We start from the raw sequence: 288,358 nt of genomic DNA on the forward strand, positions 1-288,358 counted from the left end.
GGAGAGGCGGCCAAAGAAAGAATTGGTTTTGGGGGTGACTAGAGAGATATACCTGCTGGAGCGTGTGCTACAGGTGGGAGATGCTATGGTGACCAGCGAGCTGAGATAAGGGGGGACTTTACCTAGCAGGGTCTTGTAGATGACATGGAGCCAGTGGGTTTTGCGACGAGTCTGAAGCGAGGGCTAGCCAACGAGAGCGTACAGGTCGCAATGGTGGGTAGTATATGGGGCTTTGGTGACAAAACGGATTGCACTGTGATAGACTGCATCCAATTTGTTGAGTGGGGTATTGGAGGCTATTTTGTAAATTACATCGCCAAAGTCGAGGATTGGTAGGATGGTCAGTTTTACAAGGGTATGTTTGGCAGCATGAGTGAAGGATACTTTATTGCGAAATAGGAAGCCAATTCTAGATTCAACTTTGGATTGGAGATGTTTGATATGGGTCTGGAAGGAGAGTTTACAGTCTAAACAGACACCTAAATATTTGTAGTTGTCCACGTATTCTAAGTCAGAGCCGTCCAGAGTAGTGATGTTGGACAGGCGGGTAGGTGCAGGTAGCGATCGGATGAAGAGCATGCATTTAGTTTTACTTGTATTTAAGAGCAATTGGAGGCCACGGAAGGAGAGTTGTATGGCATTGAAGCTTGCCTGGAGGGTTGTTAACACAGTGTCCAAAGAAGGGCCGGAAGTATACAGAATGGTGTCGTCTGCGTAGAGGTGGATCAGAGACTCACCAGCAGCAAGAGCGACCTCATTGATGTATACAGAGAAGAGAGTCAGTCCAAGAATTGAACCCTGTGGCACCCCCATAGAGACTGCCAGAGGTCCGGACAGCAGACCCTCCGATTTGACACACTGAACTCTATCAGAGAAGTAGTTGGTGAACCAGGCGAGGCAATCATTTGAGAAACCAAGGCTGTCGAGTCTGCCGATGAGGATGTGGTGTTTGACAGAGTCGAAAGCCTTGGCCAGATCAATGAATACGGCTGCACAGTAATGTTTCTTATCGATGGCGGTTAAGATATCGTTTAGGACCTTGAGCGTGGCTGAGGTGCACCCATGACCAGCTCTGAAACCAGATTGCATAGCAGAGAAGGTATGGTGAGATTCGAAATGGTCGGTAATCTGTTTGTTGACTTGGCTTTCGAAGACCTTAGAAAGGCATGGTAAGATAGATATAGGTCTGTAGCAGTTTGGGTCAAGAGTGTCCCCCCCTTTGAAGAGGGGGATGACCGCAGCTGCTTTCCAATCTTTGGGAATCTCAGACGACACGAAAGAGAGGTTGAACAGGCTAGTAATAGGGGTGGCAACAATTTTGGCAGATCATTTTAGAAAGAAAGGGTCCAGATTGTCTAGCCCGGCTGTCCAGATTTTGCAGCTCTTTCAGAACATCAGCTGAATGGATTTGGGAGAAGGAGAAATGGGGAAAGCTTGGGTGAGTTGCTGTTGGGGGTGCAATGCTGTTGACCGGGGTAGGAGTAGCCAGGTGGAAAGCATGGCCAGCCGTAGAAAAATGCTTATTGAAATTCTCAATTATGGTGGATTTATCAGTGGTGACAGTGTTTCCTATCTTCAGTGCAGTGGGCAGCTGGGAGGAGGTGTTCTTATTCTCCATGGACTTTACAGTGTCCCAGAACTTTTTTGAGTTAGTGTTGCAGGAAGCAAATTTCTGCTTGAAAAAGCTAGCCTTGGCTTTTCTAACTGCCTGTGTATAATGGTTTCTAGCTTCCTGAACAGCTGCATATCACGGGGGCTGTTCGATGCTAATGCAGAACGCCATAGGATGTTTTTGTGTTGGTTAAGGGCAGTCAGGTCTGGGGAGAACCGAGGGCTATATCTGTTCCTGGTTCTACATTTCTTGAATGGGGCATGTTTATTTAAGATGGTTAGGAAGGCATTTAAAAAAAATATCCAGGCATCCTCTACTGACGGGATGAGATCAATATCCTTCCAGGATACCCCGGCCAGGTCGATTAGAAAGGCCTGCTCGCTGAAGTGTTTCAGGGAGCGTTTTACAGTGATGAGTGGAGGTCGTTTGACCGCTGACCCATTACGGATGCAGGCAATGAGGCAGTGATCGCTGAGATCTTGGTTGAAGAAAGCAGAGGTGTATTTAGAGGGGAAGTTGGTGCGTGTCTTAAAAAAGGAAAGGGTGATGAGGAAGATACAAGAACTTGAACTCCACTAAATATTATAGGATGTCAATGATTGATATTCTCACAGCCTGTCTCAATGTCTCCTCTGATCTCTATGACAGTTCTAGGATCTTCACAAAGTTTGGAGAGGGACTTTAAAAGTGAATTCTGGCGTTCGAACCGTGGCAATCTGAGTCCTATCACTTTCACTACGACATTCAGAGTGTCAAGGGCAGTTGTGAGTGTGTTCTATTCCCTGTAGGTGTTTTTATTCTCAGAATGTGTGTGTTGTTTAGCAGAGCATTGACATAGACGAAGCTCTCCTGTAAGGCTTTGAAGTGAAAGTCTTACTTTGTTTTTCCGAGTCAGCATGAGTCTTCCTTACTGCTCGGTAGATCTGAAGTGGTTTCAGGCTGTGTTTCTCTCTCTCACCAACAGTACGTCCAGTATGTTGTGTATAACAAAGTGCACCATCAGACACGGTAACTATATGAGACCAGGAGTGAACACCACTGATCCTGATGCCAGAGGCTGTGGGTTAGAAGGTACAAAACAGTTCTGAAGACAGTTCTTCCCTTTGTTCTCTATTTGAGATACTTTAACACCTTTAACACTACAAAAGTCTGGCCTTGAAGGACCGCCCTTCGGGCCAAAACGAGTCATTTTGACTCCAGCAGTCTAACAATCTAATTAATAAATTTCATATACCAAACACTATCGGAAAAATTATGTTTTAGTTGTGTTTATGAAGGTCTTGAGTAGCAGTCCATTAGTACACAATAGCATTTTCATTCGTTTATGTTACTGTCGGCTATCTGTTGCCATGTGCTGAAATGTGTAGTCACGGAACAGTGGTTATTCTTGGGGAAAGTTCTATTTTGAGAGTCATTTGCCAATGGAAAGTGTTTTGGAAACCTCAGAATCTGCTCTTTCTGATACTAAATATGAATAAAAATGTCTTACCTGCATGTGACTCTATAGTAGGATTTGAAATAGTCGCTTTTTGGTGTCCTCTTAATAAAACTGCTTATAACCCAAATTATGTTTGTGTTATTGAAACTCTAACATACAGTATGTGTGTGAATTACATTTATTTAGGAAATATCAAAGACTGAGGGGGGCATGACTTAAAAATATATTTCAAATTTAAATTCATATTGGGTCAAAATCACTCACTTGGCGCTTTAGTGTTGAAGAGATTATTATGTTTTAATTCAACTGCATCATCTGGTGTGCATCATGTGATTTGTGATTTCATGTGGATTTACATCACGATGCCAGATGATGCCATTGGAAAAACGTTTCTTCCTCAATCTTTTTTACTACAAAACATAGAAACGTGCCATTTTCACTACGCTGCTGCTCGGGTAGTGCTTGAGATTATGAATACATTTCATTTTAAATGCTATGCCTGGCAAATGTACTAAAGACAGATAGTGGCCTTTGGGATACCCCAGGTTTCTGTCATGCATCCTTGCACCGAGGAGGGCTGAACCATCTCTGCTGCCAGAGATTCCCAAGACAAAGCGACATGTCAGAACTCGTGTCCCCAACATTTCATCACAGAAAGGTCACACATACTGTAAGGAAGCATTGACAAGAATCTGTAGACAGTGGTGAGGAGAGAGAAGCTATAATAAGCTTCATACAGGTTCGAAATTGGGTTTTCAGATCATTCTGAATTAGAATTTGAATTACAAAAACTTTATTGTCCACGCAATGTGGAGATGGAAATTTGTCTTTGGCTTCGCAACATAGAAACAGACATTAAACACCATCAGACAGATATCATCCTTGAGATCATGAAATTACGCCATACAAAGTACAAAAGAGCTACAGTGCACGTGCAGTTTCACGTTAGTATGTATCACGTCATCATTGGTCGAAAAGCCATAATCAATCTCAAGATTTCCTAATTAAAATACATCATCATCTTCATCCCATCATTAAGACTGAAGGGCACCTGGTCATCTAGACGATCGTTCCTAGAATACTGTTGAGAAATATATCTTCCTTTTCCAGCTATGCAGAGGTCTGATTTAGTCAGTGAAGCGTCTTGCCTTTTTCCTATAAGATGTTGTATTAGTAATGTATCTCTGTTTGGTAAGCTTGATCCGGCCTGCCAACACGGCCTCAAATGAGACCTGAAAGCAAAGCGCTGTTATTTAGCATGGTGTCACATACTGGAATGCTGACATTGTCATTCCTCCGTTTGCAAGCAGGCAGAATATAAAAAAAGGTTATCCTCAAACAGCATCAGTTGGGACGAACAGTGTAATTTAAAACCCTCCAGCTCCAAGTATTTCATATCTACACAGAGACAGACATAATGTCTCAAGGGGTTATGGAGATTCTCTCTCTGGTATGTGCATTTGTCTACTGGCATTTGTGAGAATTTGAGAAGAATACCAAACAGTATTTGCCATGGGCAGTTTAGTCACTCAATATCAACTGACGTCCCGATATACTTGAAGTTCTGCAGTAGAAGAAAAGAGGGTCTCAAGCCACACCACAAAACGTTTTCTACGTGTCATCTACTAAGTATAAAATGGATTGGACACTCCAATGCAGTTTAAAGGGTGAAACGTGTCACTGAATCAGCAATGCTCGAATTCAGGAGACTTCAGCAGAAGGGCCTTCGGCTTCAAATTGAATCAGTCCAGCGGTGTCGTTTTTGATCACTGGAGACAATTGATCGTTGGTCTTCAAATAATATTTATGCTTAACCAGTCTTTTTTTCTCCATCCCTTGCTCCAGGCTTTCCTGTGGAACATTCCACGCAGTGTGCCTGCCATGGAGTGTGTGATTGTGTTATCAATGTCATGGTGGATAGGAACGATTAACTTTACAATCTCTAATGAGATTTATGTTAGGGTTTATCACCAGCTACAAAATCCTCCTAGGATATTTGCTGAGCAATGCAGCTCAGGCTACAGCTCTACTGATAACAAATAAAGTTTACTACAGACCAGAGTAGCAGAGGATAATGGACTCTAATGTTATTACTAAAGGCACTGCAAGCCAGTAGCTAAATTAATTATTGAAAGTCTATGCAACAACAACTGATTTTGTATTTAAAACATCAGAGCTCCGTAACACTGAAATATGTGTTAAGCGTCTATGGCATCCTTATCGAATACACAGATTATCCAAAGGCAGATCTATTTGTAGTTCTCTTTTTGTATTCAAGCATTGGACTGCCTCCAGCAATGTTCCCATGAAAGTGATAACCGTTTCTGAGAATCTGAAATATACACTGCTCAAAAACATAAAGGGAACACTTAAACAACACAATGTAACTCCAAGTCAATCACACTTCTGTGAAATCAAACTGTCCACTTAGGAAGCAACACTGATTGACAATACATTTCACATGCTGTTGTGCTAAATGGAATAGACAACATGTGGAAATTATAGGCAATTAGCAAGACACGCCCAATAAAGGAGTGGTTCTGCAGGTGGTGACCACATGCCACTTCTCAGTTCCTATGCTTCCTGGCTGATGTTTTGGTCACTTTGAATGCTGGCGGTACTTTCACTCTAGTGGTAGCATGAGACAGAGTCTACAACCCACACAAGTGGCTCAGGTAGAGCAGCTCATCCAGGATGGAACATCAATGCGAGCTGTGGCAAGAAGGTTTGCTGTGTCTGTCAGGGTAGTGTCCAGAGCATGGAGGTGCTACCAAGAGACAGGCCAGTACATCAGGAGACGTGGAGGAGGCCGTAGGAGGGCAACAACCCAGCAGCAGGACCGCTACCTCCGCCTTTGTGCAAGGAGGAGCAGGAGGAGCACTGCCAGAGCCCTGCAAAATGACCTCCAGCAGGCCACAAATGTGCATGTGTCTGCTCAGACGGTCAGAAACAGACTCTATGAGGGTGGTATGAGGGCCCGACGTCCACAGGTGGGGGTTGTGCTTACAGCCCAACACCGTGCAGGACGTTTGGCATTTGCCAGAGAACACCAAGATTGGCAAATTCGCCACTGGCGCCCTTTGCTCTTCACAGATGAAAGCAGGTTCACACTGAGCAGATGTGACAGTCTGGAGACGCCGTGGAGAACGTTCTGCTGCCTGCAACATCCTCCAGCATGACCGGTTTGGCGGTGGGTCAGTCATGGTGTGGGGTGGCATTTCTTTGGGGGGCCGCACAGCCCTCCATGTGCTCGCCCGAGCTAGCCCGACTGCCATTAGGTACCGAGATGAGATCCTCAGACACCTTGTGAGACCATATGCTGGTGCGGTTGGCCTTGGGTTCCTCCTAATGCAAGACAATGCTAGACCTCATGTGGCTGGAGTGTGTCAGGAGTTCCTGCAAGAGGAAGGCATTGATGCTATGGACTGGCCCGCACATTCCCCAGACCTGAATCCAATTGAGCACATCTGGGACATCATGTCTCGCTCCATCCATCAACGCCACGTTGCATCACAGACTGTCCAGGAGTTGGCGGATGCTTTAGTCCAGGTCTGGGAGGACATCCCTCAGGAGACCATCCACCACCTCATCAGGAGCATGCCCAGGCGTTGTAGGGAGGTCATACAGGCACGTGGAGGCCACACACACTACTGAGCCTCATTTTGACTTGTTTTAAGGACATTACATCAAAGTTGGATCAGCCTGTAGTGTGGTTTTCCACTTTAATTTTGAGTGTGACTCCAAATCCAGACCGCCATGGGTTGATAAATTTGATGTCCATTGATAATTTTCATGTGATTTTGTTGTCAGCACATTCAACTATGTAAAGAATAAAGTATTTAATAAGAATATTTAATTCATTCAGATCTAGGATGTGTTATTTGAGTGTTCCCTTTATTTTTTTGAGCAGTGTATATTGTTAATTTAATTATGTAGAGGAAAGATGTGTTAACTTTTTGAATTGAGGTGATTATTATGGTGCTCACTGCTGTCAAAGACCGAGTCATTTGTAATTCAATTTGTCCGCACGATCTGATAAACAACACCCTCATGCAATCTTTATTATGTTTCGACTGAACTTGACTTCAAATGCAACGGACAGGATAAATAGAATTGTTGAAATGCATTTGGGAATTCATATGAATCTAATTTGAACGCTTGACCCAATTTGCCCTTGGGCCTCAGTGCATTCAAATATACATTTGCCATAAACTGTGGTATACACCAACAATACATTTAATACTATTACCTCGTCAATAATAGCACCTTTAAATCAATAATATCCTAACTAAACACTGTGAATGGAGGCAAAGCATGAGTTCAACTCATTCTTAGAAAGCAGAATACTTCTAAGAAGCCTTAGGCCTTTCAACTTCATTTTCTGCCACTTGTTTGACGTGATCTTTTATCTCCCCTTGTGTTATCCCCAGTCCTTTCCTATCCCTCTGACTGATAAACTGTACCACAGGCAACGTTCAAAAGCTTTGATTGAAAAAAGTGTCCACATGTCGGAGTGAAATCCCATTCTGTAATAACCTTCCCAGCTTACAATGCCTGCATCCTCACAAGAAATGACTGCTGCTTATGATCAGAGGAATTAGTACTTTACCATCTCCCACCACATACACAAACACACACACTTGCAGGCGCTCACAAACACACACGCGCAGGTGAACACGCAGGCGCACCCAAACACTCGCACACGCAGACAAATACATACTTACACCTGAGAAAAGATTGACACCTGAAACCTGGTCTGTTTCTAAATTCCGGACTGAATCAAGTAATGAAGAATACTGCTAATCTGGGGTAATTGAATATGCATGTCTGACACAGAACAATAGAAAGACCTCTAAAAACAATAGAAAATAGCATTGTTACCCTCTGAAAGCAGAACCAGGCTGTACACCATCCCTTCCATTAGCACTCACTTCACTCATCTGAGTGGACAAGTGATGTGAATTACAACGGGTCTGATAGATATTCACATTTGATTTGTACCAGGGTTTGCTCCGTTTTATCCCTGTTTGGTAACACTTTCCCCTTGTACAAGTAACTGTAACACTAATTTAAAGCCCGGCCCTTCTGGAAATCAGAAATAACTTCCTCCGTTAGTAAAGTCATTAGCAGCTCGTCTGTCTGTCCCTGGCTCCCTGCGCTGCTCACTCTGCATGCACTCGGTGCATGGTTCTGCTTGTGTGAGTATAGATAGAAATGCCTCTGCTCTGCTGTTCTGCTCCATGATGAGACAGAGAACAGCTAGCTTTTAAACTACTTTTCATCACTCTAAACTTCACCACGGCAAAACTCCATTCAGTGATACCTAATCCCTACACGTACCCTAGTCATTGATCAAAAACAGGCCCTTACCCAGCCCTAACCAGATGTATAATGTTAGGGCCCATCGGGCTCAGGTCGAGTAACAGTGCTCTAGCCTCTCCACCCTCAGCCCTCCATCCTATTTTGCATAGCATCTCCAGCGGGGAGACACTTACAAAGCATGTGAGCCCTGGGTCCCGCAGAGTCAGGACTGGGTGGAATTATTTTCACGCTTGGGTTCAACATCTGGTCTGTTGTGTGACAGGTAATGAAAGCAGCCAGCCAGCGCTCGCATCACAATGTAGATTCTCCCTATCTGTCTGCCACCACACTTCACTGATAGACCAGTGCATCATGTACTTTGTGGTTTTATGGATGTATTGCATGATTATAATGCCATGTAGTCAGGCATTTAAAGGAAAATACATTGTAGCTTTTTTAGGGAATAGAGAGGGGTCAATTATGTTGTCTTAAAGATAGCATCCAGAATGTCATATTGGTAATTGGGTTACCATATGCTATTTTCTATTAAGAGAGAAAATATGGTTAAATACTATTATATTAAGAGAAAATTCAGCATCACTGAGTGGATTTGATATGATATTAAATACTGTTTACTAATCAATATGGGCTATTCAAAAGATCTCAAACATACTGTCCACCGCCAATGCCTCTGAAGCTCTCTATCGCCCTCCTGTGGTAAGCATTCACTGCCACAATCAACAGATAAGGATCCAATGTTCGTAATGAAGTCTGCATCTATACGACATCTAATGAGGGTTGATCATTCCAGAGATAGATAACTGTTCCAGAGATAGAACGTTAGATAACTGGCTACGGTCATTGTCTGGGGGGCAAAATACCTGTCTTAACAGCTTATTCTAAACCTCGAGAGACGAATGGAGGATAGAAATATAATGCACTCACTAAATTTCTCATTATCTACCTTTCAAACCTGAATCGCCTGTCCTTGGCCCTTCATAGCATGTGATGTGAGTGAGAGACTATGTAGTTGAAGGCTACAGCAAGGCTTTCATGGTGGAGATTCAGCACCATGGAGAGCTCCCGGGCTGCCGCACCATGCACAGCACAGACAGAGTAGAATAGGCACCATGCAGAGGTTAGGTACAGAGGTGTCAAACCACTATTGTATGCAGTATACTGTACATGCCCTCCAGTATCATGGATCTCAGGCAGGTTATTGATCAATCATGCCTTTTGTTAAGATGTGGGACGTGCTGATGCTTAATACTGTAAGCATCTGTTTCTTGCAATGGTTGCTGTAGATTGTGAGGATGATGATGAAAATTGAGTTCAATGTATCCTCATCGTCGACATTGGAGTGGAAGTACTGGGCAAAGAAATGTTGCAACAATTTACAGACTTTTTCATTGTACAAGGTTCATCGGTTACATTCAGGGTCCCTTGGTCATATCATCAAGCGAAAGTGCTTTGGGGGAAATATTACCTAACTTAGATTTAACCTACTTAAAATGTATTGGAACAATTTCATACCACTAAACGTTTGGAGCTGGAAGGGAGTGATTTACTTCCCTGTGAAATCTATGTCACCAGTGACTGACTGAATTCAATCAAGCAGGCACATGACTCCCAGTGACGCATTTATAACCTTTACAAACTGTATTCCAAGCACAACGGGACTAATAAATATCATGTTAACTTTCCCCTTATTCACTCCTATTGAGACATCCATCAAACAGCCTTTTACACACCACTGTAACATGACCAGCAAACGCACTCTACACTCAACATGTCAAGAGAAATATGATAACCTTCAAGAATAGATTGCAGGACGGATTTATGTTAGGATGGATGTAAAAGACATGTTAGTAGAACACTTTTCAATCAAGACTAAAAACACTTATTCATGCTTTTGTACAAACTATTTGATTCTCTGCGAGAATCTAAACCATTTCACACAGAAATGCAAGTGCATCGATTGTTTTTCTATTAGATTCATTTGAGAATATGCACAACACAGCAATCTGTAAATACTGCAGATCTAAATCATATTGACTGATACGAATGTCTTCTAAAACAACTATGAATAATGCAGTACAGCTAACCACAACATATTGCTCATTCTGTCTTCATCTGAATCGTTTAGCCCAAAGCATCCACTGTCACTCATGCATGGATGTGACATTCTTATTCATATGTTCATGTTCACAGTTACTCTTAGGTATCATAGTGCTTCCTGTCTCAAAGCATAAGCACTCTGTATGTGCACATTACATGTTCTTATCGAAAATATGATCTAGACAAATTTGTTCTTGCTATTGTAAGTGCATGATATTCTTAGACCGAAGTGTGATAACATTGTGATAATAGAAAAGAGGGAGCACGTGGAAGTGAACCCAGATGGAGCAGTCCCATTTATCCCTGTTGTATTTGTGATACAGGCACCTAAATGAATGTTTATTATTCTCCTACCCAGGGCACTGAGACACTGTTACAGCTGTGGCATTGTAAATCTCCCAGCCCCCACCTACAAAAACGTCATTATTGAAACTCCGTTTGAATTTCATTTGTAGTTTTGGTATTCCAGAAAAAAGGTCAAACCCAATTACTGATATTGTGCTCAAGGCAGTGTGTGACTCGTTGACCAATGATGCTTCAGCGCCCCAAATTAAAGGTTGAGACAGAAACAAGGCCAGGGAATGAAACCCTGACCCATTGGGCCAATTTCAGTAATGCAAAAAAATCTCAGGTGTTCCTGTGCATGTCACAGAGCCCTTATTTAGGTGGGATCGTTAGGCCACGAGATATGTCATTCTGAGCAAAGAATTATTACCACCTTCCCTCCCACTAAGTCTCATGGCAGAGGGGACATACACCACAGTTGGGCCAGTCACTTCTACACTGCCTATACCTGCAGCTTAACAATGGACAAAATACTGTATGACTGAATGTGTTTTGAACTGGATGAAGATAACAGCCTGTGAGAAGTGCAGGACTTGTAGAAGCAGTGCTGGTGGGAGAACTGTAGTGTTCCTGTCACGTCACTGACCTAATGGGAGTCCTGCACTACATGGTGCGTTGAAGAGTCGGTAATAGTCCAGTACATAACGTGTTTCTCATGGCACTGCCTCAGGTGAAAGTGCACAGCCAGTGACGTCTTACGAACTCAAACATGCACCCTACTCCGCCACCCGCTCCGCTCTGTCACACAGGGTACAGTGAGGAACCAGGTGGGGCATTGAATAGATGCTCCATGCAAAAAGCAGAGGTAAAAAGACGTGAAATAAGACTACTCCACGTTGGTGATTTCACAAACACTGAAAAAACAGTAAGGTTTCCCACTTGAAAATCCAGGATTTCATACTCTCTGGGTAAGGGTGCCACTGCCCCCCTTCCTGTCCATATATTTTTCTGTGTGATCCAGCAGTACATTTGTTTATCTAGTCATGGTGTGGGGTGAATAGGAAATGAAGTGAAGATGTAGTATATGCCGCAATTTTGTTGTTGAAGGCTGGATGAAAGAAATAACTCAAAAAGGAAACCGTCATGTAAATTGTCGCCAGTTATTACACTGAATAGACATGCTCGTTTGACGCTCAGAAGGTCATATACTGTGTATTAAGAGATGTAAACATTTCTGCACGTCTCTATGAGACATGTTCAATTACTGGATGTAAGTGGCAAGGTTTTAGAAGGACTTGATACAAACCATTGATTTACAACGTGTCTTAGTGACTGTAAATTGGTAGATTGACGATGCTGGTAATGGTCGTGTTCTATAGGAGTTGCTCAGAGATAGGAGTTGCTCTCAGTACGACAAATGGAACGGAAACATTGTTTGCGCTAGACTAGCTAGAGGCTGCCAAAAACAGTCTCTCACACACACACACACACACACACACGGACACACACATGAAAAAAAACACACACTAGCTCTGTCCAGTGAGCCAAGAGCCCTTTTGGCTGGGATCATGTCATGCAAAGTGTGCAGGCTGTTTAGGTGTCAGCATAAATCCAGAGAGAAGAGCTAAAGTAAATGTCTTAAACAGGATTACCTCAATAATTACAGCCCGGCTCATGTGGAATGCACACACACACAGTATATATATATATTCCATTTCCCTGCTGAAAAAAAACGGAATTTGTGCTTGTTTACACCCCCTCCAGGTGTCGCCCATCTTCCTGATTATCCCCATTGTATTTATACCTGTGTTCTCTGTTTGTCTGTTGCCAGTTCATTTTGTTTGTTTTTCCCCTTGCTCCTATCTGTTTCTAGTTCATGTTTTCTAGTTTTCCCGGGTTTTGACCATTCTGCCTGCCCTGACCCTGAACCTGCCTGCCTGCCATTCTGTGCATTTTGGACTCCAATCTGGACTTACTGACCTCTGCCTGCCTTGACCTGTCGTTTTGCCTGCCCCCTGTTCTAGTAATAAACTTTTGTTACTTCGACACTGTCTGCATCTGGGTCTTCCCTGAAATGTGATACATATGCTGGTCCAGCATAGGTGTTGTTTTTTCCGGTGACCATTATTTGCTGTGTTTTTGCGGGTGCAATAAGTCCAACTGACAAATTGGATTAGAAATACATGTTATTTAGCATAATATTAATTAATCAATCAATGTACATGCAACAACACAGCAAACAAGAACGATATTGAAACAAACATTATTCTTTTCAAATAAACTGCAGTAGAGCATGCGAAGAAAAATTATAATGATGGGTGTGGTCAGACCAGCTTGACAAGCTAGACTACGTTGGACCAGCATAGACCAGCATGGCCCTGCTTGATCACCAGAATACCAGTATAAGCTCCAGTGTCCTTAACTCAGATCCATGCTGGTCAGATCAGCTAGACCAGGGATGGGCAACTTGCAGCCCGCCCTTTTGTAGGGCCGTCGAGACCCCACTCACTTACTGTTGAGAGTAGAATAGTAGACTAGACAAGGTGCAATTTCAACATGTGGTTGTGCATCATCAGTTTTTCTCTTGTTATCTCAGTCACTGACAGTCACTCAATTAGCCCATGCCAGCTAAAATGTTTTAGATTGGTAAGTCTAGCGTCTAGCTATCTAAACTTGTGGTAATAATGGTCAAATTTCCAACCGGGGAGCCCCCATTGATTTCATTAGTCTGTCTCACTCAGATATATTAAAAACTGCAAACATTTCTCTCTGCCCCATGGCAAAATGAGTAGAATTGCATGAAATGAGTTACACAATTGCAAAATGTGTAGGATTGCAGCAAACTTGCTTTAAAACTGCTACATTTTCTGTACAACCCATGGCAAGAGCCAATGCTGCCTGTCATGATGAGTTCATCTTTTTTTGTGGCCCCCACCCCCATCAAAGTTGCCCATCCCTAAGCTGGACCATGCTTGTCAGACCAGCTTGACCAGCATCAATCCTGCACTGACCAACATAGACCAGTATAAACCAGCATGAACCAGCTTGAAATGTATGCTGGTATATGCTGTTCTTTTCAGCAGGGTTAGTTTCAGTAAGGGTAGCTTTCATTAAATCAGGCTGATGAGATCAATGAATATATTATTAATCATGACATCAAACACAAGTCAAAGGGTATTTCGCTTGAAACTAACTTGTGCATCACCATGCATGGTGTCCATCTAAATAACACTTTAGGCTCATTGCCCTAAATGGCCTCATGAAAATTAGAGCTCTTTTCCATGATTTTAGACAATAGGCCAGTGTATAAAACAGAGTTATAAAACTTTGATGATACTGCAGAGCGAGGCTCGTTCACCAGGGCAGATGAAAAGACTAGAGGCACCTTCTAATTCATCTCACAACCTCATGGGTCCGAGCCCCACTCCTTATTCATTATTGAGCGTGATGATCTTCATCGTTTCAATAAATAACAAAGGCAACCCATGTTTAATGTCTCATCTGGCTCTCATAAAGCACGTCAAAGCTGATATGATTCTCTCTCCAGCAACACAAACCAGTGAGGAGGCCAATTACACTTTATAAGCCACTTTATAGCTACAGACTGTTGCCACTTTGAACAGAGTGTAATTGGAAATACTTAGAGTTGAAAGCAGAAGTTTACATACACTTAGGTTGGAGTCATTAAAACTTGCTTTTCAACCACTCCACAAATGTTTTGTTAACAAACTATAGTTTTGGCAAGTCGGTTAGGACATCTACTGTGTGCATGACACAAGTAATTTTTCCAACAATTGTTTACAGATAGATTATTTCACTTATAATTTACTGTATCACAATTCCAGTGGGTGAGAAGTTTACATACACTAAGTTGACTGTGCCTTTAAACAGTTTGGAACATTCCAGAAAACGATGCCATGGAAGCTTTTGATAGGCTAATAATTTGAGTCAATTGGAGGTGTACCTGTGGATCTATTTCAAGGCCTACCTCCAAACTCAGTGCCTCTTTGTTTGACGTCATAAAGAAATCAGCCAAGACCTCAGAAAAATTATTGGAGACCTCCACAAGTCTGGTTCATCCTTGGGAGCAATTTCCAAACACGTTCATCTGTACAAACAATAGTACGCAAGTATAAACACCATGGGACCACGCAGCCATCATACCACTCAGGAAGGAGATGCATTCTGTCTCCTAGAGATGAACGTACTTTGGTGCGAAGTGCAAATCAACCTCAGAACAACAGCAAAGGACCTTGTGAAGATGCAGGAGGAAACAGGTACAAATGTATCTATATATCTATATCCACAGTAAAACAAGTCCTATATCGACATAACACGGAAGTCATGTTTTCTCGTCATCTATATGATGGCCTTGTGGCATGTCCGTGACAAGTTAAATATCCCTTCTCCCCTCCAACCTTCCCTCACTAATTAACAGTGAGAGGAAGCCCTATCACTACCCCCAGACTCTGTTCTGCTCCTTTAGCTAACACGAATGAGAATAATATTCAGGCCAGCCAGCAGAATGAATAACAGATCATCTCATATATACTCAGAGGAATAATGTGAGAGCTTTATTACGAGGTCCGTTTCTGTGGGCATTTACCTCTGATCTAATAGGGTGTAATGAAGGGACACACTACTGTAAGACAAGGAGTTACCCAACAATTCCTCCCTAATTATTCCCGCCCCAATGCCCTAATCATGGTGCAGTAGTGTAGTATGTCCTGTATGTATCAAGCTTTCTCCTTCAATCTCCTCACAATTCCCCAGCTGGCCTCCCCAGCTGGCTTTTCTCGGTTGACATACACCGCCCTTTGCTTTTTAATGTTACCAATTAAAGAGCAAATATAGCGCCAACTTCCTCTATGCGATAATTAGAAATGCTTGAGACATTCCAGAAGATGCCATGGATACGTTGCTCATAAAGGCTCTCAGCAATCAAATGGCGTGTGATATTATGGGTTCTTAGGCCAGGGATGGGGAAACTCCATTCCTTGGGGGCCGGAGTAGTGTCACACTTTCTCCGAATCCCTTGCTGATTAAACTACACTGAACAAAAATATAAATGCAACATGTAAAGTGTTGGTCCCATGTTTCATGAGCTGAAATAAAAGATACCAGAGATTTTCCATATGCACAAAAAGCTTATTTCTCTCAAATGTTGTTAATATCCTTGTTAGTGAGCATTTCTCCTTTGCCAAGGAAATCCATCCACCTGACTGGTGTGGTATATCAAGAAGCTGATTGAACAGCTTTACACAGGTGCACCTTGTTCTGGGGACAATAAATGGCCTCTCTAAATGTGCAGTATTGTTACAGAACACAATGCCACAGATGACTGCAGGAATATCCACCAGAGCTGTTGGCAGAGAATTCATTGTTAATTTCTCTACCATAAGCCGCCTCCAATGTCATTTTAGAGAATTTGGCAGACCAGCCTCACAACCGCAGATCACGTGTATGGTGTCATGTGGACAAGCGGTGTGCATTTTGAACAGAGTGCCCCATGGTGGCAGTGGGGTTATGGTATGGGCAGGCATAAGCTACGCACAACGAACATAATTGCATTTTATCGATTGACAATTTGAATGCACACAAATATCGCAACGAGATCCTGAGGCCTATTGTGAGGCCCATTTTCTTAAGGTATCTGTGACCAACCAATATCTGTATTCCCAGTCTCATGAAATCGATAGATTAGGGCCTAATGAATTTATTTGAATTGACTGATTTCCACATGAACTGTAACAATCAGGTCTTTGAAATTGTTACATGCTGAGTTTATATTTTTGTTCAGTATAGTTGCATTCTAAACTGAAGATCATGATTAGTTGATAATTGGAGTCTGGTTTGTTAGCTCAGCTTTGATCAAAAGTGTGACACCAATCAGGTCCCTGGAAACTGGAGTTGCTCATCCCTGATTTAGGGTATGGTTCATGCGTGTATTTCACACTATGTAGAGGTATAAAATGGAGTATAATCATTGTATGGATGTCAACCCCAACACATGTCATCGTTACCAATCAACTGCGTTACAGTTAAAAACTCATTTGACTACTACCACCGATTTCTGGACGCTAGCTGTGCTACCCAGCTAATACGAATGGTTGTGAGCATTTAGCATTCACTTCTTCTGAACTTCTACATGTTATGCAGAGAAAAAATAGACAATAGATAAATCATTAAGGATATGACGAATATCTACTTTGTTAGATCAGATTTGTTGAATGTGCCCAATCTGGACGTTCCATTGACTCCTTTATCAAATCTTTGCATGTGTAGTCTTCCAGACGAAGAGAACATTTTCACCGTCGGGTGCGTCATAAAATGAGATTTACCTACCGTGACTTTGAGATAAGCCATTGATATCTACCTTCCTAATTATGTTTGTGAAGAAAATAAACAAACAAATGAATCAAATCAGCCTATATCGCCGATATGTTAACTTGGAAACCGTATAGTTACCTAGGACGATTTTAAGGTTCTTCATTTTATATATTTTTAATTGGTAGTATAAAAAAAAGACAGACAGAAAGTGAACTCCACACAAAGTCTTGACGTGTAATGCAGGGGCAATTTACAGCAATTCAGCAGGGCTGGAATCCAGCAGACTCCTCCTCAGGCTCCTCTTTTATTTTCCTAGAGGATCCCAGAGACAGTAATGAATCATAGTTTAGACCATACTGCAGTGTAAGCTCTCAGTTTATTAAGCAGTCAGCAGCTCATTGCTTTTCATCCTACCGAGTGTCATTGAAATAGATTACGGGCTGACATGCTGATGTTCTCCAACCTATCCTTCCTTCTCCTTTCTTTTCCCACCACCACCTGTCAAACTTCATATTGCGGTTACAGAAGACCATGAGATAAACACACACACACACACACACACGCACAAACGTACCCTAGAGCAGAGCAGAGCTGGCTTTGGAGTGTGTGTGTGGTGACCTTGACTTGTGATCTCCCCTGTGTGTTGAGGCTGTTTGGCTGAAGGGAGGAATTTAATCACCTCATACTCTTGTCTCTTAGACAGGTTCACTCTGACATTCAGGTAAAGGACAAAGGATATGCTATAGGAGGGTGTTTTTCTAAGTAATAAGCAGGGGTTGGTACCAAAATTATTTTCCAATTTCGTTTTGAACAGAACCACATTATTTTTGTCATTCCATTACACTGTTTCCAACCAGCAAAATAAAGTTCTGAACCAGTTATATCATTCCTTTCTGTTAAATTTTTAACCTGTGAAATCAACAGTTTTTTACATATAGCTTATCATTAAATTATGATGGACAGACAAGTGTAGCCTATGGCGCAAGATGTGACTGACATATAGTAGGCCTATAGTATCCTTAACTAGAATTGAACAAGCTTATCCATTCTTCTCTAGCTAATTAAAAATCTCTCTCCCTATCTTCTGAATCACGATTGTAAAGCCAGTACAGTAGCATGTGGTAACGTCAGTACAGTATCATGTGGTAACGTCAGTACAGTAGCATGTGGTAACGTCAGTACAGTAGCATGTGGTAACGTCAGTACAGTAGCATGTGGTAACGTCAGTACAGTAGCATGTGGTAACGTCAGTACAGTAGCATGTGGTAACGTCAGTACAGTAGCATGTGGTAACGTCAGTACAGTAGCCTGTGGTAACGTCAGTACAGTAGCATGTGGTAACGTCAGTACAGTAGCATGTGGTAACGTCAGTACAGTAGCCTGTGGTAACGTCAGTACAGTAGCCTGTGGTAACGTCAGTACAGTAAGCTGTGGTAACGTCAGTACAGTAGCATGTGGTAACGTCAGTACAGTAGCATGTGGTAACGTCAGTACAGTAGCCTGTGGTAATGTCAGTACAGCATGTGGTAACGTCAGTACAGTAGCATGTGGTAACGTCAGTACAGTAGCATGTGGTAACGTCAGTACAGTAGCCTGTGGTAACGTCAGTACAGTAGCCTGTGGTAACGTCAGTACAGTAGCCTGTGGTAACGTCAGTACAGTAGCATGTGGTAATGTCAGTACAGTAGCATGTACTGGGCTTTGCATAGGCACTTTGTTGAGTTTTTGTTGAGTTTTTTTGTGGGACAAAAAGAAATGCCTAAAACATTTTTAACCGGTTCCCATTCTTTTAAAATAACGGTTCTGTTCCGGAACAGTATGGATTACTTTCGTTCCATGTTCTGTTTCTGTTCCTTGGCAGGTAGCCTAGCAATTAAGAGTGTTGGGCCAGTAACCAAAAGGTTGTTCGTTCAAATCTGCTGTTTTGCCCTTGAGCAAGGCAGTTAACCCCCAACAACAACTTCTCCCCGGGCACTGATGACATGGACATCGATTAAGGCAGCTCCCCGCACCTCTCTGATTCTGATGATTTGGGTTAAATGCGGAAGACAAATTTTGGTTGAATGCATTCAGTTGTGCAACTGTCTAGGTATCTCCTTTCCTCTAATACATCACATATGCGACATACAAGTAAGACGTCACATAAGTGACTAACTATGTATTGTTTTGTTGGAACTTATTACAGTTTTTTTTACAATCACTTTAGCACTAATTTCGGAACCTTGATGTCATTATTCAAAACTCACAACCAATGACACAAAACTCACAACCAATGATAACAATGCAAATGATTGAAAACAAACACTTTTTCCAATTGCTTGGATACAATACACATAAAGCTAAGATAACTTGTTCACTGAACTAAAATCACCTGTTCAAAATGACACAACTTAACATCAAAGTATTACCATTTCAAAATGCAATTCACACATTACATCTGAGATGACTGTCTATTCATTTCATTACAATGATCTAACTATCAATTGATACGACTGCTCAAAATGATAAGTAACTGTTGCATTACTCTTACGCCATAATTTTATGGAAACTGACAAACAATGTTCCATGTTTAGATCATGAATGTTTCAGGATAACGAGATCCATTGACACCAATTACCGTGGAACATGAACCAATTGGACTACATTTTCTATGGGTGTAATGTTTCATCATCAATCTTTATCAGACACGGTTTCTATGGTCCCATGTACCACTTTTTCAGACCATGTTTTCAGATTTGACATTACTGTACACTCACCGACCACTTCATTAGGTACACCTATCTAGTACTGGGTAGGACCCCCTTATGCCTCCACAACACTCCTGAATTATTCATGGTGTCTTACGTTAAGAGATGCCATTCAGCACACCACTGTTTAAACAGCTGTTATTTGTGTAACGTCTGTTGTCGGGAGAAGGAGAAGACCAAGGTGCAGCGTGGAAAGTATTCATAATACCTTTAAATCAATATGAATACTTGAACAACAACAACAACAACAACAACAAACGACAAACGAACAGTTATGCAAGGTGCAATACACAAAACAACTACCCAACTACCCATAGTGGGAAAGCAGGCTGCCTAAGTGTTGTCTCTGATTGAGAACCATGACAGACAGCTGTCCCTGATTGAGAACCATACCCGGCCAAAAACAAAGAAATACAAAAACATAGAAAAAAAGAACATAGAACGCCCACCCTAGTCACACCCTGGCCTAACCAAAATAGAGAATAAAAAGCCTCTCTATGGCCATGGTGTGACTATTTGAGCATTTGTGACCTTTCTGTTAGCTTGAATGAGTCTGGACATTGTCTTCTGACCTCTCTAATTGACAAGGTGCTTTTGCCCACAGAAATGCCGCTCACTGAATGTGTTTTGTTTATCGCACCATTCTCTGTAAACTCTAGAGACTGTAGTGCTTAAAAATCCCAGGAAGGAAGCTGTTTCTGAGATGCTGGAATCACCTAGTGTGGCATCAATAAAGTTCCTTAGATTACGCATCTTGCCCGTTCTAATGTTTGGTCGAACAACATCTAAAGCTCTTTACTCTATGTACTCTATATATTGAGTTGCAGGCAGCCACATGATTCGCTGTTCGAATGTAACCTTCCTTGATGACCTAAATCAGGTCTATAGAGCTGATGGCATGACCTATGTCATTTTGTGGGATAATGTCAGGTTCCACCATGCTCAAATGGTGCAAGCATGGTTTCAGGCCCAACCACAATTTACCATCCTTTACTTACCCCCTAATCTCCTTTCCTTAACCCGATTGAGGTATTTTTCTCCACATGGAGGTGAAAGGTATATGAATAGCGCCCTCACGAACAAGCCACCCTTCTCCAGGCCATGGATGACGCATGCAATGACATCACAGCAGACCAGTGTCAGGCCTGGATTCGCCATGCCCGAAGATTCTTCCCAAGATGTTTGACTAATGAAAACATCTATTGTGATGTGGATGAGAACCTGTGGCCAAATCCACAAGTCCGGGTTTAGGGAAATGAAGAAGTACAGTAATCAATCCTTTGTTTTGCTTTTTACAGTAAGCCAGGTGAGGAACACTGCAGTTGACATTTTACTGTATTTTTTTTTGTTTTTTTGTAGCTATTTATTTTGCTTTGATTCAAAGAAACCTACGTTGTGATTTTATTGTATTTCATCAATAAATGTCATATTTTGTTCAATGATTCCACTGTGTCTGTAGTATTCTCTCTACTAGTCCTTTTACAGTGATGATTTACATGTAGTAGGATAATGAAGCATGTGTCACACATTTTGTACTACAATATTTAATGATCGTACGAACAACTACATTGAACAAAATATGAAATGTATTGATGAAATACAATAAAATCACAACATAGGTTTCTTTGAATCAGTGAAACTATCGGTATCTTGTGTGTGGGTGATCTAAATGAATGTTCCTATGGTATTTCGTGATAAATTAGTTATTTGAAACAATGATTCTGCAAGTGCAAAGTTTCTTTAAAGATATGAATGCACAATGTAATCTTTTGAACATTGGACAGCCTGTGTTACAAGTGATGACTGTTTTGAGTTTAGAGTTTTGAAAAATGACCACAAGGTTCTGACATTAGTGCCAAAGTGATTGTAAAAAACTGTAATTATGCTGCGACTCAACCTCCAGATATTACACTGGCAAAACAAGTTGGCTCATGTAGGAATGTAATTTGCCACCCATATTTTGCCCAGACACTTGTTGATGTGGATCTATTGAGATAAGCGTAGAAAAGGTCCACTACACCCCTGGCTAGCCTGGCAACCCATGAGTACTCTCTCTCTCAGTGGGAGAGAGGGGAGCTGTAGTGGCTGAGAGGAGACGCACAGCAACAGGAATCAAAGGGCCAATCTGCTGCCTTTTCACCATTAACTACAGTGCACTACAGATGTCGGATTTTTACTTGATCACACTATTGCCAGAAAACATTCCTGCAATGCATTTTTTATCAACCCGTAAGAAAATATCCATTAATTATAATCCACAAAATAAGTCACATTTCTTATTGCTGTAGGATTATTTTCCTGCTGTAGCAAACCACCTCAAATTAAGATCCAACATCTGTATGCCTGGAATCAGCTTTCATTATGTCAAGTTATCCCTCTCTCTAATGTGTTGTGAAGTGGCTTGGTTTTTTCACCTTCCAAGTTGAAGATGCTTATTTGTTGGCTGAGTAAAGTCAGCATTGATGTTGCAAATTGGTATATCGGTACTTAGTATGAAGCATGAAATATACCTGGTGGACTGTCAATCCGGTGGCTGCTGGCAATCTAAAAAGCTGCTGGGCTAACTGTGACAGAGTACCTCCGGGCTCCAGTTTCTGGAACTCCAGTTTCCGGAGCCGGTAACTCTAGAGCGCCATAGATTTGCCTGATGTGTAATTAATGGCAAGGGGACAGCGGATAGAGATGAAATGTTGTTGTATTGTTGAAATGGAGTCTATATGGGTCTATCAGGGTCAGCCTGAGATGTGTTGGGATTCAGACACACATTGGACCTGTGCTGTATAGTTTCTAATAATAATATAATAATATATGCCATTTAGCAGACGCTTTTATCCAAAGCGACTTACAGTCATGTGTGCATACATTCTATGTATGGGTGGTCCCGGGGATTGAACCCACTACCCTGGCGTTACAAGCGCCATGCTCTACCAACTGAGCTACAGAACGAGGAAAAAGGGACTGCGGAAGGACAGCAGTGCTCCCGGGCAGGCAAGCTGGGAATTTTGTCATCAACCTGATATTTTTGCACACAGGACGAGGAATGAGGGCAGGGGAAATTACATATCACAAAGCCTCAATGGCGTGATATTTGTGATTTTAAGGTGTACGGTGACAATGCATTGCTTAAATAATCATGACACCTGAGGACTGTCATGGTTATTCACGAGACTTATGTTATGTTTGCTATTGTCAAAGGCTGTGTCTTCCCATTGTGGCAGATCTGTTGAAGAGATGAGTTAGTCACTGTGATAAGTTTAGCCTCATGAAACACACCAACCACCTTGTTAGAGAAGGACTACCACTCTATTGCGTATGATGTGTGACACATCTCCGTCATGAGATGATGCTGGTTATTGGTAATAAATGCATGGTTCAGCATGGTTCTGACCTTTATTGCCAATAAAAAGACCACAACCACAATATGGTCATGATGTATTCCCCATGAAGGATGTTGTAGTGTTGAAAGAAATATGAGTTTCAGAACCCACACAGAATCTTATCTGCCAGGCTGCCATAGTCCTGACTGAAGGGGTTCCAAGTTGGATTTTCCATAAGATAACAGATGCTTGTGTCACTTAGTATGTGTAAGCTTTTCAGTTTTTATGGCATATAATAGCTCATGCAAATTGTAATCAGATTTTTGTGAATACCCATAAATATTGGAAAATGAATTACAAGCCCACAATGTTTCAGACATGGAATATGTATTGATGTAAAGTGGTAAGGCCTGCTGTTAGTCAATGTGTTGCAGACAGCATTACAACCAAGACTGGAAGCGGAAGGTATTTTCTGTTGTTGCCAACATTAAACCCAAATGGGATGAATGTGGCATGAAATATGGCCCTGAGCGGGAAGAGCAAAATCGACTGGAACTAGTGCTTAAGTTTAATTGCAGACATTTATTGATTTAAATCCGCTCTACAGAATCCATACACAAAAGATTAAAAGTCAAGCATTTAAATGTCCCACGGCATGAGCAGGAGAAAGGAATGCTAAAACATGCAGTGTGATAAACACAGTGAAATCCCACTGTTTCATAAAGCTTTACGTTCACTGTGTTCAGTAAGAGAGAAGCGAGCCCCACTTTATCAGAGTCTATAAGCCAATCAACATGTATGCCCATCTCACATCATGCCACCAATCGCTCCTTATGGCACAATAGGGATTTGCAATGAAATATTCTAGAAGTGCTGATTGAGAATGATGTGCTGATTGAGGAAAGGTGCTATCTAGAACCTTTAAGGGTTCTTCGACAGTCCTCGTGTTATTAGCCTTTGAATAACCCTTTTTGTCTCCAGGTAGAATCCTTTCCACAGAGGGTTCTACATGGAACCCAAAAGGGTTCTCCCTGGAACCAAAAAGGGTTCTCTTATGGGAAGAGGCGAATAACCGTTTTAGAACCCTTTTTTCTAAGAGTGTAGCTAGGTAACAAACAATTGTCATCTATTCTCCTTTTCTACCAATGAATAGCCAGGTGCCTCAGGTTGAAATGTAACTGTAACTCAGCCGTTAAGAGAGAGAGTGTGATATATAAAGGAACAAAAAGGATCAAATGTTCAAAAGGATAAAAGTCCAATATTTTACAGGTAATGTCCCTGATGTATATTAATGTAGTACATAGGATTAAGATGCAAGAGACATGGCATATGAATATTTATTTGACCCTCGTCTCTGCCAGCAAGGTTCTATGTATTCTTACTCCCTCTCAATCTCTCTTTCCCTGTTCTTGGCTGACTATCTATCTCACCTTTTAAGTGGCTGTACATTTGAGAGTATCCCACCAACACGAGAAGCTAAGTTCCCCTCGCTGTGTCTGCTGTGTAGAGACTAGAGTGGGCTAGGCCCGGGCTGAGCATCAGTATGAATGATACATGAAAAGTTGTACAGCTGCACCATTGAGAGCATCCTGCCTGATTGGTTGCATCACCGCCTGGTATGTTAACTGCTCGGCCTTCAACCTCAAGGCACTACAGAGGGTAGTGCGTACGGCCCAGTACATCACTGGGGTCAAGCTTCCTGCCATCCAGGACCTCTATACCAGGCGGTGTCAGAGGAAGGCCCTAAAAATTGCCAAAGACTCCAGCCATCCTATTCATATACTGATCTCTTTGCTACTGCACTGCAAGCGGTACCAGAGTGCAAAGTCTAGGTCCAAAAGGCTTCTTAACAGTTTCTACCCTCAAGCCATAACACTGCTGACCAGCCATTTGCTGCTACTCTCTGTTTATTATCTATGCATAGTCACTTTACCTCTACCTACATGTATTACCTCAATTACCTTGACTAACCTGTGCCCCTGCACAATGAATCTGTACCGGTACCCCCTGTATATAGCCTCGTTACTGTTATTTTATTGTTTATTGTTTAATTATTTTATTTTTCTTCAGTTTATTTTAGTAAATACTTAACACCTATTTGTCTTAAAACGCCATTGTTGGTTAAGAGCTTGTAAGTAAGTGTCACGAGAATTTTCAATCCCAATGATGATAACAATCAATATAGCTTTGACCAATTCACCCTAGGTTATGAAGCTAGGGTTAATAAGAATTAGGCAAAGTCCCAGAATTCTGCAAAAAGGTTGGTTCTTTATTCATGAGAACGTTCTAAAGTTAACCAAAAGTTGAACAGTCTTTATAACCCCCTCTACGCACACACACACACACACACACTGTTTTATCACTTTTCTACCAGCCTTGGCAGTTTCTCGCCATTCTCTCCTCTCCTCCCTAGATTAGAGAGGCCTTGGAAGGGCCCTCCTGTTGTCAGCTTTTTCAGAGTTATCATGTGTAGTCTACCAGCCTCTGTTTTCTCAACCATACATTTCTCCCTCTTAACTTGTCCCACACATGTATTATTGGAATATAGTCTTATAATTCTAAAACATTTCACATAGTCTTATACGTTTCAGGGTGTAATTCTTTAGTCATTACTTTAAACATATACATTCCCTCATCAGTAAGCATTTCACTGCAACCTGTTGTATTCGGCGCATGTGACCAATAAAATGTGATTTGATTTGATGTTGTCTGGTGGGTAGACTGTATGGCTTTACTGGATAACATCTGCTCAATGGTTGTGCTTCGGTATGACACAAAGCAACGTGTTTATCTCCTTGGCTACAGTGCAGGGCCCCAGAACACCCATCTGTGAGAGAGAGCACAGAATTGTCATCAAATAATGAACACAGCATATTTTACACTTACCAGACATTGTTATCCAGACCAACCGAAAGGCGCAATTAGGGTTAAGTGTCTTGCTCAATGGTACATCGACAGATGTGGCTCAGGGAATCGAACAGGCAACCTTTCAGTTACTTGTCCAAAGCTCTTAACCGCTGGGCTACCTGCTTACCCCTCTGTCCCACTGTTAACCCATAGCCTATTAGAACAGTTGCTTTTGGCAACAACTGGATAAGGAAAGGCAATGGAGGTTGGTTTATCCTCTGGGTTCTTATATTGGGGCTAACTGACAAGTTTTAAGGTTCTGCTATAATTGGGTGAGAGCTAACACGTCTCTCCGATTTACTCAAACTGTGGCAATGTAAAGGCCAATATGCCTACAGTATGTGTAGCTGTTTGAAGTGGATACACCGAAGCCGAAGCACCATAGTGTCCTCAAAGCTCATCACTAAGCTAAGGACCCTGGGACTAAACACCTCTCTGCAACTGGATCCTGAACTTCCTGACGGGCCGCCCCCAGGTGGTACGGGTAGGTAACACCATCCTGAACACGGGTGCCCATCATGGGTGCATGCTCAGTCTTATCTTGTACTCCTTGTTCACTCATGACTGCACAGCCAGGCATGACTCCAATACCATCATTAAGTTTGCCAATGACAAAACAGTTGTAGACCTGATAGCCGACAACGACGAGACAGCCTATAGGGAGGAGGTCAGAGACCTGACCGTGTGGTGCAAGGACAACAATCTCTCTCAACGTAATCAAGACAAAGGAGATGATTGTGGACTACAGGAAAAGGAGGACCGAGCATGCCCTCATTCTCATTGACGGGGCTGTAGTGGAACAGGTTTAGAGCTTCAAGTTCCTTGGCGTCCACATCAACAACAAACAAACATGGTCCAAGCACACCAAGACCATTGTGAAGAGGGCATGACAAAACCTATTCCCCCTGGCATGGGTCCTCAGATCCTCAAAAAGTTCTACAGCTGCACCATCAAGAGCATCCTGACGGGTTGCATCACTGCCTGGTATGGCAACTGCTCGGCCTCTGACCGCGAGACACTACAGAGGGTAGTGCGTACGGCCCAGTACATCCTGCCATCCAGGACATTTATACCAGGTGGTGTCAGATGAAGGCCCTAAAAACTGTTGGCTGAATTGACTTCAGCCATCCTAGTCATAGACTGTTCTCAAATCAAATCAAATCAAATCAAATTTTATTTGTCACATACACATGGTTAGCAGATGTTAAATGCGAGTGTAGCGAAATGCTTGTGCTTCTAGTTCCGACAATGCAGTGATAACCAACAAGTAATCTAACTAACAATTCCAAAACTACTGTCTTATACACAGTGTAAGGGGATAAGGAACATGTACATAAGGATATATGAATGAGTGATGGTACAGAGCAGCATACAGTAGATGGTATCGGGTACAGTATATACATATGAGATGAGTGTGTAGACAAAGTAAACAAAGTGGCATAGTTAAAGTGGCTAGTGATACATGTGTTACATAAGGATGCAGTCGATGATGTAGAGTACAGTATATACATATGCATATGAGATGAATAATGTAGGGTAAGTAACATTATATAAGGTAGCATTGTTTAAAGTGGCTAGTGATATATTTACATAATTCCCATCAATTCCCATTATTAAAATGGCTGGAGTTGGGTCAGTGTCAATGACAGTGTGTTGGCAGCAGCCACTCAATGTTAGTGGTGGCTGTTTAACAGTCTGATGGCCTTGAGATAGAAGCTGTTTTTCAGTCTCTCGGTCCCAGCTTTGATGCACCTGTACTGACCTCGCCTTCTGGATGATAGCGGGGTGAACAGGCAGTGGTTCGGGTGGTTGATGTCCTTGATGATCTTTATGGCCTTCCTGTAACAACGGGTGGTGTAGGTGTCCTGGAGGGCAGGTAGTTTGCCCCCGGTGATGCGTTGTGCAGTCCTCACTACCCTCTGGAGAGCCTTACGGTTGAGGGCGGAGCAGTTGCCGTACCAGGCGGTGATACAGCCCGCCAGGATGCTCTCGATTGTGCATCTGTAGAAGTTTGTGAGTGCTTTTGGTGACAAGCCGAATTTCTTCAGCCTCCTGAGGTTGAATAGGCGCTGCTGCGCCTTCTTCACGACGCTGTCAGTGTGAGTGGACCAATTCAGTTTGTCTGTGATGTGTATGCCGAGGAACTTAAAACTAGCTACCCTCTCCACTACTGTTCCATCGATGTGGATAGGGGGTGTTCCCTCTGCTGTTTCCTGAAGTCCACAATCATCTCCTTAGTTTTGTTGACGTTGAGTGTGAGGTTATTTTCCTGACACCACACTCCGAGGGCCCTCACCTGCTCCCTGTAGGCCGTCTCGTCGTTGTTGGTAATCAAGCCTACCACTGTTGTGTCGTCCACAAACTTGATGATTGAGTTGGAGGCGTGCGTGGCCACGCAGTCGTGGGTGAACAGGGAGTACAGGAGAGGGCTCAGAACGCACCCTTGTGGGGCCCCCGTGTTGAGGATCAGCGGGGAGGAGATGTTGTTGCCTACCCTCACCACCTGGGGGCGGCCCGTCAGGAAGTCCAGTACCCAGTTGCACAGGGCGGGGTCGAGACCCAGGGTCTCGAGCTTGATGACGAGCTTGGAGGGTACTATGGTGTTGAATGCCGAGCTGTAGTCGATGAACAGCATTCTCACATAGGTATTCCTCTTGTCCAGGTGGGTTAGGGCAGTGTGCAGTGTGGTTGAGATTGCATCGTCTGTGGACCTATTTGGGCGGTAAGCAAATTGGAGTGGGTCTAGGGTGTCAGGTAGGGTGGAAGTGATATGGTCCTTGACTAGTCTCTCAAAGCACTTCATGATGACGGAAGTGAGTGCTACGGGGCGGTAGTCGTTTAGCTCAGTAACCTTCGCTTTCTTGGGAACAGGAACAATGGTGGCCCTCTTGAAGCATGTGGGAACAGCAGACTGGTATAGGGATTGATTGAATATGTCCGTAAACACACCGGCCAGCTGGTCTGCGCATGCTCTGAGGGCGCGGCTGGGGATGCCGTCTGGGCCTGCAGCCTTGCGAGGGTTAACACGTTTAAATGTCTTACTCACCTCGGCTGCAGTGAAGGAGAGACCGCATGTTTCCGTTGCAGGCCGTGTCAGTGGCACTGTATTGTCCTCAAAGCGGGCAAAAAGTTATTTAGTCTGCCTGGGAGCAAGACATCCTGGTCCGTGACTGGGCTGGATTTCATCTTGTAGTCCGTGATTGACTGTAGACCCTGCCACATGCCTCTTGTGTCTGAGCCATTGAATTGAGATTCCACTTTGTCTCTGTACTGACGCTTAGCTTGTTTAATAGCCTTGCGGAGGGAATAGCTGCACTGTTTGTATTCAGTCATGTTGCCAGACACCTTGCCCTGATTAAAAGCAGTGGTTCGCGCTTTCAGTTTCACGCGAATGCTGCCATCAATCCACGGTTTCTGGTTAGGGAATGTTTTTGTCGTTGCTATGGGAACGACATCTTCGACGCACGTTCTAATGAACTCGCACACCGAATCAGCGTATTCGTCAATATTCCCATCTGACGCAATACGAAACATGTCCCAGTCCACGTGATGGAAGCAGTCTTGGAGTGTAGAGTCAGCTTGGTCTGACCAGCGTTGGACAGACCTCAGCGTGGGAGCCTCTTGTTTTAATTTCTGCCTGTAGGCAGGGATCAGCAAAATGGAGTCGTGGTCGGCTTTTCCGAAAGGGGGCGGGGCAGGGCCTTATATGCGTCGCGGAAGTTAGAGTAACAATGATCCAAGGTTTTACCACCCCTGGTTGCGCAATCGATATGCTGATAAAATTTAGGGAGTCTTGTTTTCAGATTGGCTTTGTTAAAATCCCCAGCTACAATGAATGCAGCCTCCGGATAAATGTTTTCCAGTTTGCAAAGAGTTAAATAAAGTTCGTTCAGAGCCATCGATGTGTCTGCTTGGGGGATATATACGGCTGTGATTATAATCGAAGAGAATTCTCTTGGAAGATAATGCGGTCTACATTTGATTGTGAGGAATTCTAAATCAGGTGAACAGAAGGATTTGAGTTCCTGTATGTTTCCTTCATCACACCATGTCCCGTTAGTCATGAGGCATACGCCCCCGCCACTCTTCTTACCAGAGAGATGTTTGTTTCTGTCCGCGCGATGCGTGGAGAAACCCGTTGGCTGCACCGCCCTGGATAGCGTCTTCCCAGTAAGCCATGTTTCCGTAAAGCAGAGGACGTTGCAGTCTCTGATGTCCCTCTGGAATGCCACCCTTGCTCGGATTTCATCAACCTTGTTGTCGAGAGACTGGACATTGGCAAGAAGAATACTGGGAAGTGGTGCGCGATGTGCCCTTTTAGTCTGACCAGAACACCGCCGCGTTTCCCTCTTTTCGTAGTCGTTTCCTTGGTCGCTGCAAGCGATCCATTCCGTTGTCCTGTTTGTAAGGCAGAACACAGGATCCGCGTCGCGGAAAACATATTCTTGGTCGTACTGATGGTGAGTTGACGCTGATCTTATATTCAGTAGTTCTTCTCGACTGTATGTAATGAAACCTAAGATGACCTGGGGTACTAATGTAAGAAATAACACGTAAAAAAAACAAAAAACTGCATAGTTTCCTAGGAACGCATGCGAGGCGGCCATCTCAGTCGGCGCCGGAAGTCAAGTTCTCTCTGCTACTGCACAGCAAGCAGTACTGGAGTGCCAAGTCTAGGTCCAAGAGGCTTCTAAACATATTCTACCCCCAAGCCATAAGACTCCTGAACATCTAATCAAATGGCTACCCATTTTTCTTAACTGCATTGTTGGTTAAGGGCTTGTAAGTAAGCATTTCACTGTAAGGTCTACATCTGCGTATTTGGCGCATGTGACAAATAACATTTGATTTGATATTCTCTCCAAAAAGACTTGAGAGGTTCATGAGGCGAAACCGTATATTTCATTAATAATGTCAACAACCAGAGACAGAGGTAGTTATGGTTGATGACAGGCTTTTATACCAAGATAAACACATACTTACATGATGTGAATCATGTATGAAGGATAATATACTCTACACGGATGACCTCTCAGTAACAAGTTACTGTTAATATGTCGTTGTTTACTTCTTACTTGGTAGGCTACTTGTGTAGAACTTGGGGCAACTTACATTTACATGCTGGTAGTTGTTTTTGTATTCAAAAGCATTTAGAGCATAAATATATAAACTACAGCAAAACAAAAACATTCCCATGAAGATTTCCTTGTATTCTTTATGGTTTCCTTTTGGGCTTGAGTGACAACACAGTGCTTTCTATAACAGTTTGTATAAAGTGACATACATACAGTTCAAGTCGGAAATTTACATACACCTTAGCCAAATACATTTAAACTCAGTTTTTCACAATTCATGACATTTAACCCCAGTAAAAAATCCCTGTTTTAGGTCAGTTAGGATCACCACTTTATTTTAAGAATGTGAAATGTCAGAATAATAGGAGAGAGAACGATTTATTTCAGCTTTTATTTCTTTCATCACATTCCCAGTGGGTCAGACGTTTACATCCACTCAATTAGTATTTGCTACCATTGCCTTAAAATTGTTTAACTTGGGTCAAATGTTTCAGGTAGCCTTCCACAAGCTTCCCACAATACGTTGGGTGAATTTTGGCCCATTCCTCCTGACAGAGCTGGTGTAACTGAGTCAGGTCTGCAGGCCTCCTTGCTCACACAAGCTTTTTCAGGTCTGCCCACAAATGTTCTATAGGATTGTGGTCAGGGCTTTGTGATGGCCACTCCAATACCTTGACTTTGTTGTCCTTATACCATTTTGCCACAACCTTGGAAGTATGCTTGGGGTCATTGTCCAATTGGAAGATCCATTTGTGACCAAGCTTTAACTTTCTGACTTATGTCTTGAGATGTTGCTTCAATATATCCACATAAATTTCCTACCTCATGATGCCGTCTATTTTGTGAAGTGCACCAGTCCCTCCTACAGCAAAGCACCCCCACATCATGATGCTGCCACCCCAGTGCTTATCAGTTGGGATGGTGTTCTTTGGCTTGCAAGCCCCCTACTTTTTCCTCCAAACATAACGATGGTCATTATGGCCAAACAGTTCTATTTTTGTTTCATCAGACCAGAGGACATTTCTCCAAAAAGTACCATCTTTGTCCCCATGTGCAGTTGCAAACCGGTCTGGCTTTTTTATGGCGGTTTTGGAGCAGAGGCTTCTTTCTTGCTGAGCGGCCTTTCAGATTATGTCGATATAGGACTCATTTTACTGTGCATATAGATACATTTGTACCTGTTTCCTCCAGCATCTTCACAATGTCCTTTGCTGTTGTTCTGAGGTTGATTTGCACTTCTCACACCAAAGTATGTTCATCTCTAGGAGAGAGAACGTGTTTCCTTCCTGAACGGTATGATGGCTGTGTGGTCCCAAGGTGTTTCTACTTGCGTACTATTGTTTGTACAGATGAACGTGGTACCTTCAGGCATTTGTAAATTGCTCCCAAGGATGAACCAGTCCACAAATTTTTTTCTGGGGTCTTGGCTGATTTCTTTAGATTTTAAAGGTAGGCCTTGAAATACATCCACAGGTACACCTCCAATTGACTCAAATTATGTCAATTAGCCTATCACAAGTTTCTAAAGCCATGACATCATTTTGGGGAATTTTCCAAGCTGTTTAAAGGCACAGTCAACTTAGTGTATGTAAACATCTGACCCACTGGAATTGTGATACAGTGGATTATAAGTTAAATAATCTGTCTGTAAACAATTGTTGGAAAAATTACTTGTGTCATGCACAAAGTAGATGTCCTTACAGACTTGTCAAAACTATAGTTTGTTAACAAGAAATTTGTGTAGTGGTTGAAAAATTAGTTATAATGACTCCAACCTAAGTGTATGTAAACTTTCGACTTCAATTGTATTTATAATCTGGATGCCGACATTGCTTTTTCTGATATTTCTGATATGTTTAAACCTTTTGGATCATGCATGTATTGTTAGTGTATTGTTAGGTATTACTGCACTGTTGTAGCTAGAAACATAAGCATTTCACTGCATCTATGAAAACATCTGCAAATCTATGTATGCAACCAATACACTTTGATTTGTTTTCAGTGAGAGGTTACTTTGACAGTATTAATATGTTCTGATTTATCACAACTTCCTGCGGGTCACTTCCTCTTGTTCCTCCTTGTTGTGCTGCAGCGAGCCAGCAGCTGCATCTTCATAAAAGTAATGAGAAAATGTCTCTTACTGACAAATGTATTGAAGTACCAATTTACTGGCCAAGCCTGCTGTAGGTTATGTTTAAGATGCAAATGTGCGAGGGGGAGTTAGTGTTTACGACTAGGTCATTAACAAGGAGCACATTGAGCATTTGAATGTTGAGTGTCTCTGTTTATGGAGGCTGGATGACAAACTGAACATCTTCTTACAGTCAACGTCCTCGATCTTCCCATGACAACATCAACATAATCTGGCTCAGACTGGTTTCAGGTAAAAGCATTTAGTGACATAGTATAGTCCTGTGGGCCAATAGAAACAGGTGGCAGTTACACTATATATGCACAAGCCTAAAATCAATGCCAAGCGTCAGCTGGAGTGGTGTTAAGATCGCCGCCATTGAACCCTGGAGCAGTGGAAACTCGTTCCCTGGAGTGATGAATCACACTTCACCATCTGGGTTTGGCGGATGCCAAAAGAACGCTACCTGCCCAAATGCATAGTACCAACTGTCAAGTTTGGTGGAGGAGGAAATATGGTCCGGGGCTGTTTTCATCGTTCGGCCTAGGCCCCTTAGTTCCAGTGAAGGGGAATCCACATCAGTTTGATCATGTAGTGTATATAATCCACATAATTAACAAACATAAAAGCAGTTGGTTTCAGTTGCCCTGTGACCTAACATAGGTTAGCAACAAAACATTTTGGTAGCAGATAGCATTTAGTGTATTCTAACAGCATAGGCTAACAATAGAGCAGTAAAACATCAAAAGTAAGGTTCAAACAGATCATCTGATAAATGTGTTGACTATGAAAGAAATAAAATACACAGTGAACAAAATGTATATATATATATATGTGTGTATAAAATAAGCAAATAAAAGACCAAGAAATGTCTTCAGGTAAATTGTTTGGTGTGTGCATGGTGTGTGTTGTCCGTCTCGGTTACCTTCTGCCCGCCTGACCTGCCAGCTGATTTGGCGGCCATCTTGCAAAGGCCCTTGGCCACTTGGATAGTTGAATTGATTTTATATTGGATAATTAACAACATTGAGTCCCAGATCTGTTTCTGCTGCCTTACCAGTTCGTATTCTCATTGTCATGATTTTAGCAAACGGTGATCTCCTTTGGTGTATTCATAGTACTGAATCTTAACAAGGACACTTTGAGAATCCAACTTTGAACCACATTTAGAAACACACAAAGTGTGCAGAATTCAATAACTGAACAGCTCCGGGTACTGGGAAATGGAATCACTTTATTTGGGGTTCCTGTGCCTCCAAAGATTTAACAATCTAGCCCAGGGGTTTCAAACATCCGGGGTCCAATCCGGCCCGTGGGTGGTTTGAATAAAAATATAAATATTTTGGGATTTTTTGTTGTTGTTGAGTGGTGAGACAAACCACTAATATACCAAATGGAAACAGTGTAGTAATGATAATGGACCTACATTCATACAGTTTCTTGACTGTTTCCAACTCGCTAATAATCACCAAAATGAAAGCTAGACAGTCAGGGAGCATCAACAATTCCCAAACAATGGATAGAGGAATTTTTGGGCAGATTTTGACGGCGAGGAAATATAACCATTTTTCAGTGCAGACATTCAAACCTCGTTGAAGACTGAATAAGGCCCCTGGGGCATGAGTTTGACACCTGTACTCTAACCAGTGTGGAATTCTGCTGCTCATATTTAGGGGGAATTCTCCAATTACAGTAGTCATGGAGGAATGGGAAAGACAGAAATAAAAATATGATTTAGTAACACCTTTATTCGTTTGACACGTAATAATAAAGCAACCGAGACAAGGAATTACAAACACATTAGCTCATTCTCCTAAGCCCTGAGAAATATTAGCACAGTCGGAGAATATTAATTTATAAATAAATAATGGCGGAACAGTTTATGAGGAGGGCATCTGGCTTCATATTTGTATTAGCTGCTGCACTCCTACAGCAATGTATCATGATAAAAAGGATTCATGGAGGCAATACGGCACAGCAGTTATTCTAAAATATGGTTTCCCATTCCTCTGGAACAACATTGGAGAAGGAGAGTAGAGGTATGAGCCTTGAGACCACGACCAGAGAACTTAGAAACGACATCATTCATTAGGCAATGGTTGATCAAATCAATGGCTGCTACGTTCTATTCGTTTTTTCATTAGCCTCAATCTATATTTGCAGTGCAGTGACAGTGGTTGTCGGGTTACATACTGTACAGTGCTATCCTTTCATACTTTAGATAAGGACTGTTCTCTTGCTCTACCCTTGCCTTGCATACTAACCTTTCAGTGAAACACTACTATTTTGGTATGTGCTAAATGTTGATTTGTTTACACGGCAATATTAATGCATCAAGACAGTGCATTTGTTATGAATCTCAAAGACAGACTTGTCTGCAAATCCACAAAGAAAAAACATCCTCATACAGGTAATATAATGGGGGGAGGGGGAAGCCTCAAACGATGTGACAGAGTGGGAAAGTTGCCAAGCCAACAGCCACATTGGGTGTGCTGTCACTTTATTGTCAGAACATAAACTCTGTTGTCATAAACAAATCTCACACAGAGTCGCTGACCTCGCCTCCTCTGATTGGCAGGTCCAGGTAATTCTTAGCGCCGTGAGTGAGAGCATCTCACACGGCTGTCAAAGCCGTTGAAACCTGATGTCTGAGCAATTGAAAACCTACTGAGCATCCCATCTGTGGAGATCTGCATCCGCTGAGCTGTGTTATTGAGGGTTATCATACCTGGTTGATCGCTCAGCAGCACAGACAGCATGCTCACTACCAACACAGCAGGAAGAGAAACATGGAACATTAATTCCACGTTGTGTGTACCCAGCAGCAGAATCAATACAATATACTCACTGTGTATGACTGTCTAAGTTGGTGGTGGTCGTAAACACCAGAAAGAACCTCTGAAGCGCTATCTACCGCACCACTTGGTTGCTCCACTAGACTGGGGAGGCCTGGTAGGTATCCGGACAGATCAGATTGATCACCATACAGCAGACCTGTGTACAGGAGAGTAGGTGAGGTGAGCCTTAGTAATACACTGACAAAATACAAACCTGGTCTCAGAACATTTTGTGTTATTCTGTACGTAAATCCAAGACCCTCCATTTCGTATGATATGTTACATTTCGTATAGTATCTATTCATTTGTGGATGTCCATCATCCATCTCATATGATAATGTTACAAATTTGCAAAATGTACAATATGTTATGAATTTGCAAAACGTATGACATGTTACGAATTCCAATTTGTTGTGGCTAACATTAGCTAGATGGCTAGGTTGCTAATGCGAACATTAGCTAGGCTAGGGGTTAGAGTTAAGGTTAGGTGTTAGGTTAAAGGGTAAACTTTAATACAGGAATATCTATCCTGATTGTCTAGTCACTTAGTCCCCGAACCAAATGTACATATTACCGAAACTATCTCGTACCCCTGCACATTGACTCGGTACCGGTATTCCTTGTTATTTATTGAGTTACAATTTTTTTATTTGTATTTGTTAATTTTCATACTTTTTAACTTGGCATTGTTGGGAAAGGGCTCATAAGTAAGCATTTCCCGGTAGACTATTCGGGGGCATGTGACAAATAACATTTGATTCGATTTTTTTACACATACTTAATGCATACACATGGTTCATTACATTTGAATATATAAGATATGTACTGGCTGAAATGTAACCGTACTCTTTGAGAAATGTCAATTGAAGTGACATTTGGGATTATTGCAAATTACTCCAAAGATCATTCTATAATTATGGGGAACCGATTGTGTGTGAACAGATTCTTTTCTTTGGCGAGCGTGTTATCTCAAAGAAAACAAACCTCTTGAAAGTAGAACATCATGGCGTTGCTATTTGGCCTGTTCATGTGCCAGCAAATCTATATTAAAATCAGTCCATGGTTTGGATGGTAAAGATAGCAATCAGCAACAAACAGTCTGTCTATGTCTCTACGCTGGGTTAATCTTTGTGTATCTGTTTCTTCAGATAACACCAGAAAGACTTGTGAAGGAAATTGTACCAAGGCATTATCAAAATGATAATGTTACATGTTGTTTTTGCTAGTGTGGTAGCTCTTTTTCAGGTGGTATACAGCTTCTGAGACTAGACATGGTAAACGAGAATCACACTAGACACTCAAATTAGTATGATATGTTACGTTTGTTATGGTTACATGAGACAGAAGGTTACTTATTGCAAAGACAAAAGGAGGGTGGTTAGGTGGGCGTATAATGCGAATATCTAGCAACCCAAAGGTTGCATGTTCAAATTGCAACATGGACAACTTTAGCTAATTTGAAACTTTGCAATTAGTTACTACTTTTGCAGATACTTTGCAAGTACTTAGCATGTTAGCTAACCCTTCTCCTAACCAAAACCGCAACACTTTAACCTAACTCCTAACCTTAACCCTAAATGTAATCTCTAGCCTAGCTAATGTTAGCCACCTAGCTAAAGTTGGCATTAGCCACGTACCTAGTGTTAGCCACAACAAATTAGAAATCGTAACGTATAAGAATTGCATTTCGTAACATATAATAATTGTAATTCGCAACATATCATATTAATTGTAATTTGTGACATATCATAATACGAAATAGATGATGGACATCTACAAATGAATTCATACCATAAATAACATATCATCCTAATTTGAGAATCCCGGATTTTCGTTTACTATGTTACGTCTACCCCTGAGTCCAGGTTAGAGGTTTAGATGAGGGCCTCACCATGCTTCAGTGGTCATGATTAGGGATATCATATGGCCTTCAGCCAGGGATTCCACACCACCACTGGGAATAGTTTTCCACCGCACGCACGCACGCACGCACGCATGCACGCGTGCACACACACACACACACACACACACACACACGGAGTATGTCAGCCATCAATCTGGGAGCTGTCAGCTGTAACCCGCTGGACCTGTCACAGAGAAACAGTCCCTCTCTCCATGGTAACGTTTTTCAATGGCCAGTGTCTGTAGCTATCTTGCTCTGAAAGTCAGCCTGTGAAGGGCTGATTGACTAGTGTTGGGGAAGAGAGGCTGACAAACAAGTAGTGTGAGAAAGTACGAGAAGAGACAGAGAGAATATCCTGACATTGATGTGACAGTTTGATGTGGACTAACTAGCAATGACAAACACTGTTGTGGATAGTGGAGATGAGGGAGGAAACAAAAAAACTCCTTAGAGAGAAATTACCCGTGTTCAAGACCGAAGAAAGAATTGATTGTACCCAGGGTGGCACATGCTTCCTAAAATCATACATTTTTATTCAAAACTACATTCCCTACAGTAGATCATCTCTATAGATAATCGGCTTTACAATGTTTTACTGTACTTCAGACCAGCTATGAGCAAGACACTTGGAAATCCAATAAAATTGTGATATGATTGCTACTATTTCTCAGAGTTGTGTGCTGCCCCCACCTCGACCACCCTACATCACAGAAGATGAGACCGTAGTGTTTTTATTTCTATCTAGGCTTACCTCTGGGTCCTTAGTAACTGTGCGCCCGGTGCGGTGACCATCTTTAATAATCTGTAGCTACAGACAGGTTCATGTTGCTGACCTTTAGCTGAGCTGCCACATGCATATTAAGCCCAGGTTCCTGCACTCCTTCACTACTGCCTCTCTGTCTACGTCTTCCCAGAGCTCTTACCGTGAATTCCAACCTGCTACTCCAGCCCTCAAGAATCAATTACTATCGATTTTCTTACAAAGTTCCCCGCACTCTCTAGGGCAGAGTCAAAATACGGGACAAAGGAGATAAAACCGCATGTGAATTACTAAAGTAACTCGCCCTTTACTGTGGGAGACTGATATTATTGAGTGCAAAGAGGAGGACGTCGGTTCCACTCTGCTTCAAAGCACGGAGAATGTGAGTAAATGGCATCCTCTGTTAAGTGTGGGGACATTTTAAATGGCTTGCCTTCTGGAGCTCTGCCAAGCCACAAATCCCTTTTTATGGCATGGTATAACATGGCGTACAGAAATGCAGGGTGATATGCCTGTGCAAAGACAACCAGGAAGGGTTCTTCTTATACTCATCTGGCTTCACTCTGGCATGGTTTTGGCAACCCACATGTTGTTTATTGCAAAATGCTAATGAAACTAGCGTGCCATTTCTCTTCCAGCAATATCAGCTAGAGGGCAACAAGCACCCTGGGGAGGGCCTCCATTGATCAATATTCAACTCATTTTTCGGAGTTTCAACGTTCGTCCGCCCTTGGAGAAAAAAACCAGCACGACAGCTTTTTTTTTTTGTCAACACAGTGATTAGATTAGATTTACTGGGCTTTTATTTCGATGGAGTCTGGCACTGGTGGGAGTGGGACTCATTCACAGCACATATTGTTCAAACAACATTTCCATTCACACTTCTATTTTTCTCCCCTGGCGTCACCGTTAAAGAACATCCATCCTGATTCTCTCTCATGCCTACAGCTGGAATCTCAGACACTGAAATCAGTTTAAATACATCCTCACAACCTGGACTGGCTGACAATGGAAGTGATGGTGGATGTGTTGTGGGGGAAAATTGTGTAATATCTCTACAGGTACTCACCAGTACATGAAAGGGATGTGGTTTTGTGTTCCAGGGGCATGTAGAGCTGCCAGACAGAGGAGAGGAACACAGCGGGGTGGTGGGAGGAGGTTGACAGATCATCTGGCCTGCTAGGCTCAGCCCTAATGGTCTGCAGATTACTTCAACAGAAGCTCTGGCTATGGACTGACATCATTAACTACAGGTTCATACTGGCTGAAAGGCAGAGATGGCTGGCATCTGACTGCCCTGTTAAGAGAAGTCTCAGTGAGCAGAGCTGGTGAGAAAAGAAGGGGGCCGGCCTACATAACACCAAAGTTTGAGTTAGCAGAGGTAACTTTGGTCAACTCTGATAACGTGTCATACGAAAGTGGCTCACCTTTTAGCTAGCCATTTCTATGGCAACACATGCTTCAGAACTAACCTTCTCCAGGGCAGGCTAACTCACCCTGAATGAGATGACTCAGCCGCATGTTGTGCACCAATGAGACCAGATACCCTCATTCACCATCTCCTTCATTTGAGAAAGATGACCGGTTAAATATATTAATCAAAAGTGTTTCGTTAAAAAAATAAAAAAAATGTCATTCAAATACCTATCACATTACAGGATACATTTTAAAGATCATGCACGGTAAACTTTTCTATGACAAAAATGATTGGTCACACTTTATTGGGATAGTTCGGGTTTTTCCATCGGTACGTGCTCTACAGATGACCATAATATCAACAAACTATCTGTTGATAAGCAACTGCTTGCTAAGGTCACAGTTAGGGTTATTATAAGGATTTTTGTAAGGGTTAAGGTTAGGGTAATAGTTAAGATTAGGGTTAGTAGATACTTCGTTGAAATGTTACTGTACTATCCTCATAGGTGCGGGGGGAAAAGGTTATCGTGTGCATTGATTAGCATGCCAAAGTACATCAAAAACAGCATTAAAAATAAACTTCTAGCCTATTTCACATCATAGCCTGCTGAATTTGCAAGATACTGTAACTTATCTTTCATTATGATTTCGACAAAAATGGTTTGATGGTTTCAGCATTGTCTCAATCAACAGTTTGGTCTTTGCGCGTGCATATCGCGCAGTTACAAGCCCGTTAAGAGTTAGCGGCAGGCAGACGAGCAATATCCACCGTCATAGTACGAATGAAGCCTGAGCTGGATTGTGAAGCTAACTGAAGCTGGCTAGCTTTATAAAAGCCTGAGTAGATCTAGTTTCATTCGTAGTATACCCCTCGGGCGTTTACATTTGTTGGATGACGTGAAAAATAGGTCTTTAGTCACGCCAACGATATGGGTTTTGCATCTAAAGAAAGATGCATATGCAGAAAAGAACCCCATAACTACTGTAAAATATGGTGGTAGATCTTTGATGTTATGAGGCTATTTTGCTTCCACTGGTCCTGGGGGTCTTGGTTAAGGTCAACCGCATCATGAACTTCACCCAGTACCAAGACATTTTAGCCAAAAACCTGGTTGCCTCTGCCAAGAGGCTAAAACTAGGCCAAAAGTGGATCTTCCAGCAAGACATTAACCCCAAGCACATATCAAAATCCACAAATTAATGGTTAATTATTAACCACAAAATAAACATTTTTCAATGGCCATCTCTCCGGACTTGAACCCCATTGAAAACCTGTGGTTTGAATTGAAGAGCGCAGATGGAAAGATTCTGTATGGAGGAACGGTCTACGATCACTCCCAATGTGTTTCCAATCTCAAAACATTTTTCAAAAAGGCTCAGTGCCATTATCCTTGGAAGGTGAGGTATTGGAAGCTATGGAAAACAGGGGTGCTAATCATTTTGACCACCACCTTTGAGAAGAAAATATAACTTGTTAATCATCCCTTTCTCTGAGCAATTGTATTAATATAAAAGTTATTTGCAAAACATTTTGAGCATACAATATAGCTCAGTATGTATTATTTATTTTATAGTATTCTTTGCACATCTTAATCAAGGGTGCCAATATTTTAGGACCTGACTGGAGATTAACACACACACACACACACACAGTGTAACAATGAACAGAAGAGATAAAGTCAAATGATGAACTTCTGAAATCTTTTCAGTAAAAAAGTGTAACTAAGATGCCAAACATGAGTAGAGAATATCTGTGAGAAAACATCCTCCCAAGACTCAATAAAACATGTAATCGTTCTGTTAAAACACACGTGTTAATGTGTGTTGAGATGAAAGCGGTACCATTTTCTGCAATGTGCAAATCGAGAAGACATGCAAAACATTGATAAAAACACATTTACAAGCCCCGACACTTCCCTATTCGCTGCTTGCGATAATAAGCTTCAGAAATAGCTGCTCCAGACTTGGAACATAGCACCATCTTGTATCTGTAAGAGCATGAGGCATTGACTTGTGATCTCTCACACTCACCACACCACCACCCAACACCAACATACAGTGCTTTGCGAAAGTATTCGGCCCCCTTGAACTTTGCGACCTTTTGCCACATTTCAGGCTTCAAACATAAAGATATAAAACTGTATTTCTTTGTGAAGAATCAACAAGTGGGACACAATCATGAAATGGAACGACATTTATTGGATATTTCAAACTTTTTAACAAATCAAAAACTGAAATTGGGCGTGCAAAAATACAGTTTTATATCTTTGTTTGAAGCCTGAAATGTGGCAAAAGGTCGCAAAGTTCAAAGGGGCCGAATACTTTCGCAAGGCACTGTAATCTTTAATGGAAGGGGGGAGGTTGGGAGAGATGTATAAAAAAATAAAATAAAATGCTGTTCATGCTGGAAATGTTGACTGTTGGGTTCCAAGTAACAAAATGCATAGGCTCTGGATTGCTGCAGGAGTACTCCTTGCAAACATCAGGCAGTACTGTAAATATTTATCAGACAGAAAACCCTGAGCCTTTAGCAGGGTGCTAACTTCATGGAATCACACTTTCAAATTAATTGCAGTACATGCATTTGATTTGTCCTAATGCAATGTAAGGTGGGGTCAGGGGTGGAAGAATGAACCAGTTATACCCTCACAATGAGGAATAAAAACAATTTAGTAAATAATCCCACAATAAGTAGTAGGCTAATTACATGACAGTCAGAATTATACCAAATAAATTCTACGATATTCAGTTGGATAACTGATGTCAAATCAACTGGCTTTACTGTGCAAAGCAAAACATTCACAGGAGACAAGCTCCCTCTAGTGGGTCACAGTGGACAACATTATTTGGTAATACTGGAGATATAATAATAAATAATAATGTAAGATTTGTATTAAAAAGGGACCATGTACAATAAAACATATTGCTTTACATATTTTTTTTAATTACATTTTACATGTTGTTCTTGCATTGGTAAAGCAACATAATGTCTCTTTCAAAGAAATGCGTTCTTTATAAAATAACAAAATGAGTCAAACAAAACATACAAATAAATTAACATAAAAAGGTTTGACGCAGTCTCATGCACTTCCCCAAACTTATTTCATCATCAAATATTTCCCTGGACTCATTTTGAACTACTTCCAGAAGACTACTGTACAGAACCACTAAGATAGCGTTATTGTAGTATTGTAGAAACGTGGGCTGCTGCCTGGTACTATTCGCTAATCAGTATCTAAAGTCCAGTGTGTCATTCAAGGAGAGAAGAATGAATCAAATTCCAGATGACTGATTAATGACATGGAATTTATACTATCTAATTAGCTACCACTATGTCAGATGTCCTAGACCAGGGTTCCCCAAACCTGTTTCGGAAGATCTACCATCCTGTAGGTTTTCCCTCCAACCCTCATCTAGCACACCTGATTCTAATAATCAGCTGATTGATAAGCAGAATCGAGTTACAACTGGGGTTGAAGCAGAAACCTACACGGAGGTTAGCTCTCCAGGAACAGGGTTGGAGAGCCCTGCCCTAGACACATATATACTCTAGTAGTCTATGCCACAACAGGTGTCTTTATGGCAACTACAAGACCAAAAGTGTTCTTTACATTTAAAAAAAAAAAACACTCCCGTTGTTTAATAATGACATTCATCCATTAACTGACATGCCTTTCATACCTAAATCTAACAGCTCATAGAACAGTGAAATGAGAGCAGAGTGCACAGGCAACACATGAGATGACTGAGCTAGTCAGTCTGTAGTGTTAATAATGAAGTCCTTGCTGGTGAACAAGAGGGCAAAGAGAAGACTGATAACCTGCTCTTTAAAAAGAGAGCACCCTTTGAACACATACTCCAGCATATTGGAAAAACAACAGACACAATGAAAATGAATGTAAAAAAATACATTTAAAAAAAGGTAGAGACAATCCCTTAAAACAATCACAAGACTAAATCAATTTAGTGTAAACTTAAGTTAGAAAACAAGACAAATACAAAATGTTCGGCATCTTAAAGAGTTTGGGCCACATCCGTTTCTCAATGTGGTAACATTCTCGCATGTAAAAAAAAAAAAGAAAAGTGTAATGAAAACCCTAAAACATAAGTGTGCAATTAAAGCAATGGAAGTCACTAACCATGCTCTCCATTGCTGGCATTTGGAAGATAGGATATATTGTACATTTACTCTCTGGTTCACATAGCAACAATCTATTGCATAGTTAAGGACATGCATGCGTTAGAGTTATCATGCAATACTGCTTTCCACAGTGTTGAAATGGTTGTTTCCATCGATTGACAACAGTGGCACAACCATATACTTAAAAGCCAAAAAGGATAATATTGTTGCAGGCATCTGATTTCACTAATAAAATATATATTCAAAGATGGGCCAAAATAACAAAGCTTTGTGAAAGATGTGGTTCTATGTATTCGTAACATGGCAACAGGGTAACCAAACTGGTTTGGAACCCGGGTCACCAGTGAGACTCAAGCTCATGATAAACTAGAGCTTAGGCCAAGACATTAAATCTGGAAGTCAACACAAGCCTTCAGAAGGGTAAACTACAAAGCAGGATCATGGAGTTAGCCAGCAAACTTGTATAAATATTCTGATATCTTTCTACAAAATAAAAAGTTGCCCATTTTAAATGTATGCTCTTATTTATTTAATTAACCATAAAATCAATAGTTATTTCTGGTTGCTTATCAAAGTTAGCTGGCTAACTCATTGATTCTGCTTTGTGGTATACCCCCTCAGGTCAAGGCAAAGTAATTCAGTGAACTAGAGCTGCTATTCGTTCAAAAGCCCACCATTTCAACAGTGTTTGTAGCAGCAGCTCACTTAATGACAGCGTAGCCATGGGCAACAATAACAAGTGACAGGTTGTCAGACTGTGCTGAATCCCTAAACAATCATTAATGTTAATAGTTCATATGTAACAGTGGGGGTTTTCACTTTCAGGCAAACTGTCGCTATAGGCAGCAAAATGTCTCCAATTGGGTTTAATATTAAACTTGGTGCAGTAGGTTAGAGACAGCAAATCTCAAGACCCTGGAGAAACTTGGTCTCTTACATTGTCAGCAAGTGAAATATGAAATATTACAAAATATGCCATTTCAGTAGAAGGGTATCTGAAGATTTCAATATGTTACAACCAGACCAGCAAGAAGGTTTACCCTGGTATTTCGAATCATAATTAAAGTTATCGTATAAGGTAAGACTGATGAACAGTCTTGAGGACGATTGCATGAACAGTTGAGAACTATTGCACTGAAGGGCTTGGGCATGGTAGATTACCAAATGGGTTACAGCAAGACACAGGAAGAGTTCAGTAACAGGTCAAAACTACAGCTACAAAATCTTTGCAGATATGGGGGTGGCACCAGATCTGACTGAAATGACTCGTCAAACTATCATTCAACCAAGGAGAACATCCCCATGCAGGGCCTGACAGTTGTACAGTTACGTAGATACGCTTCAAGTAAACAGCAAAGAATAGTAAAACGGTTCAGTGCAGTGTGCATTATTTAGATTGAATTGACTTCATCTGAAGACCGGACAAAGGCAAATAAGCACAAATGTTCAACTTAAATGAGCGGTTATGGATTTTATCAGTACTATACAGCAGCCTCTGTTTGCTATTCCATACATCCTCTCATGAGGTACGACAGGTTGAGGTGCTGCCGGGACTGGTAACACCTAGATCAGGGGTAGGCAACTAGATTCAGCCGCGGATGGTTGGGGGGGGCATAATTAGAATCATTTGTACACTGCAAATTGACCACAACTAAGGCCAAAAAAACCTAATTGTTCGCAAATACAATCATTTCATCTCTTGATCACATCTCTTTTTTTTAATCCAAGAAAATACTTGGGAACAGAGTTCCTAAACTAAACACCTTTTTTTAACCAAAAACTTAATTCCCAAAATACATACATATATATTTGTTTATACTACAAACTTTGGGTAGTCCCACAACACCCCCCCCCCAAAAAAAATCACTTCTTGGGCGGTTTCGCACCACAGGACGCCTGTTGCCGACCCGACATAGAATCATTTTTTTATATTTCAGAACCTCAGCATTTTAAATATTTCAAAACAGTGCCAGTATTGCCCTTTGAACAGCACCAGGTGTAGAAAAGGAGTAACATTTTAGACTACTCCACAAACTATCTTAAGACTAGTGTATCCTTAACAGCCTTAAATGTCAAGTCCCAGACCCGTTACTCTAGTTTCACGTGACCTTTTTAAACCATGTAAATGTATTACATAAACATTTACAGTAATAGATGTTTTGTTTACTAAGTTACTGTATAGCGTTGTTCTGGAGAAAAATATTCCATACTGTATTTACAAAGTGCTATCTTAAAACATTCCTATTGAGTTGTGTACAGTAGTATACTAATACCATACTTTGCCAAAGGCAATGATTTGGTTCCATGACAGGATAGAAAGGCGCTTTTGATCATTTACATCTTGCTTATGAAAAGAAAAATACAAGTACATATATATATATATATATTATATACTCTCTCAATCTATATATATTTATATCTTAGGCACATGGAGAAAAAAAATTGCTGCGTACATAAAACAATGAGACTGCTATCGATATATGATGTCATTGAGGCTTCTGTGTTGGGCGTGCAGAAGATTGCATGGCAGAAAGCTTTCTGGAGGACGCCTGCTTCTCAAGAGGCTTTTTCCCATTGGGGGGAGAATAAAGACTGGATTCAGAAGTGGAAGACTTGGATTTGCCTATAATAGGTAACAGAGAGCGTCTGACTGGGGTGGAGGGCTTGGAGGACTCCTTTACCTCAGTGACAACCTCGTTCACATGATGCTCTGAGGCATTGGCCGACCCATCCTCCTCCTGAACGCTCAGCCTGGCTGTCCTCTCAGAGGCCTTCTTGGCCAGGATGCTGGTCTTACCCAGATCGGCCGACCGGCGGGACTCTCTCTGGCGCAGGGCGTTCTTGAAGAACGACAAGCCCTTGTCCTCTGACTTGTTGCTGTGCCTAGGGTCCCTGCAGGAGACACTGGGGGAGCGCAGGCTGGTGACAGAGGAGCTGCTGATGGAACTCCGCAAAAACCTCTCTGGACGGACCCCCTCTGCAGCAGTCTTGGTGGGGGTCCTGGCTGAAGCGTTGCTGCCCCAGCGTGGTCGATCAACCAGAGGGCTTACCAACCCTGAGTCCCGACTGCAGCTCCTCTCCAGCAGCTTCTTCCGACCAGCGGTGGTCTTCTCAAGGCCAGAGGCACTCTTCTTTACGGTGGGGGAGGGGGAAGCGGAGGACTGCGGCGTGGAGATGCGCTGCTTGCGCTGGGGGGTTCCAGCTGCTGAGTCAGAACCCTTGGAAGACAAAAACTCTTTCTTTTTGGACGGGGTCCTGGTGGGCGTAGCGGTGCTGCTGCTGGTGGTCTTGTCTTTAGAGTTGGTCACCTTGGGGCCCTTCACCACAGGGCTGGAAGACATTTGGGATGTAGAGGATTTGGGGGTGGAGAACGAACACTGGCGCTTCTTGGAGTTTCTCTCTGGCTCAGACTTTGTGGAACCCTTTTTGGACCCGGCGCTCTCTAACTTCGGGGCAGATCCGGAGGTGCTGCTCTTGCGTTTCTGCTCTTTCGACAGGGGGGCTTGTGCATTTTGGTCCAGGGCTGTTATTTGGTTGTTGTTGTCCGTCGGGTCACTCTTGGAGCTCTTCTTATCGGCCGGCGTGGGGGCCCTGCAGTAGACTTCGTCTAGGATCTTCCTGCCATGGTCCTGGTCGGTGCTGTTCCCCTCCATCATGGCCAAGGGGGCCCTGCCACCAGGGTAGCGCTCGTGCCGGCTGTAGCTACCGAAGCAAGATGTGGATACCTTGTCATCACAGGCCTCTCCCCTCTCTCCTATCCTCTCCAAGGGGGGAGAGGAGCGTGAGTCCAGGGAGAAGCGTGAAGGGGAGTTAGACCTCATATGGAGCTTGGCAGAGAGGGACCAGGAGGGCTTCATGCTGTTCTCACTGAAGGCCAGAGGACTGGCAATGGATGATCTGGAAGACAAGCTCTGACGCTGGATGCTCCGAACAAAGGGACGGGTCGAAAATCCACCTAAATAGATACAAATAAATGAGTTTACACTAATGCACTAGACTCAATGAAAGGATAATAGAATGCCCTCTTTTCTCAACTGGGCATAGTAACAGCTCCTGTAAGGTTAGAAATAATTAGCTAAAAGAGGGGGAGAGGAGGGCAAAAGAGCTGAAGAAAGACAGAGAAACCTAGTGTATCTCACCGTCATCTTCGCTGCGGTCCCCTGTGGTGAACTCCACCGACTCGCCCAGTGAGGCTAGAGAGGTGCGTCTGGAGGAGGCCCCGGAAGCCAGGCTGGCTGGCCTGCTGCCTTGGAGACGGTTCACCCAGTGGTCACACAGAGATGAGCTGGTGGAGCCTGGCACAGATAGACACGACAATCAACCCCTCAGGTCTCTCAAAGATAACCAATATGTTGATGCTACTGTCCAACTAAGAGTGTTAAGTGACCGTTTTAATGTCACTTAATGGCATTTCTCCTGTAGCACCACGTAATACACCATCTTAACGAAACATTAGTGTCAGGAAAATCCCACACTCCAAGAAGTCACCACTGACCTGCTACGGAGCTGTTGGCGGACCAGGAGGGGATCGTGTTCCTCCTCTGGTAGAACAAGATGTAGGCCGTCTGCTGACACACATCATCATCAGCGACGGGCTGAACCTCACTGTCGTCAAAGCAGTACCACTGGCCGTCAACAGAGTTCTTACAGTAAGCTGGGGGTTAGAAGAACAAGAGATTTAGGGTGATGGTGAAGAAACTGTCAGAATGTAGTGTTATTTTCTTATCCATCTACCTCCAGTCAGTGACTACTACCACCTTATTGCTAAACCACCGGTCTTACCTGTGTAGTGGCCTCCATGCATGTTTCCGTGGTGATTGCAGACGGCGTACAGGTCGTACAGGTAGTCGTCAGGGTTACGCCCAAGGCCGTAGGGTCGTCTCCATGGTGACCAGTGAGAGGGCAGGCTCCAGCTGCTCTGGGACCTCTTCACCATGTGAGGAGCCATGTCCATGCCAAGCAGAGGGAACCGCACCATGTTCTGCATCTTCACCCTCCTGTCAGCCTCCTACAGGACACAGCAGTAAACACAGTACCCAGTCAACTGAACTGGCGCTACAACGGCCTCTTCGACAGGCAGGAAGGAGATGGGTCACCGGGTAAGACTGAGTGGCAGTGACTGAACATGGACAAGACAGAACAAGCAACACTGACTGAAGGCAAACCAAGAATAGGAACCAGTCGGGCCGCCCAAAGCATGAGAAACTACTGTTACTAAAAATAAAACAGGAATTATTGGACAATTTTCAGTGGGGGAATTTGAGGGGGTGCTGAATGTTGTGTTGCAGTACCTGTCTGAACCTCTTGAGGTGCAGTATGAGCACATCAGGCAGGGTCCACAGGCTGAGCTTGATGTGGCCTTGCTGCAGCTGCTTGCAGTGGGGGCAGCGCCAGGCATCATCTGGGGCCAGCTGGAACAGAGACAGCCCACCCATGCGCACACGCACACGCACACACACACACATCAAGGAAAATCTCTCCACCGCAGTGCTTTTAAATCAGTCTCACTCACAGAGGGAATTCAGGACTACTGTACTCCATGTTTTCACAGCACCCTCATTTCTGTGATCAGTGCCAGTTCTTAAACTGACCACCTCCAGCCTCTGCTAACCACAGTGTATATTCAGTCTATCTGGTGTCCTTCCAGACAGAGAGAAGCCATTATAAAAATGCTGTATTTCAAACCTAGAATTAGGGGCAGAATATCCAGCACCCTCAGCATTTCAACCAAATTAAAGGCTATTGGATGTTCAGCTGTGGAATAATAAACAAACCCTCTGGTAAGAAGAGAATATTCCTTTTTCCTGGTCTCTTTTCTTGTTTAAATACATACAACAGCATCGACAGACATTGTGTGTGTGGCCTTGTGATACCAACACAATGTGCGTGTGTGACCTTGTGGTACCAACACAATGGGTGCACTCCAGTGTTACCTGCTCCTCTTTGGTGTAGAGCTGGAGGCACTGAGCGAGGGTGCAGGCCTGGGGCTGATGGTGTTGCTCTCTGTGCAGATACACACTCTCAGCATCAGGGATGTACTCTTCCTCATTGAGCCCAAACAGACTTCATGGAAGGGGAGGGGAATCACAGTCAGCCAATCAATCACTCAACACACTGCCTCCTATCCTAACAAACAATACTAAATCTGACACTTCCCAATAAGTGGGTATTGCTTAGGTAGTCTAATACTTAAGGATTTCATTCCTTTATGTTATCCTGTCTCCAAATGTCTAAAGGCACCAGCATGCTTCCCAGCCGAAACAATTCCTAAGAGTTTGTGCATACATTATGAAGGCATTATGTGACATTTCTGTTCATTTTGTAATTCGGTATGGGTTTTTTCGGCTGTTCGGGCACATTAGCCAAACTGAGCCAAAGTCGGTAGGCGAAGTCTACACCCCTTCGTTGGTGATTGGTCAACAATAATGATTCTTCAATAGAGCCTTTGTCATTCAACGAGAGACGGCTTGCTTTCATGCACATTTTTTTATTCAAAAATGAATACTGCACCAGACATCTTAGTTAAATGTAAAATTGTACGACTATGCAAAAACATCAAAATTAATGACAGATTTCTTGAGTCATCTTCGATTCATTCGGACTATTACGTGTAAGTTTATACTAGCTACGGCATCTCAAAATGGACAAACAGTACTATTGCCGTTTTTTTTTCATATTTAACAAGAAGGTATTTTAAGAAAGTATGCAAGCACACTCGTTCGGTTTGCCAAGCCGGTTTCGGTAAGGCGCCCGCCGAACTGAGCATGCAGACTTTTGCCTTAAAGCAAAAACAAACATCATCAAACAATCTATTTTATTGAATATTTGGTGGCTTTAAGGGATGTGCATTTGAAATTATTTCACTATTCGAATATCCGGATAGTCAAAATACATACGTTTTAAAGAAAAATGTGGACCTGGGAGGGCATAGACCCACCCACTTCGGAGCCAGGCCAAGTTTCCAATCAGAATGAGTTTGTCCCCGACAAAAGGGCTTTATTAGAGACAAATAACTCCTTAGTTTCATCAGCTGTCCAGGTGGCTGGTCTCAGACGATCCAGCAGGTGAAAAAGCCGTATGTGGAGGTCCCGGGCTGGCATGGTTACACTTGGTCTGTGGTTGTGAGGCCAGTTGGACGTACTGCCAAATTCTCTAAAACAACAATGGATGCGGCTTATAGCGGAGAAATTAACATTCAACTCTCTAGCAACAGCTCTGGGGGACATTCTTGCAGTCAGTATGCCAGTTGCACGCTCCCTCAAAATGTGAGATATCTGTGGCGTTGTCTTGTGGCAAAGTTTAGAGTGGTCTTTTATTTTCCCCAGCACAAGGTGCACCTGTGTAATGATCACACTGTGCACAACATTTGAGAGAAATAAGCTTTTTGTTTATATAAAACATTTCTGGGATCTTTCATTTGAGCTCATTAAACATGGGACCAACAATTTACATGTTGCGTTTATATTTTTGTCCAGTATAGATTTTTTCCAAAAGTTATGAGGTCCAAAATGTACCGCTTCGTAGGAATGACCCAGCTAATTTAGTTAGCCAGCTAGCGAGGCTACTTAAGGCAGCAGTGCCCCCCAAGTCATTGTCTACAACAACTCCATTCAAATTAAACAACAGCCTACCTGTTGGTTGATCATTGTAGCCTACTTAATTTCCTTAAATTGGAATTCCATTTGGCATTGATTAAAAATCTTGAACTTCACTTGGTACACATGGAGCCTTTGATGGTAGTGCGGCTTTGATTGACCGACAATAACAAGCGACACTCGTGAAAAGTGTGAAGGCTACCGGTACGCCTTAAAAAAAATAAAAAATGGGAGCGCACTCATAACTGTTGTTTTATTAAAATGTCTAATGTTATGGTCTGTCCTTGTATGTCGCAATGTCACATAGGCTAGGCCTATTTTAATGAAAAGGCTATCTGTCTAAAATGTAATTATTTTAAATGAATACCCTCGCAAGTAATCTAATACTAACGGCCATTTGGATATTCTAATAATCGTCCCCATCCTTAGTGGCTTTATAGGGATCATTTATGGGCCTGTATTTCCCTGCAGGATAAATCTCACCACAAACGCCCAGAAACAAGGTGTTTATCAAAGAGATGCAGAGCACCAGCAATATTGTTGTGCAGCGTTCACTCACTAATCCTTGGTCTCTTTGTCCCACTCCACCACTATCTTGACGTGCGGCGGTCCCCCCTGGCCACAGGACTTGTATGCTCTGCCAAGGAAATATTATGTTGAGGAGAAACGAGAATAAGCCAGCTTCACAACTTAAACACATATCAACCAACAAGCTGTATTCCTCTCATCTTCAAAACACTACAAATCTAAGTGAATTGGATGTACATTACCCGTGGGGCTGTCTTTTTGCCTGCTGTACACATATCTATCCAGCTTTTTAGTGTGTGTACTGTGTGACTAACTCCCATTCTAGTCAACAAACTTCCATTCTATTCAATTGAATGAGCAACTGGGATAAACTATAAACCAAACCTGCTGAGCAAGTAATGTGTGAAGTAACAGATACCAAAACATGTAAAGGCACGCCATTTAACTGTTCTGGTGACATCAGAGCATCTGATCTGGCATTCAAGTGTGGTTTGAGGATTACAAGGAGGCAGTAAACTATAAACAAAATTGTGAACTGGTGAGAGGTTGTTGTGTTCAGTAGGAAGAAAACATTTTGAAAAAGGGGAGATACTACCCGAACACAAATTATATTTTTTTGGAGAAAAACATTTTGCTGTGTGCCCTACTGAACATGACCCTGGTTGAGAGCTACAGTTGAATGATATTATAAAATATGCCATTTAGCAGACACTTTTATCCAAATCGACTTACCGTCAAGCGTGCATACATTTTTTTTTTTTTACATACAGATGTGCTTTCTCAAATTGATCACTCTGTTGTCGCAGAGAATTTTCATGCACAATGCAAAATGCAAACTTATTGCATTTGAGGTTTAATGAAAAATGTATCAACCCCTAGAAAAATGTCCATTAATTAAGATCCACATAATATAGAAACTGGTCAAATGAAGATATCACATCTATATTGGTGGTCCTGGGAATCGAACACACTATCCTGGAGTTGCAAGTGCCGTGATCTACCAACTGAGCTACAGAGGACCAGGAATAACAAGGAGACTGACCTTTCCACTGTTGGGTGACAGAGAGGCTGCTCCTCTTGGGGCAGGAGGTACGTGATGCCAACCACACCAACCACTCGTAGGCTGAAGGGCCCCACCTGCAGATAATACCAGGACTTTAGTTACTCACAATCCCTATTCCCACCACCGGACTGCTACGTATAGACATGTTGCCATGGCCGTGCTTTTCAAACCAGACCAACAGCATTCTATCCAATGAGGCAACTTAAACGTCTAACAAGCCCTTACATGAGAATCAACTGTTTATTTATTTAGAGTCTAAGACATTGGCGGATAGGGGATGCTAAACTGATATGGAATTGTTTTAAGATGGTCATACTCGATTTTGAATTTTAGGACACTTAGGTACAAAAAAAATATATAAAAAATGTCTTTACTACTAAGGCCCATTATCAGCAACCATCACTCCTGTGTTCCAATGGCACGTTGTGTTAGCTAATCGAAGTTTATAATTTTAAAAGGCTAATTAATCATAAGAAAACCCTTTTGCAATTATGTTAGCACAGCTGAAAACTGATTATAGAAGCAATAAAACTGGCCTTCTTTAGACTAGTTGAGTATCTGAAGCATCAGCATTTGTGGCCAGAAACAAAGAACTTTCTTCTGAAACTCATCAGTCTATTCTTGTTCTGACAAATGAAGGGTCTTCCATGCGAGAAATTGCCAAGAAACTGAAGATCTCGTACAACGCTGTGTACTACTCCCTTCACTGAACAGCGCAAACTAGCCCTAACCAGAATAGAAAGAGGAGTGGGAGGCCCCGGTGCACAACTGCGCAAGAGGAAAAGTACATTAGAGTGTCTAGTTTGAGAAAAAGACGCCTCACAAGCCCTCAAATGGGAGCTTCATTAAATAGTATCCGCAAAACACCAGTCTCAATGTCAACAGTGAAGAGGTGACTCCGGGATGCTAGCCGTCTAGGCAGAGTTGCAAAGAAAAAAATCATATTTCAGACTGGCCAATTGAAAGAAAAGATTAAGATGGGCAAAACACAGACACTGGGCAGAGGAAGATTGGAAAAAAGTGTTACGGAAAGACAAATCTAAGTTTGAGGTGTTTGGATCACAAAGAACATTAGTGAGACACAGAGAAAAATGAAAAGATGCTGGAAGAGTGCTTGATGTCATCTGTCAAGCATGGTGGAGGCAATGTGATGGTTTGGGTGTGATTTGGTGGTGGTAAAGTGGGATATTTGTACAGGGTAAAAGGGATCTTGACGAAGGCTATCACTCCATTTTGCAACGCCATGGCATACCTTGAGGACGGCGTTTAATTGGAGCCAATTTCCTCCTACAACAGGACAATGACCCAAAGCCCAGCTCCAAACTATGCAAGAACTATTTAGGGAAGAAGCAGTCAGCTGGTATTCGGTCTATAATGGAGTAGCCAGCAGTCACCGGATCTCAACCCTATTGAGCTGTTGTGGGAGCAGCTTGACCGTATGGTACGTAAGAAGTGCCCATCAAGCCAATCCAACTTGTGGGAGGTGCTTCAGGAAGCATGGGGTGAAATCTCTTCAGATTACCTCAACAAATTTACAACTTGAATGCCAAAGGTCTGCAAGACTGTAATTGCTGCAAATTGAGGATTCTTTGACGAAAACAAAGAACAGAATTATTATTTCAAATAAAAATCATTATTTATAACATGTCAACGTCTTGACTATATTTCCTATTCAACGAATTTAATGTATGTTTTCATGGAAAACAAGGAAAAGTGACCCAAACTTTTGAACAGTTAGTGTATATATTTTTTTACACAGATTTAACGCTTTTTTGGGTAGCACAAAACTACCTTCATGCTTCCATTAGTTTTTTAAAACCGATACCGGTTATCTTCAGATGAGTCCTGAGACACTTGTGGGGGTCATAGAGCAAAATTGAGTTTGTGAGAGTCTTACCTTTGCATAGAGTGGTCATAATAGTTTCTAGGACAAACTGTTCAGATGCTACAGACGTTTTCGTGAGAAGTACGATTTTTGCGATGTCTCATGGTCTGAGAGGCATCCAATGCAAAAAAAAAACATCTCTAGCTTAAACTGAGATTTTGATTGGGATTTTTTGTTATGTAATTTATCGAATCTAGGGGGTTAAATGCAGTAAACCAGAGTGCCTACAAAGTGAAAGCCTGCACAGTTAATTCAGACTTTAGCCATTTCATTTAAAAAAAAATGTTTTACCTGCATTCTGTGGGGTTGTTTCCATTCCATTCACTATCCTCCACCCACCTGAATGTAAACTCCTGGCCTGAGCAGATGATGCATCTTCTCCAGGATCTCCTTCTGCAGGATATCCCAGGTCACAGTGCGATCCATGTACAGTACAAATGGAAGACCAAACCTGGAACAGAGGGCATGATATTCTCCTGTTAAGGTATACTTGGGAGTCTGGGGGCAGTATTGAGTAGCTTGGATGAGTAAGAAGCACAGAGTAAACTGCCTGCAACTCAGTCCCAGAAGCTAAGATATGCATAGTATTAGTATATTTGGATAGAAAACACTATGAAGTTTCTAAAACTGTTTGAATTATGTTTGAGTATAACAGAACTCATATAGCAGGCAAAAACCTGAGAAAAAAATCTAACCCGGAAGTGGGAATTTTGGGGTTTGTAGTTTTTCAACTCATTGCCTATTGAATATACAGTGTCTATTGGGTCATATTGCACTTCCTAAGGCTTCCACTAGATGTCAACAGTCTTTAGAACATTGTTCGAAGTTTCTACTGTGGAAGAGGGGGGAATGGGAGCTGAATGAGTCAGAGGTCTGCCAGAGTGGCATGAGCTGGTCACGCGCGTTCACGTGAGAGTTAGCTTGCGTTCCAATACATTTCTGAAGACAAAGGAATTCTCCGGTTGGAACATTGAAGATTTATGTTAAAAACATCCTAAAGATTGATTCTATACATCGTTTGACATGTTTCTACGGACTGTAACGGAACTTTTGGACTTTATCTGCTCTCGCCTCATGAATTTGGATTACTGGGCTAAACGCGAACAAAAAGGAGGTATTTGGACATAAATGGACTATCGCACCAAATCAAACATTTATTGTGGAACTGGGATTCCTGGGAGTGCATTCTGATGAAGATAATTATAATGCTATTTCTGACTTATGTTGACTTCACAACATGGCGGATATCTGTATTGCTTGTTTTGTTGTCTGAGCGCTGTACTCAGATGGTGTGCTTTTTCGGTAAAGCTTTTTTGAAATCTGACACAGCGGTTGCATTAAGGAGAAGTCCATTGCATAACACTTGTATTTTCATCAACATTTATGATGAGTATTTCTGTAAATTGATGTGGCTCTCTGCAAAATCACAGAATGTTTTGGAACTACTGAACATAACGCACCAATGTAAACTCAGATTTTTGGATATAAATATGAACTTTATCAAACAAAACATACATGTATTGTGTAACATGAAGTCCTATGAGTGTCATCTGATGAAACTCAAAGGTTAGTGATTAATTTCATCTCAATTTCTGCTTTTTGTGATTCCTCTCTTTGGCTGGAGAAATGGCTGTGCTTTTCTGTGACTAGGTGCAGACCTAACATAATCGTTTGATGTGCTTTCGTCGTAAAGCATTTTTTTAAATCGGACACTGTGGTGGGATTAACAACATGTTTATCTTTAAAATGGTGTAAAATACCTCCATGTTTGAGGAATTTTAATTCTGAGATTTCTGTTGTTTTGAATATGGCGCCCTTTCACTGGCTGTTGGGCTAAGATCCCGCTAACGGGATCAATATGATGTCTCATGCATAAGAGGTGTAATATAACAAATATAATTTGACCTGCATGGTGTAACGGTTTCAGAGGACAGTGGGCTGTAGTACCCATAGAAATACAATACCAACATTTCAGTCAATATTATTAATATTACATCTCTATAGTACCTCCTCCCTTGGTGACCGGTGCAGGCTCGGTTACAGATAAGCAGGATCATCTTGTCGACCCCCGTGTTCTTATTGGCTGACGCAGTGGCAGGATTCACAGCTCCTTGCATGAAAGATGGAGTCCTGCTCATCTCACTCCCAAACTTTAAGTTGTTCTGGTTCAGGTTGGCAAGGAGACTCCCTGGATTTCAAATCCCAATTGGTCAGTGATAGTCAATAGTTCAATATACATTATACAAAATGCATGACAAGTACACTACCAAAAAAAACTTTAATTGAGAAATGCACAAAACGTATTGAATAATGTGATATCAACAGTAGATGAATAGTGAAGAGGTACCTCTCTTGGTTCTAATGTTCTCTAGTCTGAAGGTCTCAGGCGTCTCAAAGGCAAAGATGGAGTCGCTCTCCTGAATGATATCGAGATCGTCGTCGTCATCACAGAAGGAGCGATGGAAACCGTCATAGTACATCTCCGTCAAAACAAACTGAATCAAGAGGGACGCGGAGATGGCCAAAACAAGTCAATACGCTGCTGCCATTTAGTCAACACTGAAACCTTTAATTCAGATACGATGGTGAAACAGATTAGAGTTAGGCCATGCCCATTTCAGTGAATGAATTACAGAATATAAATAAACAACATCAATATTCTCTTCAGTGTATAGGCCTACTACCTCTTCTGCAAATACAGAACAATGGTAAATATGGAAGGCTACACACTATGACTGAAAACCTCCTACCTTTCTCCTGGAGTCCTTGCCCTATCCCTCAATCATGACAACTTTTCTTATTCTGACCAGGATGTCACACACACTAGTGTTCTGCTTAATGTAATCCAATGACCGTTTCAACCACATCAAACCCAAGGCATCAGTTCTGTTGTTCTGGGATACAATGGGCTCTGTTCGAGTGATCCCTTCATCCTGATTAGAGGCTATGATGCACTAGCCTAATAGTACTTACAACAACACTGTAAAGCAGCTATTAGTACTGACATGAGCACACCTGCTGGTACAATCAGTCTAGTACCCAGGGATGAATCATTAAAGGACAAAGTAAGCCTAAGTAGGGTACTCCTTTACTGTTCTTTTCAGATAACAATCCTTAGAAGCTAGGTACCACCAGAAAATAAAGCATTCAAGTTCACTTCTGTATGTATGTAACAGAGCTGAGGCTGCTAGGGATAAGAAAACAGGAAGGAAGCAGCACCTGGTCCTGGGGGATCTTGGTCTCACGTGACACAGCATCTCGGAGTCTGGACACAGTACTGTTCAGGGGCACGGCCACGCCGATCCTCATACAGTGAGAGTACTTCCCCTGGTAGACCACTGTCACATACAGAGGCCTGGGAAGAGAGAGGAAACATGGGAATGACAGGGAACAAATATTGGCACCATATAAGGAATTACAAAACACCAGATAAAAACCACTGACAAAGGCCAGGAAATAACAGAATGGACAAACTCAACTTTTGCCAAATTAAACACAATTAAGTCCAATAATCAACCTCCTAGGAAAGGACACGTTTCCACCTCCTCTAGTAATGCTGCTACAACACTGTCTGGAGACCGCTAATTTATAATTACTCTGTGAGAGCACTGAGCAGGATTTTTCTGGTGACTGTGTGGATCAGTGCTACTCTAAGCTGACACTAAGAACTCAGCCAGCAGGCACAGCAACGCAGCTCTTTCGGGAGTTCAGTTTGAGATACCCCACAGTCTGAAGAACCCTCATTTTTAAGATGGTTGCCCATTTCAGAGTTTCTCTGTCATTTGAACTTCAGTTATGTGGGATCGGTCTTAACATCAGCTATGGCCAGAAACAGTGGCATAACAGGCTTAGCAGAACATTTTTATTCAGATAAATAAACTAGATGCTTCAGACTAGTGAGAACTGATAACCCAAAGTTGAGTAACAGAATTGTGTTCCTGGGAGAAGGACGAAGTAGTAGTGAAGCCAGAGCGGTGAGCCACTGAGCCTTGGTCTGGAGGACCATTATTCTGTCATCAATCAGATGACAGCCAGAGGACTAATGGGACATCATATCTCCTAATTTCACCTCATTCTTCCCATCTTTAATAATGCATGGACAGCAATGAATTTAGTGGCTTAAAAAAAGATTCTGCATCGAACAGGCGCTCTCTCCTTGATGTGACAGTATAACACCATTGTAAAAATAGCATCACTGTATCATGAGGACAAAAAAAAGGCCATGCATGTCCCAGGTACCTCCGTCGTTTAGGAGCATTATGAATCGTCAGCTGAGTGAGCATAAAGGTGGTTTTGACTGCTAGGCACAAATAATGAAACTCAAAATACTTCAACTATGACAGAGAAGAACTCAACATATTTCTAAAAAGTCATAGGCCTACATCTTTATTTTTAGATTTAAAAGTAAGTCCATTTCCCTTTTTTACTTTAGCCATTTAGTGTTTTCTGGGCATGTAGCCCTTAAATTGACTTTAGAAATAGAATAGTCATGTAATTACTGGCTTGGTTTGGTCTGCAGATATATGCCATTTTGGAGACTTTGGCCCCAAACGACATTCCTTCTTATTTACTTTGCTTCCGCATCCCTGGGAAATTGAAATGAACCGCAGTCTCAAATAGTCTCAAGATGTATATTTCAACACTTGTCAACAGTCTTGTTCCTCCCATCAGACCCAATGATGGAACACAGCAGAGGTGTGTACTCACCTTGTGTGAGGTAAGAGGATGGGCAGGGAGATGCAGAGGAAAGGATCAAAGGTGTTGCTCTGTTTTTGGCAATGCGGGCAGGTGAGCGACGACCTGTTGGTAAGAAAGGGAACTCATTTGTCTCTGAAGAAGTCATGAGGAATAAACAGAATGGAGAATATAAAACTCTTCAGGGGTAAGCATCAAATAAGACCTACCTGTACTGGGCCTGAAATAGCTCTTGCACAAATGAACCGGTTGAGAGCGGAAGAGAAGGCCCCTCTAGGCCCCCATCATCCTCTTCCACTGGTGGCTAATAGGACAAAACAGAGTGTATGAGCTCCTACTGCATATTTGACCATTTAGAATATTGAGGCTGTATTCTATTCACTGGGTCAATGAGCATCCAAAGCCGTCTGAAAGACATCGAAAGGATAAGAGACCAAAATACAAATAAAACTACCTGTGACGCTGCGGCTCCTCTGACTTATCCTCAAGGAACTATGAGCATTTAACAAGGCAGGCTAATCAACAAAGCTCTGTGGGGTCTATACAGGTCACGTCTCTCACTCTGCATGTCTAAAGTCTTCTTCATGCTTCGGTTCAGGCTGGCACCTAAGGTGATCCAAATGAATGTGCTCGCATACTCCCTTAAAAGACCTTTGCTTGAAAAATGAGAAAGTGACAATAGTACCGTTTGTCCATTTAAGACACCGTAGCCAGTATAAACTTCCTCAACATAGTCAGAATTAATCTAAGATAACTCAAGAAATCTGTCATAAATTTTTACGTTTTTTGCAGAGAAGATCTAAGTCGCACAATTTTACTTTTCACGGGAACAAATTTTGAATGAAGGCGATTTGAGATGACAAACTCTACATTGAATAATCCCTACTGTTGACCAATCACCAACAAAGGAGCGTAGACTTAGGCTACACATTATGGCTTGCCTCTAGATATAACATCAGCACGAACAGCTGAAAAATCCTTGCCTAAGACCAAAACAAACAAAATGTCACCATAATATATGCACAAACTGTTCCAAACTGTTTCAGATGGGAAACAATCCAGGAAGGGGACACAGAACACCATCACTTCCTGTTCATTCTCCCACAGGAGATGAATCCGTCAGCACACCGTAAAGTAGGGAAGTGAGCTCTCTCTCCTAATTTGTTTGTCCCAGTGCTCTGGAAGATTGATGCCTGATAAGGGGCTCTGTGTTCAGAAATGGGTTAGGTCGGTAAATCTGCCCTGCAGGATGCCAGGCCCTTACCACTCAAATGTTATTCCGTTTGGAATGTCTGAATGAGTCTTCAAAGGACATCAGAATTAGCCAGCCACCTCGTCCACTCAGACTGCTGACTCACCTCAGGTACAGCTCCATTCACTGCTAGCTCGAGGTCACATCACTGTCTCGTTGTGCTAACCTGGCCACTACCACCGTTCCTGAAGTTGCATTAGTAGGCCCTAACTCTATGATGCGCAAACAAAAGTTTACCTTAATGGAAGGCCTGTTGTTGGGATGGTTGTTGAGGTCTTCATGTACCCTGTCCAGAAGCCAGAGCAGAAACTCCTGAGCGTCATGCTGAGCATTGCCTTTATACTGCAAAGCGCTCTTTGAGACGGCATTCTGCAACAAACAGCAACACTGCTTGAAAATTCTGGTCATCGCCTAGTCTCAGAAGTATGATGTAGCCTAAATGTATTTGACCATTTCAAAGACGTGTAAGTATAGGGCCAAATGCAGTTCTGTGAGAGAAGCAGTCCTGCTTTATGATACATTGTACCAACTTACTTTGAACTCCCTGCTGTGCTGTGGGGTGTATTCAAATGTCCACAGGGCCCGGACCAGTCCAGACAACTGCTCTGTCACCTCGCCTCTGTCATGAGGGCCCTTCCTCCCCAAATGCACACCGTTTGTCTTCGGTTTCTCCTTCTCCTCATCCGTTTCCTCGACTCCCCTGTATTGTTCCAGTGCCAAATACTCAGCAAAGAGTTCAGTGTTACTCAGGCACTGGAGGATGGCATTCATGAAACAAGTGTTACCATGGTTTTTGAGACCAGACACTCCAGGGACCTTCTCTCCGAGGAAACGGTCACTATCATCCAAAGCTGGTGAATCTTTGCCTCCCGTTTTGAATAATGTGAAACCCCCATCGTCTTTGTCACCTTCAATAGCATGCCCGTCTGATCCAAAATGGGACAAGGTTGACAGGGTCCTGAGGACTCTGCCCATAAAACTACCCACGGAGCGCACAGAGCTTCGTCTGAAGAGTTTCTTGCTGAAGCTACCAGATTTCTTCTCTTTAGTCATGGCTTTACTAGACATGATTGCCTGATTTGTTGGGCACCCCCTCATGCAATAAATTTCTAAATACAATCTTTCCTGTGAGGAATGAGCTGAGCTATCAAGCAAACTAACTTTCAGCTGTCTCGTGCTACATCTTAATTGGGAAGTCAAGTTACATCTCAACCCATCAACTAGCTAGATGGCTAACAGTAGCTTGCTGGGATATATTTCCCATACTAGGAGTAACGTTATAGTATTGACTACCATTAAATATGAGTCAACACATTTTCAAAGACAAGCGTTATGTTGACCTAATTGGATAGCTAACCTTAGCGTGTCAGCTAACACAAGAACAGCAACTATCCATAGCTAGCTAGTTAGCTAAATTGGCTAGCTAGCTTGCAAACTATCCATTAATCCATCTTAAGTAATTAAATTGAGTAAAATACACAAATTACAATAAACTGTCGGAATGCATTTGTATATGCTAAACAAGTCAGTGTATTCGCTGACGTTCATGCAAATCGTTTCTTGTAGCTAGCTGATTGTTTTTATAGTTAGCATTTGAACATTAGCTGCTAGCCACTGCATAAGAGTCCCTTGCGCAGAAGTGTCCTTCCATCCCATCCGAAAATAAAAATGTAGTTACCAAGCAGAGACGTTTAATTCCGTGTCCTTGGTTAATTTGAGTGGGATTGTAAAATGTCCTATGCTTTCCAAGCTGAAATGTTCTCCAAAATCCAATGTTCCATTGCAACAGAGTCAGTTCTTCACACTTTCAGCTACAAAAACACGGACACTGCAGGACAGCAGAGAAACAGCTGACGTAACAGAGTCAACGCCAAAATACATATGGGGAGAGAGGGGTTCCACTGTGCCTTTTTTTCCTTCTTCCATAAATCAAACGTTTTGTATCTCAAAACGTGTACTATTGAATAATAAATTAAATGTTGTTGTTTCTTCAAATGTAGGCCTATCCATAATCTTGCAGTTGACAATTAATGAAATACTTCCTGATGGGGGGTTGTAAGTATGAGGGGGTTGGGTCTCCTATAGTACAGGGTGGGGCCCTATGATAATGGGGTTAATGAAATCTGAGAGGTGGTATTTTTCAGTTCCCACTCAGATCCAGTCTGACATCAAGTTGGTCTACTGGTATTTTAATGCACCACAACATACAAAATGTACAACAAATATAGGATGGTGAAATCAATCTGTGACTGCCACGTCTTGGCTAAATGGCCTCACCATATAGCCTCCATCATACAGTGATGGATTTAGCTTTATTGAATTTTATGTAACCTATCGCATACACATATTAGCCCATCAAAATACAACATTTAGCTCCATAATCTACTAAAACGCAAAACACAGAGACATAGTAAAACGATATATATTTTAGATTGATGTTAGAGGAAAGAGAATCAGTCTGATGAGGGAATCAGCAGTCAAGGTCACCAGCGTAAAACCAATTTTAATTTGAGTCTTCATTGTGCCCGCCTCCTACTCCTTACCCACCAATCAGCATGTCTTCTGTCATATAACACAGAACGAAATTATCCTAATGTAATTGGTATATAACCTACTTTCAGACATCCGACACAATGTCAAATATTCAATTATGTAGGCCTAATGGTTCATGCATTTCACTTATTGTTTTACACTGAGCGTAGTACGGGTTTGACACCTACAAATGATGCCGACCTACAGACACAACGATGTGGTGAGTAAATGTGTGTTTTTAATTATAGTCCCATGAGTCACTTTCCTCATCAATATCTTTCTTGGACCTTAAGTTATTATTTTGCTGTAGCTATAGCTATTGGGTTGGTGGAACTTAGAAGTGAGGTAAAAGTAGGTAATCTAGATAAAGATCCTAGAGGCACAGATTAATCCATATGCTGCCTCCACATGCCCAGATCATTTAGTTCCCATATGCTCGGGTATGGCTTAATTCCCTGTTCTTTTAAGCTGACCTCAGCACACACAGTGACTAGATACTGTGCATCCCAGCAACACCTCTCATCATTAGGATATCTATCCAATTACATCTCTCCCAAGTAGCTCAGACTAGAGTGCAAACCATAGATCCTACATAAAAGAAGGGTGTGTAGACCATGCATTTTACTGGGAAACATTGCATGATGATATCATTACATTGAGTTCCTTCATTCTATCATATCCTGGTGTTCAGTGCCTCTATCTATGGTGTAGTATACAGTACATGTTAGAGCAAACTATTTAATGCAACATTTAATGCCAAGAAATAAGATGCTATTTTCTACAAAAATTATATAAGATTCAGCGACGTGACTATTGCCCTCTGCTGTTTGGACAAAGGAAGTCAGTCACAAAGTAAGATTTTTAAAATAAAGAATTATTTCCACTGCAGTGTAGACTACATTTCTTGGAAATTAGCACCCCCACAGCACACAATGAGAAAAATCTCCATAGATTTGAGCTGGCGAAGATTCATTTAGCTACAGACAGATGATTATTTAAAAATCCCCCACGTTGGCCTAATATGACCTACAGTGTGGTTTTATAGATTGGTTTGATTCATTTGATCATTTTGTGATGGCAAAATGCATGCCTGTGCACACACTCGCACCAATAGGCTTACTTTTAGGCCTAGATCCATTTTTAAACATGTAGGCCCACACTGCTAAATACTCCCATTATTGCTAGCAAGTGCCCCAGTTATCTGTGATTGACATTAAGTAAAATGCTCAAAATGTAAGACAAAACATCCACAGGAAAATAATCCACTGGGCACGGATGTCAATTCAAAGTCTATTCCACGTTGGTTCCATGTATTTCATTGAAATGATGTGGAAACAATATTGATTCAGTCAGTGTGTGCCCAGTGGGTATTGTTTACCAAACTTTTTAGAGCGCCAGTACTGAAGTTGAAATTTATATCACCTGGCACATGCGCAAAACCATGTGATGCATTTATACTCAAATTTGACATGCATGTACTTCTGTGTTGTGCAAGTGCCTTAGGTCATGAGCAAACACATGTTGATTTGGAAGATTGATTTCCATTTTATTTGGGATGGCAAGCCAGACAAAATTAAAAGGGCCTATTTATATAATGAATATGAATTCTGAGGGCAGAAATGATTAAATATTAAAGCCTTAGACCTATCACTAAAGGAGTCAGTCATACAAATGTTATACTTAAATCCAAACTGGTTCACTAGTAAATTAGTAAGAATGTCTCACCCCATGTTCAAGAATGGCCTTTTTCCCTTTATTCAGACTACAACCTCTCACTTTTTTTAATGAAATAATTTCCAAAATATCGCTATTTTTAAAACAAGCCATAGAAAGTTAGTTGCAATTTCAGTTTAATCCACCAGAAAAGACAGAACAAATAATACAACAAATTCAGCTCAACTCAACTAATTAATTAAAGAAAAATATGATTTAAAGAAAAGGGTCAAATCTTTGTAAATTATATCATAAATAGGACTGGTGGAGTTATAGTATGTTAAACATGCAGCTAGCAAAAATATATGGACATTTTGAGCTCCGTTAGTAAAAATAAAGAAAACTTTTGACGGGTAGTGCAGATTGCAAAATAGTTGGGAATAGATTTTCGATGTACCGATTCCATGGCACATGGTTTATAAACTGATAAGCAAAACAACGCCAGATTCAAAACTTTGAATTTTAAATTTAAATAATTATACAACATTCTTGGAACCAATAGAATGTTATACATATATAAGGGGGATGGATACAACCTTCCCAGCTCTGCAGATTTTGCTGTGAAGAGACAGAGTCATTCGATCATATATTTTGGTACTGTAGCTTGTTTTTTGTCACAGTTCCAGGAATGGCTGAAGAACTGCAATATTTACCTGGAGCTAACTCTGCAGATAGCACTACTGGGTGATTTGAAAAGTCACAGTCAATCAATCAATAATATAATAATACTTTTAGCAAAAATGTTTCTTTAATTTACAATCTGTAGAAACTATGAGAATAGAAATGTTCAGAACTTTTGTGAAACATCACAGCACAGTTGAAAAATATATGGCAAATAGAAATCCAATATGGATGATGTTAAGAGACAGATGGGAGGTGTTGAACGGAGCTGAAGGGTGGGACTAATAACAAGATAACTAATATATAATGTGTATGTAGAATGTATATAGGTTCAGAACTTTTGTGAAACAGCATAGTTAAAAATATATGGCAAATAGAAACTCAAACTGGAAGGACATCTGAAATAGATGGGATATTTTGAGGGTAGAGGAAGGACAGGACTTAAAACAAACAGTACCCGCAAAACACCAGTCTCAACGTCAACAGTGAAGAGGCCACTCCGGGATGCTGAGTTCCTCTGTCCAGTGTCTGTGTTCTTTTGCCCATCTTAATCTTTTCTTTTAATTGGCCAGTCTGAGATATGGCTTTTTCTTTGCAACTCTACCTAGAAGGCCAGCATCCCAGAGTCGCCTCTTCACTAGTGACGTTGAGACTGGTGTTTTGCGGGCACTATTTAATGAAGCTGCCAGTTGAGGACTTGTGAGGCGTCTGTTTCTCAAACTAGACACTCTAATGTACTTGTCCTCTTGCTCAGTTGTGCACCGGGGCCTCCCACTCCTCTTTCTATTCTGCTAAGAGCCAGTTTGAGCTGTTCAGTGAAGGGAGGAGAACACAGCGTTGTACGAGATCTTCAGTTTCTTGGCAATTTCTCACATGGAAGAGCCTTCATTTCTCAGAACAAGAATAGACTGACGAGTTTCAAAAGAAAGTTATTTGTTTCTTGCCATTTTGAGCCTGTAATTGAACCCACAAATGCTGATGCTCCAGATACTCAACTAAAAAATAAGGACAGTTTTATTGCTTCTTTAATCAGAACAACAGTTTTCAGCTGTGCTAACATAATTGCAAAAGGGTTTCCTAATGATCAATTAGCCTTTTTAAAATGATAAACTTGGATTAGCTAACACAACGTGCCATTGGATCACAGGAGTGATGGTTGCTGATAATGGACCTCTGTATGCCGATGTAGATATTCCATAAGAAATCTGCCGATTCCAGCTACAATAGTCATTTACAATATTAACAATGTCTACACTGTATTTCTGATCAATTTTATGTTATTTTAATGGACCAAAAATGTGCTGTTCTTTCCAAAATAAGGACATTTCTAAGTGACCCCAAACTTTTGAACGGTAGTGTGTATATATTATATATATATATATAGTACCAGTCAGAAATTTGGACACACCTTCTCATTCAAATTTTCTACATTGCAGAATAATAGTGAAAACTATGACATAACTATGAAATAACACATATGGAATCATGTAGTAAACAACGAAGCAAAATATATTTTAGATTCCTCAAAGTAGCCACATTTTGCCTTGATGACTGCTTTGCATAAGCTTGGCATTCTCTCAACCAGCTTCACCTGGAATGCTTTTCAAACACTCTTGAAGGAGTTCCCACATATGCTGAGCACTTGTTGGCTGCTTTTCCTTCACTCTGCGGTACAACTCATCCCAAACCATCTCAATAGGGGTGATTGTGGAAGCCAAATCATCTGATGCGGCACTCCATCACTATCTTGCTTAGCCAAATAACCCTTACACAGCCTGGAGGTGTGTTGTGTAATTGTCTTCTTGAAAAACAAACGATAGTCCCACTAAGCGCAAACCAGATGGGATGGTGTATCACTGCAGAATGCTGTCTGAAGAGTCCAACATTTGTGACAGACAAGGGATGTTTAGGGTTTTATCTATGTAAGTGTGCATGGTGTTGCCTACACAATTGAAAGCATCGCCACGTTTTGTGACTAGTCTTGTTCCTGTTGCAGCTTCTTGGATCTCTGCTCGAGCACATCTGCACTACGAAGCGTGCCCACAGACTTGTCTGATAGTAGTGTGCAGGTCAGCTATTTGTTTACCTGCCCCCGCCCACAATTGCTAATAACCCAACCCCAACCACCCGACTATATGTGATAAAGGGAAAATCTGAAGCATGCACCTGACCCTAACCCGCAAATATAGAAAATGCGCTGTAGACTACACTTGGTCTCTTTCAGACAATTTTTGTGAACTAAGTGCAGTTCTCTTAATTTATTGTGCAGTGTGAACACTCCAATGGAACTCCGACAATTCAAAAGATCCCCAGAAGTGAACCGAACTGAGACCATCTCGAGAGGTGGTCTGTTCGGTTCGCTTATATTCCACAGTCTGGTTCCCTTTTTAAGGGCAATGTATACACAAAGCTCCCAGATTCACTTGTCATTATTCCCGCACCACACACTCCCCTCAAGCTCAACTCGGGACTTCAAAGCCAATTCCACTGCATTTTTTCATTGTTCCCCTCTAATCAGGGACTGATTTAGACAGGGACACCAGATGGGTGCAATTAATGATCATGTAGAACAGAAAACCAGCAGGCTCTGGACCTCATAGGGTAAGAGTTACCCCTGCAGCACTGTTTCCCCTGCCATAACCCCTCACATTGGTGCCATAAAAGAAAGAAGATGCTGTGCTGTTTTTGAATATTGATTAGCGAATGTGAAGGATACACAGACATGACAAAATATTTGTGTAGTTTTGTACTGATGCAATGTTTAGATTGATTGTTTGCAATGTGTGATGTTTTGGCTAAGTGAGCTTCAAAAACGTTTTATTCCATTGTGGGTTTGAATAGTGTGAAAAGACAACAACATATTTGGTCACAACATAGGGTACAAATTCAACGCTAGCTCTTAAAGGGGCAGTAGCCTATATTGGGTGTGCAATTTTCAATTACAGCATTATTTACAGCATAATCTGAAGTTATTATACTAATTATTCTGTTAATAAATGCATATGTTAATATTATCTTCTGATTATAATTATTATGGTTCATCTTTTAAATAAATGCAATCTATTACCTTCCTAAATGTGAGTAGGTATATCTAGCTGTCCGATAACAACTTCTGGCGGAGAAGGAGGTAGCTGCATACCAATATGGAGACCGGAGTATAGGCGAGTGGGTGTGTCAAAAGGAAAGTAGTGGGCGTGTGAAAAGTTGTGGGTGTGTCAAAAGGAAAGTAGTGGGCGTGTGAAAATGAGTGGGTGTGTCAAAAGCGCTCTGCTTTAGGTTAGAATAAAGACAGAAAAACTCGGTTTTAATTGAGCTGTGGTTTTTTTCCCCCCGTTTCTTACCACGCAACTACCATACATTGAGATACAGTACTGCCAGAGTTTGGACTTCTGTTTTGAAGCCAGAGGATGAGTCTGAGTTGTATTCCACTGATTTCTACAACAAATAATAGTTTTACAACAAATAATGGTACGTTGTCAGTATTGATGATGGATGTACAGTTGCTTCATGTGTTGTATGTGTGTGCTTACTGTGACTGTCACCATGATATTGGCTACTATGTAGCTATTTCACCACGCTATTTCCCATGTATCAAGATGACATCTAGATGGTTATCAATATTAGTTATTTGTTGTGTAGGCTGCTATCCTACTTGAAATTAAATCATGTGTGAATAGAAAAAAAAACACGTTGCTCCCGCCAGGGACACGTCCATGATAACAAGTAGGAATCTCATAAAAAATCACCAGGTAACAAAAGCCAGAGCACTGGTCGCCGGCTTACTATCGATTCGTAGTGCAGCCCAATCAGCCGTGCAAAACAGTCTTTAAGTGGCAACAAATCTGTCCAATTAACTGATTGGACCATATCGAGCTGCAGATACCCATAATTGTTCTGATGGAATGGCTGGTCCTGCACTTTGCAAAAACCCAGAGTGCATTGAGTGAAGGTTGTAAAAAGATATTGGTTCTTTTATAAACATAGCAATGAATACAAAGAGGACTCATTCCTCTTTCAACGGCAAGGGTAGTGTGAATACAAAGATAACTGAGTTATTTTGCTTTAAATAGGACCGAGATTGGTTATTTTAAAGCGGACCATATGTCAAAACACCCTCACAGATGGCGGAACGATTTTTGGGTCGTGTGCTCACAAGCGACTTCTGCTATCAGAATACAAAGATCGCATTGAAAAGACGGGTCTAGACGCACAAAAGTCACTTTGTGGTCTGATTGTGTTCAGATCTGGCTGACCACTTCTGGAGGTGGTCAGGGATGCATTGTGTGTTTTCTCATCAGTATGGACACAATCAGACTACCGAAAGCGCATACAGTGGACGGTGTCCGAACTCTATGATGATCCGAACTCTGATCAGAATACTAAAGCTGCATGAATTGTAAGTCTAGACACCACATTTGACAGGGGGTGATTAATTTTGTGGCCTAATTTAGATATGTTCTGCTTATAATTTCTGACATTCTGGTATGCTATTTGTTAGCCACATTGTCTATAATGAGATTATATATTGCCATAGAAGGCTAAATAAACCCTTGCTTCACCAGAAATGTAATAAATTATAGAATACATTTTTATTTTAACCTTTATTTAACTATGCAAGTCAGTTAACAATCTTATTTCCAATGACGGTCTCGGAACAGTGGGTTAACGGCCTTGTTCAGGGGCAGAATGACAGATTTTTACCTTGTCAGCTCGGGGATTCCATCTAGCAACCTTTCGGTTACTGGCCCAAAGCTCTAACCACTAGGCGACCTGCTGATGAACGCTTCGATCTCACTGACCTCGGTAAAGTTCTGTCATCTCTGATTATTTTGCGGAGCAAAGACATTTGGGGTCAGGGGAGAAAATGAAATAACAATTTTTAAAGATTTTCTGTGCAAAATGTCCAAATGACATAATTTCGACCAGTTGTATGGAAACCGAAAGCTGTGAAAAGGAACCAACATGTTTCGAGAAATATTTCAGTTCGGCTGCATATTTTCTGTAGCCTCGTTGAAATACTATACGCTTTTATAATGCTGCTGAAGATAGCACCTCTACAGATGGTCCCTAATTGTGCATTGCATTATCTAAAGATGCTTAAAGAAATATCTAATATTCTCAACTCCTGTTCCAAAGTCAATGTACATTTGGTGTATAATTGTACTGTGGGAAATGCTTAATTCTGCAGGAGTTAATACTAAGACTATGTGAGGGGTTACAGACCTACAGTCAGTGTCCAGATACCAGTTCCCATTTAACCCATCTGAACAGTAGACAACAGTTCCCTTGGGGTGCCATAGGCCTATTTGAAAAATTCTGTCCCTCTATCCTATTTATTGTAAACTCTCAATTTTGCAGATTTTCGATTATTGAAACTCAAGCATTGTACTTTTTACCTGAGCGGATCAACATTAACTTTTTATGCACGCTCCCAAAAGCGTTTCGCGAGTGGAGTGTAGGCTATTTCGTGCATGTAGGCCTAAAGTTAGGCCCTAACGCAAAGGCATCAACCTCGTTCAACGGAGGGCCGAGTGTCTGCAGGTTTTCGCTTCTCCCATGTACATGATTGATTAAATAAGGTCACTAATTAGTAAGGAACTCACACCTGGTTGTCTATAGGGCTTAATTGAAAGGACAAATCTCATCTGCAATGCTTTAGGCTTCCACACTAATGCCAGAGATCCAAACAATTATAAAAGAAAAACCTCAATGCACAGGAATTCCACTTTTACTTGATGTTTTTTTATGTATTGTTTCAACAAGCCCTTCATCCACACAATATTTCCTGACTCTAAATCTTCCCGCCCTACGGGTTATGAGTCAACCACGCATCACTCGTGTACAAGAACACTAGCCGATGCTCGGGAACTGTGCACCCCTTTTCATTGCAGGCTCTGTCATTTTATTATTTTGTTTTATGAGATTGAAAATGTATACCGGTTTGATTGAGAAAGGCCTGTGAATATTGTGTGATGATATGATAGTCTGCTTCAACGTTTGAGCTTTCAGCTATTAAAAATGATTTGTTTTAACCAGTTAATTGTTCATGTTCAGCTCTGCTTGTTGAAGTTAGGGTGTTGCCTGGTACAGAGTACCAGCAAAATACATAGTGGCAGTACGCCATACCGGTAAAGCTTGAGCGCATCACAATCATTTACTCAAAGATGGCATGAAAACTGTAGGCTATTGCACCACAATGTATCATTACCGTCTGTCAGTCGCAATATAAATGAGGGAATGGATTTAAACGTATGCTATAGGTATTATGCGGTGTGGTTCGAAGTTAACACTGACATTTTGCCAAGGCAGAGATGACCGTCCCAAGGCACGCGTGGGCAACAAGACTCATCAATCATTTTGGGCCACAAAAGTAGACCTATTATGACAATCCATGAGTTGTCATACACTTTTTGCTGTTTGTAACATACGTTTATTTCCATTCTTCAAATGACGGGTGCACAATGAACTGTTTGGATGCTGGGATTATTTTAGTGGACGAATGTGCGCAGATAGCCTACTTCTTTAAGTAATTTGTTTGACAAATCAGATGAAAACGTCATGACTGGTTGTGTTCATGCCACATTAAACGTCAGTGCATGTTTGCAGTAAAAAAAACAACAACCTGTTTTTACTATTCATTAAGCATAGTGGATATGACCCCTTCATACATTTCAAATTTGTAAATAGTCAATGAAAAATACAAATCTAAAAAGATAAGTGGTTACCCAAACCTTTCTGACTTTCTGGAATAGTTCCAAAACACTCATCTCAACGGAACATATTTAAATATAACCCTAGCAAACATCTGAATTGAGATGTTAACCCGTGGTATTTTCCATTAGGGGGAGTACTGCTGATGTAGTAGGCCTACATAATCTCAATTTCTACTGAGTATCTGCCCCATCCTGGTCTCATAGACTAGACCTAACATAGTACATTTAAATCGGCAATACCCAAATTAGTATGACATTTTACATTTGGTATGGTTACATAAGACATGGTTACTTAACAAAAAAACGAATGAGCATGGATGGATGGGCATGTAGCGCGAGTTCAAATGTCATCATGGACAACTTTAGCATTTTAGCTAATGGACAACTTTTCAACTACTTACTACTTTTTACCTACTTTGCAACTACTTAGCATGTTAGCTAACAATTCATCTAACCCTAAACTTAACCCTTTTAGCTAACCCTTTCCCTAACTTCCCCTTAAGTTTTCCATGTGCACAAAAATCTTATTTCTTAAAAATGTTGTGCACAAATTTGTTTACATCCCTGTTAGTGAGCATTTCTCCTTTGCCAATATAATCCATCCACCTGACAGGTGTGGCATATCAAGAAGCTAGTTAAACAGTATGATCAATACACAGGTGCACCTGTGAGAATAAAAGGCCACTCTAAAATGTACCGTTTTGTCACACAACACAAACCGGCTCCAATGTTGTTTTAGAGAATTTGTCAGTAGGTCCAACCAGCCTCACAACCGCAGACCACATACCAGCCCAGGACCTCCACATGCAGCTTCACCTGAGACCAGCCACCCGGACAGCTGATGAAACTGAGGAGTATTTCTGTTTGAAATAAAGCCCTGCCAAATCATGTGAAATCCATAGGTTAGGGCCTAATGAATTTGTTTCAATTGACGGCTTTCCTTATATGAATTGTAATGCAGGAAAATAGTTGAAATTGTTGCATTTATATATTTTGTTCAGTATAAATGGAGAGTGCAGAATATAATGAATTGCTCTGAGACCAGGTTGGGTGCCACAAGGTACATCAGTGGTGGTTGGTGCCGTTTAAGATTAGGGAGGACGATTTATTTATTAGTATGGCCTTACTTCTATTACAGCATATTGGATGACTGTCATTCATATTAGCATGGCCTTACTTCTATTACCACATATTGGATGACTGTCATTCATATTCCATTCACCAGCTCAATGTAACATCCATAGATTTAGGCTATAACGTGAACAACTAGCAACCCAAAGGTTGTGAGTTCGAATCTCATCACGGACAACTTTGGCATTTTAGCTGATTAGCAACTTTTTTATCTACTTACTACTTTTTATCTATTTGCAACTTCTTAGCATGTTAGCTAACCCTTCTCTAACCCTAACCTTAACTCTTCCCCTAACCCTTTAACCTAACTCCTAAACTTAAACCTAACCTTAACCCTAAATCCTAACCCCTAGTCTAGCTAACGTTAGCACCTAGCTAAAACTCATAACATATCATACGTTTTGCAAATTTGAGACATATAGTACATTGAGCAAATTGTTAACATATTGTATGTTTATCAAATTCGTAACATATAATACCAATTGTCATTCGTAACATATCATATGAAATTTGTGATGGACATTCACAAATGAATACATACCATACGAAACGTAACATAAATGGAGTGTGTCACCAGGTTGGTTGCCTCAAGGTACATCAGTGGCGGTCGGTGCCGTTTAAGATTATGAAGGACAATTTATTTATTTATCAGCATGGCCTTATTTCTATTACAGCATATTGGATGACTGTCATTCATATCAGACGGGCTCATACATAAAACATTCTCCAGCCTATAGTCTACATCTTTTTTTTAAAGTAGTGGGACTGCCACTCCTTTTGCATTTATTGAGCTTCATTAAAGAGATACAGTAGTAGCCTACTGTTTTGAAAAGACGGGAAAGATGGGAGGAGGTTGATGTTCTGAAATTACATTTTAGCTTGTGATAGCCATATCTCGCATTTCCGAGCATCTTTGCAGGAACACGTCATTTCTCAGTACTGCAGCCACAGTGCGAGCCAAACACAAAGATTCACACACACACACACACACACACACACACACACACACACACACACACACACACACACACACACACACACACACACACACACGCAATGCCATTTTTAACTCGGTACAAAAAGTGGATTTTCTGAATATGTCCTTGTTATCTGAGTTCCACCTGCAACTGGACAAATACGTTTATAAGATATACTTATCCCTTCCAAAATGAGAATGAAGAAAGTATCGCCAAGCAAAAGGTCAAGTAAAGTTTCACCATCATTGTAAAGCTGTAATTATTTTGTTGTTTTGACAAAGTAATTTCTGAAGATTATTTATTTAGTGTTTCATTTACGTGTGTCCCTCATTTTAAGGTCAACCCTATTATGTGAACTGAACTCTCGTTTCAATATTGTGAAACTATTCCTTTTAAAATATTTTTTTTTCAAAAGAAACATTGAACATCTAATAGTCAAATCGTAGAGTTAAACCAGGTGAGCTGTCTCTACTCTTTTTGGCAATTTTCTGGTGTTTTGTGGTGTAAAAGTGAGTGGGTGGGGCATAACACGTCAACGCTTGTGCACATATGGCACGTTTGCAGGACTTTTTGACATGAGGTGAAGCAGAGAGGAAGTGATATGTCAGGCACCTGCAGCAGACACATGGTTGGAAAGGCCCAGTGCAGTCAAAAGGTTTTATAAATATTTCCACACTATGAGGTTGGAATTATACCACATAAAAATTATTTCACAAATAATTGTGCCGGATCCCAATGGTCACATATCCATGGCTTGGACAGGAAAAGGAGAGGAGTGTGGGTATGAAGTTAAGTTCAGGGAGAAGGCGAGGGCCTGGTCGATAAAGTTCCCCGCGGCACCGGAATCCCCTAGAGCTGTAGAGTCGACACTCGAGGGACAGCCAGACAGTGAAGTGGAAATCAAAGGGTTTGGCGGGAAAAGATGATAATGGAATAGTCACGCCTACTCTAGGAGACAGAAGGTCACGGGGCAACCCCTCTTCTCTTGTGGCCCCCGGGTTGTGACGTACCGGACACCACTGAAGCTGGTGTCCCTCCTGGCCGCAATAGGGACAGAGCTCCAGCTGTCTCCGGCGACGCCACTCTGCCACGGAGAGGTGTGTGGCCCCTACCTCCATGGGTTCAGGCTCTGCCTCAAGACAGCCAAAGGAGGGAGGTGAGTGGCGAGGTTGACACCGGCGCTCCCGAAGAAGATTATCCAGACCGATGGCCATCCCGATGAGAGCGTCCAAGAGTATGTTGTCATCCTGACATACCAAGTCCATCTGGACCTCTTGTGGAAAAGAGTGTGGAGCCCTAGCTCATTCCATCCGCTGGAAGCTGCCACAGTCTGTAAGCTGATGGTGTACTACGAAGCGGTCTGAACACCCTGCTGGAGTTGTAAAAGTCACTCACCTCCCCTTCTGCCCTCTGGAGAACGACTGCCCTGAAGAGAGCCATGAACCTCTCATAGGAAACCAGCTCCTCTCCTCTCTCCCAGACGGCCGTAGCCCACTTCAGCACCCATCCGGTCAGCAGGGAAATGACCGTGGCAACCATATGTATTCTTTTATTGCAGTTTATTGCAACGTACCCGCCGCCTACTCGTCTTCTTTCTTTGGATTACCTGCCATTTTGGGGCCTACCTACCCACTGCCCTCTTCTCACCTGGAATAACACTGTGAAATTACAAAATTACAAACTTTGTTATACAAACGCGCTGTATACGCCTTCCACTATCTGTTTCTCTCGTGTAAGAAGAAGCCATTATTTTTCCTCTCTTGTTTCTGAGTAACTTGGTCACGCGGCCATAGACGAAGAGCCTCCGAGAGTGACCACAGTTTCCGGTCCATGCTCTTTTTGTATCTTTATCAGGCACAGCTGTGTGAAGATATGAAGAGAACAGAGGCTCGCTTGAGCAGCAGCGACAAGTCTATCAGCAGAAAGGTCTATCAGCAGAAAGGTGTAACAAAACTGCCGTTATCACTTGTTTGTTCACTATGTTCCCACCATGATCTCACACACACTGTCAAACGCTCCCTAAAACACTTCTGCGAGCAGGCCTTTCTAATCGACCTGGCCCGGGTATCCTGGAAGGATATTGACCTCATCCCGTCAGTTCAGGATGCCTGGTCATTCTTTAAAAGTAACTTCCTCACCATTTTAGATAAGCATGCTCCGTTCAAAAAATGCAGAACTAAGAACAGATATAGCCCTTGGTTCCCTCCAGACCTGACTGCCCTCGACCAGCACAAAAATATCCTGTGGCGGACTGCAATAGCATTGAATAGTCCCTGCGATATGCAACTGTTCAGGGAAGTCAGGAACCAATACACACAGTCAGTCAGGAAAGCCAAGGCCAGCTTCTTCAGGCAGAAATTTGCATCCTGTAGCTCTAACTCCAAAAAGTTCTGGGACACTGTAAAGTCCATGGAGAACAAGAGCACCTACTCCCAGCTGCCCACTGCACTGAGGCCAGGTAACACGGTCACCACCGATAAATCCATGATTCTCAAAAACTTCAACAAGCATTTCTCAACGGCTGGCCATGCCTTCCTCCTGGCTACTCCAACCTCAGCCAACAGCTCTGCCCCCCCCCGCGGCTACTCGCCCAAGCCTCTCCAGTTTCTCCTTTACCCAAATCCAGATAGCAGATGTTCTGAAAGAGCTGCAAAATCCCGTACAAATCAGCTGGGCTTCACAATCTGGGCCCTCTATTTCTGAAACTATCCACCGCCATTGTCGCAACCCCTATTACCAGCCTGTTCAACCTCTCTTTCATATCGTCTGAGATACCCAAGGATTGGAAAGCTGCCGCAGTCATCCCCCTCTTCAAAGGGGGAGACACCATGGACCCAAACTGGTACAGACCTATATCCATCCTGCCCTGCCTATCTAAGGCCTTCGAAAGCCAAGTCAACAAACAGGTCACTGACCATCTCGAATCCCACCGTACCTTCTCCGCTGTGCAATCTGGTTTCCAAGCCGGTCACGGGTGCAACTCAGCCACGCTCAAGGTACTAAACGATATCATAACCGCCATTGATAAAAGACAGTGCTGTGCAGCCGTCTTCATCGACCTGGCTAAGGCTTTCGACTCTGTCAATCACCAAATGCTTATCGGCAGACTCAGTAGCCTCGGTTTTTCTAATGACTGCCTTGCCTGGTTCACCAACTACTTTGTAGACAGAGTTCAGTGTGTCAAATCGGAGGGCATGTTGTCCGGTCCTCTGGCAGTCTCTATGGGGGAGCCACAGGGTTCAGTTCTCGGGCCGACTCTTTTCTCTGTATATATCAATGATGTTGCTCTTGCTGCGGGCGATTCCCTGATCCACCTCTACGCAGACGACACCATTCTGTATACTTCCGGCCCTTACTTGGACACTGTGCTATCTAACCTCCAAACGAGCTTCAACGCCATACAACACTCCTTCCGTGGCCTCCAACTGCTCTTAAATGCTAGTAAAACCCAATGCATGCTTTTCAACCGTTCGCTGCCTGCACCCGCACGCCCAACTAGCATCACCACTCTGGATGGTTCCGACCTAGAATATGTGGACATCTATAAGTACCTAGGTGTCTGGCTAGACTGCAAACTCTCCTTCCAGACTCATATCAATCGAAAATCAAATCTAGAGTCGGCTTTCTAGTCCGCAACAAAGCCTCCTTCACTCACGCCGCCAGACTTACCCTAGTAAAACTGACTATCCTACCGATCCTCGACTTCGGCGATGTCATCTACAAAATAGCTTCCAATACTCTACTCAGCAAACTGGATGCAGTTTATCACAGTGCCATCCGTTTTGTTACTAAAGCACCTTATACCACCCACCACTGCGACCTGTATGCTCTAGTCGGCTGGCCCTTGCTACATATTTGTCGCCAGACCCACTGGCTCCAGGTCATCTACAAGTCCATGCTTGGTAAAGCTCCGCCTAATCTCAGTTCACTGGTCACGATGGCAACACCCACCCGTAGCACGCGCTCCAGCTGGTGTATCTCACTGATCATCCCTAAAGCCAACACCTCATTTGGCCGCCTTTCGTTCCGGTTCTCTGCTGCCTGTGACTGGAACGAATTGCAAAAATCGCTGAAGTTGGAGACTTTTATCTCCTCACCAACTTCAAACATCTGCTATCTGAGCAGCTAACCGATCGCTGCAGCTGTACATATTTAAATTTTACCTACCTCATCCCCATACTGTTTATATTTATTTACTTTTCTGCTCTTTTGCACACTAGTATCTCTACCTGTACATGACCATCTGATCATTTATCACTCCAGTGTTAATCTGCAAAATTGTAATTATTCGCCTACCTCCTCATGCCTTTTGCACACAATGTATATAGACTCTCTTTTTTTCTACTGTGTTATTGACTTGTTAATTGTTTACTCCATGTGTTACTCTGCGTTGTCTGTTCACACTGCTATGCTTTATCTTGGCCAGGTCGCAGTTGTAAATGAGAACTTGTTCTCAACTAGCCTACCTGGTTAAATAAAGGTGAAATAAAAAATAAATAAAAATATTAACCTGCTAAACTGCCACATACACAGAGGTTGTATTTTCCTATAAAGGCTGAGACCCAACTCTTGTTTGTTGGGCTCTTAACGCTGCACTGTTGAGTGGATTGTTAACCAGCTCCAGATTTGCAAATCTTGTAAAAAAAAGTTGTTGTTTTGAAGAATCTGCAGTCTCTCTTCCTTTTGATAAAAATTTCCACGACACCTTCCATGGTGACATCACCATGTGGTAAATGATATACCAATACAAAAGAGAGCTTCAAACCTCTGCCAATAGCAGCTACTTTCTCAGACCACCCCCAGACAGTCCTAGCAAAATTCTTGCTTGAGAAATTGCCCTTTGCGAAGAAGCTATTTTTGTTACTATTTGACCATTTTAATTGAAAACAATCACTGTTAGGTGCATAATTGTTACCCAGAAATTATTTGATATTGAGATAAAAACAGCATTGGACCTATAATATGTTCCTTTGGATATTCGGTCTCAAATTCTGCCCAATATAATAACCAAAAATCTCAAATTTGGACCCATCAGACCAAAGCATAGATTTCCACCGGTCTAATGTTCATTGTTTGTGTTTCTTGGCCCAAGCAAGTCTCTTCTTCTAATTGGTGTCCTTTAGTAGTGGCTTCTTTGCAGCAATTTGACCATGAAGACCTGATTCACGCAGTCTCCTCTGAACAGTTGCTGTTGAGATGGGTCTGTTACTTGAACTCTGTGACGCATTTTTTGGGGTTGCAATTTCTGAGGCTGGTAACTCTAATGAACTTATCCTCTGCAGCAGAGGTAACTCTGGGTCTTCCTTTCCTGTGGCGGTCCTCATGAGAGCCAGTTCCATCATAGCACTTGATCGTTTTTACGACGCCACTTAAAGACACTTTCAAAGTTCTTGAAATGTTTCATATTGAATGACCTCCATGTCTTTGAAGTAATGATGGACTGTTGTTTCTCTTTGCTTATTTGGCCTGTTCTTGCCATAATATGGACATGGTCATTTACCAAATAGGGCTATCTTCCGTATACCACCCCTACCTTGTCACAACACAACTGATTGGCTCAAAAGCATTACGAAGGGAAAAAATTCTCCACACAAATGACCTTTTAACAAGGCACACCTGTTAATTGAAATGCATTCCAGTTGGTTGAGAGAATGCCAAGAGTGTGCAAATCTGTCATCAAGTAAAAGGGTGGCAACTTTGAAGAATCTCAAATATATATTTTTTTGGTTACTACATGATTCCATGTGTTATTTCATAGTTGTCATGTCTTCACTATTATTCTACAATTTAGAAAATATTAAAAATAAAGAAAAACCCTTGAATGAGTAGGTCTGTCCAAACTTTTGACTGGTACTGTAAATATGGACTGTTTAGTGCCAAACCATAAGTAGTCAAATACATGTACAATTGAATTACAAATGTTTATTGATCTGTCTTATATCAGATATACTGTTGGACAGACACTTCAGAACAAAAATCCTTTAGATTTTTTTGGGGGGGCAGTATCTGTCGTTCCATGTTATAATAATTATTTGTTTTTATTGAATCTTTATTGAATCTTGAATCTGTTTTTCCATGTATCGGCTAATAGTAGTAAGGCCAAAAATAATGTTTCATCACATATTATTTTTATATTTTCTTTTATACTTCATGGGTTGTTAAAATTTTAAATCACATAGCAAAAGTATCCTTGTTATGTCCTTCTTTAAACAATTCCATATAGCTTAGTAGACATTTGACGAACTGACTTGTTGAAAAGGTGGCATCCTATGACGGTGCCCCGTTCAAAGTCACTGAGCTCTTCAGTACGGGCCATTCTACTGCCAATATTTGTACATGGAGATTGCATGGCTGTGTGCTCGATTTTATACACCTGTCAGCAATGGGTGTGGCTGAAACAACCAAATCCACTCATTTGAAGGGGTGTCCATATACTTTTGCATATATAGTGTATGTCTCAAACGTTGTTCTCACAGATGGATTATGTTGCGAAACAGAAGCAGGGTTTGGAAGGGACCTCCTACAATGCTCACAGGGTAGCCACAAAACAACCACATCCTCAGTGACACTGCAGCAGATGACGACTTCCAATATGTCAGATATGTCATTGTGCACTGAACTTGATCACACACAGTCTGTGACACAAATGAATGAATTCATTTGGCTTTAGAACTACTCGAACAATGATGCCATGTGGCATGGTTAGCCGAATCTATCAGAACCAATAAGGTAAGAATACTATCTGAATAGTATTTTTCTGCATAACATGAATAACATTGAAGTACAATATCTTTATTCTATTGTTAGCGTTGTCTACCATTGTTAAGATTTCTTTGTGTGGGGTTTGGTGTTATTGTAAACGCATTTGTAGCTTACATTTCCAGACTTAACCTTTGCTTGACATGAAAGTGATAGTTTAATTCAAGACTTTCTCCTTCTTCTCGACTTCAATACAATACTATATATTTGTTTCCTACACTTCCAGTAATGGTTATTTCACTTCAAATAATGAACTCCAACACAAGGACATATGTGATTTTATTGTTTTTCAGGCTTTCAGGTGCCATTGATGATCTCAGTTATTGAGCAGAACAGTCCATTGTTGCCCTCATGGCTGTGAAACAACCGCTAATCAGCTCACTGGTGTTGTGTTACCTGATTCAATATGGTAAGTTGAAGTTTTCTAATCTATTATTTGTGTTATATATTGTATTGATTTTCAAGTGATGTGTTTTCTCAAACACATATCTAGATAGTTATCTCCTATGAGTAGTAATTGGTTGGATTAGCAGGAAGTGTTTTTTTTTCACATCAGGGTACCAACTGAGCCTTATATAGACTATGAGTCTGGGTACCATAGCACTGGCATCACACTGACCACATCATCCTTTTTTCCTGCATTCAGTTGCATGTTTCTGCAATGTCACCTGCACCACAGACTACAATACATCCCTGAACTGTTCCTGCTCAGGCACAGTGCCCTCGTCTCCCATTCTCCTTGAGGCAGAGTGCAGGTACACACTGTTCTCTATCACTGCTGTGTGTCTAGCCTTGCACCGATAGATTTAAGAGATCACATTTATACATATTTATGTACTGTAACATTTAAACATATCATTTTAAGAAAAAAATCTGAATGTTACATAAACCTTTTCATATTTGGTTTTGCTTTTCTTCACAAAAGCTGTATTTGAATAGTATAATCACTCTTCTCTCTTTTCAGAGATTCTGTTGACCAAGTGAATGATAGCTGTGAAATAACACCCTCACAAAGCTGGTGTATAATACAACCAGAAGATTTTTTCATGTTAATATCCACTGACACTACTTGCACTGCAAGAGTAAAGCACACAGGAAAAGAAGACAAAAGGAAAACAGATGACTCAACTGACTGGAAATTGTACAAATTAGGTAAGTGGAGTAGACCTATGTGATAGGATGGTTTGTACTTTCCCCTGAACATTGTCTCTGATTCAGTGACAAGATATGGCATGAATAAGAACTGTTTATTATTAGCAGTAAGGTCATCTTATTAGCCACTTATCAGCCAATTACTGGATTGAGTATGGTGTCCTATTCTGCTGTGACACATTTTTATCAGCAGTTTTGAACTTTGCACAGCTTTGAAATGACAGTGTTGAACAGTCTTTACAATGAGGATTATTGTGTGATGTGAACTGTGCGTCCTGGGTTCTTATGTATCACCCGCTTTGAAAGCTAATATGGTACAAATGATTGAGCTTTGTGCACTTGAATCCATACCTTTTTCATATAATGGTTCCAACCCAAGCTTCTCGGCCTTTTCTTCCATAGTGAAGCCGCAGCATCCAGTCAATGTACAAGTGACAGAGAACATTGACAGCTACAACGTCACTTGGCAGATGGATAAAAACATTTACCTTGATAAATGCCTCATGTACAGGGTGCGGATTACAACAAATAATAACTATATAAAGGTAAACCAAATATATTTGCTATGTTACATGTTTCCAATAAAATATTACAGTATGTGAAAGACCAGGTCCCCCAAACTGTTAAATATAAGTTTTTCTTTTGACCTACAGGATCCAGTCTATTACCCTGTAAGAGAGGACCAGTGGTACCTAGTGCTAAACAGCCTTCAACTGCAACCAGGAACTGAGTATGTGGCGAATGTCCAGGCCTCAGTGAACCCTGTGAGTTACTACCAAGGTCCCTGGAGTGAGTGGAGCTCCACCGTAGAATGGAGGACTACAGGTACATGAATGCAGCAAGTTTAGTTTTGACCTGCGTTACATGCTTTTCCTGAATATATTTGATTGCGACTTCATTTTTCAGGTTCTAGTAATGTATGAAGTGGAGTAAAATGTCTCTCTCTACACTATGTGTATTTTTTTACAGAAGGGGATGATAAGTTATGGTGGCAGTGGCCCGTTTTACTGACCATTCTCCCCTGTTTGATCCTGTGCTGCCTGTGCTACCTCTTTAAAATGTGAGTATGCCTTATTTATGATCCTTCAGGTAACCGTAAGTGTTTGTGTTTGCTAAACATTTTTTATCAGACACCAACTTGTATCCTCAATTTCTTCAGGTCTGCCAATAAATGAAATGTTCTAGCCTGGTCACTATCATATGTGCTACATCCAACTTCTCTGACTTTCGTCAGATGCCTTGAACAAACAACAGTTGGCTAAAGCACAAATTGATCTGCGACCAAGCTAGAAATGTTCAGCCTCTTGGTGTTTTTACAGAAAGCGTGAATACACCATACCACCACACCATTCCTGGCATAACCTCCCACATACACAGAAACCACAGCTGATGCTCTTTACTTGCAGATACACAATGTACATATAGGGGTAAGAAAACACAGGAAGTCAGAGCTGCTTCTACATTATCATTATACCAAACATAACCCATGATAGCACGGTGGTTAGGTTTGCTTCTACATTATTATTATTAGTAATCCACTTACCCTATAAAACATATTATAACACCTGCATAGAGAGAAATTCCATCTTCCCAGAAATGAAAAGTGAAAGTGTATTTGTGAAGACCTGAATAGTTCTGCTTATGTCACTTTCACATATTCACATATAATTTCCTTTGTGAAAACAACCTGTTTGTCACTTGCCTCTACATATCTTCCCTGCAGATTGTGGCCGAAGAGGCTACACTTGATGAACTATTCCCCAAGCCCAGAGGACTTTTTCAAGCCTCTCTACCACACATATGGAGGGGATTTTAAGGTAAAAATACAGGCAAAACAAAAAATAACTCATTGCATCTGTGGGACTTGTTCTAAACCCCTCCAGCAGGTGTTGCCGATAGGGGGAACTTCAGCATGGCCAACAATGGGACTTTACCATAATCAAATCCCACAATGACTACACATATGAGGGGGGCATTATAATGACTCAGTCTGCAGGGGCTTCAAGGGCTTGTTTTTCAACTCATATGTGGGTAGATGCTCAGTAGACATTGAGCTTACGTTCTACATCAGAGCAGTTCACCCCCCCAATGGAAAATACCACAGGTAGAAATCTAAACTCAGATGTTTGCTAGGGTTATATTTAAATATTTTCCGCTTAGAGTATTTTATAAATATTCCAGAAAGGTAACCACTTATCTTTTTAGATTAGCCTTTTCTATTTATATTATTTACAAAACAATTGACACTCTTATGAAGGGGTCATATCCACTATGCTTAGTGAATACTAAAAACATGTCATTTTTAAACGTAAAATGTATTGCCTTTTAATTTGACATGAATACAACCAGTCATGATGTTTTCATCTGATTAACCAGGTTTGTGTCCAACGTTTTTATGCGGGTAAAGTACGTCAGATAAAAAATGTAATGACAGGCCTGATGGAAACGGTACACTTTCCCCATGTCGACGAAACAAAATATGCTAGACAATGTGAGATCTATTTGTGTCGGTAAATTGAATTATGCGAGAAATTTCGGTGGAAACGCTTTTATATGCAAATATTGATATAATAACCATAATTTCGAAGTAAACTTGGAGTCACGCGATGACACGTTGTGCGTTCCTCAAACTATGACTTTTCGGGAAAACATGCACTTTTAGTTGATTAAACTACAGATTAAATAAATTATGATTAACTTCACATGGTGTTGAAAGTGCTTTTTAAAAAATAATCTCGCTCTTTTGTCCATATAATCTCATCATGTAGGCTATACCTGCGCTCTAGCCAACAGCGCGCAGATAGCGCTGTGAGTTGTTCCCAAACTGTGGGGGAACTCAGTCCAGCTTTCAATTTACTATTGAAAACTGTAATAGTGGAATGCACAAGGAATAATTTCGAAAATGGTTAGTGCATCATCAGTTTTCCTCTTGTCATGTCAGGCATTGCATACCTTAGAGAGCTTTTTATAACGTGTTATAAATGTCCATATAAACTAGCCCATGTCAGCTGTTTTTTTTTAGCCCATATATTTTGTAGCAATGTTCGAGTCACTCAAATATCACATGCATACATATTAGACATGGCAAAATGTATAGAATTGCAAGAAATTAGCTTTAAAACTGCTAAATGCTCTCTGCAACCCATGACAAAATGTGTAGAATTTCAGGAAATAAAGACGGGTATGAACAGTTTGTGTCATGAACAGTGCTTGTGCTCAAAGAAATAGACGTGGGGGCGCGGGATGTTCCCCAATGCTGGATGGAGTGGGGTACTGAGTGAAAACGTTTGGGAACCCCTGGGCTGGAGCGCACGTGTCAATACCAGAGAGAGCACACAATATTTACATTTTTGTCATTTAGCAGACACTCTTATCCAGAGTTATTTACAGGAGCAATTATGGTTAAGTGCGTTACTCAAGGGTACATCGACCGATATTTCAAGTAGAAGATTTGGGGATTCGAACCAGTAACTTTTCGGTTACTGGCCCAACGCTCTTAACCGCTAGGCTACCTGACACAAATTATCACACAAATGATTTTGTGAGAAAACCATGAGTTGAAAAGACGATGGCAACCCATTTTAACTTATTTGTATGTGCACTACACCATCACGCACATCCTTTTATAGGTAACAAGTCATTTTGATGGAAACACATCTCTAGCGGGAAAATGCGCATATTTGTTTTATGCGGATTCTTTGATATTCGCATGAAGATCTGTTGCCAATTCCTTCAAAAAGTAGGCTACTTGTGCACGTTTGTCCACAACAATAATAACAGCATCCAAGCAGTGCACTGTGCACCCGCCATTTGAAAATGGAAAGAGACATCTGTTAGGCTACAAAACACCAAAAAGTGCAATGACATTCAGGGATTGTCATATTAGGTATACTCTTGTAGCCTGATGCGTCTTGCTGCCCACGCGCGTTTCAGTCTCAGCCTCCGCCAGTCATCTCTGCCTTGGCAAAATGTCATTGTTCACGTCGAACCACACAGCATTTTGGAGCGTATACCACACGTTTTTAATTCAATTCGCTCATTTCTATTGCGACTGACAGGCGGCAACGATAAATTCTGGTGTAATAGCCTACAGTTTTCATGCCATCTTCATTTAAATGATTGTGATGGGCTCATGTTTTACCGGTATGGCATAATGCCACTATTTATTTTGCTGCTACTCTTACCCGACCATGGCGGCTTACTTCCACCCATGACTATAATTATATCCTGATGAAGGAAACAAATGTGTTGGTAAAAAATATTAAAATATCAACAGCCTCTGTCACCTAGCTCTAAAGTGTACATCCGGTACCGTTTATCATCAGGGGCCTCATTTATCAACTGTGTACATTTCTTATAAAATTATTGCCGATGTTCTAGGATTTGTGCATGCAAAAAAATATATGCATGTTTTCATTGATATATCAGAGCCATATTATATTTGTGAACCCGGGAACGAGCGCTTACAATCCCACCTGGTAAAAGCCCTTCATTCACTTTTTATGGTGACAGAAATACGAAAATTTGCTGTATGATTTGGAAATGTTGTAACTGGGCCATGTCCGTTTCTACAAGAAAGCACACTAGCACATTTGATAACATTTCTGTGGTGTAGGCAGAATGTTTTAACTTCCCAGACATGCCACTATGCAAATCTTATGCCATTAGTAACCCTTTGTGTAATCCATATATCTTTTTTAAAATTATTATTGTATTGTGAAAAGTACAGTGCCTTCAGAAAATATTCACAGGCCTTGACTTTTACCACATTTTGTTGTGTTACAGTCGGAATTTAAAATGGATTAAATTGAGAGATTTTTCTTCACTGGCCTACACACAATAACCCATCATATCAAAGTGGAATTGTGTTTTTCGATTTTCTTTTTACAAATTAATTCAAAGTTCAAATCTGAAATGGGTCGAGTCAAAAAGTATTCAACCTACTTGTTGTGACAATAATAAATAAGTTCAGGAGTAAGGATGCGCTTAACAAGTCACATAATAAGTTGCATGGACTCAGTAGTGTTTAACATGATTTTCGATTGTCTCTGTACCCCAAACATATAATGAATTATCTGTAAGGTCCCTCAGTGAGCAGTGAATTTCAAACACAGATATAATCACACAGACCAGGGAGGTTTTCCAATGCCTCACAAAAGGTACCTATTGTTAGATGTGTAAAACAAAAGGCAGATATCCCTCTGAGCATGATGAAGTTATTAATTACACTTTGGATGGTGTATCAATACACCCAGTCATTACAAAGACACAGGCATCCTTTCTAACTCAGTTGCAGGAGAGGAACAGCTCAGGGATTTCACCATGAGGCCAATGGCAACTTTTTTTAAATTACAGAGTTTAATGGCTGTGATGGGACATAACTGAGGATGGATCAACAACATTGTATACTCCACAATTGACAAAGTGAAAAGAAGGAAGCCTGTACAGAATACAAATATTCCAAAACATGCATCCTGTTTGCAACAAGGCACTAAAGTAATACCTAAAAAAAATTGGCAAAGCAATTCACTTTTTGTCCTTATTACAAAGGTGTTATGTTTGGGGCAAATCCAATACAACACATTACTGAGAACCACTCTCCATATTTTCAAGCATAGTGGTGGCTGCATCATGTTATGGGTATGCTTGTAATCAAAGGGTGGGGGAGTTTTTCAGGATAAAAAAGAAACGGAATGGAGCTGAGCACAGGCAAAATCTTAGAGGAAAACCTGGTTCAGTCTGCTTTCCACCAGACAATGGGAGAGGCATTCACTGTTCAGCAGGACAATAACCTAAAACAAGGCTAAATCTACACTGGAGTTGCTTTCCAAGAAGGCAGTGAATGTTCCTGAGTGGCCGAGTTAAAATTGTTACTTAAATCTACTTGAAAATATATGGCAAGACCTGAAAATGGTTGTCTAGCAATGACCAATAAACAATTTGACAGCTTAAAGAATTTTGAAAATAATCATGGGGAAATGTTGCACAATCAAGGTGTGGAAAGACTCACAGCTGTAATCACACAGTTGATAAATGAGGCCCCTGATGATAGAAGCACCTTTGGCGGCGATTACAGTATTAACTCAGGAGTGTAAATGAGATATGTGTTTAATTCATACATTTGTTTATTTTTTTAAATTCTGAAAAAGTGTTTTACCTTTTTCATTATGAGGCATTATTTGTAGATGGTTGAGTAAAACATATTTGATCAATTTTGAATTCAGGCTGTAAGAACAAAATGTGCAATAAATCAAGGGATATGAATACTTTCTGTTTGTGAAAAAGTATGTTTTATTGTTAACATACAGTTCTGTGCCTATAATATTTTGCTCAGGCCCGATATCTATGTACCTCAACCCACTAACCCCACACACACCTACACCCAGTTACCCACACACCCCGGCCCTGTTACCCCAAAGCCCTTACCCTAAGACCCACATGCCAATACCCTAATAGTGATACAATTAAGCCACGATGCACATGTATCCTTGCCCTATAAGCCCTATTTCTTACCCCTAGACCACAGTTCCTTTGCCAAAAAATCATCCCTGTTACCTGCTTATCACAGCCCTGTTCCCCACTTTGCCTAGGCCTGTATTCCCCAAGTATTCTGCTAATCATTTCATAGATAAACTCATAATACGTGCCAAAACCCCACTCACTTTTATTCCTATCACAAACTTGCTGCCAGAAAAGATTTGAATAGGCAAATAGACATCCATCCAGACCCATTGCCTGTATGAGCTTTGTGTATCCCTACACCCCATTACTCATAAAAACTAAGTAAATCCATGGGCACAGTCAAATAAAACAGGTCTACCCCAGTGCCCAAGCCTCAACGTTCATACAAACCAGGTCTACTCTTTTGTTGTTGTCTTTTTTTAAATAGTTGGGGTGGCGCTACAGGTACAATATTCAAATTTATATCATTTAATATTCTGTTCAAATCATGTTTCCCATTCATTATTCCACACATATATTTTCGTGTTGTACCTGTGGGCTGCCACTCCGGAAAAAAAACAAACAATTTGTATCATATTACAGTTTAAGTAATAATAAATTCAGAATGTGCATGGAAAAGAAAACAAAAAAGTGGGTCTCCAAAAATGACCTCCACCCTCCCATTCCCCCGACCCCACCCAGATAACATGTCTCCATCCCACCTCCAAATACGATTATGATTCAAGCCCATATAATAAAGGTCAAAAAAACATAGTCGACACGTTGCTATCTCCTTGCTGACGGCAAATGTATCTGTTTTATCATTAGGCTATGTTTTATTAGCCAACCATTCTTTTTTGGTGCATATGTACCTTTTGATAAATGAGGCCCCTGCTTGTTTCTCAACTACAGTTACATCAACATCCAGTAGGGGGAAGTGATGTCCATGGGAAAATGAAAGCCATACATAAAAAAACATTTGAGATAGGCCAACATTGAAGGAATATGTGTAGAGAGAGACATAGATTCTGTGTCTGAAGTCAGTAAACAATCAATGGTGTCAAAACAAGTGCCTATTCAGAATGCCATTATCAATTTGTACTGGGCAGGGCTTTGGTGGGGCACATTGTGTACTTGTTCTGAGATCAGTCCGAAAGATCCCTTTTCATGTCATCCAGAGTATAACAATTGCACACACACACACACACACACACACACACACACACACACACACACACACACACACACACACACACACACACACACACATGATGATAAATTGTTTATGGGTAGATGTAAATCATCTTTTCACGTAAAATTGTGAAAATGCAAGTATTTGAAAGAGCGCTGAAATCTTTTACTTCCTCTGTGGCTGCAGAGAGTCTGGCAGAACACCAGTAGCATTCTTGATACACACGGGAAACTGTTGTCCGTGAAAAATCCAGCAGCGTTGCAGTCCTTGACATACTCAAACCAGTGCGCCTGGAACCTACTACCATACCCCGTTCAAAGGCACTTAAATATTTTGTCTTTCCCATTCACCCTCTGAATGACACACATACACAATCCAAGTCTCAATTGTCACGAAGGCTTAAAAATCTTTCTTTAACCTGTCTCCTCTCTTTCATCTACACTGATTGAAGTGGATTTAACAGGTGACATTAATAAGGGATCATAGCTTTCACCTGGTCAGTCTGTCATGGAAAGAGCAGGTGTTCCAAATGTTTTGGACGCTCAGTGGATAGTGTTCACGTTTGTATTCCTAGGCATTACGAATCAAGCTCCGCAGAAACAGACATCCAACTGGAGCACACAGACAGTGGTGTAAAGTACTGGAGTACAAATACTTTAAAGTACTACAGTTGTTTTTGGGGGGTATCTTTACTATTTATATTTTTGACAACTTTTATTTTTGCTCCACTACATTCCGAAAGAAAATAATGAATACAGAATCGTTACTCGTTACATTTTGTAAGCTTAGCAGGACAGGAAAATGGTCCAATTCACGCACTTATCAAGATAATATCCCTTGTCATCCCTACTGCCTCTGATCTGGTGGACTCACTAAACACACATGCTTCGTTTGTAAATTATGTCTGAGTGTTGGAGTGTGCCCCTGGCTATCCAAAAATAAATTAAAACAACTAGAAAATTGTGCCGTCTGGTTTGTGCAAAATAAGGAATTTTAAATTATTTATACTTCTACTTTTGATACTTATTTGAGAATTTACATGTATTTTTGATACTTAAATATATTTAAAACCAAATACTTTTAGACTTTTATTCAAGTAGTATTTTACAGGGTAACTTTCACTTTTACTTGAGTTATTTGCTATTAAGTTATCTTTACTTTTACTCAAGTATTACAATTGGGTAGTTTTTCCACCACTGCACACCGATAATCATATCACATTCACATGAATTATTAGAATATTACTTATGATTCTGTATTAATATCAGTGATGTAGTGGTAAAAAAAGAAGTGGAAAATGGATAAGATGAACATTCACCAATAAACGAAAAAGTATGACATTTGTATAACTGTATTGTTTGCATTTTAATGTAGGCCATGTCGAGATGTTCAAATTGAAACATATCTTATTTTGAAGTTCCTACCTGGTTTGATAAGACTAGTACAAATATGGGGCCGAGACCCCAACGTTGGGAACCACTGTACTAACCTCACTCTCTGCTAGCGTCCCCTCTCTCCTCTGCATTCAGCCTCGATCACCACACCAATGTCTCAGTAGCATACTCTCTGTAAAGCAAAGTTATTATGAGAATTTAGTAGCCTATATGTTGCTCCTGCTGAGGTAGGCTCCGTTTAACGTTAGCTTCTTACTTCATTCTTCAATCTGGCTAAATAATACTAGCCAGAGCACTTCAACGTTGGATAGTGTTATCCTACCCTAACCTTAATCCTTACCGTAACTATTTTACATGTAAACTATAATGCGTTAGGGACGTCACAAGGATTCCGAATAGCATGGACTCTTCAAAGTTACTGCAATATAAATCTCTACCGGCACCGAGCCACCTGACTGATTGACTATTTACCAGTTGTGCCCTCATTCTCCGAAAGTCGGTTTTGGTTTGTTTGGGGGATGTCTGTAGACACGGCAGGAGTCGCAGAACGGTTTTAAAATCGCCTTTTGTACTGCATCTAGGAAACACTCAGAAGCCGAGCAAGCATCTCTAGTTTTGCCTACCTACTCAACTGAGCCGACTCCGAGTTTAGGTAGCTCGTTTAACGTCTCAGGCCATGCATGGCTTGTTCCGCGAGAGGGTGGAGTTAACCGTTTTGAGAGAGTGGTGAATGTGCTACTAAAAAAGATAATCCGGGGGCTAATCCGAACAATTATTTGGCAAAGAGGCGGGCGCGATTAGAACTCGGTTAGATCAAGAATATAACGTAAACTCGTACATCGCCTTGGTCCGTACAATTGCCCTTATTTTAGCGCCCCAAAAACGTAATACTTCCAGATCAACTGTAATGTCAATACCATTGTAAAGCACAATTTCTCCCCTTTCCAACAGAATCAATTACATGACCTAAACACTGCCCGTTTCTGCATAATTCAAGCAGGCAATGAGCCTGTCGGGTCTTTCTAAAAATGGCGGGTGGGGAAGCTAAACTAATGCGTGATAGTGAGAAGGAGAGATGTCCTGTGGGAAAATAGTTTTTTTTCACTAGATCTGTCCAATTTATCACCTTATCGCCTCTAAAATGTAAATACAACACTATAAAGAGTTTATATAATGTGTCATTACATACCTATTTGAAGGTTTGTGTCAAATTTGAATCAGGTTTTTATGGCGGTGCTAAAGTGATCTTAGAAGTAAACAGTGGCTTTGAGAATGTTATCGCATGCAATGATGACGCAAAAAATGACTAGGTATCCCCCCTTACCCCCCCCTTACCCTGTCACTGTCCATTTCTTGTTTTTAAAGGATGAGAGAAGTGCTACACTTGGTGGAGAGAGATTGTAAGGCAGAAATAGTTGCTTTATGCATGCTGTACGTTACAACATGACACGTCTAGATGTAACTGAGGGTCCGTTTTTTTCAACTTTTCTCCAATACTATAGAGCCGTTACCATGTCGATCAATGCTTGAATAGAAACCTAGTTCACACCCCCGATTTTGAAGTCAACACAGTCACTACAGTCCCATTAGTTTTCTTTGTAGCCTCGTTTGAATGTTGCGGTTGCGCACATTTGTATGGAATGGGGTGAGTTTACGTTAATCATCTTCATTTTTGTCATTTAGCAGACAATTCCAGAGCGACTTACATTTCAGAGTGCATACATTTCAAACGTTTTTTCTTCTCCTGCGTACTGGTCCCCCGTGGGAATTGAACCCATAATCCTGATGTTGCAATCGCCATGCTCTATCAACTGAGCTTTGATCAATGCTGGGAGCAACATTTACAGTGGAGAGAACAAGTATTTGATACACTGACGATTTTGCAGGTTTTCCTACTTACAAAGCATGTTGAGGTCTGTAATTTTTATCATAGGTACACTTCAACTGTGAGAGACGGAATCTAAAACAAAAATCCAGACAATCACATTGTATGATTTTTAAGTAATTAATATGCATTTTATTGCATGCCATAAGTATTTGATCACCTACCAACCAGTAAGACTTCCGTCTCTCAAAGACCTGTTGGTTTTTCTTTAAGAAGCCCTCCGGTTCTCCACTCATTACCTGTATTAACTGCACCTGTTTGAACTCGTTACCTGTATAAAAGACACCTGTCCACACACTCAATCAAACAGACTCCAACCTCTCCAAAATGGCCAAGACCAGAGAGCTGTGTAAGGACATCAAAGATAAAATTGTAGACCTGCACAAGGCTGGGATGGGCTACAGGACAATAGGCAAGCAGCTTGGTGAGAAGGCAACAACTGTTGGCGCAATTATTAGAAAATGGAAGAAGTTCAAGATGACGGTCAGTCAACCTCGGTCTGGGGCTCCATGCAAGATCTCACCTCGTGGGGCATCAATGATCATGAGGAAGGTGAGGGATCAGCCCAGAACTACATGGCTGGACCTGTTCAATGACCTGAAGAGAGCTGGGACCACAGTCTCAAAGAAAACCATTAGTAACACACTACGCCGTCATGGACTAAAATCCTGCAGCGCACGTAAGGTCCCCCTGCTCAAGCCAGCGCATGTCCAGGCCCGTCTGAAGTTTGCCAATGACCATCTGGATGATCCAGAGGAGGAATGGAGAAGGTCATGTGGTCTGATGAGACAAAAATTGAGCTTTTTGGTCTAAACTCCACTCACCGTGTTTGGAGGAAGAAGAAGGATGAGTACAACCCCAAGAACACCATCCCAACTTTGAAGCATGGAGGTGGAAACATCATTCTTTGGGGATGCTTTTCTGCAAAGGGGACAGGACGACTGCACCGTATTGAGGGGAGGATGGATGGGACAATGTATCACGAGATCTTGACCAACAACCTCCTTCCCTCAGTAAGAGCATTGAAGATGGGTCGTGGCTGGGTCTTCCAGCATGACAACGACCCAAAACACACAGCCAGGGCAACTAAGGAGTGGCTCCGTAAGAAGCATCTCAAGGTCCTGGAGTGGCCAAGCCAGTCTCCAGACCTGAACCCAATAGAAAATGTTTGGAGGGAGCTGAAAGTACGTATTGCCCAGCGACAGCCCCGAAACCTGAAGGATCTGGAGAAGGTCTGTATGGAGGAATGGGCCAAAATCCCTGCTGCAGTGTGTGCAAACCTGGTCAAGAACTACAGGAAACGTATGATCTCTGTAATTGCAAACAAAGGTTTCTGTCCCAAATATTAAGTTCTGCTTTTCTGATGTATCAAATACTTATGTCATGCAATAAAATGCAAATTAATTACTTAAAAATCACACAATGTGATTTTCTGGATTTTTGTTTTATATTCCGTCTCTCACAGTTGAAGTGTGCCTATGATAGAAAATACAGACCTCTACATGCTTTGTAAGTAGGAAAACCTGAAAAAGGTATATCAGTGTATCAAATACTTGTTCTCCCCACTGTAGATGTTGACTAATAATTGAGTTTCTTTATTGTGTACAAACGATATTGTAGCGACCTTAACCCAAAACCTAGCCAAAAGGTTTGGACCTATTGGCATATTTTTATTTTTATTTGACTTGGCAAGTCAGTTAAAAACAAATTATTATTTACAATAACAGCCTACCCCAGGCAAACCCTAACAACACTGGGCCAATTGTGCACTGCCCTATGGGACTCCCAATCACAGACGGGTGTGATACAGCCTGAATCAAATATGAGTCTGTAGTGACACCTCGAGCACTGAGCTACAGTGCCTTAAACCACTGCGCCACTCGGGAGCCCAAATGGTAATGGTTAAGGTGTTGGCTTGCAGTCGCGGGACCTTTGTTCGAGTCCACGTTGGGGCTACACCCCCAAATTTGCTACACTGGTGGGATGGAGCAAGGGCGGCCATCAGAAAGCAGTGTAAACTTGAGGAATTTGGTATTGAGATTCGTGGAGACACACTCTCCTGGAGGTAATTGGTAATGTAGTGACCTTAACCCAACACCTAGCGACCTCATCAAGAGTTTTGGACCTCTTGGTGTATTAGTTAAGGTGTTGGCTTGACAGTCGCTGGACCTGGGTCCCAGTTGGGGCTACACCCTGAATTCACTTCAGTGTACTCATATGTAATTATGGCCGTGTCCATGACAGTCACATAATTTCAAAAGATTTAGCAGGCAGAAAAAAGCTAATGAAAGATAAACCAGAGTTACTGGAACCTGTGAAAACATCCTCTTGCAGCAGCCCACAGATATAAGCCACTGATCTTGCCCGCACTACAAGAACTGTAGATTGGTATCTTCACTTCTCTGCCACACACGAAACACATTAGATCGTATTCCTGCTCAACCTAATGTAAACCTAAACAAATCTGTTTTTCTATGGTGCCCTTTCACTAAGCAGTATACACTTCTCTGAACTGCACAGATGTTCTGTGAGAAGTTCAAAGTCATGAGGATGTCCACAGGGGTTTGGTTATAGTTGAGGAGCATGACAGAGCTGTACTAACTATGCTAACTACAGTCAGGTAATCAGGTATACTAACTACAGTCAGGTAGATGTCTTAAAGTATAAGCTCAATGTCAGTGATGAACGCACATAAAGCAAGTCCCTGATTATATGGTATAAAAATGACTTCACAGCAAATGACATTATATAAAGAACGCATTTTGTCAATATATGATAAGCACAGTCAGGTAGATGTTTTTTAAATGCCCTCTCTCTTTAGCCCTCTGACAGCTGTTAGTGGTGCAGTATGGCCACTTACTGCTGTCTTTTCAGATGAAAAACAGTGATTAGATTCTGCTGAATTGCTCTTCACCCAGATAAGGTATTTTCGTGAAAAAAACGTGTCCATTCATATCTGTGGGCAACATCTTGCTCTAGGATTCAGAGTTGCATAAAATAACTGCCATCAGTTTCATAAACATTTCTAAATGTTAAAAAATAAAAAAGGTAATTCTTTCTGTGATTGATCTTCATATTGACGACGGAGGTGATAAGCTCTCATTCAACCTTTTGCAACCAAGTGTAGCTCAGTTGGTGGAGCATGGCGCTTGCAATTCCAGATGACCAATACGTGAAAAATGTAAGCATGCATGACTAAGTCACCTTGTACCTACCTATTGCTCCTTAATCATCCATTTTATCATTATTTTTTTGCAGAAATGGGTTGGACCTGTCTTCGTCTTCAGTGAGCTGGATCCCTTGGAGAAAACCCCATCTACACAGATGATGACTGAGAAGCAGCTAGACATCCTCGGGCTGTCCAGGCTGAGTGTGGAGGAAGATGGCAGCAGTGGGGACCAGGGCACCTGTCACTCCGCTGGACACGTCTCCATTGATACTGTGATGGTGTTTGGGGAGGAAGGAGCTTTGTCAGGGAGTTCTTGGGTGACATACAAGTGCAGCCAAGGTGGGGAAAGCTTCTCCCAATATACTGGAGGCAGCAGAGGAGGTATGGACAGTGAGACGGAGGGCCCTCTTGGTGCTGGGGCAGAAGAGGAAGGAGGGTTATCTGGGCAGAGTGGAAGACGGGCATCAACGGGCCTGCCTGCTATGAAGTGGCAGCTCCAGCTACAGGCCCGCAACTATCAACCAGAGCAGATTTCATTGGACTCAGAGGACGGCTACCCTCCCTTGGTGCTGGATCTGGACAGTGTGGACACCATTGACAGTGGAGTCTTTGTTGAGTCTGACTGTAGCAGCCCTGTGAACTCTAACTTTGAGTCTGAGGAGCAGATAGACTCTGGTTTACTGAGTGGGGTAGGCAGTTCCCCTTCTGAATATGTTAAACAGTGGGTGAGGGGTAACACTATGCAAGAGGACTCAACCAATTCTGGACAGAACAGGACAATGTGAGTTTTCCGTCACCACCTCTGCCACTGACAGTGATCCAGCATATTTGTAAAATTCCTTACTTTCTCTGGCATATGTATATTGTTCATATTGCCATCATGTTTTATTTTTTTTAAGTGGAGTAGGAATGATTTCTTCCCAACATAAAAATGGTTTATCGTCGTAATACAATAAAATTGTTTGACAGTAGTTGTCATGTTGCGTTATGTTGATAGATGTAGATGACTCATTTTGGCCTTCTCAGGCCTAGATTTTGGCCTTCATGTAATGAATAATTATTTGCGGATTAATTTCTCATGCAAATTCCCTGTAGAAAGGGTATTGTTTTTATATAATGTTTGTCATCTAATGTTTCTTATGTTTGTGACAATGGATCCAATTGAGGAGTTTGCATTCATGTTCAATCGCTTGTTAATTCTTTAAAGGGACAATCTGCAGTTGCTAACTAGTTACTTAAATATATAAACTAATTTATTCTTGAAGAATATAACTTTTAAATGCCCCATGAGCTTAGTTCAACTGTCGTACCCAATCAGAAACCAAAATATAAGCTTGTTTTACTCCAATGTTTGCAAGCATTGTAAGTGGAAACAAAAACTGTATAGCCTCAAAATATGCTTAAAGTTTTGATAGATTGGTCATTCCTTGCATCAATAGCGCTGCCTATGAATTTATGAGTGGTTGCATTTCTCCAGGCCCAACCCTCAGCTTTTTACCAAGACAGAGACTGGTGGCTTTGTTATTGTCTCAACTAATGATTGCCCATTTAAAGTACCATTTTGTTCCTCATATGCATGATGAAGTCCCAGAGTGGTCAAAACAATCTTATTAAGTAATGGGAGCGTTCCAACATTCAGATATTAGTCTCCTTTTTCTGTACGATACAAAAATGCATCAGAACACAGATTTAGGTCTGCTTTAATGCAGTTCTGTCATTGTATGCAAATTAAATAGGCCATTTCTCTTTACAATTTTCATTTGCTGATAAGAAATTATAGCTATGTGGGGTAGTAAACGAAAGCTTGGCAGCGGTAGGCTACATCTGATAAATTGACTCGCCACTAGGTATCGAATTCTATAATCTAGATATTGCCATTGCACTGTTATCACAATGAGTTAAACCACTGTCTAGTTTCCATAAACAATCTTTGAGAAGGGTGAAACAGATTGATTTGACTGCACTGAAGAGTATGATAAAATATATATATATAAAAAAATGTTTATATATTTTTTATATAAAAAAAATATTAAAAAAATATATATTATATATTTTATATATATTTATATATTTGATATATTTTTTATATTTTTTATATATATATATAAAATATATTTTTATACGAATTTCAGGAATATTATAATATACTATAACTTAGTTCATCCTATTCCTAGATGCTTGAGTATGTGTCACACCTTGACCTTAGTATTTTTTGTTTTCTTTATTATTTTGGTTAGGTCAGGGTGTGACATGGGGGATGTATGTGTTTTTTGGTCCCGTCTAGGGGTTTTGTATGTCTATGGGTGTTTCACTATTCTAGGTGTTATGTATGTCTATGGTTGCCTAGATTGGTTCTCAATTAGAGGCAGCTGTTTATCGTTGTCTCTGGGAACCATATTTAGGCAGCCATATTCCTTGCGTATTTCGTGGGTTATTGTCTATGTTAGTTGCCTGTGTCTGGACTTATCATATATAGCGTCATGTTTGTTTAAGTGTTCTTTGTCTTATTAAAGATGTATTCATTTCACGCTGCGCCTTGGTCTCATCCATTCAATGAACATGACAGTATGACTTATACACCAACACAAAACACTTATTTTTTTTTTTGCAAGAGTGCAATGTGAAATAGAAAATATTAGACATATGTTCATAAACGTTATGATGGGTTAATTTGAGCAATTAGCTAGTAATCAACTTCGTCACAGAGGCACGAAGAAGGCGTGGAAAAGCGAACAGCTTTCATATGATAACAGGATGTGACTTCCTCTCATCACGTTATGATGCTTGACTTCACGCACTCATTCATTCTCTCTGAGAGATGCCCTATCCACAAGACCCACGTACAAGGTAGTATGGACCTTTCTCAGAACTGTTTTCCGTTGTGTACTTTCTACATTACGGTAAAATACATAATTTGCACGTTATACATGACTTAAGAATGTTTTTCCTGGTTTAGCCTTACCGACTCATGCTAAGATGAAGCTTCTACTGGCACTTTGTGCAGTTTGGAACATCATCCAACTATCAGAGGGCTGTTCTTCTGGAAGTACTGTACAAGATTCCATTGTACTGTCCATTTTGTTTATGTTCAGATTTATGTCCAGGAATAAAAGCTCATAACATAGGTGACATGGGTTGTGATAAAAGGGTGTGTTTTTTTCCCAGAAATGACAGATCGACTCGCCTGTGTATCTGATTATTGGTTTACAATTACCTGTACTTTGAACATCACTGACGAGCCTGCAGGTGTCAACAACACCCACTACTGGTTGAATTTCATCTGGCCTGATGAAGCTGGGTGAGCCTTATTGCGTGACGATGATGGATTCTTATGTTATGAATCTCTTGGTTCTGTCCATTGCATGAAGTGGAGAGACAAATACGCAACATTAAATGAGAACATAAATGATTATGCTGAGGATAAATAATTACTAATATCATTTGAATCACAAAAATCATGATTTTTTTTTCTCCACAGGAACACATTCAAATGTCCACTGGTGGAGATGGGGGACAGTTATGGTTGCACATTTGTGGCTGATTTTGATGAGAATGTAAGGTATAACGACGCTTCATTTAATAGCGTGGACTGTTTCAATGTGCGTCTTTGTTATAACATTGACTGCCAATCAAACTATGATAACTTGACAGACTTCGAACCATCCAAAAATAGTAAGTTCCCTGTGAAGATTATATTGATTTGCAATTCATGGAAAATTGCATGAAATAATTATGATTGTGCAAAATATATTTTTCTATAGCTGACAAATAAGTGTAATGACTAACTCTTTGTCATCAGTTCAACTAACAGCTCCAAGTCATCTCGCTGTCCAGCGGACTTTAGAGGGTTACAAATGCACTTGGCAAAGTGGATATGAACACCATCCTTATTTAACAGAGTTCCATTACCAACTCTGCTTCTACAAATACCATGGCGATAAGGGCGAGGTAAAGTGCATTGTAATAGAAGTCATGCTTCAATGTCTTGTTAAAGTCAATGGTTGTTTGATTAATTGTTTCCTGGATTTTTTTTCTCAGGTGTTTTGTGTGTCCCCTCAAAACAAATCTATTTTAATTGATAGATCTGGACTTAAGCCAGATACCACATATGTTCTGAAAGTCAGATCTGAGCTATATAAGTCCTCTGGATATAAAGGACAGTGGAGTCCGTGGAGTGCATTGGTGCAATTGAGGACTGATGCAAAGGAAGGTGGGAGATATCTGCTTTGGAGACAAACTAGTTAAAGCATATACCACTCTTACCTATCTCCTCTTTGTTATTGTCCCAAAATATGCTATGGAGAAACCATTGAGACTGCGTTTAGACAGACCAATTAGTGGGAAAAATATTTGAATTTGGCTGCTTCTCTAAACACAGCCATTGATGCATATACTATGTTTCTCCTTCAGCAGAACCAACTATAGTCCTTGTCCTCAGCAAGTTTGTATTTCCAGGTTGTGTGATTGCTGGAGTTCTGTTGTTTGGATTTTACAACTCCACTATAAGGTAACGGTCTTCTTCAGAAACCCATACAAATACTTAAAAATTGTGTCACGAGAAAGCGAGGCTGATTTGGAAGCACACACACAAATCATTTATAATAATTTGTGCCATAGAATGAAGATAAAATCTTTCTATGATGTGCCAAGCCCAGCCCCTTTATTCCAACCTCTCTACAAAGATTATAACAAACATTTCCAGGTAAAGTCGACTAATTAATTATTTCCCCAAAGTGGTCCTCATAACATTTACAAAATGGTCCCTGGGATAAAGTTTATACTTGAATACATTTTTCTCTATAGGACTGGCTTGAGTCAGAGTGCAATCTGATACCAACATACAAACCAGAAGAGTTCCTGACCATCGATACTTTGATTATTGAGGCCAAACCTATAGTAGAGGACCAGGACAGTTCAGCTTCAACACCATATCCCCTAGCACAAGTTCACACTCCCTATGTTGGTCCCTCAGTGATGGACTGGGTCTGCAGTCACAGTCCAAATGGAAATGGTCCAGGGGAAAACCCTTACACCCAGCTGCCCTGCTCTCCCCTAGAGCTCCAGTTTGGAGCGATGGTCACCTCTTTCTCTCAGGACCCTTCGGTCGCCTGCGAGGGGGACTCTGGATGCGAGGACTTAACACTCAGCCCAGACAGCAGCTTGCCTAATAGTCCTGTATCTAGTGAGCCAGAATGCACCTGTACTGATTACTGTATCCTGCACGAAACCTCTAAAGGTTTTATCCCCACTGTTGTGCCCAAAGAGGTCTCTACTCATCCCTTGAAGAGTTATTGCATAGAGGGACCAGGTAAGGAGGAAACCTGTGCCACTGAGTGAAGTTACCAAATGTTACATCATATGCCAATAGGACAGACAGCCTACCTCTTGGGTTGTGAAAATGTACTGAGCAAGGGGTGTTCTAGTCTTTATAATTGCCTAAATGACATAATGTTGTCTTACGATCATTTGCAGTTTCTTATTTGTAATTCTGATGTAGAATTGTGTATACTATACTGTAATGAAGTGTGTTTTGTCTGTTTGAAATAATGCACATTTTTTAATTACTATATCAATTGTGTGATAGCTCAAATAGCTATTTTGGACCAGTTCATTTCATAATTTGTATGCACTGATGGCACTAGAGCCATTGATCCTTCAGTATGTGAGATAACCGCCAGAGGACGCTGCGACTCAACACTTGCTACTATCTATAGGAGAAATTGGCGAGGTGCAGTTTCTTGGATGAACAATTTCATCTATATGTAATATTTCGAAAGTAGTTTAATAATCATGTAATTATTATGTCCTTTAATTTGTCTTGTATTACATACTTGTTCGATATTGTAAATAAATTAATACATTGACGTATGGTTTGTGTCGTTTTCTATTTCGCAAAACAGTGGATGAGTAGCTATACTTAGAGGCAATTGCAACAATATATATGTATAGCCCACCAATGGTCTTCAACTTGCTTCATCTTTCATTCTCAGTGCAATTTCAAAACATATATGCGCGTGCTACAAATGGACGAGAGTAAAATGTTTTGTTGTGATATGACGTCACGTTTCGTGACATGAACCCAGTATGTAGCTGGCTTGCTTTAGGACTTCCATGTCAGCAAGTAATCACTGGCCAGATAGTGAGTATCTGCCTGTGTTGCATTAACTGTCAGTTGGTTGTGGTAATGGTGAAAGTCAGGCAATGGTGACCTTATACTACTAACGTTAGCTTAGCGTGTGCGGGTAAGATTCACTTTCATGTTCGGTGTTGGGTCTAACAGTCAGCAGCTAGCACTGGTACTAGCTAACGTTAGCTATATTTCTACCTTAGCACACCCGTGTGTGCAGATGTCTTCTCAAATGTGTCTTGCAAAGACGTCTAATTGACAGACCAACACTTTTCAAACTGTGGCAGCACTAGCCGACTAAACTCAACGATGATGGAGTTGAGCAGTGTCTAGTTGTGGGCGGACTGGAGTTCCGAGTTCAGTTTTTTTTTTTTAAATACTACGGATTTCCGCACTAAAAAGAATAGTCAGCATTTACTAATGACATTGTCCTGTGTAAATGCGGGCTATTCTTTGGGTGCTGAAATCCGTCGTTTTTGTATAAAACGTTATTTTATGTGACGTCGGCTCTGCAGTCTGCCCACGCTAACGTTATTTGAGGCTCAAATAGATCATACATCGTTGAGTTTATTCGGCTAAATCTGTATAGGCCTATGTTTCTGCAGCCATCTCTTTACATTAGTGTAATGTTACATCTAGAAGGATTGTTAATTTAACATAGCAATGTTGTTGGTTTTGGTTATCTGCTAGGTTATTACCACCGACCTGTGCCATAAAGGTCAGACCTCTTGGCAGAGGACGTAGGCCAGGGTGCCCCAACTGGCGAATTTGGCCCACATTTTATTTGCCCCACCCTCCCAGTGTTCTGAGCAAGATTATTATTATTTATTTTTTAAATTGTTGGACATAAGACTGTTTAACAAAAACAAATCAGCTCCAAGTTATTTTAATTTAAGAAATCTGTTCCATAGTATTCCCACACACAATAGCAAGATACACTGTATTTGATCGTATACAAATGTCAGCAAGGTTTGAAATTATTATGTTTTAGTCAAATATATCTGTTTGGGCTTCTTGCGGTCAATTTTTAGTCTACAAATTGTTTGTAATTATGTCTCGGCCCCCTGACCATCCACACAAGAAAGGAAACTGAATCTAGTTCCCTGATGGAGACTAATTATCCACACACATACAGAAGGCTACAGTCCTCCTGAGAGCTGTAATATTATAGGGTCATATAGTACCACAGTCATTATACCCATAAAACCTAGTGGTCATACAGAGAAACGGTTCCAATTGTTCTTCCACCATTCATCATTCTTCCCATAGAGGATTTTAGAGACACAGGCTTACCCTGGTTTGATGTTTTGATAACCGTGTCAATCTCTCTAGGTCTAGGACAGGGTGACTTTTATCAATATATTCGCCTGGATTAAAACCCCCCAAAATTGAAATGATAATGTGGCTATCATAAATAACTACAAATGCCATAATGATCTGGGCGAGACTGCCGAATCGAGGCAAAGGTAAGAATTTCTGGATTACCTATCTAATGTTAGTTAAATGTAATAATTCATAATTTGGCTACGTTTCTTTAAATTTACAATTCTGTGAACTGTTTTGTGCAAGTTTTAAATTGACCTGTTAGCAAAGGTGTCAGCTAGAGATGACGTGTAGGACCTTTCAGGGATTTGTAGTTTTGCATGTCGACTTTGCTGCTAATTAGCATTTTTTAAATATGAGAGTAAATAGAGCCAACAATACACTACTGTTCAATAGTTTGGGGTCACTTAGAAATGTCCTTGTTTTCCATTAAATGAGTTGCACAATGAATAGGAAATATATTCAAGACATTGACATGGTTATAAATAATGATTTTTAATTTAAATAATAATTGCATCCTTCAAACTTTGCTTTCATCAAAGAATCCTCCATTTGCAGCACTTACAGCCTTGCAAAATTTGGCATTCTAGTTGTCAATTTGTTGAGGTAGCCTGAAGAGATTTCACCCCATGCTTCCTGATGGGCACTTCTTACGTATCACACAGTCAAGCTGCTCCCACAACAGCTCAATAGGGTTGGGATCTGATGACTGTGCTGGCCGCTCCATTATAGACAGAATACCAGCTGACTGCTTCCTCCCTAAATAGTTCTAGCATAGTTTGGAGCTGTGCTTTGGGTCATTGTCCTGTTGTAGGAGGAAAATCACTACAATTAAGCGCCGTCCACAGGGTATGGCATGGTGTTGCTAAATGGAGTGATAGCCCTCCTTCAAGATCCCTTTTACCCTGTACAAATTTCCCACTTTACCATCACCAAAGCACCCCCAGACCATCACATTGCCTCAACCATGCTTGACAGATGGCGTCAAGCACTCCTCCAGCATCTTTTCATTTTTTCTGCATCTCACGAATGTTCTTTGATCCGAACACCTCAAACTTAGATTTGTCTGTCCATAACACTTTTTTTCCAATCTTCCTCTGCCCAGTGTCTGTGTTCTTTTGCCCATCTTAATCTTTTCTTTTTATTGGCTGAGATATGGCTTTTCCTTTGCAACTCTGCATAGAAGACCAGCATCCCGGAGTCGCCTCTTCACTGTTGACGTTGAGACTGGTGTTTTGTGGATACTATTTAATGAAGCTGCCAGTTGAGGACTTGTGAGGTTTCTGTTTCTCAAACTAGACACTCTAATGGACACCTCTTGCGCAGTTGTGCACCAGGGCCTCGCCTCCCACTCCTCTTTCTATTCTGGTTCTAACCAAATTGTTCTGTGAAGGGAGTAATACACAGCGTTGTACAAGATCTTCAGTTTCTTGGCAATTTCTTGCATGGAATAGCCTTCATTTCTCAGAATAAAAATAGACTGACGAGTTTCAGAAGAAAGTTCTTTGTTTCTGGCCATTTTGAGCCTGTAATCAAACCCACAAATGCTGATGCTCCAGATACTTAACTAGTCTAAAGAAGGCCAGTTTTATTGCTTCTTTAATCAGAACAACAGTTTTCAGCTGTGCTAACATAATTGCAAAAGGGTTTTCTAATGATCAATTAGCCTTTTTAAAATAATAAACTTGGATTAGCTAACACAATGTGCCATTGGAAAACAGGAGTGATGGTTGCTGATAATGGGCCTCTGTACGCCTATGTAGATATTCCATAAAAAATCTGCCGTTTCACAATAGTCATTTACAACATTAACAATGTCTACATTATATTTATGATCAATTTGATGTTATTTTAATGGACAATTTTCAAAAACAAGGACATTTCTAAGTGACCCCAAACTTTTGAACGGTAGTTAATATATTGATAAAAGTCACCTTGTCCAAGAGAGATTTTCATGGTTATCAAAACATCACGCCAGGGTAAGCCTACACGAAACACAGCCCTTATTTTAAGTGTTTCTAAAATCCCTTATGGGAAAAATGAATGGTAGAAAACGATTCTAACCATTTCCATGTTTGACCGCTAGGTTTTATGGGTATTATGACACCTCCACTGTGGGGCTCTATGGATAAGCTTGAACACAAACATTTAAAGAAGCTCTCTTTCTCACCTAGGCAAGACGTGTCACAACAGGAAACCACAATGATCTTAATCCGTTCATAAAATAACGTTGTTTAAAAATACAGATTCATGACCTTGTGTTTAAGTTTCCTAGAACACAGGTAGTTTACATTTATTGGCTTGTTTACTGCTTTGGAGGTTAGACTAGGCTATGATTTCCTGTCTCTAGGACAGATGTCTTTGATTGTCCCAGTTAATTATTAACTTTTTTTGTTTTTACAGTAAGAGCTGTTTTCTTCTAAATTGTACATTTCTATGTGCAAAGGGACATACCCTTCTGGTTTCTGTGGTTCATAGTTTTGTCATGGTGTTGTTGGAGCACTGTCTTCTGTGGCAGGTGTCTGGAGTGGAAAGTACCCTACACCAGGGATTATCAACTAGATTCAGTCACAGGCTGTTTTTTTTATTTTTTCTTGAGTGGATGGTCAGGGGGCCAGAAAATAACAACAAATAATTTGTGCACCAGATTCTACTCTGCTGAAATAGTATGTGCATTACACTATTTGCATTCTAAAAGGTATAATTCACAGGTAAGACCAATTTCACTATGTATTATTAAGTTTGACATAAACATGATTTTTAAAAATATTTTTGTATCTTTGAATAACTTTTAATTGAAGTTTTATGTTTCTTGTTTAGAAATGGTGGGCTCTATTTTCGGCTTGCGCTAAGGAGTTGCAAGTGTCGAAAGCATGTTAAACAGTGTTTGTTTGCAATTTCGTCATGTAAAAACTGGCGCACAATTGATTTATTTATCCAGTCAGTCAATAAATAATATAATAATACTCGTAGGAAAGGTTTTTATCTTTGGCTCACAATCTGTAGATACTATACGATTAGAAAGGTTCAAAATGTATGTAAAACATCACAGCACAATTGAAAAATATATGGCACTTGGAAACCAAACGAGAGTGGTCTATGGTGATAGGTGGGATGGGCAGAGCGTGGCAGAGGGGTGGGATTAAAGAGTTTATTTTTACTAATGTATTATTGTTTTGTGATCATTTGTAGACTAAAAATGTACCGCAAGAAGCCCAAACATTGAAATTATTATGTTTTATTCAAATATACAGTACCAGTCAAAAGTTTGGTAACACCTACTCATTCAAGGTTTTGTCTTTATTTGTACTATTTTCTACATTGTAGAATAATAGTGAAGACATCAAAACTATGAAATAACACATAAGGGATCATGTAGTAACAAAAAAAGTGTTAAACAAATATAATATTTGAGATTCTTCAAAGTAGCCAGCCTTTGCCTTGATGACAGCTTTGGACACGCTTGGCGTTCTCTCAACCAGCTTCACCTGGAATACTTTTCCAACAATCTTGAAGGAGTCCCCACATATCCTGAGCACTTGTTGGCTGCTTTTCATTCACTCTGTGGTCGAACTTGTCCCAAACCATCTCATTTTGGTTGAGGTCGGGTGATTGTGGAGGCCAGGTCATCTGATGCAACACTCCATCACTCTCCTTCTTGGTCAAATAGCCCTTACAAATCCTGGAGGTGTGTTGGGTCATTTTCCTGTTTAAAAACAAATGATAGTCCCACTAAGCGCAAACCAGATGGGATGGAATATCGCTGCAGAATGCTGTAGTAGCCATGCTGGTTAAGTGTGCCTTGAATTCTAAATAAATCAGTGACAGTGTCACCAGCAAAGCACCATCACATCACCTCCTCCATACTCCACAGTGGAAACCACACATGCGAAGATCCATTACATTTTACATTTACATTTAAGTCATTTAGCAGACGCTCTTATCCAGAGCGACTTACAAATTGGTGCATTCACCTTATGACATCCAGTGGAACAGCCACTTTACAATAGTGCATCTAAATCTTTTAAGGGGGTGAGAAGATCCTCCATTAACCTACTCTGCGTCTCACAAAGACACGGCAGTTGGAACCAAAAATCTCAAATTTGGACTCATCAGACCAAAGGACAGATTTCTACCGGTCTTATGTTCATTGCTTGTGTTTCTTGGCCCAAGCAAGTCTTCTTCTTATTGGTGTCCTCCAGTGGGGGATTTCTTTGCAGCAATTCGACCATGAAGGCCTAATTCACGCAGTCTTCTCTGAACAGTCGATGTTGAGATGTGTCTGTTACTTAAACTCTGAGAAGCATTTATTTGGCCTGCAATCTGAGGTGCAGTTAACTCTAATGAACTTATCCTCTGTATCAGAGGTAACTCTGGGTCTTTCTTTCCTGTGGCGGTCCTCATGAGAGCCATTTTCATCATAGAGCTTGATGGTTTTTACACTTGAAAAAACGTTCAAAGTTCTTGAAATGTTCCGCATTGACTGACCTTCATGTCTTAAAGTAATGATGGACTGTAATTTTTCTTTGCTTATTTGAGCTGTTCTTGATATAATATGAACTTGGTCTTTTACCAAATAGGGCTATCTTCTGTATACCACCCCTACCTTGTCACAACACAACTGATTGGCTCAAATGCATGAAGAAGGAAAGAAATTCCAGGAATTAACTTTTAAAAATGCATTCCAGGTGACTACCTCGTGAAGCTGGTTGAGAGAATGTCAAGAGTGTACAAAGCTGTTATCAAGGTGGCTACTTTGAAAAATATAAATTATATATATTTTTTGTTGTTGAATTTTCCCCCTTTTTCTCCCAAATGTTGTGGTATCCAATTGTTAGTAGTTACTATCTTGTCTCATCGCTACAACTTCAGTACGGGCTCGGGAGAGACGAAGGTCGAGAGCCATGCGTCCTCCGAAACACAACACAACCCAACCAAGCCGCACTGCTTCTTAACACAGCGCGCATCCAACCCGGATACCAGCCACAGGAGTCGCTAGTGCGTGATGAGACAAGGATATCCCTACCGGCTAAACCCTCCCTAACCCGGATGACGGTAGGCCAATTGTGCGTTGCCCCATGGACCTCCCGGTCGTGACAGAGCCTGGGCTCGAATCCAGGGTCTTATGGTGGCACAGTTAGCACTGCGATGCAGTGCCTTAGACCACTGTGCCACCCGAGAGGCCTTATAAATTATATTTTGATTTGTTTAACACGTTTACTACATGATTCCATATGTGTCATTTCCACAAATAACACAAATAACCAGGCTCCCGAGTGGCGCAGCGGTCTAAGATACTGCATCTCAGTGCTTGAGGCGTCACTACAGACACCCTGGTTCTATTCCAGGCTGTATCACGGTGTAGGCCGTCATTGTAAACAAACATTTGTTCTTAACTGACTTGCCTAGTTAAATAAAGATGACATTGTAAAACATTTAAATAAACATTTCATACTTGATGTCTTGACTATTCTACAATGTAGAAAATAGTATAAATAAAGAAACTCTTGAATGGGTAGGGGTGTCCAAACTTTTCTCTGGTACTGTATATTTCAATAAAACGTTATAATTTAAAACATTGCTTACATTTTGTATACGATCAAATATACAGTATCTCTATTATGGGTGGGAATACTTTGGGACAGATTTCCAAAATTAAAAATCACTTGGAGCTGATTTGCTGTTGTTATTAGTCTTTGGGGGGTTGCTCAGAACTTGGGGGGCAAATAAAATGAAATGCAGGCCAAATTCGGCCGCCAGTTGGGGAACCCTGCCCTGCACAAAAAAACTGGATAGGTGCTGCTAGGGATGGGCGCCATGCTGCTTGTGTTTCTATTGTTTTGATGGTTGCTTCTCTCAATGGACTCATTCACCAGTGTCTCCAAACCTTGTGTTTTCTGTTGTAGCTTAAGTCAACGATCACTTAGCCTAATAAAAGTAATTAATGAAAGTAACTTGCTACCATATTTTCATGATTGTCCCAGGACAATATTCTATAAGATAAACAACAGCTATTAATGTTTAAAATATATATATATATATAACCTTTATTTAACTAGGCAAGTCAGTTAAGAACAAATTCTTATTTAAAATGACGGCCTGGGAACAGATTTAGCCTTGTTAAGGGGTAGAACGACAGATTTTTACCTTATTATTATTATTATTATTATTATTATTGTCAGCTCGGGGATTCAATCTAGTAACCTTTCGGTTATTGGCCCAATGCTCTAACCACTAGGCTGTCTGCTGCCCCATGCTATGTTGTTGTCTTAGGTCTTTCTTTATGTAGTGTTGTGTTGTCTCTTGTCGTGATGTGTATTTTGTCCTATATTTTTATTTAATATATTTTTAATCCCAGTCCCCGTCCCTGCAGGAGGCCTTTTGGTAGGCTGTCATTGTAAATACGAATTTGTTCTTAACTGACTTGCCTAGTTAAATAAAGGTTACATAAAAAAAGCATGGCAGCAACACATGACAACACAGCATGGTAGCAACACAACATGACAACAAAGTGGTAGCAAAACAACATGGCAGCAGCACAAAACAGAGTACAAACATTCTTGGGCACAAACAACAGCACAAAGGGGAAGACGGTAGAGACAACAATAGATCACGCAAAGCAGCCACAACTGTCAGTAAGAGTGTCCATATTGAGTCTTTGAATTAAGAGATTGAGATAAATCTGTCCAGTTTGAGTGTTTGTTGCAGCTCGTTCCAGTTGCTATCTGCAGCGAACTGAAAAGAGGAGCGACCCAGGGATGTGTGTGCTTTGGGGATCTTTGACAGAATGTGGAGGATGAGGGCTGCAGTAGATATCTCATATATTAAAGACCCTTTCTCTCTTGGAGTCTTGCTTGAATAATGAAATGGTAATTATAAGGAATTGGAACAGCACCTGCCGTCATGCGTGAAAAAAAAACATAAACAAGAACTCTCCCTGTGCGGAAGCAGCACGCTAATTTATCAGCTGTGGGTTACTCGCTCTATGGTGGTTTTCTTTGTGTGTGTGTGTGGTGTGTGTGTGTGTGTGTGTGTGTGTGTGTGTGTGTGTGTGTGTGTGTGTGTGTGTGTGTGTGTGTGTGTGTGTGTGTGTGTGTGTGAGAGAGAGGAGGGAAAGTGTGGTGTAGCTTTGTTTTTTTGTTATGTGACTGTTGTTTTTCTGTCTCTGTAGATCCTTTAAGGTATGATGCCGTTCCTATTCTGTCCAGTATCATCCTGTATTCCTCCCCTCCACCTTCTATGGTAAGAATCACCTGGACTCCAGTTTGTTCCTCCACCTAGGAATGGAGGGCCCTCAAGCCTCCCCAACGCTTGGAAAGCAGCCAGAGGACTTCAAATTTGGTCGAATTCTAGGAGAAGGCTCCTATTCAACAGTAAGTCCTCATACATTTTCTATGGTGTTGTATGTTGTGTGTGGGGTTTACAGATTACAGTTGCAGTCATATTAATTACTTTTATTTTCTATTGTTGGTAAAGGGTTGATGGATCGTTAGACAAATATATTTGTTGATTGCAAACTTGTTTCAGGTTGTGCTGGCAAGAGAACAGGCCACAGGGAAGGAATATGCTAGTAAGACACTCCAAATTTGTTTTCCCTTGTTGCATGATGCTGATGATCCTCAAGTGGCATTCAAATGACTGTCCTGGATTCTGCTTATAACTTAAATGCATTTTTGCTGAACAATAATGCTCTTTGAAGGGAGGAAACTGGAATTTGATTCAGTCATAAACACAGAGTGATGCATATCGGTTTGAATTGTGTTTCAGTGAAGATTCTGGAGAAGGTGCACATCCGGAAGGAGAACAAGGCACATTGCGTGACGCGAGAGAGGGATATCATGTCAAGCTTAGACCATCCATTTATCGTCAAGCTCTACTTCACATTTCAAGATGCGAAAAGGTTGTGTATCCTTTGAAATGATCAGAACATGGGCTACTTCAAGACTTCTACATAATAATATCTGGCCTCATCTATTTTGTGATCTTAGTACCATTATCCTTAACGGCCTCCTGTTAGATTTTGGCATAAGCTATGCAAGAAATGGGGAATTACTGAAATACATTCGCAAAATAGGCTCCTTCGATGAGACGTGCACTAGATTCTACTCTGCTGAAATAGTATGTGCATTACAGTATTTGCATTCTAAAGGCATAATTCACAGGTAAGACCAATTACACAATGTATTATTAAGTTTGACAAACGTTCATTTATTTGATATTGTTGTATATATTTTTTTTAATGGAAGTTTTATAATGTTCCTTGATTAGAAATTGTGGGTTCTATTTTCGGCTGCTGCTAAGGAGGCGCAAGTGTCAAACGCCTGTTAGTTTGCAATGTCGTCATGTCAAAACTGGCACACTGGCATTTTCTAGACCTAATGCCAGGTTCGGCAATTTACCTGACTAACATCAGGTCGCTTGCGCTCAGTAAACATTTGAGTTTTTGCCCTCTGCTTTTTCATTATTCACAATACACATACTTGCATACTATATAAGCATTTACGACAATCTGCCGAGCACATAGGTAACGATACAATCGACAGGAGCCTAGTATTTTGTATAGACGTGCAAATGCTATGGGTAAAGACACTTGAATTGAAAATATACTGCGCATCCTAAAACACACACACATATGTCTACCTGCGTACTTCATTTCACTTGTTCCAAGTATTGATCCCCAGCTCCAAAGAGTGCCTCTCATCTGGTTACCAAAGACGCACTCCTCCAAACATATTTAAATGATTCAGTCCTATAATGCAGTATCAATGGTAGGCCTAAGCTATATTTCGCTTATTGAGGACGTGCCTCACACATACAATACAATTTACAGGAGCCTAGTATTTTCTTTTATTCAGGAATAGTTTGACGCATAAAGACATAAGCTAGGCTCATTGAAACCAATTAAAACAGTATTGACTTCCAACACTCCAAACATAGGCTATTGAGCAGGCTCGTTACTGTAGCCTATGCTATTTAATAAACTTTAGTATCAATCCAAAATGGACCAGGACGAAAGAATATTCAGTGCCTCCAGCCGAATTGGAAGTGATGACAACACAGACTGTCAATAACCAACAGAACTCGAGACAAACCCATGCCGTATTAAGCCATGGAACGCATTGATTGGCCAAGCCCTCGTCACACCTACAACTTGTTCATTCTTCAAAACCCAGCCCTTTTACGCCACTGCCAGCTATTGTAGTTATAATTCCGGCTGTGAAAATGGCAAAAATATTTCTAACACATCCCTGAACCTATTGCGCTATTGCCAGCGCTTAGATTTAAGACTGCATTAGGTTTGTTAAAATGTCATGATATGAATTCTATTTGAAGGTTTTAAGTGGTGTGGCTTTTTCTTTACAGGGACCTCAAACCAGAGAATATTTTACTGAATGAGGACATGCACATTCAAATAACAGACTTTGGAACTGCAAAACAACTCTCATCAGATAGTACACAAAGTAATTTAACACATATTGCTTTGTCTTTGTGTAATTTTCCTCCAGTTTGTTGATAGACTAAGTACAGTACATTGGTTTGTTTACCCCTTATCGTATTGCCTTTAACTTATCTATCTATACCTCTCTAAAGGCTAACAAAATTGTTTTTGTTATTTATAGGAACATACACAATGGTCTCTATGGGCTTCATAGATATGGAGGCAAATTATAGCAAATTTCTAGTTATACAGTGCTCAGAATATAATTGTAATAGGTCAATAGTGCCATTTTAAGCACAATTGAGTAAAGACATCTTCAGTGAAGGTACCAAATGTGTCATATGAATAATTTGTCCATACTTATAGTTCATATGATTGTTTTCTTTTGCAGACAGAGCAAACTCCTTTGTTGGAACAGCTGAGTATGTTTCTCCAGAACTACTCACTCAGAAATCTGCCTGCAAAAGGTAGTTTAACTCGAATTCATTCAGTACCCTGATTTGAATCCAACATTCAAGTTATCTGTGTAGTTCTCTGTTACTGTATCACTTCTACCCTCGCTTGCCATGCTTTATGCAGCCGGGAACAAGACTGGTGTATTTCTGGCCATGTTCACATCACTATGATACAACCCAACACTGAAAGAAGTTACCCGAATCTGTCATGTTTTCTGGTGTCTTTTAGCTCTGACCTTTGGGGTTTAGGCTGTATCATCTACCAGTTGGTAGCAGGATTACCGCCATTTAGAGCTGGGTAAGTTGCGTATCATACATTATTATTTTCCTTTTATTCAGGTAAAATATTTGAGAAGTGTCATTGTCAGGGGCTTTGCAGAAGCGCACTTTGTGATTTGGTAAACAATGTAGTCTATTTGTTATCGCTGTCTAAAAACAGTGTGTGAAATAACAGGAAGTTATGGCTGTGGTGTTTATGACTTGTTTGTGTATTGAGTGCCTGGAGGCTTGAAGAAACCCCAGTCACTCTGTCACATGGCAGCAGCTTCATGGTTCAACTACAAACCAACACATTTACCTCAAAGCCCTTTCAAAGCCAAGTACAGTGACAGTTGTGTATACTGTATGCATCTGCCACTTCCAGGCAATCAAGCCCCATAGAAGACATCAATATGACACAAGTCCTAAAATGTGCCTTGCAATCTCATATGATCTTCTGTTTGTCCGTGTGGTTGATGGTGTTATTTGCTCACCAGGAATGACTACCTGAAATTCCAGAAGATTATTAAACTGGAGTATGAATTTCCGGATAAATTCTTTCCTAATGCAAAGGATCTAGTGGAACAGCTTCTGGTGAGTCTAATCATGTGAATTATTAAAATACATTCGGATGTTGTTCCTCAGTTCCAAACGAAGACCCAATGAGTGTCATTATTAACTAAGCATTGCTTTATTTTTGTGGTAGTGCTTGGATCCCTCCAACCGATTAGGTTGTGAGGAGATGGGTGGGTACAACCCTCTCAGAGCCCATTTTTTCTTTGAGGCCATCACATGGGAGAACCTTCACCTACAGACACCCCCCAAACTGACCCCCTACCTGCCAGCCATGGCTGAGGATGATGAGGACTATTATGGAAATGTAGGTTTTCCCCTCTTGACATATTGTAATTAAAGGTTGACACAAACCCTTGTTGACATATTGTTTCACCAATATGTCAAATTGGTGTGTCCTTGTTTTGTAATCTGTACTGAAAACACCCTGATCATGATGTGGTTCCATCCACAGTATGATGACCTCCTCAGCCAGTTCAGCAACATGCAGGTTGTCCAGTCCAGCTCCTTTCAACCACTGTTTGTGGCCAACCCCAGTCCCAACTCCAACCCCGCACAAAGGCCCAACAGCAACATCGAGCAGTACATTCATGACCTGGACAACAACTCATTTGAGCTGGACCTGCAGTTTTCCACTGAGGTGAAGCGGCTACTGCTTGAGAAGCAGACAAGCAGAAACCCCTGGTAGGCCTGCAGCGATGTACTCGTGAGCAAAACATGTTTTTGTGGACAGAGTGTCAGAAGACTGATTAACTGTCAATATTATCTCACCATAATATTGACACATACTGTAGTTGATGATCTCATGCTCATCTGTTGGGATTCCTTCTGTAGCTCAGTTGGTAGAGCATGGCGCTTGTAACGCCAGGGTAGTGGGTTCGATTCCCGGGACCACCCATACGTAGAATGTATGCACACATGACTGTAAGTCGCTTTGGATAAAAGCGTCTGCTAAATGGCATATATTATTATTTTATTATTATTATTATTATATTATTCCTATGTTTACTTACAATATTTACACAATTCTATGTTTGATATCTTGTAAACATGAAGCACTTTACCTAAAGACAATACAACGCCAACAATAATATGATATACTGTGAAATGTATCAAGAAAGATTTGGGGAATTAACTTTTTTTTATGTATTTAAGGAATCAGTTTGTGGAGAATAATTTGATCCTCAAGATGGGACCAGTGGACAAAAGGAAGGTAAGGATTTATGTAATCCTAAATTACTGTGCAGTAATGTTCTATTTTTCAGTTTGAAGGGGAGGAGGGAATGTCTTGATACTGTACTCTTCCAACACTAAAGTAACATACTGCCCTCCTCTGGCAGTTGTTTTACATTTCTGCCAGGAATCAATTTGGGACATCTTGAACCATACTGACTTTACCTACAGGCAATGGATTTATTTTTTATGTCTGAGAATCACTCTCTGCTTTTACAGGGGCTGTTTGCACGTCGGCGCCAGCTATTGTTGACCGAGGGACCACACCTTTACTATGTGGACCCAGTTAACAAGGTTTTGAAAGGAGAGATCCCCTGGTCCCCCGCACTGCGCCCAGAGGCCAAGAACTTCAAGACCTTCTTTGTCCATACAGTAATGAATTAGTCTATTGCAATTAATAGCTCAACTTTAGCTAACAAAACTCACTTTATAAAACTATCAGTAACAGTGACCTATCCTCCTCTTTGCAGCCTAACAGAACATACTATCTGATGGACCCGTGCGGGAATGCTGACAAATGGTGCAACAAAATTCAAGAAGTGTGGCAAAAGATCTATAACACGCATTTTAACTCATGCATGTAGGTTGGGTACACTATCTTTTGAAGACAGGTCTTACCCTGTAATGACAGGAGACAGAGAATGAAGGTGTTAATTCATAAATGATGGAAAACACCTAGCTGTAATGTAGCTTACAAGTCGGTTTCCCTATTACTCCACACATTTGATTTCTTGAAGGGCAGCAGGTTCAGGGCAGCAGGTTCAGGGCATGTTCCATTGTAATGCAGAATTTGATACTTTCAGCTGGGTCTAAAGCCATTCTGGTATAGAAAGGACCTATTATTCAAGGAAGTAGAATGGCTATTGCAACTATTCTAACTGATGATTTGTTAGGCTTGGATGGCCTCATGTCTGACATGGTGGCCTTGGTACTCTTAAACTATTTGTCTTCTATAGCAGAGAATAAACTTTGGTCAAAACACATGGGCTGGTGCTGCTTTAAAAATTAGGAGTTGACTTAGATGTTGGTTGAACAGTTCATCAAAATTGCAAAGGAGAATGTTGTAGCCTGTTTTTGACTGTTCTCATTTCTAGGAGAAGTTGATTGTAAATGTTAGACAGATATTTTGTTTGTCTATTCTACTGACCATTGCTGTGATTTACAAAATGGGATGCAAGTAAAGGTGTAAGATGTATATTTTGTATTTGTTTTAGGCTTCTATCCTTTGCTGATTAATCCTCATGTTATCTATCCAAACAGTTCAAATGTGGTAATCATTTGGATAATGTCCCGGGTCCATGTTTACATAATTTAAATGTAAATCAATTGAATGTGAATAGTTGATAATGGTAAATGATGATATTTTGCTACTTTTCGCTGCAATCTATATTTTATTTATGGATGGTGACATGGTTATATTTTACATAAATATATGTGGGCCTGGCCTATTTTGTTGTGTGCAAGTTTGACATGTTTAATTGGAAGAATGCAGCATATATATATATATATATATATATATAAGGTGGCTTGGTAATAAAAGCATGTGGGATTTTGGCAAACGTCCTGTATTTATTTATACTTAGTTTGGGTGAAGGCTCAGTATGATTATTTGGGGACCAAACCTTTTTTGAAGTCATGAAGTTCCAACTGCAAAAATGATTCTTATGAGAAGGATGCAGGGAGTGGGGGGAGGGGTCATCACTAGCTTCAGCAGCTACAAAGTTATAAACCCCGCCCATTTCTACAATTTATTATCTTCAAATGTTATTTTAAAGTTAAGCTTAACTTTAACCACACTGCTAAACTTATGCCTGACCCTAACCTTAAATTAAGACCAAAAAAAATAATATTTGTAGCCAATTTTGACTGTGGAATCTGACGGATGTATAATACAAACTAGAAACCGGTGGGTGGGGGTTGTCAAACTTGGATTACCGTACTTCACGACTATGCCTTGCCCAGTTTCCCGGCCCGCTTCAACTCAGTTCCTGTAACTTTAGCTAGCGACGCATCCAGGTTCAAGGACCTGGGATGGCGGAGAAGAGCCCTGACTCCAGCGGCTCAGTTGACCAGTGTCCCGCCCTGTCTCCGGAACAGAGAATGCAGTCACCTGGGATCGGGGCATCCAAATGGGTCCGTCTGAATGTCGGTGGGACATACTTTCTCACAACGAGGCAAACGTTGTGCCGAGACTCAAAATCGTTCCTGTACCGTCTGTGCCAGGCCGACCCCGACCTCGACTCTGACAAGGTACGGATATATCTGTCTAGCTAGCTAACGTTAATAGCTAGTTGGCTAATGTTAACTAGCTAACCTTTGTCTGTTTTACACATCATGTGAATGTTCTAACGTTAATTTACGTTACCTAGCTAGCATATCCAGACCGATTTACTAATTAGTTAGCTAAATATTTTCGTTGTTTAGCCAGGAAGTAAGCCAAGCGGATAGCTAACTTAGATGGTCAACGTTAGTTACTAATGTCGTTACTAGTACAGGCTTGCTAGTTCAGCTGGCCAACGTTAACTCCCAAAGAACTTGACTAACTAGCTAAATAACGTTAACGTTAGTTTGTTTTCCTGTTTTTAATCTGGATAACCCTCCTGACCACAGATCTACAGTAGCTAACTAACAAATATTCATTTGGAATACAGCACGTTTCTACTCGTACTAAGATAACATTCGTGTATATAGTACAGTACTAGTATCTGTCAGCTCGCTAACAGGCAAGTTTAGTTATCCAGCCAACCACAAACTGTTACTGTAGCCATCTAGCTGGTGAATATCAGAATAACGCCTACACGCAAATGGACCATAGAATACATTGTTGACAACCAATGAATTGTGTGTATAATTTTTTTTTTTTTAATAATTTGTCTTATAATTTACAATTGTGCAAATGAGCCCCCCTCTGGAAAAGGAGCGTTGCCCCTGTAAGAGAAAGTATGATAATCCACACGTTGAAAGTGTTTACCATCCTGATTTCCAACCCGCAAAGGTCACCATGCATCATTTAACAGGAGGATGACATTTAAAAGCTGGCAAAAGACCTTACAAGACAAGTTGGCTCGGTCATACAGGTGCATTTGCAATGAGTCTTGGGCTCTGAAAGATTCACAGTATCCCAGCAGAATAGTTTCATCCCATAGTTATCTAGGATATTTACGAAACTATGCTGATTAGCATTCCTCATTTGAATTTGAGGTGAAAGTCTCCAATGTCTGTAATCTTCATTTGTCCAATGTAATGTGGTAAGGAGATGTATCTCTGCCCTCTGTATTGATTCTTGCTAATGATGGTGTGTGTGTGTGTGTGAAGGCTGGAGCAAGCCCGCTGTGGTGATTCTTCAGGGATAATGAGACCTGCTAAATGTCAGTTACCCCATGTTGGAGCTGCTCCAAGCTCTGGACACAGAGCTGTTGTATCCATGGATTGGCTATGGGCTTATTATGCGATTGCACAGTTTTGTTTCGATGTTTGTCACTGTACAAAAATCGTCAATGGTATCTCCCCTGATTTTGTTATTGATCATCTGCTTTACTCATTGTTATCGACTTCTCTTTCTTCAGGATGAAACGGGTGCCTATTTGATAGACCGGGACCCAACGTACTTTGGTCCAGTGCTCAACTACCTGAGGCATGGAAAACTGGTGCTCAATAGAGGCCTTGCCGAGGAAGGTATGATGACAATGTCTTGGGGATATTCTGGGATATGCTGAGACATGTCTGAAGAGTTGTGCCATTCTGTCATATTTGTTGCCATTTCTTTTCTTTTTTTTCACGTCACACGCTAACAATCACACGTTACATTTAAAACCACAGCAGTTCTCATTAGCATATATATAGTTGTTTTCAATGATTGGGGTTTTAATAACTGGTTAAATACATTCTGTTCCCCTCAAGGTGTACTTGAAGAGGCTGAATTCTACAATATCCCTTCTTTGATCAGGCTAATTAAAGACAAAATCAGGGAGAGGGACTGCAAAACAGTTCAGGTGTGTGGGCTTGACTAAAATTGCCATTGCTATCTGGGTGATTTCTTTCTTCCCTGAGACTGTCCTGTTGTACTCACTAATACAGAGCTCTGGATATTAAAGGGGGCAGTGGGGTGGCCTTGGGGCCTCTAAGGCCCTCTAACTACTGGCCAGAGGCACATCCTTGGCAAGCTCCCTCCCTCCCAAGGATCACCTCTGTTTACATGGTCTATCACTGCAATGACTCTGGGCACAAGCTCCACTTAAGCTACTGGGATTTCCAGGTCTTGTTGATGTATTGGCATTAGTCCATAGTCTCCTGACCCTTGCCAGGTAGATGAGGTCAGGAATTGGCACATACTGGCTATGTTTTGCTCTGGGAGGGATGGGAGATTCATATGTAGCCTATTGAGAGCACTTGCTGCTCTGTTGCATGTTAATTAACATTGCCTCTTTTTCTCTCTACAGCTCCCTATAAAACATGTCTACAGAGTCTTGCAGTGCCAAGAAGAGGAGCTAACACAAATGGTTTCCACCATGTCAGATGGTTGGAAGTTTGAGCAGGTAATTATCTTGAAAGGAAGAGATTGGGGAGTGTTCTGCCTCCTTTTTTCAGAAATGTTCCTCTCGGCTGCACTTTGACTTGTGTTGGTTGATTTACTGTCCACGGATGATGCTGAGTTCAGTGTTTAACATAAATACTATAATCGTCTTCATTTGTAGTCCTTGTGAAATACAACCTTGCAGCATAATTTGGTTACACAGCTGTTATTGTGGTACTGTATTTATTTTTGTGAACGTCTGAATCGTCTGACGGTCCGCGAAAGGCGCTATGGTTGTCTGGGTCAAATAGACACTGGTTTCTGTCAGAGGCCAGGTTGCAAGAGTTACATTTTGTCTGATGTTTATGGAACAGCAGATAAGGGGGTTGTTGCTGTTTCTGCTCATCCAAGAGGACACCCTGTACTAGGTGCATTTCTCTAGACTTGCAGGGTGTTATGAGTTCTCTCTGAGGGGAAAGACCCTGAGTGGGCTCAGGCTGCTACTCACGTTTCCTTTTTTGGGAGCCAGCAATGTGACAGAATGTTAGGCATTCTGCTCGTGGCAGCTTTGTGAAAATGGGAACCTACTGTATAGTGTAGTCTTTTTATTTGAATTAGCTACCACTTTAATGACAGATTCCACCCTGTGGTCTAATCCAAGGGATACTAAACATTAATGAGCAATGTAACAGCTCAAAGTGCTCAGGTGTCCGAGATAAGTCAGTGTTTGTTACTTTTGCATAAAAATGTTTTTTTTAAAGATCCTTAAGAAGAATAGAAATTGTTAACTGTAATCTGTTACATTGTTTTGACTGTGCCTGGCAAGCTGTTGGACATATTAGATTTCCCATGTGTGCATGCTTTCTGTAGTCCCTTAGAAACATTTCCCTTCTCATTGGTCCCCCCTTTTTTTCTCCCTCAGTTGGTCAGTATTGGCTCCTCATATAACTATGGAAACGAAGACCAGGCAGAGTTCCTGTGTGTTGTCTCTAAGGAGCTACATAACCAATCATACGGCACAAGCAGTGAACCAAGTGAAAAGGCCAAGGTGAGTATCCCAGCACTGCAACAAAAACATCTTTCATCATCGTCCTGGCCATTGTTACAACCATGTATTGTGAGTTACACCAAGTTTGGTATACATGTTGTCTCACATGGCTTTGTCTAATATAAATTCATGCATAATTTTTTTTATTGGTCATGGATGCTGCATTTCCTGCAGATGACAAGTACAAGGATGGTTAGAAACATTTTGCCAATGAATGTATCTACCTTTGAATGTAAGGGGACAATGGGTGAGATTTTGCTTAGACCCCTGCCATTGTGGCCTTAAACCTTTCTCCAAGAGCCCCTTCATCCCTATGAGCCCATTGCCTAGAGAGCATCCCGCTGATCATTATCTAGACGAGAGTAATGCCTCGATAATGATTTAAACTACGTTAATATTTAATGACCTCCTGTCACTAGCTTCTGCAGTTCATGGAATTCTCCATAGCCTTAGTCTTCCTGCTTTCCAGTCTCCTGGTAAAAACATTTAAAAAACATTTTAGGCTTCTTCCTGCCTGTTAAATGCTAACTCATAGTACTTTTTGTCAAAGGTTTTCTGGAACATCTGTTGAAATAGGCCTTAACGTCTTATTTTGACTCTGACCATTTTCTTTTGTAGATTCTTCAAGAACAAGGCTCTCGAATGTGAAGAGACTGTTCAGTCCTTAGGATTGCGTGTTACTTTGGTGTCCAGATATAAAGACACAAACTACATCACATTCTAAGGAGCGATATGGCACGCTGAAGAAGCTGGCTAACTGCAGTCTACACATTGTACACACCATTTTTCTTTTCAGACATCAAATCAAAATGTGCAAAATGATAGCATTACTCAGTTTTTGGGCCTACATAGTAAAACAGGACTGTAGATTTTCACACAGAGAGAAGGGCCTTATCACTTATCATATTGTCCACAGCATTTATACTTGGTCCATCATTTACTCAGGGTCTCTAATAGTGTTTTGGAAGATGCATTGGGTGTGCACTGTCTGGTGGGACATTATTTCAAACATCTGTGCGTGCTACATTATGCCAGTCCTTCACATACAAAAATCAAACCTCTGAGAAATTAATTGGAAAGCATGTTTTAAAAGTTACATATTTAAGACTATTTATATGGAGTTGTATAGATTCATACTATCTTGTTAGAGGCAAAGACTGTATTGAAAGTTTATTTATTTTTTTACATATCTTTAAACTGATTATTTATGTCCCTTTCCAAATATCCCTTCAACCTGCACATTATCATTTTTGGGGGGGAAGGAGGACATTATTATAACTACTTCTACCAGGGTTGTATGATAATGAGGTTGAAGTGATGTTAGGGAATGCCAGATGTTAAAGACCTAAAACTTGTCTTCCATCCACAGACTCTGGTGTGTTTTAGTTGGGTTACCTGTTAGGCAGTCACTGTGGAACGGGAACACATTGCTATATTTTAGAGGACATTATACCTAGAGCCATTTGATAGGCACATTTTTTCACATTGACATGTGACTTATCGGCTGGTGTTGCAAAGGGCCTGTTTTCCATGTTACGTGAGAAAGAAGCATTTTTGTCTCTTGCATGAATTGGTGCATATCTGCTTGTTTGTGTGTGTGTGTATACACAATCCTTACGCTTCTGCGGTTTGACTATATTGAGCTTTGACAGGGCTGTATACCAAGCAACATTACACCAAACTGGCAGTTTTCAATCATACAAGTCCTAAACTAAGATGCTTTGGTCATGTATTGATGAACAGATTGGATATTATAATCTGTAGTCATTACCATGGTTCAATTTTTAGATGGTTGAGCTACTTATTGAATACATTAACATTGTCAGTATATGAAAACATTTATTTTGGACCATTATTTTGTTCAATGACCAAATCAACATCTGAATTTCAACTTTAATCTGAATTTCTTTTGTCAGGGATAAAGGAAATTCGGTAGTCTACATGCATATCTATGAGGAGTGGTATAGAGAAAGTATAATAATATTCAGATGTGTTATCAGTGTATGCTTTTTCTTCCTAACACACACACAGGGCTTTAACTAGTGGAATACAAGCTATAATCTCTGTAAAGGTCAATTGGACCCCTCCTGTTGCCTGATCAAGGTAAAGTTTACATGTCTAGTGTTTTATAATCCGGATCTTACTTACCTTGCCATTTTGACAATGCTCTAATTTGGCTGGTTTAAACATCTGTATATTACTGTGTTTACATAGCAACTACCTGGGTATCTGGGATGTCAGCTATTTATCTAGTACGCAGACGGATAGTTTTCCAACATTTCCGTAGACAGTTTTTCTTGGTCATTGAGTTGTCTTGTGGTGATAAGTGCCTCTGATGCTTCACAGTGCATGTGAAATCTTGCAGTGATGCCCATAACCACAAGGGCTCACTGCTTGTGTCCACCCTGCAGTGACCGTGAAGACATTCTGAACAGTGTGGGCCATGTGTGTCTAGTGTGGTGTCCTTTGACTGCAGATTCTTAAACACAGAAGGGGGGGTGTCAGCCATTGCATGCCTGGCCTGATGCACCTTCCACCATGCCCTCAGCTCTGTAGGACACCACTTCACTCCACTGTGACACTTCAGCTCCTGTTTTGACTGTTATTTTCTAGAATGCTTATCAAGACACACATGTGATCCCTCTGAGGCCGCTATGGGTTTCTAAAGGGACATTGTTCCAGTTTCCCGTTAAATGTATTTTAAAAATGAACAGAGGCAGACAAGTGTTATTTGATCACTGCTGTTCAAATATATTAGTATCAAATGTTTTATATTTTTTATGCTTACTCTGTATATATAGCATGTTTTGACTGAGGATAATGGAAATTATGGTGATGCTAGATCTGGTGGATTTAATCAATAAATGGTAATGAAGTCAACTCTTGTATTGTATTTGAACAAACTTGCAGAGCCATAGAGAAATAACCACATGGCTCTGCCATCAATATGTTAGATGTACTGTATAGAGCAAGGGTGCACTTGAAAGGAAATATGGTAATAACTAAACATATTTAGACACTGGTAGGCCATCATTGTAAATAATAATTTGTTCTTAACTGACTTACCTAGTTAGATAAATATCAAATGACAGACTCAAGTTTGGTCCATCACAGAGTTAAATCATATTGAGCTACTGTACAATATGAAAATGGGCAGAAACTGTTATTCATAGAGCCCCAAAGTGGAGGTGTCATACCTAAAACCTAGCGGTTAAACCGATAAATGGTTCCAATCGTTTTTTTCCATTATTCATTTTCCTATAGGGAAATTTAGAATCAAAACAATGGCTGTGTTTTGAAAAGGCTTACCTTGGTGTGACGTTCTGATAACAATGTAAATATCAGATAAGGTGACTTTCATCAATATATTCAGCATTATTTTCTTTCAGATCTGGAAAAAAAATGCTAATTAGCATTAAAGTAGACATCATGCAAGACTACAAATCCCAGCAAGCTCCTGCACGTCATCTCTGGCTAACAGGTATTGTGTCTATTTAAAACTTGCACAAGACCGTTCACATAATTGTCAGTTTAAAGAAATGTTGCCAATTTAATCATTACTAGATTTAGCTAACATTAGATAGTTAATCCAGAGATTCTTACCTTTGCTTCGATTCGGCAGTTTCGTCATGGCATTTTCAGTTCTTTATGACAGCCACATTAGTTACCGTTTCATTTTGGGGGATTAATATATTGATAAAAGTAACCTTGTCCTAGAGAGATTTACACTTATCAAAATGGCATGCCAGAGTAAGCCTACATGAAACACAGCCCTTAGTTGAAGTGTTTCTAAAATCCCCTATGGGATAAATGAATCGTGGAAAAACAATTGTAACCATTTCCCTGTTTGACCACTAGGCTTTATGGGTATTACTCATACTGTGTTTTACCAGGCAAGTCAGTTAAGAACAAATTCTTATTTACAATGACGGTCTAACTCGGACGACGCTTGGCCAATTGTGCGCCACCTTATGGGACTCCCAATCACGGCCAGTTATGATTAAGCCTGGAATCGAATCAGGGTCTGTATTGACACCTCTAGCACAGATGCAGTGCCTTATGCCACTCGGGTGGTACTCTATAGAAATCCTCTCACACTTGTAGGCAATGTCATCGGGTCTAATGGTCCAGACTGTGCATATATGCTGTCAAAGGCACTCCTTCAATATCAACTTGTTTTTTGTGTAAATTAACTTGTCAGTTTGTCACCTTCACGAGGTTGGAGTAAAAACATGTTCCACTACTTAAGACATTGGCTTGAATCTAGGTTGTACATTTTCTCGAAATCTGAAGGCACAACTAAGGAAGAATGTTTAATTTTTCTCATTGACTTCCCAAACTCCGTCCTGGTCTGTTTTGTATTCCTTCCCGGAAGTCTCGCGACGTTGCGCCTATGGATTTAGAAACTTTATGGCACAACATTGTTGAACGTTCAGGTAGAAACACATCGAGGAACTTTGGTCAATCAATCTAACACTAAAGTTTCAGTAGCCTACGATGCACCAAAGATGTTCTAGTTCCGTTCTGGTTGCACCCTCCTAAACACGACCCAGGTTTTGTGAACAAACCTCGTTTGTGAAGGGATCATCTGTATGTGTTAGAAACGAAGTGGTGTGATTATTGTCATCATAATGTTTAGCAGCTACTACAACGCGTATTAATGCATCACTATCTATTTCCACACAGAATGCAATATTTAAGTAGGAAAATACTCTCGAGTGATTCCCCAAAATATTGTCATAAACTAAGATTTTGCACAGTCCTAGCCAGAAGATTCCAACCCTACTATTACACTTTTTTTTACAGTGAGCTGCACAGGGGATGGAAAGCTATCATGGTTAAAATAATGGTGTTTTTTTGTAGGCATGAAATCCGCCGTGGTCCGTTGGACAAAGCCTATAAGGAATATAAATGGTGTTTTTGTGGGGGTTTTGGATGAACGGCAAAAATAAGGTTTGTGGTAAACACAGGCTTAGGCGATCTTATATATTTTGTTCTATGAGATAATCTTCATAAACTAATGTCACATTTTGTAAATGTTTAAGAATATGTTTTTTTTTAAAGCACAAAGGCTTCATAATTCATAAAAGTCATGTTAATGGACTGCTATTATCGTATAGAACCAAATGTATCAGATCTCCTAAGCCAATGTTCACCTCAGACCTTATTTTCTGCATCGTGTTGGGAGTTCAACTACTTCTAGTTTGCATGAGGTCGAAAAAGGGCAGTTTTTTTTTAAAGAAAACCAACAGTATATATTTTTTTACATTTTACCCCAGTTTCGTAATAGCTCTCATCGCTATAACTCCCATACGGGCTCAGGAGAAACAAAGGTTGAAAGTCATGCATCCTGCTTCTTAACACAGCACGCATCCAACCCGAATGTGTCAAGAGGAAACGTGATGATGAGACAAGGATATCCAACACCTCCCTAACCCAGAGGCCAATTGTGTGTCGCCCCATGGACCTCCCGGTCAGTTACTCTGGGTGCGAACCCAGAGTCTCTGGTGGCACAGCTGGCGCTGCAGTACCTTAACCACTGCTCCACCCGGGAGGCCAAAAATCAACAGTATTTTAATCGTCTGGTTGAATCAGTTTGGATGAAGGTCAGTAACATATCCCATCCCTGTATTAAGGTATGTTTTCTGACCAATATCTTGCACCAACTCTGCAGTGTCTTAAATTAACTATGACGGTGTTCCGACCGCAGTGCAGCTCAGTGTAAGCAAGCATAATGGTAGGGTCGAAATCTTTTGGATACACTCAGTCCCTAACTTTGGGTGTACTGTCTCTTTAAATGCATAGCTGTCCAATGCTTTGCCTGAAAGTCATGATTAAAATCTCTAAATTATCATATAATTTGTACCAACATGATGGAACGTACCTTGCATTTTCTGCTAAATATAATACATTCATCGTATTAGTTGTGTCACCACATAGTTCACAGAATATTCAATGTTTCATGTTTTTGTCTTGTTTGTTCTTGTTAAATAGCTGACTCATAATAATTTGGGATGGTAGCAAATTTGATTACAACCACTCTTAATAAGAAACACCTTGTAGATAACTAATTGTCATATTAGGTCATTGGCGCTAATTGTTTTCAGGCACTAGCAAGTAATCAGGTCCTATTTAGCCTAGGCTAAATTTCACTTTTTTTTTTTCAGGAGGGAAACTTCACTAGCCTAGCTAGATTTGTCTCGAGTTAGATTTTTTTTTAATTGGGCTACCCGAGTGTTCTTTTAAAAAATATATAGTGATTTTTATCACACTGAAGGTAAGTCTTTGTCGCCTACTGAGAATGTTTTTTTTTTTTTATCCGTAGTCGGTGTAAGTTAGTTTTTTGGGGTTTGGGGTTTATGAAGCTAACGCCAGAAGGCTTGCTACTATTAGCTAGGCTAAAGTAGTTGGCTAGCTAACTACGCTATTCAGACGGAAGAATGAAACATGTATTTACGTCAATCTTAAACGTCACATGTTTTATTTCGGCTGGATGTGTGTATTTAAATTGGTAATGCATCCTAAACTGGACTTCCATGTAGCTAACCTAGCCTCGAAATGTGACTACTGCGCACTCTGTTGCACACTTGTTTAGCGGCTTTTTGTGCAAGCATTGCGCAGAGTTGTATATTCGCGTTGGACAACAAAGACTGCAATTGTAACTACTGCTTTACAAGTTATCCAATCAATACATACTTTATGGGGCATGTGTGTCAACAAAAGCTGCTATAGCGAACATGCTAGTTTCTTACATTTGCAACCAGCGTTACCTGTTCCTTTGTACCATTCCGCTGAGTGATAACCTAAACATCCAACAGATATCTCGTTTGTGGGAATTGAATTCCTAAACCTCGAGGCCAAAGTTTCTCCTGTCATATTTTAGGTCTCGCAATCTAGTCAGCATATTGATAGTGGCACATTAAAAAAGTGTCGCGTTAGTTAGTCTGCTATGAAGCTTCAATACTATAGCCACAGATGGAACAACGAGACAGATATTACACTGGATTTGTAAATATGAAGCGTCGCTTGGCGTTTAAGCTCTCTACCAAATATGGTAGTGAGAGGAAGCCCACTGGCGCGCAGTGGGAGAAGATGGAACGAAATCGATGTTGGACTATATTCTGCACATTTTCTCATCGATGAAACATTTGTTCTCAAGTCTTTTCCCAAAACTAGTCTGTTTTGAACAGAGTGGACTAAGATCAGTAGACTTTAGCCTTTGCCAAAGTTTATAAAATCGCAGTGTTTAGGAATGCAATGTCGAATTGAGTTAGTGCACACACGCATTTGAGTATGCGTTCCCTAACGGAAGTATTCAGATTTATGCTAGAACTGGCCAATAGGATCTCGCTAGCTTGGCTCTGCCACCTTGTTTGTTCTGCCCACTATGACTCATCTGTTCCCATTGGAATTGACAGTGTGGTCCATCTTGGTTTAGTTAAAATATTTGCTATAGCTTTTCTACACCAGGGCCCCCAGCTACCTACAATAACTAGGCTCCCCAGATAATGTCAAGTAAAATATTTTGTCCAGATTATTCAGTTTGTTTTGGTCTTTAGTTTGTTTTATGCAGTAAATGTTTACATTACACTAAGATAAAAAGGGCTCCAAAAGGTTTCTTTGGCTCCCCATAGGGGAACCCTTTGGGGTTCCAGGCTATTCCTGGATCCAAAATGGTTTCTGCATAGGGTTTTCCTATGGGGACATTTGAAGAACCAGATTGCACCTTTCCTAAGAGTGTAGGTGAACTTAGAGCCTACCTGAATGTAAGTCAGTTGTACCTTTTACTACACACACACACACACACACACAAAAAGCAAACAAGCTGCATTACAATAATGTTGAAAACAATATGAGAGACTGAGTTCATATTGAAGACATTTAGGCTAGGTGTTTGGTTGTGCCCCTTGGAACCTGTGGATGTGATCTAGTTGAAGTGGTTGCAGCATTGTGAACTTTCTGAGCACCACATTTGGCTGTGCTGTTATCCAGTGACTAGTAACATGAATTGATCAAATGCCAGAGAAATGAAAACCACCTGAACTGATCTGATGCCGAACTTGTGCATCACATCTGCATTGTTTATTTCAATAGAGCTGTACACCACTGTTGATCTCCTGTTTTTGATTTAGGGAGTCCTCATGTCTGGTATAGCCTTAAGTCGTCTTGCACAAGAAAGGAAGGCCTGGAGGAAAGACCATCCTTTTGTGAGTATCAAGGGACTTGGGTGGAAGCCATTTTCATGTCAGCAGTGCCTTTTTCGTATAAGCCTAGCTGGTTCTTTAAGGGCATGTGTCATTTTGGAAGACCTGCTTGTGGAAATATGTTTCTGGATAGTCTATTCCACATAACATTTTACACTATGCCAAGCACAGCTGTACTGCCCTGGCCTGGTTGAATAAACTTTATTGATCCCAAGTGGGAAATTGGATTTTTCACCAGCATTACTCTTACAAGGGGACAAACAAAGGCATAGGCCTACATCTGAACAGGTACTGCATAACTGATGGCTGTTGGAACTAATAAAATGGCCTACATTACAGGTGACTGAGCCGATAACAGGGCAGCGCTGCCAACTAAACACATTGAGTTACGCAGCCATAGAGGGTTGGGGGCTCAGGATTGATTCTGGGCAGGGCTGTAGTTGGCAATTTCATGGAGTTAGACATTTAACGATGTTGAACAATATCTCTTCCCTCTCCCTAGGGGTTTGTTGCTGTGCCAACAAAAAACCCAGATGGAACAATGAACTTGATGAATTGGGAGTGTGCCATCCCTGGAAAGAAGGGGGTAAGAGTCTCTCATGAGTGAGAGCAGGACATTCTCTGTATATATTTTGTAGGTACTAGAGGTCGACCGATTATGATTTTTTTTCAACGCCGATACAGATTATTGGAGGACCAAAAAAAGCCGATGCCGAATTATTTTTATTTTTTATTTGTAATGACAATTACAACAATACTGAATGGACACTTATTTTAACTTAATATAATACATCAATAAAATCAATTTGGCCTCAAATAATGGTTTAAATAATGCAAAAACAAAGTGTTGGAGAAGAAAGTAAAAGTACAATGTGCCATGTAAAAAACTTAACTTAAGTTCCTTGCTCAGAACATGAAAGCTGGTGGTTCCTTTTAACATGAGTCTTCAATATTTCCAGGTAATAAGTTTTAGGTTGTAGTTATTATAGGAATTATATGACTATTTCCCTCAATACCATTTGTATTTCATTAACCTTTGACTATTGGATGTTCTTATAGGCACTTTATTATTGCCAGTGTAACAGTATAGCTTCCGTCCCTCTCCTCGCTCCTACCTGGGCTCGAACCAGGAACACATTAACAACAGCCAACCTAGATGCAGCGTTACCCATGCAGAGCAAGGGGAACAACCACTCCAAGTCTCAGAGCGAGGGACGTTTGAAACGCTATTAGCGAGCACTCCGCTAACTAGCTAGCATTTCACATCGGTTACACCAGCCTAATCTCGGGAGTTGATGGGCTTGAAGTCATAAACAGCGCAATGCTTGAAGCTAATGCTAAGAGCTGCTGGCAAAACACACAAAAGTGCTGTTTGAATGAATGCTTACAAGCCTGCTGCTGCCTACCATTGCTCAGTCGGACTGCTCTATCAAATCATAGACCTAGTTATATCATAATAACACACAGAAATACGAGCCGTAGGTCATTAATTTGGTCGAATCCGGAAACTGTCTCAAAAGCAAATTAGGCGGCCCAAACTGTTGCATATACACTGACTCTGCGTGCACAATTTCACCTGGTTAATATTGCCTGCTAACCTGGATTTCTTTTAGCTAAATATGCAGGTTTCAAAATATATACTTCTGTGTATTGATTTTTAGAAAGGCATTGATGTTTATGGTTAGGTACACATTGGAGCAACGACAGTCTTTCTCACGAATACACACCGCATCGATTATATGCAACGCAGGACACGCTAGATAAACTAGTAATATCATTAACCATGTGTAGTTAACTAGTGATTATGATTGATTGTTTTTTATAAGAAGTTTAATGCTAGCTAGCAACTTACCTTGGCTTACTGCATTCGTGTAACAGGCAGGCTCCCTGTGGAGTGCAATGTAATCAGGTGGTTAGAGCGTTGGACTAGTTAACTGAGAGGTTGCAAGATTGAATCCCGGAGCTGACAAGGTAAAAATCTGTTGTTCTGCCAATGAACAAGGCAGTTAACCCACCGTTCCTAGGCCGCCATTGAAAATGAGAATGTGTTCTTTACTGACTTGCCTAGTTAAGTAAAGGTGTAAAAGGAAAATAACGGCCAAATCGGTGTCCAAAAATACAGTTTTCCGATTGTTATGAAAACTTAATCGGCCCTAATTTATCGGCCATTCCGATTAATCGGTCGACCTCTAGTAGGTATCACTATGTTCAGACTGGAGGAGGCAATCACTCCTTTGCAGCCTAATAAGTTGGCACTGTATGGACAGCAGATTTTAATACAACTAAGCAGGGTATTAATTGGTTGTAGGAAATATTAAATACACTGAGGTGCTGGTACTAACGTCTGTATAGCTGCTGGATGACCAATGTTAATTGATTACCACAGTTGTGCGACATTCTCATTGCTTCACTATGAATAACTCCAGTTACTGAAGGAGTGACCAAATTGCTATATTTCTTTCCACAGACCCCATGGGAGGGGGGCTTGTTTAAACTCCGAATGCTCTTCAAGGATGACTATCCTTCTTCACCTCCCAAGTGTATGTTTTCTCTTTTTAAAAGTCCAATGAAGCTGTTATCTGTATAAGTTCTGGGTAACAGTTAAGTACCTTACTGTGGGTGAATGATGTGTCTTGCTGTAGATATCCAGCATTTACAATATTACACTGATTAGCCAGATGGTGGCCCTGTAACAATAAAATGCAAACTTTCAAAGGTCATGCTCCTCACCCCGTTTGACAAAGACATGGAATTTGCCACATGGGTCCCTCATAAGGAACTAATTTGCCTCTGGGACCCATAAGGTCTGCCATTGAGAAATGTGTGATACACCTAAGGTGCTACTCTTATGGCACCGAATGACTGATCTACATGAAACTTGATATGGCATCTATGGCCAAAGGTCTCAACGCAATATTTATCATACTAGTACCTAAAACATGGCCACTATTGATGGTTCCTGAGTGACGCATCGATCTAAGGCACTGCATCTCAGTGCAAGAGTCGTCACAAAGAGTCCCTGGTTTGAATCCAGGCTGTATCACATCTGGCCGGGATTGGAGTCCCATAGGGCGCTGCACAATTGGCACAGCGTTGGCTGGGGTAGGCGGTCATCGTAAAAAATAAATCTTAACCGACTTGACTAGTTAAATAAAATAAAAATGACCAATGTTTACATGGATGTGGTCTGGCACATATGTCGGTCAAGTCAAGCATGTTCATAGTGTAACAAAATTTGGTAAGCATGTTGCCAACACTCAATACTTAACATATGCAAGCGCATTCATATTGACCACACGGTGGCTATATAACGCGCAGATGTTTTAATTGTTGTCTGACTCAGTGATGAAATTTGGCATACATGCTCAGGGAAATGAGTCTAGCTAACCCACGCAATATCTGACACCACGGGCCCCATTTGACACAACTTGGAGTGATGCGTCTTAATAAATGGATCTGTCGTTTACAAAATTAGTGTTTGCCCCAAGGGGGTGCTGCATTAGTGGGTGATGACATGTTTACTCTTGCCAATGTTGGCCATTTTAATTGAAAACAAACAAAAATAGCTTCTATGAAGAGCAATTTCTCAAGAGAATTTTGCTCGGACTGGTGGTGTGAGTGGGTAGGGGGAAAACAGAACCAGCTGTTTGAACTATCCTTATTGGTCTATTAACACATTTTACCAGGCAGGCTGAAACTACATCCCACTAAAACAGGCTGAAATTTCAGTCTCTCTTCAAACCGCTCTTAGACTAAAAGGGCATTATCATAATGTTTAGTATTATTCCAACCTCTGTGTGGATAGAGGGAGATATCTATTGATAATCAGTGTTTAATGAACTGCAAATAAGTGCCATCTGGAATTTTCTCTGTATTGTGCGAATAATTATATTTTCTCCGCAGGCAAATTTGAGCCCCCTTTGTTCCATCCAAATGTATATCCCTCTGGTACAGTCTGTCTATCAATTTTAGAGGAGGACAAAGACTGGAGGCCAGCCATCACTATCAAACAAGTAAGAGCTTTCATCCAAGACCCCTTCTCTGGTTTTAGCTTTTTCTTTGCCTATAACCCTAGAATAGTAATATACACTCCCCTTTGTATGTATTTGGACAGTGAAGCTAATATAAAAAATGTGCCTGTTACTCCAGTATTTTGGATTTGGATCAAATGTTTCATATGATGCGACGGTACAGAATGTCACATTTTATTTGAGTATTTTCATACAGATCTGTTTTAAACATTTAGAAATGAAAGCACTATATCTTGCCCCCCTTTACAAAAATAAAAAGATACAGAAATTTGAGACGTATTAATAAATGCACAGTGAGTAACGTTAACTTGTATACATTGGGTACCAGTAGAGCCGATGTGCAAGGGTACGAGGTAATTGCCGTTACAGCCTTATTCTAAAATGGATTTTTAAAAATCAGTAATTTAAACACAATACCACATAATGACGAAACACAACAGGTTTTTAGAAATGTTTGCAAATTTGTACAAAAACTACCTTATTTACTTAAATATTCAGACCCTTTGCTATGAGACTTGAAGTTGGTCTCCAGTGCATCCTGTTTCTTTGAGCTGTTTCCACAACATGGAGTCCACCTGTAATAAATTAAATTGATTGAACATCATTTGGAAAGGCACAACTGTCTAAGGTCCCATGGTTGACAGTGCATGTCAGGGCAAAAACCAATCCATGAGGTCGTAGGAATTTACCTTAGAGCGCCGAGACAAGATTCTGGCACAGTTCTAGGGAAGGGTACCAAAAAATGTGTCACATTGAAGGTTCCCAAGAACAGTGGCCTCCATCATTCTTAAATGGTAGAGGTGTTTGGAACCACTAAGACTTTTCTTAGACTTGGCCAAACTGCACAATCGGGGGAGAAGGGTATTTGTCAGGGAAGTGCCTGCTTGGAGTTTGCCAAAAGGCATCTAAAAAGACTCAGACCATGAGAAATAAGATTATCTGATGAAACCTGCCACCATCCCTACAGTGAAGCATTGTGGGTGGCTTCGGGACAAGTCTCTGAATGTCTTTGAGTGGCCCAGCCAGAGCCTGGACTTGAACCCGATCGAACATCTCTGGAGAGATGTGAAAATGGCTGTGCAGCGACACTCCCCATCCATCCTGACAGAGAATGAGGATCTGCAGAGAAGAATGAGAGAAACTCCCCAAATACAGGTGTGCCAAGCGTCACACCCAAGAAGACTCGAGGCTGTAATCACTGCCAAAGGTGCTTCAACAGTTTCATAGCTTAAAATACATTTGCAAAATTTCTAAACCTGTTTTTGCTTTGTCATTAAACAGTGTTGTGGGGGGGACTATTTGATGCATTTTAAATTACGGCTGTAAGATGACCAGGAGCTTGAGGCTCTCAACCCGCTCCACTACAGACCAATCGACGTGAATGGGGGAGTGCTAGGCCCTCATTTCCTGTAGTCCATAATAAGCTCCTTTGTCTTGTTAAGGAGGAGGTTGTTGTCCTGGCACCACACTGCCAGGTCTCTGAACTCCTTTCGGCCTGATCACAGACAACAATTTGCCATTTGTCAGCAAACCTAATGATGGATTAGAGTTGTGCGCTGAGGGGCCCCTGTTTTGAAGGTCAGCGTGACTGTTTCCTACCCTCACCACTTAGGGGCGGCCTGTAAGGGAGTCCAGGATCCGGTTGCAGAGTCCCAGGGAGAGCGGTTAAGTGATGAGCTTGGAGGGCACTGGTGCTGTGACACCGCCCCAGACCATGATGGACCCTCCACCTCCAAATCGATCTCGTGGCAGAGTACAGGCCTCGTTGTAATGCTCATTCCTTTGACGATAAACGCGAATCCTGTCACCCCTGGTGAGACAAAACCGTGACTCTTCAGTGAAGACCAATTTTTGCCAGTCCTCTCTGGTCCAGCGACGGTGGGTATGTGCCCATAGGTGACGTTGTTGCAGGTGATGTCTGGTGAGGACCTGCCTTACAACAGGCCTACACGCCCTTAGTCCATCCTCTCTCAGCCTATTGCAGACAGTCTGAGCACTGATGGAAGGATTGTGCATTCCTGCTGTAACTCTGGCAGTTGTTGCCATCCTGTAAATGTCCCGCAGGTGTGATGTACCAATCCTGTGCAGATGTTACATGTGGTCTGCCACTGCGAGGACAATCAGCTGGCCGTCCTGACTTGCGTAGTGCTAATGTGTTAGCAGGCTGTTGGTGATAACAATAGCGGGCTAGTTGGCTTGCAAACTTGCAAGCTAATTTGTAGCAATACATTCAAAGTGTTTGCTTGTTAGTTGGCAGAAAATGTAATTGAAACCAGTAGTCATGAGTGTAATCAATTGCGGCTTTGTAATGCATTTAGAATTCCGATCAGTTATGTAGTAACAATACAGAAGTGAGGGAATTTGGATGCATATTCTAATACAAATCCATAGGTTACATGTGGTTACTTTTATGCTACCTACCCATTTAACCTGGTCTGGGTTTCAACTATTGAAAATGCCCTTTTTTACAAATTTAACTAGAACAATGCACATCCACTGATGACAAACTTCTGGTAGCAGGCAGTATAGAAAATGAACACTGGTCTCAAGCCGACGTGCTAGTGAGTAGCCAGCTGATCTTTATTTAAAGTCAAGCCAACTTGTAACTATTTGGTTGCTAACCAGGCAGAACAGTTGAATTTGTATGTATACACCTGTCTCCAACTGTTTGAACAGCCTGTTTAGATGTTGAAATCAATTGGCCTACCTGTATAAGATGCTTATTTCTCAGAATGGGATGCCAATTCCTTATATAGATGTATTTTTAATGTTCATTGCACATTTATAAAAGACAAGACCGCTAGCACAAGTCTGGCTAAAGTGCTGCTAGCGGTATGTGATGCTGCATGCGACAAACTGATTATTTAATTTTCCACAATCCTATTTGTTGATACTCCTGCTCTGTTCTACATTTTGGGAGTTGAGACACAAGGGTATGGTTACAAAGGATAAGTTCTCTATTACAGTAAAATGATTTCGATGTATTTCGGGGACCACATTATTTTAATGTGTTTTTTGGGACAAAATGCAAATGTGAGTTCAAACTGCTTGTCAGAGATGAGGACCTTTTCTGTCTTGTGATTGGCGGGCGAGTGGTTTGTTGTCTGCAAGTGGGAAGGTGCACAGAAGGAGAGAAGGAGACTAGATAGACCCTGAAGACAAACGCTCATAATGTATTCTTGAGATACATTTGGAACATTGTGCTGAAACATATACATTTTATGTTGCCCAGCCCTAATGTACATCCCGGTCACTGTGGGGATGATGTCATTGCTGTACTTGTTAATGAAGCTGGTGACCGATGTGGTAAACTACTTGATGCCATCGGATGAATCCCAGCACTTTATCAGTCTGTGCTAGCAAAACAGTCTTGTAGCCTAGCATCTGCTTTATTGAACCACTTCTATATTGAGCATGTCACTGGTACTTCCTGAATATTTGCTAGTAAGCAGGAATCAGGAGGATAAAGATATGGTCAGATTTGCCAAATGGAGGTCGAGGGAGAGCTTTGTACGCTTATCCATGTAGAGAGTAAAGTTGAGTTTTTGCCTAAAGTTGCTCAGGTGACATGCTGGTAGAAATTGTCATGGATTTCAGTTTCCCTGCATTAAAATCCCCAGCCACTAGGAGCAATACTTCTAGATGAGCATTTTCTTGATTGCTTATCACCCTATACAGCTCGTTGTGCATCGGTTTGTGGAGATAAATAGACAGCGAATAAAAAATTTAGATTACCGCCCTCTTGGTAAATAGTATATGTAGTGTATCAAAGCAGTCAGGTTTAGTATTTGGGCCTATATTCCTTGCACACACGGACTACATCAAGCTTGTGACTAACTCGTTGAATGCATTTGCAGTTTGTTTTGGGGTTTTGTTTTGACAAATAGGAACTGAATGGGGATTTGATGACTGGAGTAATTTTATCTAGGTTTTTGAACATTTGTAAATTAATCCTGAGAATGCCATGATTTAAGAAGTCATGAATGATTCCAGTCAGAGGCTTCAACAAAACATGCTACCTTCTCACCATTCCCAATAACAGGAGATCTTTGTGCCTCTAACCTCACTTACCATAATTCACCAATACATTTTGAAACAGTGAAACGGGTGTAGGAAAATATCCTTGAATGAAAGTTGACATTCTGTACTGTCACCTCATTGGGCTCCTGAGTGGCACAGCGGTCTAAGTCACTACAGACACCCACAACCGGCTGTGATTGGGAGTCCTATAGGGTGGTGCACAATTGTCCCAGCACTGCCTGGGTTTGGCCAGTGTGGGCAGTCATTCTAAATAAGAATAGTTCTTAACGGTCTTGCCTACTTAAATAAATGTCTAAGTGATCTCAAATCCAAAATGCTGGGCTATAGAGACTAACATTTTAATTTGACTGTCCAAATGCGTATGGAGTGGCTACAGTTAGATGAGATCTTTGCGTCAGTGTGGATGAGAACTGTACCCGTGTACACAGGTGACTTCTGACTGCACTGTAAACTGCTTTGCTGCAGAGGGCAGCATGGCTTCATGGTGGTAACTTATTAGGTGAAATTGATTTGAAGCCATGGAAGGTTGCGAAACAAATTGCCTTTATACTTTGTTTTCATCCACAGATATTGTTAGGAATCCAAGAGCTCCTAAATGAACCAAATATCCAGGATCCTGCACAAGCTGAGGCGTATACAATTTACTGGTGGGTCTGAGCCAGTAGATATTTTAATTAAGTGAAAGGTTTGTCAAATGTCAGTCGGAATAGGATATACACAGCTGCTGGCAATCTTCTCATTAGCTTGTGCCCATCCTGGCCAATAGTTTGTCTAGCTGTTTGCCAGCATTGTTGAAAGGCTGTTAGTTGATATTTCCAGGAAATATCCCATTCCTCATAACATGCCTCCATCTTTCATTTCAGCCAAAACAGAGTGGAATATGAAAAAAGGGTTCGAGCACAAGCCAAAAAGTTTTCTCCATAAAGCTTCAAGACTACGCAAGATTGAAATTGGTTTGCTGAGGATTTTGTCTCTGCCCCCTTTTTGTCTGCCTCCAACTATGTCCATTGTTCACCTATTTCCTGCTGGACTGTTTTAAAACTGAATGTGTGCCATTTCTGTCCATCACCCGCATACTGATGCACCCCTTTGCTTTTTTTTGACTCGGAAGTCCTGGATTTGAAGGTGGACTATGCCTCCACCACAAAGGATTTTCCGTACTCCAACTGTGGTATTTTTTTTTCAAGAGCTCACGCTTGTCAGAAAAGACTATGAAATGGGAGTCACTTCTGTTGATTTTTTTTATTTTTTATTAATGTATTCAATGTTAGAATTATTTTGCCTACGTTCTGATAAAGATATAGAAAAACAGGCCTCGATGAACCCATTCAAAGGTAGTTTAGTGTATCTGCATCAGACTCTGTTAAGTTGTTTTGGTCCAAATATTTAGGTTTAAATAAAATGTTTGTACCAAGTAAGTGTTAATACATGTAGATGGACTCAGTTCCATCTTTCCCAATGCATTGTGTTGCCAGTTGAATGCTTGTTACTCTTGAAGGCTGACTTTGGGTAAAAATAACAGTTTTAGGTGTACTTGATCAAATCACAATCTTTCACGGTCATTTAATGCTTAAACAAATGGTTGAATAAGAGCTATGGTTACAGAAGTGCCATTTATCAATTGCTTCTGTCCAAAAAAAACACATTTTGTCAAATGACAATACATACTCGACGAGTTATTTAGCTCGTTGAAGTCGGCAGTTTACATAAACTTAACACGGAGCCCAAACCGGCTGCGCGTGCGCCATCGTGCATTCATTTATTTTGTCCCCCTACATCAAACACGATCACGACACGCAGGTTAAAATATCAAAACGACCTCTGAACCAATTACATTAATTTGGGAACAGGTCAAAAAGCATAAAACAATTATGGCAATTTAACTAGTAAGCCTGCACTTGCTAGCTAATTTGTCCTATTTAGCTAGCTTGCTGTTGCTAGCTAATTTGTCCTTGGATATAAACATTTTACCAGAAATTCACACGGTCCTCTACTGTGACAATTAACCCACACACAAGATGGTCAACTGACTTGTTTCTAGTCGTCTCTCCTCCCAGGCTTTTTCATCTTTGTATTTATATGGTGATTGGCATCTAAACTTTCATAGTATTACTACACTGACCGGCAACACAGTTTGTCTTTCAATCACCCATGTGGGTATAACCAATGAGGAGATGGCATGTGGGTACCTGCTTCATGAAACCAATGAGATGGGACAGGTGTAACCGATGTGAAACGGCTAGCTTAGTTAGCGGTGCGCGCTAGATAGCGTTTCAATCGGTTACGTCACTTGCTCTGAGACCTTGAAGTTCCCCTTGCTCTGCAAGGGCCGTGGCTTTTGTGGAGCGATGGGTAACGATGCTTCGAGGGTGACTGTTGTCGATGTGTGCAGAGGGTCCCTGGTTCGTGCCCGGGTATGGGCGAGGGGACGGACGTAAAGTTATTCTGTTACACAGGCAGGACTTGCAGCGTGATCTGCGTCGGAAATAGAAAGGAGTTCTAACGCAGACGCGCATCAATGAGCGTGAGCAGTGTGGGTGCAATAATTGAATAACAGATTTCTACATTTCTTTTGCGAGCAGTGTGATCAACCTATTAGGTAGGAGTCATTTAAACTAGTTTTTCAACCACTCCACAAATTTCTTAATTTTGGCACGTCGGTTAGGACATCTACTTTGTTCATGACACAAGTCATTTTTCCAACAATTGTTTACAGAGACTATTTCACTTATTCACTATCACAATTCCAGAGGGTCGGAAGTTTACATGCACTAGGTTGACTGCCTTTAAACAGCTTGGAAAATTCCTGAAAATCATGTCATGGCTTTAGAAGCTTCTGATAGGCAAATTGACATCATTTGAGTCAATTGGAGGTGTACCTGTGGATGTATTTCAAGGCCTACCTCTGTGCCTCTTTGCTTGACATCATGGGGAAATCAGCGAAGACCGCAGGAAAAAGAATTGTAGACCACAAGTTTGATTCAATCTTGGGAGCAATTTCCAAACACCTGAAGGTACCACGTTCACTTGTACAAACAATAGTATGCCAGTATAAACACCATGGGACCATGCAGCCATCATACCGCTCAGGAAGAAGATGCGTTCTGTCTCCTAGAGATGAATGTACTTTGGTGTGAAAAGTGCAAATCATTCCCAGAACAACAGCAAAGGACCCTGTGAAGATGCTGGAGGAAACGGTACAAAAGTATCTATATCCACAGTAAAACAAGTCCTACATCGACATAACCTGAAAACCCGCTCAGCAAGGAAGAAGTCACTGCTCCAAAACTGCCATAAAAAAAGCCAAACTACGGTTTGCAACTGAACATGGGGACAAAGATCATATTATTTTGGAGAGATGTCCTCTGGTCCGATGAAACAAAAATAGAACTGTTTGGCCATAATGACAATCATTATGTTTGGAGGAAAAAGGGGGAGGCTTGCAAGCCGAAGAACACTGGGAATGTGATGAAAGAAATAAAAGCTGAAATAAATCATTCTCTACTATTATTCTGACATTTCACATTCTTAAAATAAAGTGGTGATCCTAACTGACCTAAAATGGAATTATTACTAGGATAAAATGTCAGGAATTGTGAAAACCAGAGTTTAAATGTATTTGGCTAAGGTGTATGTAAACTTCCGACTTCAACTGTACATCGGTCTCTGCACGCATGAACAGAATGAACCACTAAAAGCACACCCCATTTCTGTTTGAAAATGGAGAGTGCGGAGGAGTTGGACTGTTTGTCGTGCCCAAAGTCTACCTTTAATGCTGATTGTGCACAGTAAGGATACTGGATTATATTAGTAATAGGTTTTGGGTGATTGTCAGGACCGTTCAAACGAGACTGTACCTATGAGACAATCGAGTAACCCTACATAAGGGATCCTTTTAAGGGAGGATGTAATGGGTTTATAGATCCTGGCGGCCCGTGATTTGTTGTTTTTGTTTTAGATCCTTTTTTTTGCACATAAGAATTAAACACCAACAAATCAGTTCCAAGTGATTTTAATTTGAGATATGTTCCAAAGTATTCCCACTCATAATAGAGATGTGATCAGCAAGTTTTGAAATGGTTTGTCTAATATCTTTTTGGATTCTTGCGGTCTGCAAATATTTGTTATGTTCCTGCCCCTTGACCATCTGCTTAAGGAAAACTCGTCCCGTGTTTAATCTAGTTGCACTATCCCTTTAGCACAGGGATCGTCGAGATTTTGGCAACTAAGACATGTTATCCATGAATTCATCTGACTGGGCAGGTAGAAAAAGGCAAAATAGCCAAAATCTCGTTCTTATTCCTTTAATCAATATAACTAGGGAATAGTAATTGACTTCTGTGTGTGTGCATGTCACACCTTTTCAAAGAGGGAATCCTCTTCATTCTACGCTAACCCCATGGGCCCTTATGATTGCGTTTCACATTCTGGTTACAGCTAGCAATTAACACATCATGCAAATTTCAGGTTTTGTGATGCAAATTATATCATTAGTGCAGTCATCGTCATGCACACCAGCTATACATCCTGTTTTGTGCCAGATTTGCTCAGGAACACAAATCAGTGTTGATATTACATGACCAGCGTGTTTATCAGGCTGTGTGTTTTGAAGTGACTCATTCCTGTCTGATTGTCATTGACAGACTGCCAAATTTTTGTTGTCCATTATTCCTTAGTTTCCTCTGATCCGCCTCAAATTGCTACTCTTACTGTGCACATGAATAATAACCAAAATGAGTGTCGCTGTGTTGATGAACCAAGCCGTTGCCATAAGGTGTTCCTTGGGTTGAAGTGGCATAATTCTGTAAGTCAGATTTCTAATCAGCTCAGTTCATCCACTAAGGCAATCACTTTCAGAAAATCTCCTTGGTGTCATACTCGTTAAAAAGCATGATACAAACCTTGGTTACACCTCAGTGACAAGGTGGTGTGTTGTGGATGGCTATTGATTTAGTCAGAGTTAAGTCAATGTTCGCTACTTGTGCTGTTTTGACAACCCCACATTAATGGATCAGCTCAAAAAAAAAACTGAAAATCATTTCAGGGTGCGAACAAAAAAACTGGGTGAAATGGAAGAGCGTTAATGACTATCTGCAGGGTGGCTTTATGGGACGTCATTAAACATGGATTTAAGCTAATCATTTCCCCCCCCAACGTTATTTTCACCTCCTTATTCTCTAAACAAAGAGGCTTGTTATTTTAAAGATACTGTGCCACTGCCACTTCAAACAGTTCCAGCCAGCTGGGGCAGTGCACTAATGATGTGGCCATGGAAACGGAGCGGCCAGAGGGTCACCCTGTGTCTTATCACTAAGCACAAAACAAGGACAATCCTTTGTTCCCTTCTGCAGTTTTAGAGTTAGGATAGCTGACATGATGGAAGACAAACCAGATAAAATATGGAATAAATTAATTGCATATTCATTCAAACATGCTTATTCGCTGTGGAGAAATCTTACTTTTTGAAACCTGGTAACTGGGATGTGGGACTAGGCAGGAGAGGGAATCCTATACTAGGTTCATCAGAAAATGGAAGAGAGTCACAACCTGTCCTTGACAAGTAGGTGGAGGAGGGAGTACTGGTGCTCCATCTAGCTGCAACTTCAAAGGCCTAACAGGACCCGTTGACTGGACTTGTTGCATCCTCTTTCAATGCTGTGCTTTCATTTCTAATTTCTTACTCGGGGAACCCTGGAGGCCGAGTGCTGCGACACGCCATTAAAATGTATTCCGATACAGGCGCACTCTGAGAAAAACAACAGTGTTCTTAAAGAGTTATTCTGCTGTCCCCATTGGAGAACCCTTTTTGGTTCCAGGTAGAACCCTTTTTGGGTTCCATGTAGAACCCTCTGTGGAAAGGGTTTTATATGGAACCCAAAAGGGTTCTTCAAAGAGTTATGCTATGGGGACAGCTGAAGAACCTGTTTAGGTTGTAGATGGCACACTCTTAGGAAGAAAGGCACATAGCAGCAGACAAACAATTACGTTTAGAGGGGCTCTTTACATGGGCAACAGTCCAATCAGTCTAACCCTTGCTGAACCCAGAGTCTCTAATTGTCAGTGGCTGGGGCAGGCCATTCATTTTCATTATTAAAGAGGAAATATTAAAATAACCAACTCATCTGTTAATGCCATTGTCTGCCCACAGTCTTCTTAACTCCTTTTTTTTCTGTCCTTTCACTATAGGCATGGAAAACTCTACATGGCTCCTGAGCAATAACAACTATACTGAGCAATATATAATCGCAACATGCAACAATTTTAATGATTTTACTGGGTTACAGTTCATATAAGGAAATCAGTCAATTGAAATAATTGAAATGACTGGGCAGGAGTACAGCCATGGGTGGGCCTGGGAGGGCATAGGTCCACCCACTTGGGAGCTAGGCCCAGCCAATCAGAATGTGTTTTTCACCACGAAAGGTCTTTATTACAGACAGAAATATCCCTCAGTTTCATCAGCTGAGTGGCTGGTCTCAGACAATCCCACAGGTGAAGAAGCCAGATGTGGAGGTTCTGGGCTGGCGTGGTTACACGTGGTCTGCGGTTGTGAGGCCGGGTTGGACGCACTGCCAAATTCTCTAAAACGATGTTGGAGGCAGCTTATGGTAGAGAAATGAACATTTAATTATCTGGTGACAGCTCTGGTGGACATTCCTGCAGTTAGCATGCCAGTTGCACGCTCCCTCAAAACTTGAGATATCTGTGGCATTGTGTTGTGTGGCAAAACTGCACATTTTAGAGTGGCCTTTTATTGTCCCCAGCACAAGCTGCACCTGTGTAATGATCATGCTGTTTAATCAGCTTCTTGAAATGCTACACCTGTCAGGTGGATGGATTATCTTGGCAAGGGAGAAATGCTCACTAACAGGGATGTAAACAAAATTGTGAAAAAGATTTGAGAGAGATAAGGTTTTTGTGAGTATGGAACATTTCTGGAATGTTTTATTTCAGCTCATGAAACAAGGGACCAACACTTTGCATGCTGCGTTTATATTGTCGTTCAGTATAATTCCATCCACATAACTGAAGTCAATTAAAAGTGCCCTTGAATTGCCTTTCCTTCAGCAGATCAATGGATGTGAACAGCCTAATCACAAGATCCTGTTGCGCCTTGGCTTTTCCACTGGCGCTAAAGTGGTTCGATTTGGGAAGTGTCCATCCCTGTGCCATGAAATTGAGCTTTTTCTTCACTGGCTGTGTGTGGAATAATTGCAGCATGTGGAGAGGCACCTAACCCCAGCAGCCGCTTAATTAATATGTGTGCGCAAAAGAGAGGGAGAGAGCGATGTGTAGTATCTTACAGGGAAGCTAAGGGTTGTTGGTGATGATGCCTTTCACTTCCTCCATGCTGGTTCATGGGAATTGGGAAGGAGACCCTCTCAAGTTGCCATCAAGTTGTGTGAAAGAAAAACACATTTTCTCATGTAGTTTATCACTTCTCTAAAAGAGTCATTGTGGGCCTATTGTAAAAAGTCTGATTACAATATGAAATCTTGGTTTCCTGGCTCATGGGAGTAACATGTAATACATTTAACTCAGGCTGAAGGTGATCTACAATCACACTGAGTAATGTGGCATACTCACTCTCAATGCACAGGAGAGACCTTAGAGGCTTGGGGCCCCGTACGTACACTAGTTAAAAGTCTGTAATAATCCAATTACAAAACCCCACAATGTGTGCATGGATGCCCAGACGGTTGCAGCACAGATGTCCTCAACAGATCACCTCTGAGCAGTGCCCAGGAGGTGGTAACACCCATGCTGTGACTCAGAACCCCTGCGCGGACTCTTGGACAGCATTTGAATAAGCAGGCAAAATAGCCTCCACAATCCAGAGGGAAAAAGCTTCTGATCTGAAAACCTGTCAAAAGTTAGGAAAGATGGGTCCTTAGATGGGTGTAGCATGTATCACCCTACTATTTGATATCCTGCAACCTATTCACAACAGTACACCATACGGCCCACCATCAAATAACATGGAACCCTAAAATGAATGCTGTCACTATTGGTGGCCAACCTTCAAGTGCATTATAGGTTCACAAGGAGGAAGCCAGCTATGGTCTTTTCTGAGCCAAAGTCTGGTTTAGTAGCAGCCCTTCCCATATTAGGCTAGAGCCAAAATACCACTCAAAAACTATCTTTTGGTATTTGTTTCATTTATTGTAAGTTGTCTTCCATATTAAGAGATAAAACAGAAATATAAAATAAGAATAAAAAAAACGAACAAAAAATGGAAATTGAACACTAAAGCTTGGTTTAAATAAAGGAAATAGCCCCAATACACGGAATGCACATTGTAATCATGAGACAAGTTAAGTTCTAAGAGAATCCTTGCAGCATTATAGCTGATAAATCAGGTTATTGGTAATTCAGGTAAGGTTCCCACACTTTGTACAACTGATCTGTTTTAGAATGTAATGTACATGTCAAATATTCCAATGGAACCCATTGAAATAGTATCTTATGCCAACCTTTAAAATATATATGCCATTTAGCAGACGCTTTTATCCAAAGCGACTTACAGTCATGTGTGCATACATTCTACGTATGGGTGGTCCCGGGGATCGAACCCACTACCCTGGCGTTACAAGTGCCATGCTCTACCAACTGAGCTACAGAAGGACCAAAAAGATGGGACCTTGTCAGCAATCCACTGTAAGAGGATGTTTTTCTTCTGCGAAGGTAAAGATGTTTTACAACCTTCTCTTACCCACAGAAGTAACATGCCTACTCGGGAGACCTAACAGAAAAGAAACCAGGACCAATTCTAGGTCGACCCCTAGAATTTGTTCAATTTCTTGAAAGACATTAGAATAGTACCTTTTGTAATTTGGAAAAGAAAACATGCATATCTCCAAATGTACTCCCACATCTCCTCGTCGAATAGTAACAGACAGTTCATTCTCCCACACTGGCTTGACACCTTGTGTGTCTACAGTAGAAAAGGGCCTTAAAGCATCATAAAATGAACTTACAGACGTTTCCTGCTTTTCCTGCTTCTACACCTGCATTGCTTGCTGTTTGGGGTTTTAGGCTGGGTTTCTGTACAGCACTTTGAGATAATAGCTGATGTACAAAGGGTTATATAAATACATTTGATTTGATTTTGATTTGATTTAGGAGCTGATATTTCTCAACCATCTGCTCCAATGACATTAGAATCTTGTCAGCTAATAAATCATTTAGTCTGCCTATGCCCTTATTAAGCCAAAGGTTAAAGCCAACATCCAGCAATCCTGTTACAAAATCAGGGTTGTTAAGAGTCACTGTAAGAGCAGAGGTTAGTTTGGACCTTCCCTCAAAACGTTGAACTGATCTCCATGCTTTGAGTGTATTATGTGTAATGGGATTATTGCAGCTATCTTTTATAGATTTGAAGCTTCTGAAAAATAAAAGATCCTGCAAGGGTTTTTTTTTAAAAAGAAGTCTCAATATCTAACCAAATAGAGGAGTCATCATTTGTTATCCAGTCAGTAATATGCCTTAAGTGTGCACACCACTTATAAAACCTCATATTGGGCAGATATAAGAGCCCTATAGAACCTGGCAGCTGCAATATTGCCATCTTAACTCTTGGCTTGCGTTTACTACATATAAAGGAACTTAACCAGCCTTTTAAACATTTTATTACTTTATTGGAAAATAAGACCGGGATGATTTGGATTGGGTTAAGTAGTCTAGGTAAAACAATCATTTTCAAGAGGGATATTCTACCTAACCATGAAATCGGAAGAGAATTCCAGCGCTCCAGGTTAGTCCACTATTGATACAGTCCCAAAATGTTTTGCTTGTCAGCAATCGAGTTTTCAAGATATAGAACTTTCATCAGTGGTGTAAAGTACTTAAGTAAAAATACTTTAATGTACTACTTAAGTATTTTTTGGGGGTATCTACTTCACTATTTATATTTTTGACAACATTCCAAAACAAAATTTGTACTTCCTCCCATACATTGTCCCTGACACTGAAAAGTACTTGTTACATTTCAAATGCTCAGGCAGGACAGCATTATGGTCCAATTCATGCACCTATCAATATAACGCGTCGTCATCCGTACTGTCTCTGATCTGGCGGATTCCCTAAACACAAATACTGCGTTTGTAAATGATCTATGACTGTTGGAGTGTGCCCCTGTCTGTCTGTAAAAAAATGTGTGCAGTCTGGTTTGCTTAATATAATGAATTTGATGCATAGCATATACTTTTACTCAAGTATGACAAGTGTGTACTTTTCCCATCACTGTACTTAACTACATTTAAAACCAGATACTTTTAGTATTTTATTCAAGTACTATTTTACTGGGTGACTTTCACTTTTATGTGAGTAATTTTCTATTAAGGTATCTTTACTTTTACTCAAGTATGACAATTGAATACTTCTTCCACCACTGACTTTCAAAATACAGAAAGTGTCATAGTATGATGTGTTTTTACATGGAATTTTCCTTTTATTAATTAACCAAGTAGCGAACAGCGTGTGGCTATCGACTATGCTAAACTGAGTTGGGGGGAAAAGACATCACCCAAGCAGAAAGCCTTTTCTACTGTGTGGGCCAATTAAGCGTTAAGCATTGGGTATAGGAGATTCAAAGTTCACACCAATTCAGAGTTCACACATTCTGAGTTAACAGCTCATACAGATCAATGCCTGGCATTGGGTCCCGTTGGCTCAGTCGTCTTCCTGCGGCGATGGTTGTGGGTTCGATTCCCACGGGGACCAGTATGAAAAATGAAAATGTATGCTCTGGATAAATGTAAAATGTAATTGTGTGAGGAAGGATTGAAGTTTGCATCCTGTAGCACTAATTCCAAAAAGTTTTGGGACACTGTAAAAGTCCATGGAGAATAAGGCCCCTCATCCCAGCTGCCCACTGCTCTGAGGCTAGGAAACATTGTCATCTACGATAATCGATCATTTCAATAAGCATTTTTCTACGGCTGGCCATGCTTTCCACCTGGCTACCCCTGCCCCGGCCAACATCTCAGCACCCACTGCAGCAACTTGCCCAAGCCCCACGCCCCCCCGTCTCCTTCACCCAAATCCAGACAGCTGATGTTCTGAAAGAGAAAAATCTGGATCCCTACAAATCAGCTGTGATTGATAATCTGGACCCTCTCTTTCTAAAATTATCAGTGGAAATTGTTGCAACTATTACTAGCCTAGTCAACCTATCTTTCGTATCGTCTGAGATCCCCAAAGATTGGAAAGCTGCCGCGGCCATCCCCCTCTTCAAATGGGGTGACACTCTAGACCCAAATTGTTATAGACCTATATCCATCCTGCCCTGCCTTTCTAAAATCTTCGAAAGCCAAATGAACAAACAGATCACCGACAATTTTGAATCCCACCGTACCTTCTCCACTATGCAATCTGGTTTCCGAGCTAGTCATGGGTGCACCTCAGCCACGCTCAAGGTCCTAAACGATATCATAACCGCCATCGATAAGTACTGTGCAGTACTGTGCAGCCGTCTTCATCGACCTGGCTTTCAACTCTGTCAATCACCACATTCTTATCGGCATACTCATTAGCCTTAGCTTCTCAAATGACTGCCTCGCCTGGTTCACCAACTACTTCTCAGATAGAGTTCAGTGTGTCAAATCGGAGAGCCGGTTGTCCGGACCTCTAGCAGTCTCTATGGGGGTGCCACAGGGTTCAATTCTCGGGCCGACTCTTTTCTCTGTATTTATCAATGATGTCGCTCTTGCTGCTGGTGATTCTCTGATACACCTCAACTCAGACAACACCATTCTGTATACATCTGGCCCTTCTTTGAACACTGTGCTAACCAACCTCCAAAACAAGCTTCAATGCCATACAACACTACTTCCGAGGCCTCCAAATGCTTTTAAATGCAAATAAAACTATGTGCATGCTCTTCAAACGATTGCTGCTTGTACCCTCCCGCCCGTCTAGCATCACTACTCTGGACGGTTCTGACTTAGAATATGTGGATAACTACAAATAGCTAGGTGTCTGGTTAGACTGTAAACTCTCCTTCCAGACTCACATTAAGCATCTCCAATCCAAAATTAAATCTAGAATCAGCTTCCTATTTCGCAAACAAAGCCTCCTTCACTCATGCTGCCAAACATACCCTCATAAAACTGACTACCGATCCTTGACTTCGGAGATGTCATTTAGAAAATAGCCTCAAACACTCTACTCAGCAAACTGGATGTAGTCTATCACAGTGCTATCTGTGTTGTCACCAAAGCCCCATATACTACCCACCACTGCGACCTGTATGCTCTCTTTGGCTGGCCCTCACTACATATTTGTCGCCAAACCCACTGGCTCCAGGTCATCTATAAGTCTATGCTATGGAAAGCCCTGCCTTTATCTCAGCTCACTGGTCACCATAGCAACACCCACCCATAACCCGTAGCACGTGCTCCAGCAAGTATATTTCACTGGTCACCCCCAAAGCCAACACTCCCTTTGGCCGCCTTTCCTTCCAGTTCTCTGCTGCCAATGACTGGAACGAATTGCAAAAATCACTGAAGCTGGAGTCTTATATCTCCCTCTCTAACTTTAAGCATCAGCTGTCAGAGCAGCTTACCGATCACTGTACCTGTACACAGCCCATCTGTAAATAGCACACCCAACTACCACATCCCCATATTGTTACTTGTCCTCTTGCTCTTTTGCACCCCAGTGTCTCTACGTGCACATCATCATCTGTCACTCCAGTGTTAATGCTAAATTGTAATTATTTCGCCTCCATGGCCTATTTATTGCCTTACCTCCCTGCTCATCTACATTTGCACACCATGTACGTAGATTTTTCTATTGTGTTATTGACTGTACGTTTGTTTATGTGTAACTCTGTGTTGTTGTTTTTGTCGCACTGCTTTGCTTTATCTTGGCCAGGTCGCAGTTGTAAATGAGATATATACAGTGGGGCAAAAAAAGTATTTAGTCAGCCACCAATTGTGCAAGTTCTCCCACCTAAAAAGATGAGAGAGGCCTGGAATTTTCATCATAGGTACACTTCAACTATGACAGACAAAATGAGAAAATCACATTGTAGGATTTTTAAGTTTTTTGCGATAAAAAATCATGGATTTATTTATTTCACCTTTATTTAACCAGGTGGTGAGAACAAGTTTCCCATTTGCCTCAGTGCAGTGGGCAGCTGGGAGAGTTACACATGGAGTCTTGTTCTCCATGGACTTCACAGTGTCCCAGAACTTTTATTGCAGATTAACACTGTTATAAATGGAGCTACAGGATGCAAACTTCTGCCTGAAGAAAATGCTGGCCTTAGCTTTCCTGACTGACTGCGTGTATGTTTGGTTCCTGACTTCCCTGAACAGTTGCATACTGGAACGAAAGGCGGGGACTGTTGGTCAGGATGCTGGAGCGTCTATGATGGGTGCCATCTGACCAGTGAACTGAGATACAGAGTTTAGGCTTGTACCTGGTGGGTTCCTTGATGATTTGTGTGAGATTGAGGGCATCTAAGCTTTAGTGACAAAACGGATGGCACTGGACTGCCAGTTTGGTGTTAAGCATATGACCCAGTTTAGGTCACCTAACAGAACAAACTCTGAATTTTCGCTAGATGGGGGCAATCAATTCACAAATGGTGTCAGGGCACAGCTGCTGAGGGGTCGGTAGCAGGCGGCAACAGTGAGATTGACTTATTTCTGTGAATGAGGGCCGAGTAATTTTCAGAATTAGTAGTTCGAACTGTTTGGGTATGGACCTGGAAAGTATGAGAGGACATGCTTTGCAGGCTATCTCTGCAAAGTAGAACTGCAACTCCTCCCCCTTTGGCAGTTCTATCTTGACGGAAGATGTTATAGTTGGGTTTATGGAAATCTCTGCATTTTTGGTGGCCTTCCCTGTTTGTTGAGCCAGGATTCAGACACGGCAAGGACATCTGTAGGGTTGCAGAGTGTGCTAAAGCATTGATCTCAGTAAAACAAACTTAGGGAGAAGGCTTCTGATGTTGTCATGCATGAAACCAAGGCTTTTGCGATCTCAGAACATCTGTCAACAAATGAGGGTGCCTGGGGACATGCGGGGCCTGGGTTTGGCCTCCACATCACCCGTTGAAAATGCTTGGAACAGAATCATGGATTTATCGGTGGTGACCGTAGTATGAGGGTGCGGCTAAGGAGGCTCTTGTTCTCAAAACTGGTCCCTAGAACTTTTTGGGGACAGGAGATTAAGAGGAGCTGGCCTTAGCAGGTTTCTGGGCATGGTAGAATATATTGCAGGGCATAATGCGCAGACAGGGGTATGGTGGGGTGCTGTTCTTAGTTCTGCATTTTTTGACAGCATGCTTATCTAAAATGGTAGGAAGTTATGACCAGAATGACCAGGCACTGGGTGATGGGATGAGGTCAATGTTTTCCATCTCTGGACATGCTGGTTTTTAGTAATGGGTGGTCGTCACCGGCATATGGCAATGGGAGTGGTCGCTGAGAAAGACAGCGGAGGTATCAGGGCCAGTATGAGGATGGGACTAGGGGCTCCATTGTGAGTTAGGCTTGTAAACAATTTGATTGAATCTAACCTGAGCAACCCAGTTTATACAACAGCATATTGACATTTGGTGAGAGACATAGCTGAGGGGTCAAGGCATACAGTAATCACAGGTGTTGAATTAGTAGTTCGAACTGTTTGCTAAAACAATGGGCTATCTCTGAGACAACAACTAATCCCCTAGGCAGTTCTAACAAGATGTTATAGGTAAAATCTCTGGCATTCCTGAGCCAGGATTCAGACACGGCAAGGACATCAGGGTTAGCAGAGTGTGCCGACAGATAAATCAAACAAGCAGAATGGAGTACCGTGATTAATGGACAGTCCAGCGTGCATCAGCTATGTAGCCAAGTGATCAGAGTCCAGGGGCAGCGGTGGATGGGGCAGGGGGGCTGGACTGGCGAGTGTTATCCAGGTTAAAAAAAACGAACAATGACTAAGTAGCTTGTAGCTAGTTAGCTGGTATTTGGTCAATAACAAAAGTTTATCTCAATACTTTGTTATATACCCTTTGTTGGCAATGACAGAGGTCAAACGTTTTCTGTAAGTCTTCACAAGGTTTTCACACATTTTTGCTGGTATTTTGGCCCATTCATCCATGCAGATCTCCTCTAAAGCAGTGATGTTTTGGGGCTGTTTCTGGGCAACATGGACCCTCAACTCCCTCCAAAGATTTTCTCTGGGGTTGAGATCTGGAGACTGGCTAGGCCACTCCATGACCTTGAAATGCTTCTTACGAAGCCACTCCTTCGTTGCCCGGGCGGTGTGTTTGGGATCATTCTCATGCTGAAAGACCCAGCCACGTTTCATCTTCAATGCCCTTGCTGATGGAAGGAGGTTTTCACTCAAAATCTCACGATACATGGCCCCATTCATTCTTTCCTTTACACGGATCAGTCGTCCTGGTCCCTTTGCAGAAAAACAGCCCCAAAGCATGATGTTTCCACCCCCATGTATCACAGTAGGTATGGTGTTTTTTTCTGGTGTCCTTTGACAGCTCTTTGGTCTTGGCGATAGTGGAGTTTGGAGTGTGACTGTTTGAGGTTGTGGACAGGTGTCTTTTATACTGATAACAAGTTCAAACAGGTGCCATTAATACAGGTAACGAGTGGAGGACAGAGGAGCCTCTTAAATAAGTAGTTACAGGTCTGTGAGAGCCAGAAATCTTGCTTGTTTGTAGGTGACCAAATACTTATTTTCCACCATAATGTGCAAATAAATTCATTAAAAATCCTACAATGTGATTTTCTGGATTTTTTTGGTCATTTTGTCTGTCATAGTTGAAGTGGAGCTATGATGAAAATTACAGGCCTCTGTCATCTTTTTAAGTGGGAGAACTTGCACAATTGGTGGCTGACTAAATACTTTTTTGCCCCACTGTATATATATATATATATATATTATATTACCTTTTTATATGGAGTACTGTATATATATATATATATATATTTGTAAGTGAGTACATCTCCATGTCACTCAATATTACATCCCATTGGGGGGTGGAACATCTGATCCCCTGAGTGACAGCCATTCAGAGTGATTGTAGATTGTCTTCAGTCTGACCCTCATGACCAGCTTCATTCCCATGGGGTCTATGCTAGGATGTGTAAAATGAACTATTGAACCAATCGATAGACAATTTGAAACATGTTTTTGCGAGACCTTGGAGTTATTTCAAACATGCTTCTGATTCTTGTCTCTCTTTCGCACCACACAATTGTTGTCAATCAATCACATGTATTGAAGCTATAGCAGATGGGGCGGCAGGGTAGCCTAGTGGTTAGATTGTTGGGCTAGGAAGGTTGCAAGTTCAAATCCCCGAGCTGACATGGTACCAGTCTGTCATTCTGCCCCTGAACAGGCAGTTAACCCACTGTTCCTAGGCTGTCACTGAAAATAAGAATTTGTTCTTAACTGACTTGCCTAGTAAGATAAAATAAAAAAGCCCTTTACATTAGCAGATGTCACAAAGTGCTTATACAGCAACCCATCCTAAAACACCAAACAGCAGGCAATGCAGATATAGAAGCACGGTGGCTAGGAAAATTTCCCTAGAAAGGCAGGAATCTAGGAAGAAACCCAGAGAGGAACCAGGCTCTGAGGGGTGGCCAGTCCTCTTTTGGCTGTGCCGGTTGGAGATTATAACAGTACATTGCCATTAAGGTCAGATTGTCTGGTGTACCTGAAAGATGTATTTTTATTCCATGGATAGTGTGGACATCACTGAGCATACCTTGTGTCAAGCTATTTCTGTGATACAATTCAAAACCATTTTTTTTCTGCCTGACTCATTGTTCGGTTATGAGGGAACAAGTCACAGTCAATTATATTTCTCCCAGTGCTTTTAATGAATCTCTTCAGTATAACTCTGTAGGATCTCACCTCTTCTCAGTAGTCTCAGTACAAGGAGCAAGCTTGAGAAATGTCAAGCCTGTAAGTTAATCACTGTGTTGGACCTTAATACAAATACCATTAATGTTTATTTGGCATCTTCACTCAGTTGAGGAGTGAAGATGAGGTACACATTTATTTCAATAGCATGAGTCTTGTAAGCTTTTACTAGAATTTGTATATTTTGGATCTGGTTGGGAGGCAGACAGCTCCACCTAAATACCTGTTGTCATGCCTATTATTTATAATTTCCATCATTAACAGAAGGGATCATCCACTATATTAAGTCAGGGTTAGTTTTTTTTCTTGAGCTGATGGTCGGGGGGCAGGAACATAATTATAAATCATTTTTAGACCGCATATTGACACCAAGAAGCCCAAACAGATACAATATTTGACTTAAACAATCATTTCAAACCTTGCTTACATCTGTGTATAGTTACATGTTTCTCTGTATTACGCTTGGGAATACTTGGGAACAGATTTCCAACATTTAAATCACTTGGCGTTGGTTTCATGGTGTTTTACAATCTTTTATGTCTAATAATAAAACTCGCAGGCCAAATCTGGCCCGTTTACCTTTTGACTTGATAATGTTTGACTTCAGGTACATATTCCATCAACTGTTCCCTGTACCAAATAAACAATAACCCCTTGTGTTAATGCTGGTGTAGTTGGCTGAACACAAATATCCTTTATTATTGTATAATGTTGAAGCTATAGCAGATGATTATGACAGAAGACACAGTTATAGCTAGCTAAATGTTACAGGTAGATCTACCCTCTTCTTCACAGTGTATTTCTTACATCCCTCCGCAACAGCCCGTTGCGGCGAAAGTGTGCCTTCACTTCCTGTGACTATATATGGAGACCACCGGTATAGCATGAGTGAAGAAGAAAACATCTCCGGGAAAAATGAGAGCGTTTGTCTGTGATCAAATAAAATAAATTAACGTTTATTGCGGCCGATGACTATCTACTATCTTAAAGAGACAAACACCTATTTTCCGTCGATTTTGTTGTGCCAAAACAGGAACTCAGAGACGCAAGCAAAAACATACGCACATCGCAACTGTGAATGAGAAAGCTACAGGTGAGCATTATTTTTCTTTATCTACAGCATTTCAACTTTATTTAGTTGCGCGTATACCATCTCTATTCCATGTCTGTTTTAAAGATGAAAAGAGCACTTTGCATTATTGATTGTATTCTGTTTCAATATGTGAACATTTTGGAGGGGACATTTCATTGCTTCCATACCTGTTGAATTGAATTGTAACCAACTTGCGTGCATAATCAACGAATATTTTAAAAAGTTGACAGATACATATTTTATGCCATGGTTAATCTTATGTGTATGAATGTCGTTTTGTTGTCACTTAGCTGCTAGTCCCCCTTTAAGTGTATTATTCTCAGAAAAAGTTGTTTATCCATCCCCTCAGAATCCAGTAATATTAATTTCGGTTTTAAAATTAAATCCTAGTTATTCATGATGCTTTTGGTTGATCTGTTGGTTGATTATTGACCAGAAGAAAAGTAGGAACAGGTGATTTCATTTCCTCAACATGATGTTGGGTTAATGGTACGCACTATCTTTCAGAGGATCTTGTGTTCTCTAACATGCACTCTGCATGTGATCTTTCAAAGGATTTCATCCTATTGTTCCATCTTAGTTGTTCATGTCAATGATACGTTTAGAAAAGCTGCAACCTGTTCCCTACATTGGTCAAGGCAACCCAACCTTGCTGAACTGAAACTCTTATTTGGCATGTAGAAATAATTTAAGAAACAGACAGGCAGAGATGCACACACCTTTTTTTTTTAAATACAGAAGTATGTATGTCAATTATTATTTTCACTTAAAGGCTAGATGTGTGAATTGATAATAACTGCATAGTTACACTTATAGTGCTCTCAACAAATCTCCATTACTGTACAATCAGAATCCTTTGTAGAGCATACTTCTCCCCAATCATCCAGTCCTGCAAAATTGTCATGAAGCATAGTTTTCTGCATGAGGGATGTATTCGCCAAGAGAACCTGTCTTATGTATATATCATGCAGTTGTCTTGGAAACGGACTAACCTGACGTAGGGATGGTTGGTGTGTTCGTTATAGCAATCACTCCTGGTAACCTCCCTTTTAACTTTTAACAATACTTCTGAAAGTACCGATGGTCTCTCTCCAATAATTGTGCGATATTGGCCCTCATTTGTGCATTTCAATGATGAGGTTTGATGCATAATCAGTCTGGTCTTTGTGGCAATACACTCTGCACTCAGACGATTTGCATGTGCCAGGGAGATGTATGACTGTTATGCAGATTGCAGGAATATGATTTCCTTTTTTAATGAAGCTCTTTAGATGTAAACAAAAACAAGCGGGGTCCTAATTGTTCACTTAGAAGGAGCTCGTTAAGTATCTTAAGGAGACAAATAACTCAGACAGGTGTTGTTGTATTTCCACTACACCTAGAAAGTAATCACTTAGAGTTTTAATAAGGAATTACATTTCATCATCATGTACCAAGTGGATGCATTCAGTGAAGAAAATATTATTTCCTCCACTGAATTTTGCCTCTCCTACATGAGTAGCTTCATAGCCTGTAATTAATCCTGCATCATATTACACTAATCAAAATAATTTAACAAAATGTGCCTCTGGACACACATCGTAATGTCCCAGAAGACAGAAAACGCTGAATCCAATTTTCTTTTACCATTTTGTTTCACATAATTCTTAGAAGTCCCCCGTGAGTTCTCTTGAGAAAATAGGTCTCTCAATCTTATACAAAGAGAACAATTACAGAATAGTCATGTTATGTCTGCACAGTGCATTCACAGTGCTGTATTGAGAGTAACATTAGCATACAGTTTGATAGTGCTGTTATTTTTGGGTTATGCCTAATGTATTGTGACATGTGATTGTCTGATTGCTTGGTTCTGTAACGGTCACTTCAGTTTGAGATATGAAAAAACACGGTTGATTTGAAATCGCTGTCGCAGAGACATCATTCTAAACACAACAGTCACTTGAATGGTTGTTCCCACATCTATGGTTACATCTATGGCTATAAAAAAAAATCCATTCTCTTTTTGATTGACATTTTAAATCTGTCTGTGTGGTACAGTTTCTTCCCTCGGAGCTTTAGAGACTACTTTAGAGCCTCTAAAGACTCTACTTTAGAGGATGCAGGTTAGTGGCTACTTTAGAGCCTCTAAAACCTCTACTTTAGATGCTGCAGGTTAGAGGCTACTTGATTCTAGAGCTTAGCCCTATGAGTCACACTCTCAGCACTACTGGTGCTATAAAAAACACCGGCTAACCCTGTATATTCCCCGCACCCCTCTCTCTCTCTCCTTAAATAGCCAAAAGAGCAACTTGTGAAAAGGTGGAGTGAGAGGGTATGTCAATTTGGCCCTTATAGTAGGCCTACGTATACTATGAGTCTACGGATCCAGGTCGTATTATGTTGGTTGAAGGGTTCCCCCCGGTCCTTTTTTCGAAAGAGAGACGAACACGCTGTGAATCATTCATTTGTCCCTTCACAAAGGATCATGGTTTTGTCAAGGATCGAGCTCATAAGCATTTACCCTCACCATCATGCAACCTTTCATATAATATAATATCTCCTGTCATAGTCACCATGGTTGATATTGTGTTGTGTTTGATGTTGTGTTTGTATTGAGAGTTGAGTTGAGTAGAATAGAGAGGAGACCTTCCTTATCTACATAACATAACCAGTCTGTGTTGTTTTACATATCATGTAATGCATTGCATGTACCCAGTGTATTCAGAGAATAGTCATAAAAGTGAATTCTCATTGAATAGAGAATTGTTGCTCCCTGCAGTATGCCCGTGTTCATGTGGATCTCTAAGTAGTTTCTGCTGTGTTGCCAGATTGTGTCTTTGTATAGCCTAACTAGCACAGAAAGACTTTACCCATGCTGTTAAACAGCTCCCAGACTCAATCCCACCAACACTGACAAATATTCACTGCCTATCGATCTCAGATGCAAAGTGTCAGTCTTATGTCAATCCTGAATTGAGCGCCCGCTGATCACCCTATCAGATTGGCTGTGCAGGGGCTGCTGAGAATAAGCTGCTACCGTGGAACCTCTGATTGTCATCCGTTGGTTCTGCCAAAGCCTAGAGGGGATCAGAGCCCTTATCTATCTAGACATGCACACAGATCCCAATGATACTGTAGCTATGTCTCCCCATTCCATGTGAGGAATTTTCTCTCCATGTTCAACAAGAGCCTTTAAAGGTTTGTGGAGCTCCCAGCCCAACATGTTCTGTCTGCCATGTCACAATGCCCAGGACTCTAGTATGGCTGTTATGTTTGTGTTGGACATACAGTGGGGCAAAAAAGTATTTAGTCAGCCACCAATTGTGCAAGTTCTCCCACTTAAAAAGATGAGAGAGGCCTGTAATTTTCATCATAGGTACAATTCAACTATGACAGACAAAATGAGGGGGGAAAATCCAGAAAATCACATTGTAGGATTTTTAATGAATTTATTTGCAAATTATGGTGGAAAATAAGTATTTGGTCACCTACAAACAAGCAAGATTTCTGGCTCTCACAGACCTGTAACTTCTTCTTTAAGAGGCCCCCTATGTCCTCCACTCGTTACCTGTATTAATGGCACCTGTTTGAACTTGTTATCAGTATAAAAGACACCTGTCCACAACTTCAAACAGTCACACTCCAAACTCCACTATGGCCAAGACCAAAGAGCTGTCAAAGGACACCAGAAACAAAATTGTAGACCTGCGCCAGGCTGGGATGACTGAATCTGAAATAGATAAGCAGCTTGGTTTGAAGAAATCAACTGTGGGAGCAATTATTAGGAAATGGAAGATATACAAGACCACTGATAATCTCACTCGATCTGGGGCCCCACGCAAGATCTCACTCCGTGGGGTCAAAATTATCACAAGAACGGTGTGAATGACAAGACCTAGTGAATGACCTGCAGAGAGCTGGGACCAAAGTAACAAAGCCTACCATCAGTAACACACTACGCCGCAAGGGACTCAAATCCTGCAGTGCCAGACGTGTCCCCCTGCTTAAGCCAGTACATGTCCAGGCCCGTCTGAAGTTTGCTAGAGAGCATTTGGATGATCCAGAAGAAGATTGGGAGAATGTCATATGGTCAGATGAAACCAAAATAGAACTTTTTGGTAAAAACTCAACTCGTCATGTTTGGAGGACAAAGAATGCTGAGTTGCATCCAAAGAACACCATACCTACTGTGAAGCATGGGGGTGGAAACATCATGCTTTGGGGCTGTTTTTCTGCAAAGGGACCAGGACGACTGATCCGTGTAAAGGAAAGAATGAATGGGGCCATGTATTGTGACCTCTGTCATTGCCAACAAAGGGTATATAACAAAGTATTGAGATAAACTTTTGTTATTGACCAAATACTTATTTTCCACCATAATTTGCAAATAAATTCATTAAAAATCCTACAATGTGATTTTTTTGGAAACTTTTTCTCATTTTTTCTGTCATAGTTGAAGTGTACCTATGATGAAAATTACAGGCCTCTCTCATCTTTTTTAAGTGGGAGAACTTGCACAATTGGTGGCTGACTAAATACTTTTTTGCCCCACTGTAAGTGAGCCCTTGTCAAATCAATAAGGTCCTTTCCCCCTGATTATCTGTAGATGAGCCATTCACACAGGTTTCAGTCTGTGGGCCTGAGTGACCACTTGTTTGGCCCACACACAAAGGATTCATCAATCAAATAGATAGCGATTAATTGGGTTGGTTCCATAATGATGTTGTTTTTGTGTGCCTTTGAATGTAATTACATTTTGACAAAGCGGAAGGTCAACATGTGGATATCTTTATTATGTGGATATCTTATTATTTAATTATCATTTTGCAGAATGTCCATTTGATTGCCAGTCGTTAATGAAAAGCATTCTTGACATTTCAGTGGTTTGTAGAGCATCCTGAACATACATACATAACATAATAAATAATATAATGAATGACTTCCAGTGTATGTCCCAAAACCACAATAATATTGAGAAATACAATTGTATTAGAGAAAAAACACACACACACGCACACACGCACACACGCGCACACACACACACGCACACGCACACGCACACGCACACACACACACACACACACACACACACACACACACACACACACACACACACACACACACACACACACACACACACACACACACACACACACACACACACACACACACACACACACAAACACACACAGTAGGCCATATACACTACAGTCCATGCACATAATCAAGTCGATCTCCCATAGGACCAACGAGATCATTTAAACAATCTGTATTCTGAGGGACTGGCAGGATCGTCACCAAACATGGCTAAATAGATAACACTTGTGGACTAATTGATAACAACGGAATTCAAATGACATTTAATAAAAATGCCTGCCCTCTATTTTGAAAAAGATATCGTGGCAGAATCTGTTCACTCAATCCTGAAGAAATGAGATCAAGAAAGCTTGCTGTGAGACTCCAGGGTCCCACGGATGGATACACTTTACAGCAGCAGTCTAGGCTGGCTGATGTCATTTGATAGATACCAGTAGGTGAACCAATCTATAAGGATGATAATGACATCAGCGGCAGGATGAGTCCCCGGCGACGGAATGGGATATTTTTTTTTATAGATAGGAGTCATAAATCCATTTTTTTTTATCTCCATCACAATTGGCTTTGGAAATAACTGTGTCATTCTGGCTCCCTGGGAGTCTGATGATGGGGTATTTGCAGTCCTTTAGCCTCCCTGAATACGGAGATGAGGAGATGAGAATCTAGGTGGGATCAGGACCGACTTTTTCCTCATTGGTGCTGTGGTGTGTTAAGCTAGCCTGGCCGGGGGGGGGACTGATATAATAACATTAAGTGATTATTTATGCAGCCTGCCTCGGTAGAATTCTGTCTACCTGGATTTACCAACCCCCTTCTCTCCCTCCACCGTTACCATAGAGACCACTCCATCCCCTAACAGCAAGGAGCCTTTCGCTGCTGGGGCTCGCTGGCTTCTCACAGGAGAAACGCAGTGTTGAGCAACGCCGTCAGTCCCTGTTAAGGTTCGGGTGTGTGTGTGTGTGTGTGTGTGTGTGTGTGTGTGTGTGTGTGTGTGTGTGTGTGTGTGTGTGTGTGTGTGTGTGTGTGTGTGTGTGTGTGTGTGTGTGTGTGTGTGTGTGTGTGTGTGTGTGTGTGAGAGAGAGTAAGAGAGACAGATATTCACTTGGCTGTGAGTGTTTCCTTGGTACATTGACTCGTTTTTTGTCACTGGGACTTGACAACTGAGACAGAGTGACATCCAGTTGGGAGGCCAGCCACGTCTAATTGAAATGAGCTGCTCACCTGGGAGAAGGCTTCTCCCTGACTGTGATGCTTTGCTAACTATCACCAGTCAGAGCTGCAAGTGTATACCTAACAGACAAGTATTGGATCTGAGACACAAGCAGGTATCTGGTGTTAGTAGTTTGCTCGGTTAAAACGGCATCAGGTGTCTATGACCTTGGGGAAACATGAAACGGTGCACACAGTTGACCAATATATAACAAATCTCTCTCACAAAAGCCTCCCCTGAGAAATGAAAATGTGAAATGAAAACCGTACTTCTTATCATGTGGGTTTAACTATGCTGTCACTGTATAGGAAATAGTGGCATGAGATTCAAACCCACTTCATTCATAGGCAGTAACTCTTTTGACCCATATCCAAGGGGCACTGCAATCCAGAACCGTCCACACTGGTTGCATCATAGACATATGATTACCTACATCGATGATACTATTGACATTCTAACTAAAAGTACGAGACAAGTGTCTCGACCAGTTACATTGAATGAATCCCTATTACAAATATATTGTCTAGCTAGCTGTTATTTAATGTGTCACTTTCACTGTTTTAAGAGAAGGCAAAACACAGAGCTGCCAGTCTGTCTCTCTTCCTCTTCCCTCAGAGATGTGACAAAAAAAATACATTTGCTGTCAGCTGATGAAAAGAATGTATATCTGTCCCCTGAAAAAAACTTTGCCATCAATCAAACCCTCTCTCTTTTATCCATGTCATTTCTTGTCTTTTAGTGCCTTTTAGTTTTTTCTCTACCTCTACATTGTACTGTTGCTGTGTCTACTGGTGTCAGCCACCATACAAGCTGGTCAGAGGCTGGAGAGTGACTCATACTCACTGAGGTGGAACCTAACGATGGCCTTGTTCTTTAGAAATCTCACATCGTATCACAGTTTAACTAGGACCCTTAAGAACAAAGTCAGGGATGAATTAGATGTCTGTGGTGATGATACTTCTATCTTAGCAGCACTTCTCTCTGCTACAGTAGATGGGGGTCGGCGGAGGAGGATTTGAGAGAGCATTGCTTTAATGAGAGTTATTGCAGGTAGGCTTGTCACAACAGTGGCCAACCAGCAAGTCTATGATGAAATCAAACAGCATACGATATCAGTCAGCCTTGGACAGAAATAGCACGTACCTTCTGCCATGGGTTGAGCATAATTGAGTTAATAGGGTGTGATTACTGTGATTAGCCCTGTGTTTATGTAGCCAAAGGGAAGCTCCTCAAGTAGATATATCACATCTGTGGTAGATACTGTATATCCAACTGTAGTTCAAATAAACACTGGGATAAACAATTACAAGGATTTTCAGACATTTACTGAACATTGTTGTACAACCTGACACATGTTTTAGGCTCATGTTCATGTGAATTATTCTCCTTGTGACCCCAGGTAGTGAATGAGCATGACGACGTTGCTGGACCTGAAGAGCAGTGTTCTGAGGCAGGTGCAGAGGAGCCAGTCTCTGAGAGGGAGGAGGGAGCCATCAGCCTCAGCAGCCAGCAGCATCCCTGTCACACACTGCCCTGACCAACTACCTCACGGGTGAGTCTCACACACTGCCCTGACCAACTACCTCACGGGTGAGTCTCACACACTGCCCTAACCAACTATCTCACGGGTGAGTCTCACACACTGCCCTGACCAACTACCTCACGGGTGAGTCTCACACACTGCCCTGACCAACTACCTCACGGGTGAGTCTCACACACTGCCCTGACCAACTACCTCACGGGTGAGTCTCACACACTGCCCTGACCAGCTACCTCACGGGTGAGTCTCACACACTGCCCTGACCAACTACCTCACGGGTGAGTCTCACACACTGCCCTGACCAACTACCTCACGGGTGAGTCTCACACACTGCCCTGACCAGCTACCTCACGGGTGAGTCTCACACACTGCCCTGACCAACTACCTCACGGGTAAGTCTCACACACTGCCCTGACCAGCTACCTCACGGGTGAGTCTCACACACTGGCCTGACCAACTACCTCACGGGTGAGTCTCACACACTGCCCAGACCAGCTACCTCACGGGTGAGGCTCAATGGCACACAGAATCAACAGCAGTTATAATCGCTCACATGCATGTAAACACGGATATTCACTCACACACTCATTCACTCAGGTAGTAATAATAATAATATAGCACTTTTCATTACAACATAGAATCTCAAAGCGCTTGCAAAGAAACTATTTATTAAAAATGAAAAGCGAAAGCTGTCTCTAGTCAGGCAGTTTGAAAAGGCAGTCAATCTCTGGTGTGGCTTGAGTGGAGAGAGGGATATTGATGGTTAGCCAGGGAGAAATTCAGTCTGACAGATACAGCTGCACACACACAAGCATTCAGAATGGATGAAGAAAAGGTTCCTCTGTCTCTGAGAAGAAGGCCTCGTCTGGTGCTGGGGACTACAAATATTCTGGACAAACCCAATATGTTTAATGTGTCCCTCTCCTCTACTCCAGAGATGGGACCTGTTTCTAAAATGCCTCGATCAATCTGGTCTTCCCCAAGGAGACATCAAACATCCCAAAATACCAACAGCTACATGCACAGTCAGACACTCAGCGAACGGGGAACATTTTTTGGGGGGGGGAACAACACTTAGAAATACTTAAATGGTCTATAATTTATCTTTAATATATAACTCTAGAACTTTTCAGAACTTTTATCAAAAAAGAACGAACCAAATAAATCCAATACGTGTCAACAGAATTTTCTTATGTTATTGATTAACACATTTATTTGATTGATTAACGCCAAACTGAGATGGTTGTGATGAGCTGTCATCCTAAGAATATTGGCAGATGAATTGTCCACAGCAGAATTGACAGGCGCAGGTGAATAAATCAATTGTTTTTCTATTCATCCTTTGGAGCGAGTCTTCTGTTTTGATTCCTCTTCAGCTGAATGTCAAAGCCAAGTAATGGGCATGTGAACCTTGAGGTTTCTATAGCAACCCAACAATGTCTGTTTGTTACAGCCTGCTCCTAAAATATGAACAGCTAGATTGTTAATGACGGCGCCTATTTTATTTGTGAGGGAGAAAAACACCTGTGATGCTCTGAGCAGAGCCTTTTGTAATTATTACTTTGATCTGTTGAATTATTAAACACTGGCTCTTTAAAAGACTACAGCGACCCAACACTATTGATACACAGGGGAGATTGGGGTTGGTTGTCTCAGGAGTGGGTTGTCTCAGGGGTGGGTTGTCTCAGGGGTGGGTTGTCTCAGGGGTGGGTTGTCTCAGGAGTGGGTTGTCTCAGGGGTGGGTTGTCTCAGATGTGGGTTGTGGTTTGTCTCCGAGGTGGGTTCTCTCAGGAGTGGTTTGTCTCAGGGGTGGTTTATCTCAGGGGTGGGTTGTCTCAGGGGTGGGTTGTCTCAGGGGTGGGTTGTCTCAGGGGTGGTTTGTCTCAGGTGTGGTTTGTCTCAGGGGTGGTTTGTCTCAGGGGTGGTTTGTCTCAGGTGTGGTTTGTCTCAGGTGTGGTTTGTATCAGGGGTGGTTTGTCTCAGGGGTGGTTTGTCTCAGGTGTGGTTTGTCTCAGGAGTGGGTTGTCTCAGGGGTGGGTTGTCTCAGGGGTGGGTTGTCTCAGGGGTGGGTTGTCTCAGGGGTGGGTTGTCTCAGGGGTGGGTTGTCTCAGAGGTGGGTTCTCTCAGGGGTGGTTTGTCTCAGGGGTGGTTTGTCTCAGGGGTGGGTTGTCTCAGGGGTGGTTTGTCTCAGGGGTGGTTTGTCTCAGGGGTGGGTTGTCTCAGGGGTGGGTTGTCTCAGATGTGGGTTGTGGTTTGTCTCTGAGGTGGGTTCTCTCAGGAGTGGTTTGTCTCAGGGGTGGTTTATCTCAGGGGTGGGTTGTCTCAGGGGTGGGTTGTCTCAGGGGTGGGTTGTCTCAGGGGTGGTTTGTCTCAGGTGTGGTTTGTCTCAGGGGTGGTTTGTCTCAGGTGTGGTTTGTCTCAGGGGTGGGTTGTCTCAGGGGTGGGTTGTCTCAGGGGTGGGTTGTCTCAGGGGTGGTTTGTCTCAGGGGTGGTTTGTCTCAGGGGTGGGTTTTCTCAGGGGTGGGTTGTCTCAGGGGTGGGTTGTCTCAGGGGTGGTTTGTCTCAGGGGTGGTTTGTCTCAGGGGTGGGTTGTCTCAGGGGTGGGTTGTCTCAGGGGTGGGTTGTCTCAGGGGTGGTTTGTCTCAGGGGTGGTTTGTCTCAGGGGTGGGTTGTCTCAGGGGTGGGTTGTCTCAGATGTGGGTTGTGGTTTGTCTCCGAGGTGGGTTCTCTCAGGGGTGGTTTGTCTCAGGGGTGGTTTATCTCAGGGGTGGGTTGTCTCAGGGGTGGGTTGTCTCAGGGGTGGTTTGTCTCAGGTGTGGTTTGTCTCAGGGGTGGTTTGTCTCATGGGTGGGTTGTCTCAGGGGTGGGTTGTCTCAGGGGTGGGTTGTCTCAGGGGTGGGTTTGTCTCAGGGGTGGGTTGTCTCAGGGGTGGTTTGTCTCAGGGGTGGTTTGTCTCAGGGGTGGGTTGTCTCAGGGGTGGGTTGTCTCAGGGGTGGGTTGTCTCAGGGGTGGTTTGTGGTTTGTCTCAGGGGTGGTTTGTCTCAGGGGTTGGTTGTATCACGGGTTGGTTGTCTCAGGAGTTGATTGTATCATGAGTTGGTTGTCACAGTGCTAATTACTCCCAATTTCAATGGCTAATTACTCCCAATCTAATATTTTTAAGGGTAACGTGGGAATTTTATAAAATAACTCATCCACCCACCTGGTCAATTTATGTAAATTTATGTCAGCATAACGAAACATTGTGGTGAGGAATTTGTGTATTTTTCCTAGGTAAATCTATCGACCTACATTCGTAAAGTATTCAGACCCCTTGACTTTTTTCACATTTTGAAACGTTACAAGCCTAATTCTAAAATTGATTAAATAAAATGTGTTCCTCATCGATCTACACACAATACCCCATAATGTCAAAGCAAAAATGTTTTTTTAGACATTTTTGCTAATTTATTTTATAAAAAAAGAAAAACAGAAATGCCTTATTTACATAAGTATTCAGACCCTTTGCCATGAGACTCGAAATTGAGCTCAGGTGCATCCTGTTTCCATTGATCATCCTTGAGATGTTTCTGCAACTTGATTGGAGTCCACCTGTGGTAAATTCAATTGATTGGGCATGATTTGGAAAGGCACACACCTGTCTATATACGGTCCCACAGTTGACAGTGCATGTCAGAGCATAAACCAAGCTATGAGGTTAGAGCAATTGTCCATAGAGGTCCGAGACAGGAATGTGTCGAGACACAGATCTGGGGAAAGGTACCAAAAAATGGCTGCAGGATTGAAGGTCCCCAAGAACAAAGCGGCCTCCGTCAATTTTAAATGGAAGAAGTTTGGAACCATCGAGACTCTTCCTAGAGCTGGTCATCCGGCCAAACTGAGCAATCGGGGGAAAAAGGCCTTGGTCAGGGAGGTGACCAAGAACCTGATGGTCATTCTAACAGAGCTTTAGAGTTACTCTGTGGAGATGTGAGAACCTTCCAGAAGGATAACCATCTCTGCAGCACTCCACCAATCAGGCCTTTATGGAAGAGTGGTCAGACAAGCCACTCCTCAGTAAAAGGCACATGACAGCCTGCTTGGAGTTTGCCAAAAGGCACCTAAAAGACTCTCAGACCATGAGAAACAAGATTCTCTGATCTGATGAAACAAAGATTGAACTCTTTGACCTGAATGCCAAGCATCATGTCTGGGAGAAACCTAGCACAATCCCTACGGTGAAGCATGGTGGTGGCAGCATCATGCTGTGGGGATGTTTTTCAGCGGAAGTGTCTGGGAGGCTAGTCAGGATCGAGGGAAAGATGAACAGAGCAAAGTACAGCAATCCTTGATGAGAACCTGCTCCAGAGCGCTCAGGACCTCAGACTGGGGTGAGGGTTCACCTTCCAACAGGACAACAACCCTGAGCACACAGCCAAGACAACGCAGGAATGGCTTTGGGACAAGTCTCTGAATGTCCTTGAGTGGCCCAGCCAGAGCCCATGTAAATATGATATTTCAGTTTTTTAATTTTTTTTTTTATAAATTAGCAACAATTTCTAAACCTGTTTTTGCTTTGTCATTATTGGGTATTGTGTATAGATTGGTATTCTCACGGCATATAAAGCTGAATTTTGTTCGGAATATTGTTAATTCAAAGAAAGACTTTGCTATTTATAAGACTCGACTCTGTATCCTATATATCTTCATTTCCTGTTACTAAAGGAATGAGCTAGTAGCGAACAACCAAACTCATACTGTGACATCCAACCCCGTGTTGGGGCTGAGTGTGTTTGATGGCTTAACTCCATATTGGGATAAGATTTTTTAAAGGCTCCCACATTTCAACCCAAGACATTGTTTTTTCTCCTAATATTCAAACAAGTCTTGTAAATGCTTTCCATCTGAAACAGTTGGGAACAGTTTGTTTATATATTATGACAATATTTTGTGATGTTTGATCATCTGCACGTTTTTTTTTTGGCTGTTCGTGCACACAAATGTCTCTCGAGGCAAGCCGAAGTCAGTAGCCTAAGTCTAAGGATTCTAGGATTCTAGGAGTCTAAGGATTCTAGCCTAAGGATTCTTCAATTAAGTGTTTGTCATTCAATGAGCGACGACTCGTTTTCATGCAAATTGTTTCACTTGAGAAATACTGCACCAGACGTCTTAGATCTAAAATCTCAACAAAAATAAAAAATATATGACACATTTCATGAGTGAGTTTGAGGAAGAGTATACTGGCTATGGCATCTCAAGATGAACAAACAGTACTATTGCCACTTTTTTTCAAGCAAAGGTCTTTTAAGGGAGTATGCAAGCACACTCGTTTGGTTCGACCGAGGCATGCTGACACCTTAACAGTACTGGTGCTGTGAAACACAAGTAAAAAAACAAGTGTGACAATCAACCCCGGTCTCCCCTGTATCAACCCAGCTATGGGAGATAAATTGGATCAGTATCACATCAATCTGACCCATTGATTTGCACTGAAAATGTGACATTCTCCCTCCATCCATTTTGTACCTTCCTGGACTGCAACGAGAGAGATTATAATTAGACCTGGCCCCTGTGTCACCATGATGGCTCTAAACGATCACTCACTCTATCACCACTTGGAGAGAAGAAGGAGGGAGATGGAGGAAGGAGATAGAGAGAGACTTGTCTTCCTCTGCCAGGCAGGCAGCAACCATGGTCGTCGTCTCCCACTGAAGACTGCTAGAGAGAACCCTGAGTGAAGTCTGACTGAGCCGCTGGACGCTCATCATTAGGTTGCATGAAAGCCTGTTTGTGTCCTTCATTAGCCATAGAGAGGGATCGAGAGAGAGCCGACACCTATGATCCACACTGGCGCTCATTCCTAAGGATGCAAATGAGGCATGGCTAAAGCACCGGTGTCCGGCCCAGTGTAGACGACCCAGGGTGTAAATTACCCAGATGGGCGTCTGACGTAACATCAGTTCCAGGTCAGAGACAAACACACATGGGGGAAAAGATTATAAGCAGTTGTTTCTTCAGTCAGAACTAAATAATCACAATGTAGGTTCTCATCCATGGTTGGAAGGAAGCCCTTATATGTTAGTCGTGCGTAAAGAGACATCACATGTAGGAAGTACTGTAGATCCCCAGTGAGGAAATGTACCCTGAAGAGGAGATTATTAACCAATAGACAGACATTTCCTGAGGGTGATTGTATTTTCTAATGACTATGACTTGCTCTTTTCAAAGTCCTGTCCTCACCTTAAACACGCGCCATCATTATTCAGGCATTACCGGATCATTCCCAGCTCATTGATTTGTAACACCATTAGAGGGATTTGAATGTCTTAATTCATTATCATTAATATTAAAGAATGCAGGAAAGACCGGAACACTCACACCTAGCAAACATTCTCGATGTGGTGTTTTGTGAAATACTTTCTGAATCTTTGAAGCTGCATCCTCATAACCCTCAGGATGTCTATTCATATGGGGACACAGGCTATGTACGATCCATGTAAGAGAAAACATTTATTTTGTCAAATAGTTTTTTTTTCTTTTCTGTCATGTTTCAGCATATACCCAAACACATGAAGTATTCCTCTGTATTCATCTGTATATGTTCGTCTTGAGTCTGCATGTCTAGTTGCTTGTTTCAGCTCATAATTCACCTTTTAGACAGCAAAACATGAGCAAAGCTTTTGAATAAATGTTCAAAATAAAATGGAATATTAATAATAAACTGTATTGGAAGAAGCTGTTTCCTAGCAACATACAATTGCGTGTGTGTGTGTGTGTGTGTGTGTGTGTGTGTGTGTGTGTGTGTGTGTGTGTGTGTGTGTGTGTGTGTGTGTGTGTGTGTGTGTGTGTGTGTGTGTGTGTGTGTGAGAGAGAGAGAGATAAATACAGAGAGAGAGCTAGAGAGAGTGAGTGAGACAGAGGGAGAGGGAGAGAGAGAGGAGGGAGACAGAGAGGGAGAGAGAAAGAGATTGACTGACTCACACAGACCCCTATAATTTGTGATTGTGGGTTTTTCTTAATCACAAATCTGCAAAGAGAACCCAGATGTCAGAAAACACAATTACAAAGGTTAAAAGCGAAAGGTGCCGCTGGTACACTGAACATTGAGCCAAAGTCTTGTTTTGGATACATGGTGTTAAATGTTGATAGACTCAAATAACCTATTTAATCACCACATGACTCATGATGTAACCAACCTGGTAACAAAGCAGGCAAGCTTGGCATGCCTTCACAAAAATGTCAGGTTAGCTGTCAGATATGAAAGTACCTATTTAATGGGGCTGACACGTTACAAGACTACCATTTTCCAACATAAATAAAATATCTGTACCTTGAATTCTATCACTGTATTGAAGGAATGTTTTTCATGCTCATTAATTAGATGTCTACAGAAATTAGGTATTTTAGCTCTTTGGGGATCCTGTCAAGCTTCCATTGTAAAGACAGACGGGCATTCTCATTCCTCTGTCATCCTCGTCCTGTACTAAACGTACCCTGGCCACAAATAATCAGGGGTGTTACCAACCACCACCTCCTGCTCCCTGGAGACAGTGTCTCAGACAGGGGCGTGGAATGCAATGCATGGGGAGATCAGTGGGCGCTGTGTCGGCTGCCAGCAGACTGCCACGCACCCGCTGTGATGTGACAGGCAGCGCCAATAAAGGTGCGTGACTGAGAGGGGGCCATGTGGACAGCTCCTCTGTCCTCTCTCTGCATAATGAGACAGGGGGTCTGGGCTAGGAGACAGTGGGGGTCAGGCCTGTATTGTTGCTCCTGGTGCTCTGCCATACAACTCATTCTAGAACACTCATCTAGTCTGGGGAGGGAGGAAAAGAGGGGAGGGGGAGAGGGGGAGGGGGTATTCCCAAGGTGTTCAGTTGTGCCAGTGAATCCCTCCAACCACGAATGTGCCTCATCGCCATGGCGACTGGGGATATGAAATTAGCAAGTGGCAGGAGTCCAGGAATTCACTAGCTCAGAGAGAGAGAAAAATCTAATGTATTTTGTATCTTCCCTGGATTAGAATAACGTAACGTTCGATGGCAGACATGGTAGGATGGCTTTGAATCTTTGTTGAACTTCATATTAAGTGTAGTGCAGTGAGATGATTCTTATTGAATCACCACAGATGGGCTGCTGTCTCACCTTCTATCCACTGTCTGTTTATACTGGTCTTAGGCTACCATAAATTCCCAGACACACACGTTATTTAAGTGATAATGCCAGAGAAGCCGTTATTTGGAGGATGTATTGGCACGGGTGTTGTTAGGCCCGAGACGAAGTTGGGGGCTGGCAAACTGTAGCAATATATCCTCCAACCACCGGCTTCGAGGGCAATATCACGTTTATACAACGTGTTCTCAACATATTCAAACAATGCTTAACATATTTGAATTAAAATGAAATGATTCATACTATTTCATCCTTCCACAAGATATAGTCCCGAAACAAATCTAGGGTTGCTGCCCAAGCCGTCTGGTCGTTCGTTCTATCGGTTCGGTTGCCAGAGACGCGACCCAGTCATTCAGTATTTTTGTTCTGTATCTATGGACGTTACCCAGTCGTTCGTTCTAAATGTTCCATTGCCATACTGGCTGGCAACGTTCTTATCCCTTGCTTGCTAGCTAGCCAACTATGACTAACTTACAGTCAGTCAACAAACAGTGCAAACAGTGCAGACATAATAACAATAGCAATTTGTTTATACTGTTTTCTAGTGACATTTAACAATGAGCTAATGAGGCACGATTTCGCTGGCATAGAAAATGTGCTCTCTCGTTAGGACACTGTTGTTTAGAGGAGCTAGCCAACAACACAGCTAACACAATAACTTGAAACTGAAGCTGCAAAGACTGCAAACTAGCTGCACTTAATTTAGTTTGACCTTTTTTCAATTGACATTTCTTTGTAAATATCCATAAAAAACGCTGCATGCCTCTCTCTCGTCCCGACCCCTACACGTTCATTACTATGGGACAGTTGGATGAACATTGAAACAATGTTGCAAATGTTGGTTTATACAAATCTCCCCGTTGAAAACGAAATGTTAGTCTATAATAAATGTGAGATAATGTCTAGATGCTTTTTATAGGGGAGATTAAGAGTATAACTTTCCTCCCTGGGTTTATGAGACAGTGGATTGCACAGTCAGATGGAACAGAGTAAATAGGAATTTTAATGTCATAGATTTAGCCGGTGGTAATTTGTGGAATAGAAACGTCTGGAATGCGCTTTTAACCAATCAGCATTCAGGATTAGACCCACCCGTTGTATAATGACAGACAATTCCCCTCAAACTTGTTGCTGCAGGAAGGAATGTCTGTCTAGTGAAAGGACAGGGCTACTGAATCATGTATAATGTAACAGTTTGTTCATGATACTCTACTGTATGTGCTGCTGGTTGTGATTGACAGGTCAGCATTAGGCCTCCTTTAGTCTTTTGCTAAATGGAAACCAGGCATTAAGAAAGCATTTCTCTATATAGACCCTTTAGGACAGTTTTGTTTCTATAATCTTAACAGAAAATTCATAAATCATATTTAACAGAACGTGTCAAATGAGAATTTAATTTACAGTTTTATCACTCTTTATGTTTTACAGGCTGTCTGAGGGGAATGGAGAGTTCTTTGTGCGTATGAATGGCATCCTCCAGAAACAAGAGAATCTGCTGCGTGCTGCCCAGGCTGAGGTAAACCCTAAACCTCCTTATGTTTATTTAAAGGGACAGTGCAGTCAAAAAAGTAGGATAATGCCCTTTTAGTTTTGGAGCTTTAAAAAACGAACAACAAAAAATGACTGGAATTTCAACCTGTTCAGGTGGGATGGAGTTTTTGGCCCACTGCATGACATCACAATCTGATCTGATTATTCTGACCAATGACCAGTCATCTTTTATTTGTATATGTATCCTCTTACTTTGAAGGGGTAGGCTCTAGAGTCTAGACAATCCTATCTGCCAGTCAGGGCTGTGCATATAAATATATTTGCATTTGTGTCAACACGCCGACAAAATCAGATTGAGCAATGATAAAAACTATATTTTGAGTTATTTTCATGTATTAACCACACACAGGGATTTTTTTAGACAGTGATGGGGAAAAAAAGACTGCATGGGGGATTTAAGCAGGAAGTTCCTTGAAAGGAGACTATAGAGGAAAGGTCTTGGGTAGTATACACATACTTTGCTCTCGCCGGTCCCCTCTGCTATGCCTATGTAACGGGGGTCAATGTGCTGCCAACAGCTTAACTTCCTCCATTGTCCGACTGCCCCACACTGGGCTCGAACCAGCAATCCTCTGTTTCGCAACACACGTGACCGCCCTCCTTAACAACGTTCCACCCGAAACGTACTGGCTGGATCCCTCGGTCAGGTACATTTCAAGCTATTTGTGGAGCTAGCTTATGGTACGTTCGTAACTCTGTGTTACACAGTGGGCTGTGGGGACAGACGGACAAGGTTGAGAAGGACGCTCAAAAGGATGGAGGCTCAACTGTCACAAGAAGCTGCTCTCCATGGTTCTCTACCCCCTCACTTCCCACACAAGAGGAAATAGACTGGGACAGCATGGGGCACTATTAAGATGTTTATCCGAGACCACTTGTTTTCCACCCTCTTCAGCTATTAAAGTGGTGAAAGGGGAACAAAAAGAAAATCAATGATGCATTCATTGCCTCTGTCTGATTGTGTGCCGCGTTTGAAGGCGAAAGTGTTTGGTTGGCGATAACAGCTCATTGTGACTTAACCTCACAACCCTTTCCAAGCCTTATTGAAGCAGTCATGGTGATGGAGCCTGCTTAAGGGAGATTGTGTGGCTCTGAGGTTTAACGTTATCTCTCTGTGTGTCTCCGCAGTGCGAAGGGGAAGGTAACACAGCCGCACCACCAGCAGAGCACGTAGACCAGGCATTCGTTCCAGAGAGGTCCAGCAGGAGAGAGGTGAGTTGCCTGGGCTCCCTTGGGTAGAACATTAAGCTCTAGTGATGGAGGGGTATTTTACTTGTTATTGGCCTTTTCTCATATTGTAACGCAATTCGTCTTCCTCTGACGAGGAGTATGACGGATCGGACCAATATGCAACGTGGTACGTTGATGTTTATTAACACTGAACACAAAAAAACAAAATAACAAGGAGAAAGAAAGAAAACAAAACAGTTCTGTCTGATGATGACAGAGACAGAAAACAATCACCCACAACTAAAATGGGGGAAACAGGCTACCTAAGTATGATTCTCTCAGAGACAACGAACGACACCTGCCTCTGATTGAGAACCATACCAGGTCAAACACATAAATACTACATAGAAAAAAATAACATAGACTACCCACCCCAACTCACGCCCTGACCAAACTAACACAAATACATAATAAAGGAACTAAGGTCAGAACGTGACACATATCTAGCTCCCCAACTAGAATCTAGTGTTCTGACCCAATTTGCCTCTATCCTCACACGGCTGTAGCTAGCTACACTGTTGCGTAAACTTCACACATGGTTAGCTACAGTAAGGTCACATCATTCTATTGACAGAGACATGTTTCCCAGCTCTTATTTAGCAGTGACCCTGCTTTAAGAAAGAAAAATGGTGGTTTATGGTGGTTTAATGCATTCACTGAGGTTGTTTTCTTCCAGCTGGACCTCCTGTATGAAGAGGCTGTTTACACGGTAGTCAACAGGGTGGGCGTGCCCTCGCCAGAGTACGTCACCAATGAAGGCGACATCTTCAGTTATCTGCTGAAGGTACACACACTCCTTTGATCGGCTAAACAGCCCACCTGGCCAAACTCTCTCTTACACACACACACACACACACACACACACACACACACACACACACACACACACACACACACACACACACACACACACACACACACACACACACACACACACACACACACACACACACACACACACACACACACACACACACACACACACACACACACACACACGGCAGAGACCAACAACCACTTACTCTCATACAGATAAGCACACACACACTTATGAATGCACTTCAAATACTGACCAATAAAATAGACAAGACCAGAAAGAGCCAAGTAAGCTGAAATAATTACTGCTAGAAAACCAACAGCAGAAATCAGATTGTCTTGTCATGTGACTCCTGTTGTAAACCCCTCCTCTAATCTCTGTCCTCACCAACTGATCCTAGAGGTTCAGTCCGGCGGTAGAGAGCCATGTTTGCTTTGAGACATCTGTAGGAGACTGAGCAGATGTGCTTTGGCTTAGAGCTGATTAAACATCAAAGCCCAGAGGCCCACTGAGTATTGATGTTCAGCTGTAATATTACATCCATTCAGACTCTGTCACTCCGAAGCTGCATCCTTGCTTCCTCTGTCGCTCTCTGCTTGAGGTGGTGGACCAGGGCACATGTCCCCATGCTTTGAAGTGACCCCTGGTTCTCTTTAGCCTTTTGAAGATAGTGAGATTGAACCTGTACAGCCATCTTGGTTCGGGCTTATGAGAACGCAAATCATTGGCAAGGGATGTAATGCGTATCACCATTGTATTATTGTTTCAAATAGTTTTAAAGTTATGCTGTGGTTTATAAAGCATGCAGGTCAAAATTCAGGCAGGAGTACAGTTGGATGTGTATTGCAAATATGCTCACAGACCTATGAGGCTCTCTTGCAAAGAGCACCCTTTTCCACTGTCGTCCCTCTCCTAGGTATTTGATATGGGTCAGGAGGAACATGACATCATTCTGCAGAGAGTCCAAGAATCCAAGGTGAGATGCTTTGTTCCACTTCCCATCTTGTCAATTTCCATCTCCTGTCTCCTCTCCTGTCACTTCCTGTATCTCCCATCCGCAGACACACGCCATGTAAGCCGTATGAACAAGATAGCGCCGCTGAGTTGTCACTGTGAGGATCTTCCTGTCTGCACCATATAATGTGCCTTTCATTTGTGTTTAGCAATACACTGAGTTTACAAAACTGCTCTTTCCATGACATAGACTGACCAGGTGAATCCAGGTGAAAGCTATGATCCATATTGATGTCACTTGTTCAATTCAATTCAATCAGTGTAGGTGAAGGGTAAGGAGAAAGGTTAAAGAAGGATTTTGAAGAACTGAGAACTGAATTGTGTGTGCCATTCAGAGGGTGAGTGGGCAAGACAACATATTTAAGTGCCTTTGAACGGGGCATGGTAGTCGGTGCACCGCTGCTGGGTTTTTCACACTCAACAGTTTGTCATGTGTATCAAGACATCCAGCCAACTTGACACAGTTGTGTCAAATCATTGGAGTCAACATGGGCCAGCATCCCTGTGAAACGCTTTCGACACCTTGTAGAATTGAGGCTGTTCTGAGGGCGGGGGGGGGGGGGGGAACTCAATATTAGGAAGTTGTTCCTAATGTTTGCTATACTCAGTGTATAGCATGTTGCATTCACAAGGTTAAAGTAAAATGCATGGAAAGCACTAACTAGCACTATGCACCCGGAGAGACTGAGCTGATGGAGTGTATTGATATACCATAGTGAGGCTCACTGTGCACCAGGAGACATAATGATCTCTGAAAGCGCACTTTGTATGATGCCCTTGACTGCCAGCAACCTTTCAAATGTCAGTTTGAAAGAGATGCTGGGCTCTTCTGCAAGACTCCTTGAAAGGTTGTGTGCAGAGAAGAACATATTGTGCCTTTTAACTGTTCCATCCTACAATGATCTCTGTTTCTCGCCGGCACAGCAGTGTCTTTCCACTATAGTGACACACAAAGCCCTGGCATTATACACCAGACAAAGAAAACACACATGGATTATTCTCTCTTGACAGACTCACATCTCACACTGCAGTGATTGCTGGTATCTTGTTTACCACTGATGAAAGTGTATTTGTCGAGTTAAAGAATCAGAATCCAACTAAAGTTCACCGACTAGCTGTTGTTTTCAACGTGCACTCTATGCCATGTTCAGGGACCCGGTTTTGGAATGCAGCGTGCTTATGGATCGCTTCAGCGAGATGTCTCACCAATGCATGACTCTTAGCTTGTGTACTACTGTTACTTTGTGCACTTTGTTTTGCAGAGAGCCAGTTTCACCATGAGAGTGTCTGTCATGAAAGGGAAAAATCTAATGGCGAAGGATGCAAATGGTGAGGGGTGTTTGTGTTCGTTTACGGCTATTGATGGGAAGCAGCATTTGTTTTCTGTGCGTGGATATGAAATGTCATCGTGTCCATTTGCCAACTCCAACTCCCCATTGACAATGAATGCAATTGTTTATTATTGAAATAAGATTAGAACATTTTCAGATCAACTATATTGAGCGAGACACGTTGTTCTTTCTGCCTGGAAGAAAAATAAAAACCTCATGATACAGTGGTTCAACCAAGACACTAGAACCATCATCAAGTCACTGTCCACTTTAGACAACACTGGACCACTTTGTCTAAAAGTACACAGGCTGCTATTACTAGCAGACCAATTGCTTTTGATTCCTGAACCTCAATAAGGTACATCGCTGTCATTCTAACAGTATAATCTCAGTGTGTCACATATTAGTTTAACCCTTACTGTGCCTGGGTAGGGTACAGCGACCCCTATTGCATGCTGGGAATCCTCCTGGGCCAGAGCCCCCGGGAGACAGAGGAGAAGAAGGAGAGGAAGTTCAGCTTCAGGAAGAGGAAGGAGAAGCTGGAGAAGAGGTCCAATACCAAGGAGGTTCTAGCAGCCACGTGCATCCAGGTGACTGAGGTCAAGCCAGAGACTCTCAACCCAGTCTGGAATGAGCACTTTGTTTTGTAAGTACAGTGCTGACAGTACGCCGATTCTGGAAGTTGTTGGCAGAACGCTTGACATTTCTATGCGTCTCAGAGCCTAACGGTAACAATGCTTGTTTACACAATGTTCAATTATTATATTTTCTTCTTCCAATAGTGACATTGATGATGTCCACAGTGATCTACTGCATATGGACATATGGTAAGATTAAACACAGTGTGTGGGGCCTTTCCACTTTCAGTCCAAATTCCAGGTTCCTGAAAACGTCCTACCAACCAACGGTCCTAATAACCTTTGCTCTTCTTCTCAGGGACCACGACGATGACGTCTCTGTCGCAGAGGCCTGCAAAAAACTGAATGAAGTCAGCGGACTTAGAGGAATGGGCAGGTAGAACAGGCTTCTGTTTGCTAATGATAAAGTCGGTGAAATAGGCCCTTTAAAATAGTGAATGGAGGTCTTGACTGTCAGGTCATTGAGACGCAGTGCTGGTTGATTGCTCTGTGTTATATTTCATGTGTTCATCAGTACCTTATCCCACCAGGTATTTTAAGCAGATTGTATTCATCAGTGCCTTATCCCACCAGGTATTTTAAGCAGATTGTATTCATCAGTACCTTATCCCACCAGGTATTTTAAGCAGATTGTATTCATCAGTGCCTTATCCCACCAGGTATTTTAAGCAGATTGCCAAATCGGTGCGGTCCAATGGAACGTCGTCATCCGGATCATCTGAGGACAATGCTGATGACTTCCTGGGCTGCATCAACATTCCACTGAATGTAATTCTTTAAAGTTACAGTGCTTTCACTTCCCAACTGCTGTCTACTGGTAATGTTTCTTCTTTTAGACAGTAGTAATACGTCTTACTTAATGCAGTTTATTCTAATATTTGTATCTATTAGCTATTATAAGTGTTAACTAACATTTGATTGATTATACTCCTCCAAATTTGGTTCCTGGCTCACTGTCTATCAGAGAGGCGCAAACACCCGTTATTCATTTATTGTGAATCCATCATAAAGAGTGTGAAGTTTCGCCCTTCGCCTTCATCAGACCGGAACGACACTCGGTTTTAATGGATTTTGATTAAATTATAGTTTTATAATGTATGAGAGTGTCGCGCCTCCACCTCTAAAGACATCCACTATTATTTAAGGCAGCACCTCTGTTTTAGTTTTTTTCTGGCTTAGTGTCTAGCCCATGGGCAGGCCCTCGGATCAATATAAAAAAAATCTATATATATATATATATATATTTAGGAATTCAGTCGGGGTCTCAACTTACTGTTGAGAGTTAGAATAGTAGAATAGAAAAAGTGGAATTTCAAACTTTGGCAGTTTGTCAAAGTTATGTCAGTCACTGATAGTCAGTCAATTATCCCATTTCAGCTAAAAATGTAGATTGCTAAATTAGCTTAGCGGCCAGCTATCTAAACTTTGTATCAGTCTCACTCAGATATCATATTAAAAACTGCTAACATATCTCTCCACCCCATGGAAGAATGTGTAGAATTGCAGGAAAATAGCTGTGAAACAGGATGTGGGTTCGCAGACCAGCGCGCAACTGCGGCCCCTCATGATGAGTTCAGACTTTTTGTTGTCCCCACCCTCATCAAAGTTGCCCATCCTTGGTCTAGCCTGTTCGTTGTTCGCCTGTAGGAGGTTCCTGTGATGGGATATGACAAGTGGTTTAAGCTGGAGCCCCGATCCAGTGCCTCCAAGGTCCAGGGAGAATGTCACCTGATTCTGAGGCTCTTCACTACCCAGGTAGCTACTACACTCTCTCTGCTCCACAGTACCTGTGTATTCTACCCAAGTCACTTGATCATTCCACTTTGTTCCCCAGAGAGACACTACACTGAGTAAGAGGGAATCCAAAGAAGTCATTCATAAGAAGATGCTGAGTCAGATTCTGGAGTACGAGCACGCTCATATTCAGGTGAAACTCTACTATACAGTGCATTCTATTATCAAGTGAAATGACAGTGATGGCTGTGGATGGTTTCCTTATGCTATCCATGTAAATCATCTGTTTTTTCTCTCCAGAAAGAGCCTTATAACTGGAATGGGCAGGTGAGTCCTCCAGCATGGACTGTGCTGTCCCATCATGCTGTGCAAACTGACCTCTCGCCCCTGCAACAGGCCATCATGTAAGTAGCTACAATAGTAACACTTCAATGTAGATCATATGCCAAAGGTATTGCGGTGGTCCAAATGAGAAAATCTAAGTTATGCCAAGCTGGTGGAGCCTGTGCCAATGAAGTACCACATTTCTAATTATGAGTTGCACCTTTTCCTTCCTAGTCCTTTTAGGTCTGAAACCATTCATCTCAGCTGAGAGGTGAAGGTCATGTTATGTACAGTAGATGTATAGTAGTATGTATTGCTCTGGTCTTCAGTCGCTGGCAGTGCTACAGCAGCCACCACCGGTCCCAGAGGATGTGCTACACTCTGCTGCTGAGGCTCCTGAGGACCATCGATGCAGAGTGGGATCCCCAAGCTGTGCAGGGAGACCTGGTAGGCCTACTGTCTCCTCACAGCTCCCCTTTGGCTCGCAATCACCTTTCGTCTGGCATTAGGACACCTCATTAACTCACCACTCAACATCCATCATCCTATGACCTAGGGGTCTGTTATTCAATAAAAACCTGGTTGTTTCGGTGCGGTACTTTTTCTGGAAGCTAGACTGAAGCCCAGAAGTCTGTCTGAATGTGCTGTTATTGGCTAGATCGATCATTGTGAGGTTGAGTGATGTGATGATAAATGTACTTCCTGTGTTCAGGAGCGGCAGCTGTCGGACAGCTTCAGGCTGTACACGGACCACTGTCTGTGTCTGATGAAGAGCATGCGCCAGGTGTTCCCCTGCGCCAGTCCAGCCGCCGTCACACGCTGCGAGCTCATGCTGAGGTAAACTCATACCACAGGAGGCCGGTGAGGGGAGGAAGTCTCATAGTAATGGCTGGAATGGAATGCATGGAACCACATTAAACCATATGGAAAACGTGTTTCATGTGTTTGATACCATTCCGTTCCAGCCATTACTATGAGCACGTGCCCCCCAATTAAGGTGCCACCAGCCACCTGTGACTCCACCACCCTTTCTCTCTCTCTCAACACATCACGGCATCAAACACTCGCCAGCGCTGTCATACCAGACCAAACACTCAACCAAGTCACTAGAATAAAACCACAGACAGAGTACCTAGAACAGTCAAGCCAATAGGAGGGCAGAGTGACTAAGTCATAAGCCTATTGGGAGGGTTTTCTACTTGAATGGTGGTGACTGTGCCAATAAAAGCAGGCTCATGTTGAGGCTCATGTTGCTATGCTCTTTCTCTGTGAGCAGCCCAACGGGGCACTGTACTTCTGTGTCGCACAGACCAGATGAATGGAGATCCTGCAGGGCCTTTTCCAATGAGATTTCAAAGTCTGCCCAGTGATTGACACTCCTACAGAGATCTCTGTGTATTGTGGACACAGACGACACACAGAAAAAAGATGTACTCAAACACATACTAATCGTTCTTGCTGTCAGTCACCTTGACGTAAAGAAGGCTGACAGAAATGACAGGTTAGGCCAGTCAGGGTTGTCTGTTCCAGCAATCATTTGGAACATTTGTGTCCATCAATCGTTTTGATTACCTACAAATCACCTTGCATTGTGCCTTTTTGTCTTTTACTCAGTAATGAGTTGTTGGGCTACAATAACAGGACCATGTTTCTCTCCCTTTGTGTTTGTGACTCAGGGGTGTAGGACACATGCAGACCATGCCGGCCTTCAAGACTGCGTGCCCCCTTCGAAATGAACTGCATTTGGAAATTGCCACTGTTGTCAAGGTACAACATAAATATAAGGAAGACCTGTTAGCGTTACCACTGTTGCCTGACTAATTCGAATGACTGCAATCTTTGATTTCAACAGAAAGGTACAGTGGAGTGGTACGAGAGCACAATTTCACAATTCAAACCAGAGGACGGGGTAAGTTGACACCATAAGAATTGATAACACACAAAGTCATACAAATAAAAAGAGTCGCGCATTCTATATATAAACTCCCAGTCGTTTATTGGGTAACACATGGATGGGCCTGTCGGGGTTGTGTGTGAGCTGTAGTGTGTCGATTCTATAGGCTCTAGAGGAGCAGCTGAGGAGACTGGTCCAGGTGGTGGATGCAGTGTGTGCAGATGTACAGAGGGGACAGAACGTCTACAACAAGCTCTTCTACAGGTACACAAACAGTCCCTGCAGTTTATTGTGTTAATCAAGGACGGTGACAGGGCCAACTTGACTTTTGAGTAGATTATGTCAAATAGCAAGTGAATCCTGTTCTTTGTTTTGTCTTTTTAAACCCCACAGTGCTGTGAAAGTGGATTTCTTCAGCATCGCGTATAGACAGCTGGAGAAACTGGTGAGAATTCCTTTGACACCAAAAGGAATAGAACCTGCCAACATCTTCATCCATACATGATGATATATACAGTATACTGATGCATATAGTGTTCCTGTATGTTCAGCATGCATGTATCCTCACCGTTGACCCCTTGACCTCTGAGATGGGGTGACTGACCCCTCTGCTCCCCCAGGTCGCGGACGACGTGAGCGTTGCCATGGAGAAGGTGTGTGGCACTCTGGAGCAGGAGAGCTCCAGGCTAACTCAGACCATGGGAGAGACTCTGTTAGAGCTCTACATGTCTCTGAAAATACTCAAACGCTTCAGAGAGTTCCTCCCTCTCAGGTGAGTTTGTGAACACCCTGCCACCCGGTCAGACTGGTGGATGGTGGATGTTCAGCTTGGTTGCATTGAACTTTTAGAAAACAGAAAGATTGATTAGATGTTGTTATTGCTTGGTGATTTGATCTTGCATTGAACTTCTCCATGTGCTTGAACATACAGTAGATTCGCTAAATGTCAGGTGTTTAATTAGTATTTCTCTCTCAGGGACGCTAAGATGATGGCCTTGACTGGCTATCACAACTGGTTTAAGACGTCTATCCACAAGTGGCTGCAGATAGTCCATGACAAGGCTTGTGACAGGATCCGCAGAGCAGTAGACATGGACCAGGTGAGAAAGGCATTTTATGGAAGTCTCTGTAGAGGTTGCTTTTCCATGAAAAGAGAAACCATGGAACATACGGCAATCAGGATATCCATTACACTTCTACAGCAGAACCCATTGATGATATGTAACCCACCATGATGTTTCTATCTAATGTACTCGGAATATGAGTTCGTTTCTGTGTACTGTACCTGTGTGTCAGTGTATTTCTAGTACAGTACATGTGCATGACTTTCTATAAGTTGTTGTTCATAGAGTGTGTGTGTGTGTGTGTGTGTGTGTGTGTGTGTGTGTGTGTGTGTGTGTGTGTGTGTACTGAGCAGCTGGAGCCAGTACAGCAGGCCAAACACAGCTCCTCGGCGGTGGATGTGACAGCGTGTTTCAACCAGGTGCGGGAGTTCTGGAAACAGATGTCCTGGCCAGACTCTGCAGGGGCCTTCATCTTTGTCACCCGCCTGACAGACGTGAGTGCCATCGCCACACACACACACACACACACACACACACACACACACACACACACACACACACACACACACACACACACACACACACACACACACACACACACACACACACACACACACACACACACACACACACACACACACACACACACACACACACACACACTCTATGAACAACAGCAACAACAACAAGTGCATGCTTTCACACACGCTACACATTCAGAGACAGTGTAAGAAGCTCTACAATCACAAACAACCAGAGCAGAAAGAAAATAATGCACATTGAGGGTTTCACTCTCGATGATGATGATGGTGAGTGAGATGTTGTCTGTGTTGCAGAATTTCTGCAGCGAGGCCGTGTGTTACTCAGAGATGATAAAGCGCAAGATTGAGAGGAGCCAGCAGGGTCGAGACATCAAGAGCCTGACAGTGCAGGTAACGCCTGTGGGAAGGCAGGAAGGAAGGAAGGGGGGTTTCAGGATGACGTGGGAAGTAAATGTCAGCGAGCGTTCTTTCCCTGGCAACACAAAGACCTCAGCGGGTTGTCCGCAGCGTAATATGTTTGGTCTACTTCAGTGGAAGCTGCTTAGAGGAGAACGGATCATAATAATGGCTGGAATAGAGTAAATGGAATGGTATCATAAACATGGTTTTCATGGGTTTGATACCATTCCATTCACTCCATTCCGTCCATTAGAATCCATTCCAGCCATTATTATGAGCCCTCAGCAGCCTCCACTGGTCTACTTACCGTCTTGCCTCTTTTCATTGTCAATCATTTACTCTCTCCCCCAATATCCTATCTGCCTCTTTTTCGTCCTTTGTTTCCTTCAAACATTCTCGACCTTTCTTCTGGCTTTCTCTTCTTCCCTCTACTAATGTACTTCCTGGATCTTGGTGTGGGCTAGCTGTGCATCGCCCTGAACAACACAGAGCATGTGCGTGTGTTCCTGGGCCACCTGCCTCGGGACCTGGACTGGCAGGGCGTGGAGCAGGCTATGGAGGAGTCTTGTGGGGCAGAGGGGAAGGAGCAGGTCAACAAGGCCCTGAACGGACAGCTCTACAACGTGGATGCGGACCTACAGAGGGAGGCCAAGCGCCTCATCACCCACCTCACAGACAAGGTCCCTCCATCTCACTAAACTATCCTCTCTGTCAGTCATACTTAGTAACCAGTCATCAAATCAAATTGTATTAGTCAGATGCGCCGAATACAACAGGAATACCTTACAGTGAAATGCTTACTTACGAGCCCCAAACCAACAATGCAGTTTAACAAATAAATAAAAATAAACATTATTGAATAAGAATAAGAAATAAAAGGAACAAGTAATTAAAGAGCAGCAGTAAAATAACAATAGCGAGACAATATACAGGAGAGTACAGGTACAGAGTCGATGTGCGGGGGGCACCGGTTAGTCGTGGTAATTGAGGTAATATAATGCAAATAGTCTGGCTAGCGACTGTCTTGGTGTGTCTGGACCATGTTAGTTTGTTGGTGATGTGGACACCAAGGAACTTGAAGCTCTCAACCTGCTCCACTACAGCCCCGTCGATGAGAATGGGGGTGTGCTCAGTCCTCTTTTTCCTGTAGTCCACAATCATCTCCTTTGTTTTGATCACATTGAGGTAGAGGTTGTTGTCCTGGCACCACACAGCCAGGTCTCTGACCTCCTCCCTATAGGCTGTCTCGTCGTTGGCTGTCTCGTCGGTGATCAGGCCTACCACTGTTGTGTGATCGGCAAACTTAATGATGGTGTTGGAGTCGTGTCTGGCCAAGCAGTCATGAGTGAACAGGGAGTACAGGAGGGGACTGAGCACGCACGCCTGAGGGGCCCCTGTGTTGAGGATCAGTGTGGTGGATGTGTTGTTACCTAACCTTACCACCTGGGGGCGGCCCGTCAGGAAGTCCACGATCCAGTTGCAGAGGGAGGTGTTTAGTCCCAGGGTCCTGAGCTTATTGATGAGCTTTGATGGTACTATGGTGTTGAACGTGGAGCTGTAGTCAATGGTGTTCCTTTTTTCCAGGTGGGAAAGGGCAGTGTAGAGTGCAATAGAGATTGCATCATCTGTGGATCTGTTAGGGCAAATTGGAGTGGGTCTAGGGTTTCTGGGATAATGGTGTTGATGTGAGCCATGGCCAGCCTTTCAAAGCACTTCATGGCTACAGACGTGTCATTTAGGCAGGTTACCTTAGTGTTCTTGGGCACAGGGACTATGGTTGTCTGCTTAAAACATGTTGGTATTAGACAGGGAGAGGCTGAAAATGTCAGTATTTTTGTATTTGTATTTATTATGCATCCCCATTGCCAAAGCAGCAGCTACTCTTCCTGGGGTGCAGCAAAATTAAGGCAGTTTATACAATTTTAAAACATTACAATACATTCACAGATTTCACAACACACTGTGTGCCCTCAGGCCCCTACTCCACCACTACATTTACATTTACATTACATTTACATTTAAGTCATTTAGCAGACACTCTTATCCAGAGCGAATTACAAATTGGTGCATTCACCTTATGACCACATATCTACATTACTAAATCTCTCTGTGTGTGTGTGTGTGTGTGTGTGTGCGTGTGCGTGTGCGTGTGCGTGTGCGTGTGTGTGTGTGTGTGTGTGTGCGTGTGCATGTGTCTGTGCCAATGTTTGTGTTGCTTCGCTGTTCCTTAAGGTGTTTTTTTAATCTGTTTTTTTAAATCTAATTTTACTGCTTGCGTCAGTTACTTGATGTGGAATAGAGTTCCATGTAGTCATGGTCTATGTAGTACTTTGTGCCTCCCAAAGCCTGTTCTGGACTTGGGGACTGTGAAGAGACCTCTTGCCGCATATCTTGTGGGGTATGCATGAGTGTTCGAGCTGTGTGCCAGTAGTTTCGACAGACAGATCGGTGCATTCAACATGTCAATACCTCTCATAAATAAAAGTAGTGATGAAGTCAATCTCTCCACTTTCAGCCAGGAGAGATTGACATGCATATTATTAATATTAGCTCTCTGTTCTGTGTACATCCAAGGGCCAGCCGTGCTGCCCTGTTCTGAGCTAATTGCAATTTTCCTAAGTCCTTTTTTGTGGCACCTGACCACAAGACTGAACAGTAGTCAAGGTGGGACAAAACTAGGGCCTGTAGGACCTGCCTTGTTGATAGTGTTGTTAAGAAGGCATAGCATCGCTTTATTATAGACAGACTTTTCCCCATCTTAGCTACTTCTGCATCAATATGTTTTGACCATGACAGTTTACAATCTAGTGTTACTCTAAGCAGTTTAGTCATATCAACTTGCTTAATTTCCACATTATTTATTACAAGATTTAGTCGAGGTTTAGGGTATTAGTGTTTATGTTCCAAATACAATTATTTTAGTTTTATAAATATTTAGGGCTAACTTTGTAACGATCTTCTTCATCTGAGGAACAGGAATAGGAAGGATCAGACCAATATGCACAATGGTATGTGTCCATGTTAAATTGATTACAACTGAACACAAAATAACAAATGTGAAACAGCGAAAATCGAAACAGTTCTGTATGGTGAAAACACAGAAAACAACTGCCCACAAATCATAGTGGGAAAACAGGCTGCCTAAGTATGGTTCTCAATCAGAGACAACGATTGACAGCTGCCTCTGATTGGGAACCATGCCAGGCCAAACACAGAAATACAAAACCTAGAATACAAAACCTAGAATGCCCACCCCAACTCACGCCCTGACCAAACTTAAACAGAGACATAAAAAGGAACTAAGGTCAGGACGTGACAAACTTATTCCTTGCCACCCACTCTGAAACTAACTGCAGCTCTTTGTTGAGTGTTGCAGTCATTTCAGTCGCTGTAGTAGCTGATGTGTATAGTGTTGAGTCATCCACATACATAGAAACTCTGGCTTTACTCAAAGTCAGTGGCATGTCATGAGTAAAAATTGAAAAAAGGGGCCTAAACAGCTACCCTGGGGAATTCCTGATTCTAACTGGATTATATTTGATAGACTTCCATTAAAGAACACCCTCTGTGTTCTGTTGGACAAGTAACTCTTTATCCACATTATAGCAGGGGGTGTAAAGCCATAACACATGTGTTTTTCCAGCAGTAGACTATGATCGGTCATGACAAAAGCTGCACTGAAGTCTAACAAGACAGCCCCCACAATCATTTTATCATCGATTTCTCTCAGACAATCATCAGTCATTTGTGTAAGTGCTGTGCTTGTTGAGTGTCCTTCCCTATAAGCATTCTGAAATTCTGTTGTCAATTTGTTTACTATAAAATAGCATTGTATCTGGTCAAACTCTATTTTTTCAGGAAGTTTACTAAGGGATGCTAACAGGCTGATTAGTTGACTATTTGAGCCAGCAAAGGGGGCTTTGCTATTATTGGGTAGTGGAATGACTTTCGCTTCCCTTCAGGCCTGAGGGCACACACTTTCTAGTAGGCTTAAATTGAAGATGTCTGCCAGTATCCTCAGTAATTTTCCATCTAGATTGTCAGACCCTGGTGGCTTGTCATTGTTGATAGACAACAATAATCTTTTCACCTCTTCCTTTATGGAATTCAAAAGTACAATTCTTGTCTTTCATAATTTGGTCTGATATATTTGGATGTGTAGTGTTAGTGTTTGTTGCTGGCATGTCATCCCTAAGTTTGCCTATCTTGCCAATGAAAAAGTAATTCAAGTAGTTTGCAATATCAGTGGGCTTTGTAATGAATGAGCCATCTGATTCAATAAATGAAGGAGCTGAGTGGGCTTCCCCCCAAAAAATGAATTTAAGGTGCCCCAAAGATTTTTACTATCATTTTTTTATATAATTTATCTTTGTTTCATAGTGTAGTTTATTTTTCTTTTTTCTTTAGTTTAGTCACAAGATTTCTTAATCTGAAGTTCATTTGCCAGTCAGTTGGGCTACCAGACTTAATTGCCATACCTTTTGCCTCAACCACCTCAACCATACACCTTTTCAATTCCTCATCAATCCAAGGGGATTTAACAGTTTTTACAGTCATTTTCTTAATGGGTGCATGCTTATTAGTAACTGGAATAAGTATTTTCATAAATGCGTCAAGTGCAGCATCTGGTTGCTCCTCATTAAACACCACAGACCAGCAAATATTCTTTACATCATCAACATATGAATGACGACAAAACTTATTGTATGACCTCAATTATACACTATATTAGGCCCAGCCTTTGAAACTTTGATTTTCCTAGATATGGCTATTATATTGTGATCACTATATCCTATGGATTTGGATATTGCTTTAAAGCAATACATTTTGATGATTTAATTCCTGTGCTGTTTGTAACTACCCTGGTAGGTTGACTGACAACCTGATCCAGGTTGCAGGCACTGGTTACAGTTGGATGTTTTTTCCTGAGTGAGCAGCTTGATGAAAGCCAGTCAATAAATTGAAAACATTAAATGAAATAACCCAGAAAATATTATTCTCTGATGATATCACATACATTATCAAGCATTTCACACATATTATCCAGATACTGACTGTTAGCACTTGGTGGTCTATATCAGCTTCCCACAAGAATGGGCTTTAGGTGAGGCAGATGAACCTGTAGCCATATTACTAACATTAGATCCTCTCTAAGCTTTACAGGAATGTGGTTCTGAATAGAAACAGCAACACCTCCTCCGTTGGCGTTTCTGTCTTTTCTGTAGATGTTATAACCATGTATTGCTACCACTGCATCATCAAACGTATTATCTAAGTGAGTTTCAGAGAGAGTCAGAATATGAATGTCATCTGTTACAAGCAAGTTATTGACTTCATGGACCTTGTTTCTTAGGATACATATGTTAATATGGGCTATTTTTAGCACTTTTCTGGGTTGCGTGATTGTTTTTAATGCTTTACTGGGAGCTTATTAGAGGTAGACTTATTCATGTTATTTACATTGGTGCTGATATTGCAGGATGAGCTGCATAAAGTGGTCTTGCTACTATTGCACACTGCCTCAGTGCTAACAGTGTAACTGGTTTATAGGCTCATGATTACTGCTTACAATAGCTGTAGGATAAACAGATGTGTTCGGTGCAATTAGGGGTACATACATTTAATTACTTACATTGTGTTTGCCATTGCCCCTAAGATCATGTACATTTGATGCAGCATTATGATGCAGCATTATACCTACAATGCTAGGGATGAACTGAGCTGGTCCTGGATCATTTACCAGTCATTGTTTCATCGCAGCCTTGAAATGCGAGGGCAGAGGACAGGAGCCAAGATGATTTGGATGGACTCCGTCATTCCTGTAGAGTATCTTCTGTTTCCAGAAGGTGTCAAAGTTATCAATAAAAGTGACTCCAGCAGAGCTACAGTAGTCTTTTAGCCAGATGTGTAATGCCAGCAGTCTGCTGAATCTTTCACACCCACTGACCAACGATGGTACTGGACCTGAAATTATTGGCCGTTTTTTGGAGTCTTTTAATGCTAAAATCAGTTCTTTAAAATCAATTTTCAAATGTTCCGAGCTAGCCCTCCTTATGTCGTTTGACCCCACATGGACTACGACAGTGTTAGCTGACCAACTGGAAAGGGTCAGTGAAGACACTCGCCAGTTGGTCAGCTCATGCTCGCAGTACACGTCCTGGTAATCGATCTGGCCCTGTGGCCTTGTGAATGTTGTCACAGGCAAGGGACACAGGCATGCATGTCAATATCAGTTTCCATGAGAACGGGTTACGTAAATGATGTTTTTTTGGGGCGTTTGAGGGAGCTTGTTTGGAGTGCAAGACGGTCGGGGGTTTCACATTTGGGACTATTCCATTGGTTCCGTTGCGTCAGGCAACCTTAATCCAGCACAGATAAAGTATTTCAAAGAAAACAAATACTATGTGAACCCAGGTTTGGTTACGTAATACTGTATGATATGGTATACTAAAATTGGGTCTTGCCTGGTAACCGTTGTCACAATGCCTTGAACAGAGAGGTAATTGTGATATTGTGTGTTTCTAGATGCTTTCAGAGCTGAAGAGGTACCTCCAACACATCAGCCTGTCCCCTGACTCCATCAACAACGATGATGTAAGACTGAACAGTACATTGTGCTCCGCTTCTGTCATGGAGCAGCAACCTCTCTGCTTTCTTTCATTGTCCTTTCTGGGTTGGAAGACATTTCCTCAATAAGCTTCCCCCTAAGATGGGACACTGTTCTGTGACATTGTTCTGTTTCAGGCCGTGTCCCCCCTCATGAAGTACTTACGTGACACTTTAGTCATCCTCAGCGAGTCTCTGGTGAAGGAGAATCTGGCTAGGTAATTACCTGCTGTGTCACGTCTTTATCTCGATGAGCATCTTAGACATGCACGCAATAACGATACCCCTCTGACACATTATGCTGCAGTACTGGTCATTATCTAGCCATTATGATCACTTGACATACAGCGGATTGTTGTCTAACTGTGTTCCCCTGTCTTCTGCATAGAGTTCTCCTCGGCATGTGGGAGCTGCTCCTCAGAATGATCCTAGCCACGGTGGCGGAGAACATGGGAGTCCAGGTGGAGTTCTACAACCGCTTCCAGTACACTGTGGAGGTCAGTGGTCTCCTCTCTCTCTCTCTCTCTCTCTCTCTCTCTCTCTCTCTCTCTCTCTCTCTCTCTCTCTCTCTCTCTCTCTCTCTCTCTCTCTCTCTCTCTCTCTCTCTCTCTCTCTCAGTTGACCACAGAGACAGCGGGAAAATCACAGCAGGGGCCTATTTCATTTACATTTACATTTAAGTCATTTAGCAGACGCTCTTATCCAGAGCGACTTACAAATTGGTGCAAACACCTATGACACCCAGTGGAACAGCCACTTGCATCTAAATCTTGTTGGGGGAGAAGGATTACTTACCCTTACTTACCCTATCCTAGGTATTCCTTGAAGAGGTGGGGTTTCAGGTGTCTCCGGAAGGTGGTGATTGACTCCGCTGTCCTGGCGTCGTGAGGGAGTTTGTTCCACCATTGGGGGCCAGAGCAGCGAACAGTTTTGACTGGGCTGAGCGGGAACTGTACTTCCTCAGTGGTAGGGAGGCGAGCAGGCCAGAGGTGGATGAACGCAGTGCCCTTGTTTGGGTGTAGGGCCTGATCAGAGCCTGGAGGTACTGAGGGTGCCGTTCCCCGTCACAGCTCCGTAGGCGAGCACCATGGTCTTGTAGCGGATGCGAGCTTCAACTGGAAGCCAGTGGAGAGAGCGGAGGAGCGGGGTGACGTGAGAGAACTTGGGAAGGTTGAACACCAGACGGGCTGCGGCGTTCTGGATGAGTTGTAGGGGTTTAATGGCACAGGCAGGGAGCCCAGCCAGCAGCGAGTTGCAGTAATCAAGACGGGAGATGACAAGTGCCTGGATTAGGACCTGCGCCGCTTCCTGTGTGAGGCAGGGTCGTACTCTGCGGATGTTGTAGAGCATGAACCTACAGGAACGGGACACCGCCTTGATGTTAGTTGAGAACGTCAGGGTGTTGTCCAGGATCACGCCAAGGTTCTTAGCGCTCTGGGAGGAGGACACAATGGAGTTGTCAACCGTGATGGCGAGATCATGGAACGGGCAGTCCTTCCCGGGAGGAAGAGGAGCTCCGTCTTGCTGAGGTTCAGCTTGAGGTGGTGATCCGTCATCCACACTGATATGTCTGCCAGACATGCAGAGATGCGATTCGCCACCTGGTCATCAGAAGGGGGAAAGGAGAAGATTAATTGTGTGTCGTCTGCATAGCAATGATAGGAGAGACCATGTGAGGTTATGACAGAGCCAAGTGACTTGGTGTATAGCGAGAATAAGAGAGGGCCTAGAACAGAGCCCTGGGGACACCAGTGGTGAGAGCGCGTGGTGAGGGAGACAGATTCTCGCCACGCCACCTGGTAGGAGCGACCTGTCAGGTAGGACGCAATCCAAGCGTGGGCCGCGCCGGAGATGCCCAACTCGGAGAGGGTGGAGAGGAGGATCTGATGGTTCACAGTATCGAAGGCAGCCGATAGGTCTAGAAGGATGAGAGCAGAGGAGAGAGAGTTAGCTTTAGCAGTTCCCCTTCTTCCTCATCTTCCTCCTCATTTTCTCCATCATCAGCTACTGTATCCTTGCTAATTACTTGTGTGGTATAATTTCCATACCACTGATATTCATCAGGTCTCCCGGCTGCTCAGTCCCTGCTGAGGAGAGTCCCCACCAGAATGGCAATATGACAGTTCCTGTATTCTAATGGAGCATAGAGCTGGCAAGGGACACACGACAGATTTGGATGAAAAGTCGTGAAAATGCAACGCTGCGTGGGTAGAACATGTGGTGTGTTCCATGGTGATCTCCTTCTACTGGGGGATTCACGCTGTCAGCGAGGATACATACCGGTCTGCTAATATCCTCTGACATATGCTCCAACCAAAGGCGTTACTTATAGTTACCACAGCTAATTAGCTAGTCATGCCAGTCGAACAGAGCGGAGTATCAACACATGTAACCTGAAAACTGAAACCTTCCCCTCCACAATGCTCCTTTCAGGCCCTGGTGCAGTTCTTCTGTGCTGATGGAAAGGGACTTGCCATAGAAGATCTGAAGAACCATGTCGACTACAAGGTGAGAGCACCAAGGGTTTATGTACCATCTAGCCTTTTTTAGTGGGAGTTGTTCAGCTGGTTCCTGACGAGCCCCCTCCCCACTGCTGTTCCTATAGGCTCTTGACGAGGAGCTGAGGCTGAACAAGTGTTCGTCCTTTGAGCTGATCGAGCAGTACTTCCTGGAGAAGATCTCTCAGCAGGTAGTCTGCAGCCTGCTGGGCTGCCACATGTGACTCTAACCCCCAGGCTAGTGTAGTGGGGGAGTGTTGATTAGGAGCTGAAAGATCACAACACATTTTCTTTTTCTTTATCTCTTTAATGCTAATCTGGTCGCTAGCAGTTTTCTGTAACAGCGGTTTATTTTAGAACGCCAGAACAACTTTATAGGCATGTCCACTTACTACAAGCATTTTGCTACACTCACATTAACATCTGGTAAACATGTGTATGTGACAAATAACATTTGATTTGATGTCCAGGATATTCATCATACTGAATGGATGTATAACAACCCAATCAATCAATCAATCATCTGTTTATGTATGAGTTATAATATGGATCTGCCTTTCAGAGAACACTGAAGCACACCCGCTTTGGCCGCGTCAGTGTGAAGTGTTACTATGATGCTCCTGAGCAGAGGCTCACGGTGGAGATCCTGCATGCCGCCGATCTCATTGCCTTGGACGCCAATGGTAAATGTCAGAGTTCCATTGGCATGCAGCTCCTTATGCAGAAAGAATGCCAATCCAATCTTCTGTATGAGCCCCTCATTTGTTCCTGTTCCTCTCTCTCTCTCTCTCTCTCTCTCTCTCTCTCTCTCTCTCTCTCTCTCTCTCTGGTGCCACACAGGGCTGAGTGACCCCTTTGTCATCGTGGAGCTCTGTCCCCACCACCTCTTCCCCATGGCCAAGAGCCAGCGCACCCAAGTGAAGCTCAAGACCCTGCACCCAGTATTTGATGAGCTCTTCTATTTGTGAGTGTATAATCTGCCTTCTGTATGCACTAACAGAGAAGGAAATGTTGGGATTGGTAGATGATATGATAATTCCCTCTTGACAGCAGCTAGATAGAAAAGCAAAACATGGAGATGTAGACTTCAGTTTGACTCGTTTTCCTCTATCTGTTGTCCCACAGCCATGTCAGCCCAGAGCAGTACAGGCACAGGTTTGCCTGTCTGACTTTTACCGTGATGGACTATGATTGGCTGTCCACCAACGATTTTGCCGGGGAGGCCTTGGCCCCGCTCAGTGACTTCTGTTGGCCAGGGAGACCCAATGCCTCAGCGGCCGGAAAGACCATCCAGCCGACCATTCTGCACCTGGCCCGGAACAAACCCAGCGGTAGGGAGCAGGGTTAGGGTCAATTTCATTTCAATTCAGTCAATTAACTAAGTAAACCCGTATTCTAATTCCACGTTTTCCTCATTGAAAAGAATTTAGGAACATTTGAATTGTAATTTCAGTTTACTTCCTGAATTTACTGAATTGAAAGGAATTGACCCCAACCCTGGAAGGACAGTCCACCGGATAGACTTCAGTACATAACACCACCCCTCTACTCCTCACTGAGAGGGAACGGGTCCCCAGTGAGGAGAGCCTGTTAAGTCTGGGAAAGGTTTCCTATTACTTCTGTAATCCAACCTAGCGACCCGTTCAATCTGAAGGTAATTGTGGCAGGCGTTGGATGGATGCACTTATGTCTCTGTTTGATCTCTCCATCCAGAGAAGCCAATCATGAGGATTTTGGACGCACGGACGGGAGACGGAGAGGCTCAGGAGTTTGTGAGGAAGCTAAAGGAGATTGAGAAATCCATGGAAGAGGAGTGAAGCTGTCAGCACTGGTCTGGTGTATTGGTGTATTCTGACTACGTCTTTGCCACATGTGCTCTTGTACTTGTCGTACTACCCGTTTACAATGTTTACAGTTTTCAAATCCTCTTGTACGTGCACTGAAAATGTCATGTCAAAACACAGTGAGGCATGACTTTTTAAATTGGAATACGAATGTCCTGTCTCTCTGCTGTATTTTTATGCCTCAAATCAAATGCTATTTGTCACATGCGCCGAATACAACAGGTGTAGACTTTACCGTGAAGTGCTTACTTACAAGCCCTTTCCCAACATTGTGGAGTTAAATAGTAAGAAATATCCAAGGGTCTTATCTGAGAAATCTGAGGAACAGCTTATCCTACAGTGAATATTTTGTTACCTAAAGAGCTCATTGAATGTTAACTTTGTCATATTATCTCTGTTATATTATCTTTGTTGTATTACATCGCTAACGTTTAACTGAATCAAAAACTAATTTGCAACTGATATGTATTCAGTCGAATCATGTGGGTGGATCAATCGTTGAAAACAATTATACTCAACTACCGTTTCTGAGTATGTGGCGAAGTAGCACAAGGATGTAACACTGCAAGGAAAAGCCATCTGTAGCCAGGTTTTGTAAGTCATCAGAAGGAGTAGTGTCACGTATGGCTGCGTTTACACAGGCAGCCCAATTCTGAAATGTTTCAGATCTTTTCACGCCAGCTCTTTTTCAGAGCTGATCTGATTAGTCGAAAGAACAATAAGCTAGGGAAAAGAGATCACAATTTGGCTGCCTGTGTAAACGCAGCCTATGTGACGCCATCTGTGCTCATTGATGATTGGATGTTTATATCTCTTCAGATTATGAACCATATCCCTGAAGAAAAGAGTGTTAGTCCTCTATTTGTTATATTGTAAATGTGAACTACTTGTCCTTAGATTGTAATGGATTGTGCTGCTGTTCATTGTACCATTCAAATTAAAATGTCTATTAATAAAGATTGTATTTGAATATGATTCACTAGCTCTTATCACATGTTGTTCTCCTTAGAAAAATATGTTTCCTTCTTTGTAGTGGACTTGCCCATATGACATCAACATGTTGCTCTTCATGTTGCATGAGTCTTTTTCTAAATGGAAACTAAATGGACTCACAAACATATAGCAGCACTAGACATCTAGAAAAAAAAACAGTCCTTTGTGTTTAGTTCTAAATGCCAGGATTCATTTTGATTTCTTCCAGACCGAAAGATTCTGTCTCTGTCGGTCTTGTGTCTGCATGTTCTCTCCCTTCTCTGTCTCTTTGTTTTGCTTTTCTCACTCTGTCTATCTCTGCCCTCCCCCCCTCTCTAGCTCTCGCGCTCTCTCGCTCGGCTCTTGTCACTTAGTTTCAAGGCTTACAAAAGGAAACAGCAGATGTCTGTTTACAGGCACTCATTTTCTCTCTCTCTCACTCTCTCTCTCTCTCTCTCTCTCTCTCTCTCTCTCTCTCTCTCTCTCTCTCTCTCTCTCTCTCTCTCTCTCTCTCTCTCTCTCTCTCTTTCTCCTCACTTCCCTCTGAATGTCATTCTCAGATGCAGGCCTGTCTGCTCCCACCACCTCCACCTCCATTATCCTTCCACTCTCTCTCTCTCTTCCTCCACAGTGTTCCCTCTATCATAGTCCTCTTCCGGTTCCCCTCTTGACCTTTCAGACCTTCTATCACCTCAAGAGAGCCACCTTGGATGGAAAACACGCTGCTGCACGACCACAGTGACCCCAAAGAGAAACACTCAGAGTCCAGTAATAAGGGAAGCAAGGTTATATTGATTATGTCCAATCTATCAAATCATAGAAGTCTGAACCACAATGACCTGGTTACATCCCCATCCGCCTACACACAGACCGACGTGTTGGTGACTGATGGACTTCTGTAATAATATGGGCTAAGATAGATAGATAGATAGATAGATATAGATCGGTAGTGTTTTGATGGATATGTTGGGATGTTTTACAGAGAGAGGGAGTGTTTATTTGGTAATATCAATCAATCAAACAACACCCCACCCCCCAGAATAAAAATCACCAAGCCCAATACTGGTATTGGATTGAGTGTGGCCAGTCCTGTGGTGTCTCAGGCGTGATGGGGAGCAGACATTTCATGGTTCTGTAACCCAGACGTCATGCCCTGTGGTCAGAACCTGTTTAATGTAGCTATCATGCCATCTGACAGCTTCAGCTTCCTTACCATTCCATTCAGCTTCATTACCATTCCATTCAGCTTCATTACCATTCCATTCAGCTTCATTACCATTCCATTCAGCTTCATTACCATTCCACCATTCCATTCCACAGCCTCACTCTCCCACCCTCTGATTGGTTCACTGTACTGCAACAGGAATCTACACTACAGCTCCAAACCAACAGGCATGCTTGTATTTTGTCGTTTGTTGATGCAGCAACACAGAGAAGCAAAAGGAGGGAATTAGATATATAGTATGACCAAATATATTTCTGTAGATTATACATGGCAGGTAGCCTAGTGGTTAGAGCGTTGGGCCAGTAACCGAAAGGTTGCTATATGAAATCTCCGAGCTGACAAGGTAAAATCTGCCATTTTGCCCCTGAACAAGGCAGTTAACCCACTGTTCCTAGGCCGTCATTGTAGATAAGAATTAGTTCCTAACTGACTTGCCTAGTTAAATAAATAAGAACATCAATACAATTGTTTATTTAACCAGGCAAGTCAGTTAAGAACAAGTCCTTATTTTCAATGATGGCCAAGACGGCAGAACAACAGATTTGTACTTTGTCATCTCGGGAATATGAACTTGCAACCTTTCGGTTACTAGTCCAATGCTGTAACCACTAGGCTACCCTGCCGCCACAATGAGTTAAAGGCTATTGACATTCAAGGAATGCTGCACATGTGGTAGCCGTATCGCTAAGAAGTAAATTAGGCTAATCTATTTTTCAGTGGAGATAATGATTATTGGGTTGGGTGAGAGGATGCTCCAAACAGCATTTGCATTAATACCCAGACAGTAAGAGCTTTAACCACTGGGTGTCCCCATAGTTTCACAAACCACTTTTTAATCAGTTCAATATTCTGACGTTAGGTGGCACATGGCACTATACTTGGTGATCCACGCTGGATCTCTATTGGTTGAACTCATTACTAAGTCACAATAACACCATGTCTCTGGTCATCCTTGTGTCACTCTACATCTGTGCTGAGCGACAGGATCGCTGAACCATCCTGCTGGGAGCTCCAAGGTCATCAGGCACCATGGTAACACAGCCTCGTCGTCCCACGGCCTCTGACTCAAGGCCTCGCAGAGAGACAAACGACAGCTGGAGGTGGAACTAGAGTGGGGGAGAAACAAGTCTAAACCATTTAGCAGTCAAATATTGATACAGTAAATCATGTTGATTTACCAAGCATGTTTTGGTGCTATCAAATCAAATTGTATTCATCACATGCTTTCTAAACAACAGGTGTGGACTAAAAGTGAAATGCTTACTTATGGACCCTTCCTAGCAATGCAGAGATAAATAAAATAAAGTAAAACACGTAATAATAAATTAATAATAGATACACAATGAGTTTATACAAGGGGTACTAGTACGGAGTCGATGTGCAGGGGCATGAGGTAATTTAGGTAGATATGTACACTAGTAACAAAGTGTCAGATAGTAAACAGTAGCAGCAGTGTATGTTATGAGTCAAAAAATGTTAGTAAATGCACATAGTCCGAGTAGCTACAGTATTTGGTTAACTATTTAACTAACTATTTGACAGTCTCATGGTTTGGGGGTAGAAGCTGTTCAGAGTCCTGTTGGTTCCAGACTTGGTGCATCGGTTCAGCTTTCCTTGCGGTAGCGGAGAGAACAGTCTATGACTTGGGTGACGGAAGTCTTTGACGATTTTCAGGGCCATCCTCTGACACCTCTGATATAGAGGTCCTGGATGGCAGGGGGCTCGGCCCCAGTGATGTACTTGGCCATGTGCAGTACCCTCTATAGCACTTTGTGGCCGGATGCCAAGCAATTGCCATGCCAAGGGGTGATGCTGCCAGTCAAGATGCTCTCAATGGAGCCGCTGTATAACATTTTGAGGATCTGAGGTCTCATGCCAAATATTTTCAGCCTCCTGAGGGGGAAGAGCTGTCTCTCTCCTCAGGCAGTGTCTCATCCTGGTGACAAACCCACTTCCCATCTGGGTAGGGATTGTATTTACCCTACTTGTAGGATATATTTTGGATTCTATCCACTTCTATTGTGCCCTTCCTGGCATGGTCCATATGGGCCTCTTCGGGGGCTCAAACTCAGTGGGGGTTGAGGTCTTTCAGGGCAAACCAGGAGGACTGTGTCGTATCCTTGTTTCTGCTGGCCCAGCCCTTCACAGGGCTCTGACCCTCCACAGAGCACACGTATGATGGGAGAGAGAGGGACCACAGTGGGCCTGCTGTGGGTCATGGCTCCCTCTCTACGTGTGTCAGGGACAGACAGCTCCATGGAGAGGACTCCTCCTGAGGCCACAGCAATACAGAACAACAGAAGGAACCAGAGAAGAAGGAGAAATGTGGATACAGGAGCACACACATGATTTACTGTACATTGTGCTATCCTATCATTGCTATCATTGTGTAACCTGTCATACAAATACAGTGCCTTGGGAAAGTATTCAGACCCCTTGACTTTTTCCACATCTTGTTACGTTACAGCCGTGTTCTAAAATTGATTAAATAATTTTTTCCCCTCATCAATCTACACATAATTCCCCATAATGACAAAGGGAAAACAGGTTTTTAGAAATGTTAGCAAATGTATTAAAAAAAATCAGAAATACCTTATTTACACAAGTGTTCAGACCCTTCGCTATGAGACTCGAAAATGAGCTCAGGTGCATCCTGTTTCCATTGATCATACTTGAGATGTTTCCACAACTTGATTGGAGTCCACCTGTGGTGAATGCAATTGATTTGACATGATTTGGAAAGGCACAGACCTGTCTATATAAGGTACCACAGTTGACAGTGCATGTCAGAGCATAAAAATAAGCCATGAGGTTGAAAGAATTATTCATAGAGATCATGACAGGATCTGGAGAAGGGTACCAAAACATTTCTGCAGCATTGAAGGTCCCCAAAGAACACAGTGGCCTCCATCATTCTTAAATGGAAGAAGTTTAGAACCACCAAACTGAGCAATTGGGGGAGAAAGGCCTTGGTCAGGGAGGTGACCAAGAACCCGATGGTCACTCTGACAGAGCTCCAGAGTTCCTCTGTGGAGATGTGAGAGGCTTCTAAAAGGACAACCATCTCTGCAGTACTCCACCAATCAGGCCTTTATGGTACAGTGGCCAGACAGAAGCCACTCCTCAGTAAAAGGCACATGACAGCCTGCTTGGATGACAGCCTGTTTGCCAAAAGGCACTTAATGGACTCTCAGACCATCAAAACAAGATTATCTGGTCTGATGAAACCAAGATTGAACTCTTTGGCCTGAATGCCAAGTGTCATGTCTGGAGGAAACCTCGCACCATCCCTATGGTGAAGCATGGTGGTGGCAGCATCATGCTGAGGGGATGTGTTTCAGTGGCAGGGACTGGGAGACTAGTCCGGATTGAGGGAAAGATGAACAGAGCAAAGTACAGACAGATCCTGCTCCAGAGCGCTTAGGACCTCAGACTATGAATGAAAGTTTACAACATAGAAACAATTAAGTAATCGAGGTGACATACAGTGACACATTCAATTCCACCTTTCACACTCTTGCCTGCATCAAACTGATCTAGGGTATAATCATTACATGCATGTTAACATTAGAAGCCTCCTCCCTAAGTTTGTTTAAGTCATTGCTTTAGCACTCTGCCAACCCGGATGTCTTAGCCGTGTCTGAATCCTGGCTCAGGAAGACCACCAATAACTCTGAAATCTCCATCCCAAACTACAACATTTTCAGACAAGACAAAACGGCCAAAGGGGGCGGTGTTGCAATCTACTGAAGAGATAGCCTGTAGCGTTCTGTCCTACTATCCAGGTCTGTACCCAAACAATTTGAACCTCTACTTTTAAAAATCCACCTCTCTAAAAACAAGTTTCTCACCGTTGCTGCCTGCTATAGACCACCCTCTATAGACCACCCTCAGACCACCCTCTGCCCCCAGCTGTGCTCTGGATACCATATGTGAACTGATTGCCACCCATCTATCTTCAGAGCTCGTGCTGCAAGGTGACCTAAACTGTGACATGCTTAACACCTCGACCATCCTACAATCTAAGCTTGATGCCCTCAATCTCACACAAATTATCAATGAACCTACCAGGTACTACCCCAAAGCCGTAAACATGGGCACCCTCATAGATATCATCCTAACCAACTTGCCCTCTAAATACACCTCTGCCAAGATCTCAGCGATCACTTCCTCATTGCCTGCATCCGTAATGGGTCAGTGGTAAAACGACCTCCACTCGTCACTATCAAACGCTCCCTGAAACTCCTTCAGCGAGCAAGCCTTTCTAATCGACCTGGCCCGGGTATCCTGGAAGGATATCGACCTCATCCTGTCAGTAGAGGATGCCTGGTTATTTTTTTTAAATGCCTTCATCACCATCTTAAACAAGCATGCCCCATTCAAGAAATTTAGAACCAGGAACAGATACAGCCCTTGGTTCTCTCCAGACCTGACTGCCCTTGACCAACACAAAACATCCTGTGGCATTCTGCATTAGTATCGTAAAGCCCCCGTGAAATGCAAGGGGGGGACACTCTTGACACAAACTGCTACAGACCTATATCTATCCTACCCTGCCTTTCTAAGGTCTTCGAAAGCCAAGGAAGCAAACAGATCACCGACCATTTCGAATCCCACCATAGCTTCTCCGCTATGCAATCTGGTTTCAGAGCTGGTCGTGGGTGCACCTCAGCCACGCTCAAGGTTCTAAATGATATCTTAACCGCCATCGATAAGAAACAATACTGTGCAGCCGTATTCATTGACCTTGCCAAGGCATTCGACTCTGTCAATCACCACATCCTCATCGGCAGACTCGACAGCCTTGGTTTCTCAAATGATTGCCTCGCCTGGTTCACCAACTACTTCTCGGACAGAGTTGAGGGTGTCAAATATGAGGGCCTGTTGTCCGGGCCTCTGGCAGTCTCTATCGGGGTGCCACAGGGTTCAATTCTTGGACCGACTCTCTTCTCTGTATATATCAATGATGACGCTCTTGCTGCTGGTGAATCTCTGATCCACCTCTACGCAGACGACACCATTCTGTATACTTTAGGCCCTTCTTTGGACACTGTGTTAACAAACCTCCAGGTGAGCTTCAATGCCATACAACTCTCCTTCCGTGGCCTCCAATTGCTCTTAAATACAAGTAAAACTAAATGCATGCTCTTCAACCTATCGCTGCCTGCATCTGTCCGCCCGTCCAGCATCACTACTCTGGACGGTTCTGACTTAGAATATGTGGACAACTACAAATACCTAGGTGTCTGGTTAGACTGTAAACTCTCCTCCCAAACCCACATAAAACATATCCAATCCAAAATTAAATCTAGAATTGGCTTCCTATTTCGCAAACAAAGCATCCTTCACTCATGCTGCCAAACATATCCTTGTAAAACTGACCATCTTAGCCTCCAACACCCTACTCAACAAATTGGATGCAGTCTATCACAGTGCCATCCGTTTTGTCACCAAAGCCCCATATACTACCCACCACTGCGACCTGTACGCTCTCGTTGGCTGGCCCTCACTTCATACTCGTCGCCAAACCCACTGGCTCCAGGTCATCTACAAGACCCTGCTAGGTGAAGTCCAGCCTTATCTCTCGCTGGTCAACATAGCTGCACCCTCCCGTAGCACGCGTTCCAGCAGGTATATCTCACTTGTCACCCCCAAAGCCAATTCCTCCTTTGGCCGCCTCTCTTTCCAGTTCTCTGCTGCCAATGACTGGAAAGAACTACAAAAATCTCTGAAACTGGAAACACTTATCTCCCTCACTATCTTTAAGCACCAGCTGTCAGAGCAGCTCACAGATCACTGCACCTGCACATAGCCCATCTATAAATAGCCCAAACAACTACTGTATTTATTTATTTATTTTGCTCCTTTGCACCCCAGTATCTCTACTTTGCACACTCATCTACTGTCATATCTACCATTCCAGTGTTTAATTGCTATATTGTATTTACTTCGCCACCATGGCCTATATATTGCCTTTTCCTCCCTTATCTCACCTCATTTGCTCACATTGTATATAGACTTATTTTTCTACTGTATTAACGACTGTATGTTTGTTTTACTCCATGTGTAACTCTGTGTTGTTGTATGTGTCGAACTGCTTTGCTTTATCTTGGCCAGGTCGTAGTTGTAAATTAGAACTTCTTCTCAACTTGTCTACCTGGTTAAATAAAGGTGAAATAAAAACAATTAAAAAATGAAAATGAGTCCAACAGTTGCAAACCAGAGTTTCTATTGGACAAATTCAGGTATGTTTATCCCAGTTTTGTTCCATTTGCTTCAGTTTAAGAAACAAATCCGCAGAATGAATACACCCCAGACCCAAACACAGTTCACTTTCATAGCAGCCACATCCAAACAGCATGATCGTTTTGCTCGTTGTAGAATTCCTTCTTGCATCTACGCACTCTCCACCTTTTCCCTTTGCTTGTGGACTTCAGTGCACAACACATCAGCTGTCTGTGACCAGGCGGAAAAACTTTTCCAAGCAAAACCTTCCTATCATAATGACTAATCACTACACACAGCCTACCTAGATCGTTCTAGCTACTAGAACTAACACATTAGTAAACCCGCTACAATCATGAAGCACAGCATACAGTCAGAAAGCAGTTTAGCATTTACACCAGCAGGCCCCAGTGGCAATAAAATAATAAAAACAAAATATTACATAGCCAGCTAGCTAACATAGCATCCCTCTCTATTTGAGCTGGGTGTTTGAGTAGGCTAAACTAGCTAGCTGCATTCACAAGCTAAGTGAAAGTGAACAAAAAATACAAATAAATATAGTTAGCTCTCTCTCCCTCTCTCTTTCTTCTCCTTCATTATTGAAAACTGTCCAACTATTGTCTTTCCCTCTCTTTTAGTCAAATACTCACCACATGTTATGCACTGCAGTGCTAGCTAGCTGTAGCTTATGCTTTCAGTACTAGATTCATTCTCTGATTCTTTGATTGGGTGAACAACATCTCAGTTCATGCTGCAGGATTTCTAATAGGTTGGAGGACGTCCTCTGGAAGTTGTCATAGTCTATTGAAGGAGGTGAGAACAGTGAGCCTCCTAGGTTTTGTATAGAAGTCAATGTACCCAGAGGAGGACAGAAACTAGCTGTCCTCCGGCTACACCGTGGTACTGCCCTACAGAGTGCTATTGAGACTACTGTTGACCTTCATTGCAAAACATTGTGTTTTAATCAATTATTTAGTGACGTGACTATATTTTGTATAGTTTTATCTGAAAATGACAACTTTTATAATGTTTCACTATTTTTATTTTTATGAAATTCACCGAGGTCCTCCCCTTCCTCCTCTGAGGAGCTTCCTCTGATAGCTGCACAAATTGAGCAGTTGAAACACAGGAACAAACAAATCACAGTGGAGGGATTGATTTGAATGTTCTACATGTAGGCTATGATTCTCCCACTTGGAAAACTTGTTGCCATGATGTCATTAAAACCAGCTTTGCCCATTGGGTAGCTAGGCTACTAGAGTACATACCGTTATGTAAATATGGAAACATATTGGAAACCAAGTGAGTCAAAGATCTATATACAGTAAGTTAAACATTCTCTCGTTTTTGAATATATTGAGTTGACTTCATCAGCGACTGTATCACAGGATGCTGGTGAGGGGAGGATGGCTCATAATAACTGAAGGAATGAAGTGAATGGAATTATATCAAACACACTGAAACCATTTGTTTGATCTGTTTAATACCATTCCATTTATTCCGTTCAAGCCATTTCTAAGGACCCATCCTCCCAGATGAAGGTGCCGCCAACCGCCTGTGTAATGTATTGTGTAAGTTTAGGCAGTGGGGGGTGAGAGAGAGAGAGAGAGAGTGGGTTTAGAGTGAGTGGGAAGAATAGGACTGGTGTTGATCCCTAAGAATGTTGGCAGAGTTGTGAGCTTCGGGATGACTGCTGCTGCTCCTCCACTGGGTCCTGGCTCTGGGATCTGGCCCTGGCTGGGTCTCTGTCTCTGGCAGGTACGTTTAACAACACTGTGATCTCACATGCCTATCTCATATCAGACAACCCTAATTCCCCCACAGAAATGTAACACTATAGATCCCTGCTCTGGAACTCAGGCCAACCCAGAGTCTCTCTCTCTCGCTCTCTCGCTCTCTCTCTCTCTCTCTCACACACACACACACACACACACACACACACACACACACACACACACACACACACACACACACACACACACACACACACACACACACACACACACACACACACACACACAGATTAAAGCACACACAGATTAAAGCACACACAGATTAAAGCACACACACACCTGCAGCGTCCCAAGCTGTCTGGGCTTCCTGGGAAGCCTGTTCCTCTGCAGGCTTAGTCATGATATCATAGAAGATATATTTACATCTGGGATTTATAGGCAGAGGGCTGTCATTAATGCCAGGGCGCACTTTACTCTGTTCGTGTTCAGACCTGTATCGTGATAGCAAAGCCCGACTCACTGGGAACTTCCAGTCTGCTGTGTGTGTGTGGGTCTTTGATACAGTGCAGCTGTATCAAAAAACTGAAACTTACAGTATAAAGAACCCCCTCCTCACTTAACATGTATCTTCTAAACAAGAAGTTACTGGAGCAATGAATAATGTAATGCCACTGAGGGGAAATCCACCCAGCCAAGAAATAGTCTTATTAGTGATTGAAAATGGGACCAATGTGTCAGAAACACTGTGCTTTGAACTGACAGGGCCTAATGAGTTTCCCACAAATAGCGTCCTCTCTGGCCCGTCACACACAACGTGGGCCCAGACACCTGTTGAAAGACTCTTTGGTTGTGGTCTGCAGAAGGGAGACGGTTTGGCCCATGGCGTCGGGATAGTTACATACTTCAGAGCTCCAGCCTCTCCTCTCCAGTGGAGATGGTGGCCTGGAGGGGCCAGGGTGAGGAGAGGCAAACACAGCAGGTCCTTTGTGGTTTCGGGGGTCCCTGGCAGAGAGAGCAGAAATTATATTGGACAGCTCGCCTGGGGGAATGCAACTGGGACAGGGCTGGACAGGGGCCGAGCCCAACGCCTCGCCTCCACTGAGCCGCTTAAAATGGGCCCGTTGCTCCCAACCACTTGGCATGGGGCCACAAAACTGCAGAATCACCCCTATGGCTCCACACAGGACGCCCGGGCACAACCACAACAGCTCAGAGAAAAGGAGGGAGGGGGAGGGAGGGGGAGGGGGAGGGAGGGAGGGAGGGAGGGAGGGAGGGGGAGGGAGGGAGGGAGGGAGGGAGGGAGGGAGGGAGGGAGGGAGGGAGGGAGGGAGGGAAGGAAGGAAGGAATGAAGGCATGAGGGAATCAAAGAGGAAGAGGGAAACTGTGGAGGGATGAGGTGTCTCATTATCTAAGTGTGTATCATAAAGCTGGTGTTCATGTACAGACCTATGATTACACTAGCTATACACGTGGTAAACAATAATCAGCAGACACTATTGTCCTAACAGCACACTGTAAGCAGTGAATGAGTTCAAGGTAATAACACATGACATTTTATAGAACATAGAAAGCACCTCAAGGTTAAAAATCATGACTGAAGATATATGCGCTAAGTTGTTTACAATGAGCACATAATCGTTTTTTATTGCGGCCTTTCTGAATAAGAGCTCTATATGAGTGCTCCCTCCAGTTCAGCCACAGGATCTATTTCTGCATAATCCCAGCCAGAAAAATACAAGGAAGGCATCACATGAGCTGCATCTGATTCTCCCCTGGTCCTTGTGTTTCTGTGGCTGGCACTTTCTCAGAAATCTAATGGACGGAAGCCAGCAGTGGGAAACATGTTTTGCCTCACAATTCCTATTGATTCTAGGGTCTTCAGCTGGCCTGATCAATTCCTATTGACTCTAGGGTCTTCAGCTGGCCTGATCAATTCCTATTGACTCTAGGGTCTTCAGCTGGCCTGATCAATTCCTATTGACTCTAGGGTCTTCAGCTGGCCTGATAAATGTTGGCTCCCATCCTTATATAGGCAATCAAATCACAACATATTGACAACCTTGGTTTGTTCGTGTTTTCCCCTCTGCCTGCAGCCAATTGCTGGTCCGTTCACTGTGACGAGAGTGGCAAAACTGCAAAAACAAAGTCTCCAAAATAAAGATGAGAACATTTTGAAAGTGAAGCTGCTCAACTAATTCCAGAAAATCTTTTGAAGTGCTGGGAGACATTCATTTTTTAGTACCGGAATGAAAGCAGCCTGAGTTTTCCTCTCTTTGGACTGGTCTGGGGGCTATCTGGAGAGCAGTACACAATGTTGTGGCGTGGCCTGTCCACATGAATCCTCTGCGTACCTATTCAGCTCTGCTTTTCACAGACACTGTGGTTCCCTCCACTGGCCCCTTGCACACACATCAGCGCCCAGGCTTCCTGCTACAGCACATACATCCCAAACAGTTAGACTCAGCCTCCGCACTGAGCAATCTGTAACTTTACATCTAGCTCAAACCTCACAAACCTCACAAACATAATCAGAGGTCAGAAATCAAAGGGACTTCGAGAGTACTTGTCTATATACCATATTTTCCAGTTTGTTGTAACTTCAGATTTGTTATGAGCTTAATGCATCTGTGTAATTGACATCGCATGAATTTGTTATTTAATCATTTATTGGCCGGGAGCAGAATTTCACAGAGTGAGGATTCGTCTGGGGTGGTTGCATGGTGATGAACTCACATGGAACTGGACTGAATGAGTCGAAACTAATGCAAATCTAAACCACACCATCGCATTAGGGACCGAGGTGACTTCGGAGATGACACTTTGACCAGAGCACCTTATTGGTCTCCCTTCTTTCTATCTCACAGTCTGTCTCGGGTTTCCATGTCTGTCTAATGAACGAGTATAGAAAGAGCAGGATTTTTTTGTATTGTAAAAAATAAATCATATATCTTGCTAAAAACCAAAACAAAGAGAAGAATGAATGAGCAGTCCAGTCACCACCAAAGTCAGTATTAATTGAATTTGAAGGACCACCACCCTCTTTCTCTTTTCTCCTCTCTGAATCGGCATTAGCCCTATGATGTAAAGCCCACAATAGTAATCTTCAGTTCATTTCCTACTACAGTTCTCCACGAAGAGGGCATCCGAGGGTCAAGTGGTCAGTCCCCAAGCCAAAGTTTTCACAAGTCCCTCTTTGATGTCTTTGATGACCAGCGAGTAACAAAGACAACCGTATCCATGACCACCAGCAGTGAATGAGAAAGAATGCAACCAGTTGCCATAGATGTAATCTCCTGGTTCATGTCAAGGTCAGCAGACTGCCTTGACTTCCCTAACATGGAAAAACAGTCTTGCTAGTTTTGCTAATATACACAAACTGGAACATACAATTAAAACAATGAAGATGTGGAAACACTAAACAGACAGTAATAGTTTCCAAAACTTCTTGATAAAATGGCACTGCATACTGTTGATCAGATTACGTCATTCCTTGTTGAACAGTGTAGCCTAATCAGTATTGGATGAATGTAAAGATTGAAGTGCAGGGGGGGAAACAAGTGGAGTACATTATGTTAGTATAAAGCCAGTCATTCAGTCCTGTTGGACAAGTACCAGTCAGTGCATGTGAAGGGCCTCACATGCCTCCATCGCACCACTAACACTGACGCACAACACTGAGAGGGCGAGATACACATTACAGGACAAGTGGAGACAAAAGTAATGCAAAAGCAACGGTCTCCAAATGTCTCAGAGTTTTGAGTTGAATTTTGTGATAGTTACCGGAATTGTGCGACCCTTAAGTCAGTCTGTCGGTTTGAGGCCTGACTGTCAGTCTGTCTGTCTGAGACCTGGCTGTGGGGTTCAAAAAGGTCAAGTCTGAACCTGAAGGAAATGCTCCTCCAGTTCATTAAAAGTACCATAAAATGTCCCCCAGTAAAATGTCCTGTGGCGTGAGGGAGACGTGGGCCTAGAAAGAGCCCTTTCTTCTCCTCCTGTGACCCCGCTGACTCCTGGTGGGGCCAGGACATGGAGGCTGTGGGAATGTACTCAGGGAGCCTTCCCACTAGGGACCTCAGTGTGAGTGAGAAACACAGATTCCAACACACACAGCCTCTCTCTCTAGTGCCATGGTCATGAGGGGGCTGTAGTGGGTACAGTATGTGTGTCCGAGGAACAGTTAATTATGTCAACTTCACTCTCTCTCATGCCCCGGCCCAGACCTCCATCAGACCACAGAGAAACAAGATCCTGGGACTCAAGACCCAGACCTCTCCAGGCCTGGATGACACCCATTGTAACGGCAGATTTCCTCTTCGTCTGAAGAGGAGTAAGGATCAGACCAAGATGCAGCGTGATAAGTGTTCATGATGATTTATTAAAAATGAACTGAACACTGAAATACAAAACAATAAACGATGTCATGAAAACGAAAAACTAAACAGTACCGTGTGGTGACATACACTCACACGGAAACAAACACCCACAAACCGACAGTGAAACCCAGGCTACCTAAGTATGATTCTCAATCAGAGACAACTAACGACACCTGCCTCTTATTGAGAACCATACTAGGCTGAACACAAAAACCAACATAGAAAAACAAACATAGACTGCCCACCCCAACTCACGCCCTGACCATACTAAATAAAGACAAAACAAAGAAAATAAAGGTCAGAACGTAACAGTACTCTAGCAGCTCAGGGCAGACAGGAGACTCTAGCAGCTCAGGACAGACGGGAGACTCTAGCAGCTCAGGACAGGAGGAAGGCTCTGGCAGTGCTGGACAGGCGGGAGCACCTGCAGGCAGAAGAAGGAGAGACAGCCTGGTGCGGGAGGCTGCCACAGGAGTGTTGGTGCGTGGAGGTGGCATTGGATAGACCGGATCGTGCAGGTGCACTGGAGCTCTTGAGCACTGAGCCTGCCCAACCTTACCTGGTTGAATGCTCCCGGTAGCCAGGCCAGTGCAGCGAGGTGGAATAGCCCGCATTGGGCTGTACTGGCAAACCGGGGACACCATGCATAAGGCTGGTGCCATGTACGCCGTCCCGAGGAGACGCACTGGAGACCAGATGCGTAAAGCCGGCTTCATGGCACCTGGCTCGATGCACACTCTAGCCCGGCCGATATGAGGAGATGGAATGTACCGCACCGGGCTATGCACATGCACTGGGGAAACTGTGCGCTCCACCGCATAACATGGTGCCTGCCCGGTCCCTCTCGCTCTCCGGTAAGCACGGGAAGTTGCCGCAGGTCTCCTACCTGCCTTCGCCACACTACCCGTGTGCTCCCCGCCAATACATTTTTGGGGCTGCCTCTCGGGCTTCCAGCCGCGCTGCCGTGCTGCCGTGCTGCCTCCTCATACCAGTGCCTCTCTGCCTTCGCTGCCTCCAGCTCTGCCTTGGGACGGCGATATTCCCCTGGCTGTGCCCAGGGCCCTTTACCGTCCATAATCTCCTCCCAAGTTCAGGAGTCTTGTGATCGCTGCTGCTGCTGCTGCTGCCCGTTACCACGCCGCCGTGAAAAAGACCCTCCCCTTCTGATTAGGTTTTGCGGCCGGAGTCTGCACCTTTGTGGGGGGGTACTGTCACGCCCTGACCTGAGTATTTTGTAGGTTTATGGGGTTGTTTACCATCTAGGTTTATGTAGGTTTACATAGGTTTATCTAGGTTTATGTTTATGTATGTCTATGGCTGCCTAGATTGGTTCTCAATTAGATGCAGCTGTTTATCGTTGTCTCTGATTGGGAACCATATTTAGGCAGCCATCGTCTTTGGGTATTTCGTGGGTTATTCTGTCGCGATCGTCGTAGTGAGGAGACCAAGGCGCAGCGTGATATGAATACATGTTCTATATTTAATGAAGAAAGAACACTGAAACAAACTTACAAAACAACAAACGGACGTGACGCTGTCTATATTTAGTTGCCTGTGTCTGCACATTTAGATTATATAGCGTCAAGTTTGTTGTTTTGTAAGTTTGTTTCAGTGTTCTTTCTTCATTAAATATAGAACATGTATTCATATCACGCTGCGCCTTGGTCTCCTCACTACGACGATCATGACACCCATCCACCATCCAGCCCAACCTCCAACTCATCCAGGGTAGGGGGATTGAATGGCGGCTTCAACAGCAGAGGGATGAGGGTGTGGCAAAGGGGAGGTCGGGGTGGAAGGTTTTGATTAAGGCAGGAACAGCTGTTAAAATGTTTTCCTAACATTCTCTCAAAGCACATAGAGAAACCATGTGTCTCAACTCGCTCAGCTGTCCACTTTAGTTCCAAAGTCCTGTGAACCTGATGTTTTTCTTGTTGGAAATGAACATCCCACATGAGCGCTACAGGTGAGAACTAACTGTATGCCCTCAACATGTAGTTCATGACTGAATGACAGTCCATATCGACATTGGGGATGATATGTGCAGTTAGAGGAGAACATTCCGACATGACATACTGTATACGGAGTCTTTGGGGTTGGTTTCCTGTCAGGGAAAAGGGCCCTGGATTCAATCCCTCCTACTGCTGCCTGCTGCAGAACGTTTGGAAGGATTTGACAGGATTCCAAATCCATGGCGAGTTGAGCTCATTCCATCACAATGAAGTCACATGTTCTTGGGGACTCAGCTTATCACGCTCTGCACAACATGCTGTCACATTGGTACAGTTTACAAAATCCACATCAAGTTATCCTCATTAGCAATAATTGAACAGAATTTCCATGTGTTCCAACTTTGTGCATTGGCAGTGTTCCAAAGGCAGACCATAGAGACACTGGCAGAGTGGAACAAAATGGCTGGGAGAGAAAACACATCTGGACCAACATTGTACTCTAAAGCACACGGCAACATGTCCCCAACATGCCAAGCGTTTGTGTGTATCCGTCCGTCCAGCCATGGATTTAGCCTAAATCCCACAACGTAGGCTCTCCTCAGCCTGATGGATGTCATCGTTGTCTCATAAGGGACCAACGAGGCTGCTGCCAACACTCACGATCTGCTCTCATCAGCCCCCACAACCACAGCGGCAGGCTGTGTGGAATTGTGGCTTCGCCGTTCAGCACTGCACTCTGTTCCTCTGTCATGTGAATGGCATGTGGCGAGCTCGGCTTTCCTGAAGGACCTGCCATCTAATGCTAAACCTCCATCGCCAGTGTGGCACGGTGCTGTATGCTCCCCTCCTCCCGCTCCCTGGCACGGGCTCCCCAATGCTAATGCTGGTCAAATCTAGCGTGCACTAAGTTGGGATGATAAGGAGGGGGAAATGTTGTGTGTCATTGAGCCAAGGCTTTGAGACCTACATCATTTACTCTCATATGTTGCTTAATAGGGTCCTGTTATATTCCCATAATTTGTTCCTGTTGACAACAGACTTTATAGGAGAGAGAGGATCGGTTTTAATGGATCTGTTTACTACAGACATCTGGCCTCAATCCCTGAATAACAGCTCAGAGTCCATATTGGTTGGTTGATATATTTTTCCAAGTGTAAATACAACATTTTAAGATAATTGCAATTAGCAGGAACTACTGTGTTATGACTTCCTTCGCAGAGTGAATCTAAAAGCCCACAGAATAATTATTCAGCCTTGAATCAGAAGGCCCAAACCCAGGCCCAAACGCGCACTGTTTTTATTCCTCATTCACAAAAATGTTCAAACCAACTCAAGGTTGGATTACCAGATCCGTCTCCCTCTCTACTCTGACCACAGAGAGCTGCCTGGGCAGAAAAGGAACTCTCCCCTCTGCAGGAAGTGTTATTAAAACTGCTCCTTTGACAAGCACAGGAGTGTATCTAAGAGAGAGGGGCTGGACCTCTGGTTCTAATCATGGCAGGTCTGGCTGTTTGTTTAGTGAGCAGAGCCCTGCCTGGCCTTGCTGGGGATCCAGCCCGCTGGCCTGGGTGGAGCAACTACATCCAGATGCCTGTTAATTGGCAACGCAAGCCAGTGCTGTCCGGTCCCATCCCATGCTCCTCTCTGGTGCTTTTAGTAGCCGATCTGTGTCGCTCCACAGAAGTCTGAAGTACGTTCCTGTGCCCTGTTCATCTTCATGTAGCCTGCGTTCTGTGGTTGTTCAGTGAGCCCATGTGTGTGTTTTTAGGGTGAGGTGACTCCTCACGGTTCTAAATAATTAGAACGATACTTGAAATTATCTGGTCAAAAAAATGGGAAGAAAGTCTGCTTTAATACCATGCACTTCAGGACTTTTAATGAGACAGAACATGAACCATGGGGTGACGGGGTAGCTTAGTGGTTAGAGCGTTGGACTTGTAACCGCAAGATCAAATCCCTGAGCTGACAAGGTACCAATCTGCTGTACTCCCCCTGAACAAGGCAGTTAACCCACTGTTCATAGGCTGTCATTGAAAATAAGAATTTCTTCTTAACTGACTTGCCTAGTTAAATGAATGCAAAAATATATTTAAAATGTGGAATTTGTCATTATTACGGGGAAGGTTATTCTACTTTCTGGAATCGATCCATGAAAAGGCAGGCCTCTGGTGAGCAGTCTTAGAAAACCATGATGTATTATTGCCTAAGGTCTGCAGTGTGCCTTACTTCATGGTGTGTTTTCTCTGTTTGAAGAAGCGGGGAAGCATGGAGGGGGAAGGAGCCACCGGAAGCATGGAGGGGAAGGTGCCACGGCATTTCTCTGAGAGTCCCTGCTGTACATAATAATACACACACACTCTTTCTCACGCCCCCCCCACACACACACAAGTCCTCTCAGCAGTTTATTTATCTGTGTTGTCTCGGCAGGGGAGTTTCAGCTGGATGCAGCAGCCAACTACATAGAAATAAAAGGACTGTCAAATTGCTTTGTCTCTGATGGGACTTTACAACCCGTCTGCTCCCTGTTCATTGTGGCAGAACACTGTAATTACATCAAAATGAAAGGCCAAGAATGCCCATTCATTCAAATAATAAACATGCAGTCATTATACCCTTTGGCGCTTGCATCATCTGAAAGCCTGGGGAGGATACCATAAGGATTATGAGAGATGTGATATAGACAGACATGGTGGCGCCATTTTTTATATTCATTGTCACGTTCAGAGGCATGAGGTTAAATCAATTCTAATGAAACAGTCCTCAGTCTGTCTGCCTGTATAGTACTATGGGAGGTTGGCACAAAAGGCTCATACGATATGAACCCCCACAAGACTTGGAAACCGTAACAGCAAGACAATCATGGCACATAATGACGCCATCTTATTTACGCTAAATCTGGAAATACAATGATGCCATGACATCTTGCATCGATGGACAAGAACTCATTTGCACAATGATTTATTGTTTTGGCCGACTTCAATAGTCAAACTACATAATCATGAACGTTAGGATGATGTGAACTGCAACAAAGAAGGGGGGTGGAGTGCTTATATGTTTTCTCTTGAACAATGGAGCAAGAAAAGTTCAACTGGCATTTCGTGGTTTGAATCCAACAGATGGATTTTAGGGCCTTTAGGAATCAGATGAAGAAACTAAAGGCATTTATTTTCTGTAAGTAATTACAGTAAAGCATCTCCTGACAGGAAGCAGAGCGTTATGTAAGGCTGGTTCTGTTCCAGTCACATATGCATACAGATTTGATAGTGAATTTGAGCATTGCATTCTATTCTGGAGACTGAAAGCTAATAAGAATATGTTTACTCAGAAAGAGGGTGAAAGAAGGAGGGAGAGAGAGAGAGGAGTTGGTTTGGATATTGTTTTTAATGCACACGCGCAGCAGGGAACGACATTTGATCAATGTTTAGAGTTCAATGTAACGCACTTGTCCTCAGTCAAGGGCTTAAATCCCACAGAATAAAACTTAATCTAAGCAAAATCCCGCTTTAGTCTGTACCTATAATTTGAAATGATTCCATCACACTCTCAAAAAACATCTTTAATAACGGAATCATGACAAAGAGAATTTACGGCCTGTAACAGCCCTTTCCAAACCACTCTAGTATAAATGCATTTAAATGTCATCAGAGGTTTGTGGATATGGTGAGTGGTGGTGGAACAGTGTATGCCTCCAGTCCCCACTATCTCCCTGCCAAACCTCTCTCTGCTCCTGGATGCCACAACTGGGTGGTCCCCACACCGCATACATCCTCCAACACACCACATACATCCTCCAACACACCACATACAACCTCCAACACACCACATACATCCTCCAACACACCACATACATCCTCCAACACACCACATACATCCTCCAGCACACCACATACATCATCCAACACACCACATACAACCTCCAACACACCACATACATCCTCCAACACACCACATACATCCTCCAACACACCACATACATCCTCCAACACACCACATACATCCTCCAACACACCACAACACACCACATACATACACACCACATCCATCCTCCAACACTCATCCTCCAACAACACACCACACATACATCCTCCAACACACCACATACATCCTCCAACACACCCTCCACACACACATACATCCTCCACATCCTCCAACACACCACATCCTCCATACATCCTCCAGCACACCACATACATCCTCCAACACACCACATACAACCTCCAACACACCACATACATCCTCCAACACACCACATACATCCTCCAACACACCACATACATCCTCCAACACACCACATACATCCTCCAACACACCACATACATCCTCCAACACACCACATACATCCTCCAACACACCACATACATCCTCCAACACACCACATACATCCTCCAGCACACCACATACATCCTCCAGCACAACACATACATCCTCCAACACACCACATACATCCTCCAACACACCACATACATCCTCCAACACACCACATACATCCTCCAGCACACCACATACATCCTCCAACACACCACATACAACCTCCAGCACAACACATACATCCTCCAGCACAACACATACATCCTCCAGCACACCAAACTTTTATGACTGTTGAATACCAACTGTCAATCACTTAGATCAGGTATTTTCAGGTAGAGATACCTCGGGAATCAACTGCTCTCTATCCCTCATCCTCCAACACACCACATCATCCTCCAGCACACCACATACATCCTCCAACACACCACATACAACCTCCAGCACAACACATACATCCTCCAGCACAACACATACATCCTCCAGAGCATTCTTCTCTCTGTCTGCCAACACAGAACAGACAATTATGCATGCAATGGATTATGGGCGTTGTAGTTAATTACCATGTTTTCTGTGCTAAACAAAAATATTGGCCTGTTGGAAACAACAACCCGCCTACATCGCACAGTTCGGGCTTGATCTGATTTATCTCTCAAGAAAGAAAACACAATGGAATTCAAATAATTGAACGGAAAATAACAGACATTTGGGTTAATCGCTTAGCACTAGTTAGGGCCACTACAGAATCCGAGCTACTATGTCAAAGGGAATTTATAGCCGTATATGGATAGACATGGTTTGTGTACATTTCCAGTTACATTGACAGTCTGTATATTTTTCTCTAATGATTTTAACTGAAGCACGTCCAGTGTATTTAGTTTAGTCACATGTTTTGGCTGTCAAGGGAATGCTGTGGCTGATGTGTAAAAACAACCTCTCTCTCTCTCTCTCTCAGTATATGATACTTCAGGAGGCCATAGATCCAGATACCATCCAATCCCTTCCATGTGTTCACTATAAACATGTGTGTGCTGTGCCTCACCCACCTCAACATGACATCACCAGACTCACTCACACAGCTCATCCCTCTCCCATTGGAACCAGTGGAGCTGAACAGTACACACACACATACAAAACACACTGGCACATACACACACACACACACACACACACACACACACACACACACACACACACACACACACACACACACACACACACACACACACACACACACACACACACACACACACACACACACACACACACACACACACACACACACACACACACACACAGTCCAGAGCTCTACAGAACAAGACAAGCAAAATAACCTGAAGTAACCAGTGGCCTAAACACTAAGATGCCGTTACAGGGAAAGCCTGCACAGGAGGCAAAGTTTGTAGCAAAGAGGAAACCAAACATAATCTAGAGGTGCCGGTAATACAAGCGTCTGCATCTCCCAGAAAAACCTTTGTGGTCATTCAAGAGCTCCCTTAAAACATGGCTTCCAGGCGAGCGCAGCCACCTCAGCACTACCTCCACACAATCCTCCCAGAACGCACTCAAAGGTAGCCAATAAACAGACATAGCGGAGAGTAGAGTAGAGAGAGAGGGTGCCTGGGGAGGGCTGGGATCAGCGTGAGATTTGATGTAGCCAGACAGACAGAACCATGTTGGGTTGCACTGGGAGGGCTACGGGAGGTTTGAACGGAGGCCGACCCTGTTCAGCCCTGTTTGGTGTCATAGTTGATATCTGTTTGCTTTAGGGAGGGGGATCTAGGAAAAAGCAGTGAGGAGAGAAGTAAGGGGGACTATAGGGAGGGAGCAGGCTATGCTGTTGATAGGGACTTGCCTCACAGCGAGGCAGCCACCACAAGAACAATGGAGATTAGGATGGCTTCAGTGGGGGCCCATAGAGGGGCGGCAGTACGGTCCAAAACCCAGTGGGATGGGGAGAGGGAGGAGAGGGGGAGGAGGTGGTGTATTGCTAAAAGTACACCACCACTCCCACACAGACGAACCAATGGGATTTCTGACCTTTACCCACCGCATAGACAACATAGACATGCCCTGTTCTGTGTTTATTTATTGAGATGCAACAGATGACAAACAAACAGCCAACTGTCTTCTAATCTGCTATGCCATAAAGGGGGTTATGGGACTAAAATCTGTCAAGTCATAAATTGGTTTCTTAGTCTTTTTAGGTTTTCAGCCACATGCAGCGTATAACACTTTGGTTGAACTGGAGTTGAACACCATGTGGCTGAGACAAAATGGCCATTGTTTAAGAACGTCAGTCTTTTGCTTTTATAGTGTGCCCTGTTATAAATGCATCCCCTTGAGGTTGAACAGAGACCAGTGGTGCTGTTTTTTTTTTTTTTTTTTTTTTTTTTTACTTCTCTTTCGGCCCCATCTGTTTTGCTTGGCCGTGTGAGAGAGGAGAGGCAGGAGGCAGAGAGCTCAGGGCTGTTCCGGTGCTTGGTGTGTGTGTGTGTGTGTGTGTGTGTGTGTGTGTGTGTGTGTGTGTGTGTGTGTGTGTGTGTGTGTGTGTGTGTGTGTGTGTGTGTGTGTGTGTGTGTGTGTGTGGTAGTCTAATGATTAAGCTGTGCAGGAACCATTAGAGGAGAGCTGCCCACACCACCCACTGTTGACAGGATGTGTACTCAGTGGTCATCTCCCTCCTACCTCTCCCTCCTCTACTCCCTCTCACATCTACTTTATCTTATCTGCAAGCCTTATTTGAAGGGGGATATGATCTTCCCTGACTTAAGCACATTTGAGTGAGGTTCGGAGTCAGCAGCAGGCACGTGCTCAGATAGGGCTCTACCTGAGCAGAGCACATGCCCCTTTGTCCTTCCAGTCCCCAAAGTGGCTGTTTGGGTGGTGGTAATATTTCCCCCCAAAGTCTTTGTTGTTGGTGTTTTTGTTGTTCTGAACACACTGCCTGCAGTTCGTGGTTAAAGTTGTTGAAAATGGCAGATTTGGTCATTGATAAGCGCCATACATCTGTTGCTGTGCCCTTGAGCAAGGCACTTAATCCTAATTGCTCCAGGGATGCTGTACAATGGTAGCCCCACTCCCTGTTGGTGTCTCAGGGAGGATTGGCAGATGCAATTTTTTTTATTTGCATTATACATTTGTATGAACAGGACAAATATAAGAACCCCCAAGTTATTCGAGTTATGAAATTACTTTGAGACTCAGGGTTATTTATTTATGTCATTTAATTTTCCATTAAGATGTGACCATTTAATGTAACTAAATAATCAAAGTAGCCTAATATTTGCTCAACAAGTCTGTGACCGCAATTGGGATTTTAGTTTTTTGGGGTGTTCTTTTTTTAGTTTGAGCACAATGCCCCCCAAAACGGCTTTTCACAGCCATGGTCAGTAGGCTTTAACAAACGGCTCGTCAAGCATCCTTTCTTGTTGTCGACAGCTAACTTGGAGGTCGTACCTGCTCTAAAAACAAGTCACTTACAATTCAGCTTCTCTCCTCTCTACTGCATCTGTACTTAGAGCCAGAAGAGATTCCACAGGGCTGGTGAACTGCATAATGTACTAAAGCTCAGCTGAAGCGCTTTCAACTTTTTAGAAAAATATTGGCCCAGGAATGCAGATTAGCCTCTGGTTGAAGCTGGTTATGTAAAATAATAGTCCTTTGCCTGTTCAGGAAGCAGAAACATAGCTTTGTGATGAAAAGCCTTGATGGGATGACAGGGGTCAATACACACCAGTGAATTCATAATGGCGGGGGAATAAAGGTACTTCATCTCAGGACAGGTCGTTCACGACTGCTCTGTTTTAGTAATAGCATCTATGGTAAATACTGATACTGTCATGAGGCAGCAGGGATTTGTAGCAAATACTGTTTTGTCTTTTTGTCTGTCTTTTGTCCGTCTGTCCTTCTTTTATTGTGAGGGCATTATGTGGCCAGGTTTTATGTTTAATGATGCTATTGAGAGGCACATAAAGAGCCAACGCCTGGCAGTATGGTGATTGGTTTACAATAGGCTGTATTTCACTTCTTTTAGAGCAGCTCTTTTCCTGTAATACTCTATTGTATATGTGACCCACTTCAGAGTCCATGAATGTGGGTACTGCTGTGTAAACATAACCAGCCCACAATGATATCTGATAGGACTGTGAAACACATGATGGTTTTCTCCCTTTGCAGTAATAGTTCTGCACACTAATGGTTGCAACTTGGGAGGTATTTCACTAGTTAGACCTACTATTTGGTGCACCACAATCTCTGCATGCAGAGAGTAAGTACTTGGACATACACTACCGTTCAAAAGTTTGGGGTCACTTAGGAATCACCATGTTTTTGAAAGTAAAGCACATTTCCCGTCCATTAAAATAACATTGAATTGATCCAAAATACAGTGTAGACATTGTTAATGTTGTAAATGACTATTGTAGCTGGAAACGGCAGATTTTTTTTAATGGAATACCTACATAGGCGTACAGAGGCCCATTATCAGAAACCATCCCTCCTGTGTTCCAATGGCACGTTTTATTGCTTCTTTAATCAGTACAACAGTTTTCAGCTGTGCTAACATAATTGCAAAAGGGTTTTCTAATGATCAATTAGCCTTTTAAAATGATAAACTTGGATTAGCTAACACAACGTGCCATTGGAACACAGGAGTGATGGTTGCTGATAATGTGCCTCTGTTGATATTCCATTAAAAATCTGCCGTTTCCATCTACAACAGTTCTTTGCAACATTGACAATGTCTACGCTGTATTTCTGATCAATTTGATGTTATATTAATAGATAAAACAATTTGAATTTCTTTAAAATACAAGGACATTTCTAAGTGACCCCAAACTTTTGAACTGTAGTGTATATCCCTCATCAATTGTGGTCTTTTTCTTTTTGGGTCCATAGTGTGGGCAATAACGATGATTATGACCAAAACATGGAAGTATTACATACTCTGATCATAATAACAGCTACATGCATATCAACCCCATTATTCCCGGGAAAAGGAGGACGTTACAGTACATGGTCTCTTTTGCACTTCGTCTTTTTTTTGCACAGCAACAGGTGTCAGAGAGGATAGTGTCAGAACATTATATTTTTCCAGGAAGAGATACCTTTGAATTTAAAGCCACCTACATTTCTTGGGAAACAGTCATTCTTGTACTTTGTTCTTAGTCATAAATTGAAAACATATGCTCAGGGAATAACATTTGTGCCAGAACAAGATTGTATTTGAAGGATGTAGAGGGTTTATAAAACAAAAAACAAAGATAATCTCCATTCAGATTTGATTAGTTGAACTTGAAGCATAAAGACTGCAATTGTTGATTTACAGATAAAAACCTTGTGCTGCATGATTTTGAAGGTGGACAAGCTCAACTGTGTACAATACATAATTCGTTGTGTTAGTCCCTAAACCTGTCCAGTACAATTGTGTGTGTGTGCTCATGCATGTTTGTGTGTTTGCTGTGCAAAGCTGAGGAGGAGGAATGGCCCCCCTCAGTGTGTGACAGGCAGTAGACAGAGCAGGGCTTGTCACTGCTGGCGTTATCTGATGAAGGGGCCCCATGGCGTCTCAGGGTGGTAGTGGCAGGGTAGGAGGTTAGGGGAGGGAGGGAGGGGGCCTTTCTGCTCCATTAAGGCTGCTGCAGGATACCCCTCAATATTACTCCACTGTGAAGGGCGCCTTCCACCCCTCTCTAAAAGCCTTTCATCTCTGATCATGGAGTGCAACACAAACAGAAAAGAAAGATTAAAACATTGGTAGTACACACGAGCAGGCCCGGTCAGCCGCAGACTATGTCACTTCAATGGCAAAGTGAAACCACAGAGATCAATAATATCATCAAAAGTTGAGCAGATCTTTTATTTAGCTACACAAGTCAGTTAAGAACAAATTCTTATTTACAATTGTCACGTTCTGACCTTAGTTCCTTTGTTTTGTCGTTTGTTTTAGTGTGGTCAGGGCGTTAGTTGGGTGGGTTGTCTATGTTAGTTTGTCTATGATATTCTATTTATGTGTTTGGCCTGGTATGGTTCTCAATCAGAGGCAGCTGTCAATCGTTGTCCCTGATTGAGAACCATATTTAGGTAGCCTGTTTTCCATTGTGTTTTGTGGGTGGTTATTTTCAGTCTTTGTGTGTCTGCACCAGACAAAACTGTTTCGGTTGTTTCTTTGTCATTCAGTGGTCAGTTTCTTCATTAAATAAGAGAAACACTTACCACGCTGTGCTTTGGTCCTCTCCTTCATCCAACAGCCATTACAACAATGACAACCACTGAACAACTGCCTTGTCCAGGAGCAGGAGGACAGATTTTTACCTTGGGGATTTGATCTAGCAACCTTTCCATTACTAACCCAACACTCTAACCACAAGGCTACCTGCCACCCCTGGATACAGGTTGGCATCACTTGTAACTTAGTGACGAAAGAATGACACACAGGCATGTTCTACTCTGTAGGCAACACACTGTAAAAAAACAACTGTTTTTACAGTAACTTCCTGTCAGCCAGTAAATTAGGAAGGAATAGTATGTTACCGTAGCGTATTTGACAGTATCCAATGTTACTGTAATTGATTTACAGTACTGTGGTGAAGTTGGCCGTTACTGGGCACATAAAAACGTCAGGAACAGTTTTACTCCAAAAATGTATTGTCAATAAATAGATAAATACAAACAGCTTATTAAAATCAGGCTGAGAGCTAAAAGACTAAAACAAAGATGAAAAGTTAAGAGCATCAGATCTAGCACACATGGTTTCCTCTATCCTTGCTTCCAAATGTAACGGAAGCCTCCCTATTGGTGGCGATTTTGACTAAGACACACCAATAGCGTTTACTGGCCGAGTGTACTTAGCACCTCTGAACATAGTTTGCAAACCTACTGCGCACCGAATTTCCATGTAGAATCGGGGGGGATGTCGGCAGTCAGGCGTCTAGTGCCATGTGTGTGAGCTTTTGGTGAGGAGGCAACAAGAAGTGGAAGTGCAAAGTCCAGGTTGGATGTTTATTTACAGCGCAGGAGTAGCTAACTGGGGTGGCAGGTAGCCTAGTGGTTGGAGCACTGGGCCAGTAACTACAGTGGGGCAAAAAAAGTATTTAGTCAGCCACCAATTGTGCAAGTTCTCCCACTTAAAAAGATGAGAGGCTTGTAATTTATCATAGATACACTTCAACTATGACAGACAAAATTAGCAAATTATGGTGGAAAATAAGTATTTGGTCAATAACAAAAGTTTCTCAATACTTTTATATACCCTTTGTTGGCAATGACAGATGTCAAACGTTTTCTGTAAGTCTTCACAAGGTTTTCACACACTGTTGCTGGTATTTTGGCCCATTCCTCCATGCAGATCTCCTCTAGAGCAGTGATGTTTTGGGGCTGTTGCTGGGCAACATGGATTTTCAACTCCCTCCAAAGATTTTCTATGGGGTTGAAATCTCCAGGACCTAGAAATGCTTCTTACGAAGCCACGCCTTCGTTGCCCGGGTGGTATGTTTGGGATCATTGTCATGCTGAAAGACCCAGCCACGTTTCATTTTCAATGCCCTTGCTGATGGTAGGCTTTGCTACTTTGGTCCCAGCTCTCTGCAGGTCATTCACTAGGTCCCCCTGTGTGGTTCTGGGATTTTTGCTCACCGTTCTTGTGATCATTTTGACCCCACGGGGTGAGATCTTGCGTGGAGCCCCAGACCGAGGGAGATTATCAGTGGTCTTGTATGTCTTCCATTTCCTAATAATTGCTCCCACAGTTGATTTCTTCAAACCAAGCTGCTTACCTATTGCAGGTTCAGTCTTCCGCCTGGTGCAGGTCTACAATTTTGTTTCTGGTGTCCTTTGACAGCTCTTTGGTCTTGGCCATAGTGGAGTTCGGAGTGTGACTGTTTGAGGTTGTGGACAGGTGTCTTTTATACTGATAACAAGTTCAAACAGGTGCCATTAATACAGGTAACGAGTGGAGGACAGAGGATCCTCTTAAAAAAGAAGTTACAGGTCTGTGAGAGCCAGAAATCTCGCTTGTTTGTAGGTGACCAAATACTTATTTCCCACCATAATCTGCAAATAAATTCATAAAAAATACTACAATGTGATTTTCTGTATTTCTTTTCTTCTCATTTTGTCTGTCATAGTTGAAGTGTACCTATGATGAAAATTACAGGCCTCTCTCATCTTTTTTAAGTGGGAGAACTTGCACAACTGGTGGCTGACTAAATATTTGTTTTGCCCCACTGTAAATGGTTGCTGGAACAAATCCCCGAGCTGACAAGGTAAAAATATTTTGTTCTGCCCCTGAATAAGGCAGTTAACCCACTGTTCCCTGGTAAGCCGTCATTGTAAATAAGATTTTGTTCTTTACTGACACGCCTAATTAAATAAAGGTTAAAGAAATAAAAACTGTACATTTATACAAACAAAATGACAAAAAGAATATAGACAGGTACCTAAACTGGTAATAACTGAAAATAAATCAAAGGTTGCGCTCAATAAATCAAACAAACCGCCAAATAACAGCAGCATGTCACGAACCTCGCTGAAGAGGGTGCCTCTTCCTGTTCGGGCGGGGCTCGGCGGTCGTCGTCACCGGCCTATTAGCTGCCATCGATTCCTTTTCCGTTTGTGTTGGTTAGTGGTTAATTGGGTACACCTGTTTTGTATTAGGGTTTGTTTGTAGGGTATTTAAGGGCACTAGGCCCGCTGGGTATTTTGTGCGGGCTTGTTTTTTTGTTACTCTGTGTTTGATGGTGTGATTTGTTTTCTTATCTTTATTCTCTGGTCTATTTTGTCCTGTTGTTTTGGACTGGCAACCTATATACGCCCTGTGTGTTGGCGTGATCATTTTTCGGTTGCACCGGTGTAATAAATTTGATAAACGACAGAACCCTGCTCTCTGCGCCTGATAAAACAGCATAAAATGACAGGGTTTAAGTATAATCCCATCAGGCCTCACCTCGGACTGTACCCTTTTCAACCAATCACAAATCAGTGTTACAATTATCTTCAATAAAGACATGAAATGCACTTGGGGGTATCATCTTTAACCCTCTGTAACTTTCTCACTCATCATTATTCACAATTTATTCAGAATTATCCGAAATCATGGTAGCATCCACATTAATATAGAAATGTTCAAATATATTATATTCTTATTTGCATTAAAGGTGACTCCAAAATTACACAATACATTTGTTTTTGACTAAGAATAAATAGGACATTGCTTCAGAGGATTTGCTTTGATTTTGTTGCCTGTGTGCTTTTCGTTTAACATTCTATTTTGAATATTCACAAATACAGTAAGTGAACTGCTACTGTGTTTTACGTAGCATTTCTTACAGTAATGTTGAAAATATTAAATATTTCCTGGCTGTTTATTTTTTTCCCCCACAATGCAATGTTATTTAAGGTAATCTACGGTATTCAACTCACAGTATGTTACTGCTGATTATATTGTTTTATAAACTGGGTGTTAAAACCATGAATGCTGATATATCAGACCGTATACCACGGGTATGACAAAACATTTATTTTTACTGCCCTAATGACGTTGGTAACGACTTAATAATAGCAATAAGACACCTCAGGGATTGTGGTATATGGCCAATATACGATGGCTGTATCCAGGCACTCTGTGTTGCGTCGTGCGTAAGAACAGCCCTTAGCCGTGGTATGTTGGCCATATCCACACCTCCTTGTGCTTTATTGCTTAACATTACCATGACAATTACAGGATTCCCAAAAAATTGTGTAGGGTACTACTCTGTATATGAGTCTCTGTGGGACCAGAGAAATAGACAGAACTCTGGAAAAGCATTACTCTGAAACCCTACGTCCTACTCTGAGTCATCGATAGCTAAGCACATCCAGGGAAGGGATAAGCAGGCATTTGATGTAAGTGGAGGATTTAGAGAAAGAAACGACAAAAGAGAATAGCCTCAGAATGCCTCGCTTTACAACGTTGGTATTTTTCTAACTGCTCTGCTTCTCTAGAGCTCCAAAAGCCTTCTGACTTCACTCTTCCTCCTCAGCTCAGACTGACTCCAGAGCATCACAAAATCACTGCAGAGGTCATGTGCATCTATCAGCCTGAGGATGTCTTGCCCTGTTTATTGCTGACAAACGTCATTAGCATTTCCTCCCCCTGCTGTCATTCGTTCCCTTCCACAAACATCCTGCACCAATCAAATTCCCCGCACTTCAGATGCAGGGTTACATGCACAACTCTGCTGCGCTGCTAGTTATAAGTGCATAAGAACACAATTTCACGCAGAGATAAGACAAAGTTGTAAATGGTCAGATTGCGAAGAGTCACTGCCATTCACACACTTCCTGTGTTGCCTCTCTGCTCCTCTCCCTTTCTTTCCTGGTTCTGGACATACTGTATAGACACAACAGTAGAGTAGGTTACCACCTTTGAGGCCTTTGTCCATTATGTAACAGACTGATAATAATCTTCCCAAACAATACAGCTTCTATCAAAAGCACAACTATGATGTTCGGCACAACATGACAAACCAGTGCCTCTTGCATTCTCAATAAACACACCATCACTGCTGAACTAAAAGCTTTTCTGTTTATCTGCAGGGGCTTTAACATGGTTCAGCTATACATCAGCTGCCTATTGGCAAAATGTTAGTAATGTTGATGAAGTCTGAAATATTCAGAAGCCATGCTCTCTGTTAGGCTAATGAGAAGCTTGTGGGGAAGCACTGCAGAACCGAACACTACAGTAAGCGAAAAAATCTCTCTGTTCCATATGGATGAGATGAGGAGGAGAGCCAAATTATGCAATTGTCAGGTTTCAGAATGAATTTTCTGCATTATAGCGGTAGCTAGCTGATCTCCATTAACACTATAGCTTGATTTCCATTAAATAGCTTTGTTTTCCACAACAACATCAGAGGGGTGTTAAAAGCTTCGGCGGGAGACTGTTTATGACTCCTGTGTAAATGAATGCTAAAAGCTCTGGCGGGAGACTGTTTATGACTCCTGTGTAAATGAATGCTAAAAGCTCTGGCGGGAGACTGTTTATGACTCCTGTGTAAATGAATGCTAAAAGCTCTGGCGGGAGACTGTTTATGACTCCTGTGTAAATGAATGCTAAAAGCTCTGGCGGGAGACTGTTTATGACTCCTGTGTAAATGAATGCTAAAAGCTCTCATGGCTGAGGAGTAGAATTGGTTAGTAAAGGTTAGTATCTAATTAATCATGGAGAGATTTGCATAAACATAACTGGTACCGCAGAATCTGTTGGGACTGAACAGGATGTGTAGGATAACGAGCAGCAGTAGTTCTGGTGTTTAGGTTTTCATCACTGGTTATTTTGGACAAATCAAATATTAGAAGGGGAGGGGAAATTACAGCCCGTAAAGAGAGTAGGTGCAAAGAGAGTAGGTGGAGCTCCTCATTCTACCATTTCTCGGTCCCTTCCCATAACATGTATGGATAATCGAGCAGCTAGCCTATGATGCAATACTTAGGTTCTGGGCTAACCGAGATGACTCAGTATCAAACATTCACTTTCCATATCTCAAAGTTGATCTATTACTAATGAGGGGTTCTTGAGCTGCTGAGCTGCAGTACAGAAGAGAAGAGAGGGGTGCTGCACTTCTCCAAGTGCCCCAGGTGAACGAAGGACAGGTCATGTCTCAGAAGACAAGCTCAGCGGTTCCCTTCCCAGACCACTCACTCTGCCCTGTCTAGGCTGCATTGCCACTGCCTCTCTTCTCTCCTGGCCTGGCTACCATCACTGACTGGATAACTGTGATTAAAGACGAAGGCCACGGGGTTTCATTAAAGTCTAATGAAAATGTTCTATAACTGGGCCTCTTGAGGTAATGCTACCTCCTCTCCTCCATCACAGGACAGGTTTTCAAATCTCCTGAGCTAGCAGCTACAGTACTTTACTATGCTGAACAAAAATAACAAAAATATAAAGTAATGTAAAGTGTTGATCCCATGTTTTATGAGCTGAAATAAATGTTCCCAGAAATGTGTGTACAAATTTGTTTACATCTCTGTTAGTGAGCATGTCTACTTTACCAAGATAATCCATCCACCTGACAGGTGTGGCATATCAAGAAGCTAATTAAACCACATGATCATTACACAGGTGCACTTTGTACCGGAGACAATAAAAGGCCACTCAAAAATGTGCAGTTTTGTCACACAGCACAATGCCACATCCAGCTTCTTCAATCTGGGACCAGCCACCTGGACAACTGATTAAACTGTGGGTTTACACAACTGAAGAATTTCTGCACAAAGTGTCAGAAAAGCTCATCTGTCTCAGGGAAGCTCATCTGCGTGCTCATCATCCTCACCAGGGTCTTGACCTGACTACAGTTCGGCATCGTAACCGACTTCAGTGGGCAAATGCTCACCTTCAATGACCACTGGCACGCTGGAGAAGTGTGCTCTTCAGAATGAATGCCAGTTTCAACTGTCTAGGGAGATGGCAGACAGCGTGTATAGCGTCGTGTGGGCGAGCGGTTTGCTGACGCCAACGTTGTAAACAGAGTGCCCCATGGTGGGGTTATGGTATGGACAGGCAGAAACTACAGACAATGAACACAACTATAAAATGTATTGATGGACATTTGAATGCACAGAGATACCGTGATGATATGCTGAGGCCCATTGTCGCCGCCATCAGCCCCATGTCGCAAGTATCTGTACTCAATTCCTGGAAATTGAAAATGTCCCAGTTCTTCCATCGCCTGCATATTCACCAGGCATGTCACCCATTGAGCATGCTCGGGATGCTCTGGATCGACATGTACAACAGCGTGTTCCAGTTCCCACCAATATCCAGAGGAGTGGGAGAACATTCCGCAGGCCACAATCAACAGCTTTATCAACACTATGTGAAGGAGATGTGTCGCGCTGCATGAGGCAAATGATGGTCATACCAGATATTGACTGTTCTTTTAAATCCACGCCCCTACCTTTTTTAAAAATGTATTTGTGACCCACAGATGCATATCTGTATTCCCAGTCATGTGAAATCCATAGACGAGGGCCTAAGGAATTTATTTCAATTGACTGATTTCCTTATATGAACTGTAACTCAGTAAAATCGTTGAAATTGTTGCATGTTGTGTTTATATTTTTGTTCAGTATATATGATCATAATCCTGGGAAACATCAGCTGATTAGAAGGAGGTTATACACTGAGTGTACAAAACATTAAGAACACCTTCTGAGTTGCACCCCCCACCCTGACCTCTGGGTGTTTGACCTGTCTTGATACACACAGGAAACTGTTGAGCATGAAAAACCCAGCAGCATTGCTGTTCTTGACACAAACTGGTGCCCCTAGCACCTACTATCATTACCCCGTTCAAAAGCACTTAAGTATGTTGTCTTGCCCATTCGCCCTCTGAATGGCGCACATACACAATCCATGTCTCAATTCTCTCAAGGCTTCAAAATCCTTCTTTAACCTGTCTCCTCCCCTTCATCTACACTGATTGAAGTGGATTTAAAAGGTGACATCAATAAGGGATCATAACCTTCACCTGGATTCCCCTGGTCAGTCTATGTCATGGAAAAAGTAGGTGTTTCTAATGTTTTGTACACTCAGCGTATAAAGAACATGTATCCCATTTGATGCTGATACTGGTACTGTAGAGGCATTTGAGCTTGTGACATTAATGTTCAGTCTATTGACACTGTCATGGAAAGAGCAGTTTTGTTTTGTACACTTTGTGTATTTGTACTGTGACCCGGAGAACATTCTCTTCTAGTTTTCAGACAAAAACAAAGCCATTTTCAAAGATAGAATAACATTCAAAACAGAATCATGTTCATTGTGGAAAACACACACACACACACACACACACACACACACACACACACACACACACACACACACACACACACACACACACACACACACACACACACACACACACACACACACACACACACACACACACACACACACACACACACACACACACACACGCATATATACACACTAGCAGCTCTTACAGTGGATGGTAGACCGCAGGGAGTAGGCAGTGAGTCAGAATGAAGCCCAAAGTAACCACTCGGTACTGAACACTTTATATGAGAGCCAGGCCACAATATAATAAACACACACATTAACACACACACACACACACACACACACACACACACACACACACACACACACACACACACACACACACACACACACACACACACACACACACACACACACACACACACAGACTGCGAGCCAGGGCTCAAAACAAAGTCCTACACAACAGACAGACAGACAGACAGACAGACAGACAGACAGACAGACAGACAGGCAGGCAGGCAGGCAGACAGACAGACAGGCAGGCAGAGGCAGACAGACAGACAGACAGACAGACAGACAGACAGACAGACAGACAGACAGACAGACAGACAGGGACAGACAGAGAGGGACAGAGAGAGAGGGACAGAGAGAGAGAGACAGAGAGAGATCCATTGAAGAAAACATGCAGGAGGGTAGTGATTTTTCTTAACCTCTTCACTTTCCCTTTTCTTGGAAAAAGTATTTGATAGTGAAAGTTTGTAAAGGGAAAGAAAAAACCCAGGCGAGCCAGAGCCAGGGAGAAGGGAGTAAAACACCATATGCCAGAGAACTGGGGAGCTCTCTGAGATGTGCTTGACTCCCCAGCCGTTACACACACCCTGCGCATATACAGTGGGGCAAAACCTTATTTAGTCAGCCACCAATTGTGCAAGTTCTCCCACTTAAAAAGATTAGAGAGGCCTGTAATGTTCATCATAGGCACACTTCAACTATGACAGACAAAATTAGATTTTTTTTTTAAAATCACATTGTAGGATTTTTAATGAATTTATTTGCAAATTATGGTGGAAAATAAGTTTTTGGTCACCTACAAACAGACCACTGATAATCTCCCTTGATCTGGGGCTCCACGCAAGATCTCACCCTGTGGGGTCAAAATTATCACAAGAACGGTGAGCAAAAATCCCAGAACCACACGGGGGGACCTAGTGAATGATCTGCAGAGAGCTGGGACCAAAGTAACAAAGCCTACCATCAGTAACACACTACGCCGCCAGGGACTCAAATCCTGCAGTGCCAGATGTGTCCCCCTGCTTAAGCCAGTACATGTCCAGGCCCGTCTGAAGTTTGCTAGAGAGCATTTGGTTGATCCAGAAGAAGATTGGGAGAATGTCATATGGTCAGATGAAACCAAAATATAACCTTTTGGTAAAAACTCAACTCGTCGTGTTTGGAGGACAAAGAATGCTGAGTTGCATCCACAAAACACCATACCTACTGTGAAGTATGTTGGTGGAAACATCATGCTTTGGGGCTATTTTTCTGCAAAGGGACCAGGACGACTGATCCTTGTAAAGCAAAGAATGAATGGGGCCATGTATCGTGAGATTTTGAGTGAAAACCTCCTTCCATCAGCAAGGGCATTGAAGATGAAACGTGGCTGGGTCTTTCAGCATGACAATGATCCCAAACACACCGCCCGGGCAACGAAGGAGTGACTTCGTAAGAAGCATTTCAAGTTCCTGGAGTGTCCTAGCCAGTCTCCAGATCTCAACCCCATAGAAAATCTTTGGAGAGAGTTGAAAATCTGTGTTGCCCAGCAACAGCCCCAAAACATCACTGCTCTAGAGGAGATCTGCATGGAGGAATGGGCCAAAATACCAGCAACAGTGTGTGAAAACCTTGTGAAGACTTACAGAAAACATTTGACCTCTGTCATTGCCAACAAAGGGTATATAACAAAGTATTGAGATAAACTTTTGTTATTGACCAAATCCTTATTTTCTTATTTTCATAATTTGCAAATTAAATTCATTAAAAATCCTACAATGTGATTTTCTGGATTTTGTTTTTTCATTTTGTCTGTCATAGTTGAAGTGTACCTATGATGACAATTACAGGCCTCTCTCATATTTTTAAGTGGGAGAACTTGCACAATTGGTGGCTGACTAAATACTTTTTTGTCCCACTGTACATAATCAAGCATTTACAGACTTGATTTCCTTGATTTCCAGTTAGATTATTTAAGGTAGCTCCTCCACTAATTTCCTGTTTAAAATGGTTTGCTATTGCATAACGAGAATGTCCTTTATATTGCAACAGATTCCACCTATAATGGTGTTCATCAGAACCCCTGATTCTCGCCATGAGAGATTTACCATCTGATATTTTCCATCAGGGAAAGGCTTTGTTCGCCAGATTGGATTACAGTGAATAGGGGCTGTCACCAGCCACCAGTGGCAGCCACGGTGACATGAAATATGAGCACACGTGCTGACAGGATCTAAACAGGACTTGGCAACCTAACCTGCCCTGTAATGGCAACAGTTCCCTCTGTCACATACAGGTTGCCAATATTTAGTAAACTTTCATAGACATGGCATCTGATTGGTACCTTGTTGGTTATTGCAAAGTTTTTATGATTACTTTTTGTCCTTGAAAGGAAATGGATATGTTTGGGTTTGGATCAAGAACTCTCACAAGAAGCAATAATACTGTTGAAAATACTGTAGATGCAAAACCCAATATAGATCAATAGATAAAAAGTGAATAACGTTAAAAATACTTTCTTATGGTTTATATGATACGGTGCATTTGGAAAGTATTCAGACTCCTTGACTTTTTCCACACTTTGTTACGTTACAGCCTTATTCTAAAATGGATTAAATTATTTTTCCCCCTCATCAATCAACACATAATACCCCATAACGACAAAAGAAAAACAGGTTTAATAGATGTTTTTTCAAATGTATTAAAAATAAAAAACAGAAATACATTATTTACATAAGTATACAGACCCTTCGCTATGAGACTCGACATTGAGCTCAGGTGCATCTTATTAACATTGATCATCCTTGAGATCGATTGGAGTCCACCTGTGGTAAATTAAATAGATTTGACATGATTTGGAAAGGCACACACCTGTCTATATAAGGTCCCACAGTTGACAGTGCATGTCACAGCTAAAACCAAGCCATGAGGTCGAAGGAATTGTCCGTAGAGCTCCAAGACAGGATTGTGTCGAGGCACAGATCTGGGGAAGGGTACCAAAAAAATCCATCATTCTTAAATGGAAGAAGTTCGGAACCTCCAAGACTCTTCCTAGAACTGGCCACCTGACCAAACTGAGCAACTAGGGGAGAAGGGCCTTGGTCATGGAGGTGACCAAGAACCCAATGGTCACTCTGACAGAGCTCCAGAGTTCCTCTGTGGAGATGGTAGAACCTTCCAGAAGGATAACCATCTCTGCAGCACTCCACCAATCAGGCTCTGGGTAGGGTAGTAACATCATGAGTTGGGATTATGATTCATTGTTTAGCTAGCTAGCTAGCTAGCTACATGTCTTAACAAAAGACTCCACTAAGCAAGTGTCCATTTTAATAGAATGTCACTGCGACAACTGTTTGCCAGTTAGCTTGGGTGCTTGACTGCTGTTGTTAGGACAGAACGCTCGGATCAAGCTTTAAAGAGATTGGTCTAGTTAAAGCTTAAGAGGGTGTGAACGATGCTGAATGGGTGTAGACAAAGAAAGGCTCTCCAGTAGGTACCAAAAATATTCAAAGGCCATTTTCTCAAAAGTGAGGTTACAAGTTTATCAACTTTCAAAGCAGAATCACTTTCCCATTCTTCCTCAAATGCTGTGTTTGATATACAATTTTGTAGCTCTGTGTCTCTGCTTTTATCCAATGTAAAAAACACCACTTCAAATATTGATACATAAGACGGAATCAAGGCGGTCAGTCACAAAAGTTATATTTCAGAGGGGGCGGTGGGGGTGAAGCTGGGGCATTATGAAACACAGAGACACACAGCTGTGTGTGGACGGCCTCCTGCCGGCACCCGCTGCTCGGCCCCAGCAACACTCTAATCCCCCTTATATATGTGCCCATCCAGGCCAGACGGAACTCATCCAGTGGCGCTGCAGCATCTGGTGAACTAAACAGCTCAATAATCTTGGCTTATGCCCAGAGAAGAATGGGTCAGGTGGCCCAGGTCCAGAGACGTGGGCTGGAGGCCTGGCTGGTGGCCCCGGGTCTCAGCTCTGTTCTTCTCTATGTCTCTTTACACCCAGAGGGAGACTGATCCAGTACACACGGGGGAGGAAATCAAACATCCTGGGGTAGCATCCGCTTCACACTCCCCGATGCACGCACGCACGCACACACACATACACATCTCATCTGTAACATCCCAGACAGTTGTAGTGAGTGTAAAGTGTTTGCAGCAGGTAGTCTAGCGGTTAGAGCGTTGGGACAGTAACCGAAAGGTCGCTGGTTTGAATCCCTGAGTTGACAAGGTGAATCAAATTTGTCAATGTGCCCTTGAGCAAGGTACTTACACTAATTGGTCCTGTAAGTTGCTCTGGATAACAGTTGTTGCAGTGACATCATATTAAAATGGACAGTTAAAATGGATAGTTAAAATGGACAGTTAAAATGGATAGTTAAGACATGTAGCTAGTTTGCTAGCTAAACAATGAACCGTAATCCCAACTCATGACGTTGCTATCCTGCATGAATCTTTCAAGTAAAAGTAGTTTTCATTTCAAGTTTCAACATTAGCTGGCTCGCTAGCTAAAGTGACGTGTATGATCTCATTATTCGTATCTCTCATTTGCTTGGTTAGTTATAGCTAATGTTAGCTAGCTAACATTGAACCTGGTTGGTTAGCTATGGAAAGCCACAGAGTTAGTGGCTATCACAGACAGGAAGTTCTAAGAAGATCTCCTGTATAAGAGGTAACAACTGGACTGTAACTTACTACTACAGGGGCTAAAAATCACATTTCCTGATTATACTTCATCACTTTGCTGATGTTCCAATAGACTGAAACTGTGGAAATACTTTATTACATCTTTTGAACCCCAGGGTTAAGCGCTCATACTGTATGTAAGAAGGCTTTGTCACGTTCCAGCTGTTCTCCATCACAGAGCATTTCTGGGAAATAACAATAATGTTCCAATATATTTCTATAGCAGACCCCAGATTACCATTACCAGGAAAATGAATTGTGTGTCATTCAAATATCACACAAACACAAGCAGGCAGACAACACACACACTACACACACACACACACACACACTCACAAATCTCTTGATATGATTAATTAGTTAATTTATACTATTTGTTCTTCTAGTTCTTGTCCTCTCCATTTACCCTGGATAATCTCCACATACTTTAGTGCCAATGTTTCAGTCCATGTAGTAATTCTACAATTACACAGTCATTCTATGTGCATGTGCAACTGCAAGTGAATGCAATGACTGACTCCTCAGTATGTGCCTATTGTAGCATGGGCATCAACGATCAGCATTAAAACCAACAAGGCTCTCTCTGACAATAAAAAGGTCTAAAACGCTATAAATTCTTAACTCGATTAGGTGCAAGAGGATTACCATGGACTTTCCTGACCAGGCGGCATTAATAAAAGCTGTGGATGCTGACCTGCTGTCAGGTCCTGGGGTGTTTTTATATGACTTAACCTAGATGTGACCACCGCCAGGCTGAAGGTGTGGTGTCTGTCTGGCCTGGCTGACCACATAAGCTGGTGTGGTTGGCAAGGGTTAGGATTGGAATTAGGATTAGGGGTTAATCTCAGTTTAAGGTCAATATGTTCTGATAACAGGAGCCGCCTGGAGTGTCTCAGGAGCCGCTCTCTTGTCTTACACTCAGGATATGAGTCTTATCCCAAGGTGGACTCCTATTATGTGACAGAAGAGAACATGTGTAAATCTCCCCTCCAGGGGATGAAAAGGGGGAAATTGGGGGAAGGTGCCATAGAAAACACTGTTTAAGAGCATGGCGAAGGTGGATGGTGAAGGTGGCAACAATACAGGTCAGTCTCATCTATGCCTCACTCACTAACGCCTCGTCACACCGACAACATCATTGCATTTTGGTACAACAGAAGTACAGTCATTTCCAATGGACCGCTGCGTTTGCCTTGCAGGATTGCGTTGTAGAGGCAGTTAAGGTGTGTTCTGTGTGGTGCGTAACGTTGGATTTATTGAACCTATGTGTCAAACTGTATGTGTAGACGGGGTAACAGAAATGGTAGCGGAAGGTGACCGTTTAACTTTTGTTGCACACATATCCAGATAACGCTGCGTACCATTTTGCTCAATGACGCTGTAGGTATGATTGAGGCGTAAGACACCATGGGTCTGCTTGGAGGTTTTATGTGATGCTGCTGCCTGACTAACTGACTACTCTGAGCCAAAGACACTTCAACCTTGTGCCATCGCTGTGGACAGGCGTGCCAATACACTATCTGCCCAGTTCACTTACTCCAGGAATGTCTCTCCGCAATGCAGGCCTCTCTCCAGCCAAGATGTATGACGTGTGTACGGAAACCTCCCATCTGTGTGTGAGTGGGTGTTTTCTTGACCGTGTGTATTTGTATGCACATCTGCGTGCAGTCCTGCACATTTGGGATAGGTTCTCTGGGAATTACAGCCTCAGTGTTTTGGCTGGGTTGCTAGTGTTTTTCCGCCAGAGTAACTCTGCAATTACTCTTTAAACCTCCTTGCTTGATTTTCATCTGACTCTAAAGTAACTCTGCCCTACAGCAGCCCCCTTGAAGCGTGTTGTCTGCGGGTAGGAAACAAAGTGGAGCCCAATATTGGAGCAGGCTCCCCTTGGCTTCATCCAGGGAGATGAACCCGTCAGTAGAGGGAGGCTCTAGCAAGATGCTGCCTCTCAGCAGAGATGTTATCAGCCCCCTGCCGCTAAGGTCCACCACTCATTTGAGTATAAACAAAGGAGAGAGTCCTGCCTGCATGGCAGGGCCAGGTAAAACCACTGCCCATGATATCATTTGCCTTGCAAAGCACAAAAGGTTAATGAGCCATGGGGAAAATAATATGAGTACTATAGCAGATGGGGAGGGGATATCAAAATGAAATTGTATTATCAAAAAATCTTTCCAAAGCATAATTTGTTCCGGTAGACAAACACACAAACACAGGCACCACACACACACGGTTTATGAAACTTACTTACACAGCCTTATCTTAATCCAGGACCAATGCCATTCTATTCCCTCTCAGCGCCTGGAAATGTATACATACATCTGCCCCTATACACACAGATGCACATCCATGCACATATGCAAAAACACACAGAATCAAGTGTCAACACATGCACACACACAAAACACACACAGCCTGTGCTTCTGGTCCTACTCCTACAAACATCAGCAGCTCCATGGGGTCCCGGACCCAGAGGCCTTTTTCCATGAACCTATCTGACAGGATGACAACCTCAGCGTGGTGCAGTCACAGTCGTCACATCTCTATCACCAGGATAAAACACAAACAAGAGGACGGGTCACAGTGATGTTTGTATCATAAAACCAATGTCCTCCCTGCAGGAGGCCGGATCTGATAAACAACTTGATTGTTCCCTCTCCATCTGCGATTCCTCCCAGGAAAAATAACATTAGGTAACCTTACAGGTTACCAGGCATCAGGCCTGTTGCCATGCAACCTGTTGACGTGCCTTGTTTTACAGTAATAAAACATTATAAAAAAGACAGTTGACAAATGGAAGTCTTAACCTTTTACTAAACAGACAGTAAATGTGTACAGTGTATTTTGTGTATGTGTATTTCCAATGAATCACTATCTCTGAGCTTTACATAGCACTTACACAAGATCCACAGAACAAGATGAGAAAATATCTAAGCTATTGTAACTGGCTGTGCTCAGTGTTGTGTTATAGGGCATTAATAAGACATGACTGTCTGCCAGTTGTCTGAATAGGATCTGTGGTCACATCTTGAAGTGATACTAAAGGGGGGGGTACTCTCTCTCTCTGCCTCTTCCCTGGGGGTCACAGACGCTGTCCATCTGCCTGCCCACTCCTGGGCTGGGCTGGCTGCTATAGGACATAATCTCCACCAGACTTAATGGGTTTAATGTGCACTACCATCAGGCCTCTATCTGGGCTTACAGGCCTCTGTGAGGGATGCGTGTGCGTGTGTGTGTGTGTGTGTGTGTGTGTGTGTGTGTGTGTGTGTGTGTGTGTGTGTGTGTGTGTGTGTGTGTGTGTGTGTGTGTGTGTGTGTGTGTGTGTGTGTGTGTGTGTGTGTGTGTGTGTGTGTGTGTGTGTGTGTGTGTGTGTGTGTGTGTGTGTGTGCGCTCGCATGCGTGTGTGTGTTTGTTCTACAATCTTTGAAAATGACTTTGTTTATGTCCTCCAGCAAAAAGAAGTGCAACTTTCTAAACATCAGATGTTCCTATAGCTAGCTCAGGACATGCCTGACAACACAGTTAGAGTTATGTGATGAGTCCTCAACATACAAGTCTACATAGAAGGTTCTTGCTGGGAAGGCCTTTGCCCCAACGACAGGAGAGCAGCAGAGAGCATCAAAGGGAAGAGCTAGGCTTCCTGTTCATGAAATACATGGTTTTTCAACAACCCTCCCATTAACCAGGAAGGACTTTACTCAATTTCTTTAGAATCCAAGCAATGAGCATTTCAATGTTTCCAGCATCACCTTGCTTCTATTCATTATCAACCACATGTTCAGTATCACCCACACATTCAGTATTACGTGTCTCTGGCCATCTGGTGTGAGAGTGACTGAGCAAACAGTTGACACAGACCCGTGATCTGTGAGTGGGGCTGATGCTGAGAGTACTGGCGGACTTTCATTTGTAAACAGTCATCTGGACTGCTCATGAATTTAAAACAATTATTACTCTGCCATTTTTAAAGTCGTGCCACCCTCTGTCCTTGACTTTTCCTAAAGAAGTCTATATAACACATTGCCGATGTTAGAATCTTAATATCACATACAGAACTGGAGTCATAAACAGTTTTATGAGGGCATGTCATTGTCTTTATGGATTTACCCAGTGCCCCGGCTTCTCCCTACAGTAGGGCCGGAAAATGCTATTGTGTTATTTGAAATTAAATATAAATCAAAATTCTAATGTTACCTTAGCACTTTGTAAACACAACCAAATTATTATTTTTTTTGCGATAATATATATAACATGTATTAATTAGTTAGAATGTTGCAGTCAAAATGACTGCTCATTAGCTTGAAAGGGGGTCCCTTCGAGGCCCAGCAGTTTTAATGTTAAAAGGAAGGTGAATGCAGGCCATGGCCTTACAGTGCTGTAGGAGCTTCCAGGAATAGGACAGATTTTAGAGCTTGATTGGGGATAAACAGTGATTCACTCTTCAGGTGGTTCAATCCTTTTCCCTCTCTCTCTCTCCCCCACTCACTCACTCTCCCTCCTCAATGCAAAGGACATGCATAGCTATGCTACAAATCCTTGGAACAGACACAGACAGAAACGTAAAACACGGAACAAGTCTGCGCCCACTTAAGTTGGATTTCTCCTTCTTATCATAATTGTATTACGTATATGAGCACTACAAAAAGGCTTTCAATCCTCTATAAAAAAAAAGTTAGTCCTCCAATTCATCACAGCGACTCTTCCAGAGGTCATGCTGCACCAGTGTAGTACATAGTGTGAAGTTAAGGAGAGCTAGGCCGTCTTTGCTTCATCCCTGTCGGTGTTTGGTCATGGTCGATATCAGGACGGCTTTCAGAGCAGAACGTTCAGCGCTGAATGCATCCTCATTCACAGCAGCCTGCATGCTCACTGTACAGCCCTCATTCCACCAGTGATGATAAGATGTCCCATTAATACTCAATATGACTCACATCTTGGATAAAATCATAATGGCCATATAAGGGGGCAGAATAACGCTGCTTATCTGAAATACATTCTGTTTCCTGTCAATGGAATACCTCTGACATGGCCAAGTTTGTCTCATGGAACAGGTTCTTTGGAAGGGAACTGAACTGACAGAAAGGAGATTTAACAGGGAGATTGTTGAGTGAACGTTCAAGACTAAAGCGTCTGAAGTAGCAAACACTGTAACTCAATAACAGTTTAAAAAATGCCCTAAACAACCAAATTGACAGTATGTTTGTCAAACCAGTTCACAGTACCACTTCCCAAAATGCACTGGGCAGATCCCTATATACAGTATCACCTTATCATACAGCATGCAGAGTTCTTGATTAGACTTGACAGTTGAGTATTGTACAGATGTAGGATCTCGAGCCAGTTTACTACAGCAGGAAAATAATCCTGCAGCAAGAGGAACATGTAATTATTATATAGATTATAATTCATGGACATCTGTGTAGGGGTTGATGCATTTTTCCTAAGATAAAATCAAGTCTGAAATGTCAAAGTGGAAATGACAAACTTCAGAAGCCTTTCTAAACCTCAAATACACTACAAGTTTTAGATGTCCCGTATTGCAGGAGTTCTCCTGCCACAGGATGATCAAATTAGGATCTTACATCTGTCCAATGAAAAATGCTAAGTACCTAAGGGATATGGGATCTATCAAATCTCTAACTTCTATTCTGGGACTTTGACGATCATATGGGGCTGCTCATTTCCAGCCCGTCTCTGCCCTTTTAAAGGGTCTGCCCGTCATGTAGTGTTCCCCTGCCTTTAATTCACGGATACACCCATGAATTATTTCTCACCTCTTGAGTCACAGCTGCTCCTGCTGGAGCGAAACATGTATTTATGTCAGATTAAGCAAACAATAGTACCTCTTTTAATCCCCATCTCATTGATAGGTTGTGATAAGACTCTTGTAATGCCATTATCATGGAGTTAATGATGCTGTAAAATATCTGCATGAGATTGGGAGGGGAAAGTCTATGCTTGTGCAAGGTCAAGATTAGAAGGTGTTTGGGGGAAATGAAACATGGCCTCTTGTAACAGTTTCCTTTAGGTGAAGTAGAGGCGGACCAAAACGCAGCGTGGTGGTTATTCATGTTCTTTAATAAAAACACGAGACATGAATAAACCAACAAAAACAATAAACGTGGAAAACCAAAACCAGCCCTATCTTGTGCAAAACACAGAGACAAGAACAATCACCCACAAACACACAGTGAAACCCAGGCTACCTAAATATGGTTCCCAATCAGAGACAATGACTAACACCTGCCTCTGATTGAGAACCATATCAGGCCAGACATAGAAATAGACAAACAAGACATCCAACATAGAATGCCCACTCAGATCACACCTTGACCAACCAAAACATAGAAACGTACAAAGCAAACTATGGTCAGGGTGTGACACCTCTATAATCTTGTCAGATGGCACCCCTTTGACTTCCTTCTTCGTTTACCTGGGAGATAATAAACATGTAAAGAACTAAAATAGGACAGCACTCCGGTGAATCAACTTAAATGTACATATTTTTATTGCCGCATGAACGGTTCGTGTGTGATCCCTTCTTCAGCGTACAAAGGCAATTGCAATCAATGTCACAACAACAAGATCACATTTTCAGTCAGTATTGGCCCAGTGAATTCAAATGTGCATCTGTGCTGTGATCCTAACCCTGACAGCAGCGGTGCAAAGTACTTAAGTAAAAAATACTTTCAAGTACCTCTTAAGTCGTTTTTTGGGGTATCTGTACTTTACTATATATATTTTTGCCAACTTTCACTTTTACTTCACTACATTCTTAAAGAAAATAACGTACTTTTTACTCCATACATTTTCCCTGACACCCAAAAGTACTTATTACATTTTGACACGAAAATGATCCCATTCACACTCTTATCAATAGAACATTCCTGGTCATCCCTACTGCCTCTGATCTGGCGGACTCACAAATGCTTTGTTTGTAAATTATGTGTGTTGGAGTGTGCCCCTGGTTATCCGTCAATCAAAATGGTGCAGTCTAGTTTGCTTAATATAAGGAATTTTAGCAAATTCATGTACTTTTGATACTTTTAGACTTTTACTCAAGTAGTATTTTACTCTGTGACTTTCACTTTTACTCGAGACCTTTTCTGTTATGGTATCTTTACTTAACAATGACAATTGAGTACTTTTACCACCACTGCCTGACAGTGAAAGCTAACAGACACACGTGAGGTTTAAATTCCAGCATTACCTATCCAGCACCTCACTCCCCCAGATAAACTGGACAGCTCACAAATCCACTCTGAATTGGAGACAATTGCCAATCGTCTCATGCTCTGGATACAGACGTCCTCCATTTCCTTACTCCTTCCCCGACGTACGGTTATTACTACAAATGCATAAACAAATCAGCAGAAGAAATAGTAATACCACAACAGTGTAATCCTTAGGAGTTGTGAACTTCTCAGAAGACACCTGGGAGAGACTGTGTTCCAGAGTCAGGAACTGGGTCTGACAGCACGAGACACGAGTCTCTGGCAAGGAGCACGCTAGGCCTGGCTGTCCCAGGGACTTTAAGCACAAGTCAACTCAAAAAGAGAGGCCATTTAAGCAGCTTTATGATGGACCTGGAGAACTGGAGGAACATGAAAATAACCTATTTTTGGTTCGAGTCTCGAACCTGTCCAACCACAACCATACATTGTACCCTGTAATTACGTGTTGTTACATAAATCCCACAGTGCCCAACACAAAGGTTCACTTGAATCTCTATGAATGGCAAACACAGACGAATCCCAATCATTTCCCCCACAGCACAAGCAAAAAGAGACCATTATTCGTTTTTTTTCCCTGGAAAGCACACTGTGTTGCATTCCATGTCTGAAATGTGCTTTATTAATAAAGATTGAATTGATTTGATTTAAAACGTTTATATGTTCATCCATATTTATTGGGGATATGTATTGTAAATATGAGCCCATGTGACTGAGCCCACATCACTCAAGCACATCAATCAATAGGGTGACGTAAACTCTGCTCTATTTCCCTTTTTAAAAGGTGGAGATCAATACCATAACCTTTCCCGGAGGAGAACATTGTGCTCTGGCACACATATCCTTACTACTATGGTATTCATATACTTCCCTAGTGCCTCTGTACGGTCTTACAGTAACACATTGAGCGGTTCGAGCAAAACACTTACACCAGGGAATCGGCTGCATGGATCCTCTTGGGGCGAACCATTTTGCTGTCTACAAAAGCGGCAATAGACCTGCTCGAGTGTAGTTCACTGTTTAAAGTAGAGGGAGTGAGTGATAGATAGGGCGTAAACCAGGAAGTATCAAATGAAACAACAGCAGCAGCAAGGCCATCACATGCCTCACACCACTGACGACCCAGAGGGTTCGGCTCAGGCTGTTTTATTTCCGTATCTCTTCTGCCCCTCAGGTGCAGAGCAGGAAATGAAAGTATGCCTCTGTGTTCATAGGAGCCCAGCACTAATAAAGACCTTATGTCATCATGTCATCAGAAGCCGCTGGTGAAATCTCTTCAGAGAAATCTCAAGGAGCCGTTGGAGAGAGGGGAGTTTTAGCAGGACACACGGGCTAATGAAATGTAACATGAGGGTGATAATGGATGTCTTCTCGGTGTGATATGTTCTAACAAAGACCAACCAAAAAACAACATCGATTTCACTATCAAACTGCATTTCCAAAATACCAAAATAAAACTGATGTATTATCTACTTAAAAACTACTCCACAATGGTGAGAAGGGCAATCAGTGATTTCTCTCTTAACAAGATGAACTATACCCATCTAAAACACAAGCTTGTAGTATATAATAAGTAGGTTTCCAAACAAATGATCATGCTGGCATATCTGGGTCAGAAATCTCTAGACAATACAACACTGTTATAATCATGATTATAAACTGGGTGGTTTGAGCCCTGAATGCCGATTGGCTGAAAGCCTTACCACGGGTATGACAAAACATTTCTTTGTACTGCTCTAATTACATTGGTAACCAGTTCATAATAGCAATAAGGCACCTCAGGGTTTGTGGTATATTGCCGCGTTGCATCGTGCATAAGAACAGCCCTTAGCCGTGGTATATTGGCCATATACCACACCTCTCGGACCTTATTGCTTAATTAATGAACAGATTAGTGGAACAGCATGATCAATGGTATGTTTCACTCTGTCATTTGTATATGAGCTTCAACCTTGCTGTTGTCCAATTAGAACACACACAAAGTTCATTACAAACCCTCTCGCTGTGTGGGTCAGCACATAGATAGAGTATGAGGGTCGTAAACAGTGGTGAAGTATTTACAGTTGGCCACTACTTCTGTAATCCTTAATCTTCTGAGCAAACTCCAGTAGTCTCATTCCAACCACAAACAGCGTGCCTTATGGTGTAATACATGTTGCTATAACTAACAGAACATCCTTCTTGTTCATTTGAGTATATGCTTATTAAGAAAATGCTGTTCATCAGTACCTGTTTGTATTACGTACGATTTACCCCTCTCAGTTAAAGTAAGCAGAGACGGCTGTTAGACCTCTGCCTGCCCAGTCCACCAGTCCAGACCAGTGGTAGATCAGGGTAGATTTGTCTGATTCCGGGATTTCTCCAGTTAGGGTTAAGTTAGACCTGCCTCTCTGGGACATGACAGGGACAACACACAAACTTACCCCAAACCCACAACCCTCTCCTGTCAAACACCAATCACTTCATACCAGACAGTTGACAAACAGACCACAGGGCAGTTCATCCCACCAATATTATTAGCATTTCATGCAGATTTGGTAAATCTATTTATGTAAACACTGCCAAATGAAAACACAGAGATGAGGTGTGAAAGATTAGAGGATAAAAATAGCCTTCGCTCCAGTTATCTGATACAGGCATTCCATGTCCAGATATAATCCTGTTACATCATGCATAATCACAATTTCTGTTTATTACTAGCTACATTTCTACTTCCAGAATTAGAGCTGCATCCGTTTGGAGTTGTCAGATTTAAATTAGAAGCAGGTGATTGTGATATACATTGCATACAAGCACTTTGAAGACAGCCAATTTTCACAAGTACAGTGAATAGTGGGCTATTATTGACTGAGAAAAACAAAGAAACAGAACACTGATAACCGCAAACTCAAAGTAAAACTGATTTTCCAAACAACTCTTTCTGCATTTAACGGCATACATTTATTTACTGGCCTAAAACTGCTGTCAGGCTCCCTCGCTATGACCGGGTGTTTTGCGCACGTAAAAGCGGGGTATGTTGTTGAGAGTCCCTCTAACTCCCCCTCTGATCTGCTTCGTCCAATGAGTGCGTCGAGGGCGAGTCGGGCCTCATCGACGAAACGAAGGAGACTGTGGGGGAGGGTCACGTGTGTATACACTGTAGGGTTCAGTACCACTCAATTCGTAGTAAGTTGTCAACGTCCTCCCCTTTCGAGAACAAACCTCGTCAGACTAGAAACGGTGGCAGTAGCCTAAGTAACTACGCAAAAAGTAATAGATCTAACTATACCGTTTCTGTATTTTCTTCTTCTTCCGAATAGAAGAGGATACGACGTTTGTTACAAGTCAACACCACATGTAATTACAGAGAAATGTCAGTGGAAGTACAGCAAAACCCGATGCCTCCGTAGACTTGTCGCCGTGCAAAATCTGTACTTTTCTGGTGAGTTTTCCTAAAATGTTTGTATCATTTTTTTCAGCAGACTGCATATTGACTTCCACGCAAACACATTTCCTATCTATGTTCGGACGAAAGCATTGACTTTACTGTTTAATTTGGCTGTAGAATAAATAGGTAGGCTATGATAGAATATAGCGTGTGTTTGAATGTAGTGGTCAACAATAGCCTCGCAGGTGTTATGTCATCTATAGTTTTATCAACTATAGATGACAGTTCTCCTCGCTTAGCTCCCAATGGTCCGTAGCACCCATAGCAAACCGGCGCCGAATAGGTTACAAGCAAATGGATGCAATTTATCCGCGAGTCTAGATTCTGTAACCGATATAATGATACATTGCTTTTAGTTTAGCAGGATGTATGGCATTAGTCAGTTCAACAAGTTACGAAAAAGTAATCGTTTAACAGCTTTATGAAACAGAAACACACAGCTGACTTTTAAATACTTTGTCTAAATTAACACTAACCCATACATACATACATACATACATACATACATACATACATACATACATACATACATACATACATACATGTGTTCATATAACATTTGATTTGATAGCCAACATTTAATTGACTGATTTGCAGTGATCACAGAACTCAGAAGCATTTATGTGCTTTAATGTTTCTGGAAACACTTGCACAAATAAATAGGTTTCGTAATCACTAAATACCCTATTACCAGCAATCTAATTCATACATAGGTAGATCATACTGTGTCTATCATCATCAACAACATTGATTTGAAGGACGATGTAATTTACAAACGTATGAACATTTTACATGAACGTACCGTTAAAGTCAGCCTGGTCTCATAGACTAGACATAGTAAATGTAAATCCGGGACACTCAAATGAGTACGATAAACTGCATGACCAAAAGTATGTGAACACCTGCTCGTTGAACATCTCATTCCAAAATCATGGACATTAGTAGGGAGTTGCTCCCCCCTTTGCTGCTAAAACAGTCTCCACTCTTCTGGGAAGACTTTCCACTAGATGTTAGAACATTGCTACAGGGACTTCTTCTATTCAGCCACAAGAGCATTAGTGAGGTCGGGCACTGATGTTGGGTGATTAGGCCTGGCTCGCAGTTGGTGTTCCAATTCATACCAAAGGTGTTTGATGGGGTTGAGGTCAGGGCTCTGTGCAGACCAGTCAAGTTCTTTCACACTGATCTCAACAAACCATTTCTGTATGGACCTCACTTTGTGCATGCAGGAATTATCATGTTGACACAGGAAAGGGCCTTCCCCAATCTGTTGCCACAAAGTGGGAAGTACAGAACTCGCTTAGAATGTCATTGTATGCTGTAGGGTTAAGATTTCCCTTTACTGGAACGAAGGGGCCTAGCCCGAACCATGAAAAACAGCCCCAGACCATTATTACTCCAACCACCAAACTTTACAGGTGGCGCTATACATTGGGGTAGGTAGCGTTCTCCTTCGCCAAACCCAGATTTGTCTGTCGGACTGCCAGATGGTGAAGCGTGATTCGTCACTCCAGAGAACACGTTCACACTGCTTGAGAGTCCAATGGCGGGGTGCTTTGCACCACTCCAGCTGACGCTTTGCATTGGTCATGGTGATATTAGGCTTGTGTGTGGCTGCTCGGCCAAGGAAACCCATTTCATGAAGCTCGAACAGTTATTGTGCTGACGTTGCTTTCAGAGGCAGTTTGGAACTCGGTAGTGAGTATTGCAACCGAGGACAGATTAATTTTGCGTGGTGCACTCTACAGCCCTCCACGATCCCATTCTGTGAGCTTGTGTGGTTTACCACTTCGTGGCTGAGCCATTGTTGCTCCTAGATGTTTCCACTTCACAATAACATCACTTACAGTTGTCTGGCGCAGCTCTAGCAGGGCAGAAATGTAACTTCTTGGAAAGGTGACACCCTATGACTGTACCACGTTAAAAGTCACTAAGCTCTTCAGTAAGTCCGTTCCTCTGTCAATGGAGACTGCATGGCTGTGTGCTCAATTTTATACACCTATCGGCAATGGGTGTGGCTGAAATAGTCGAATCCAGTAATTTGAAAGGGTGTCCACATAATTTTGTAGATATGGTTAGAGTATGGTTACATAAGATAGAAGATTACTTAAGGCAAAAAATGTAGAGGTTGGTTGGTCAGAGTGGATGGGTAGGTGTATAACGTGAATGTCTAGCAACCCAAAGGTTCCGTGTCCGAATCTCATGACTGAATACTTTAGCATTTGAGCTAATTAGCAACTTTGTAACTACTTACTACTTTTTAGCTACTTTGCAGGTACTTAGCATGTTAGCTAACCCGTCCCCTAAACGTACATATTTTTGCTAACCCTTCCACCTAACTCCTAACCCCTAGTGCTAGCTAACGTTAGCATTAGCCACCTAGCCATCGTTAGCCACAACAAATTGGAATTCGTCACATATCATACATGTTTTGTTAGTTTGTAACATGTACATTTAGCAAAATTCCTTACATATTGTATGAATTGCAATTCGTAACATATCATACGAATTGTGATTTGTAATATAGCATACGAAATGGATGATGACATCCACAAATTTATACATACCGTACGAAACGTAACGTATCATACCAAATGGAGTGTCTCAGATTTCTGTACAGAATAATACGAGATGCACTCAGATCATGTTGTTAAAGTCCACCTGTGACTCAGCATGGTAATAAAGTGTAATTATGGATCTATTGCTTCAAGGGAGATTCCACGTAATAGAATGATGTTCAGACTCAGATTTCTTCACTTTAAAATGTATGCCAAACAAAAGCCACTGATTTCAAAGTATAACCATACAACTACAGTGGGGCAAAAAAGTATTTAGTCAGCCACCAATTGTGCAAGTTCTCCTACTTAAAAAGATGAGAGAGGCCTGTAATTTTCATCATAGGTACACTTCAACTATGACAGACAAAATTAGAAAAAAAATCCAGAAAATCACATTGTAGGATTTTTAATGAATGTATTTGCATATGTATATGCACCAGGACTACTTTGAAAAATGTACACAGAAAATTGAACAAAAACACATTTACTGGAAGAATGGTGCAGGTGCAAAGTTTGGTAACAGTAAAATCTCCCTCAGTTTTTAATGCGACCACGTTTCCCAAAACTCTGTTAAATATCTGCTCTGAATTAGGATGCAAAGATGCAGCAATAATGGGGTGTCAGTTATAATATGACACTTTGACTTTGAAAAAATATGTTTTGGTTATTGAACTACAGTAAGTGATGTGAATTTGCACCCTGTAACAGAATTACAGTAACGTAATTACATCATGGGTCCCTGATCTGTACTACATAGAAAGGCATAATTATGGATATATCATTATCTTCATGGTGATGTATCCTGAATAGGTACACAAAGGTAGAAATATGCTATATCCTCCTTTTCATTTTGGGGTATTATTCTACACAATAGCTATTATTCTCATAAACTCTGCACCCAAACAAGACCAAATTGTGTTGTTCTGGACCGGACCAAATTTCAACCAATCCTAGATGTATATGTTTCACAGTACAGCACAGTAGAGTACAGAGGTACCAATGCCATTAACTGTTAGAATCCTGAATTCACACATATAGGGCTCCAGATTGTGGTGTGTGTGGCCACGATGCGGCCAGTCGCTCCTACAGACATTGGACATTGGTACTCTTACTGTACTGTGCTGTCCAAAGTTGAAACATAGACGCCTGTGATTAGTTCAGATTTGGTCTGGACCAAATTTGGTCTTGTTTGGGGGTAGAGTTCATTAGAATCAAGCGATGGCCAAGCGATGGCCAGCGCGGATGCTGGTTACAGTAAATGGAAAGAGAGGGGGCTCATGGGTAAGGTGTCAGTAAGAGCCGGGAGAAGTAACATTAACTGGCAAGAGCGAGAAGAGAGAGGCAGAGAGCTGGAGGGGTTGTCCAGACTGTTTTCACACTCTCGCTTTGATTACCAGACAACAGAAAGAGAAAGAATGAGCTGAACATAACAGTATGCCAGTGGAAGGGTGGACAATAGCAGATGACCCAACTCTGATTTGTGCCTACTATGATTTCCCATTGTAGCCAATTCAATTACAGTAATTCTGTTACTGATTTTTCCCAATTCTGTTATTGATTTGGTGATAGAATTCAAAGTTTTAATAAATAAAAATGTATATCAGTTATAAACATTAATTGGTAGGTCTACCTTTACTTGTTACATGTGCTAACTTTCATTATCCTTCATCCTCATGAGGGTGATAAATAAAAATATATCTTTAAGATACAGTGGGGCAAAAAAGTATTTAGACAGCCACCAATTGTGCAAGTTCTCCCACTTAAAAAGATGAGAGGCCTGTAATTTTCATCATAGCTACACTTCAACTATGGCAGAAAAAATGAGGGGGGAAAAATCCAGAAAATCACATTGTAGGATTTTTAATGAATTTATTTGCAAATTATGGTGGAAAATAAGTATTTGGTCAATAACAAAACTTTATCTCAATACTTTGTTATATACCCTTTGTTGGCAATGACAGAGGTCAAACGTTTTCTGTAAGTCTTCACAAGGTTTTCACACACTGTTGCTGGTATTTTGCCCCATTCCTCCATGCAGATTTCCTCTAGAGCAGTGATGTTTTGGGGCTGTTGCTGGGCAACACGGACTTTCAACTCCCTCCAAAGATTTTCTTTGGGGTTGAGATCTGGAGACTGGCTAGGCCACTCCAGGACCTTGAAATGCTTCTTACGAAGCCACTCCTTCGTTGCCCGGGCGGTGTGTTTGGGATCATTGTCATGCTGAAAGACCCAGACACGTTTCATCTTCAATGCCCTTGCTGATGGAAGGAGGTTTTTACTTAAAATCTCACGATACATGGCCCCATTCATTCTTTCCTTTACACGGATCATTCGTCCTGGTCCCTTTGCAGAAAAACAGCCCCAAAGCATGATGTTTCCACCCCCATGCTTCACAGTAGGTATAGTGTTCTTTGGATGCAACTCAGCATTCTTTGTCCTCCAAACACGACGAGTTGAGTTTTTACCAAAAAGTTATATTTTGGTGTCATATGGTCAGATGCAATTCTCCCAATCTTCTTCTGGATCACTCAAATGCTCTCTAGCAAACTTCAGACGGGCCTGGACATGTACTGGCTTAAGCAGGGGGACACGTCTGGCACTGCAGGATTTGAGTCCCTGGCGGCGTAGTGTGTTACTGATGGTAGGCTTTGTTACTTTGGTCCCAGCTCTCTGCAGGTCATTCACTAGGTGTGTGGTTCTAGGATTTTTGCTCACTGTTCTTGTGATCATTTTGACCCCACGGGGTGAGATCTTGCGTGGAGCCCCAGATCGAGGGAGATTATCAGTGGTCTTGTATGTCTTCCATTTCCTAATAATTGCTCCCACAATTGATTTCTTCAAACCAAGCTGCTTAACTATTGCAGAGTCAGTCTTCCCAGCCTGGTGCAGGTCTACAATTTTGTTTCTGGTGTCCTTTGACAGCTCTTTGGTCTTGGCCATAGTGGAGTTTGAAGTGTGACTTTGAGGTTGTGGACAGGTGTCTTTTATACTGATAACAATTTCAAACAGGTGCCATTAATACAGGTAACGAGTGGAGGACAGAGGAGCCTCTTAAAGAAGACGTTACAGGTCTGTGAGAGCCAGAAATCGTGCTTGTTTGTAGATGACCAAATACTTATTTTCCACCATATTTTGCAAATAAATTCATTAAAAATCCAACAATGTGATTTTCTGGAGAATTATTTTTTCTAATTTTGTCTGTCATAGTTGAAGTGTACCTACGATGAAAATTACAGGCCTCTCTCATCTTTTTTAAGTGGGAGAACTTGCACAATTGGTGGCTGACTAAATACTTTTTTGCCCCACTGTATGTGGGTTTTTGGTAAAAGTTACAGAAGTCAAACAATTTCTACAAAACTAAATATTGATATTAGTTGTCAGAGGTATTTACTTAAACATTATCGTGTTTTGATGTATTCCTTTTAAGACTTTCTCTGGTAATGTTTTCTGACCTCTTTTCATTCTGTTTGACCAGAAATCAAAGTAATTTCTTATGCCTATTTTTTAAGATGGAAAATGGTTGAAAAATGTATCCATGCATTCATTTCCTGAGAACATAGACTGTTAGCTTTTGTTTGTAACCTAATTGGATATGCTCCTATGAACTTCACATGAGCCATTTTACAAGTAAGTCGTGGGAAACTATAGGCGATGTTCCAGAAGACTGACAGGCCATGCTCTCACAGATGACTGGTTTTCGAAAAGTACTTGCACTGCAACCAACTACACACTTTCCATGTTTTTTCAGTGTGTATTTACAAGTCATTTGGGAAGGGAATTTTGGCTGTGCTTTGGCATACCTTGATATAGTAGCCTACTGATATGCAACTTCCATATTACTCAATATACTGATACCATCATGTTGTTGTTACTTAATTGGTAAGTAATGCATTAAATTGTGTTTATGCTATAGATACACTTGCTACTCGTTAAAAGTCTCAGTGGTGGTAATTACAGTGTTAAAACATATATTTTGGAAAATATTCACAGATTCCTATGATTATTTTCCCCCTATTCTACATTAAAACTGCCCCCATGCAGTCTTTTTAATTGTATTCTTAAATCATTACTGTATGTCTAATAGATCACTGTGCGTGTTTTTATTTTAACATTTAAATTTAAATTTCCTTAAGCCTCCTTTTTCCATTGAAATGCTCAGCCTGATCGTGTGGTCGTGTTGATACAAATGTAAATATATTTACATACACAGCTCTGATTGGCGGATAGGATCTTCTAGACCAGGGGTGTCAAACTCATTCCACCGAGGGTCGAGTGTCTGCGGGTAAAAAAAAAAATGTATCCTTTCAATCAAGACCTAGACAACCAGCTGAGAGGAGTTCCTGACTAATCAGTAACCTTAATTCATCAATCAAGTACAAGGGAGGAGCGGAAACACCCATACACTCGGCCCTCCGTGGAATGAGCTTGGCACGTGTGATCTAGACTCTAGAGCCCTCGAACTCAACTCTGGACCTCGAAGCCAGTTCCACTGCTTTTTTTCTTAATTGTTCCCCTTTAAATCAGGCACCGATTTAGATCTGGGACAACAGGTGGGTGTAATACATTTTCAGGTAGAACAGAAAATCATCAGGCTCTGGACCTTGTAGGGTAAGAGTTAAATACCCCTGCACTAGAGCCTTCCCGCTTACCCCTTCAAAGTAGGAGGATACATATGCAAATAAAATATTGGTCAGAATAATCAGATCCAATTGTGATGTCATATGCAGTGGCCCAAAAACTCCATCCCACCTGGATAGGCTGAAATTCTAATAATACTGTATTATTTTATGAATTCATGCTTTTTTTAGTAGCAGCATTCCCATATATGAGAACTAGGGGAAGCACTCGGGTGGGTTTTTCCAAGTGTGTAGCTGACATGTTTCTACTGGATTACGTAAGAGACATATCACATTTTCCCATATCGTCATCAACGTTGTCTTCCTTCAATCGCTTCACCGAGTGCTGTCCAAACAACTGAAATAGTGTTTACAGGAATTCAAGACGTCAGAGGTCACCCTTTTAGACTGAGGTTGATCACTGTTCTTTATCTCCTCTAGTCTCTTGTCGAGCATTTATAGTACACAGTCCAGCCGGTCCTTAATCTCAGCCAGCCTATCAACAGAAAGCAACAGAAAGGTGATGGTGTGGAATAAAGTCAGTAGAATAGAGTGCGTCAGACAAAATGAACAGAACTATTTACCCCAATATTGTAAATATATATATATATTTTTTTTTGCACTGAAGTAGTAAGAGAAGCCACATGACATACAACATCAGAATGTATAGTCTTGCTCATCATTTTGCTGTGATTGTGTAACAAAGTTGCTCTAGGCCATTAATTATAATGAGTGAAAATGCAACAGGTTTTACACTGTGGAGCGTTTATGGTATATAACAAACCCTATGCCTGCGGCTCACCAGAGCGGGCACCTTAACACGAATCACACGACGCTCCCCTTGCTTGTTATGCTACTCTGAGGGAAGCGAAAGCAGGTGAGCATATCAAAGGGAGCTATTCATGAGAGCTGAAGGACTTTCACAGGTGGAATTATTCATGAAACAGTAACGTGCTCTCTCATCGTTCTGAAATGTTAATGTGTGTTCCCTCCTAGCCTCTCCTCAAACGAAGTGCAACGAGGACAATCGGTGTGAAACCAGACGCGATGCCAGTGTTATCCTGTTTGGGAGAATAGCTCGATTTTTGAGCAGAGGAAATTGCTTGTATGATATGAGCTTGTATGCAATTTTGGCCTAATCTAATTGTGGTTAGATTCAGAGTTGATTGAATGCTCTGTTGTTAGTTTGAACAACATCTGAAAGTAAGTCTCCAATTGTGAAGTATGATCCTTCCAGAAGGCTGCTCTTGCTCCAGCTATCAAACACGATTACAGACATACATGTGCTCTCATGTGACGTCATTCAGGCGATTCTGAGAAATAGCTGTACGTTCCAGAGGGGAAGTGAGGGGTGTGAGCCTATCACAGCATGTCACGCTATTCACATCAAAATCCCTGAGATATCAAACCCATCTGTATCCCTGAACACCCGGTCTGGAGGGAGGGGACTTGCCAAAGCAGAGTTTCTACTTTTCTACTTCTGGTCATATTAAACGAACCACGTTGAACCTTGAAGATGAGTGAAATGAGCAGATTGTCTTGGATCAGGTCGGGTGTAATATCTTGGCGTTCCCATACGAAATGTGTTGTGGTTAACTTCGATGGTTACAGCATACAATATTGGACCAGGCTAGTGTAATACCACAGTCATAGTAGGGTTTTGTGACATACTGTTGACCGAAGGCTTCTTACAATTCAACCAGGTGTCCTGTAAATGACATTTTCCCATCTCAACCAGGTGCCCTTGTATAGTGGAGAAAGCGTCTATGGGATGCCCTGTTGTGTTGACGTGCCTGTTACTGTCAGGGAAGCGTCAGCGGCGTAGCTCACTTTTTTTCACACCCTTAGGAATGTGTCTACCATCCCAGTCCAAGTTCTGTCATGGTCTCTTGAGAGAGAAAAGGTTCTGGAAAACCGCTGAATGAAAAGAGCTTTACAGAGAAGCACTGCAGTCTATTGCAACACGACGAGTGTACTGGAATACAAAAAGAAATGAGTTGTGTTTTGATACTACCCACCACTGCGACCTGTAGGCTCTCGTTGGCTGGCCCTCGCTTCATATTCGTCGCCAAACCCACTGGCTCCAGGTCATCTATAAGTCTTTGCTAGGTAAAGCCCCGCCTTATCTCAGCTCACTGGTCACCATAGGAGCAACCACCCGTAGCACGCGATCCAGCAGGTATATTTCACTGGTCACCCCCAAAGCCAATTTCTCCTTCGGCCGCCTCTCCTTCCAGTTCTCTGCTGCCAATGACTGGAAATAAGTGCAAAAATCACTGAAGCTGGAGACTCATATTTCCCTCACAGCTCACGGTTCACTGCACCTGTACATAGCTCATCTGTAAATAGCCCATCCAACTACCTCATCACCATATTGTTATATATTTTATTTATTTTGCTCCTTTGCACCCCAGTATCTCTACTTGCACACTCATCTTCTGCACATCTATCACTCAATCTATCACTTAATTGCTAGATTGTCATTATTTGCCATTATGGCCTATTTATTGCCTTGTCCTACCTCATTTGCACACATTGTATATTGACTTTTTCTACTGTACTATTGATTGTATGTTTGTTTACTCCATGTGTAACTCTGTGTTGTTGTCTGTGTCGCACTGCTTTGCTTTATCTTGGCCAGGTGGCAGTTAATAAATGAGAACTTGTTCTCAACTAGCCTACCTGTTTTAAATAAAGGTGAAATAAATCAAATGAAAACAATTAAGAGGGGATGACAGTTTGACATAAAAGGGCGATTTACGTCTCAAGCACACTGTGTGCTGTGCCTTTTGATTGTTCACACACAATTCCACATCCCATTAGGCTGCTGTGTTCATTATTAAACACACTGTCCAGGTCTCTGGGAAGACTCACACAGCCAACACTGCTGTCCCATGAATATATAGACATTTAATGTTTTTCACACTGTGTATTCATATACTGTATTCTTCACATTGCTCATTCTGCAATGTCCTTCTGTACATTGCACTTTTGTTACACCGTTTATACACACTGCGTATTTACATACTGGATTCAGGGGTGTCAGGTAGCCTAGTGGTTAGAGCGTTGGGCCAGTAACCGGAAGGTTGCTAGATCAAATCCCGGAGTTGACAATCTGTCGTTCTGCCCCTGAACAAGGCAGTTAACCCACTGTTCCTAGGCAGTCATTGAAAATAAGAATTTGTTCTTAACTGACTTGCCTAGTGAAAAAAAAATCATATTTATATATTGGATTATAAACTGGGTGGTTCGAGCCCTGAATGCTGATTGGCTGACAGCCGTGGTATACCACAGGTTTGACTAAACGTTGGTAACCAGTTTATAATAGCAATAAGGCACCTTGGGTTTGTTGTATATGGCCAATAAACCACGGCTAAGGGCTGTATCTATAAAGGCACAAGGCGAGACCGAAATGCAGGATGGTTGAGATCCGATATTTATTATAGCAAAAGGGAGGTCGGGTACAGGCGAGAGTTCATAAACCAGGTCAGAGTCCAAACGGTACAAGACAGGCAGGCTCGAGGTCAGGGGCAGGCAGAGTGGTCAGGCAGGCTCAGAGTCAGGACAGGCAAGGGTCAAAACCAGGAGGGAGAGAGAAGAGAGACTGGAAAAAGCAGGAGCTGAGACACAAAAATGCTGGTTGACTTGACAAACAAGACGAACTGGCACAGAGAGACAGGGATAAATACACCAGGAATAATAAGCTACACCTGGAGGGGGTGGAGACAAGCACAGGGACTGGTGGAACAGATCAGGGCGTGGCAGTATCCAGGCACTCTGCGTTGCGTCATGCGAAAGAACGGCCCTTAGACTTTGTATATTGGCCATGTACCATACTCCCTTTGGCCTTATTGCTTAATTATACACAGAGTGTACAAAACATTAGGACCTGCTCTTTCCTTAACATAGACTGACCAGGTGAATCCAGGTGAAAGCTATGATCCCTTATTGATGTCACTTGTTAAATCCACTTCAATCAGTGTAGAAGGAGTTAAAATAAGGATGTTTTAATCCTTGAGACAATTGAGACATGGATTGTGTGTGTGCCATTCAGAGGGTGAATGGGCAAGACAAAATATTTAAGCGCCTTTGAACGGAGTATAGTAGCAGGTGCCAGGCACCTGTTTGAGTGTGTCTAGAACTGCAACGCTGCTGGGTTTTTCATGCTCAACAGTTTCCTGTGTGTATCAAGAATGGTCCATTACCCAAAGGACATCCAGCCAACATGATACAGCTGTGGGAATCATTGGAGTGCAACTCAGTATTAGGAAGGTGTGCTTATTGCTTTGTACACTCAGTGTATACTGGATTTTTATTCATATACTGTATGTTATGTTAGGAGCTAGTAACACAAGCATTTTGCTGCACCCACTATAGGGACCCACTATAACATCTGCTCAGCTGTGTACACGTCCAATAAACTTTGATTTGAGGAGAGGGGTTTAAGAGCTCAAGATACACACCTGTTCTTCCTGTTCAGTACGGCAGGGTGTTATTCCCAAAGACGGGTTACTCACATGCCTTTGTCTTTTAGTCTTGGTGAGCCCTCCCCCACCCCTTTTAAACTGGAGCAGAAAACGAGTCACCTGGTAGCTTTAGAGTGTTTTTTACAAGGGGCAGTGGCAGCCCCATTTCACCTGTCTCTGGGAAAGGAAAGCACCTGGGAGCTTTTGAAAGGGTAACCGTACACCCCCCCCCTCCTCCCCTGCTGCACGTCCCTCCATGCAGTGTTCTCTCCTTACAGCCAGCTGGAGAGGTGTGGAGGAGCACACAGGAACTGTGTGTGTGTGTGTGTGTGTGTGTGTGTGTGTGTGTGTGTGTGTGTGTGTGTGTGTGTGTGTGTGTGTGTGTCAAATCTAATTGTATTTTTTTGTATGCGCCGACTACAACAGGTGTAGATTTTACAATGACATTATTATTTACAAGCCCTTTCCCAACAACACAGTTAAAAAGTTAGAAAAGATTAGCAAAAAAAATATTCATCATGGAAATACACTGCTCAACAAAATAAAGGGAACACTAAAATAACACATCCTAGATCTGAATGAATGAAATATTCTTATTAAATACTTTTTTCTTTACATAGTTGAATGTGCTGACAACAAAATCACACAAATTATCAATGGAAATCAAATTTATCAACCCATGGAGGGTGTGGATTTGGAGTCACACTCAAAATTAAAGTGGAAAACCACACTACAGGCTGATCCAACTTTGATGTAATGTCCTTAAAACAAGTCTAAATGAGGCTCAGTAGTGTGTGTGGCCTCCACGTGCCTGTATGACCTCCCTACAACGACTGGGCATGCTCCTGATGAGGTGGCGGATGGTCTCCTGAGGGATCTCATCCCAGACCTGGACTAAAGCATTTGCCAACTCCTGGACAGTCTGTGGTGCAACGTGGCGTTGGTGGATGGAGCGAGACATGATGTCCCAGATGTGCTCAATTGGATTCAGGTCTGGGGAATGGGCGGGCCAGTCCATAGCATCAATGCCTTCCTCTTGCAGGAACTACTGACACACTCCAGCCACATCAGGTCTAGCATTGTCTTGCATTAGGAGGAACCCAGGGCCAATCGCACCAGCATATGGTCTCACAAGGGTTCTGAGGATCTCATCTCGGTACATAATGGCAGTCAGGCTACCTCTGCGGCCCCTCAAAGAAATGCCACCCCACACCATGACTGACCCACTGCCAAACCGGTCATGCTGGAGGATGTTGCAGGCAGCAGAATGTTCTCCACGGCGTCTCCAGACTGTCACGTCTGTCACATGTGCTCAGTGTGAACCTGCTTTCATCTGTGAAGAGCACAGGGCGCCAGTGGCAAATTTGCCAATCTTGGTTTTCTCTGGCAAATGAAAAACGTCCTGCACAGTGTTGGGCTGTAAGCACAACCCCCACCTGTGGACGTCGGGCCCTCATACCACCCTCATGGAGTCTGTGTCTGACCGTTGGAGCACATTTGTGGCCTGCTGGAGGTCATTTTGCAGGGCTCTGGCAGTGCTCCTCCTTGCACAAAGGTGGAGGTAGCGGTCATGCTGCTGGGTTGTTGCCCTCCTACGGCCTCCTCCACGTCTCCTGATGTACTGGCCTGTCTCCTAGTAGCGCCTCCATGCTCTGGACACTACGCTGACAGACACAGCAAACCTTCTTGCCACAGTTCGCATTGATGTGCCATCCTGGATGAGCTGCACTACCTGAGCCACTTGTGTGGGTTGTAGACTCTGTCTCATGCTACCACTAGAGCGAAAGCACCGCCAGCATTCAAAAGTGACCAAAACATCAGCCAGGAAGCATAGGAACTGAGAAGTGGTCTGTGGTCAACACCTGCAGATCCACTACTTTATTGGGGGTGTCTTGCTAATTGCCTATAATTTCCACCTGTTGTCTATTCCATTTGCACAACAGCATGTGAAATGTATTGTCAATCAGTGTTGCTTCCTAATTGGACAGTTTGATTTCACAGAAGTGTAATTGATTTGGAGTTACATTGTGTTGTTTAAGTGTTCCCTTTATCTTTTTGAGCAGTGTAGTAACACAATAAAATGACAGTAACGAGGCTTTATACAAGGAGTACCGGTACCGAGTCAATGGCTGGGGATACGAGGTAATTGAGGTCATATGTACATGTAGGTAGGGGTAAAAGTATCTAGGTAATCAGGATAGATAATAAACAGAGTAGCAGCCGTATATGTGAAAGTGTTTCTGTGTGAGTGTGGGGCGTCAATAACCGTGTGTGTGTGTGTGTGTGTGTCCTCAGGCCAAAACTGAGGTTATGTAATTGAAAGAAGGAATGTTCTCTTTACTGGCTGTGGTATCTTCTCAGCCTCTTGCAAACAAAATCATCCGTCTGCTCTGTTTCCAAAACATTGTCTGGAAATGTTATTTTGTAGAAGTCTGGCTGGTCACCAGGTAAACACTATGTAACGTGAGCTTGTAAATATGCTTCCTTACTTTGCACGAGAGCTGCTTGTGCACCAGTTGATTCATCCAACCTTTTTTTAAATTAAAACGTATTTTCTCTCCAACTTTTACGAATCATCAAACCCCACGTCTCTCTGAGGGGAATCTGGTCATTGATTCTATGTTTTTCATTATGAACTGTCCAAGCAAGCTTGAATACAATGTTGAGAATTCTCCCCGTGTTCCATTCCCTCCTGACATAAGCTCTTTTGTTAGCGTATGCTTTCACTTCTTCCTGAGCAGAACTAATATGATCAGAGTTGTTCCAGTTCAGACTCCGGCAGGCAGAGTTATGTAACTGCTGTTTTAATGAGCAGAGCCTCTCACTGCGCCGAGCAGCAGGCTTGATCCCCAGTCAGGCCGTCCCCCCCCCCTCCATGTGCCCAGGCGTTCTCTCTGACCTTACCCTGAACTCCAACATCACGCTCAGTCCATTCCACACTGACCCCTCCCTGGGACCGCCCGGCCAGGCGCAGGGGGGCTGCATCACATTTCACAGTCTATAAATCTACCCATCACCCCGCAACATCCCACAAACTCCTTCGCTCGCTCGCTCTCTCTCTCTCTCTCTCGTCTCTGTTCCTCTCTTTCGCTCGCACACACACACACACACACACACAAGCCAGTGTAGTAACCTGAACAGAAGGCGCTCATGCTTTGGAAGAGACATGGATGGGAAGAAGTAGAAGCCAAGCGGCCTGCAGAGTCAGGCGATGGTAAAGAGGGAGGTCTTCATCTGGAGGGCAACAAGGGCATCTCTCCGAAGGCAGCCTGGCCCCTGCATGTTATTCTTCCATTAGAACAAGGGATTCACTTGCTCTGGCTGGAGAGGCCCTGAACACTGCAGAAAGAAAGAATGCTTTTTAAGGCTGGAGCTGACCAGTGAAACATATTGTGAGGAGTTTTTATTCAGCCAGTGAAATGCAATGAAGTGGAATTAATGGTGTTACCCCAGGCATAATAGCGTGTGTGTGTGTGTCTGTGTGTGTGTGAGTGGTCTTGCTTGCTTCTCTCCACAGCGTAGCACTTTTAAAGAACCACAAGACTGACTCCAATAACATAGATATAGTCCTAAGAACATGTCTCAAGGAAACCCTTGAAATGAGAAAAAACCCCATGCCTATTGTTTAGTTTGTTTTAAATATATTTTTCTATGTGGGAAATCACAATCTACTGATCTTCTTCATGATGGATTATGAGATTGGTTAAAAGAGAATGGAATCGCATTATCTCTTCATATTTGAGTTATTTTAATTTAAACAGTAGGAAGGAGAGGGGGAGACAAATGAGGGTGGAGGACATTTTATCTTCAGTTAATAGTGTTAATACTTGACCACACACCAGCACTTGTTTATGTAATGAAAAACAAGGTAACTTAACTAATGTTGTTCTCCTCTCTCTCTCTGTCTCCAGCCAGGCCAGTGCACCAGTGCAGCCCTCTCTCAGAGCCCTAGCTATGTGGAGCTGTATGGCTTACAATGAGACGGACTCCAGCCCCGAACACCGGCTCTGCCAGGACTTTGGCCTCGTCCTTTCCGTCTTCTCCTTGTTCTACCTCATGGTGTGCTTCCCCATAGGGCTCTGCTACAACGCCCTGCTGGTGGTGGTCCACCTCTCCAATAAGATGTCTATGACCATGCCGGACGTCTACTTCGTCAACATGGCCATCGCTGGCCTGGTCCTCAACCTGGTGGCCCCTGTGGCGCTGCTGGGCCCTAGCTTCACACGATGGCCTGTGTGGGAGTACAACAATGAGATCTACATCACCCTGCTCATCCTCTTCAACGTCTCCTCCCTGGTCATCATGTACTCCACCACGCTGCTCAGCCTGGACTACTACATCGAGCGAGCGCTGCCGCGCACCTACATGTCCAGCGTGTACAACACCAAGCACGTGTGCGGCTTCATCTGGGGCGGCGCCGTGCTCACCAGCTTCTCCTCGCTGCTCTTCTACGTGTGCAACCACGTCTCCACCAAGATCATCGAGTGCTCCAAGATGCAGAACAAGGAGGCTGCGGACGCCATCATGATGTTCATCGGCTACGTGGTTCCGGCCGTGGCCGTGCTGTATGCTTTCGTGCTCATCCTGCGTATTAGGAAGGAGTCCACCCCGCTGGACCAGGACTCATCCCGGCTGGACCCTTCTATCCACCGGCTGCTGCTGGCCTCTGTCTGCATGCAGTTTGTCCTATGGACCCCGTACTACATGACTCTACTGGTACACACTATAGCCGGGGCGCCGGGGAGCTACGGCAGCAACAACAAACAGCGGTTCACAATTGACTTCTTCCTGAGGTGTCTGTCGGAGCTGCTGGCCTTCTCCAGTAGCTTCGTCATGCCTCTCATGTACAGGCAGATGAACAAGAACTTCTCCCACAAGCTGCAGCGGCTGCTAAAGAGGCTAAACTGCAGGGGCACATCCTGCCCTCAGGAACACTCCTCAGTGCAGCAGGTGGCGACGTGAGACAGGGCCAGGCCTTACTAACCCCTAACCTCTTACCCAGGCTGCACTTATTATCACAGACCCCACAGAGCCCACAACACGTGGCCTTAGAAGTCAGCCACAGGTCCACTGCTGCCGCTCTGGCTGGAGTCTTGACTTTCAATGAAACTTAGGAATTTTCAGTGATTTTCTAGAACTTGACTTTCTTTGTCCAGTTCTGTAGCGAGAGGACGAACCAATTAGAAACCACTAAGTGCATTAGCAAGCTTGTCACTTGGACACTTGGTTGTTAGATTGGGGGCGCAAAGCCGTTGTAATGCGTTGTCTCTTCTCCTAATACACACAGGGTGATTCACCAACACAGGCTGTAGAGATACTGCGCTGCACACCAAAACTGACAATGAGTGATACTATTGGAGTAACAATTGTTTTCATATCTCATGTGTCAATCAGCATGTTACTACAATGCATGTAGCTGATAGTAGGTAGGAAGTGGAATGCAACCTGTTTATGACCCTGTCAGACCACCCAGTGCCCCGGGGCCTGAGGCCATGTCTCATTTGAAGAGTTCCTGTCCAGCCTCGGCCACAACTCTGGAGGGGTCTCAAATGGCACCCTATTCCCTACATGGTGCATTACATTTGACCAGAGCCCTGTGTGTCCTGTTAAAAGTAGTGCACTATATAGGAAATAGGGTGCCATTATGGACACATCCTCTGTCCTCCACTGTCTTGCACCTAGAGAGAACCTTTGCTTGCTCGTCACCCTCAGCAGTTTACACACTACTATACATGTACCTCGTTTTAATTTCACAAACCTACGACATTACATAGGATCATGTGAACTACCGAGAGAATTCTCCACACAGCTTCTATTCAGGGTTCAGGCATGGCCAACTTACCTCTTGTCTCCTAGAATGCTCTCACTTAACCGGCTGCACACAACACCCAGTCGTTGTGTGGGGAACATTTGCCTTGGCTCAGTTTATGTGATGTCTAAACGCTGCTTAGAGGCACATAAGTGACCTGCACAGCTGTTTTTGCTACCTTGCTTCCCACTAAAGAGGAAGACTGTTTATATATAATACATGTCCTATTTATAATTGAGCTAAATAATGAACACGTCAATCACATTTCGCTCTTGTCATGTTGTGGTTATTGCATGTGATAATGATGCTATGAAGTCTTTTTGTTGCTAAATTGAAAAGGTCAGTTTAGTCATCTCCAATTTAAAAGAGACAATACATTGATAAGCTATAACCCGTTGTTTAACATGTTGCTACTGCTGGGGTATCCATCCAGGCCACCTGATGATAAGTATTGACTTAATTAAAAAATCAGCAAAACCCTTTGAGTTTCATGCTGAGGAATCCTAAAAAATGAGTCCACATCCTGTTAATCATTATTTTAAGCTCAAAGTCAAAGTCCTAATTTCTGACAGTTGAAATGCTCTTTCTGAGCAGTAGAGCAACAGAGGGACAGATATGTCACATGTTCTGCCCTGCTACTATCAGAAACAAACAAATGACTTATATCTAGACTTAAATTGGCTCATTTTCATTCCAGGGTTGTTGAATGATGGTAGAGTTCACTGAAAATGTCATCCAATGAAAAGGATTCTGGCTCTTGCATGGTAAAGTTAGTTATAAGCAATGTTGTGCGACCTTTAGGTACGACCAACAACACCAGGAAATAAAAAACGTATAGGAATAGGAACAGAAATAGGGAACAGTAAATTCTCAGTTAAAGATTCAGAGATGTTAAGCACTTACAAATTCCTAACATATCATGCGAAATGGACGACATGGTACCCAATTCTTTTCTACTTTCAGGGACCAGTTTTGGCTCGAGCACTACTTTCAAAACTACTGGCTGAAATGATACAAAACCTTTGGCACGTCACTTTAATGTGATTCTTAGTTTTCGAAGGACAGATTCCATCGTCCTTTACCTCCCCTTTATGTTGTGCCGTTATAACCCACCACAATTAGTATATCTTTTTTAAAGAACCAGTACTGTATGTTTATGGGAAACGCTACTCTTTTAAATCCACCTATATAAGCAGAAATAAGAATGTATTTTATTTCATGAGGTTTAGCTACACAGGTCAAGATGAATCCAGTTTCAGATGTGATGCTTTTGTGACTGTGTATATACCAGTATATATGTATAATATTGAAATATCTGTATATATTGTATGTTAGAGATATAATGGAGAAACACCATGTCCTCTCACAAATACAGTATTATTTTCTCAAATATATATTTAGATACTGTAGCTTCAGTAATCTTCTCTATTGTCGGTTGAGTCAAAGACTGATTTACACAATAAACTTAACATGGGAATTAAACACAATGTCTGTTCTTTTAGTTTCTCTTTGTCTTGACGTTCAAAGTGTTCTCTGATATGCTAATGTCAACGGTATCCAGTATCCACAATGCATTGTCATGACAAATCAATGTCAAAATAGATTGCATTGTAGTCTGTTTCTGAGGGTATTCTTGTGTCAGTAAACAATGCCAAACTTATTGTTCATTGCTGTTTGAATTCATGGGGATAGTGCCAGCTATAGAGAGCAGAAACCACACCTATGGGTTATCTTGCAACATACCGTAATTAGCTTTGGTTGCCCATCTGCAGAGCTTGGTAAAACCATAGCCATTTATACTGTAAAAAGAGCTTGTTTGCCTGTTCTCCCATTGGCAGCTGGGTCCCCCAAATCAACACACTAATCACATGGGACAGGCTCAGACAATCCCACCTGGGACCCTGTGACCTGGGGGTGTTTCCCCGGGTTGGTCCAAATACAGACCTGTCATGTTTTACATCCATGTGGTTGAAACCCAGCCTTCGCAACAGCAGGATCTACTTTAAAACACCCACACATTTTGAAATGAATCAATGCTATTTATATGTTCTGATGAATTTAAGCCCCCTTTTCGAGAGATGGTGTAATTACGGATTGATATCCCCTCCCCCGTGTCCATTTCCAGGGTTAATGTTGAGCTACCGTTGTACGCTATAGAGGTTTTAAAAAAAAAATCATCTGTATGACAGCGGGACACATCCATTTCCAACGTTAATCTCTTCATATACCGAGACCTAGAATAGACTCTCTGTCTGCACTGTAAACCCACTAGACTAACTGTGGCTGTGGCACGTCCCTTTAACCACACTGTGTAAAACAGGAACAATCCAGGCATTCTATAAATTGTTTTGACATCCGTGGGCCTGGCTACACAGCCCAGTGTTGTTGGTAATTCTCAACAAGAGCAACACTGTTCTGCCACACGATAACCGTGTGAAGCTGCTCATGTGGGAGTCGTGCTGGAGATAAAGGAGTCCGAGAAAGCTGAAGCAGAAAAGTGAAGAGATTAAATAGCGAATTGTTTTGTTAGAATGTCCAACTGAGAGGAGTAGAAGGAGGATAAACATGGTTCTAACGTATTCCAGCATGGGGAACAGGTGACAGACATGAGATCTAGCCCTGGATACTTTGGCAGGGTTTATACTCAACAGACCCCTCGCACTTAACTCAAATCTCAGTCCACATTTGTAATTACTTATGAGGGGATGAAATTTGAGCTTAACCAAATGAAAGTGCCATTGCATAAAGGACAACCCTTTAATCTACTTTAAAGGGATTCTCTGCAGGGGGGAAAACTAACTTCATGATCAGTCGCTGCTGCTTCAGCTACTGTTCATAGATACTGTAAATGTTCAGGCTTTAGGAAGTCCCGAGTCTGCACAGTCGTGCAACATATACAGTACATTATACCCTACTGCTGTGCTTTGAGTCCTCGTAGCTATAGGTCCTGCCATAGTTTAAAAGATAAGGCTTAAAATACTACAGACTGTACATCTCGAAATGATATGATAATGGAGAGGATTGAAAATGGTTGCCATGGAAGCAGTTCCCTTCTGAGAATAGGAGTTTCTTAAGGTAGACTCACTAGAAAGCAGTATTAAGAAAACAACACACTAACCATCATCAGTTTACATTTCCCTCGCTATGATAACATGTTAACCATTTTAGTTGCTGAAATAAATAGACTAGTTTGTTTTTGCATGTCGTCATTTGTAGTTATTTCCATTAATGAACTATGGTCTGTACGATAATATCCATCTGTCAATGTACTATATTCTGTGTGTCAGCTGCAAGTCCCAAATGGGAGAGAGAAGCTGTTTCTAAGAACACAGGAAGTCCTATGTAGGTGAAGGGCATTAAAACATGCTGCCAACTAGCCTGAGGACAGACAGCAGGACATTGACCCTGTGCCTGGACACAATCAACTCATTGTCTCCCCCTCAGCTCCGTTGTCAGAGATACACCTGTGGAGGAGCCATCAAACAACAACAACCCGCCTGGCCAGGAGAGAATGTTGATGTTCTTGATGAAAAGACAGTTGGTGAGGTCACCATGTTTGCCACTGACCCCTTTACCCTCGTATCCTATAGTCTATTTGCTGAGTTACTAAATATACATAGCATTTGGCCACAGGCTCTCTTATGAACAACAAGAGAAAAGCATATATCTAAGCTTCATGTTTCAGGCTGTGGAAATGGTACGAATAGCAATTATACCAGCTAACAGAGGGTTAATTCAGTTAACATACTAACATAGTATAATGAGCTGCTATGCTATTAACTGTGACCTGCTGTGTGATTAGGTTAAACGGGAGCTTACACGTGCCTTAGAACATGCTAGACCACCTATGTAGCTTGCACATTTGGTTTATCACTTACACCTAGCTGGTTCGGTTGGCTGGCACCCAGATCCCTCACAAGATCTTTCAAAACACAGCCAGTCAGGTCAACTCAGGCAATGCTATTGGTTCATGTGATTCCTTCAATAACATGTGCCAAAATCAAGTCCAAGACAAGCCTTCATTCTGTAACCTCAGGGAAAAGAAAAACAATCATTGATTAAAAAAATATTATTAGATCATTTCTGGGTGTCGAGCACACTGAAGGCTTGCAGCCTGATGCACTTCCAGTCTTGTCAGTTGGCTAGGAATTTGCTTATCTCCTATGACAACATCACTGTAGGACGGATGAGAGCAATGACCTCATGATCGGAGTGGAGTTGGACTCTGGCTACACTGCTGTCCTGGCCCTGTAACTTCCTCTGACGGCTGATGATAAGCTGTACTACACAACATGGATATGGGGTGGGGAGGTTTACTTTAGAGACGCTCAGTGAAATCATCCTCCCTGTCCCACCCTATCCTCTCCCCTCCGCTGGGAAGACAACCAGACCAAAGCAGATTTTTTGAAACACTATCCACCCTCCCTCGCCTGCCAACCATACTCTATGATCTCTACTCCCTCTCCCTCAGATGGGGACCAGAGAATCAAAAACACAATCACAATGAGAACAGCGTCAGCAGAATATGAAGCAGGGTCCTGGAACCACTGGAGGAGCCGGTCCGTGTCGGATGCCCCATCATGAGGCTGTGGTTGTGGGTCTGGAAGACTGTCGGAGAGCCAGCAGCATGCCAGGCAGGAAGGGCTGTTAATTGAAGGCAGATGAACGTGTTCTTCTTCACACCCTCCTTCTTCTTCTCCCCAGTGTATTGAAGCCCAATAGACCTCCCACCTCCTTTCCCCCAGAACCCACGGACAGAAAACTGTCACGGCACTCCACTAATAACATTTGGATGCTGTTCACATTGTCTTGTCTGTAACTTGCTGCGGTATGTGTTGTTGTTCTTTCTTTGATGGTGAGCCTTTCTTTTGTGCTGCTGGTACCAAGGGGCATGAGTTGTGGAAGGATAACTCCTTTGACATGTTTTTGCATTAATCACAACAAAACCATCACCCCACCCCTCTTTCTTCATCCTATTATCAAACACCCACTCAAACTGAGAATCTAAGCAGTTCATCATAATCCGCCAGGGAGTACTATCAACGTACATCAGATCATCTGTCTAATTAGCCTGTTAGACAGCTATCAACAATGACTCATTTAATAAATAAACAAGGAACATGCTTTACATTATGGCTCAAAGGATGTTCAATGTGGCACACAGATCAGTCATTCTTTCAGATAATGTTGGTCTTTCCAACACCAACAACAGTGTGGGTGGCACGCAATACACACACACACACACACACACACACACACACACACACACACACACACACACACACACACACACACACACACACACACACACACACACGCACACCTCCTCCTACTCCCCCCAACACACCTTCGCCAGTGTCGGTGGGAGCCAGTGCGGTGTCACCCAAGAAGACTAGTGCACTGTTCAAGGAGGCAGCTGGACCTGCTTTTCAGAGCGCACATGCACAGTTCACTGTGGGTGTGTCACAAAAACAGCCACATCAACTGATCCCAGGTCAGTACCCTCTGACCTCTGCCAGGTGAGGATATGAAGTACACTATGATCTCTTCTTAGCCACAGTACACTAGCTTTGCCAGGGAGGCACAGACAAGTCTGTTATACTAGCGACTGTAGCCTTAGAAATAAAGGTGCTATCTAGAACCTAAAAGGGTTCTTTAGCTGTCCCCATTGTAGGCCCACGGACTAATAAAAAAAGAAAGGAAGCTCAGTCGGGTCTCAACTTACTGTTGAGTTAGAATAATAGAATACACTAAGTACAAATTTGGTTGTTCATCACTCAGTTAGCCCATGTCTGCTACATTTTTTTTCTGGATGAGTAAATTAGTCTAGCAGCCAGCTATCTAAACTTGTAGTAAGATGGTTGAATAATCAACCGGGGGGCCCATTGATCATCAGTAATCATATTCAAATCTGCAAACATCCACCCTATTGGCAAAATGAGTAGAATTGCCTGAAACTAGTTATAACATTTAAAAAATATTCTCTCCACCCCGTGGCAAAATGTGTAGAATTACAGAAAAATTGCTTTTAAACGGAAACATTGTCTTTACGCCCCATGGGAAAATGTGCAGAATAGCAGGAAATGAACTTTAAAACTATTTTTGTCACTTTGCTGTCAAGATGGGGCCACTAAAATGGTGGGGGTGCCGAGTTCCATTTTTTTTGTGGCCCCTCCCCCATCACAGTTGCCCATCCCTTCCATATGAGAAACCTTTGAAGAACCCTATTTGTGTCCAGGTGGAACCTGGAACCAAAAGGGATGCTCCTATGGGGACAGTCAATGATCCTTTTTGGAACCCTTTTTTCTAAGAGTGTATGATCACTGCGAATCACAACTGCAGTAAACAAACATTTTGTTGCTATTTTTTCATAATATACAAGCTCTCTAGACTTTTGACACAACTATATCCACAAAAAGGATTTCTCGAAACATGCCAAGCCACTACTGTAGCATTGTTTTTGTTAAGTTCATAAATCATCAATTATTAATACTAGTGTGCCTCCCAGTGGTCGTCCATTGATGATGCACCAGTATTTGACTACAGTTTTTCCCAGTTGCTACAAACAATTTTTGGATCTGTGTTGAAACCTACAGAGTGTGAATTAGACTGTGACATTCAGGGGGTCTCTATTTTTTAAAATTCTACAACAAGTCATGAGGTTTCCATCTGATTATCAAACAAATCACTTTAAAAAAGTAGGCTACCTGCAAACATTCGTCCACTCCAAAATAATTCCAACTTCCAAAAAGTGCACTTTTGGCACATCTTAGACCACCTTCTGCAAAACTTTAAATACAAATGTTATCAGTGAATACAAAATTCACTGCTAAAGACCTACTCCAGCCTCATTGTGACCTGTTCATCACGTGATTTACTTGGCCTTTCAAACATGGCAGGAATATATGTGCTGGTTTATAGTATTTGTTTTGTTCACAGAATACTTACACATTATTTTAAGAGAAAAGTGTGCAGTTGACCTTTCACTAAGCCCCCCTTGGTTACTGTTGCAACCTCGGACAACATTTTCCCTGGATGCTCAATCCCCTCACAATGATCTCAAACTGTGGTTTTAATACACAAATAAATTAAACACAGACTACCCCTTGCTAATTAGGAAACTCTTGGGCATGATGTGGTGGACTGTCATTACAATTACTTCACAGGAACCTGGTAAAAGTATGTTTTTAGGGTAGCTAGCCACTGAATGGCTCTAAATTCACTGTCAGCATTCAGTCAAAGCTATAACCCCTTGTAGAGTTAAGTACTGCTCTCAAATATTATCCTGATGTGGACAGCAGATGGGAGTTGAATTCATAACATTGCTAACTTAGCTAGCTAACATACACTGCCTTTCAAAGTTTGGGGTCACTTAGAAATGTCCTTGTTTTTGAAATACATTTTTAGTCCAAAATAGCTGAATAAATGTCCTTTGGCACTACCCTATGGTGTGTTTTTGGCGTTCTCTCGTGAGCCTCCGTTTCAATGATAGAAGAAGCTACAATGACAGATATAACCTTCAATGATATATATAACCCGACTTACTGTGCTTGAATGAAACTGGACATGAGGGAACATAAAGTATCAGATAGTCCTGCCATGTACAAGCCCATACCACCCCTTGACATTGTACAATAACTTATTTGCGGATACTGAGTATATTAATGCGCAGACATTCTCTACAAAATGTTTAAACGTACAGTATATTAGTCTAGGCAATATGTGAAAATTATGTTCACTTTTTCATAAAAGCATGAAACTTGGTACATTTTGGGACCCGGAACATTTTTATATGTGGAGGCATCGCAACAATACCTCCTGGCAGCCATAACGACAATTTTCCATTCCGCCATAACCAAGTAATATATTTTGCGTCATATCTCCTGAACAAAACATAATAACACAGAAAATGTGATGTTTCCCCCATGTTTTGATGGTCAAGGATTACAATGGTGCCATGAAAAACATCCTAAATAATTCAGATGATTATATAATGATGGACTGCCATGGTAAGAAATCCAATAAATCACAGTTTCTTACAACATACACAATAGAATACCATTTCTGTGGCATACAGACCCGACATAGTCACCTGGAATGCATTTCAATTAACAGATGTGCCTTTGTGGAATTTCTTTCCTTCTTAATGCATTTGAGCCAATCAGTTGTGTTGTGACATGGTAGGGGTTGTATATCTGGGAAAATACCATATTATGGCAAGAACATTTCCAATAAGCAAAGAGTGGAATAACTACAATGTTGTTGATTTATCCTCAGTTTTCTCCTATCACAGACAATAAACTCTGTAACTGTTTTAAAGTCACCGTTGGCCTCATGGTGAAATCCCTTAGCGGTTTCCTTCCTCTCCGGCAACTGAGTTAGGAAGGACACCATTGATACACCATCCAAAGTGTAATTAATAATTGCACCATGCTCAAAGGTATTTTCAATGTCTGCTTTTTTATTTTTGCACCTCTACCAATAGGTGCCCTTCTTTGCGAAGCATTGGAAAACCTCCCTGGTCTCTGTGGTTGAATCTGTGTTTGAAATTCACTGTTTGACTGAGGGACCTTACAGATAATTGTATGTGTGGACAGTGGTGTAAAGTACGTAAGTAAAAAATACTTTAAAGTTCAACTTAAGTCATTTTTTGGGGGGTTTCGGCTATCTGTAAATTATGTCTGAGTGCTGGAGTGTGCCCCTGGCTATCTGTAAATTATGTCTGAGTGCTGGAGTGTGCCCCTGGCTATCTGTAAATTATGTCTTAGTGCCGGAGTGTGCCCCTGGCTATCTGTAAATTATGTCTGACTGCTGGAGTGTGCCCCTGGCTATCTGTAAATTATGTCTGAGTGCTGGAGTGTGCCCCTGGCTATCTGTAAATTATGTCTGAGTGCTGGAGTGTGCCCCTGGCTATCCATAAATTTTTAAGCAAACCAGACAGCACGATTTTCTTGTTAAATATAAGGAATGTTAAATTAAGTACATCTACTTTTGAAACTTAAGTATATTTAAAACCAAATACTTTTAGACTTTTACTCAAGTAGTATTTTACTTTGTGACTTTCACTTTTACTTGAGTCATTTTCTGTTAAGGTATCTTTACTTTTACTGAAGTATGGTAATTGGGTACTTTTTGCACCACTGTGTGTGGGGTACAGCGATGAGGTAGTCATTCAAAAATCATGTTAAACACTATTATTGCACACAGAGTGAGTCCATGCAACTTAATATGTGACTTGTTAAGCAAATGTTTAGTCCTGAACGTATTTAGGCTTGTCATACCAAAGGGGTTGAATACTCCTCAAATTATATTTCAGAAAATAACATTTCCATTTTGGAGCACTTCACAATTCTCCTTTATGATTGCACTAACAGTCAAGACAAAATAAACCAAGCTCATTTTGAAATGAGAGCAAGTCCTCTTACAAATGATGCTTTTGTGCAGCACATCAAAAGCAAATAATACACATGTTATTTATATAGCTTTTTTCCACAACAATGTGTGCTTCACAACAACCTGGCCTAAAACCCCCCAAAAAGCAAGCGGTAGCAATATGGAAAGGAACCATTTTAAAAAGACGAAAGGAACCTTTTTTAGCTGTACAGGGTTGAAGGTTGGAGTGCACAGATAAGGTCCAGATAAGTTGTACATTTAGACAAGAGAGTACTGTAGAGTTTGACAGTAAATTAATCAGTTCATGGCATGGATGACCAAATGGGTCATAGTAGATGAAAGTGTGCAAGACCCTCTTGCAAGAGAGTTGTCCACATAGGTCGACAAATATCTCATATTCTATACTTCAATCCACTTCATCCCTATTTGGGACATAAGTCCATAATGAGTCTATATCTGGGCATTCTGAGAATGTGGTCAAAACATCAGAGTCATGCTGTGACATTTTGGCAACTGATCTTATTGTACAGCTTACTGAAGTACATTCTATTCGTCCAGAAGACGCAGCAGATTCTCTTGAGGCAACCACTGCTAAAAGACTCCACCCTTCTCATGTCATTCTTGACAACAGGTTATCACTCCAAACAATACAAAAGAACAGATTTGACATAGCTGTTCTGTTCCAAGTGGATATTTGTTTGGAGGCTGCTCTGCTAAGACATACACATGGGACGAGTTGTGTAAATGCACAATGAGAGGATGTTGTTTAGAGATCCTACAGCTGGGAGAAAAGGGTCAATACCTCTGAATTTGTATGATCTGGTTTTGGTATTGATCCATTCAATGGTAATAAAGTAAAGGATAGGAGAGATGAGTGACCCCTGACCTGTCTCACTCCAGACTGTACAGTGAACCACTTAGAGAGGGTACTGCCAAAGAGAATATACATGAAGAGGTCCAGAAACTGCTTCCCCAATAGAAATCCCGATCATGTGTGTAGTCGATGTCATAGCGAAGTTAGCTAGCTAAGCTCATGCACAGAAACACGCCGCCGGCTCTAACGGTCACGCAGGCCGTCAAATCAAAGGGACTGATTGTAACGATAACAATAGAATCTCAGAATCTGTGGAGACACCATACATCTATCCCATCCTTGTCATGTGCAGAATCTTGCTTGCTCCTGCCTGAGCTTGGTGTCAATTTTCAGTAAAGCAGAATAAAAATTTTCAGTAAAGCAGAATAAAAAATAATTGATTCCGTAATTACTCCTAAACAGGGCTTCAAGTCGCACTCCAGTCTCCTTTTCATTGCATTTATCACCTGATTTACTTAATGAAAGGCACATCTCAAAAGATCATCTCAAAATATCCCACATCTCAACATGGGATATTGTTATTCAATGGGAAAGTAATACAAATAGCTGGAGTTCATCTTTCCAGTAAGAGGTTATATATTTTTATAAATCAACAACATAAATAATATGATACAGAGTACGTAGTCAGAAACTGTGATTTCATTGGATTAGTTCCCATGGCGTACCATGGCAGTCCACAATCATATAATGAACTGAACTGTTTTTTATGTTGAGCATGGCATCACGTTGTGCATGACTCCAATCAGGCCTTTATGGTAGAGTGGCCAGACGGAAGACACTCCTCAGTAAAAGGCACATGACAGCCTGCTTGGAGTTTGGCACCTAAAGACTCTCAGACCATGAGAAACAAGATTCTCTGGTCTGATGAAACCAAGATTGAACTCTTTGGCCTGAATGCCAAGCGTCACGTATGGAGGAAACCTGGCACCATCCCTACGGTGAAACATGGTGGTGGCAGCATCGTGCTGTGGGGATGGATGTTTTTCAGAGGCAGGGTCTGGGAAACTAGTCAGGATCGAGTCAAAGATGAACTGAGCAAAGTACAGAGAGATCCTTGATGAAACCTGCTCCAGAGCGCTCAACAGCTCAGACTGGGGCGAAGGTTCACCTTCCAACAGGACAACATCCCTAAGCACACAGCCCAGACAACACAGGAGTGCCTTCGGGACAAGTCTCTGAATGTCCTTGAGTTGCCCAGCCAGAGCCCGGACTTGAACCCGATCGCACATCTCTGCAGAGACCTGAAAATAGCTGTGCAGCAACACTCCCTATCCAACCTGACAGAGCTTGCGAGGATCTGCAGGGAAGAAAAAAAAGTAATGGGGTCTGAATACTTTCCGAGTACACTGTATCCTGGAGACAGGCCTGATCTGGAATAAGTCAATGTCATAATGACCTACTCACTCTACGGGGCATGTTAGCAGCACAGCCATTCAGAGAGGGTTATGAGAGGACATGAAAGCTACAGTATGTTGACTAGAGAGTCTCTACGGTGCATGGGTTAGCCGTGCTTCCAGGAAGCTGGCCCTCTTTAGAGTGTGTTACCCTCACCACTGGGCCCCGCGATACACTGGGCTCTGACAGGCAGTCATGTAGTCTGGCTTCTACAGCACCCTGTATGGAGCACCACTGTAATTCACCAATAGACATACAGAACACAGAACCAGGTCCTCTCACCCACTGGGTGGGTATTCATACTGTCTGGAACCCATTGAAAGTCATTACATGACTGTGTGATATGAATGCATTATGAATGGGTGTTGGGATGAGTGTTCTCATTATTTGTGAATTATCTCCTGGCTGTTTCGATGTTGTAGCTATATGATTGAACTTTGCTATTCTCCCTCTTAAAGATCCGCTCCTTTTTTCAAAATTTCGCCTAAAATCTAACTTCCTGTAGCTCAGAACCTGAAGCAAGGATATGCATATTCTTGATACCATTTGAAAGGAAACACTTTGAAGTTTGTGGAAATTTGAAATTAATGTAGGAGAATATAACACATTAGATCTGGTAAAAGATAATACAAAGAAGAAAACTTGCATGTATGTTTAAAATATTGTATCAAGACTGCCCAAATGTGCCTAATTGGTTTATTAATACATTTTCAAGTTCATAACTGTGCACTCTCCTCAAACAATAACATTATATTCTTTCACTGTAATAGCTACTGTAAATTGGACAGTGCAGTTAGATTAACAAGAACTTAAGCTTTCTGTTGTTCATATTACTTACAACCTCATGCTAATCACATTAGCCTACATTAGCTTAACCATCCCACGGGGGGGCACCGATCCTGTAGCGGTTTTAAGGCTTAAACATCCTTTAACCTGTCTCCTCCCCTTCATCTACACTGACTGTGAAGTGAATTGAACAACTGACATCTATAAGGGATCATAGCTTTCACCTGGATTCAACTGGTCAGTCTACGTCAGGAAGAGCAGGTGTTCATAATATTTTGTACACTCAGTGTATAATTTAGTGTGGAAATCATTTGTTTATGCCAATAGGATCTCTGTGTGTTTGCCTGTGCATCTGTACTGAGATCAGTTACACAATGCATAAAGAAATAAGCCCCCTGTGAAGAAGAGCTTCCTGTTTTGGTGTCAAGGCCAAAATGAGCAGCATCAGTCTGCCTGCCTCAGATACACGGTGTGAACGGCGACGTAGAGCAGTTAGTATGGTAGTTACATGAGCAGTTCCGTTCCATCCACCAGATGGCCATGTCTAAACACAGACTGGCTCTGTACACTGTCAGATAGCTCAGCTGTCACTGAGGCACTACACTATCCACCGCAATAGGAAGAGGGACACAGTCATACAATATTTAATAAAGTCTTCAATTGGGTCTACAGTCTGTGACTGGCTGGCTTCAAAGTGATTTTGATGTTATTCTAAGCCCTAGAGCCATATCGACCTGCTCACCTTCCCACTTGCTGACACTGAGGACCAACCTCACTGGAAGTGTGTTCAACTATAAGCCTCATCTAAGCGTCATGTGGTGTCCAATCCCTCTTTTTCTCTCACTCCCCGTTTCTCTTGTCAAAAATGTATTCTGCTCGGAGGTTAATTATCTTCCCTCTTTTTTCGCTTTCTCTCTTTTCACTCCTCCTTTTTTTTCTTATCTTGATAACAAAGCTGTGTTGACGAAACCAGGAGCCTCTAAAGGGCATCAAATGTAATTATGAGGAGAATGGGGCAAACTCACAACTCACTTTGCTTGTAATACATAGCAGGGTCAACTATTACCTGTAAAATATAAGGAAGCCATGCTTGGCTGTCCTCATTTGGCCTCTTGAAAAAAGATCTGTTTATAGTCATGGGTGTTCATGAATAATTATCTTCTAATCTACTAGTATTCAATACAAAAACAGTTAGTGACTAAAACGTTTTGTGATTGAGAGCTCTACATACCCTTTTGGGACTAACAAATCTATTTACAGTGTACTGCCTGGTAAGCTTTCCTATCATCTGTTTTTCCCTTGGAAGCAGGCTGGTTAAAGTGGCATCAATGGTATTTACTGGAGTTCCACAGTAAAGCCACTCATGCCAGATTACCTCCAGTTGGACCCAGTTAGGCTGTCCTATGCCAAATGGCTTTCAGTGCTTTTCGAAACTAGTGAAATATGTTCACTATGCAATGGAAACAGATCTGCTGCAAACAGGATGTCAATGCAAACTCCTTTGAGAGGCATAACTAAGAAGAAGGAGGTATATGTCTGTAAAGTACTGTATATACAGTATAGTTATGACCTTATACAAACGATATACTGTATTCTCTGACGGGATGTGTACAGCGCTTTTTTCCTTGCTCAGACTAGATGGACTCTACAGATGAGGCTGTTTTCTCAGGCTACAGCCTATGGGCTATGTACATAGATACCTGGGCCAAGATACATCCGGAGCCTTTAGAAGATCCCATAGCATCCACACACCTCTCTGGGTTAATAATTAGGTGACGGAACCTGAATGCTTTGAGCAATTCAGGGTGGGTTCAGGGAGAGAGGTCTGAGGGAGGAGGGGAGAGGAGGAGGAGGGGGTAGATGAGTGAGGGAACAAGCATGGTCACAAACAAAGCAAGTTTCATGAGGGAGGAGGTCTAGTGATCAGCTCCCGCGTTTGCTTGAGCGCTCCGTCCTCCTCTTCTTCTGGCTCCTCTTTCTGTCCCCCTCTCTCCCTGGGTTGGGGTGAACAGCAGGTGGCGCAGGCAGTGAGTGCAGCCTCAGCTGGACACGGGATTAGAAATCGGTGACACTCCGCTGACATCTGCACTGGAGCTTCACACTGGATGGACAACAAGCCCACCACGGAAAAGTAAGTGTTTTTTTCTGCTCTCCATCCCTGTGTGATATTGCAGCTGTTTGATGACTATTACGGAGTTGAAGACAATAGATAGGCTTAGATATTAGGAGAAGGTGCAAACTTGAATTGGATGGGAGGTTTCAATAGATCAGGACCAGAGATTAATGGGGTTTTTCCTCTGCTCATTGTCAGGTTTAATTTCACTTCAATTGTGTTACAAATTAGACCGTTCAAGTTGTTATTTTCAGATTTAAGATTGTGTAAAAAATGGGGACATTAAAGACTCCATTCTACTGAAGAAAAGGAACATGTGTAGCCTGGTGTGGATAAGATGTCTGTTGCTTTTGGGGTTGATGGACCATTTGTACCTTCATGCCCAGTGAAGAGAAAGTGATTTGTGATGTATAATTCATGTTATCCGCTCTTCATTTTTCCATACTAACCTACATGTCTGAACTGGTAGATTGACATCCTGTTTCCCTCGAGAGACAGGGAGCTGTCAAGTCTCATGTCTCACGAGCACCATGCATCTCTTCTTCTGTCCACAACAAAATAACCCCTCCTTAGTTTCTAGAGATCGATGCCCAGTTTGATGTCAATAGGGCCATTGGGGGAGCTTTTTGACTGGTGCTAAAGCTTTTTAGCTGGCTTATACATGGCGTGTTATGACAAAAGCTGTATAATAACGCAAAATGGGGTCACCAGCCTTGCTTATAGACAGTGCAGATGGAGGATAAACTAATTACATATCAAACCAATTAATACAGATAGAATGGCTCACATCATTCTGCCTCATGCTATACAAATATTCCTGGTAACAGGAGTTTTCATGTATGACTGTACTAAATGACATAAAGGGTCAAATAAAATGTACCAGTATGTTTATCTTTGAATTATACAACTGCCTTTATAAGGGAATTATATTAATCTTAGCTTTCCTAATGTGGGTCCTGTTGATTCCTGATCTTGGTCCATATCAAAATAAAGTACCCATGTGTAATCTAAGTGGGCTGGCGTGTCCTTCTACACTTATCTGCCTTCTACGACTGCCAGTGTCATTTCTTTGGCAATATGTTCCAAAACCATCACAGCAGTTTGAGGCTGCATTGTGGAAACGTTAGAGGATGTATTGCTCCAAGTGTCAAATCCTTCATTCTGTTTGAAGTCAAAGCAGACAGTCAAAGTTTGTTTGCCAAAGGATAATGGTAATATACGGCATGGTTGTGTTAGTAAGGCTTCCTGGATGTTTCTCAGATGTCTCAGAGGCCATTCTCCCTGTGAGATGAGATCCCTATGTCTCATTTATACTGTTTCATTTTTTTTCTTCCTGTGCATACATGCTCCACGGCTGAGAAATGGCTGTGAAAGCTGGCACTCAGGGGAGAGGAGGCAGCATTAATATTGCAGAGGTTTTCCTCTGGGTGTAAATGAAAAGACTTGAGGGTCTGAGTGTGAACGCATGCTAAAGGTCAAGGTTCCCTCTGCACTGGCGGAAAACAGGCAACGGGAAGTGTCATGATATTATTTACACTGTAAAGGGGTTGCTGTGAATTTAACAGTGAATTACAGGCAGCAAAGACGCATGTAAGTTACTGTATTTCATATTGCACACACCACATACCGGTTAAATTGGTACAGCACTCTATATTAATGGGTGGAACAAATATAGCCTCTTAGAAGGCACGCCTCAAAATATTTTAATGAGCCAGAAACAACAATAACATGCACCGAGTAGTGGTTCAAATGTTTTTGGCCCTCCCAAAAATACGGTACAGGGATGGAATACAGTACCATTCGAAATACAGCAATTCTTTCCCCTCCTACATCATTTTCTCACAATGCACCATAATTTACAATATGTTGCAGTAAAAGGTTTCATGGTATTTTCCTGTTGATAATATCCCAAAATTACCATATAACTTAGTTTTCCTTTACAGTGTAGCTTAGACTACTATTTAGCTAAGACCAATATGGAGAAATTAAAAATGGGATAATGTGCAAAACAGCTACGGTTAGATTAACATTGTATTTTTGTAAATAACAGCTGGTGCACGATATCTAAGGAAGTCTCAAGGTTTTGCTTGCTGGAGGTAGAGTATCTCATGATAAGTTGTAGACCACACTATCTACCTAGAGAGTTTTCATCTGTATTTTTCGTAGCTGTCTACATACCACCACAGACTGAGGCTGGCATTAAGACCTCACTCAATGAGCTGTATTCTGCCATAAGCAAACAGGAAAACACTCGCCCAGAGGCGGCTCTCCTAGTGGCCGGGGACTTTAATGCAGGGAAACTTAAATAGGTCTTACCAAATTTCTATCAGCATGTTAAAAGTGCAACCAAAGGGAAAAAATACTCTGGACCATATTTACTCCACACACAGAGACACATACAAAGCTCTCCCTCGCCCTCCATTTGGCAAATCTGACCATAACTCTATCCTTCTGATTCCTGCTTACAAGCAAAACTTAAAGCAGGAAGCACCAGTGACTCGATCAATAAAAAAGTGATGAAGCAGATGTCAAGCTACAGGACTGTTTTGCTAGCACAGACTGGAGTATGTTCCGGGATTCCTCCGATAGCATTGAGGAGTACACCACATCAGTCATTGGCTTCATCAATAAGTGCATTGATGATGTTGAACCCCACAGTGACTGTACGTACATACCCCAACCAGAAGCCATGGATTACAGGCAACATTATGCAATCCACTGAGCTAAAGGCTAGATCCGCAACGCTGATCCTCAACACAGGGGCCCCTCAGGGGTGCGTGCTCAGTCCCCTCCTGTACTCCCTGTTCACTCATGACTGCACGGCCAGGCACGACTCCAATACCCTCATTAAGTTTGCCGATGACACAACAGCGGTAGGCCTGATCACCGACAACGACGAGACAACCTATAGGGAGGAGGTCAGAGACCTGGCCATGTGGTGCCAGGACAACAACCTCTACCTCAATGTGATCAAGACAAAGGAGATGATTGTGGACTACAGGAAAAAGAGGACCGAGCACGCCCCATTTCTAATTGACAGGGCTGTAGTGGAGCAAGTTGAGAGCTTCAAGTTCCTTGGTGTCCACATCACCAACAAACTAACATGGTCTAAGCACACCAAGACAGTTGTGAAGAGGGCACGACAAAACCTATTTCCCCTCAGGAGACTGAAAAGATGTGGCATGGGTCCTCAGATCCTCAAAAGGTTCTACAGCTGCATCACTGGTTGCATCACTGCCTGATATGGCAACTTCTCGTCCTCCGACTGCGAGGCACTACAGAGGGTAGGGCGAACGGCCCAGTACATCACTGGGGCAAAGCTTCCTGCCATCCAGGACCAGTATAACAGGCGGTGTCAGAGGAATGCCCTAAATATTGTCAAAAATTCCAGTTACCCCAGTCATAAACTGTGCTCTCTGCTACCGCACGGCAAGTGGTACCGGAGTCTAGGTTCAAGACGCTTCTAAACAGCTTCTACCCCCAAGCCATAAGACTCTTGACCATTTAATTAAATGGCTACCCAGACTATTGCATTGCCCCTCCCCCTCTTTTACACCGCTGCTATTCTCTGTTGTTAATATCTATGCATAGTCACTTTATTAACTCTACCTTCATGTACATATTATCTCAATTACCTCGACTAACCGGTGCCCCCCGCACATTGACTCTGTACCTGTACCCCCCTGTATATTGTCTCGCTATTGTTATTTTACTGCTGCTCTTTAATTACTTGTTCCTTTTATTTCTTATTCTTACTTGATAATGTTTCTTTAAAAATAAAAATAAATTAAACTGCATTCGTAAATAAGCATTTCACTGTAAGGTTGTATTTGGCGCATGTGACTAATAACATTTGATTTGGTTTTGATTTTGATTTGAGATTGATCTAATAGCTTTGTGACTCGAAATAAATTACTGTACATGATCTGTTATCAATAATAAAATTAAGCAAAGAAATAGCAGCCACTGGAACGAGCTGCACCAAACACTCAAACTGGACAGTTTTACAGTTTTACAGTCTCTTATTCAAAGACTCAATCATGGACACTCTTACTGACAGTTGTGGCTGCTTTGCGTGATGTATTGTTGTCTCTACCTTCTTGCCTTTTGTGCTGTTGTCTGTGCCCAATAATGTTTGCACCCTGTTTTGTGCTGCTACTGTAGCATGTTGTGCTGCTGCCATGTTTTGTTGCTACCATGTTGTTGTCATGTTGTGTTGCTACCATGCATGTGTTGCTGCCATGCTATGTTGTTGTCTTAGGTCTCTCTTCATGTAGTGTTGTGTTGTCTCTCTTGTCGTGATGTGTGTTTTGTCCTATATTTTTATTACATTTATTTTTATGTTTAATCCCAGACCCTGTCCCCGCAGGAGGCCTTTTGCCTTTTGGTAGGCCGTCATTGTAAATAATAATTTGTTCTTAACTGACTTAAATAAAAGGTTAAGTGAATAAAACATTGATTGAACATTGATTTATGAAATGTCTTTACTGTTCACTGTTTAGGAATATAAACATATTATCTCACTGATTAATGATATTTGCTTATCATGAATATAACAAGGTTTGTCTCTTACGTGATAGAAAGCATGTGCCCCGCTCTAGCCAAAACATCAGATTTAGAATGGTTTTGATCAATGTTAATTAGCTCGAAATCCATTTTCCCACCATCCCACCAATTAATAAAAATTAAGTCTGGAGCAGGCCGATGGACTGAGCTAGGATTGGCTGAAGATTTCAAAGCAGCAGGTTTTCAATGAATCTGTTTAAGCGTGAAAATGTGCATTTTAATGTCCTTTGGTAACCACCAACGAACTTCGTCTCATCTCGGAATTAGTAGAGACAAACTATTGAGTTCAACCATCATATATGATTGATTGCTGTGTATACAGTTCGATACCAGTAAATAATTTTACCTGAGATGAAACCTCTGGTCCTTTGGAGTTTGATATGTGCTCAGTCACTAGACAGACAATCAGACATATGTCAATTGACCAAAGGCTGCTGAGCACCTAATCCTTCTTTCATGTAATGACTTTCTTTTTCTGTCTTCTCCACAGCTCAGGTGTCACAGCAATAGCGTCACAGGCTGAGGTTGGGTGAATAAACATGCACATGGACTGGATGAGACAAGCCAGCACTGGAATCAGAACGTGTGAGAAACAAACGGCTCAGAAAAAGAGAAAGAAGCAAAGTCCCTAAGTACATGTTGGTCCTCAGGTGGGACCACACGGATCATGTAAGCCCTAGCAGCCTCTGCCGATAAGAAGGGGTGATACCAAAACATGGAGGTGCTGCTCTGTGTCTGTGCCCTCTGTCATCTATTGCTAGTCAAACCTTGATATCAACATGGGGTCAGACAACCCTTAAAACTATGTATATATTTATAAGAACTGACTTCTGTCAGCATGCAAATGGAGCATAGATGAGAGAACCTTTTGAGACAGAGAATCGGGCACTGACACGATTGAAGTATGTAGGTTATATGACCTATGATTCAGGACCTTCGAAGCAAAGACACAGGCAGTATGGAAGTGCAGACCACCTCTCTGGTTCAGGTATATGTCAACGGTACGGAGCAACTAAACACCTCATACGACTACAACGTCACGGACGCGTCTGAGAACCCAGACACCTATCAGTTCTACACCATCGGCCTCTTCCTCTCCTGCCTCTACACCATCCTCCTCTTTCCCATCGGCTTCATTGGGAATATACTCATCCTGGTGGTCAACCTCAACCACAGGGAGAAGATGACCATCCCGGACCTCTACTTTGTCAACCTGGCGGTCGCAGACCTCATCCTGGTGGCAGACTCCCTCATCGAGGTCTTCAACCTCAATGAGAAGTACTATGAGTATGCTGTTCTGTGTACCTTCATGTCCTTATTCCTGCAGGTCAACATGTACAGCAGCATCTTTTTCCTGACATGGATGAGCTTTGACCGCTACGTAGCTCTGGCCAGCTCCATGAGCAGCAGTCCTTTGAGGACCATGCAGCATGCCAAGCTCAGCTGCAGCCTCATCTGGATGGCCTCCATCCTGGCTACGCTGCTCCCCTTCACCATTGTCCAGACCCAGCACCGCGGCGAGGTGCACTTCTGCTTCGCCAATGTCTTTGAGATCCAGTGGTTAGAGGTGACCATCGGCTTCCTGGTGCCCTTCTCCGTCATCGGCCTGTGCTACTCGCTGATCGTGCGTATCTTGATGCGGGCGCAGAAGCACCGGGGCCTGTGGCCTCGCAGACAGAAGGCCCTGAGGATGATCGGGGTGGTGGTGCTGGTGTTCTTCATCTGCTGGCTGCCTGAGAACATCTTCATCAGCATCCAGCTGCTGCATGGCACAGACGACCCGGCCCAGCGCAGCACCTTCAGCGGCCACCTGTGGCACGACTACCCGCTGACGGGCCACATCGTCAACCTGGCCGCCTTCTCCAACAGCTGCCTCAACCCCATCATCTACAGCTTCCTGGGGGAGACCTTCAGGGACAAGCTAAGACTCTTCATCAAGCAGAAGGCCAGCTGGTCCGTGCTCTACCGCTTCTGCCACCACACCCTAGATTTACACATACCTGTGAGGAGTGAGGTGTCGGAGGTGTAACGCTGCAGGATCAGCAACAAGGTTAGGATGTAACAGAAGTCCAGGGGGGAGGAAGAGCTATGTGCTGCTGTGTTTACCCAGCAGGATCCTGGGAATTGTCTTCATGACACCCTCATAGGCTTCCAGAATTCAGCTTCTTATAGGTGGTAGAGATACCATGGAGGAAAGCTAGAAACTGACCATGAGGCTGCCATTTTGTCCCCTGTAAGTGCGGGTGGAGAATGCACTGTGTATCTACATGTATCTACACTGTGTATCTAATAATGAGATCTGGGTATTAAATACACATTTGGAAAATGGAGAAGGCAAATTGATGAAAATACCAGGTTTGGTGTTCTTTCAATGTCTTCTCTTCGCTCATGAAACCGCAACAATCTACTCAGAGAAATGGCGGTGAGGGAACAAATTAAAACAGACACATCAAAGGGACCAGTGACGTGCTTCTCCTTGACCCCAGTGTGGTTATTGTAACACTGTATACTGCTCAGAACTGTTTGGGTAACCCATAAGACCGCTAGACAAACCTGTTGTCGGCTCGTTTTTTGATGTACTGACAATGCCACTGTGTTGTAAGTAGATGTCCCTTTCTTTGTTTGCCTGTGCAAGCAATTGTCCACTAACACCACTTTTATTTAAATAAATAAAAATAAATGTTTTTATTTTTAGGAAGCTGTTGAGAAGCTCTTTGCTGACTTAGTACCGACAACCTTAAGTGTATTACAAAAAGTGGAAGTAAAAGACAGGATATGCCTTCCACAAATCTAAACAAATCATTTTTTCTACATATGAAAACAAATTGTAGGTGGTGACTTGCTGCATGCGCCCAGACGTCCGAAAAAAAGCTTCTTTACCTTTCATTTTCTCCTATTTTTAAAGAATTCATTTGAAATGTTTTAAACAAAAAATATTATTCAAATCAAGGTAGATCGCAAAGGAAACGTGAATGCTCATTTTCCTCAAGCATGCACAAACAGTTGTGTGCCAGTGCCCTCAGTATTTGGAGAACGCTAAATATATCTAGTCAAGACCGATACACATTCTAAAGACAGATGTTATCCACAGTATTATGACCCTAGTTGTCAACTCCTGTTTGCCTGAGGCAGAAACAAGGAGGCAGGTGTTGTTCGGAGAGGAGGAGATGGGATTATGTGTAAACACATTACTCAGCGAAGACGATGGAGGCGCTGCTATCATCTCTTGTGTTTACTCTCAGTCTCCAACAGTTTCAGTCATTCTAAAACTACAGTGAGCAGGGACAGATTTATTTACCAAATGCTTGTTTATTTACCAAATACTATTTTGGGTAAGGGCTGAGGGCAAGGGTAAACATCCTTTTAAACATCATTTTCTGTCTTGCTAATCTGTCTGTGAAATAAGGCTGAATAAAGACCAGATCTTTTAGTTCTTGTTACAGTTGAGAGTATGTACAGTAGGCTACTTACTGTAAGGAGTCACACCTGCTCCTGTTTTGCTAGAAAAATCTCGTCAATTACAGGAAGCCGGCAAAACGACTGTTCCCCTCAACTATTGTTCTCATTCATTATAAAAACAACAATTCTGCGGAAATACACCAATCTCTGTAAATTTATGCCATGACCCTGTTAACCCTTATTGAACACTAAGACCATTGCCTCAGTCATTACTGTGTATTATATCATTACTGTGCATTACGGTGCATTCTGAGAAAAGTATCCCTTTCCCATGAATGTAAAAGGAACCGATAGAAACACAAACAAATACAATGGAATCCAGTAATTGCGGTTCCCAGCAGTTAGGTTTTTTGTGCTCTTTGTTTGTGTTTTTGTGAATTGATCCTAGGTTACTCAAACTGTAATTCATTCTATCTCTAATTTGAATCTGGGGAAATTATGGATTAATGCATGTGTCAGATATCGTTTGACTAATAGGTCTACTTACTGAAACCACAACAGACGAGGCAATGGTATTGTTTTTTATAGGCATCATAAAATATCTTGTCAAATCTGCCAACAAGCCCTTTTATGTTCGCCTGAATTCCCACGCGTGAACCACCCAAAACAAGCACACTCATTTCAACCAGGATATCAACAGTAGCATAGTCTGTGTGTTACTTCCGTGGCATTTCCTTTCCACCACCATGTATGTACACATCAATAACCTCGAGATTTGAGACACTGACGTTCAGCTCATCATTGGAATATGTGTTCACTAGTGGAGGAGTGTGAGGGTTTTTGTAGAGAAATAACTTTGATTCGTAGTTTAGCACGAACAAAACACACGCACAGTGTGTAACTGCCATTGCTAGTCATAGGCAATTTGAGGCTATGTACTTCAGGATTATGCAACAGGCGGGGGGCCACTCAAACAGGATGGCAGTGGCACATTTGGGTGCCACCACTTTGTAACATTTATGGCCTAACCCATGTGCGTTGGTGAAGAATACAATAGCACATTGATTTTCTTTTAGAGTGCCTGGCTAAAAAAAGAAACAGGGCATTAAAAGCTGGGTTCCTAGTTGGAAGGAGACAGACTATCATGATCAACTTGTTTCTTACCTTGTAATAAATACCAACAATACACACTATCAAATGAGCAATAAGGAGTAGTAATTAACAAATAATTCCTAATAATTACAAGGCAACTAAATACGGGCTACTAAGCAACACGAGAGGAGTGGAAAAGACCATTGGACAGTGCTATAAGCTTGTTAATTGAGGCTCCAAATCATCTGACATAAATCCAGTTTACAGCCTCTGTGTATATCATTGTCAGCCAGAGCAAGTGCAATAAACAGTTAATGCATCAGGTTGAATCTGACATGGTAAAAGTGATCTGTCTTTTTATTACTATCTCACATTACTGTGAATTGCACCCTCTATCCTAAACAACATTTTGGGGTTAATATTCTCAAAGCCATAAACAAAAAACTACTTCGGTGTCATTCCAGAGAGCAAATAGGTTCCCATTGAGAAATGGTTTCAAGGATGATACAGGGCACGCCTGCATCTAGCATGTACTGTAGTCGGATCCTGTGGTTTAATTATTGTTTCTGTGGGTGTTGCTGAGACAACCTCCCTGTGGGTCTGTTACAGTAATGCCAGTGAGAGTTCAGTAAGTTACATTGTGTGTGAATGGGAAAGTGTGCTGCTGGGCTGGGTGGTTGTTAGGCCTCCATGGCCAGTCTGTGGCTGTGGTAAGGCTGGGCTGGATGGATGTTAGGCCTCAATGGCCAGCCTGTGGCTGTGGTAAGGCTGGGCTGGGTGGTTGTTAGGCCTCCATGGCCAGCCTGTGGCTGTGGTAAGGTTGGGCTGGGTGGTTGTTAGGCCTCCATGGCCAGCCTGTGGCTGTGGTAAGGTTGGGCTGGGTGGTTGTTAGGCCTCCATGGCCAGCCTGTGGCTGTGGTAAGGTTGGGCTGGGTGGTTGTTAGGGCTCCATGGCCAGCCTGTGGCTGGGGTAAGGCTGGGATGGGTGGTTGTTAGGCCTCCATGGCCAGCCTGTGGCTGGGGTAAGGCTGGGATGGGTGGATGTTAGGCCTCCATGGCCAGCCTGTGGCTGTGGTAAGGTTGGGCTGGGTGGTTGTTAGGCCTCCATGGCCAGCCTGTGGCTGTGGTAAGGCTGGGCTGGATGGATGTTAGGGCTCCATGGCCAGTCTGTGGCTGGGGTAAGGCTGGGATGGGTGGTTGTTAGGCCTCCATGGCCAGCCTGTGGCTGTGGTAAGGCTGGGCTGGGTGGATGTTAGGGCTCCATGGCCAGTCTGTGGCTGTGGTAAGGCTGGGATGGGTGGTTGTTAGGCCTCCATGGCCAGCCTGTGGCTGTGGTAAGGCTGGGATGGGTGGTTGTTAGGCCTCCATGGCCAGTCTGTGGCTGTG

The 288,358-nt window shown here is 42.3% G+C and overlaps 8 protein-coding genes across 15 annotated transcripts; 7 read left to right on the top strand and 1 right to left on the bottom strand.

Annotated features, from left to right (window-relative positions):
• Positions 1–43,801: 43,801 nt before the first annotated feature.
• On the bottom strand, positions 43,802–63,369 carry LOC118365303 (ubiquitin carboxyl-terminal hydrolase 31). Its single transcript, XM_035747409.2, has 16 exons — positions 61,871–63,369; positions 61,574–61,705; positions 60,294–60,388; positions 60,097–60,189; positions 58,609–58,744; positions 57,737–57,884; positions 57,397–57,577; positions 55,729–55,840; positions 53,484–53,578; positions 52,473–52,550; positions 50,252–50,381; positions 49,610–49,729; positions 49,101–49,326; positions 48,814–48,972; positions 48,458–48,613; positions 43,802–48,273 (listed from the first exon to the last, which is right to left on the bottom strand). Exons 1-16 carry the CDS (start codon positions 62,432–62,434, stop codon positions 46,805–46,807), a joined length of 3,894 nt encoding a protein of 1,297 aa, XP_035603302.1. The 5' UTR covers positions 62,435–63,369; the 3' UTR covers positions 43,802–46,804.
• An 18,142-nt stretch (positions 63,370–81,511) lies between these two features.
• On the top strand, positions 81,512–99,542 carry il21r.1 (interleukin 21 receptor, tandem duplicate 1). Its single transcript, XM_035747434.2, has 9 exons — positions 81,512–81,752; positions 82,076–82,191; positions 82,429–82,537; positions 82,747–82,934; positions 83,337–83,479; positions 83,588–83,759; positions 83,904–83,994; positions 84,658–84,751; positions 97,105–99,542. Exons 2-9 carry the CDS (start codon positions 82,134–82,136, stop codon positions 97,798–97,800), a joined length of 1,551 nt encoding a protein of 516 aa, XP_035603327.1. The 5' UTR covers positions 81,512–81,752; positions 82,076–82,133; the 3' UTR covers positions 97,801–99,542.
• A 261-nt stretch (positions 99,543–99,803) lies between these two features.
• Positions 99,804–102,879, top strand: il21r.2 (interleukin 21 receptor, tandem duplicate 2). Its single transcript, XM_052520059.1, has 9 exons — positions 99,804–99,862; positions 99,972–100,061; positions 100,181–100,313; positions 100,494–100,687; positions 100,815–100,963; positions 101,054–101,225; positions 101,426–101,522; positions 101,633–101,717; positions 101,819–102,879. Exons 2-9 carry the CDS (start codon positions 99,992–99,994, stop codon positions 102,350–102,352), a joined length of 1,434 nt encoding a protein of 477 aa, XP_052376019.1. The 5' UTR covers positions 99,804–99,862; positions 99,972–99,991; the 3' UTR covers positions 102,353–102,879.
• A 161-nt stretch (positions 102,880–103,040) lies between these two features.
• On the top strand, positions 103,041–117,982 carry pdpk1a (3-phosphoinositide dependent protein kinase 1a). 4 transcript variants are annotated; one of them, XM_035747436.2, is made up of 14 exons: positions 103,041–103,154; positions 111,637–111,838; positions 111,993–112,035; positions 112,233–112,370; positions 112,483–112,627; positions 113,829–113,926; positions 114,296–114,371; positions 114,589–114,657; positions 115,115–115,211; positions 115,324–115,497; positions 115,645–115,874; positions 116,346–116,403; positions 116,643–116,795; positions 116,894–117,982. In XM_035747436.2, the coding sequence occupies exons 2-14, from the start codon at positions 111,749–111,751 to the stop codon at positions 117,005–117,007; spliced, it is 1,485 nt and encodes a 494-aa protein (XP_035603329.1). In that variant the 5' UTR covers positions 103,041–103,154; positions 111,637–111,748; the 3' UTR covers positions 117,008–117,982. The 4 variants fall into 4 exon arrangements, with proteins under 4 accessions (XP_035603329.1, XP_035603331.1, XP_035603328.1 ...); XM_035747438.2 differs by lacking the exon at positions 103,041–103,154 and adding an exon at positions 103,194–103,257; XM_035747435.2 differs by lacking the exon at positions 103,041–103,154 and adding an exon at positions 106,976–107,176.
• A 218-nt stretch (positions 117,983–118,200) lies between these two features.
• LOC118365323 (SUMO-conjugating enzyme UBC9-B) lies at positions 118,201–142,261 on the top strand. Of its 3 annotated transcripts, XM_035747452.2 has the most exons (11): positions 118,215–118,673; positions 119,990–120,098; positions 120,324–120,415; positions 120,863–120,958; positions 121,859–121,984; positions 130,117–130,191; positions 130,691–130,774; positions 132,656–132,728; positions 134,092–134,201; positions 138,828–138,907; positions 139,124–142,261. In XM_035747452.2, the coding sequence occupies exons 1-11, from the start codon at positions 118,455–118,457 to the stop codon at positions 139,182–139,184; spliced, it is 1,125 nt and encodes a 374-aa protein (XP_035603345.1). In that variant the 5' UTR covers positions 118,215–118,454; the 3' UTR covers positions 139,185–142,261. The 3 variants fall into 3 exon arrangements, with proteins under 3 accessions (XP_035603346.1, XP_035603345.1, XP_035603347.1); XM_035747454.2 differs by lacking the exons at positions 118,215–118,673; positions 119,990–120,098; positions 120,324–120,415; positions 120,863–120,958; positions 121,859–121,984 and adding an exon at positions 128,102–128,261; XM_035747453.1 differs by lacking the exons at positions 130,117–130,191; positions 130,691–130,774; positions 132,656–132,728; ... (1 more) ...; positions 138,828–138,907; positions 139,124–142,261 and adding an exon at positions 122,603–124,864 and having other exon boundaries at positions 118,201–118,673.
• Positions 142,262–156,017: 13,756 nt separating this feature from the next.
• Positions 156,018–196,681, top strand: baiap3 (BAI1 associated protein 3). 2 transcript variants are annotated; one of them, XM_052518765.1, is made up of 34 exons: positions 156,018–156,243; positions 163,929–164,081; positions 173,649–173,736; positions 174,900–174,983; positions 175,678–175,785; positions 176,735–176,794; positions 178,095–178,161; positions 178,596–178,809; positions 178,946–178,990; positions 179,100–179,177; positions 179,461–179,569; positions 180,449–180,556; positions 180,636–180,728; positions 180,836–180,939; positions 181,189–181,306; positions 181,572–181,696; positions 182,536–182,626; positions 182,712–182,768; positions 182,920–183,017; positions 183,147–183,198; positions 183,374–183,525; positions 183,730–183,853; positions 184,171–184,311; positions 184,654–184,749; positions 185,223–185,438; positions 191,284–191,352; positions 191,503–191,582; positions 191,753–191,861; positions 193,798–193,872; positions 193,970–194,053; positions 194,425–194,545; positions 194,703–194,826; positions 194,988–195,193; positions 195,576–196,681. In XM_052518765.1, exons 2-34 carry the CDS (start codon positions 163,936–163,938, stop codon positions 195,677–195,679), a joined length of 3,546 nt encoding a protein of 1,181 aa, XP_052374725.1. In that variant the 5' UTR covers positions 156,018–156,243; positions 163,929–163,935; the 3' UTR covers positions 195,680–196,681. The 2 variants fall into 2 exon arrangements, with proteins under 2 accessions (XP_052374725.1, XP_052374726.1); XM_052518766.1 differs by lacking the exons at positions 156,018–156,243; positions 163,929–164,081 and adding an exon at positions 171,966–172,099.
• A 48,847-nt stretch (positions 196,682–245,528) lies between these two features.
• On the top strand, positions 245,529–264,836 carry gpr146 (G protein-coupled receptor 146). Of its 2 annotated transcripts, none has more exons than XM_035747497.2 (2): positions 245,529–245,899; positions 261,457–264,836. In XM_035747497.2, the coding sequence occupies exon 2, from the start codon at positions 261,500–261,502 to the stop codon at positions 262,505–262,507; it is 1,008 nt and encodes a 335-aa protein (XP_035603390.2). In that variant the 5' UTR covers positions 245,529–245,899; positions 261,457–261,499; the 3' UTR covers positions 262,508–264,836. The 2 variants fall into 2 exon arrangements, with proteins under 2 accessions (XP_035603390.2, XP_035603391.2); XM_035747498.2 differs by lacking the exon at positions 245,529–245,899 and adding an exon at positions 260,578–260,937.
• A 12,878-nt stretch (positions 264,837–277,714) lies between these two features.
• Positions 277,715–287,272, top strand: gper1 (G protein-coupled estrogen receptor 1). Its single transcript, XM_035746444.2, has 2 exons — positions 277,715–277,933; positions 282,972–287,272. Exon 2 carries the CDS (start codon positions 283,404–283,406, stop codon positions 284,508–284,510), a length of 1,107 nt encoding a protein of 368 aa, XP_035602337.2. The 5' UTR covers positions 277,715–277,933; positions 282,972–283,403; the 3' UTR covers positions 284,511–287,272.
• Positions 287,273–288,358: the final 1,086 nt, after the last annotated feature.

The sequence above is a fragment of the Oncorhynchus keta genome, chromosome 5 (genome assembly GCF_023373465.1).
Source record: "Oncorhynchus keta strain PuntledgeMale-10-30-2019 chromosome 5, Oket_V2, whole genome shotgun sequence".
Lineage (NCBI taxonomy): Eukaryota > Metazoa > Chordata > Actinopteri > Salmoniformes > Salmonidae > Oncorhynchus > Oncorhynchus keta.

Excerpts from the sequence above, each read along its gene's own strand:
- LOC118365303 (XM_035747409.2), bottom strand. The coding sequence starts at position 62,434 with ATGAGGGGGTGCCCAACAAATCAGGCAATCATGTCTAGTAAAGCCATG. Across the intron at positions 55,841-57,396 it reads ACCGGTCACCAAGGGAGGAG|GTTTGGTCTTCCATTTGTAC; the intron begins GTACTATAGAGA and ends CCTCTGTTCCAG. Across the intron at positions 48,614-48,813 it reads CGCCAACAGCTCCGTAGCAG|GCTCCACCAGCTCATCTCTG; the intron begins GTCAGTGGTGAC and ends TATCTGTGCCAG.
- il21r.1 (XM_035747434.2), top strand. The coding sequence starts at position 82,134 with ATGGCTGTGAAACAACCGCTAATCAGCTCACTGGTGTTGTGTTACCTG. Across the intron at positions 82,935-83,336 it reads CTGGAAATTGTACAAATTAG|TGAAGCCGCAGCATCCAGTC; the intron begins GTAAGTGGAGTA and ends TTTCTTCCATAG. Across the intron at positions 83,480-83,587 it reads CAAATAATAACTATATAAAG|GATCCAGTCTATTACCCTGT; the intron begins GTAAACCAAATA and ends TTTGACCTACAG.
- il21r.2 (XM_052520059.1), top strand. The coding sequence starts at position 99,992 with ATGAAGCTTCTACTGGCACTTTGTGCAGTTTGGAACATCATCCAACTA. Across the intron at positions 101,226-101,425 it reads GAGGACTGATGCAAAGGAAG|CAGAACCAACTATAGTCCTT; the intron begins GTGGGAGATATC and ends TTTCTCCTTCAG. Across the intron at positions 101,718-101,818 it reads ATTATAACAAACATTTCCAG|GACTGGCTTGAGTCAGAGTG; the intron begins GTAAAGTCGACT and ends TTTTCTCTATAG.
- pdpk1a (XM_035747436.2), top strand. The coding sequence starts at position 111,749 with ATGGAGGGCCCTCAAGCCTCCCCAACGCTTGGAAAGCAGCCAGAGGAC. Across the intron at positions 111,839-111,992 it reads GAGAAGGCTCCTATTCAACA|GTTGTGCTGGCAAGAGAACA; the intron begins GTAAGTCCTCAT and ends AACTTGTTTCAG. Across the intron at positions 115,212-115,323 it reads ATCTAGTGGAACAGCTTCTG|TGCTTGGATCCCTCCAACCG; the intron begins GTGAGTCTAATC and ends TTTTTGTGGTAG.
- LOC118365323 (XM_035747452.2), top strand. The coding sequence starts at position 118,455 with ATGGCGGAGAAGAGCCCTGACTCCAGCGGCTCAGTTGACCAGTGTCCC. Across the intron at positions 121,985-130,116 it reads AACCAAGTGAAAAGGCCAAG|GGAGTCCTCATGTCTGGTAT; the intron begins GTGAGTATCCCA and ends TTTTTGATTTAG. Across the intron at positions 132,729-134,091 it reads TCCTTCTTCACCTCCCAAGT|GCAAATTTGAGCCCCCTTTG; the intron begins GTATGTTTTCTC and ends TTTTCTCCGCAG.
- baiap3 (XM_052518765.1), top strand. The coding sequence starts at position 163,936 with ATGAGCATGACGACGTTGCTGGACCTGAAGAGCAGTGTTCTGAGGCAG. Across the intron at positions 179,570-180,448 it reads GCATCAACATTCCACTGAAT|GAGGTTCCTGTGATGGGATA; the intron begins GTAATTCTTTAA and ends GTTCGCCTGTAG. Across the intron at positions 183,526-183,729 it reads AGAGAGTTCCTCCCTCTCAG|GGACGCTAAGATGATGGCCT; the intron begins GTGAGTTTGTGA and ends TTTCTCTCTCAG.
- gpr146 (XM_035747497.2), top strand. The coding sequence starts at position 261,500 with ATGTGGAGCTGTATGGCTTACAATGAGACGGACTCCAGCCCCGAACAC.
- gper1 (XM_035746444.2), top strand. The coding sequence starts at position 283,404 with ATGATTCAGGACCTTCGAAGCAAAGACACAGGCAGTATGGAAGTGCAG.